We start from the raw sequence: 288358 nt of genomic DNA, 5'->3' as shown, positions 1-288358 counted from the left end.
CATGAACCCCCCTCCCACCTCCCTCCCTATAACATCTCTCTGGGTCATCCCCATGCACCAGCCCCAAGCATGCTGTATCCTGCGTCAGACATAGACTGGCTATTCAATTCTTACATGATAGTATACATGTTAGAATGCCATTCTCCCAAATCATCCCACCCTCTCCCTCTCCCTCTGAGTCCAAAAGTCCGTTATACACATCTGTGTCTTTTTTCCTGTCCAAGTAATTATTCTATCTACTTTACTTTCTAGCATAACTTAAACAATTGAGAAATACGCACCTAAACCCGACCTCATGGGCTTCCCTTGTGGCTCAGATGGTAAAGAATACACCTGCAATGCGGGAGACCTCTGAGCTCAATCCCTGGGTTAGGAAGATCCTCTGGAGGAGGGCATGGCAACCCGCTCCAGTATTCTTGCCTGGAGAATCCCCATGGACAGAGGAGCCTGGCAGGCTACAGTCCACAGGGTCGCAAAGAGTCAGATACCACTGAGTGATTAAGCACATGTGCACACACTAACCCAACCTCACCATAAAGGATTTACAAAAGTATTTCTGAAAGCTCACAGAGGTCTATTTACATTAAACTGTTTTAAAGATAGAGACTCACTGGATAGAAGAACAATGTCTAAACACAAACAACAAGATTAATCAAGATATTCATGAATTTTAGTTCAGTTATAAAGAACTGGATTCTGGGTCACTATCACAGGTGAGAAATTGCATCTTAAAAGCTTAAAAAAAGAAAGAAGGTAATAAATTGATGTTGCCTTTAGGTGATACTGCTCTAATGGACTTGAAGAGGTTAGTTATTTACTTGACTTGAAAAACAAATCAAAGATTTGATGAAATTTTAAAAAATATGAATCCAACCTTAGTTCTTAATGGAGGAAACAAATAATAAAAATGCTTACTTGGTCAAGAATGAACTAAATACATGGTTTATTTTACTCTTGGCATCCCAGGTGGTGCTAGTGGTAAAGAATCTGCTTGTAATACAGGAGTTGCAGGACACTTGGGTTCAATCCCTAATCACTCCAGTATTCTTGCCTGGAAAATTTCATAAGCAGAGACACCTGGTGGGTTACAGTCCATGGGATCACAAAGAGTCATACATAACTCCTTGGTATATATATGGAATTTTGGTCTCATGTTTACTCCATCATCAGTGTAAACAGTGATGTCTGGGTTCTTAACAGGGTTAACTTTAATTTTAAATCCTATTTTTCAGGTTAATATTAAACCATCACAGTTGTCCCAGTTTTGAGCCACTTGGAATCACAGAAAATCTTTTGTTTTCTGAGATATTTTTACTATTTTCCTATAATAAGATGAGCAGTTTCCAATGCATCACCACCTAATACAAAACCAGCAAACCCCTTGGCACAACTCTTGAAAATTTAAATTGTCAATTGCTTACAGTGGGTATTAACTATGATTTTAGGAAGAGGAAGTTTCTGTTTCATAATAAGTTCATTGTATCTGCCTGTGGCTCCTCTGCCCCCTCCCCCCCCAAAAGAGAAAGTGTTATCCATTCTGATTTCCTAATATCACCCATATGTCCTGTAAAGAAGGACACCAATGGTTCTCAACAGAGGTGCTGTTGGCATCCTGATGTGACAGTTCTTCATTAAGCCAGAATGTCTTGAATGCATTGAGAGTTATTTCCTACCTCTGACCTGTACTCACTAAGTGCCTGGGGCTGTCTCCAGTCATTATGACAATCAGAAACCTCCTCCACACATTTCCAAGTGTCCTCTAGTGAGCTAAGTACCCCCAGCCAGGAACGGAAATCTCATAGGAAGAAAAACTTACTTTTTAAAATGTGTCTGTTTATTATTTACTTATGAATAAGGATTTCTAGGTTATTCACAAATTGCAACCAAACTTTTCTATAGTTTAGTATTTCTGTTGAAAGTAATTCAGGCTAGCATTTTGTTTTTATTCTACTATGAGCTTAATATAAACCCTAAACTCAAGTTGAATATCTTTTAAATTCTGAGTCTGGACAACTGAAGTGGTTACCAAAGGTAAGCTGATCGGGCACACCTAAAAACCCAACTTTGTGACTCAGTTACATAATACCTTTCAAATTCTCTGTTTCTGACAGGCTTTTGGAATATGTAACATTTGAATTAAAAACATCCCATTGAATGAAATATGCTAAATGCTGTAAGAAGCAAAACACCTTCTTTTGGGGTGACAAGAACTGCTACAAAAAACATTCCATCAATATAAGTGAGCAAGCAAATTCTTTCTTTTAGCTCTCTTTCTCTTTCCCTCCCTTTCTTCCCTCTTCTCTTCCTTCCCTCCTTTCTTTTTTCTTTCGTCCTTCCTTCCTTTCAAAACCCACTTTTCCTAAAGTATGTTTCACATAACTGGAATTGAAGAACTAAGGTGGGCAGAGGAGGAGGCTGAAAATACAATGAGAAAATAAAGAGGGATAAAATTGTGGCAACAACTTCTAGACTACAGCTGTACTCAAGGTGGTAGAAGCTGCTTGAAGACATTTAAACTGGAGAGGAGCTCTGGTTTGTACTGTGGGGTGTTAAGACCAGGGAAGAATTTGCCCCCTGAAACTAAGGAAACTTAGTGTGGAAACTTCTAATTCCACATCTTGCTGCCTGCTTCATCCTCACCTCTGTTCTACTGCTTCACTCTTTTGAAGCACTTCCTGGTACTCAGAGAGAGCAGCAAGTTTGAGTTTTCTGAGATAATTTAAAAGATCATTTTTAAGATGGTGTGTGTCTCTGGACAGTGCTTATATAACTCATTTTTCAACTTTGGAACAAATTTCAATCATTTTTTAATATTTTCTTTTTTTAGTCATCACCAGAAACTTGGAAGACATTCTTTGATTTAGGAAAACTGGATATCTCACATATTGAGATTATCAGAAGTTTTACTCTTCTGAGTACTGTCACCTGTTTTGGAAATGAACTTCATATGTTACTGCTGTTTGAGTCACTCTGAAAACGGGCATTACAATATTATGAAAAGGCTTATGATGATAAATATGTTTGAACATCCAATAGAAGGTATAAATGTGGAATGACTTAGTTTTATCAACTATCTGGAAGATATTCCTCCAAACAAGGGGCTTTTCTAATAAACTTGATTCCTTAACTATGGACCAGGAGGTAAAATAACCAATTTTATTTTTCAAATAATTTTGGCCAATGGCATGTTTCTCGGTGGTCTGGGGTTTAAGACTTCCCCTTCCAATCCAGGGGGAGGGCTCCTTCCCTGATCAGGGAGCTGGGGTCCCATATGCCTCTTGGCCAAAGAACCAAGGTGCGAAGCAGAAACGATATTGTAACAAAAATTCAACAAAGACTTTTAAATGGTCCATATTTTTAAAAAAGCTTTAAAAAATGATTTTGGCTAAGGTGTTGTCATTTGGTCACAATCTGAGGAAGAAAGAAAATTGTTGCAATAAGAAATGCTGGAGTATAAAGGTCATTGTTGCTTTTGTTTTTGTAGTTGGGCTTGGGTTGAAGCATGAAGTCCTTCACAGGGATGTAATTTTGAAGCGACCAAGATTGAGAATTAGCAGAGGAGCAGATGATGATTTCATGAAGATGGCTCCCTAACAACTGACCAGGGAAGCACTTATAGTTCTTGCAGTGACCTATGGACCAGGTGACCATGTAATGATAATTTATGGGTCAATAGTCCCACTCACTGCTCCATTTGAAAAGGATAAATGAAAACTTCAGGTAAGTTGGCTGCAAGATGTTTGTCACTTTAAGTTTATTCAACTTTTTAAAAAGTCTACACCCAAATTTCAAATAATCTATCTGAACAAGATTTATTCTTTTTAAGGGCATCTGAATTTCTCAAAGTTTACATTCAAATCAAAGGAAAGCTTCACTTAAGATTGGTCTGTGGCACCATTTTACCTTTTCTATCATCGCTATCATACCTTCCCTCCCAACTTTCCCTATGGTTTCCCTTCTCCTGGACTTCTAGTCATTTCTCTAACATCATATAGGCACTTAGACCTTGAGTGATAAACCCTGAGTATGTATATAGCACCCTTATTTTACAACCAAAGAGGAACTAAAAAGCCTCTTGATGAAAGTGAAAGAGGAGAGTGAAAGAGTTGGCTTAAAGCTCAACATTCAGAAAATGAAGATCATGGCATCCGGTCCCATCACTTCATGGGAAATGGGTGGGGAAACAGTGGAAACAGTGTCAGACTTTATATTTTGGGGCTCCAAAATCACTGTAGATGGTGATTGCAGTCATGAAATTAAAAGACGCTTATTCCTTGGAAGAAAAGTTATGACCAACCTAGATAGCATATTCAAAAGCAGAGACATTACTTTGCCAACAAAAGTTTACCTAGTCAAGGCTATGGTTTTTCCTGTGGTCATATATGGATGTGAGAGTTGGACTGTGAAGAAGGCTGAGCGCCAAAGAATTGATGCTTTTGAACTGTGATGTTGGAGAAGACTCCGGAGAGTCCCTTGGACTGAAAGGAGATCCAGCCAGTCCATTCTGAAGGAGATCAGCCCTGGGATTTCTTTGGAAGGAATGATGCTAAAGCCTAAGCTCCAGTACTTGGCCACCTCATGCGAAGAGTTGACTGATTGGAAAAGACTCTGATGCTGGGAGGGATTGGGGGCAGAGGAAAAGGGGACGACAGAGGATAAGATGGCTGGATGGCATCACTGACTCAATGGACATGAGTTTGGGTAAACTCCGGGAGATGGTGATGGACAGGGAGGCCTGGCGTGCTGTGATTCATGGGGTCACAAAGAGTCAGACATGACTGAGTGACTGAACTGAACTAAACTGAAAATATATGAATTAAGAAATCTTTCTTAATTTCCTCCTCTATCAAAATATCTTGCTTTTCTTTATGGATTTGGATGCAAGCTACCTAATCTTAACTAACCCTGTTAAATTGCTCACTGGGGGTTAATGGGTCAGCATGTCTTTATTCCAGGTAACATTCCTATGTTTTCATGGAGTTCACTTGGAACCCATAATACATAAACTCAAATAGGGGTGGGATTTCCCTCTCTCAATATCATGGCCCAAATGTATAACATTGGTTTCAACAAGGACTAATGGCAGTAATATGCATGGTTCTATTATTCATGTACATCACTGGAAAACAGTATGGAACACATGCATTTTCTGTTGTAAGGTTGTGAAGTTATGGGGAGGGGCTCAGCAATTGCAATCGTATCCAAGAAAGACAGACCATTCATTTTCCTTTCATAACATGAACCAGAATCAAGTCTTCACAAGCCAATTTTAAATTTGAGGCAGATTATGTTTCCTGTATCTTGCCACTGTTTTTCTCCCCAGCATGTGCTCAATGAAGATAAGTCCTATGAATAATTATCTGACTGCATAAAACCATTAGGCCAGATTCCAGTGAGGCACCACAGCTGTGCAAGGGACCAGATAGTAGAAGCACTCAGAGCTTCTCATATCATCTGTCTCTGCCATGAATAGTATAGTGGACAGAAGATAGGACCCAAAGTGGAATGTTCTCAGCTTCCCAAGGGGCTTTGAGACACCAGGCACATGGGAACCAGGAGGTGAGGTGAGCCAAGGGACTGTTCTAGGCTATATATCTCCTAAAATCTAGAGCCTGGGACAGTTCGGTCTTTCAGTCTGTCCTTATGCAAATAGGATGCAACCAAGATATTACAGTTAACTTTCGCCTCCAAGATAAAGCCCAAGTATAGGATGAGCTCAATGATTCGGAAGCACATACTCTGAAGTTCTGTCTCTGGTAGTGATTGTGGTGGGTAAAACCAAACCAAATCTTTGGAACACGTGTAATTATTTCCTAAAAAAAGCTTAAAGTTGGCTAAGATGATGTTGACTGTATTGCCTCCTCTGATCAAACTGTGATGTTTTGTTTATTCAATTATAGGCTTTCTTTCTCTTTAGGCTTGTTGCCACAACCAAATGGAGATCTCTCAGTATGCCAAAAAGATGAATCTGGACTGTTTGCTTATATCCTTGAGGCTAACTTTTTGCTCTCTCTGTCTAATTTTTTAAAAGCTGTCTTAAAGACATGACTCCAGGCTACATTAGAACCATAGGAAAGTATCAGCAAATCCCATTAAGAGTAAGTGAATAGACTCCAGGGTTTGTACCCAAAATGTAAGATTTAATCCAATAGCATTTCTGTCTGAGAGTCAGAATTAGACTATTTTTGAAAGATCTAGGTGCTTTCTTCATAATTAGGTAAAAAATGTTGAACCTACTCACTGGGAGCCAATTTTTAAAATAAACTAAACACTTCCTATCCAACTCAAAGGTAGAGTCTGGCAAGGTCTATATAACATCAGTACATACAGAATAAAACTGAGCTATTGATTTTTTTCTCAGATGATTGTTTTATGAGATATGAACACGTGGGGTGCCTGAACAATGTCCTATCTTAGATTTATGCTGATACCTGCAAAAAGGAAAACACAAGAAAGATCACAGTAAGATGAGAAAGGTCACAGTAAGTTTAGAGGGAAGAGTGAACAAGAGATAAAGAAGACTTATGCAGAAAGATTTGGTGGTCTCTGGGGCTAAATGAAGAGGAATAACAAAGAGACTGGTTGGAGAAGGCAATGGCACCCTACTCCAGTACTCTTGCCTGGAAAATCCCATGGACGGAGGAACCTGGTAGGCTGCAGTCCATGGGGTCACTAAGAGTCGGACTCGACTAAGCGACTTCACTTTCACTTTTCACTTTCATCCATTGGAGAAGGAAATGGCAACCCACTCCAGTGTTCTTGCCTAGAGAATCCCAGGGGCAGGGGAAGCTTGGTGGGCTGCTATCCATGGGGTCACACAGAGTCGGACACAACTGAAGCAGCTTAGCAGCAGCAGCAGCAACAAAGAGACTGGTACACCACCACTGGGCACAAATGTGCTCACTGCAAGTCCTGGGTATTTACAGATAGTTTCTGGTCTGGTTTATCATTTGTCCACACTAATCTTGGCTAAAGTTAAAGAAAGACCTAATTTGTAAAAATATTTACCATTATATATAATGTCAGTTCAGTTCAGTTGCTCAGTCGTGTCCGACTCTTTGTGACCCCATGAATCGCAGCACACCAAGCCTCCCTGTCCCTCACCATCTCCCGGAGTTCACTCAGACTCACGTTCATCGAGTCCGTGATGCCATCCAGCCATCTCATCCTTGGTCGTTCCCTTCTCCTCCTGCCCCCAATCCCTCCCAGCATCAGAGTCTTTTCCAGTGAGTCAACTCTTCGCATGAGGTGGCCAAAGTACTGGAGTTTCAGCTTTAGCATCATTTCTTCCAAAGAAATCCCAGGGTTGATCTCCTTCAGAATGGACTGGCTGGATCTCCTTGCAGTCCAAGGGACTCTCAAGAGTCTTCTCCAACACCACAGTTCAAAAGCATCAGTTCTTTGGCTCTCAGCCTTCTTCACAGTCCAACTCTCACATCCATACATGACCACAGGAAAAACCATAGCCTTGACTAGACGGACCTTTGTTGGCAAAGTAGTCTCTGCTTTTGAATATGCTATCTAGGTTGGTCATAACTTTTCTTCCAAGGAGTAAGTGTCTTTTAATTTCATGGCTGCAGTCACCATCTGCAGTGATTTTGGAGCCCAAAAAAATAACGTCTGACACTGTTTCCACTGATTCCCCATCTATTTCCCACGAAGTGATGGGACCGGATGCCATGATCTTCGTTTTCTGAATGTTGAGCTTTAAGCCAACTTTTTCACTCTCCTCTTTCACTTTCATCAAGAGGCTTTTTAGTACCTCTTCACTTTCTGCCATAAGGGTGGTGTCATCTGCATATCTAAGGTTATTGATATTGATATTTCTACCAGCAATCTCGATTCCAGCTTGTGTTTCTTCCAGTCCAGTGTTTCTCATGATGTACTCTGCATATAAGTTAAATAAGCAGGGTGACAATATACAGCCTTGACGTACTCCTTTTCCTATTTGGAACCAGTCTGTTGTTCCATGTCCAGTTCTAACTGTTGCTTCCTGACCTGTATACAGATTTCTCAAGAGGCAGATTAGGTGGTCTGGTATTCCCATCTCTTTCAGAATTTTCCACAAAAAATTTCTTAATTTGGAAAAATTTGATGAAACCATCCACAGCAAAAAACAATGGGTCAAGAAATTTCCAAAGCAAGCCATTTTGATGTCCATAAAACAGTATTGAGGCAAACGTGAAACTCTCATCCCTTTTGTCTTCCTTGTATTAAGACAAATTGCTGTTTGCCTGTCATCGAGGGCTTATCTATATGGACCAATTGAACTGCTTGAGAAGAGAATGTTTTTGTGAATGAGAGGGAAGGGGAGATTTCCAAAGCTTTCCTCTGATGTATAGCAAATATTAGCATTTCTTTGGGGAGGAGAATAGCTTCAGTTGTATTTTTTACATTCATTGACAATTACAATATAATTTTCTGAGGATATTCCAGAAAAGTTCCTTTATTTAGACACAGGCACTGCTTGGGAATTAGAAAGCTGGACTCTAAGCTCTGATGTGTGTCTATGTGACCGTAGTAAAGGCTGCTAAGTTTTGGTCTCAGCTTTCATATCTGGAAAATGTAAAGGCTGACATAGAGCTATTCTAAGATTGATTCCAGTGCTGCAGTCTGGAAATCTATGCTTTTCCCTAAAAGCTCAGAGGAAGAAAACAGGCTCAGAAAAGCAGTGTCTCTAGTACCTGTCTTGTTGATTATGAGTAAGAAAAAGGTAATCTAATAGTATGGTTTGGTAATAAAGGAACATTTGTGAACAACTGTATTTTCTAAGGGCTTCCCAGGTGGGCTTCCCTGATAGTTGAGTTGGTAAAGAAACCGCCTGCAATGCAGCAGACCCTGGTTCAATTCCTGGGTCAGGAAGATCCTCTGGAGAAGGGATAGGCTACCTACTCCAGTATTCTGGGGGTTCCCCGGTGGCTCAGCTGGTAAAGAATCCACCTGCAATGTGGGAGACCTGGGTTGGAAAGATCCCTGGAGAAGGGAAAGGCTACCCACTCCAGTATTCTGGCCTGGGGAATTCCATGGACTGTGCAGTCCATGGGGTGACAAAGAATTGGGCATGACTGAGTGACTTTCACTTTCACTTTCCCAGGTGGTGCTAGTGGTAAAGAACCTGCTTGCCAATGCAGGAGACATAAGAAATGGAGGGTTCTATCCCTGGGTCGGGAAGATCCCCTGGAGGAGGGTATGACAATCCACTCCAGTATTCTTGCCTGGAGAAGCCCATAGACAGAGGGGCCTGGCGGGCTACAGTCCATGGGGTCACACAGAGTTGGATGCGACTCAAGTGACAGCACACATGCCTGCATACTTTCTAAGCTCACCCCAGCTAGGAAGTGCAGTGCAAGTAAAAGCAGACATGGTAACCATGTGTCTCAGGGTGCACATAGGGACTGTGCCCAGCGGCCGAAGAAGGGTTAACATATCACCATATGAATTCCAGGAGTTCTGAAGTAGAGAGATTACAGCTCTTTTCATCAAAACAATACAAGGATTCTGGAGCATGTGAACAAGATGCACTACAACTGGCAGAGCTCTAGGATTTAGCACCTCAGTAGGCAAAGAGATAATGGAACTAACATAAGTCTTTAAAGGCAAGTAGGTCTGTGAAGGGCAGAACACATTGGCCTGGCCTCTTTGCCTAAACAAGCTGTGCGATGTAAGGCAAGTCCCTTCACCACTCTGTGTCTCAGTTCTTTTGTCTATAGAAGATGGGATTAGAGTGCATGCATTCCTAACCACTTTCAGTTCTAGATTCTTATGACTCTGTAAGAAGAGATTTAAATGCACTCAACTACAAATTAATAATGTAAACACTACAGATACATATTTTAAATCCTTAAGGGAATAATTTCTTCAAAGACACTCATTTACATATAGATTACTTATAAGCTAATTTAAACTCATAGACTCATACAAGTTTAGATATGAAATAGTCCTTAACAACCAGTACTGTTGTAAAACTGTGCATTATAGTTACACATCACGTGCCCCTTTCCTTGTGAGTTCTTTGAGGCATGAATCATCCTGTGTTTGTTTATATCACTAAAACTTAGACCAGAACAGATATAGAGTAGATACTAAGACTAGTTAAATAAATTTTTCAGATAAAGAAACAGAAACTCTGAAAAGGCCTGATAAGTTGTCCCAAATCCCACAGGTAGTTAGAATGAGACGTTGAGTTTTCTAAGACTCAACTCAGGGAAGGTGTTTTTTACAAAGGCCAGATGATTTTGCCCAAAAGCGTCATCACGTGAAGAGGACTTCTACCCTTACAGCAGAAAGTGAAGAAAAACTAAAAAGCCTCTTGATGAAAGTGAAAGAGAAGAGTGAAAAAGTTGGCTTAAAGCTCAACATTAAAAAAACTAAGATCATGGCATCCAATTCCATCATTTCATGGGAAATAGATGGGGAAACAGTGGCTGACTTCATTTTTTTGGGCTCCAAAACCACTGCAGATGGTGATTGCAGCCATGAAATTAAAAGACGCTTACTCCTTGGAAGGAAAGTTATTGCTAACCTAGACAGCATATTAAAAAGCAGAGACATTACTCTGTCAACAAAGATCCATCTAGTCAAGGCTATGGTTTTTCCAGTATGGATGTGAGAGTTGAACTATAAAGAAAGCTGAGTGCCGAAGAATTAATGCTTTTGAAGTGTGATGTTGGAGAAGACTCTTGAGAGTTCCTTGGACTGCAAGGAGATCCAACCAGTCCATCCTAAAGGAGATCAGTCCTGGGTGTTCACTGGAAGGACTGATGTTGAAGCTGAAACTCCAATACTTTGGCCACCTGATGCAAAGAGCTGACTCATTTGAAAAGACCCTGATCCTGGGAGGGATTGGGGGGAGGAGGAGAAGGGGACAATGGAGGATGAGATGGTTGAATGGCAACACCGACTCAATGGACATGGGTTTGGGTGGACTCCAGGAGTTAGTGATGGACAGGGAGGCCTGGTGTGCTGCAGTTCATGGGGTTGCAAACAGTTAGACATGACTGAGCGACTGAACTGAACTGAATTGAAGGGATTTAAGGCAGGCCAAATAAAATTGAACAGAGGGTAAGCCCATTAATAAATATTCAATAAATAATCATTGACTTATTTAAGCCTGAATCAAGTTACCCATCTTCTTAAAAGAATTAAAATTTTATTTCTGTGCTTTGCTATCCCCAGAATGGCCACCTTTATTTCTTCTCTGCCTTTTGTTTATTTCTGCTACTCTTGATGGAGTAGTGTCACAAGCTGCTCCATCAGGAGATGGAGTCTACTCCACATCCTTGAATCTAGCCTAGCTTGTTGCTGCTCTGACCAATAGAGTTTAGTAAGAGTGTGCTAACTACAGCAGTTCTGGTCCTGATCTTTAGGAGGAGATCAGCTTTCAGCTTGGTTTCTTGGAGGTTGTAGCTGATATTTATAAAGTGCAGCTTCATTGCTGAAGAAGTCCTAGGACTACGTGGAGACCAGGAGGCGCCCAGCTGGGTTCAATGTCCAGGCCACCCCTACCCAGGCATGAGGCATTTCTGAGAAAGCCATGTTGAGTTATCCACCACCGCTCAGCTAGCTAGAAAGCTAAATATCACAAAGCAACATAGTCTATGACACATGGAGCAGAAGACATAGCTGAATCCTAGTTGACCTCATGGCAGACAAAGATGGTTGTTTCAGGTCACTTAGTTTGGAGATAGTTTATTTGCAGCCATAAATAAGTGAAAAAAATTCCTTATTTTAAAAGTATATAATTCTCCATTCTCCATAAATGAAAAGTTTTCTTATCTCCTACTCTTATCCCAGAATAACACAAGTTATAAAGACTTAATAGTGCTGACCATTTCAAGTTTGCTATTTTAAGAATTTGTGCAGGATGTCAATGTTAAGAAAAGCTATTATTTATATTATAGAAAGGGAGTTTTTAAATGGTATTCATGATATATAAGCTATAATTTCAGTTTCTTTCCCCATAAATCTAGGCTTACATTTTATAAAGAAGTCAACTGATGCAGCAAAAATTTGCCTTGCACAGGTGTATTTGTTTGGCAAAAAGTATTTTTAGAGAATGACTGTTGTTTGATGGTTCAGCGGGTAAAGGATCTGCCTGCAATGTCGGAGACACAGGTTCAATCTCTGGGTCAGGAAGATTTCCTGGAGGAGGAAATGGCAACCCACTCCAGTATTCTTTCCTGGAGAATTCCATGGACAGAGGAAACTGGCGAGCTGCAGTCCAGGGGGTCAAAAAGAGTCGAACACGACTGAGTGACTAAGCACGCACATCATTTCTAGTCTGAACACTATCATTTTCTTTCTTCCGCTTTTACTAATCTCTGATTTACTGTTTCTGTTTTCATTCCAAATGCTTCCTTCACTTACATATGGATTCTTTCAGAAAGCCTTTATTGCCTCCCGACTGCACTTCTGACATATTCCAGGCACTGGTGAAGAAGCCATGATGACTAAGAGATAGGCATGTCCCTCCAGGGGCTCGCATCCTATTAGGGAAGACAAGTTCATAAACAGGGCCCATGGGGTAAAGTAATTACTAAAATGAGAATGAGAACTTAGAGATGACTACAGTGCCTACAGAGGAGAAGGTGAATTTAGATTTTAGGAAATAAATTTTGCAGACAAAGTAATGATAGAGGACATTTCGGGTAGAGAGAAGGACATTTGCAAAAGCTTGAAAAAATAAGGCAAAAAATGCAAAGCTCCCATTGTTGATGTAGCCAAGGATTGATGAAGGAGGGCAGGGGTTGTGTTTAGTCACTCAGTCACGTCTGACTCTTTGCGACCCCATGTACTATAGCCCACCAGGCTTCTCTGTCTGTGGAATTCTCCAGGCAAGAATACTGGCATGTGCTGCCATGCCCTCCTCCAGGGGGTCTTCCCAATCCAAGGATCGAACCCAGGTCTCTCACATTGCAGGTGGATTCTTTACCATCCTAGCCACCAGGGAAGCCCATGAATATTGGAGTGGGTAGCCTATCTCTTCTCCAGGGAATCTTGCTTACCTAGGAATCAAACCAGGGTTTCCTGCACTGCAGGAGGATTCTTTACCAGTTGAGTTACCATGTAGCCAAGGATTGATGGGAGAAGGCAGGGGGAAGGAGAGATAAATAATGGATAATAGTAGAGATGGCTTGGAGGCACAGAGTGAAAAACTCCTATGCGAAAAACTTATAGTCAGTTGGCCTTTGCCCAGTGCTTCCTCTGGGGCTTACTGAGTAGGTAGCATACTTATTACCATCTACAGCTGGTTAGACCAGATTGTATACCTACTGAAAGTCAGCCCATCCTTTGGCTTGGTTGTGATCAAGCAGATTCTCTGTCTCAGACATCTGCCTTAAGAGATATGGCCCATGACTCTGCCTGACCATACAGTAGTATATGCGGGATCAAATGATCATGGAGACATGGGGTCAGCTTTGATCTCATGGCAAGGCCACAAGTAAGCTGATGCTTGCTACAGGGCAGCAGACATACTACAGGCCTTCCAAAGTCTGTGGGTAAGAAAATGGAGCTGTAGTGCTGAAAGAGGCAGAAATGAAGGAGCATGCAGTCGGAGCGAAAGTGAGAGTAAGAATGTCATTGATGGAGACCCACAGAAAGTATCATGGGGAGAAGATCACTTCTGAGAGGAGGGTATGGGGCTGGACAATTAGGTCAAATATAATACAAACATCAGCTAAATGAGGATGTGATTTAATCCTTTGGATTTTAGGCTTCCCTGGTGGCTCAGACGGTAAAGCGTCTGCCTGCAATGCCGGAGACCTGGGTTTGATTCCTGGCTTGGGAAGATCCCCTGGAGAAGGAAATGGCAATCCACTCCAGCACTGTCGCCTGGAAAATCCCATGGGCTGAGGAGCCTGATAGGCTACAGTCCATGGGGTCGCAAAGCGTCAGACACGACTGAGTGGCTTCACTTCACAGACCTCAGAAAGAATGTAGTTTCTGGGCACATGTGACCAGAATACTCGATTCTACTATTAGGAGTTCTGAGTCTACATGGAGGGTCTGTGAAATAAGATAGATGCAGTGTAATGGATGCTGATGATTCATTCAACCAGCTGGTGAGGCTGTGGGTAATGGCTACAAGGATGACGGGTTTCAAAATATGTTCAAAAAGGCCACACCTCTTTAAGTATATTCAAGGTGGATGATCTACCCTCTCTTCCACTCAGTATCTCCTAATTTGAGGAGGAACTGAGCTCTGCCTTCTCCTGAGATGTGTTGTCTTCTTTATAGTTCATAGTCACAACAAATGTGGGTAAGATTCCATCCACTTCATCCATGTAAAACCCAGCAAGTCCCCACTTTAGTCTGACTACTGTGGGTACGTGGGCTTCCCAGGTGGCGTCAGTGGTGAAGAACCAGCCTGCCAATGCCGCAGACTTATGACATGGGTTCGATTCCTGGGTCGGGAAGTTCCCCTGGAGGAGGGCGTGGCAACCCACTCCAGTATCCTTGCCTGGAGAATCCCATGGACAGAGGAGCCTGGTGGGCTGCAGTCCATAGGGTCACAAAGAGTTGGACATGACTGAAGCAACTTAATACACGCACACACACACGCATTGCGTACATTGAAAGATTAGGTGCAGGACCTGAGGAAACTTTACCTTTCAAAGAAACTTGTATAGCCTAGGGCTGCAGAGAGATGGAGTGAATGTGAGCTGGGCTCCGCATTGTAATTTTTTTTTTTTCGCATTGTAATTTTTATACTACCGGGACCCTTAGAGTGTGGCTATGTCCTCTGTAGGCTGTGGCCTCATATTTAGTAGAACAAAACATAAGAAAACTTATTTTCTCATTGCTGGTGCAGTAGTTGATGCCTTGTCCATAGCAGTTCTTGGTTCTTTCTTCTAGTGATATCATTCCCCAAAAAGAGCAGGATGAGTGGATGTGACAAGGAGTGTAGAGGGGCATCTGTTGTCTTGAGAGGATCCGCAAGCCATTTAAGGACTGCTGTTTGTTATAATATCACATTTCCCATTAGTTACCCTCAAAGGATCTAGGAGGTAAAATCTAGGAAAATAGCTCTTACATTTGGAATAACAGTAGCAATCTACTTATTTTCCATCTCAGTTTTGAAAGATAAATGAGAAAGGAAGAAAAATTGAAAAGCAAGGAATGATGATCAAAAGAATGGAGGAAAAAAACCCAACAACAAAAGAATGTCCTCTGAGAAAGCTTGGAGTTGAGTTTTGTTTGTTTGTTTATTACTGGCTGCAATATAAAGGAATTTAAAAGAATAGAACTGCCTTCTTTGGTTAATATATTGGCCAAATATAGCAAGTCTGACCATCCTTTGCTAATCACCAGAGTGCACCAGCGCTTACCTTGTGGCCCAGTTGGTGAAGAGTCTGCCCGAAATTTGGGAGACCCGGCTTCAATCCCTGGGTCAGGAAGATCCCCTGGAGAAGGAAATGGCAACCCACTCCAGTATTTTTGCCTGGAGAATTCCATGAACAGAGGAACCCATGGGATACAGTCCATGGGCTCCAAAGAGTCGGACAGGACTGAGCGATTAACACTAAATAGTGCCCTTGATGGAGTGCAACAGTGTTCTGAGAAGAATATGGGGGGGGGGGGGATGGCAGGGATTGGACCTCTGAGGATATTGTTTGCTGTTGTTTAGTCATGAAGTCATGTCAGACTCTTGTGTGACCCCACGGACTGTAGCTCACCAGGCTGCTCTGTCCTTGGGATTTCCCAGGCAAGAATACTGGAGTGGGCTGCCATTTTCTTCTCCAGGGGATCTTCCCAACCCAGGGATTGAACCTGCATCTCCTGCTTTAGCAGGTGGATTCTTTATCACTGAGCCACCAGGGAAGCCCCCACCTCTGAGGCTCTGTTTATCATAGCACTATGCTCGACTTCTTTGGATTTTTAAAATTACATCTACAGTCTGTTCTGCTGCTGCACATACTTTAAAATGCAAATCAACTCACATTCAACCAGTGATTAGGGGAATGATGTCAGTATAACATAGAAAACAAATTGGACCAAACATGATTTTTCCTAGTGTGTTCATCATTGGAAGTGATTAAATTTCAACTTTTTCACAGCGCAATAAAATACAAACTTTAATGATATTTGAAGAGATTTGAACAAGAAAAAAAGCTGAGAAGTCTCCAAATGTTTTCCTTTAGAAGAAGCAGTGGCTGGTTCAGTGGCATGAAGACCTGCTCTACTGTCCATTATGTTAAGTTACCTGAGAAAGCTGTAAATTTGGATTAAGAATCTGTGCAGATACTTCTGTGTGTTAACACAAGAAAATTACAACAAAAGGACAGACTTCTGAATTATGTTTTATTTTGGATATAACTTTTTTTTTTAAAAGTGGCTGTTGCTAAAGATCTATATCTCTAAATGGAAGCTTGAGTTCCAGGGTTTAAGACATCAAACAGGAGACTGACTCAGATCGTGAGGACAAAGGTCAGTGGAGATATAACTTTGCTAGTATCTTCAGAAATCTTATAGTTTTTGTTAGTGTCCTGGTTAAAAAGTGCCCTAGGTTTTGTGTAATCTGTTCCTGACCCTATTTTTCCCATGAGTGCTGTTATGTTTAGTGTGTGATTTTTGCAAAGAAGTGAAAAATGGATACATATGGTGGTATGGCAGAAACACCTGTGCCTAGTATTTTTCTTGAACAACATTTATGTAAGACTTACAAAATGCCAGACATTTTTCTGATCATTTTACATGCATTATCTCATTTAATTCTCCCAACTGATACTTCTATTACTAGCCTATCTTTGTGCTTCCCAGGTGGCGCTAATGGTAAAGAACCTGCCTGCCAATGCAGGAGACTTAAGAGACATGGGTTCAGTCCCTGGGTTGGGAAGATTCCCCTGGAAGAGGAAATGGCAACCCACTCCAGTATTCTTGCCTGGAGGATTCCATGGACAGAGGAGCCTGACAGGCTATAGACCATAGAGTTGCAAGAGTTGGGCAGGACTGAACCAGTCTATTCTGAAGGAGATCAGCCCTGGGATTTCTTTGGAAGGAATGATGCTAAAGCTGAAACTCCAGTACTCTGGCCACCTCATGAGAAGAGTTGACTCATTGAAAAAGACTCTGATGCTGGGAGGGATTGGGGGCAGGAGGAGAAGGGGACAACCCAGGATGAGATGCCTGGATGGCATCACGGACTCGATGGACATGAGTCTGAGTGAACTCCGGGAGTTGGTGATGGACAGGGAGGCCTGGCATGGTGCGATTCATGGGGTCGCAAAGAGTTGGACATGACTGAGCGACTGAACTGAACTGAACTGAAGGGACTTAGCACCCACGCACACATCCTGTCTTTACAAATGAGGAAACTGAGGTTTAGAGAGAATAATGCAAAGCAAGAGAATGAATTTTTAAAGTAGATCTGCATCTGGATGCAGAGAGGGGGAAGTCCTAGTCTTTAAGTTATAAATACGAGTCGAGGGCTATCTTAAAAGGTGAGTTGGCTGGGGAATAAGGTTCTGTTAGAATGAGGCTGTCATGTAAAACATAACATATAACCTTACTTGATGAAAATTTGCTTTCAAGTTTTGCCACATGTTTATATGCAAAGCCAATTTCCCTTTTAACTCAGTTTTTCAATCTTTCATTCAAATTGCCAAAAGATATTCATATGGAATAAAGCTGTGTGTGATGACTGTAGCCATTAAACAGGCTCATATCACTAAAACTGGTTATTCTGGTCCACTAGAGTTGACGAACTGCAATCTCTTATTCCTTCCTTCTCTCTTTTTTCCCTCTCTCCCTCCCTTCCTTCTTTTTTACAAGTTGATTGGATTAGCTACTGAGGTTAGCTCCTCACAAAATAATGCCAAGCATGGAATGTGGAGTCCCCGTAAACCTCTTGTATGCAAGCTTCTGAAAGGTTCAGTTGCTTATTTTTCCATATATGAAATTGCTGCCAATAGAGAAATTCCTTCAGAAACTGATTTAATAGGAGTAAATGAAATTTTAATGATAAACAGGCATTTGTGAGCTGCCTAAGGCCCAGGCTTCAGGCACTAGCAGAATGTAGTAGGTGATATTATCATCAGCTGCTTTTCTGTGCATCTGAGGATTGATTAAAACCATTCTTGTTTTCATAATGTGATCACAATGCAACAAAGTACTACAGGAGTTTGCTGTATCACCTGCTAGTTGCATTCCAGGCTCTGAAAGGAAAAAATATCATCACTGAATTAACATTCTATTTGAAATTTCACAATGACGAGAGAATGTATAAAAGTGCAGTAAATAATGCCTATAAATTTATAAGGAAATAAAAATGTGACTTTGACTTTTATAAATTCTCCCTTCCACTGCTTTACAACAGAAATGCTTCTCCTATTTTTTTCTCCAAATTTTGTTTCTGGTGCCAACGACTTAGGCTTAGTTGTAATTCCTCTTTTGAGAACAAATTTGGATTTTAAAACATTCCAGTGGATGTAGATCAATGTTTAGCAAAGTGTGGGCTGAGGGCCATGCCTATCAGAATTACCTGAAGTGCTTGTCCAAAAAATGTGATTTCTTGGATCCAAGACCTATTTTCTGAATTAGAATATTTGGATGTAGCGTTCTGGGCCTCTACTTCTTTAACCTGATCTTCATGGTTTTTATACACACTAAGATTTAGTGTGTGTAAAATTTAGGTTTAAATCACTGATTTAGAAAAGTCAAAGTATTCACAGTAGGTGTAATTATTTTAACCAGGCAAAACAGCCACTGATTGATTGATTCACTGATTGGTTGATTGATTAGTATAGACCTCAAGTTTTTCTCTGACAGCTTGAACAGGCTTTGTGTTGTCATCCAAATTGAATCAAAGTTAAATAATCTGATCCATTAGTTGAAAACTGAGGATCAAGTCAATAAATCAAAATCCAATCATGTAACCAATCTCTGTAGTCTTATTTGACTGAAAAAGGACATTGAAGGCATCTCATACAAAGTTTGTCAAAATAGTCAAACTGATTTATGAGTACAGAAACAACCTCAAAACAAGATGCTGGCTATATTTATTCTAAAATCTTCAGTTGCAAATATTGATACATGCTGGTCACTTAGGACCTATTTGTTCCTAAATCTGAAAGTCTCCTTCCAGTACTTAACTTGCTTGATTTCTCAGAAGTTAGTTGACATTATTGAATGCTCCCTCCTTTTCGAAATAGCCTCTTCCTTTGGATTCTATGATTCAACCTTTGGGAGTGAAGGGCATGCTTCTGCCTAAATCTAGTTGCAGAATCTAAATCTAAATCTAAATCAGAATCTAAATCTAAATCTTAACACAAAAGAAGTTTATTTCTCACCCTGTAAAATTCAATAGTGCTTTTCCTCAGAGAATGAGGAGGGTTTCTGACTTTTTCTGGATGTTGACATTGAGCCACTTCTTGGAGAAGAGAGAGATCATTATGGGAGATTTTTATGCAGCAGCTTTGAAAGTGGCCTTCAACCCTTTGCTCCCATTCCATTAATTATGGGTTAATCATATGGTAAGACCGAACTTCATGAGAGGCTGGGAAAAAAAGGCCAGAAAAAAGAGGGAGCAGACTGGTGCTCAGGTATCAATCTATGCCGAACAAGCTCTTTTTGTTTTCTTCCTAAGACTTTGCATGCTATTTTCTCAGATGCATTTGTGACTTTATTCTCTGCCCAATCCTTCAACATTGATTTTCCTCCTGACTAGAAGTCTGCTACTTTTTTTGTTCTTCAAACTTTCCCTGGTCAATATCATCCTGTCGTGTGGCTTTAATGTACATGTCTAGCCTAGGGAGCCCCCAAAGCAAAGTCAAATTGCTACTGAAACTCTATCCTTCAGAATCTCAAATGGGCCTCAACCTCAAATGTGCCAAATTGAATTTGTCAGCTCCATCCTGAATCTTCTCTCCTTCCAGCTTGCCTTGACATAGTAAATGGCATTTGTTGTTCAGTTGCTAAGTCGTGTCTGACTCTGTGCAATCCCATATCCTCCACCAAGTTGCCCAAATCAGAGACATGGGCATGCTCCCTTATTACCACGGCTCTTCCCCTCGTCAGCCAGTCTCTAAGTGCTCATAATTCTAGTTGCCAAATATCTCTTACATCTAATCATATCTCGCCATCCCCAATATCTGAGTGAAGGCCATCATCATCTTTTTCTCCTTCTTGGTTTCTGTCCCCAGTTGGGCTCTCCCTCTGCTACCAAAGCCATTTATATAAAATTATCTCATGTTCATATCTTTTTTCTGCTTTAAATCTTTCAATGGCTTCCCTATGTCATCACAATAAAGTCCAAGCCCTTTAACACGGTTTAATGTTCTTCATAATTTCCTCTCTCTCTCTCCCTTGACCTCTAACTTCTCCTCTCTCATTATTTCCTTTAAACATGCAATATTATTTTATTTTCCAAGGTATATCATTCTCTCTTTTTCCTCTGAACCTTTTCTTACACTGTTCTCTTTATTCAGAACACTTTCCTTAACCTCTTTGAGGGTCTAAATCCAACTCATTTTTCACGTCTCAGCTTAAATGTCAGTTCCTTTTGGAAATATACAGAAATTCTTTAGATTAGAAGCTCTGCTTATGTTCCTATGATGCCTGGAATTTCATTATATTTTCTAGGTTAGAATGTTTATTTCCCTCACTATGCTACCATCTCCATGAAACAAGTAGCTATAGTTTTTATACTTATTACTGTATCTCCAAGGTTCTTTGTGGGCTCACAGGAATTTGTTGATGAATGAATAAATAAAGTAATTAAGTGAGAAATTCAACCAGCCACTAATCACATTTCTGCAGTCTATGACACAAATGGTTGCTTATGTATCATAATTAGCCTTCTATGAAACAATTCTCCACAAGTTCAGCTTCTGAGGCATCTTGATGCCCAACTCCAGTCACTTTCTCTGATCGAAATTCAAAAAAGACAAGAACTGCTCTTTGTTCTCATGCGCTTGCTCATTTCTACTATGATCCACCTCCTCAAGGAACTCTGGCCAAGCCAAGGAATGATTTCCACAAGACCTCCCTGAGGAGCACAATAAAGGAAATCAGGCAGACATCTGTGCATTGTTTATGCCTCCATTAGCCTTTCCTGAATTGTAAATTACTTAACAACAGCTGGGCAAGAGAGAAGGGCAAGATATTCTATTTGAAAAAGGAGGTATGAACATAACAACCAGTTCAGTGCTTTCAAGTTTTATTATCCACGAAGTTATGGTATTTTTATTACTTAGAATGGTAATTATACTCCAATCAGGAAACATCAGTATATTGCACACATGCACAAAGCAAGTGAAGAAAACTCTAAAAATGTCAATCGACTTTGGAAAGTTAAATGGAGAAAATGTGTACCCTCTGTGGATGCTGGTTTCTGCCACTGTGATCCTCCTCTGGGATGAAAGCTCTTCCCCAGCTGGGGAGAGCTCTCTGCCTCTTTGCCTTGAGCGAAGAGAGTCAACCTTGCCCAAGGTCACAACACTTTCGCAAAGCAACTTGCTCCACTGACTAGGTGACTTGGAAAAGAGAGAGCCAGGCCTATTAACCCAACTTGAAACAACTCTTAAGGATTCCTGGGTTTCCCTGGTGGCTCGGACTGTAAAGAATCTGCCTGCGATGCAGGAGACCCAGGTTCCATCCCTGGGTTGGGAAGATCCCCTGGAGAAGGGAATGACTATTCCAGTATTCTTGCCTGAAGAATCCCATGAACAGGTGAGCCTGGTGGATTACAGTCCACAGTGTCCCAAAGAGTTGGACACAACTGAGAGATTAATACTTTCACCAGGGACTCCCAGTTAAATTTGGAGCTTCCAGTGGGGCTGGCTGAGGTCTTGATGTGAAAGCATTAAAGCCGCAATGCTCCCTCTATCCAGTACTAATTTATTTTTTCTCCTTACTCCTGATCTCAGGAATATTGCCTAATAAGCTTCCTACTTGTTAATCTTCATCTCAGATTCTGCACACATAAGCTTTCTATTCTTAGGCTGGAAATTTAGTCTCAGATATGAATTTGCTTATTTTATTATGCCATGAGTTCTAGAAGGTATGCTGCTGCTGCTGCTAAGTCACTTCAGTCATGTCCGACTCTGTGTGACCCCATGGATGGCAGCCCACCAGGCTCCTCTGTCCACAGGATTCTCTAAGCAAGAAGACTGGAGTGGGTTGCCATTTTCTTCTCCTAGAAGGTATACTGGGTAGATTAAATATGAATTGTTTAATGAGATTGGCAAGGAAGTAAGATTGGTTTGGGGATGGAGGTGGGAACAGGAGCACAAGGCAGAAGACACACTGACTCCCATAAACTTAAGCTTCCTAAGTGACCTGTGAGTTTCGCTATTAAAAGACACTTTCTCGTGTCACTGACTGATATGTAGCTTTGTGGTAATTCTTATAACTTTGCTTTTACATTTTATCTATACTTTGTTCACTGACATGTCTGAGCATAACAATTCCCATTTAATATAAAACTGTTTCCAGTTTTCAGAACTTTCTGTGTTCCAGGGACTGGGCAAAATGATCCATGTACAATCTTAATAGAATTTCTGGATTTTGAAAAAAAATAGCACAACATGTTTTTTCTGTTTACTATATTTTGTTGTGCTTAAATTCTTTAGAAACTGGCATTCCATTTTAGGACTAATTAGACTAATCTTTCTTAATTAGAGTTATTGATTAATAACAAAAACTTAGGCCTTACACTCACCATGTAGCAGGATGTCTAGTGCATCAAGAAGTCAGTGTTTAGGATCAAGTGAGACGAGGTCTCATGGGAGAGAGCTGTCTCTGCCAGCCTGCTGAATCTTTTTCGACATTCTAATCAGCATACCCTAGAGTCACTGCTGTTGCAACTACTTCTGATTTATTGATGAAGGAAAGAGTTCGTTCCCCACTCATAAAGGGAGGGGAGCAGTCAAAAGACCAAGAACCACATCATACTAGGAAAGAATTACATACTTAAACAAACATGGACGGCTTGGCATGGAGAATGTAGAAGGGATCAAAAATCTTCAAATAAGAGAATAGATTAAGTGTGGGTACGAGCTTCCCTGGTGACTCAGAGGTAAAGAATCTGCCTATAATGCGGAAGACCTAGGTTTGAGCCCAGGGTTGGGGAGATCCCCTGGAGGAGTGCTTGGCAACCCACTCCAGTCTTCTTGCCTGGAGAACCCCCATGGACAGAGGAGCCTGGCAGGCCGCAGTCCACAGGGTCGCAAAGAGTCAGACACACCTGAGCGACTAAGCACAGCGCAGTATGAACAGATCTCTCTGGGAAGAACAGGGAACAGGCAAGAGGAACTTAAATCAGCAACTCGCTTCATTTTGGCATTTGTTAAGTCACCACTATCCAGATTCCTGGCACCATGCTATAGTCTCTGCCCTAGGAGTCAACAGTGGGGAACCAATGGATACAAATGCAGCATCACTATCCTAAGGCATGTACTGACCAAGAAGTGAATAGAGGGGATCAATACAATCCTGGAAGCTATAACCTATGTCCAGAAGCAGTTAAGCCAATTCCCTCTGAGCTTTTTAAAAGGTTATTTCAGGATATTTCTTAAGGAAAAATATACCTTGCATCGATCTATTGAGTTATATTTTCCAAATAATTTGCCTAAGAAAATCTTTGTGTTTAAGTAGGAAATTGCTGGGAGAAAATAAAATTTTCTTCTCCTATTGACAGAAGGTTTACCAAATCATCTACTGTGAGCGCAGCTTTATCCACTCATGAAAGAGATTACAGTCAGAACTACTTTTTAATAAAAACTAGGCTTCTATTTTCTGCATTTATTTCTGTAATGTGGTGAAAACCACCCCACACTTCTCTCCAGTGTGTTTACACCTGTAGCAAGTCCGTGCAGATCTGAGAAGCATCTACCACATCTCAGAGGATGTAGAAGCACAGGCAGTGGAGGGGCAGGAGTTGTGTCAACATGAAGTTATTGATTTCAAGATGCTCGAAACTCAGAAGGGAGGCAAGGGTGCAGGTGTGGGATTTGTGAGCCTTATTTTCTGTTATCCATTCTTCTAATTAAAAAAAAAATCTTTGGAGAGGGGACGAAATGATGTCTCCTAGCAGATTAGGATTTTTTCTTTCTTTCTTTTTTTTTTTTTTGAGATTGTGCCTTATAAATAATATTTCCACACATAGGAGTCAGTGTGTACAAAGAGCAAAGGCTTGAGATATACACAATCCTGGATTTGGATTCTGGTTCTGTCACTTACCAGATGTTACTATAAAAGTTCAGGTGTGTCCGACTTCTTTTGACCCCATGGACACTAGCTTGCCAGGCTCCTCTGCCCATGGGATTCTTTACGCAAGAATACTGGAATAGGTTACCATGGTCTCCTCCAGGGGATCTTCCCAACCCAGGGATTGAACCGGTGTCTCCTGTGGTTACCACTTTGCAGGCGGATTCTTTACCACTGAAGCACTGGGGAAGTCCCATAAAAGTTCATATCCAGCACCAATTAATTTAGTACCTATAGCTGTCCATCAGATTCATTAGTTCTATGTGTGCAAAGGAAGCAATGGCATAAGAATTATATGTTTATTTATAATCTGAATTATTTTTGTAAATATATATACATATTTCCATATATATATATATATATATATATATATATATATATAGAGAGAGAGAGAGAGAGAGAGAGAGAGAGAAAGTAAGAGAGTTTTTAGCTTTTGTTTGGGTTTGAATTGTTTCAACTAAGAAAGACTAAGTGGTTTTAGGATTTAAGTGTCAATGATTTAAGTCACAGTGGCCCTTTCCTATATTATTCCTTTTAAAAATGCATTGTTGCCTAATCAGCAAACTATACTAAACCCTGTAATTATGTTTAAAAAAAAAACTTTTCTAGAAGTTTATAAAAAAATGTAACTGTAATGTGGGAATGGGTTGGTCTAGGGTGTAGAGAAAGGATGGCAGTCATTATGCCAGCAGCCTAGGGCAAAAGTCATGACTGCAAAAAACCACTAAATCCACCTCTGCTCTTCATGGTGGTGGTTTAATCACTAAGTCGTGTTTGACTCTTGCAACCCCATGGTAGACCAGGCCAAAAGAAGCATAGGTGGTGTGATACAAAGTAAACCTATTAGAGAAGTAGTCTTTCTTGACAGCAACACTACAAGAAACTTATATAAAAGACAGGCAGTTAGATTTGCTACATAAAACCAGCAAAACAGCCCAAATAAAAATGGCTTAAACAAATTAGCAGCTATTTCTCTCCTATGTAAAGCAAGATAAGACAGTGAATCCCAAGCTTCTTTGGAGAATCCTCATGGGGAGACTCAGGCTCCTATCTTCTGATCTATGATCCTCAAGATGTGCGGTTTCCATCTTTTGGTCCAAGATGGCTGCTGGGGCACCATCCATCACACCTGAGTTTCAGGCTGTCAGCAAGGAGTAAGGCCCAGGCTGTCAGCAAGGAGGAAGGCCCAAACTGTCCTTTTCTATTTATGAAAACGTTCTGAAAGTCTCACAGAACAATTCCTTATTTATTTCATTGGCTAGAATTCAGTCACCTCAAGCCTTTTCTGATTGTAATGAATCCAGAATGTGTCTTTTTCTGGATTGTAATGTATATTGCTGAAAATATTTGAGACAACTAACTGGTCATCTCTGCCACAGATAGAGAATAACAAAATGCATGATGTTTTCAATGACCATTTTACAGAAAATACAAATATAATTTTTATAGAAATATGCTATCAGAGACAAGGGAACAAAGTCCTTTGATCACAAAATATGGGTGCATATACATCCACTTAGCCCATGTCTCTGGAAGTTCAGGAGAAATGAATGCTGAAACTCCAGAGAAATAATTACATATTAAACCAGCTGCCTCTGGTTCAAGTGGTCAGTTCTCTAGGTACCAACCTACTTTAAGAAAAATGAAGTTCTTGTAGGAAAAACAGAAATCTCATTTTTATTAAGGAGATGCAATGAATACACAGCTTCCTATTCCTTTAGCTTTCTAACAGGCATAAGATACCCAAAACTTTTGCCTGCAGTCTATACAATAATGTAGTTGGAGAAGACTCCTGAGAGTCCTTGGACTGCAGGGAGATCCAACCAGTCCACTCCAAAGGAGATCAGCCCTGGGATTTCTTTGGAAGGAATAATGCTAAAGCTGAAACTCCAGTACTTTGGCCACCTCATGCGAAGAGTTGACTCATTGGAAAAGACTCTGATGCTGGGAGGGATTGGGGGCAGGAAGAAAAGGGGACGACAGACGATGAGATGGCTGGATGACATCACGGACTCGATGGATGCGAGTCTGAGTGAACTCCGGGAGTTGATGATGGACAGGGAGGCCTGGCGTGCTGCGATTCATGGGGTCGCAAACAGTCTGATACGACTGAGTGACTGAACTGAACTGAACTGAACTGAACTGAAGGAAAGTGCTTTGTTCAAAGCATACGTTTATGTAGTCTGTGTGTATCTAGAATTCTTTCTATCCCTTCACATCTAAAGAAGAATAATTTGGGCCTGGTTCCCTGGACTGTGATTGACCAGGCCCTTTCCAAGATGGCCATGAGCCCCAGGGGGACTTGTGTCCTCATGGCCATCTCTGGCTTGAAATATCTGCTTCCACCCCTTGGCGCTAATTTTATGAATCGGCTTGCTCTGTTGCTCATGTTGTTCTTTTCCCACTGTGTCAAACCTCTGAGATTATTTTTCTTATTTTTCACATACACAAAAAATACAACTCTTTTCCACCAAATAAACCACCAACAACAACAAAAAGCAAATTCCCACACAAGGTAATTTTGTGTGAGTAGGACTTTTCTGGGTTGTGGCAGGGTATGCATCATATACACATGAGCAAGTTCCAATTAGACTGTAGATATCTCTGGGATAAGAGACCTTTACACTTTGCCAACAAAGATCCATAAAGTCAAAGCTGTGGGGTTTTTTTCCAGTAGTCACGTATAGATATGAGAGTTGAACCATAAAGAAGGCTGAGCACTGAAGAACTGATGCTTTTGAACTGTGATGCTGGAGAAAACTCTTGAGAGTCCTTTGGACAGCAAGGAGATAAAACCAGTGAATCCTAAAGGAAATCAATCCTGAATGTTCATTGGAAGGACTGATGCTGAAGCTCTAATACTTTGGCCACCTGATGTAAAGAGCTGACTCATTAGAAAAGACCCTGATGCTGGGAAAGATTGAAGATGGGAGGAGAAGGGGACTACAGGGGATGAGATGGTTGGATGGCATCACCATCTCAATGGACATGAGTCTGAGCAAACTGTGGGAGATGGTGAAGGACAAGGAAGCCTGGCATGCTGCAGTCCATGGGGTAGCGTTGGACACAACTTAGTGACTGAACAACAACAAGCCGCCACACTGCTGGGGAAAGTTTCTTGGTGGCCTCATACTCATCTCTACTTCATCTAATCCCTTTTCAGCCACACACAACTTTGCTGGACTCTTGGCTCTTGAATACGGAGACATAAAGCTCTCTTTGGTCCTTATTCCTAAATTTACTCTTGCATATTCAAGGTGAACTTTTGTATTCAAGTTCCATGGAATGGCACAGTTGGACACAGTTGTGGTTACATGTAGTGGGTTTGCAGGCATCTTACCTGCATTGGGTTTCCTTTGGCCCATGGCCTGGTTTTAGGATCATAGCAGTGAAAATGAGAAGATGAATATAAAAGGCAAATCACAGCATCCATTAGTGAATACATTATAGTCATTTAATAAGTGTTAGGTATTACTATTACTAGAGTAGCAATCTTCAACTGATACTGCTTTTCTCACTGAGAAAAATGTGGAGTCTTTCTATTCTTTTAGTGCAAAATCATTTTAATTCAAACATAGGAGCCTCTAGAATCTGGATTTGGGGAAGGAGACTGTCAGGGGTCATATCCTGCTAGTTGTCAGGATAAGATGATTCTTGGAGTGATTTCATAGAAACACTGATTGTGTTTCTCTGTTACCATATAACAGTGGTGAAAAACAGCAGCTAAGCATACAATAGTCAAGCAGGTGAGCACTGGACAGCAGTCAAAAAACTAATTCATCACTAAGGAAATGTAATGACTAACATCTAAGGTATCAAATAGCTGACCAAACTGATTGATAGGGCTCCCCTTGTAGCTCTAGTAGTAATGAACCTGCCTACCAGTGCAGGAGACTTAAGAGGTGCAGGTTTGATCCCTGGATCAGGAAGATCCCCCAGAGGAGGAAATAGCAACCCACTCAAGTATTCTTGCCTAGAGAATCCCGTGGATGGAGGAGCCTGGTGGACTACAGTCCATCAGGTTGTAAGAGTTGGACACGACTGAAGTGACTTATCATGAAGCTGATTAATAATTTATTTTGAGCTTCATAACCCAAATACACAATAAATGGACAACCAACCAACATCTTGGAAATAACCCCTTTGAACCTTCACATCTGTCCTGCACTCTTTTGTACCTTACTCCTTTCATTCATTTTCTTCCTTAACCTGTCCTGCTTTTCTCCCCCTCTCTCTTTTGTTTTTTTTTTTTAAATTTTTTGTCTCTTTAGATCCCTTGCTTTAATTGATTAGGAGTTGAGAGCTCAGTTCAGTTCAGTCAGTCATGTTCAACACTTTGCCACCCATGGACTGCAGCATGCCAGGCTTCCCTGTCCATCACCAACTCCCAGAGCTTACTCAAACTCATTTCCACTGAGTCAGTGATGCGATCTAACCACCTCATCCTGTGTCGTCCCCTTCTCCTCCTGCCTCCAATCTTTTTCAGTATTAAGGTCTTTTCCAATGAGTCAGTTCACATCAGGTGGCCAAAGTATTGGAGTTTCAGCTTTAGCATCAGTACCAATGAATATTCAGGACTGGTTTCCTTTAGCATTGACTGGTTGGATCTCCTTGCAGTCCAAGGAACTTTCAAGAGTCTTCTCCAACACCACAGTTGGAGAAGTTCAAAAGCATCAATTCTTTTGTGCTCAGCTTTCTTTCTAGTCCAACTCTCACATCCATACATGACTAGTGGAAAAAACATAGCTTTGACTACTTGGACCTTTGTTGGCAAAGTACTGTCTCTGCTTTTTAATATGCTGTCTGGGTTGGTCATAGCTTTTCTTCCAAACAGCCAAGCATCTTCTAATTTCATGGCTGCAGTCACCATCCGTGGTGGTTTTGGAGCCCAGAATATAAAGTCAGCCACTGTTTCCACTATTCCCCACCTATTTGCCATGAAGTGATGGGACTGGATGCCATGATCTTCATTTTCTGAATGTTGAGCTTTAAGCCAACTTTTTCACTCTCCTCTTTACTTTCATCAAGAGGCTCTTTAGTTCCTCTTCACTTTCTGCCATAAGGGTGGTGTCATCTGCATATCTGAGGTTAGTGATATTTCTCCCAGCAATCTTGATTTCATTTGTGCTTCTTCCAGCCCAGCATTTCTGATGATGTCCTCTGCATATAAGTTAAATAAGCAGGGTGACAATATACAGCCTTGACATACTCCTTTTCCTATTTGGAACCAGTCTGTTGTTCCATGTCCAGTTCTAACTGTTGCTTCCTGACCTGCATACAGATTTCTCAAGAGGCAGGTCAAGTGGTCTGGTATTCCCATCTCTTTCAGAATTTTCCAGTTTATTGTGATGCACACAGTCAAAAGCTTTGGCATAGTCAATAAAGTTGAAATAGATGTTTTTCTGGAACTCTTGCTTTTTAAATGATCCAGTGGATGTTGGCAATTTGATCTCAGCTTCCTCTGCCTTTTCCAAAACCAGCTTGAACATGTGGAAGTTCACAGTTCATATTGCTGAAGACTGGCTTGGAGAATTTTGAGCATATTTTACTAGCATGTGAGATGAGTGCAATTGTGCGGTAGTTTGAGCATTCTTTGGCATTGCCTTTCTTTGAGATTGGAATGAAAACTGACCTTTTCCAGTCCTGTGGCCACTGCTGAGTTTCCCAAATTTGCTGGCATATTGAGTGTAGCACTTTCACAGCATCATCTTTCAGGATTTGAAATAGCTCAACTGGAATTCCATCAAACTTTGTTTGTAGTGATGCTTCCTAAGGCCCACTTGACTTCACATTCCAGGATTTTTGGCTCTAAGTGAGTGATCATACCATCGTGGTTATCTGGGTCATGAAGATCTTTTTTTTTTTTTTAAATAGTTCTTCCGTGTATTCTTGCCACCTCTTCTTAATATCTTCTGCTTCTGTTAGGTCCATGCCAATTTTGTTTGTTATTGTGTCCATCTTTGCATGAAATGGTCCCTTGGAATCTCTAATTTTCTTGAAGAGATCTCTAGTCTTTCCCATTCTATTGTTTTCCTCTATTTCTTTGCATTGATCACTGAGGAAGGCTTTCTTATCACTCCTTGCTGTTCTTTGGAACTCTGCATTCAGATGGGTATATTTTTCCTTTTTTCCTTTGCTTTCAGCTTCTCTTCTTTTCTCAGCTATTTGTAAGTCCTCCTCAGACAACCACTTTGCATTTCTTTTTATTGGGGATGGTCTTGATCACTGCCTCCTGTACAATGTCATGAACCTCCATCCATAATTCTTCAGGAGCTTTGTCTATCAGAACTAATTACTTGAATCTATTTGTCACTTCTACTGTATAATAGTAAGGGGTTTGATTTAGGTCATACCTGAATGGTTTGGTGGTTTTCCTTACTTTCTTCAATTTAAGTCTGAATTTTGCAATAAGGAGTTAATCATCTGAGCCACAGTCAGCTCCCAGTCTTGTTTTAGCTGACTGTATATAGCTTCTCCATCTTTGGCTGCAAAGAATATAATCAATCTGATTTCGGTATTGACCATCTGGTGATGTCCATGTATAGCGTCTTCTCTTATGTTGTTGGAAGGGGGTGTTTTCTATGACCAGTGCATTCTCTTGATTAGCCTTTGCCCTGCTTCATTTCATACTCCAAGTCCAAATTTGCCTGCTACTCCAGGTATTTCTTGACTTCCTACTTTTACATTTCAGTCCCCTATAATGAAAATGACATCTTTTTTTGGCTTTAGTTCTAGAAGATCTTGTAGGTCTTCATAGAATGGTTCAGCTTCTTCAGCATTACTGGTTGGGGCATAGACTTGGATTACTATAATATTGAATATTTTGCCTTGGAAATGAACAGAAATCATTCTGTCATTTTTGATATTGTATCCATGTACTGCATTTTGGACTCTTTTGTTGACTATGATGGCTACTCCATTTCTTCCAAGGGATTCTTGCCCACAGTAGTAGATATATTGGTCATTTGAGTTAAATTCTCCCATACCAGTCAATTTTAGCTCACTGATTTCTAAAATGTCTCTGTTCACTCTTGTGATCTCCTGTTTGACCACTTCTAATTTACCTTTATTCATGGACCTTACATTCCAGGTTCCTATGCAATATTGTTCTTTACAGAGTTGAGAGCTACAATACTTTATTTTCCTTCAAATTAGTTACACATCTTTAATAAATAACCATTTCCACTCTTTGAAGCAGACAATATTTTCCTCTCTAAATAAAGCAAAACTTCTTATTTTTTTGCAGTCAATTGATTTTCCTTTTGAGAATTCTAATCCTTAGGAAAATGGTTTATTCATCCTGGTCCAAATGTTTCTCCTCCAGGCTGTATCTTGTTCCCTCTCTGTGGTTTCTTGACTCTAGTTTCTCAAATTATTTATTATTCAACCACTTCTTGAAGACTTATTATCTGTCAGACACTGAGATGGATGCTGTGGATTCAATAAACTTTGGCTCCCTTTCTGAAGGGAGCATGTAGCATATTTGGAGACAAGCCATAAAAATACACAATGCATAGTTTAAGTAAGAGTTTCAAAACTTTCTATATACATATCCATGATATGTCCTGTTAAGAGGTTTGACAGTTAAATTACACCAAAACCAGTTTAGTGAGACAATTATATTGTCCTTAGCTCAGCTGGTAAAGAATCTACCTGCACTGCAGGAGATCTGTGTTCAATCTCTAGGTTAGGAAGATCCCCTGGAGAAGGGAATGGCTACCCAATCCAGTATTCTGACCTGGATGATTCCATGGGCTGTATAGTCCATGGGGTCACAAAGAGATGGACACATCTGAGCAACTTTCACTTCACTAATTTTCCAGCTGCAGACCAAATTCTAACAAAAGATATCAACCAGTGCTCTTTTAAAGGAAAGCAAACAAGTATATTCATTTTCTTTTAGAATGAGGTCTGAAAAGGTAACATGATCATGAATTGTATAAGCAGCACTATTTCCTCTTTTTTGAGGATTATTATATATCAGATTTACTGCATATTCAACATTTGCTCTTGCTGGCACTCACTCAAAATAGAGTATCACTTAAAAGAAAGGCACTTCATTCTTGAAATATATGACTAATATTTCATTTAAAATGTCATTTTAAATGTAATAGTTAAGTATCTGGATTCAATCAGGTAAAGATAGCAGTATTCTCTTTCAAAGGAACTTCAGGAAGAAAAACATAGGTACTTCTTTTTTAATGTAGAAAGGAAAAAATGCTTTCTTAGGTTACTCGCTGGTTATTGGAGATGGAGAATAAAGTATATGCCCTCAAAAATTCATTAACCAGGAAGAAGAGAGCATCTTTCCTTTCTGACATGTTGGGGGCAGGTAAACAAGGCTGACCTCTCTTTTCAAGACAATGTGCATTTTATGTGACCTTTGCACCCTGGTGGCTCAGAAGTTAAAGCGTCTGCCTCCAATGAGGGAGACCTGGGTTCGATCCCTGGGTCGGGAAGATCCCTTGGAGAAGGAAATGACAATCCACTCTAGTATTCTTGCCTAGAGAATCCCATGGATGGAGAAGCCTAGTAGGTTACAGTCCATGGGGTCGCAAAGAGTCGGACACGACTGAGCGACTTCACCTTCACCTTTGCACCTGAGAGGCTCACAGATATGTGACCTCATTGAGCTGATTGGTCATTCCAGTGAAAGTCAGATAAGAATTGACAAAATTTCACATATTTTTCACCTATTCACTTGTATTTTAACTTATATTTATTTAAATTAATTTTTATCAGAGTATAGTTGATTTATAATGCTGTGTTAGTTTCTGCTGTGCAGCAAAGGGAATCAGTTATACATATATCCACTCTTTTTATATTCTTTTCTATACAGGTCTAGAGTTCCCTAAGCTATATGGTAGGTTCTTGTTAGTTATCTTTTTTATAAGTAGTAGTGTGTTTATGTGAATCCCAAACTCCCAATTCATCCCTTCCCTCTTAAATTATCTTACAAGAAAAATATATTTCTATATGGAGAACAGGATCAGGAGTACAAGGTAGGAGGAATCAGTGTCCATATATCATCTGCTGGTACTCAAAAATATTTCCCCCCCAACTTAGTTAACGAAGGCAGCTCTCCAGAGACTTTAAACTATCCTGGGCATGAGGAGAGAAGGGGTATGAGCAGAGGGATATGGCAAACAGAAATCTGGAAATTGTAGGCATTTCAGATGCTGAGAAAGATGGTGCAGAAAAGAAAAATGGAATGAAAAAGAGAATGCTGGCTTGACTGGAAAGAGGAATCATAGAATTTCAGGATCTCTGGTTTAGAGGGGAGCTAGATCAATGAAGGATCTTGAAACTAAGCAAGAATATTCTGTTTAGTGGGTCTGCGAAGTTTCTGATCTCTAGCATTTCTGCATTGTGTCATGCATGTGTCTTTGTGAAAACGTCCCTATGGTCTCTATCTACGGTGAAAATGTTCCTACAGTTTCTACCTCTAACTCATCCAAGTCCCAATTCAGGAGGCAATTGATATTACCAGTTTCTTATGTATATTTCTAGAGATATTTGATCCATCTATAATATGACTATATTTATTCTTTTGTTGTCAATATGGAGGAAGGATTTTTGAGTCTATTGTGTTGAAGATTTTGCTTATCAATTATGCTATCTAAAAGTCTATATTCTCCCTCTATAAAATAACAGGCAAGCTCAGGACCATTAGAACTGACTAGAAGGCCAACTCATTTTCTTGAAAGATAATACAAAAATTAGAGAAGATTTTTTCCTTTATTGAAAAAAAGAGCAATACATGCAACTAGCTTTTCATAAGGGAGGGTCACTGTTAAGAATTTTTGTTTGTCTGTATTATGGAAAACATAAAGTCTCTGTGCCCTGAGTACTATTATGTGGGAGGTATCACTGAATACACAGGTAAAAGTGAAAAGGTAATGTGACCTAAGCAAAAAGGGGGCCTCTTTCAGAACTGTGCTGGATTATAGTTTAGGTAAGTTTTTCAATAATTACTGTGTTATACTCATTTTCAGAAATTTAGGAACATAATTTTGAAGTCATGTCCAGAAGAAGAAATGAGTGCCTTGGACCTATTGAACTCTTGCTGTCTATGGCTATGGTATAACCTGTTCCCACCTTAAATTCCACTCTTTGAAGCCAGAAATGGTGCTTTATTTATCCTTGTATTTCTTACCTAGCCTAATGTTTAGAACCTGGTAGGGTTAGTCGCTCAGTTGTGTCTGATTCTTTGTGATCCCATGGACTGTATACCACCAGACTCCTCTGTCCATGGAGTTTTCCAGGCAAAAATGCTAGAATGGGTAGCCGTCCCCTTCTCCACAGCATCTTCCCTACCCAGGGATCAAACCTGTGTCTCCTGCATTGCAGGCAGATTCTTTACCTGTCTACTCTATAAATATGTGTTGAATTAATAAATAGATGAGTACGTTTATAAATAAATCATCCACCCATCAAATAATCTATGATTTAATTTATGCACTTTTCAACAATGAATGTTTCCATTTGAGCTTTGATGAAAATAGAAAAAGAAAGCATAATAGTCCAGTTTTAGGAGCTCTTCATAACAACATTCCATGAATTATAAGGTGCAATTCTTATGTCAGTTTTGCTAAATTAAGATATTAATGAAGAAAACTTCATGAGCCTTGAAATTCTTTTCTTTTAGTTACCCTACCTTCACTTTCCAAAAGGGCAAATTAACACCTGTGTGTCTGGAACAAAAGACAAATTAAATAAGAGATTAATTAAGGATTGGATTGACATTTAAAAAATTTAATACTATAGAAGTGGGGGAAATCAATCATTTCAAAGTGTTAAATTGAGGGTGTTGAATTTTATTGATTAATTTACTTAAAACCTGACTCTGTCTGAACAATTAGAATATCAGGCAAAGAACACAGGCTTTTACATATAAAACAAGCTTTGGAAGGGTTGTCCATTAAATACTATGATTGTTGCAAAAAGTAATAATCACATGCTTCACCCAGCTTTGTTATCAGAATCCTTTGTATTTGACATTTTGGAAGCAAGGAAAGTGAATGGCTTGAAAAGTTGAAAAGCCAATTCATCATGATGCCTGACATTTGGGAGCTGATATTATCGTCTGCATTTTAAAATTCAGAATTTCTAAAGTGCTATCATATAATAGAGGCCAGCAAACAAAGGGTCTTGCTGAAATGTCTGCTCTTATCTGGGAAAGCAACATAATCACAAAAAGTTGATGGTTTTGAATTTGAATATTTATCCCTCCTCGCCTCACTTCCCACTTTTAGAAAATAATGAGCTGCTATCTTCTGCAACCATCAGAATTCCATGTACAAGAGACAGATTTTATATAGGGAAACCTAAACATCTACTACAGGACCTCTGTTATTATAGCTAAGAGATTTTTCTTGACAATGCATCATGTGATGTTGTTGATCATCATTTGTTTTATTTCTACTTAAACTATGAAAGCATATGAAAATGCCTTCACAGCTACTCTGGGAATTTTGCCTAGAATACCAATGGTAGTCTTGCTGCTGCCATTTATGCTGTGTTTATGCCTAAGGTTTCCTAGTTCAGAGATTACTATCTGGTAACAGCAGAGGTTATTTTCAGTAATGTCTGCATCAGAATACATCCAGTTGGGTATATTCAAATCAGCTTCAAGAACCATAGTCTCAAAGTCACAGAAGGTGCCCCTCAGTCTTGGGGACCAGATAATCTTCTTGGCCCTGAGCCTAATCCTCCATTTTCCTTTTCATCAAGGGACACAGCAGTAGGAAGAGGAGAGGGATGTGGACCGTGCTCACTCCTTCCCTTGTCTGGCATTGACAATCTTGGCACTTTCTGATTTGCTCAGTGTACTGTGCTAGGGTGTTTTGTAGTTACTCTCAGATCAACAGAGAAAAATATTCCTTTTCTTCTTTCCTTACAAATACATCAGGAAAAAGCACCCAGAGATTTGTACAATTGACAATGGCAATCATTGCTCCAGGGGAGATTGAGAAAAACTCATATTCTCTCTAACATAACCCGAAGTGCCTGTTCATCTACCTTATGGCAGAGGCATGTATTTCATTGCTGCTCTGTGATCTAATTCAGAGGAGAGATAGTTGCTGCATTTTCAATTGGTATATAAAAATAGCTGGTTGCGCTAGACACTGTCTGACGTCAATGGAATCATTAAAAAGCAGTGACCGGTCTGCAGAACATCTCTGCAGAAGCCGCTGAAGCTCAAGGTGCAGATACGTAAGCCATAAACTTTTTTTTTTTTTTTTTTGACAGACAGCCATCTTCTGCTGTTGTGAGGTAATTTTCATCAGTCATTTAGCTAATATGTGGTCAAAGCTCAAATTCTTTCTACTACACCACGGTGCATAATCCTGTATAAAATGTCAGCCACATTTGAGAATAGTTCATATCCTGTAGAGATGATGGGAATGGATAGAGAGAACCTCAGGAAATTTCTTTGTAGATGCTTAAATAAACTTGAGACCACAGCTTAACTCTTTTTGTGTTCGTGTCCAACCCAGGCTTTTGTGCTAAAACTTAAAGGTGACAGATGCAGGAGGCCATTGACAATAACCAATACTGCAGTGGCTCAGATGGTAAAGAATCCACTTGTCAATGCAGGAGACCTGAGTTCAATCCCTGGGTTGGGAAGATGCCCTGGAGGAGGGCATGGCAACCCACTTCAGTATTCTTGCCTGGAGAATCCCCACGGACAGAGGAGCCTGGCGGGCTACAGTCCATGGGTTCTCACAAAGTCAGACATTACTGAGCAACTAAGCACAGGACAGCACTGTGGACCACTTATAAATTCTTTCCAAGAGATGGAGCTCATACCAGGAATCTGATATGAGTATCAGAATGCCAGATGGGGTCAGGCTTGGGAGTCTGCCAAATCTGCTCTCCTGGAAAAAGTTCTGCTGTCTTTCCTCCCTTTTCTCCAAAGGGAGAATCCTTTTCCCATTTTCCAATTTCAAGCTAAATTCTACCCATCTTGCAAATGACCTTGAAGTCTAAGCAACCACCCTGGCATCATATTTTCTTTCCCCTTCCTGATCAAATTACTCCAGCTCATGGCCACTGCCCTACCTCAGACCTTCATCAAATTCTCTCTTGTTCGCTGTCATGAAAGAATACTCTCTCCACTCCTTCTTCCATCATCCCCAGGGCAATCCTTCTGAAATACTCTCTGCTTATGAAAGCCTCTTTCTCAACACCTGTCCGTGTCTCCCTATGTGATAGCTCCCCATCTAGATTCCCTTTAACCTATCAAACTCACCTATGTCCTAGCAAGAGGCCAATTAAACAAATCCTTGGTTATCTTGAGTCTCTTGGGACTTGATTTTTACCCTATTCTTGCTTTTTGTTATTCACCTGTTCCTGTAACCACTTGCCTTGTGATATTCTTGACTTGGCTTAGAGTACTTACTCCTCACACTTGATAGATTGTGTTTTTTATTGTTGAGCAGTTGTGTTCTCTTTTGAACATAATTTGTTATAGTCCTGTGACTACTCAGGTAGCATTCTGTTCACCCAGTATTCAGACCTAGGTCTCCTGATAGAATATCCCTCATGTCCCTCTTGGGAACAGGTCATATCCTCCCTCACTGTTGTTGTTGTTTAGTCCCTAAGTCATGCCTAACCCTTTGCAGCCTCATGGACTGTAGCCCACCAGGCTCCTCTGTCCATGGGATTCTCCAGGCAAGAATACTGGGGTGGAGTGCCACTTCCTTCTCCAGGGGATCTTCCTGACCCAGGGATTGAACCCACATCTCCTGCATTGGCAGGCAGATTCTTTACCACAGAACCACCAGGGAAGCCCATCCTTTCTCATAAGCTGCAGGATAGACCCCATGGCCCACTGCACAAAAGTCCAATCCATTATTCCGGACTCTTCTACCAATTCCCACCATACATCTGCATAACAGTCACTGAGCTCGCCACACTGTTTCATTCTATTATTCTTCCATTCTTTTGTCATGCTATGCCTTACATTTGTAAAACCCTTCCACCATTTTCCGTTTGGCACAGTCACCATTTAATATCCCTTGCCACCACCAATATAATTGATCCTATCTACATGTTCCCATAGAAACGCATATTTATTACTCTTGTAATTATTTGAGTTCATCTAGTTTTTCCTCCCAAACTTGACTTTCTGTAATGAAACTAATATAACTTTTTTCATGTCTGTATCCTCAGATACAGATGCAACAGTCTGTCAAATGACAGTTTCTTAGCAAGTGCTCATTGATTGAACAAATAATCTATACCGTATGTTTGAACATATCTTGATTTTTAAGTTTGCATCATTTAATACTTAAATATCTTCCATCTATGTATCATTAACTTTGATTACTCATAAACATGATGTATAGCAGACATTTTATTTATTGATTTAAAAATTTTTTATCCAGAGTATAGTTGATCTATGACGTTGTGTTAGTTTTAAGTGTTCAGCAAAGTGAACCAGTTGTACATACACTTATATCCCGTTTTTTAAGATTCTTTCCCCAGACAGGCAATTACAGAGTACTGAGTAGTTTCCTGTGCTATACAATACATCCTTATCAAGCATTTAAAAAGTACCCCATAGACTGATATGTCAGTATTGAGAATTTATACTTGATGAACTGTATTATCTTCCTTGATATTAGCCCCTGATTTCTGTTTAATCTGTGTTGTGAAATCTTCATCTATGAATGTATTCTTCAGTACTTAAAAATGTAGCCTTTACCAATTCTTAAGAGAATAAAGTTCTTGACAATGTTGCTTTTGCATCTTCATTCCTGTTTGCTAATTGCTCAAAGCCTATTCCAGTAGAACTGAAACACAAGGAAGCCACTTACATGATGGTGAATTAACATTGGTTAGGAAAGTTAACTGGAGGTCCCACGTGGGAGGAGAATACTTGTTGCAAAGGATATTCATTAATGGTATTCTCTCCTTTGCTCATGTCTATATTCTGCTGTCATCATTCAATACAGCCTTAATGAGTGACAGGGAGCCTTGTTTCAATCCAGGTTCCATTCCTAAATACATCCAGAGAAGTCCACCTTGTTCTTCAATTTATGTCTTCAGCCAGTTTACCAGCTGCCTTCTCAAGGCCTACCCACTCCACCACACAGTACCTAAAATTCATTGTGCCCCAAATTTGAAACAATTTTCAATAATCCAATTTTCCAAATGTGTGTGTCTTAGAATCACTTCCATTTTCATAATCAGCACAACAATTTCTTGATTTTCTCAAGCTAGAAACCTGAGAGTACTCTTACCCTTTTTTCTAACCCTCATACTGAGTCAAAAATCAGTATGCCTTTAAATCCACCTACTTTTCTCCACCTCTACTCCCTTTATTATCATCCAAATAATTATCATCTCTTTCCCGAATTCTTGCAAAATGTTTTTATTTAGTTCTTCCAATTTACTTTCCATATAGCCTCCAGGGAAGTCTTTTAATAAGCAAATATGATTATTGCTTAAAATCCTATAATGTCATGAGACTGCCTGCCTTTAAAATACAGTCTGGAATGACGTTTCTTTCAGTTCAGAAGACCTTGTATAACCTCTTAGCTCCATCTCAGCCTTCCTTCTCAGGCTTCATGAGCTTCACTAGAATTCTTTCTGACACCCAAGCATTCCATGCTTCTCCCCAAGCTTTCCCTGAAACTTTATTCCTCTCTACCTAGCCAGCACCTACTTACCCTTGAGAACTCAATGAAAGCATAACTTCTAGGAGTCTACTATGATGCCCAGATTAAGTCAGGTAATTCCTTTGTATGTATATTGTTTAAACTCATTACTTTCACTTCATACATCATATCCCACTTGTGATTATGTAACTATGTAATACTTAGTTTTAGTTTTCCTTGCTATTATGTAACCTTTTCCTGGGAGGACAAGCAGGCTTATATTTGGTCTACTTTTATAGGATATAGAAGAGTACTAGGAAAATAAGGGTGTTCTTTGATTGATTAATTCAATAGATGAATGACTATGTCTACACTTTGAGGGTTCAGCTACTTACTGAGATTCTAGATTTTTAATTTAGGCTTGGGTGTATGACTAATATCTCTAAACTGATGAAAACAGGTAAAATGTTGGACTACACATTACTCTTTGGCAAAATTGCCTTCTTTTTAACTGCTTTGGTAAGAAGCTCTTCACACTTGAAAACAGCTTGTAAAGGAAGACAGCAGGCTCTACTGGGAGTTTCTCAAGACAAGAAGAGGCCTTGTGATTCTGAACTTGTGTTAGTTAATTGTGTATCTTGGCACATCACTGGCGAGTCAGACCTTGTCCTTTTGTTTGAGTGCTTCAATAAGCATGTGTTTATAACTTGTTGGGCAGACACACATTGTGTATAATCACTGAGAGCCACCACTAAACAGCTGCCAGTGGAACATGCAAGACAATCAAATCAATTCAACAAGGATGGCTAAGAGCAGTTGCATGAAGAGTTAGAATTCACATTGTCTGGCCTGTTTTTCAGGGCATGTAAAATGTGTTTTTAGCATATATGCATTTACTGTAAACTTATTAGTAGTAAGTATTTCAGGACTCTTGGGAATAGAATAAACTTTGTGCTTTCTCTCCTATGACTTCTATTTTAGTGCAAAGAACATGAACTTTGGTGTCAGGCTGTCCTGGGTTAAAATTCTGTTCACAAATTTTGCAGTGCTTGGAACATTATCATCCTTTGAGAGGTCCTGCTTCTTCGACTTCACAGCTGTCAAGGTTGAAATATACAACATGTAAAAAGGGCTGGCAGATAGTAGAAGCTGGGTAAATGTTAATTTTCTCTTCCCACACATCAGCCCTTTGTTTTTCCCTTTCTTTTTCTATACTTCAGTTCTTTTGTCTTGGTCTTCCTGGTCTTTGAGGATCTGGGTGACTTTCTTTAATTCCCAGAATATTGGATGGCTAAAATATTGCCTTGAAGATTCTCCAGAATTCTATATTTTAGGAAAATTTAAGCCATCCTTAAACACATTAGCAACTAGTGAAAAATTTCTCCTTCTCTGTCTTTACTGATGAAGGGTCTGTTTCCATTGACTGAAGAGTGTTGGATCATTCATCTGTATGCTATATGTCTGCAGTTAATCAATTTAAAATTTCCTGTGGCATAGCCGTTACACTTTTCTGGTAGATGCCCTGGAGGGAGGGGAGAAAACTTAGGAGTAATCCATCATCATCAAAATACCCAGAATCCCCTGAATGTCTACCAAGAAAATTTGGTTCATCTTTTTTCTTAGACAGGCCATCTCAAACAAGAAAAAATGGTCAGCCCAACCCCTAACCCACAGAACTGATCTGATGGCTATTAGACCACTGGAATTGTATGTGAAGTTGGATGAGCTGTTGCTAAAAATATTTTAAGTGATAGAAACAGAACCCACTCTTGGCCCCACCCCAGTGGCTCATTAAAAATAAAGGAACTGATTGAGCAGTGGTTTATCTCACCAGATTCTGCTCTCTATGATACTCTTCCCTGAATTATTCTATTCTGATTTGTCCTGGTTACCATTAAGCCTTGGTAATTGGAGTAGGTGAGATAGGAAGCAATGTCTTAGACTAAAAGAAATCTAAACTTTTAAACAGAAAGAATGATTGATGACTATTTCATGCCCTCTCCTTTCTCTCTCTACCTTCAACACCTCCCCACTCATCCTTACTCTCAGCTGATTAATTTGGTTTCAGATTCTGTGAGTGGCAATCATAGAAGGTCCACAAGTTCCCACACTACATTTATCCACTGACCAGCACCTGCATCCTTATGCTCTGTCTTCCCTCTTGCTATTATAGATGAAACATCTGTGCTCCTCTTAAGAACAACCTCTTCTTTTTTAATTTAACATTAATAGTGACTGTGTTTTATTTATTTAAACTGCATCAGGTCTTAGTTGTGGCATGTGGGATCTTTCCTTCTGGCATGAGGGTTTCTTCTCTAGCGTGTGGGCTCTGTAGTTGTGGCACGCTGGTTTGGTTGTCCCGAGGCATGTGGGGTCTTAGTTTCCAGACCAGGGACTGAACCCATGTCCTCTGAATTGGAAGGCAGATTCCTAACCACTGGACCACTAGGGAAGTCCAAGGAACAGTCTCTTCAATTGTCCATCAGATTCTATTCGCCTCCACATTTTTAGGGCTATTGCTCCAGAAATACTCCTCTCTTATGCCATTAATTTAAATTACCTCCCACCAGATTAATTCCATTATCTCCTTATAAGTTATTATTTTGCGATGTTAAATAAACTTTCTTTACCTCACTTTTCTCTCCAGTAATCACTCCATTATTATTTTATTATTATTATTATTATTATTTTTGCTCTCCTCTACAGCAAAAACCCTTGAAAGTGTGGTCTTTACTCCCTCTAATTCTTCTTTTCCCATTCTCCCTTAAACCCACTCAAGTCATGTTTTTGGCTCTATTATTCCAATAAAAATCATTGTTTTCAGCAGTTAAGTTCCAGTTACTAAATCCAATGGTCAGTTTTCAGCACTCATCTATTTGCTTTTTCAGAGTCATTCAGCAAATAAATCACGTTTCTTTTCTTTCATTTTCTTCTTTCTTTTTGAAGTGCTTTCTTTACTGGGTTTCTGGGACACCATTCTCTCCCGGTTGTCTTCATCCTCACCAACCACAAAGCAACAGCCAGGCTTTGCTGCTGACTCCTCTCCATCTGCCTCACTTTAATGGTGGAGTATCCTGAGGCTCAGTACCGTGCCTCTTCTTTTCTCCTGTTACCCTGATTTCTTTGGTGATCTCATTCATTCTCATAGATTTAAATCCTAACAACACTTTGACGAGTATTGCCTTGGAACTTTCCCTAGAAATCCAGATGTAGAGATACCTCTTCTTCCATGACATCTTCACTGGGAGTTTATGGGTTTATTGGACTAGTATGTCCAAAGCTGAATCCCTGAGCTTCCCCTCATACCTACTCTTTTTTGTTTTCCTCCAATCAATTCATATCAAATCAACTTTTCTTTGGAGTCATCCTTGCTTCTTCTTTCTTTCTCATTCCATAAAGTCCTGATCATCAAGATATAATCAGAATCCCACACATCTCCTTCATCTTTGCTGCCAAAACCACCGTCATGTCTTACCAGAATTTCAACAGAGAACTCTTAACTGTATTTTCACTTTCACTCTCATTCTCTCCACTCTCTTGTTCACAGTGTACCCACAGGAGTCGTATTAAATCTTAAGCTAGCATGTCAACAACTTCCTACCTCAATCGGAACCAAAGCCTAGTTTCATCAGAGGCCATAAGACCTTTCATGAACTTGAACTTTCATTGCCTCGTTGACTTAATTTCCTTTTGTTCTTCCCATTGCCCCATCTGGCCTTACCGCAGTGGCCTTCTTGCTGTTCTTTAGCTTACCAATTGGATTTCTGTCTCAGGGTTTTGTACTTCTTCCATTTGTAATACTTTACTTCCATTGTATCTTAACTTTAGCTACCCAGAAACAGAGGTGTAGAGCTTGAGTGATAATCAGAGTGTCCAGGCATGCTCAGAAGTGGGGAGAACCAATGCAAGGACACAGTGAGCTGGTTTCCATTTAGTGCTATCAGTTGTCCAGCCATGTTCCTGGAGGACCCAAAGAGAGATGAATTTATCCACAGAATTCTCTTTTGCATTAGCTGAAATTTATCCCCTTGGATAGCAATTCCACAGCACTTCAAATGGCACATGTGTAGGTTTAGGTGCCCCAGGGTCTGCAGTAGTGAAAACAGGAAGCCCTGGGGCAGAAGGAAAGAAATTAAATCAGTCTGAGTCTCCTCAGAACTGTATCAAGACAAGAATGAGGCCAAGAGAATCTCAGGGATGCATAAGAGATGTCTGCAAAACCTTGCCTGGAGTGCACTTTTCTTCAGACATTGCCATGGCTTGCTTTACTCTTGAGCAAATATGGTCTTTGCTCAGATACCACCTTCTCAGTGAGACTTTTCTCTATTTCCCATTTAAAATTATAGTCACCAAATATTCCAAATCCTCCTTCCCTGGTTTATTTAAGTCTCCTCACTAGGAAGGGCTTTCCTGGTGACTCAAATCCACTTGCAATGCAGGAGATGTAGGAGATGAGGGTTTGATCCCTGGGTTGGGAAGGTCCCCTGGAGGAAGAAATGACAACTCATTCCAATATTCTTGTTGGGACAATCCCATGAACTTGGTAGGTTATAGTCCCTGAGGTCACAGAGTCAGATGAGACTGACCAAGCACAAACAGAAATCTGACCTAGAGCTTAAAGTTTGTGAGCTAAAATTGCAAGCTTTCCTGATGCAATGAATAAAATATATTCAACATTCTAATCAAAGCATAAGTCACGGGTTTATTTGTCAAATAATCAAGTATTCTAAGCATTAAAAATAGGAGGGAGGTGTTTCCTAAGTGGATCTTAAAGCAAATTGCTGAATTACTGAGAACAATCATTAATGTCCAGTCATCAACAAGATGTTTGCTTGCATAGCTTCTTTATTCTTCCAAGTTGCCTTTTAATAATTTCCTTTTTTGATCTGTTCCATTAAATCTCTATGGCAATAAGTGAAGCAAGTCAGACACAGAAAGACAAATTACATTTTCCTTATATGTAGAATCTAAAAAAAAGGGGCAGTATAAATGAACTTATTTACAAAACAGGAGTCACAGATATAGAAAACAAAATGATGGTTATCAGAGGATAAGGGACAGGGGAAGAATAAATTGGGAAACTGGGACTTATATATACACACTACTATATATAAAATAGATAACTAAAAAAAAAAAAAACCTACTGAATAGCACAGGGAACTTGACTCTGTAGTGGCCTATGTGGGAAAAAAATCTTGAAAACAGAGTGGCATGCTCAGTCACTTCAGTCATGTCTGACTCTTTGCAACCCTATGGACTGTAGCCCATCAGGCTCCTCTGTCCCTGGGATTGTCCAGGTAGGAATACTGGAGTGTGGGTTGCTATGCCCTCCTCCAGGGCACCTTCCTGACCTGGGGATCAAACTTGTGTCTGTCTGCATCTCCTGCAGGGCAGGTAAGGTTCTTTACCTACTGAGCCACCTGGGAAGCCAGAAAAAGAGTGGATTATATGTATAAATTAAATAAAATCTGGCCCCTGGGGGAAAAATGAATTGAATCCATATCCATCCATGTGGATCACTTAAAAAAATTGTTATAAATGAAGCACACAAGCCAGGTATCTTTCAAAAAATCTCTATGAAAATAATTGCAAGGATGAGAGATAAGCCTGTTACTTGTTTTTCCCTCTCCCACGTGTTAACAGGGATCCCTGTGAGTCAAGCAATGAACAAAACAAAATGTGGAAACAAGAAGCTGCAGTGGAAAAAAAAATTCCAGTTGGTCTCTATAAGTGTACATAATAAGCACTGTAAGTTATGATGTATGATGTATGCTCCTTAGACAATAAACATTCCTGATCTTCTTTCTCTAATCTAACTCTTCAAGAAGCACTAACATTCTCTGCCATTGTTAATGCAGAGGAGGGGCACTAAATAGTCAGTAGCAATGGCACAACTATTTTATATCTTTCTTATCATTACTATTGTTTTATTCGGAGGGCTTTACAGGGGCCTGACAAGTCCTTGATCCAGAAATGCCTGCATCTACATTCTGATTCAGTCCTCTATTAGCTTGTGTGAACTTGGGCAAGTTATTAAAGTCTTGGTTTCTTTAAATAAAGAAGGTAGAGATAATAAAACTTAAACTCCAAGGTAGGTATTTGACAACTGCAACTAAATATGGTACAAAGAAAGCATTAGTACATTAAAAATTTAATAAGGCTTAATTTTCCTAGTGTCGACATTTATCAAAACACAACAATGTAGTCATAAAGATCAAAAGAAGCATGAGGTAAGAAGAAATAATTTAAAGTAGCTATAGTACCAATTAGATTTCTAAATTAAAAATAATAATTTTATGCAATGATTTCAATGTTATTCATATTAAAGATAAAAATGTTATAATAGCCTAAGCATTGCAGCATTTCAGGACACTGTTGAAGTGTTACGTACATCAAATAGGAATGTTTTTGGTCTCTAGTGTTACCATGTTCCCTGAGCATTTATACAGTTTTAAGAACCTCTTTCTTCTCTCTAACAGTTCGTTAGAGGTCTAGAATATCTCATTAAGAAATAAGAGTCTGCTAAAAGTTGTTAGTCTAGAACATTTCACTAAGCAATAGATTCAGTTTGCAAGGTAGGAAATTGATGTCCAGATGAATACATTTTTCAGAAGAACTGCCTGTCACTTCCCTCACAGTAAGAATTTCTGCATATTATCCAAACTAAATAGCATATCTTACTCCCTCCCACAGATACATCTTAGGTATGTACCATTTATATGTTTTTATATTTTCTTTTCTCTTCTTTTTATATGAGCTATCGGTTGTATTTTTATATTCCCTGTGGTGCTTTAAAATATTGTGCATTTTGAATGAATTTTATTATATGAATGTCTTCAAGGATGTAGATTTTAAAGTTTTCAGTTATGACATATTAATTGCTTCTGGAATATGAATAATACTTTAAAATACTATTTTATAGAATATTGAAAAATATTAATTAACAAATGACTAAAAGGAAAATATATGTGCAAGTTTTCTCCAATACTTTTGAAAATTTTCTGGAAGTTTGAAATTATTTACCATAAAAGTGTTTTTAGAAAGACCCCATAACATTAAAGTTAAAAATCTACTTAGTATTAATTTCTTATCTCTGGAATTCAGAACTGAAGTCAAAGCAATCCAGAACAACTTTTGAATAAAGGAAAGCAGTGTCCCCTACAGGTCATGATTTCAGGGTGTTGCAAATGTCTGTAAAGGACATCTGTAATTGACTCTTCACATCTAGTCATGAACTTCACATTTCCTTGCAAGCCACCACTCTCTCATTCTCCATCCATTCTCACGAGTGTAGCACTTGATTGAGAAGGTGGCTTCAGACCCAACTCAGACCAATGAGACTCAAAAAAATTTTTTTTAAGTTGAGATTATTGGGAAAAAAGAAACACCCTTTGGTTATCTTGCCTAACTGTGTAAAAACTACTTAAATATAGTCAATGCAGAGGCAAGTTAAACAGAGACAGAGAAAAAAAAAAACAAGCCCTAATGATATTCTGTGAGAGCTTAGATCCAGTTATCCCTAAAGCTACTTATTTTTTTGGTTTCAATGAGCTTGAAAAGTACCCTTCTTTTTTTTTTTGGCTGAAATTAACTTGAGTTAGATTTCTATCACTTACAAACTGGAAAAGTGAAAAAAAAAATGGCTTCGGCTAAGAAAGTAAAAGCTGTCTGGCTATTCATCAGGCTGGAATAACAGGCATAGATAAAGTCAGTTCTGCAAAATTAACAGGAAATACTTCTCCCAAGGACACACTGCAGCTCTAAAGTGTCATAATAACCCCCTTTATGAGTGAATATGGCTATTTGAAATTCTTATGGTAAGAATGGAACATCCCACTCTTGTGTGTAGAATTTAAGTCACTTTGACACAGGAAAGCAGCCTCAATTCACAATCTGGGAGCAGAAATTCAGATCCAGGGTTTCTGCACATAGGTTTCCACAGCTATCTTAACTTTGAAGGGTCAAAGGAAACAAGCCCTTTGGCTTGTTTTGCAGTCCAGATCCTTGACACAGACTTCCCTTGCTTCCAGCCTATCAACATAGGCTTAAATTTGTGGTCAAATTTCACCTAAACTCTGCCCCTACACAGAACTCTATAATAACTCTCTATTTTCCTTAGTTTGGTGAGATAATCTATGTTTCATTTCTCATTGTGATGGATAAATAAACCTGACTTCATCAGACCACCAGAGAAGGAAATGGCAACCCACTCCAGTATTCTTGCCTAGAGAATCCTGTGGACAGAGGAGCCTGGTGGGCTGCTGTCCATAGGGTCTCACAGAGTCAGATACAACTGAAGTGACTTAGCATGCATGCATGCATTGGAGAAGGAAATGGCAACCCACTCCAGCATTCTTGCCTGGAGAATCCCAGGGACAGGGGAGCCTGGTGGGCTGCCGTCTATGGGGTCGAACAGAGTCAGACATGACTGAAGCAACTTAGCAGCAGCTGCAGCATACTACAAGTAGTTACTGGTGGCTTTAGGGAGTCCCTCGGGGCTCAGATTGTAAAGAATCCTCCTGCAATGCAGGAGATTTGATCCCTGGGTCAGGAAGACACCCTGGAGAAGGAAATGGCAACCCATTCCAGTATTGTTACCTGAAAATCCCATGGACAGAGGAGCCTGGTGGGCTACAGTCCATGGGGTCACAAAGAGTCAGATACGACTGAGCGACTAATACTTTCACTACTTTTCACTTTAGGTTGACTAGCTTGGTTTCTTCTTTCATAATAATAATTTCTCTATCCAAATTGTTTGTTTTAAAATGAAAGAATTGTTCATTTACTCTTCCCCGAAATAAATCTCATGGAAAAGCCAAGGCTTAGCAGGTGTTCTGAAGTTGGGCTCCATAGCCTGGCTACTCACGGGGGGCTGCCTGTCATAGCAGCAGAAGCAGAATTAGGGAGTTTGTCTGAAAGTTAGAATCTGGAACCCTATCCTTGTCTTCCTTTTTCAGAATCTGCACTTTACTGAGATTCTGGTAATTGTGTGTGTTGTAAAGGTTGAGAAGTGCAGGTCAAGAGAGTCCTAGAAATTTCTCTAGGGATCCCCAGGAGATCTCATAGAAGGGAGACACAAAACCACTGGCCTTTCCCTTATGAAAACCATCTGTAATACACTGATTTGTGAGTTTCACTTTTCTTTTTTTAAAGTAAATAAAAATGTTTAATTGGAGTTTCAATATCAAATTCTTAAAAATTAATACAATGAATAGACAGAAAAGTAGAATGATGTAATAGACCTGAAGAGCACTATGAACCAATTCAATGTAATTAAGGTTTATACAAGTTTCACACAACAGCAGGATACAAATTCTATTCAAATTCCCATAGACTATAAATCTGGAGACACTGGAACATATCCAGGGACATGAAGCAAGATGCAAAAATTTCATGGTCTAAAGATCTTGAAATCATCTAGAGTCTGTTCTTATTACCATGGAATTATGTTAGAAATCAATATCAAAAGCTATTTGAAAATAACCCACATATTTTCAAGTGCAATGTGACAATTACCAAGAGAGATCTTTAACTTAGCTATTGAAAGCCTCAATAAAGTTAAAAGACAGAAGAAAAACAGAAGGTGACTGCAGAGAAGAAAGCATTTAGACGAGAAATTAATATCAAAATGAGAAATTCATATCAAAGATAATTTAAAAATCACATATATTTAGAAATTAAATATATACCTTAAAATCATGGGCAGACATCTTGGAGTGTGAAGTCAAGTGGGCCTTAGGAAGCATCACTACAAACAAAGCTAGCAGAGGTGATGGAATTCCAGCTGAGCAATGTCAAACCCTAAAAGATGATGCTGTTGAAGTGCTGCACTCAATAAGCCAGAAAATTTGGAAAACTCAGCAATGGCCAGAGGAATGGGAAATGTCAGTTTTCATCCCAATCCCAAGAAAGGGAAATGCCAAAGAATGTTCTAACTATGATACAATTGCACTCATTTCACATCCTGGAAAGTTAATGCTCAAAATCCTTCAAGCCAAACTTCAACAATACAAGAACTGAGAACTTCCATATGTACAAGCTGGGTTTAGAAAAGGCAGAGGAGCCAGAGATCAAATTGCCAACATTCCTTGGATCATAGAAAAAGCAAGCAAATTCCAGAAAAACATCTAATTCTGCTTCATTGACTATGCTAAAGCTTTTGACTGTGTGGATCACAACAAATTGGAAAATTCTCCAAGAGATGGGAATACCAGACCACTTTACCTCTCTCTATAGCAACAGTCAGAACCAGACGTGGAACAAAGAACTGGTTCAAAATTGGGAAAGCAGTACATCAAGGCTATATATTGTCACCCTGATTATTTAATTTTTATGCAGAGTACATTATGTGAAATGCTGGGCTGAATGAATCACAAGCTGGAATCAAGATTGCCAGGAGAAATATCAACAACCTCAGATATGCAGGGAGAAGGCAATGGCACCCCACTCCAGTACTCTTGCCTGGAAAATTCCATGGGCAGAGTAGCCTGGTAGGCTGCAGTCCATGGGGTCGCGAAGAGTCAGACACAACTAAGTGACTTCACTTTCACTTTTCACTTTCACGCACTGGAGAAGGAAATGGCAACCCACTCCAGTGTTCTTGCCTGGAGAATCCCAGGGACAGTGGAGCCTGGTGGGCTGCCGTCTACGGGGTCGCACAGAGTCGGACACGACTGAAGCAACTTAGCAGCAGCAGCAGCAGATATGCAGATGATACCACCCTAATGGCAGAAAGTGAAGAGGAACTAAAGAGACACTTGATGAAGGTGAAAGAGGAGGGTGAAAAAGCTGGCTTAAACCTCAGCATTAAAAAGTGAAGATCATGGCATCTGGTTCCATCACTTCATGGCAAATAGATGGGGAAACAATGGAAACAGTGACAGATTTTATTATCTTGGGCTCCAAAATCACTGTTGAAAGTGACTGTAGCCACAAAATTAAAAGATGCTTACTCCTTGGAAGGAAAGCTATGACAAACTTAGACTGTATTAAAAAGCAGAGGCATCACTTTGCCAACAAAGGTCCATATAATCAGAGCTGTGGTTTTTCCAGTAGTCATGTACAGATGTGACAGTTGGACCATAAAGAAGGCTGAGCGCCAAGGAATTGATGCTTTCGAACTGTGGTGCTGGACAAGACTCTTGAGAGTCCTTTGGGCACCTGGAGTGCCAAACACTCTTATAAATCCTTCTACATATACTAAGTTAGTTCAAACCAGTCAATCAACACTTAATATTCATTGGAAGGACTGATGCTGAAGCTCCAATACTTTGGCCACAGTATGTGAAAAGCTGAAAAGACTGGAAAAGACTCTGATTCTGGGAAAGATTGAGGGCAGGAGGAGGAGAGGGCCACAAAGGACGAAATGATTGGATGGCATCATCAACTCAATGGACATGAATTTGAGAAACTCTGGGAGATAAGGACAGGGAAGCCTGGCGTGCTGCAGTTCATGGGATTGCAAAGAGTTGGACATGACTTAGTGACTGAGAAAGCAACAATCTAAGCAGCTATAACAAGGAAAATTAGAAAAATTGTGACAGAATAAAAATGTAAAGAAGGGCCTCCCTGGTGGTACCGTGGATAAGAATCTGCCTGCCAGTGCAGGAGACACAGGTTCAATCCCTGGTCTGGGAAGATTTCACAAGTTACAGAGCAATCAAGTCATGTTCCACAACTACTGGAGCCCATGGCCTAGGGCCTGAGAGCCACAACCTCTGAGCTGGCGTGCTGCAACTACCAAAACCCATGCTCACAGAACCTGTTCTCTGTTAACAAGAGAAGCCACAAAATGAAAAGCCCATGCACAGAAACAAAGAAATAGCCCCTGCTCACCACAACTAGAGAAATCTCCAGAGCAGCACTGAAGACTCAGTGCAGTCAAAAATTAATTAAGTAATTTTTAAAAAATGGAAAGAAAATTTATCAGAATTTTTGTTGTAGCTGAACCTGCTTCAGTGCAACTAAATACAATGTGTATTCTTGAATAAGGTATGAAAGCAAATGGCACCCCACTCCAGTACTCTTGCCTGGAAAATCCCATGGATGGAAAAGCCTGGTAGGCTACAGTCCATGGGGTCACGAAGAGTCAGACATGACTGAGCGACCTCACTTTCACTTTTCATTTTCATGCATTGGAGAAGGAAATGGCAACCCACTCCAGTGTTCTTGCCTGGAGAATCCCAGGGATGGTGGAGCCTGGTGGGCTATAGTCTATGGGGTCGCACAGAGTCAGACACGACTGAAGTGACTTAGCAGCAGCAGCATAAAATTTTGGAGTTTCAGTTATCTGTAAGTGCATCTTTAAGGTAAAAAAAAAGATTGACAACTGTTATTTTCATCCCCATGAAGATTTCATTTTAAATTAGTTCATTAGATTGTTTGTGAGGGAATAAGTTTTCTCTGGAGTGGACTGGGGAAGGAAGCATGCCAGTAAGGAGAAGCTAGGCATCTGTACACAAAGTCCCCTGCCCAGCTTGGTCATTTGCTCATCTAATAGAAATGACTACAAGCAGGAGCTGCTGGTCTTTTAGGCCACATGCACGTAGGGTCATAGAACGAGACTAAATAACAGAATTGGGAGTGGGTCTATCAAAAGATGACTTTTTGAGAGAAGGAAAAACCAGGAAGATAAGTTTGACCAGGACAAATGCCTTGGTCCTCAGAGGGGAGTAGAGATTTCGAGAACCGTATGGTGGCTGTCAATGGATTTAATTTCTGTCATAAGTCCATTGGGTGGGGCGGGAGTAGGGAGACAGAGAGAGAAAGAGACAGGGAGTTGAATAAGCTCTTTGCCTCTGATCTTGGGAAATTATTGGGACACAAGAATGTAACATAAAGAGAGAAGCATTTCCTCATCTCTCTTTGCTTGGCAGCAGACCACTCACTGCTTTAGTACCTGAGGACTTTGCCTCTGTTCTGTTCAGTTCAGTTCAGTCGCTTAGTTATGTCTGACTCTTTGCGACCTCATGAACTGCAGCATGCCAGGATTCCCTGTCCATCACCAACTCCTGGAACTTGCTCAAACTCATGTCCATTGAGTCGGTGGTGCCATCCAACCACTTCATCCTCTGTTGTCCCCTTCTCCTCCTGCCTTCAATCTTTCCCAGCATCAGGGTCTTTTCTAATGAGTCCGTTCTTCACATCAGGTGGCCAGACTATTGGCACTTCAGCTTCAACATCAGTCCTTCCAAAGAATATTCAGAATTGATTTCCTTTAGGATTGAATGGTTTGATCTTGCAGTCTAAGGGATTTTCAAGAGTCTTCTCCAACACCTGATGCTCAGCCTAGGGAAAGCAGTGCCCCCTGGGAGGATTGCTGGTTCTGATGGAGATATGGGGGCTTTCCTGGTAGCTTGGCTGGTAAAAGAATCTGCCTGCAATGCAGGAGACCCTGGTTCTATTCCTATGTCAGGAAAATCCCCTGGAGAAGGGATAGGCTACCCACTCCAGTATTCTTGGACTTCCCTGGTGGCTCAGATAGTAAAGAATCTGCCGGTAATGAGGGAGACCTGGGTTCGATCTTTGGGTTGGGAAGATGTCCTGGAGAAGGGCATGGCAACCCACTCCAGTGTTCTTTCCTGGAGAATCCCATGGACAGAGGGGCCTGGTGGGCTACAGTCTATGGAGTCACAAAGAGTCAGACACGACTGAGTGACTAAGCACAGCACAGCACATGGAGAAAGGGCCATAATTGGAGACCGTAGAGGGCATGCGATCAGAGCGTAGCAGCAGCCAGTAACCAGAGGCTCTGGATTTCTGCTTGGCACACAGAAAACACCTTCTGGGGATGCAGGAAAGTGTAAGGAAGAAGACAGTCTTCCCAAAGGGTGTGTGACCAGATCTCTTGTGTGGAAAGAAGAGCCTGTGGAATTTTAGTTAATGTATTCATGCAACCCCACTTATATCTGCAAGTGGATGAGGAATGGGAACACTTAACAAGAGGTTTGTTGAAGTTCAAAATGTAATCCCTCTCATATCCGTTCTCAGCTACTTTTAAACAGATGAATCATAACACAAGTTCCCCTGGGCACATATTCTGCACAAAGATTTGGAGTTGACTTTACAGCTAAGATAAGAGGTCTTAGTGTTTGAAGAGAACACCATGCAGTGTATATTCCTCTAAATTCTCCCAGTGTTTTCAGTATTTCTCCAAGGAATACAAGAGGTGGAGGATACTGCCTGCTACTTTTTTGATGCCTCATCACCATTCGACAGTGTTCCACATGTGCACAGCCTGATCAAGCACTTGTCTACCCTTCAGTTGGGTCATAACCCATCATAGTTTCATTTCATTGTTTTCAAACATGTTTTAATAACTGCTATCCCCTGAGAATACAAAAATAGCGAATATGTGCCTTTTACTTTCAAAGCTGAAATCAAGGATTTATAACCTTTAGTTCAATGAGAAAAGAGTTATTGGTTCAAAATTAATATTTTTTGCTTTTTCCCCATGCCAAAATAGAAACAGGTCTGCAGGCACATTTTTCTTTTTCCATAATGAAAGAGTACAGTTTAATAACAGCTTAGCGGTTGTGTTGAGGAAAAAGATTTTTTTTCCTTCATTATTTCTCAGTGAAACCCCAAGAGGTCAAGCTTACACATTCCTCTGAGGGAAAAAGTGTGAGTGGAGGATAACCGTTTTGCCAACGAATACTTACAACTGCTAGCACTGGTGTTCTCTGCTGCCCTCCTGGGCTTCTCACCAAGGGCACTAAATCCCACTTTGTAGAATTTAATGTGGTTTTTACTATGTTTCACCTTTGCCTAAAGTGCCAGATGTTTCCAGGAATATTAATATTTCTATCCACAGGACTGAGAGATGAACATGGTAGAAGAGGCCCAGTTACATTTAGGTTCACCTCCTGCCACTTAATTCCAGGGCGGCCATTATTGCAGCTCATTGCAATGACAAATATTGAACCATATGTTTACAGCCAATGTTGAAATGGCACCATCATGCCACAATATTGCTTTTCACTAAAATAGAAATATTTGCTCCAATGCCAAGTGATATGTGTACTCCTTGCATCTTGGAAGTGCCAACTTCTTTAACCTGTGGAAAGGAGATACTTCTTTAATTTCTGTGGCCTTTTCTGCTTCCCTAGTGACTTAGAAGGTAAAGAATATGCCTGCAACGCAGGAGACCAGGGCTCAATTCCTGAGTTGGGAAGATCCCCTGGAGGAGGGCATGGCAATCCACTCAAGTATTCTTGCCTGGAGAATCCCATGGACAGAGGACCCTGGCTGGCTACAGTCTATGGGGTTGCAAAGAGATGGACATGACTGAGTGACTAACACTTTCACTTTACTTTATGAGGTCAGCCTCTGCTGTTGAGAAAAAGTAGTTTCATCTGAAGTTCTGGAGGTGAGGGGAGCAAAAAGAAGGGATGGGGCCTCAGGTTTTTACTGTTTTTGCGATACACATATAATACAGCACCCATGCTTGTGTACAGCATGTTATACACGGTGTCAGGATGGTGTTTTATAATGCTAATATACTATATTCATCAGTACGGTTTTGCTATAGTGATATTGGCTTTTATGGCAATACCAGAAGCTAAAAGCATCAGACTTTGAAGATGCCTGACTTTGATGCAATAGAAGCAATCATGGCATTGCCTTTTTTGGTGGAGGATATATTCTTTCACAGAGGAAATCCTAATATGGTGATTTATATTTTTTAAAAAAGAATGACATTTTCTGTTGCTCTGAGTCATGTCTTATTTAAAAGATCCACTTTGGGGCTGTATAAAGTGCTGATGAATATGAAATAAAAAAATTAAGACAACTGGTATCAGGACTTTATTAGGCTTTTCACTGGATACAAAGAAACTTTTTTTTTTAACATTAAGAACACAATCTTATCAAAAAAATTTCATTTGCTAAACAGAACTGTAGGCATGTATTTTCTTTACATCACATTTATTAAAGTATCAATGACCAGATCCTAAAAAGAGAAGGCACAGGTCTGTCTCCCACTGGTGAATTTCTCGTGTCTAATGAAGGAAATGTCACCAGCTCTGCAAATTCCCATCCTTTAGACATGAAGTAAATCAACAGAAATGTGTAGAAGCAGGGGCCATGAGATGGAAATATTACATTAAGAGATTTGGATTTTCCTATCACTTATATAAACTTCAAGAGAGGAGGCAGCTACCCAAATGTCTTGAAACTCCATCCCCATTCAGACCCTGCCAAGGAGTCATTGTTGGATTCAGAAATATTTGAAAACTTTATTTTAGGAATTCCAACACATTTTATGCTTTACAAATTTGTCTAGAAAATGGCCTTAGGTCTCATGGTTCTTACTCTGGGATGGGTTGGGTTTCAAATTCCTTAGAAAAGGTGTTGGTCGTGATAATCTGCTTTGACGAGTCTCTCTGGCAGGTGCGGCTTCATTGTCAGGAACTACATTCCCGCCTGCTGTCTCTTCCACCCAGTCTCCTGAATAGGCACAGACAGAGCTGTGTCCAGACCTCAGACACTCCTCTCTTCCTCCAGCAGTCAAGAGTTCCTTTCTATGTCAAATTTTCTACAATTCCATAGGTGACCAGATCTAATCTGATAAAAATAATCTGTGCTAAGTCATTAATAAGAAGAGTAATGGATTCATTTGTTACCTCTCTGAAAGAAAAAGATAACAAATTTTTAAAGCAGTCCTGGTATGAATTAGAAGGTACTTCTCGCCAGGGGCAGTTTTAATATATGGTATGTTTCAGGTTGTCCCAAATTATTGGGGAATGTTACATTAGGGATTAATTGTGGGGAGAGAGACTTGGATCTCACAATAGACAAGTGACTGTGGCATTGATCTTACTAAAGTTCTTGCCTGATTATTCTTCCTGTATTTCAGTTGGCTCTTCATAACACATTTCTGGGACTTGGCATGGGCCAATATTTTCCTTCATGAGGGTAATTAAGACTACTGATTTTCATGAACTATCTTAACACAGGAGTGTGGAAAGAGGTAGGATGTTATCCCCTATAGGTAGCCCTGCTGAAAAAGATAGGATGCATAGGGATTTAAGATTTTAAAAAAAAATGCAGTAATACCCAATTAAATGTAAATTTAAGATACACAATGAATAATTTTTAGTATAAGTACATCTCATGAAATATTGGGAAATATTATACTAAAAATATTCATGTGTATCTGAAATTTGAGTTTCACTGGGTATCCAGTATTCTATCTAGCAATCTTAAATATGGGACAAAAATAATTGAAGATGGAGGAAAAGAAAAGAAGGTAGATTAATATCCTGTACCAAGATCCCAGACCTAAAGATTACAGAGTTTTGCTTTGAACATGACCACCAGAGCAGATCCTTAAATTAGTATTTGAATGCACTTAGGCAGATAGCAAAAAGTCAGGAGTGCTGCTTCCTGGTTTTTTGCAAAGGGAATCACATTGGTACCACCTAATGTTGATGGGTCTTTCGTGACACTCACAGAGCCAAGGCAGTTCATTATACTTGAGAAGACTTTTTTTTTTTAAAGTAATGGTTTGGAGAAATATTTTTTTAAGGAAAACTTGGGTTCCCTAAAAATGGGTTCCATGTTTGGAAGAACAACTTTAGAAGTGCACTGGCTCTCTTGTGGATGGAAATGAGTCTGAATTTAGTTTCTTTGCACATTAATGAAGTTAATAAATTAATTGATGTTTGAAACTTAAAGAGCATTGGGTATCCCACAAGCTGCATTATTTGCTTGTGGGAACTCAAAGAAGTACTCAAGCACATTCCTCATGTGGTTAAAAAAAGGCCATTTTTAACAAAAACATAATCTCCTTTTAAATTTTAATCCCAAATTGCAACAGTAACAAAAATGTCAAGGTATTAAGGCTGGTCATAATGTGCCCTTTTTCTTTAGGATAAGTTTCATTTTGTACAAGATATAGTAAGTACACTTACACACACACCACATACAAGCACATACTTCTGACTCATACAAATACACATTTAGAACTAATAACTATAAAAGAGTATCACAAATGAAATTAAAAGTGCACAATTTTCAATAGACTTAATCAACACGTTTTACAAATTCCACAGAACATTTGATCATTGTCATTGGGAAAACAAACAATTTAAAGCATTATTTAAAACTGTATGTAACACAGGAGCCACCAGTAAGTTATGGCAAATACAGCATTTACACCATTGTGTCACTGAGATCTAGTTGAAAAGACTAAAGTGCTATAACATAAAACACTTTCAAAAACCTTGTTTAGCATATCTTGAGGGACACTATGCATTCTTTTCTATTAGCGATTCAGAAAGCAGCACTCCACCTGTGAAGCTCTGATCTGGAGAGCAACCAGAGGTCAGAAGTTTGTGCCGCTGGATCATTAAAACTGCAGAACTGAAAAACTCATGAAAACATACATTTCCTGAGACTTCCACCTTTCCTGTCTGGAGTCCTAACAGGGGACATCCTGAATGGGTAACATTGGCTAAAACATCTCAGAGCCTCAAAGAACTTAAAACAATAGTAAGAGAAGATGTGTGTGTGTTTGTTTATGATTTTTAAGTTCATCTTTGATTCTCCGGCTTGAAGTGTTGCTGACAACATAGTTAAGACTATCACTGCTAGGCATTTCTTATTTATGATGGTCTTATTTTTCATTGGTTTTCTAGTGATTTTTCTCCTCTTAAATATTTAAATATTTAAATTATGTTTGTGCCTACTTACGTAGGAGATAATGATTTTAAGAGTTAAAACTGCAATAGAATCAGGTTGATTGATTAGAGTGGTTTCCACTTGAATAATGTGTGAGATGTTCATGCTCTGTGTGTGTGTTTGTGTGTGTTTATGTGTGTACACACATAGGTGCATACATACCCAACACTTTATGCTCTAATACATTCACTGTTAGGTGGTGCTCCATGAAAAGTAAGTTTTCCTAGTATGGCTGAAAGTGAACATTGAGGTCATCATATAGAGTATCCTAAGGCTTTTAAAAGATGCCTCCTCATTCTCTGCATTCATATGACTGTGTAGTAATAGGGAGACATAAAGGATGAAATAGCAGGAGTCATCACTATATTGGGCCTTCAAAATTACAGACAAGAAAGCAAACCAAAAAATGATACTCTTTGCATATTTTCCCTCATCAGCCACTCACCCCTTTGATTTCCTGCTATAATTGGGTAAAAGTTGGATTTTGTTTCTTTCTTTCTTTTTTTTTTTCTTCCTTGCAGGACTAATGATGGAAAAGTTAAGAACTAAGCAAAACAAAATGTGCACCAAGATGTATCTCCTACCATTTGGGGGTTTATTTGTAGCCCTTGTGCTCAAATGCTCTGGAAACACAAAGTCTAACTAAGACAAAGGAGCTTAGGCTGATGGCAAACTCTAATCACATACCACTAGTCCTCACCCCTACCTCTTTATTTAAGGCCCACAGCCTGCTCCCCAGGTGTGTTCCGGAGCAGGGCCAATGGACAGAAGACAGCCAAAGGCATCTTCTCTCTATTCTCCTTGCAAAAGAATCCCTTCTAGTGAACTCTTCCTCTAGCTGGATTCACGTCTATCTGTTCCCTCCTTTAGAAATTAAGGCAAGTCCATGTACTCCCAGTGCCTGCTACATATATACTGTATATCCACATGGAAACCAAACATTGGCTTGGAAATATCTCTTGTCAAACAAGGTCTCTATGTGCAGGTTTATTAATAGCAATTAAATGCTTTCTCCAGTTGAAAAACTGTGCGATTATTATCTAATGCTTCAGCATGTTTGTTTTTTTCCAGCACCCAAATGACAAATATGACAAAGCTAATTCTAAGCGAATATTATAAGAAAGCATCTAAGTTCAAGAAAATACAACATAGTTACCTCTATATTTTACTCATTTTTCAGTAATATGTTGAAAGATCTGTTTTCTCATACATTTAGAAGTTAAATCCTTGTGTCATTGTAAATTTGCTTGGCTAAAGGTCCTCCTGAGGGATGAATAATGAATAGTCAGAGAAAACCTGCCCAAAAAACAACTTCACAGGACATTAATTCCAATAAGCTATCGTCCTTATAAAAGGAATCATATTCCATTGCACATAAAGAGCAGGTGAAAGATATAGAAAGACAATAAAACTGCAAGGAGAAAGGAAGTGGAAAGAAAACTATGTTTGTAGATAATATTATCTATTTGTACAAAAATATTTTAATATAATCAGCTACTCTACTTTCAAAGTCCTCATCAACTCTTTTTCATACACTGTTAAGGGTTTTGGTCTTAAAACTAAAGTATTTAATATCATCAAAGTTTTCACTTGAAAAGAAGAATTGTCACTGTGTCTGTCCTTGACTGTGTGTGTTTGTGTGTATTTGTATCTGTCCGCTTGCAAGGAGTAGGTACAGATTGGTTTATTTTGTTTGCTGATACAAATACACACAACTGGAATGGAGACTATATCTGTTGCATATATATACGCACGCTACTTGGTCAACAAAACACAGCTGTGTACTCTTCATAAATGTTATCTTCAGTCTAAACAATTTCCCTCCATTCCCCACAGTGGTTAGTAAATACTATTTTCTGATAGTGAATATTTATAGTCTTCTAATAAACTCTTAATTATTTATAATTTTAATGTACGTAAACTTGGAATCAAATCCCTTACCTAAGACTCAGAGATTAAACCACATGTTGTATGTTTAAATTAATTAAAAACCTATGGTCTCTCTCTATGGTCTCATTTTACATGGATTATGTTGTTTCCCCCCAGGAAACTATTGAGCTGTGATTATTTCTAAACATGAAGATAAAATAATTCAGAATTGTACAAATTTCAGCAAATTTTATAGATTTTTATAAATGCCTCAAAATAGTCCTGTGAGGCATATAGGAAAGGGTTATTGTGCTCTTTTAAGGTTATTTGGAGCTGTCAAATATCACAACGACACCAAGGGGGAAGCAATGCTTAGAGTTGTATCGCATTTTTCTTCCTCATACACGTGGACTATTACATGGTAGAAGGCAGAAACTTTCTGTGAAACTTTGGCCTCTGCCTCAAAATTAACCCTGGGGTAAGATGGATGGAACCCCAAAGCGATTTTCAAAATCTGCTCAAATCACATAGACTTAAGAATCTCCTGAAGATGCTTGATGGATCCTGGAGAGGTCACAGTCATAGTTTCAAAGATATTGTTCTCATTCATTCTGTGACCCTTCCTTTTTCCTCAACTTTATTTAAAAAAACTCAAATTGAAGCTTCTCAGAATATGTTCCTCAAAATTTGGGATGTAGAATGACATGTTGGGAAATCTTAATTTGGTAGGAAAGCTTGCAGAACCTTTCACTTCTTTCTTTCTTTTCTTATTTTAATTTTTTTAGTCAAGTTAATTGTTAGAAGAACTTTTGTAAGTGTTCTTTTCAGAGTTTTCTGATTCTATTGTTTTAATTAAATTTTTTATTTTATAATTTTACTTTTATTTACTTTTTCATGGAAAGTCATTTTATTTTAAATATAGTGGTGTGTACATGTTGATCCCAAACTCCCAATCTATCTCTCCTGTCCCCACCCTTCCCCCTGTAACCATAAATACAATCCCTAAGTCTGTGCACCTTTTTCTGTTTAAGTTCATTTGTATCTTTTTTTTTATTCCACATATAAGAGATATCAAATGCTATTTGTCCTTCTCTTTCTTATTTTATTCAATATGATCATCTCTAGGTCCAACAGAATTTTTCTGATTTTAACACACATAATTTTTCATTTACTGGGCATTTTCAAGACAATATTTAGGAGATATCAGAATTAAAGTGATATCCATCTCCTCACCACCTCCATTTTTCAATACGGAGTTGGCACTAATTGTTCTTCCACGAAAGTTTTTTATTCTATATTTATAGCTGCCTTCAATAGAAATACTGTGAAACACTATTGTTTTTAGATGACACAAAATTTACTGATTATGGCCTCCAGTATTACTGATGCAGGGAAATCAATTTGATGCATATTATCTATGACCAAAAGTTAGCAAGACTGCAGGCTACAGAATATTATACCAAATCCTACAAAACAAGTAAATTTCAGTACAACAATGTAATACACATTATGCTGGGCATTCAATTACTTTTAAGTCCCATACAGCATCAGATTAAAAAGAGCGAGCGAGAGAGGGAGCAGAAAGTTTCATTTGGAGGAAAGTGTTGGAGCCCTAAGTTGAAATCAGAAACACAATCAAGTAAACACCCATAAGTTACAAAGACTAATTCTGAAAAACAAAATTTACTAGTCTTTTTTTAATCCCTAACACTAGAAGTAGGTTTTGCTTATCAAATGGGAAATGAAATATTTATAGTAATGAAGAGTATGATAATAATCACTGAAGAAATGGTTTCCCCCTTTCCCACCCACTTTCAGCCCTTATCCCTTCAGAAACTCAGTGGAATAGGAAGATCAGAGTGTTTATAGATAATACATCTAATACAATGAATCTTCTCCTTCTTATTCACTGATACTCCAAACAGTACCATCAAGTGTTGGCTTCCCCTTCATCAAAGACATAGTTGAGCTTTATGACAGTGCTGATGAAATCACCAAGCTCTACAAAGTCGGCAGTGACAATATTGATGCCACTCTCTCCTGGCTTCTGTGTGCGGACCCACTGCATCATGGCAGGAAGAGCTCTGAGGAAGGAAAGAAAAAGAGATGTTACAGAAGGAAAGATATAGTTTTTCAAGCTTGCAATCCCCAGGACTTTCTTTAGTTTTCTAACTTACTAAAATAAATGCCCCAATTACAGATACATAACGGAGAAAAAAAAACCCAAATGGATGATGGTAAATTCTTACCCTCTTAAGTGACTTGCGGGAGAAATACAGTCATCCTTGGAGGGTGGCTTAGATGGTAAAGAGTCTGCCTGCAATGCAGGAGACGTGGATTCAATCCTTGGGTTGGGAAGATCCCCTGGAGGAGGAAATGGCTACCCACTCCAGTGTTCTTGCTGGAGAATTCCATGGACAGAGGAGCCTGGTGGGCTGGAGTCCATGGGATCACAAAGAGTTGGACAAGACTGAGAGACTAACACTTTGGAATCCATGAGGAATTGGTTCTAGAAATTCCCATAGATAACAAAGTCTGTGAAAGCTCAAGTGTCTTACATAAAATGAAGTTGTAAAGTCAGTCCTTTTTATCCATGGTGTCTGCATTCATGAATTCAACCAACCCAGGATCGATTTTTGTGGATATGGAACCTAAGCATATGGAGGGCTGACTGTAGTCACTATATCAGCCAATGTTCGACTCCATCTTTGGAGATCTCAGATGCCATGAGAATTTATAGTGAAATTTCTCCACTAAGAAAGCAACATTCTTGCACTCATTTTCTAGTTTGGTATGGTGTGATTGCAAACCCTGGAGAACTATGGGTTAGTGAGGTCAAGGATGAGTACATGCACTTAGCAAACATTTATTACAAACCCACTATTTTCAGGAAATGTGCTAGATATTATAAATAGACATACTAGTGAAACTCCCTGCATTTAAAGAGTGCATAGTTTGGTGGTAGACAGATGGACAAGGAAGACAATTTTAATATAGTACAATCAGGGCTCATACTTTAAACTTATTTACTGATCACCTCTCCTATTCCAGACACCACTGAAGCCACTTGAAAAACTTGAGTGAGCATAGCAGATAAAAATATCCACCTATGAGGAGCTTAGAGTCTAATAAGGAAAGACAAACCATGAATAATAATCATAAATTAATTACATCATTTGATAGGAAGGAAGAAGCACTACTAAAATGCAGCAAAAAAGGGAAGATTTGAAGTGTGCAGATAGAGAGGAGTGGAGCAGATTGCAACTTAAAATAGGGTGCTTACACAGGTGCATTGACAAGGGGATATTTGTGCAAGGGTTTGAAGGAGACAAGGGAGTTAGTCATGTAGATAGCCAGGGAAAGCATTTCAGCTGCTGCCATAGCCTTAAATGGGTAGCAGGCATAAACTTGGTAAAAGAAAGAGGAGACCATTGAAAGATGAAGTTAGAGGAATAATAAGGAAAGAGGGGGGCAGATGCTATATGGCACTGTAGGCTGTTACAAGGGTTCTGAGTGTTACTGTGAGTGAAATGGGGAGTCTTTGGAAGATCTTGAGCAGAACAGTGCTGTGATCTGACTTAATTACAAAAGATGATTCATCACCTGGAGAGCACAGTGGAGAGAGTCACCTAGCCTCATTTGCAAAATCAGGGAAAAGTTTTCAGAAGAGCACTCCCTGAATGTTGAGAGATTAGGAAGACTTAGCTGGGTGAGGGTGGGAATGGGGGATGGAGGATGATGTGGTATGTTTTCAGACAGAGAAAATAGCATTTCTACATTCATTAACAGGGGTATGGTGTGCTCTGAAGTAGGGCATTTGGACAGACAGATCCAGCTATTAATAAGGATGCAATATCCTATGATAGCACATTGAAGAGAAACCACTATGACTTAAGCAGGCAGGAAGGGAGGTTGAGAAAGGCATAAACGAACCGAGGTCTTAGAGGTAGCAGTGCAATAACAATGGAAGAATGAGGAAGCCCATGTGAACGTTAAATTCCTCGATGGAGAGAGAAGGAAAGATACAGAGGTGTGTGTGGAGAGATCATGATGAAATTAAGAATCTCAAAGAAGCTATAAAATTTAAGAAAGCCTCAAAGTTCTGGAGAAATCAGAAGGGACCAGAAGACAGAAGGTTTTCAGAATGGAAATCGACTTAAAGCTGTCAACCAGGGAAATAATATGCTTAGATTTGTGATTCAGAGAGTGTCATTTGCCTTCAGTGTGAATAAATGAAGAGAAGAAAGCAAGACTAGGATCACAGCTAACAACCAGAGAGCTGTGGAAGGAATCTAGACCAGAGATAATGGGAACTTACGTTGCAGTGGCCACAATAAATATATTTGAAGGGAACTAAGGAGAAAAGGTGGCACTAGTGGTAAAAAATTCACCTGCCAATGCAGGAGACACAGGAGCTGAGGGTTTGACCCCCTGGGTGAGGAAGATCCCCTGGAGGGGGAAATGGAAACCCACACCAGTACACTTGCCTGGAGCATCCCATGGACAGAGGAGCCTGGTGGTCTATAGTCCATGGGGTTGCGAAGAGTTGAACATGACTGAAGTGACTAAACACACACACACACACACACACGGAGATAAAAGGACAACATTTGACTGGTGTGGGATTGGATATGATGGAGATAAAGAAAGAGGCCATGAATGATGCCTAGATTTCTAGCAGTATTCTGGCAGGTGAGCATCATCTACTAATTTTGGAAGGCTAGGATTGAAGGTTTCCCAGTGGATGTACTAAGTTCATTCCGAGACCTGTTAATTCTGAGGTGACTTTGGGACACATGAATTGAGATTCAATTGATTAAATACAGGTCTAACATTCAGGACATAGAGCTGGTCAAGGACCATCACATAAAAATAAAAGAGCTATGAGAGTGGATAAAATTACCTGGGAAGATTGTATAGAGAAGGACGAGAAGAGAAAATCTGAATATCAGCTACATGGGCAGAAAAGTTGATTCAGTTAAAACAGGGAGAATTAGGTATAGAAGCAGGATGAAAATCAGGAGCATACAGTATCATGAGATCAGAAGAAAAGAAAGTCATGCTCCTTTTGGTTTGTGAGGTTGAAGTACAGAATGTAATACAGTGCCTTTATCCAGATCTCATAAAGCACATCTAGCCGAACTTGACCCATCCAGGACAAACTGAAATAACTGCCTTGGACTACATTAATCCTGCGGGTAGTACCTTAAAAATTCTGATCCATGTTTTCCAGCATTCACCTTTGTCTATTAGATACAGATGGAGGAGAACCCAAAGAGTGCTGCTAAAAGAGGGTAGCATGGACCTACTGCCGTCAGAAAATAGACTGGCAGGTGGAGGAAGTTGGTCTTCAGAGCAACAGTTTCTGAAGGGAATTCTATCTTGAATTAAAAACTGTGGGTCCCTAAAGAACAGACACAGGGGTATCCAAGCTCCTCAGAGACAGATGCTATGTGTGTGCAGCCACTCAGGTTTGAATTCCATCACTTTCTCTTCTGGGCTTGCTTGGGCAGATGGCATATCTCTGTTGTGAACACAGTATCACCTTGGTATTTCAGAAAAAGCAGACACTCTGTGGGAAAAGTATCAAACCAGTCCATTTCCTGGGAAGATGGTTGCTTAGCAGATACACTCACCCTGAGAGGTGAGAGGTGGGTAGAAGAGTGATGCTGAGGCCAGCGCCCATTCTGTATCAGCTTTAACCGAGTAGCTGGTTTGCCAGATCCCTAGGGTACTAGGTTAGGGAAGGCTCTTGAGCAACAAAATTCCCATCTGAGAACCATGACCATCATGAAAACAGCAACTCAGATGCCTGCTACTGCGCAAAGATTGATATTCCTGGGCCTGAATTTAGAATAACTAATTGTTATCCCCATGGAGAGATGTTAGGAGTGCTCTTCTCTGTTTCACTATAAAATAGATTACTTTGAGGATTGATGAAATATCATTTTGGAATAGCTTGTAGTCCTCAGGTAAAATGAGTTTTACACTTAAAATGCCACTTCTCTGAGTCATGGGAATAGTTTTCTTTTTCTGTTCAGATATACTTTTCTCAAGTCAGTATGATACCAAAAACAAAATAAGCAATAATGCCAAACTGAATCTCAAATACTCAGACGGACTTAAGTAGATTTATGTTAAACAAAAAGACTCAGTGTTCTAGATTAAAACAAACAAATGCTGTTGAAGTTACAATAATTATTTAGAGTGGCATTTCTTAAACTTTTAAAATTCTTTTCCCACCATAGAACCTTTTAAAATATTTTCCTTCCTCACTTTCTTTCTCAATAAAGTTTTAATACCACAGATAGACTTTAAATATGTTTATATATTGTTTCTTTATTCCTGTACTTTTTACATAAAAAGAGCACATTTTTTATTTGCCCTCATGAGAATCAATTCTTATATTAGATAAATAAATTGAAAAGCCTACTCTGGTGGTAATAAAATATTGCCTCAATGCAATAATTTTCACTGTATAAGACAAATTGGTTAACAAAGACCTACTATATAGTACAGGGAACTTGGCTCAATACTTAATAATCTAAATGGGAAAAGAATTTGAAAAAGAATAGATGCTTGTATATGCATGGGCTTCCCAGGTGGCACTAGTGGTAAAGAGCCTATCTGCTAATGCAGGAGACATACAGAAGACAGCGGTTTGACCCCGAGGTCAGGAAGATCCCCTGGAGGAGGGCATGGCAGCCCACTGCAGTATTCTTGCCTGGAGAATCCCATGGACAGAGGAGCCCAGCAAGCCGCAGTCCATAGGGTAGCAAACAGTAGGACACAACTAAAGAGACTTAGCACACAAATGTATAACTGAATCAGTTTGCTGCTATATACCTGAAACTAACAAAACATTGTTAATCAACTATACTCCAATATAAAATTTAAAAAAATTAGAGAAAAAGCAAACTGGTTAAACTTTACTGTTTTAAAAGCACCCATTCATTTATTTGGAATTCCCTGATAGCTCATTTGGTAAAGAATCCGCCTGTAATGCAGGAGACCCAGGTTCAATTCCTGGTTCAGGAAGATCCACTGGAGAAGGGATAGGCTACCCACTCCAGTATTCTTGTTCTTCCCTTGTGGCTTACCTGGTAAAGAATCTGCCTACAATGAGGGAGACCTGGGTTCGATCCCTGGGTTGGCAAGATCCCCTGGAGGAAGGAAAGGCTACCCACTCCAGTATTCTGGCCTGAAGAAGTCCATGGACTGTATGGTCCATGGGGTCTCAAAGGATCGATCATGACTGAGGCACTCTCACTTTCATTCATTCATTCAACAAAGAAATATTGTACCTGCGGAAGACAGTGTTCTAGGTACAGCTCCTTAGAGCATTTTGGGTTTGAACCTTTCTCACCTCTCTCTAAGGAAATATTGCTGTAGCCCTGCCCCCACACTCTTCTTCTGGGACTTTGCTACACTACAGTCACAATAACCTTTCTCAGAACTGAGTGCATTATTCTTCTACATGAACAACTGCAGTCTCCTCTCATCTAGAAGATACACTCAGTTTTGAATCAGTCAGGGTGAGTCCCTGCAGCCTCCCTCACACACTCACCACACACACACCTCTCTTCAGCCTCTGGGCTAATTTGTTCTCTGGTAATACTGAAATTCTTGTGTGTTCTCCCAAACACATCCTGTGGTTTCATGCCTCAGTTTTTTATCAAGATTTCTATCTGTATGAAATACCGTTCCTTCTTCAGTACCCTTCCTGGTCTAACTTCCACTTGCCCTTCAAGACTTGGCTGAGGCAGTATTTCCATCCTTTCAGTTCAAATCTGGGTGAAGAGCTCTCTTCTTGAAGCTTTATACTCCTCAAGCACATTGCACATGGCGTTCAGATTTTCCACTTCATGCCTATTTCTATCAGTGCTTGCACCCTTTTCAAAAAAACAAAAATCATATCGTAGTCATCAATAGATCCTCTGTACCTACCACAATCCCTGGAACCCAAAAGGAAAACAGCACATTTATTGAACTCAGATATTGAACTAGAAATCCTGGTCCCAGCTGTCTCAAAGTCCAACAAGCAAAGTGGATGTGAACCAATCAGGATAATACAACATGGTGCAACAGACATGGGCATAGGAGCCTATGGAAGCATGTAGGTAAAATAATTTATCTCACTTGGAGGAATTTAAGGAATGCATCACAAAATAGGTGACACGTTGAGCTTGGTCAAGACTCTTTAGATAAAGAAACCAAGTATTTCAAGAAAAAGGAACAGCACATCCAGTCGAACATGGACTGAAGTAGATCACCGGAACTTAGTTGTGTAACTCAAACTTTGTACATTTTAATCATTACGTCTTCATTTCTCCACCTCTCCAGCTCATGGTAAACACCATTCTATTCTCTGCTTCTATGAAACTATTTTTTGATTCTACATAGAAATGAGATTATACAGTATTTATCTTTCTATGTCTGGCTTATTTCACTTAGCATAATGCCCTCCTAACAAAACAATACTGTATCCTAAAATTTGCTAAGAAGGTAGATTCTATGTTAAGTACTCTTACCACACATATACATAAAAAATAATAAAAATAATAAAGGGTGCAGGAGGAAATGTTGAGAGGGGATGGGTATGTTTATGGGCTTAATGGTGATGGTTTCATGGGTATACATACTTATCTCCAAACTCATCGAGTTATATACATTAAATATGCATACCAATTTTATCTGTCTATCAGACCTCAATAAAGTGTTTTTTTAAAAATATATGGGTATGAAAGAGATGGCATGATTAAGAAGGATGAGGTGACGAGAGAGTAGGTGCCATGATATGGGAGCACTAGAGGGGGTGACTGGAGAAGGGGAGGAACAAGAAGGTGTTTGGCCAGATTGTTTGGGGCCTCCTTTGACCTGTGGCATCAGAGCTTCCCCTTACATGCTCTCAGGTTTGGTCTTGATTTCGTCCAAAGTAGAGTTCTTTGATTTTCTCAAGCAAAGAAGAATTTAATATTAATTCCATAGTAAGTCTACTGCCTAATGACACTGAAACTAGTATTCAAGACCTCAGGAATTTTCCTTAGGAAGTTCTCAGATTGCTATGAGATTTTAAAAAGCCCTCATTCACTCATTCATTCATTTATTCACATTAGCTCCACCATTATAACCAAAAAGTTGCTAGCAGAAATTTGAATAGCATTCACTAATATTATGAATGAAAATGTTTCTTAGTGAAAGTATGCAGCCTGAAGAGATGACTAAATTCTTTTTGAATCTGCATGTTAATATTTCAGGATCTATTTATGGAATAGTCTCTTTTGGTTTCCTATAGTCACATAGAAAAATGTGACTATGCAGATATTGCAGTGCTGTCTTTTAAATGTCTTTTTCTCAATCTCCCATTTTCATAGATTCTGATTTATACTGTGGATTTACACTGTTTATTCATAAGACCTCACTGACTACCAGGAGGATCACATCACTTTAAGATAAATAAAAATATAAATAAAATCATAGTCCTAGTGTTAAACATAGAGCCAGACTGTTTCTGCTCAAGTCTCAGCATCAGCATTAATAATAAGCAAGTTGCCATCTATCAAGTGGGCATATTAATGAGGATTGAAGTAGTTAGTGCATTTAAAGTGCTTAGATGAATGCCTAGCTCTCTATAAGTGGCAATGTATTGAATATTCACTGAATTACAACCAAGGCAATGCTCTGCTCCACAGTCTCAAAGAAGAAAGTCAGCAGGGAATTCCGAGAGCAGCATTCAGCCACAGTACAAGGGGATATAAAAATGAGCCTATGGGGATTTTTTGCCCCCTAACATTCACCATTTTCTAATAATGACAGAAAGCAGGTGGGGGAGATGGCCTGGTGTAAAAGGGCAAGACTGGTGATGAGACTTGAGGGAAGTATCCTTGGAAGTGCTTTTTTGGGGGCACACAATTATTGGAAAAAAACAAAGTACACTTTCCCCATCATAGATTCTAATTTAGGTTAGCAAAAGAACAGATCCAGAACCAAAATTTGGTACAGGAAGCCTCACGGCTCTTCTCCGGAATATGGAGCTCTCCTGAGGAAAGGCATCTTCAAACAGATTGCAGGCTCCTTAGATATAGGCAAGTCTATAGGAATCAGAAAACCTTCCTCCAAGGAAGCAACAGGAAGGGGGCAATGTGGGAGCCAGAGGTCTTCTGATGTGCTGGCTTTGAGAACTGATTTTGAAAAGACTTAAAGGAAAAAATAAAGAAATTGGAGGTGCTAAGTTCAGTAACCCTCGATGTGTTGACCTTGACATTAATTCACGTGAGCTTCCTATTTAGGGTGCTTCAATCGCTGCTTTTAGCACAAAGATAAAAATTCTTAACTGTTCTATTGGCTCTGAATAATGGCCAGCTGTTCTTGTGGATTCATTTCTGTCACTCTTCCCCCACTGAATTCAGACACATCCTCAGTCCTGCTTATCTTGACCAGACTAATTTTCCCCAGGGAATTTTGTAAATGCTGTTTGATTGTTGTTAGTTTGCCATTTTTTTTTTTTCCACCAAGAATACCTTATCTTTCCTGCCTCTTCACTTGATCAATTAACTCACTTCTCTTTCAGGAGATAGTTCAAAGCACTAGACAAAATTGTAATTATATTTATGTGTTTGATCAATACCTCTCTCCAATTGGACAGCAATGTCTTTGAGGACAAAGATTCTCTGGTTTCCTTCTGTTGTAGCCCAGGTGCTTAGCAAAGCACCTGACATAAACTAAGTACTCAAGAAACACATATTGAATAAATAGGTTTTAATTTTAGAAATATCTTTCAAAGGATAAAGTTTATTAGAATTAAACTTAATCAGATTTCTTTATGTACTATCAATTTATTATTAAATTATTCGTTTCAATTTCTTATCATTTAATTAGATTTAAACGTGTTAGGAATCCATGTCAAATTCGTATTCAAGTGTGTGTGTGCGCATGTGTGTGTATGTATGTGTATACATAGTACTTTTACAACAAATGAATTTTTATATACTACTCTTCTAAATTCTCTATACTTCTGTATTTTGTGGTTATGAACGAACAATTATGGATAATAAAACACACGCATCTTTCAGTGAATTGTATTAGAATATATTTAAGTTTTGATGAAATGTTTCTTCTGTTGAAATGAATAGAATCTCTGAATTAAATTATTAATTTTTACAGAAAGTAAAGGAAATGGCAACCCATTCCAGTTTCTTGCCTGGATAATTTCATGGACAGAGTTTGGATGGCTACTGGCCGTGGGGTTGAAAAGAGTCAGACACAACTGAGTGACTAACACACACACACCTACACACACCCACACACCCACACACACCATTTTTACAGAACTCTCTGATGCTCTTGGAAATAAAGATTACAATGAAAATGTCAGAGCCTTGTTACTGCCTTTCCCAAACCCAGCTTCTGCTGAGAAATGGAGGCCTCCCTGATCTGCAAAGTTTAGAATAATGATAACAGGTCTTTCCCTGGGCAATTGAGTCACCCGGGACCAACTAATTAAAATCAAGTCGGACATATTTTAAAGTGTGATTTCTTGTCAATCTGGCCATTTCTAAAAGCTTAGAAATTTCACTTGAAAATGTAAACAGAAATATGAAACAAAAATAAACTCTTTCCCCAAAAGGTTGGCATTTCATGCACTGAATCATACAGCGATAAAAGGCAAGGCCTTTGCATCTGTAAGTTTAAATCCCAGAAAGGGCTTCAAAACAACCTCAGGTAGACATTTCATGCAAAGATGGGAACAATAAAGGACAGAACCAGTACGAACCTAACAGAAGCAGAAGATAATAAGAAGAGATGGCAAGAATAAACCAAAAAACTATACAGAAAAGATTTTAATGACCCAGATAACCACGATGGTGTGATCACTCACCTAGAATCAGAAACCCTGGAGTGCGAAGTAAAGTAGGCCTTAGGAAGCATCACTACAAACCAAGCTGGTGGAAGTGATAGAATTCCAGCTGAGCTATTTCAAATCCTAAAAGATGATGCTGTGAAAGTGCTGCAATCAATATGCCAGCAAATTTGGAAAACTCAGCAGTGGCCACAGGACTGCAAAAGGTCAGTTTTCATTCCAGTCCTAAAGAAAGGCAACACCAAAGAATGTTCGAACTACTGCACAATCGCACTCATCTCATTCGCTAGCAAAGTAATGCTCACAATTCTCCAAGTGAGGCTTCAACAGTATATGAACTGAAAACTTCCAGATGTTCAGGCTGGGTTTAGAAAAGGCAGAGGTCAAACTGCCAATATCTATTGGATCATTGAAAAAGCAAAAGAGTTCCAGAAAAACATCTACTTCTGCATTATTGATATGCCAAAGCCTTTGACTACGTGGATCACAACAAACTGGAAAATTCTTGAAGAGATGGGAATACCAGATCACCTTACCTCGCTCCTGAGAAATCTGTATGCAGGTTAAGAAGCAACAGTTAGAACTGGACGTGGAACAACAGACTGGTTCCAAATAGGAAAAGGAGTATGTCCAGGCTGAATATTGTCACCCTATTTATTACTTCTATGCAGATTCCCTGGGTCGGGAAGATCCCCTGGAAAAGGAAATGGCAACCCATTCCAGCACTCTTGCCTGGAAAATGTTATGGACAGAGGAGTCTGGTAGGCTACAGTCCATGGGGTCACAAAGAGTCAGACGCAACTGAGCAACTGAACTGAGCTGAGACAGACAGGTGTGTCTCAGAGATGGTTACCTGCATGAAGGACACATGAGCTGCTATCACACCAGGAATATTGGAGGACTGAGTGACCCTCGCTTTCACCCTAACCATCCAAGCTGCTTCCGGTTTTCAAAGGGACAGATTCCAAGTCCTCAAGAAGACAGGGGAACCATCTCCCCTCCCTCCCTTGCCTGGAAGCTTGTTAGTTTAATTTGATTTTGTGTTTGTTTAACAAAAAGTAATGCAGTTAAATCAAAGCAAAAGATGCCATCCGTTTCCTTTGATGATGGCAACTGGAGCCCTTTTTTATTATGGCAAGGAAGAAAACCGTTAAAAAGCCATTTTCAATTAAAATAAGATCATATAAACTGCAAGAAGATGGGCGTTTAGAGTTCCTAAAGTGTGCCGTGTCCTCAGGCGCATCGTTCACTCCAGTCCCTGTTTCAGAAGGAGTCATAAACCAGAAAAACGAATGTGAGCATGGTCAGCCCTGATGGAGCCCCAGCTGCCGGGGGAATATTCTGTCTGCTGATTTTCTAAAGGAGAGAAGGAAGAAAGAAAGCTTTGTACACTCTAAACAAAGAGTTACTTCAGTGTATTGACAAGATTTAGATTGCCAGGAGGCAGACAGTGGGTTTTCTTTCAAGGGTAGTATCTCATATAATGAAGACTTGTGTGTGGGATCAAGTGTTCTCACATCACAGACTTTTCCTGGGAACCACATAGCCCCTCACTCAGCACCAATGCTTGGGGAATTCAGGGACTCAAAGCTCAGAAAAGATTTACTTTATTCAAAGTTTACAGTTTCTATTTATTGGCACCCGCCTGTCCTTTCTCCCCTTTGGAAAGATTTCCATTTGCAAAGAAAAAGCTGCAGCTGAATTGGTGCAGAAAGGAAGTTTTACCATTTCTGATTTTGCCTGGAACAAATACATCAAGGACTATCCCGTCTTGGGATTCCAGGATCTCAGGATAGCAGAGATAGTAATGCCAAAAGCCACGAAAGAAATTGGTCACCCATGAACTGTGGTCACACACATTCACTGAAATGTTGCCCTTTACTATTGGCAGAATCATTTTTATCAATTCAGATTTACTATTGACTATTTGTGGTTTATTGGAAGTTCTAGTGGAATTCTGTATGCTTTTAATTTTAACAATGGAGACATGTTATTATTTATAAAATGTACATTTATTAAGAGAAGATGGTCTCTGTGAGGGGAAATGGTATACAAGACTACTTTCTAAAATTGAAGTGTAGCTGCGGTATAATATTATATAAGTTACAGGTGTACAATATAGTGATTCACAGTTTCTAAAGGTTATACTCCATTTACGGTGGTGGTTTAGTCACTAAGTCATTTCCAACTCTTGCCACCCCCTGGACTGTAGCCCTCCAGGCTTCTCTGCCCACAGGGTTTCCCAGGCAAGAATACTGGATTCAGTTTCCATTTCCTTCTCCAGGGAACCTCCCCAACCCAGGAGTCAAACACATATATCCTGCATTGCAGGTGGATTATTTATCAACTGAGCCACCAGGGAAGCCCAACATCCATTTATAGTTATTATTCAACAGTGGCTACATTTCCTGTGTTGTACAATATATCCTTGTAGCTTACATTATACATAGTAGCTTGTACTTCTTCCTTTCCTACCTCTATATTGCTCCTCTCCCCTTCCTTCTCCCCACTGGTAGCCACTAGTTTGTTCTCTATATCTGTGAGTCTGCTTCTTTTTTATTACATCCAGTAACTTGTTGTGTTTTTTAGATTTTATATATGAATGAAATCATACAGTATTTGTCTTCCTTTGTTTTATTTACCTCACTTAGCACAATACTCTTCAAATCCATCCAAGTTGTTGCAAATGGCAAAAATTGCATTCTTTTTCATGGCTGAGTAGTATTTAGTTTCATCAAAAAGGACAGAAATGGAAAGGACCTAACAGAAGCAGAAGAGATTAACAAGAGGTGGCAAGAATACACAGAAGAATTGTATAAAAAAGGGCCTTAATAACCTGGATAACCATGATGATGTGGTCATTCACTTAGATCCAAACATCCTGGAGTCAAGTCAAGCGGACCTTAGGCAGCATTACTATGAAGCAAGCTAGTGGAGGTGATGGAATTCCAGTTGAGCTGTTTCAAATCCTAAAAGATGATGCTGTGAAAGTGCTGCACTCAATATGCCCGCACATTTGGACAGTTCAGCAGTGGCCACAGAACTGGAAAACGTCAGTTTTCATTCCAACCTCAAAGAAGGGCAAAGCCAAAGAATGTCCAAACCATTATACAATTGCTCTCACTTCACATGCTAGCAAAGTAGTTCTCAAAATCCTTCAAGTTAGGCTTCAGCAGTACATGAACTGAGATCTTCCAGATGTTCAAGCTGGATTTAGAAAAGGCAGAGGAACCAGAGGTCAAATTGCCAACATTCATTGGATCATAGAAAAAGCAGTATTATTTGAGATAAACATCTACTCTGCTTCATTGACGATGCTAAAGCCTTTGACTGTGTGAATCACAACAAACTGTGGAAAATTTTTCAAGAGATGGGAATACCAGACCCCCTTACTTGCCTCCTGAGAAGTCTGTGTGAAAGTCAAGAAGCAATAGTTAGAACTGGATGTGGAACAATGAACTTGCTCAAAATTGGGAAAGGAGTATATCAAGGCTGAATATTATGACCCTGCTTTTGTAACTTCTATGCAGAGTGTATCATTGAAAATGCTGGGCTGGATGACTCACAAGCTGGAATCAAGATTGCCAGGAGAAATATCAGCAACCTCAGATTTGCAGATGATATGACTCTAATGGCAGAAAGTTAAGAGGGGCTAATGAGCCTCTTGATGAGGGTGAGAGAGGCAAGTGAAAAAGCTGGCTTGAAACTCAACATTCTACAAAGGAAGATCATGCCATCCAGTCCCATCACTTCATGGCAAATAGAAGTGGGAAAAGTGGAAGCAGTGAAAGATTTTCTTTTTGGGGGCTCCAAAATCACTGCAGAAGTTCACTGCAGCCATGAAATTAAAAGATGCGTGCTCCTTGGAAGGAAAGCTATGACCAGCTTAGACAGTATATTGAAAAGTAGAGACATCGCTTTGCCAACAAAGGTCTGTCTCATCAAAGATATGGTTTTTCCAGTAGTCATGTGTGGACATGAGAACTGGACATAAAGAAGACTGAGTGCCAAAGAACTGATGCTTTTGAACTGTGGTGCTATAAAAGACTCTTGAGAGTTCCTTGGACTGCATGGAGATCGAACTAGTCAATTCTAAAGGAAATTCAGTCCTGAATATTCACTGGAAGGGCCAATGCAGAAGCTGAATATCGAATACTTTGGCCACCTGAAAGAAAATGCTGCCTCACTAGAAGAGACCCTGATGCTGTGAAAGACTGAGGGCAGAAGGAGAAGGGGGTGACAGAGGATGAGATGGTTGGATTCTATCACTGACTCAGTGGACTTGAGTTTTAGCAAACTCTGGGAGACAGTGAAGGACAGGGAAGCCTGGCTTGCTGCAGTCGATGGGATCACAGTCGGACAAGATTTACGGAGTGAACAACAGTAATGACATATTCCATTGAATACACACCACATCTTCTTTATCTATCCATCTGTAGAGACTCTTGATGATGAAATCCTGAAAACTATCGGTCCTCATTATGTTCATATATTCCCTCTCAGTTTTAATAAATTTTACTGGGTACCAAGCATGTGGCATTTGCTGAGGTGGGTACAGGGATGAATCCAACATAGTCCCTGCCTTAATTATGGGACTAATTCTGGAAATACCTGAATTGGTATGAATAGAAATTGCTTAATTGCTCTGAATAGACTTGCTTGAAAACATTGGACAATAATGTCAATGTAGGCTCTTTCAGCCTCACAAACTGGCTGCTGGCCTGTTTCTTAGCACACTTTACAATTCCAAATGGAAATATTCCATGGAATCTTATAAATTCATAAGGCTAAGTAAAGACTACTCTTTAAGGATTCATAATTGAGTTAAGTGAGTATTTATCAAGTTTTGATGCTGCTGCTGCTGCTAAGTCGCTTCAGTTCTGTCCAACTCTGTGAGACCCCATACACAGCAGGCCACCAGGCTCCTCCATCCCTGGGACTCTCCAAGCAAGAATACTGGAGTGGGTTACCATTTCCTTCTCCAATGCATGAAAATGAAAAGTGAAAGTGAAGTCAGTCATGCTGACTCTTAGCGACCCCATGGACTGTAGCCTACCAGGCTCCTCGGTCCATGGGACCCTCCACGCAAGAGTACTGGAGTGAGTTGCCATTTCCCTCTCCTCAAGTTTTGATGAACTGCCTATAATCAATACAGTGGCAGTAGAAAGAACAAGAGCTTTAGAATTAGACAGAACCTTGTTTAAGTTACTAATCATATGTGACCTTGAGAAAGGCTGTGTAATCTCCTGATCCTCAATTTCTTCTCTGCAAAAGGGGATAGAAATGGTATGTAAATCCTAGGATTTTCACAAGAATAAAACAAAGCAACACAAGATGGACAGGTGGTAGAAAATAGAGGTTAAGAGAGAGGACTTTGAAGAAGACTGAGTTCATATCCTGACACTCTCATTTCCGTTTGTGTAACTTTAGTCAAGTCACTTAAACTTTTCTAGCTTCAGCTTCCTCATTTGTGAAAGAATAAAAAGAGTAAATTAAGTGAAATCAGTCACTTAGTCGTGTCTGACTCTTTGAGACCCTATTTTCTTTGTAGCCTGCCAGGCTCCTCTGTCCATGGGATTTTCCAGGCAAGAATACTGGAGTGGGTTGCCATTTCCTTCTCCAAGAAGCATAAATTAATGTGGAGGTTAAATAGAACAACATTAAAAAAAATTTAATATAATACGAGATATAAGAACTCAATAAATGACAGCTGTTACTCTATTCTTAGTGTTCATGCTTGAAGTAACTAGTACACTGTAGACTGTAAATAAAAGTTAGCAAACTTCATTTTTCCTACTTTTAGATTGTTGAAATGACTGGAAAAGTTACTCTGTGCATAGATATATAGTGCCTGTTGAGAAGAGTTGCCCAGATACTCCTTTTCAGACTGAGAGTACTCATCTCAACAAGTGCTAGGAATGTTGTTTACTATCAGCTCTCAGCTGAGTTTCTGCCTGAGAATTGCCCGCTGCTAAAGAGCTAATCATACCAGTGTGGCCTTGACTATGACTGGTATGACCAGTCAAGGTCCTACACCCTCTCTGGAGACAACCAGCATCTAACAACTTTGGGAAGGGTGCAATATAGAGCTTCCTGTAGGCTTGGCTAAGACCTTGTGGTGATGGTACCAAAGCCCAGCTCTTCATCTACTCAATCCTCTTCCCTTCACTTGCCCATAGGCATGGATTCCAAGGGAATGCCAGAATAAAAGTGCACATAAATCTCAGAGAATTAGGGTCTATTTCTTGGGAAATGCAATCTCTAAGTCTACTATTTAGGTGGCAAGAAATTCTGCAATCAGTAGACTTTCACCCAAATAAGAATCAGGGGTAGACTTTGGTAATCTTAAGGAGAGAGAGAAACTAAAATTACATTTCCACTTCTCTCAATCAAACAGGGTAGGTCTCAGGCTGGTTTGAGGGTATTTTTTTGGAGGCAGTGTGGGAGAGGATCATCTCAGGAAAGCTTCCTTTATGCTTAGGGCCATGTACTGTGCAGAGTCATCTGGAACCTTTACATCCTCTGGCACAGCAGAAAGGCCACCAAGTCTAGACTATTTATAAATAGTGACCACATAGTCTTACATCAGTCACCTGTTAGGATTTCCCTCTGGATACCATTATGCTAAGAATAATGTATCAAAAGCTCAGAAGATCTAAACTTACTTCTAAAGAAAACAATTGTTATGGTCAGTCTAATGGGAGAGTTTTTCAAGTCCAAACTGCCCAGCAGAAGCTGGGGTGGGGGGCAAGGTGGTATTTATTACATTATTGCAGCCTTTTGTGTATTGTACTTCATGCATCTCCATGTCCCTGACATGTTCTTTCAAAGATGAATGTAGCATCCAAATCAGATGTTCAATTTTTTTTTAAGTCAAATTCAGAGATTTTTCATTTCTTAGAGAAAATGCTAACAGGCAGAATGAACACAAACAGAATTTAATTTGATCATAATATCACAGGTGCCAATGTGTCAGTGTGCCTATGGACCCATGTAATCATGCATAATTATGAGGGGGTGATTTCTTTGGCCTTTCCCTTTTAATCAGTGACAACTGCAGGTGCAAAGGGTAGAGGAATATGTCATTTGTTCTGCAAGAGAATAAGATTCATTATGCTGTTAATTCTATAATTTCCTCCTGACAGCGGTCTTACAAAGTCAGAGTCTTTTAATAGTACCAAAAGAGTGCAAAATCTGGAGTCAATTATTCTGAGAAGAGTGTTTTCCATTGTGTTATCTATTGGTTATGCTTTTGGGAACTTGTGTTACCTGACAGTTTGAAAATACTCTGCTTTAGTATTCTTTCACAACATGGAAAATTCCTAGGAACTTAATAACACACAATGAATATTGCCAAACCATATTGGTGCCATATATGTATCTTATTTGTTAATGTACTGTCCTTTTCCTTGTATATTTCCTCTTTGCCACATTTAGAAAAGCACCAGAGGATATCCAGTTTGAAAATATCCTTAAGATGTTCATAATCAGTGACCACATTCTCTAAAAATATGTTACCCAAACAGAGTTCCATGGTACAATACTTCATAAGCTAAATGAAAGACATTCCTAAGACAAATAAATACTCTTTGGGTAGCATAAATTTAGGTAATATTAAAGCCTCTTTGATGTTCACAATAGACATAGTAGCATATTAAGCATATTACCATGCTAAGGACATGGCGATGTTATTGAAATAAGAATGTATTTCTCTATTATCAAACTGGCATTTTCCAAACCTATTTGACCCAAGAATAGTCTCAAAACTATTAACACAGGCATGCACCCACAAACACACCTTTTTTTGTTTCTTCCCAGAAACCATCAAGAGACATCTACCATTCCCAATGTTCTACAAAACACTGTTCTGGAATTACTGTAGGAGAGCATCCTTTTCAAAGGCTCAACTCTAATGTATATTTCAGGGACTTGAAATTCTCATAGCCTCCTAAGTCACACCCTCCCATCTTTTGGCCTGTTCCCACTATTAGAATTCTTTCTGACCACCCACTAGTCTTTCTTCAGTTCACCCAGAACAAGATTATCCCTCTGTGACATGGTATTCCTTTAAATATTTGGAAATAATTGGAATCCTCCTGCTCCACTATCTGTATCTGCCCTTCTCCATCTTTAACATCTCATTTTCTTTCCTTTAGATGATCAATTAAGAACTTTCTTATGGTCCTTTCACTCCCTTCTGAACATTTCACTTTGTCTATACTCCCTCCAAAAGAGGTACCTCTGGAAAATCATGCAATTTTCTAACTTGGGTAGAGAGTATCACAGAGTATCTCCACCCTTATTCTGGGTACTATGGCTCTCTTATTACCACCTAAGATTCTTTTGACGATTTCTCTATTCATGTTTCCCAGTCATTCCATCATCATCTTTTGGGAATTCTTTAACAGCTTCTTCTGAAGCAAGCAAGAATGTATTAGGCAGTACCCCCTCAAGCTCTACTTCAAGAAGGGCCAACACCAGGTTGTTTTCTTATGCATTCTTCTTCCTCTTGAGTTCAAGAAATCTCTCTGTCACCAAAAAAGATACAAGTATGCATGAGGTATGGTCCCACTAGAAATGTAAGAAAGGCCTTTAAGAGTTGTCTGAGACTGGATGGTGCTGGAGACTAAAGTATGGCAGCAGATGAGAAATATGGAAGTCTGGATCTTCTAGGAAGTAGCTCCAGCTGGCAGCAGCAATGGTGTGGTCAGGGGATGTTAGACATCCAGGTGAGTCTCCTCTGGGTTGTTTTAGAGCAAGGATGGCAATGAATACAGAGAAATATATTTTTCTCTGAAACTTGAAGTCATATATGCATGTAAATATTGGGCCATGTAAATGATCTTACTGCCCGCTTGAGTCTGCACTTAGTGAGTACTGCAGCACGGTCTGGTCAAGTGACATTATGACAATAATGCTGCCCTTCCTCATTGCAATTTTATTAAGTCATTAATTACCTAGCTATTGATTCTAAAAGTCATTGAGAGTAGCATGTACCACGTAAAGGGGGAACATTATTTGCAACTGTGTCTGATTATATTTTAGGGCAGCGTTTGACAATGTGGTCCTAAAAGCACATGCTATGCCTTTTTTTCTTAATTAAAATCTCCCTCACATTTATTTAGAATGCAATCAAAGTAATACCTAGAAAGGTAAAATAAAATGCTCCCTCATGGCAGACCATATCCAGTCCTGGATTATCTCATGGGAGGTTTTCAGGGTTTGGTCTTTACAAGTTGTTATAGGATTGCTTCTGACTGGAATAGAAGGAAAATTGCTGGCCATAAAGCAGGCCAAAGGAGCCTTAAGGTGGGCACACGTCAAGCTGTTGGAAATTCAGAAAAGAGGCTCTGGTGTGTGTGTGCATGTATTTTCGGGAACCTCAATTTCCAAAATTCTATAAAGTCACATCTACAGTTGCATTAACTACATACTTTTATATAGATGCTGCTCTCCTAAATCCTTCTGTCACCAGTACCTCTGTGAGATATCAATAATAAGATACAGAGACTTCCCTGGTGCTCCAGGGGCTAAGACTCCATGCTCCCAATGCAGGGAGCCAAGGTTCAATACCTGGTCAGGGAACTGGATCCAACATGCTGCAACCAAGAGTTTGCATGCCTTGACTAAAGATACTGCATGCCATAACTAAGACCCAGCAGCTGAATAAAGAAATAGCCAAATAAATAAATACTAAAAGTAGAAATTAAAAGACTCTTACTCCTTGGAAGAAAAGTTATGACCAACCTAGATAGCATATGGAAAAGCAGAGACATTACTTTGCCTACTAAGGTCCGTCTAGTCAAGGCTATGGTTTTTCCTGTGGTCATGTATGGATGTGAGAGTTGGACTGTGAAGAAGGCTGAGCGCCAAAGAATTGATGCTTTTGAACTGTGGTATTGGAGAAGACTCTTGAGAGTCCCATGGACTGCAAGGAGATCCAACCAGTCCATTCTAAAGGAGATCAGCCCTGGGATTTCTTTGGAAGGAATGATGCTAAAGCTGAAACTCCAGTACTTTGGCCACCTCATGCGAAGAGTTGACTCATTGGAAAAGACTCTGATGCTGGGAGGGATTGGGGGCAGGAGGAGAAGGGGACGACAGAGGATGAGATGGCTGGATGGCATCACAGACTCGATGGACGTGAGTCTGAGTGAACTCTGGGAGTTGATGATAGACAGGGAGGCCTGGCGTGCTGCGATTCATGGGGTCACAAAGAGTTGGACATGACTAAGTGACTGACCTGAAATGAATTGAACTGAAAAGTAGAAGTAGTCTCAATCAGAGAATGCAATGACCAGCAGGCACCACAGTCAGCCTTACATCAAGGTATTTGCCTGCAACTGAATTTTGAAAATGACTGCACACTGTCCTGAAAACAGATAACATGATCTTATGAAACAACTTAATTAAATAAATAATATACTGAAATATCAAAATTACCCTAGAGGCAACAAAATATATGATATATAATTGATAGTACATATCAATTATCTGAAAGTCATAAAATAACATGAATGCCAAGTGTTCTCAGTCTCTCAGTTCTAGGCTAGAAAGACTGAATGCATTGTTTTCTCCTCTAGACTGGGAACTTGTCTTTCAAACAAACAACTGGAGTCCCAATTTGAAAAGGAACCCACAAAGGAAAGTCACTGGGAAACTGGATGGAAGCCCCTGCAATGTCTCAGAGGGCTCTATGGGCCAGCTTCTCCTCAGTGTTGTGAGCCCTGCCCTCGGGGGACAGGCTAAGACAGAGTAGAATCTTCTCCAAGGTGTAAAAGTCTCTCTGATAAGGAACTGTTTCAGAGGGCCAGTGCTATTTTCAAGTTAAAGAATTAATAAATACTTTTCCATTAAAAGTTGGAATCCATTGGAAAGAACCTAAAGAATGTTGCTTCTAATTTCGTTAGGAATTCATGTCTCACTGGAAGTCATTAAATAGAAATTAATTGAAAATATCTTCAAATGTGTGGCTTTCATAGCTACTAATAATAGAATATAGTTTATAACAGATTTTATTCCTGGTTTTCAGTTCCATTTTAGGGGATGAAAAGGGTTTGCTATTTAAAAAACAAACAGAAACCTTCGATAATGTCCACCAAAGTAAGGCATTTTACATAAATGTAAAAGGTGCTGCTGCTAAAATACTCCCCATTTTTGAATGACACTCGTTACTATTTTCATAAAGGTCCATGATGATGATTTACTTTGGTAGCTCAGTGGTAAAGAATCTGCCTGGCAATGCAGAAGATACAGGAGAGTCGGGTTCAGTCCCTGGGTTGGGAAAATCCCCTGGAGAAGGAAATGGCAACCCACTCCAGTATTCTTTCCTGGGAAATCCCATGAACAGAGGAGCCTAGTGGGCTATGGGGTTTCAAATTACACGTTCATAGGGTTGCAAAGAGTTGAACACGACTATGCACACCTGCTGATCCATGTCTCAGCTACATTGTATGATTACATCTAGCAGAATTGAGTGGAAAACAAAATCAAGATTGACTTGAGAATTGTAAATCTTTGATCCTCAACCTGGCTCTATTACTAAAAGCTATCCATAAAAGACAACAGCACCAATTTCACATCTCTAGTCTGTGACAAGGAGGAGGCAATGGCAACCCATTCCAGTACCCTTGCCTGGAAAATCCCATGGATGGAGGAGCCTAGTGGGCTGCGGTCCATGGGGTCACGAAGAGTTGCACACAAGTGAGTGACTTCACTTTCACTTTTTACTTTCATGCATTGGAGAAGAAAATGGCAACCCACTCCAGTGTTCTTGCCTGGAGAATCCCAGTGATGGGGGAGCCTGGTGGGCTGTCGTCTATGGGGTTGAACAGAGTCGGACATGACTGAAGCGACTTAGCAGCAGCAGCAGTCTGTGACATCAATGTCCAGGTTTCCTGCCTGACTATGAAAAAGTCAGTCTTGAAACCAAGACTGCGAGCCTACTTCAACCATGTCTGCAAGTCACTGATTCTTTGTGCAAAGTGCAGAACAGAAATAGATCACTCCACCTCAGGGTTATGGAGCTCAGATATATTCATGACTGTGAACAAATCTCAAAAATGACAACGCACCCTACAAATTTAAGATTTTCTCATTAAACAAACTACTTGAAATTATGTAAAATGAAAATCCTGCCCTCAGCTGAACTTTTCACTTGTAAATGGGTTGGACTACCATTGAGTTTTCTGTGTTTACTCACCTAACCTGCCTTGGTTATGTATCAATCCTTTCACCTTATTAGAGGTCATAAAGGATGGCAGAAAATAGTCAAGGCCATGGAAGAAAAGAGTTTCTATCACTATTTTTACATTTCTTGGAGTCTCACCCATGTTGCTGATCTCAAATGATTAGAATCTAAAATGAAGTTGGAGTCATCTGCTACAATGTACCTAAAGATTATAAACTGAAATTCTAACCTGATGATTTGAGACCAAGCAACTCAACTGGGCAGCAATGAAGCGCACTCTTAGTTATATTATCTTGCTCAAGATAGTCCACAGTCCACTCAGTTTCTACCATCCACAAGAAGGCTTTCTTCCAATTGCAGTAAATGAGACTTGATTATGTGGCTGAGGTCTGGTGAACTCCTGTCTTCTCATCTATTTACTTAAGAATAGACTTAGGTAGCCAGGAAGAAATCTGTCCATTTTGGAAATGAGGCACCGCAGCAAGCAGATATGACTTGGAAGGCACCATCCCTTACAGAGTAATCCATATATCCTCCAGTTGATCAGGGCATGGTAATACCAGGTCGACCAGAGTATAGCACTTTGGGATCATTCTGGCTAATGATGCCATAGTTTTCATTTGCTCCTGTCAAGCCAAATGCTACTGCACACCAGGCACTGTGCTAGGTGATGGACACATCACTCCAGGTGCTGAAGAGTGAGCTCAGAAGAGTATGTGAAGATACGGCCTTAACGTTTGGTTTCTAGTGTAAACCAAACATTGGAACAAAGCCTCAAGAAATGGCCCTAGCTTTACCATCTGTGCAGTAGTTAGATGTTATTAACTCTGTTCACCAAATTCCCTAATGATGGTACAAAAAGTTTGATACCAAAGAGTTTGAGCCAAAAGGTAGCTTGATGATTTAAGATGAAGCTTCACAAACTATGTTTGTCTAAACATACAATAAAAGATATCCAAAATGGCTTGTACATTTAATGTCAGTATTCTATTACCAATTTTAGCATCTCATTCTTATTTCTCTTTAAAGATATCAATAATCAACTGATTTCAAAACAGAAGTGAAACACCCTAGTGCAGCATAAAAATAAATGTAAATCAATAGGAAAGAAGTAGCTGATTCATCCCCAAATTCACATATATAAGATTTTGGATTGTAGTTACTTATTTCAATGAGCTGATACCCTTGCTTCACATATAGAAAAACATGAGCAATGGTGTCCGGCTTTTCTCTTTGGCACCCCCTTCACCATTTTATCTAAGAAGGATACCATCTGGACAAAATTAAGAATAGTGGTGGATGACTGGGTGGGTCCTAGAAGTCTTCATGTTCTTAGAATTGGAGATGTGACGGCTTCAAAGATTTATACTTATCTGAATGTGAATATAGGATGAAGATGGCTATTCTTTTCATTTTTGTTGTTTTACTCAGTTGTGACTGACTTTCTGTGACCCTGTGGACAGTAGCCCACCATTTTCCTCTGTCCATGGGATTTTTCAGGCAAAAATATTGGAGTGAGTTGCCATTTCCTTCTCCAGGGGGTCTTCCTGACCTAGGGATCAAACCCACATCCCCCAAATCTCCTGAATTACGGGGGGATTCATTTACTGGTGAACCACCAGGTTAAATTGTTTCCATTAGAAGCATGTAAAAGTTTAATGATAATTAACTCATCAACACACTTGTGCTGTCAAGGCAGTTTCAACTTCACACAAGCTGTAGGATCCTTAGAGTTAAATCTAGGTAGCTCGATTTTTACTGCCCTGCACCCCCCACTCACTGAGCTTCCAAGGGTATGGAAATACTTAATATGCCACAATGATTTAGAGAAACTGGACCAAAGGTATTAAAAGCATGTTCTTTCCTTCAAACAGCCCTACCCTTTATTATGTGATCTGAAGATTCTGTGTTACTTGAAATCTGTTGTTTTGCTTCAAAAATATATAAGCAGAAAAAAAATCCAAAGCAAAAACAAATTATCTCCAAGTATCCAATGAGTATTTTGAAAATGAATTACTGTTAGGCAAAGGAAAATGAACTTTGTTTACATACAAAGTGCCTTCCTTTCAGCTAAAATAAATGGCTGATTTAGTTTCAAAGTAAAAATTTCTAACCCCAGTAGGTGGTCCTATGTTGGACTACCACAAAAATCACTAAGCTCAGCGTGTATCTACAGCCTGAACATTAGATTGAAATAATTTAAAACCACTACACATGTCTAGACTGAGAATATTTTCAGTCACAATGAAAATCCAATATGCTTAAACCTAGGGAAAATAAAGAATGACATCAGTTAATAGTGCATTCTGACATTTTTCTGATCTTAATGAAAATGTTTTCCGATGTCAAGCCACAGTCCTATTAAAACATTTTCCCCCAAAGCCAAGGTCTATATTTGCTATAAACTCAAGGAAAACATTTTCATGAATTATGTTATTTACTTGCTTAAGCTGAACTGGATGATTTGTTTGTTTGAAAAATACTTTACACCTCAGGCATCTATTTCAATTTCAGATAAGTCATAAAAAACTGTATTGTGTTTTTACCATCTTGCATTTGTTCTAAGTTTTAAATCTATGGTTCTCCATTTGCCATAGAACACTCTCTTGGACTAAACAAATAATCTTTGTAAATTGATGTTTTGAATTATTGGGCATGTTATTAAATGAATTAAAGGGATGATTTTAGATGGACTTCTAAACCATGCATAATAAATTGACCATAAAGGGCAAACATTAAACTGGTGTTTAGAATCATCTCCACGAACACAGGACAGAAGAAAGCAAAAGATAGTCTGCCCAATAGCTTATTGACGTATCTGACCAAAAGAAGTACCAAGTCAACCATGCAGAAATGTAACTTATTTTTAGAAAGGGCAGACTAAGTCATTAAGATTTTAGATTTCTTCAGCTATTATTCAAATAAAATAATAGGACTCTTTTTTACATTTTTTCAGTTTCTTTTTTCACAGCAAATGAAAATGTAAATTCTAAGTGACCAAAGCATCAATTAAGAAATATTTGAATTTAAAATGAAAAATCTATTTCCATTTTGTTACTTAAGAAAGTAGTTACTTTTGTTCTAACATTTATACTGAACATGGTAGTGGTGGTTTTGTCTCTTAAGTCACGTCCAACTTTTGTGACCCCATGAACCGTAGCCCGCCAGGCTCCTCTACGCTCGTTAATTTTCTCTTATGATAATTTTACTTCACCTGTTTGCCTAGAAACTACTTTAGATGAAAAATGTATAAATGTAACTGATGCCAGTGACTCACATGATTAATAGTAGATCAATAAAGTAAAAGAAATTACTACTGATTCCTAAATATTAAAATTACTCAGTTGCTGTCATTTCAGCTTAAGTTTGCAATCTATGCTAGATATCATTTAGGAACGGCTTCCTAATTCATGTAGAGTAAGGCATGCCTTAAAAACCATAATTTTATTTTTCTTCACATAAATTGAAAATTATAATTGTGTTACATTAAGCTAATATCTTCATTCTTTTACCTATTTACTTATATATGTATTGTCCACCTACTCTGGGCTCCAGGGACTAGAGAATTAAGGTGAATAAATTCTTTGCCTACTCTTATATAGCTCACAGTTTAGTGGTGGGTTCATTGCAGATGGTGACTGCAGCCATGAAATTAAAAGACGCTTACTCCTTGGAAGAAAAGTTATGGCCAACCTAGACAGCATATTCAAAAGTAGAGACATTACTTTGCCGACTAAGGTCTGTCTAGTCAAGGCTATGGTTTTTCCTGTGGTCATGTATGGATGTGAGAGTTGGACTGTGAAGAAAGCTGAGCACTGAAGAATTGATGCTTTTGAATTGTGGTGTTGGAGAAGACTCTTGAGAGTCCCTTGGACTGCAAGGAGATCCAACCAGTCCATTCTGAAGGAGATCAGCCTTGGGATTTCTTTGGAAGGAATGATGCTAAAGCTGAAGCTCCAGTACTTTGGCCAACTCATGCGAAGAGTTGACTCATTGGAAAAGACTCTGATGCTGGGAGGGATTGAGGGCAGGAGGAGAAGGGGACGACAGAGGATGAGATGGCTGGATGGCATCACTGACTTGATGGACGTGAGTCTGAGTGAACTCCGGGAGTTGGTGATGGACAGGGAGGCCTGGGGTGCTGCAATTCATGGGGTCGCAAAGAGTCCGACATGACTGAGCGACTGAACTGAACTGAACTGTGCATGTGTGCAGGCATTAAAGGTAATCATAAAAGTAAGGGTTTAATTAAAAACTGTGGTAAGGGATATAGAAGGGAGTTAAATGGTTCTATAAGAGCATGTAACAGGGCGACTCTGACCCAGTCAGAGTAGTCAGGATACTGATGTGGGTATTTTCTTTTTCAAAGTCCAAATAGTAATTGATGACGTAAGTCAACATTTGATTTGTCTCAAAATGAAATTATCTCTGCAGACATGGGCTTTGTTTGAGATTCTCCAAATTATGTCTTGGCTAAATTTAACCAGACAAGACAAAAGAACTTGAGAGCAAAAATGGAATTCAGAGAACTTGTCGTCCAACCCTCTTATTGGATAGATGTGGAAACTATGCTTGTGGAAGGGTGAATAGCTTGCCTGTTTCCACTCAGTGGTAGAGATGAAATTAGAACCCCATTATGCTAAACTCCTATCCAGCGTGCAAGCCTCTCATCCATACCACTCTGCATCTGGTTTACCTAATGCTATCTAATGCACTGAGGCAGTAACTGAAATAGCAATATGGTAAGAAAGCCTAGAAAATGAGAATATTCATGACGGAACAATTACTTTCTGAACAAAATCTGTCACTCAGCTCAAGCCACAGCTGAAAGAAAACTATAGCTATGCGTACAACCAGATATCTTGTAAGTTTCCTGTTGATTATCATGCTTCATTCTTTTCCTTAAATTGTGTGTGTGTGTGTGTGTGTGTGTGTGCATATGTATCCTTAGGTTTAAAGTCACTAGCCTTTATAGACTCATATTCTTTTGCTCAAATCAAAATTGAAATTAATTCATGGCTGATCTTATATATTATTTTTCTTGTATACTTATTTGACTTTATCCAAATGGATGTTTTCAATAAACTGTAGTCTTTAGGGAAGTTTAAATTTACAGAAAATACACAGAGAGTGCTGAGAGCTTCCATATATATCCTCTCCCCACATGCACATTTTCTCCTATTACTAAAATTTACATGAGTATAGTACATTGGTTACAATCAAAGAACCAATATTGATACATTATTATTAACTGAAGTCCATAGTTTACTTTATATTTTACTCTTTGTGAGGTCAGTTATTTGTGGGTGCATGCTAACTTGCTTCAGTCGTGTCCGACTCTTTGCAACCCCATGGACTGCAGCCTGCGAGGCTCTTCTGTCCATGGGGATTCTCCAGGCAAGAATACTGGAGTGGGTTGCCATGCCCTCCCCTAGGGGATCTTCCCAACCCAGGGATCAGACACACACCTCTTATTTCTCCGGCATTGGTAGGTGGGTCCTTTACTAATAGCCCCACCTGGGAAGCCAGTCAGTTCTATAGATTTTGACAAATGAAAAATGTCCTGAATCCACCATTACAGAGCCATACAGAATAGTTTCACTGCCCTAAATATCTTCTGTGCTCCACCTATTCAGCTTATCCTCCCTTTCTTTAAACCCTTGGCAACCGTTGGTCTTTTACTATACATATTGTTTTGTATGTGTGTAGTAAAATATGCAGAATATAAAATTTACAATTTTAACAGTTTTTAAGTGTACAGTTCAGCAGGCATTAAGTACATTCACACTGCAAGGATCACCACTATTCAACTGTCTCTTTTTCTTTCCCCAAATGCCATGTTGTTGGAAGGGACAATATGTAGCCTTTTTAGACTGACTTTTTAAACTTATCATTAAGCATTTAAGTTTCCTCCATGCCTTTTTGCGGTTCATTTCTTTTCGTACTGAATATTATTCCCTTGTATTGATGTATTGGGCTTCCGTGCTGGCTCAGATGGTAAAGAATTTGCTGCAATGAAGAAGATCCAGGTTCAATCCCTGGGTTAGGAAGATATTCTGGAGAAGGGAATGGCTACCCACTCCAATATTCTTGCCTGGAGAATTTCATGGGCAGAGTATCCTGGCAGACTACAGTCCATAGAGTTGCAGAGTTGGACACGACTGAGTGGCTAACACAAACACACACACATGGATGCATCAGAGTTTGTTTATCCATTCAGGTATTGTAGGACATCAGGGTTGCTGCCATCAATTATGAATAAATCTCCTGTAAACATCCATGTGCAGGTTTTTGTGTAGACATATCTTCAGTTCATTCTGATAAATACCTACAAATGAGGTTGCTGGATCATATGGTAAGACTAGGTTTAGCTTTAAGGAGCTGTCAAACTGTCTTCCAGAATTGCTGTTGCATTTTGTATTCCCACCTAGAAAGAATGAGAGTTCCTGTTGCTCCAAGTTTGGTGGAGCATTTGGTGTTGTCAGCATTTTGGATCTTAGCCATCCTAATAGATATGTAGTGGTATCTTACTGTTTTAATAAATGGACATTTTAGAACTTTCCAAATTACAATGTTGAAGAGAAGCCTCAGTACAGTATAAGAAAATGCTTCACTTATTTAAATGACCTCTGAGCCATTACTGGCAAGGTTTGCCACTCTAAAGTTGGTCTGCTTTAGATATTTACTAGATCAGTTTCTAGGTCTTTAGCAAACTTTCAGCTCAAGATGAAATGATTGATCCCTTTTCTGAGCTCTTACAGCACACGGTACATTCTTACATTACTTGCTTATCACACTGCACCATAAGCATCTATTGCTATGCCACACTTTCTCACTGGACTTTGAGGTTCTAAAGACAGAAAACTTCAGGTACATGAGTCTGCAGCCCTGTGATGAGCAGAGAGTCTCTATGTGGTGGTCATCAGCTTAGAGTTGTTCCTGGTTATGACAGATATTAGTGGAGAACATGTGTGCATGTTAAGTAGCTTCAGTGGCATCTGACCCTTTGCTACAGGATAGACTGTAGGCCACCAGGCTCCTCTGTCCATGGGATTCTCCAGGCGAGAATACTGCAGTGCGTTGCCATGCTCTCCTCCAGGGGGTCTTCTTGACTCAGGGGTCGAACCTTTACATCTCTTACACCTCTTGCCTTGGCAGGAGGGTTCTTTATTCACTAGTACCCCCTGGGAAGCCTAGAGGACATGTGAGGTCAACTCAAATCCATCCTGGCATCAGTCTCACTAACTTCTCTCTAACAAGTTTGCCCTGAGTTGCAGTTGTGGCCTCTCCTTGTTCTAAAACTAGATCAAGTAAAGGTACTATTAACTCAAAAAATCAAGTAAAGGCAAGAAAAAAAAAGACAGAGAGAAAAAACAAAATAGTCCCGAAAGGGGTAAGTAGTCCACTACAAATAAGAAGTTGCTGGCTTTCTCCCTTTTTCCCTTTGGCCCCCACCCGCTCCATCCTCTCCAGGCACAATGTCACTACCTACTACGCTAGCTTAACCAGTTAATTAACAAGGCAAGGTGGCTTTTGCAAATATAACAAAAGGTCTTCCAACTTTGCAACAGATTTTTTTCTGGAAATGTCATAACCATCATATAAAATAATGACTTGAAAACAGAACAAATTACTAGGAGCTTTGGTTTGGTTTTAGCTTCCATTAGACCAGAGGTGATGGGGAATACATTAGGTGGTTGGCAGTCTGCACAATGCAAGCTCACTAAGTAGAAAGGTATTGGGATCAAGACCTGCAGTTGACCCAAGAGTACTTGGCAAGGAAGAAAAGAGACTTTACACTGCCTGAGAATGAGAACAAGCCCTCACTTTCAGAGAAAGCACAGAAACACTAAGCTCTGCAAAGTCTACCCAGGATAGTGTAAAGTGCCAAGGTTTAATAAGGTCAAACAATAATCACACATTCAAGTACTTGCTCCAAGTATCCAGTAACTGGATCTAAACTGTATAATTCAAAATCCCTAGATGACTGTAATGTGATTTGCTAATCTTTCCTATGAATTATTGACAATATCCATCAACAGATAATGACTATAAATAAATAAATGCAAAGTATTAGAGATTCTAGATACTTACATTTTACCAGTCTGGCATCTGCAAGAAAACTCCTAACTCTGTCCAGGAGTTGTTTAAGCAGCCAGTATTTCCAAAGCAAACTTCATTTTTCAAAAGGATAACTGGGCTTATTAAAGGTCATTAGAACACTAAACATGATTTTAGGCACCAAGGAGCAATCAGAAGTTCAAAGTGTTGTGTCTGGATGAAAAAAATGTCATTTTGAGAATCAAACATCTCCTCAGGAGAGTTGTCATTCTCAGGGAAATTACTCTTCCCAAATTCAGAGATGTCAAGTCCTCTTGCTAGGAAAAGTGCATGGCATTCTTTAACCTTTTGTTGTACTAAATTCTGCCACACAGCGTGATGAAAGGACAGTCTCCTGGAGAAATCAATATTCTTTTAAGCAGCAGCCACCAGGGCACATCCCACTCCATGGCTATTGTGGAGATGGAAGTGAGGGATTGTCAAAAACATCCCGTACTTTTCCCACATGAAATGGACCAAGAAGTGAGTCTTGTCCTTCAGAGATTTAAATGACATTTTAAAATGCTAGAGATTTTTGGCTGCACGCTTGAGGAGATTAGCAGACTCAAAAAGGCACTAAGCAGATGAGTAATTATCACAAGACAAATGCATGTGGCAGAGTGCATGTAAATCGCCGGAGCTTATGGAGCACTCGCTAGCCCCTGGGTGGTCCTTCGGTACTGTGTTTATTGCTTTTACTGTCCTGCTGAACCTGTGAACTCCCAAAGCCAAGCTGGAGTGTCCTGGTGAGCACACAAGTTTTATTTTTTTCCTTACTGCTCTGCACCATATTGTCGCAGAGAACTGTATCCAGCTCTATCCAATGCTCCCAGTCTGTGCAGTGGGGCTAATACCTGTCCTCAGATGACCCCACAATGGCTGAAGTTGATGAAGACTCTGCTCACCTCCCATGCCAGAAGTTTCCAGTGGCCCCTGTGTCACAAGAGATACAGGACACATATCTCTCACTTGCTCAGGTTTTTAAGTAGTTCTACGTAGAACATTTTTATTTTTATTTTTTATTTTTATTTATTTTTATTTTTTTATTTTTTTAATTTTAGTTTTTTATTTTTAAAATTTTAAAATCTTTAATTCTTACATTTTTAAATTCAAGGTATCGAGGAGCTTGGGAAGCCAAGTCATTCTCCTCTGTGCCGAGTACCTGCTGCCTGTTTTCTTCTTCATGTACTAAACATCAGGGGCAATCCGCGGACTGCTTCATTTTCACAACAAAGCCTAGATAAATTCTACACATTGATCAAAATTTGACAGCTCAGCATGTGGTTTTGCAACATGCTGCTTGGGTAGCCTTGCTTTAAAATACTCAAGGTCATTTCCACAGTGAGAATCTAGGCTTGAAACACCTTATGCCCGGCTTTGCCTCTCCCCTACTCCCTTCTCTTTAAAAGCCTAATTCTCTTACTCTTTTAGCTTCTCCTGTCTGTTTATTCACTGAAGCATGAGGCATGGTTGATTTCAGGCAATTCTACAGCAAACTCCATAAGAAAGATCCTGGGAGAACTCTGTTTGCTATGGTTCTCACCACCTGCGAACCTTTTACGAAAAATCCCTTCATTTATTTGGCTGCGTAAGGCCTTAGGTGCATATGCGGGACCTTTTGTTGCAGGGCACAGGCTCTCTGGTTGTGGTATGCAGGCTCAGTAGTTGTGGCGCAGGCTTAGCTGCTCCATGGTAGGTGAGATCTCAGTTCCCCAGATGTGGGATTGACCACAATCCCCTGTATTGCAAGACGGATTCTTAACCACTGGACCACCGGGGAAATCATTTGCTGCACACCCCTGCTCTTTTTAAGACTCTCTTCACTTGCTCTTCTCCATTTTTTTCTTTTATCTCCACCTGAAGCTTAAGTAGGGGGATTAATTCTAGGCTATAAGTCCTAGCTCCATTATTCAGAGGATACTATAAATTTTCATGGGATTTTGTCTTCGTAGAGTTTAGATGCATTCCATTAGAAAGACTGTTGAGGCAGTGGAGAACTGGGTGACTAAACACAAATTTCATCTTTCTTAAATTATGCTTAAAGGGATACAATAACAATGCTCTGAGCATGTAACATCATATCAGGAAAATCAGGTGCAATCTTGTCTAAAGAGAAGGTCAGTACAATTTTTCTAGGTTATTTTAGAAGACTCAGTATGTAAAAAGGCCAGAGATCTGTGAAGTAGGACAATTATAGATAATATTATTTCCCCCAGAAAGTTGCTTATTAAAGTATGATAAAAATATTATACAAACAAATAAAAATCTCTTGTTCTTTGAATTCCTGTTTAGATCTTATCTTTCTTTTAATATCTATATCTAGTTTTGATGACTTTATTTATACCTTTAACACCATCTTGAAATGAAAAGCTCTGTAAAGAAGTGATTCCTGCTCTTACAGTGGGCAAAATTCATCAAACCATACTTTATAATATTGCTTGTGGCAAAGATTGGAAAAAATTTAAATTAGGTGATCATATGTTTCATAAACTAGCAAAGAAATCCCAAGAGTTCAGAGAAGATACTTTTTTTGAAGAAACTTACTTTAACCTTTGGTTTGCTTGATTTTCTAAGGAAAAACAGCAACAACAAAATCAGGGTAAATAATCTGACTCACTAAGTCCCTCTGACAAATGCTTTCACTAGGTCATACATTTTCCCACTTGACTCACTTGTTGCTTTCAATTTCACATCAATGTGACTTCGTTTGTAACAGACTAGTCACTATTCCTTAGTTATTATGTTCTGAAACATGTGAGAAATATGCCATTTATTTTCTTGAGGGAACATTTGGGAAAAAAGCAAAATAATTGCAGTGTTCTGGCATGATGAATATTACATTTCACGGTGATTATTAGATTTCAGAACTAGGGCATTTTTACCTAATTTATCTACTGCAACATTAAGTTATATGGGTTTAATGAGGCCAGAAATGGCCTGTTCCCCAAAATGGCCAGATCCTGAGAATTTTAATCAATGAGCTTGACTGATAGTAAAACTGGTCACAGTATGTCCTATAACCATAGATATTAACACATTCTCCCTATGCATATGTGTATTTTAAGTCATAAAATACAGAACCATGTCTTCTTGTCACTTGAAAAGCTTGACCAACAAGGGAATCACCCCATTGTCTGATCTCTTTTAAGCTTCTAGTTACTTCATCTGGCCCCTCCCACATGAACTTAGGCTCAAGACCCATTAAACACCTGTGGGTCTTGAAAATGAACATATGTAATACCTTATACAATTTGTACATAGTAGTCCTTCTTTTTCATCTGAAAAATTCTTAGATCAAAAATCATTTTCTCTATGAAGTTTTCCTGAAAACCTCTGGGATCATGAAGGCGGAGACAACGCCTTACTTAACTTCAAATGGACAATATGTAGCAAATCCTGGAAAAGCAGGTGCTTAAGATATGAATGAATGATAATTATTCCAGTCTTAAATATTTGCCTATTTTTCTTCATTTTCTTAATGTACTTGATTAGAATAAATACAGTAATACATTATACAAGCCACTTTTTCTATTTTGAAGTAAATCTGAAATGTTTAAGACTCAGCTGTCTTCAAGGTATTCAAGCAAACAACAAACATGGGTCTGAACAGTTCTTGACAACTGAAAAATGCTTTGTTTAGAGAGCTTAAAATAAAACAAAATTTTAATAAGTCATTTGTTTAGAGTTATGGAATTAAGTTTCAGGTAATTTTCTAGGAGAGTTCTACACAAGTAGAATTAACTTGACAAAAAAAGACCCAAAGCTTCTTCACTAGCTACAGAATACTTCCCAGAGTTAAACCTATCTAAAGGAGAATTCTCTTAGTGAGCACTTTAAAGAGCAAGGTACTATGAAGATTTCCTTATATGATTTAGACAGTGCACATCATGCTAAGCAGCTTTACTAGAGGAAATGAATAATTCTTATGACAGTGAACTGTTGGTTAACTAAAGCACCATATACCTGAAATTTCAATCAAAATCAAAATTTTGAACACAGCTTTCACAAGAAGCCAAACACAAAAAATGAACTCATATTAGGAATTTTATATAAGCAGACTTTCCTAGATGGCTTCCCAGGTGGGACAGTGGTAAAGAATTTGCCTACCAATGCAGGAGACGCAGGTTTGATCCCTGGATCAGGAAGATCCCGTGGAGTAAGACATGGCAACCCACTCGAGTATTCTTGCCTGAACAATCTCATGGTCATAGAAGCCTGGTGGGCTACAGTCCATGGGGTCGCAAAGTCAAACACAACTGAGCATGCCTGCACCGTTTCCTAGATATGGTCTGAGGTCAGTAAGCAATTGGTCCAGAGGTATGACTGACAGTTAATTCATTCAATAAAAAAAATTTTTAGCATCTTCTATATGCCAGGCACCATGGTTGGCACTGGGGACACAAATGTGATCAAAAGAGACAAAAGTCCTTTGTGGAGTTTCAATGTTATTAAATAGACAGATAATAAACTGTCATGTAAAATATAGAGTTATAGTGTGCTACAAAACCACTCGTTAAGTAAGTAATTATTCAAGATTCTTCAACTTCTGAGTTTATGCTGGAAACTCAGAGTCAAGGGATGGGTAGAGGCACTTTTCCTCTGGGCTCCAACAAGGCTTTACTTCTTCATTGTGAGTGTTGGTGGCTCTGTATTATCAGCTTGTTTCCCATCTTATCATAATTTGAACTGGTGCATGGGTGGACTATGTTTCTTTTGTCTTTATATATTTAGTGTCTAAAATATGTGCTCCTTCTTATCCTCCTTTTTGCTTCTAGGAAGACATATTTCTTGAGATGCTTTCTGCCAACCTTTGGCTCCTTCTCAGTTTTTCTGCAACTAATTTTCTTCTACCCCAAACTAAAATGTTGGTGATTGTGTTCTACTTCTTTTTTAGAAAATCAAAACCCATCTCTTAAAAAAAAAAACTTTTAATTTTATATTGTAGTATAGTCAATTGTTGTGAGTTTCACATGGACAGCAAAGGGACTCAGCCATACAGATGCATGTATCCATTCTCCCCCACACTCCCCTTCCATACAGGCTGCCACATAACACAGAGCAGAGTCCCCTGTGCTATACAGTAGGTCCTTGTTGGTTATCCATTTTAAATATAGAAGTGTGTACATGTCAATCCCAACCTCCCTAACTGCCCCTTCCTTTTTGGATTTTCATTCCCTCTCTCAACAATCTCATGAGTCCCATCTGTATGATGGTAACCACTCCAATACCTTTGTAGCCCAGACCTCTCTCTATCCAGGCTGCCTTATGTTCCTCAGGACGTGGGTGTCCTACAAACCACTCAAAGGCCACATAGTTGAAACAAACTATCATCTTTCTTCCCTCAACTTGCTCTACATCCAATGTTTCCAACCTCTGCGAATGGCATTATTAGTGATCCAAGCCAGAAGACTCTGTTTTTATTCTGACTCCCCTAGTTCCTCCCCTCTCCCTATAAAAAGCCAATTGTTCAACTCCTGTAGATTCTACCTCACTAACATCTTTAGAAGGAGAAGGCAATGGCACCCCACTCCAGTACTCTTGCCTGGAAAATCCCATGGGCGGAGGAGCCTGGTAGACTGCAGTCCATGGGGTTGCTAAGAGTTGGACACGACTGAGTGACTTCACTTTCACTTTTCACTTTCATGCATTAGAGAAGGAAATGGCAACCCACTCCAGTGTTCTTGCCTGGAGAATCCCAGGGACGGGGGAGCCTGGTGGGCTGCCATCTATGGGGTTGCAAGAGTCGGACACAACTGAAGTGACTTAGCAGTAGCAGCAGTGTATATATGTCAATTTCAGTCTGCCAATCTGTCCCAGCCTTCTTTTGCTACTTAGTATCCATACATTACTTCCCTGGTGGCTCAGAGGGTAAGAAGTCTGCCTGCAGTGCAGGAGACCTGGGTTCAATCCCTGGGTCGGGAAGATCCCTGGAGAAGGAGATGGCAACCCACTCCAGCATTCTTGCTTGGAGAATTCCATAGACAGAGGATCCTGGCAGGCTACAGTCCATGGGGTCACAAAGAGAGTTGGACACGACTGAGTGACTTCACTTCATCCATAGACTTGTTCTTTACCTCTGTGTCTATATTTCTGCTTTGTGAATAAGATCACCCATACCATTTTTCTAGATTCCACATATATGCATTAACATATGACATTTCTTTTTATCTTTCTGATTTACTTCACTCTGTATGGCAGACTCTGAGTCCATCCAGGTCTCTGCAAATGATCCAATTTCGTTCCTTTTTATGGCTGAGTAATATTTCACTGTATACAGGTACTACACCTTCTTTATCCATTGCCTCTGTTGATGGATATTTAGGATGCTTCCAAGACATCAGCAGTTATTGAGATACTATTACTATTAACTGAATTTTGGGTCACAACTTTTAACTGTTCCTTCATTAGCTTAAGTGTTAAGCTTCTTATCATTAAGCATATCAACAATTACCAAGTTATGTAGATCCCTATTTTTAAGAATGAAAATGGCATCTCACTGTAACTCCGTTTACATATAACCCAGTTTACAGAGTATCACATCTGAACAAACCTTTATGTTATTAATGTATTTTTGAAACACAGGCTATAAACCCTTATCAAAACTTCTTGGGGACTCAGCTCCAGAGATAGGAGAAATCTTTTTCCTCTCTCATCTTTCTGCTGATGGGGCCAAAATGGGAACGGCTCAGTAGGCCATGCCATCTGGAGGGTCACATGGTGTTACTGAAAGCTACATGGCAAACAGTGAGAGCTGCATGGGAATATGGAAAATTCATACATCCCAGGGGTTCACATTAGCTCCCTGAATTAGCTGCACAATTACCCCAGTCACACCAAGTTGTCACCAATGGTGACAGAGATCCTAGAATCAACTTAATGAACCATTTTCAGCTTTATTGTAACAACCCTGTGTATGCAGACACGCTTGATGTCTCTCTGGGACCAGCCACATGCTTACTTGCAACAAAATCTGCTAGGTTGGTTTATATATTTAAACAAAGGAAATATGATTAATGACAACAACATGTCTTCCTCAGAATACTGCTTTGTCAACATTATTCAATCAGTCCAACTTATCAGGAGATCCCTGAAGAACAGGTATTTATTCATGTGATTAGTCTTTGCTCCTTGGAATACATCAATATAGATGTCAGAAAAATATTAGAGATTGAATTTTAGAAAACAGTGCTGTCAATTAAAAAATTGTAATTGTCTTATTTTAAGGTGAGCAAAGGGAGTGAAAGTCACTCAGATGTGTCAGAATCTTTGTGACCCCATGGACTGTAGCCCACCAGGCTCCTCTGTCCGTGGGATAAGTTAGCACTGGCCAATTAAAACTTCGTCAGATATTAACTCATTTTTTAAAACACGAAGACTTTGTTTCTGTTTAGAAAATGTAATTCAATTTCTCTTTTATCATATTCTACAGCATCTGACTTCCAAAACTACTCACAAAATATGTAATAGTTATTTTAAGCCACTTTAGGAGTACAAAACTGAAAAGGTGTTGTTCCATTTCTGCAAGGACACAATAGATTGTAAAGTTCTACTGGTAATTCTGATGCACAAAATCACTGTTAACACACTGTTAACTGTTCTCAAAATGATTATATCAAGATAAAGATAATAATAAATATAGTAGAAATCTATATTCATGTTAGAAACAAAATCCCAAGATATCTCTCACAAATTGGCCACACAACATCTAACAGTTACTGTAAGGAATTGTTATATGTACAAAGTACCCACTTCTATTGAAAAATCCAAATCATCATAATAATCTCTATTACAATAAAGTTCTATCTAAAGTAAACTTACTTAGTCTCAATAATGAAGTCTCTTCCTAGGAAATTAGGCTCTCAAAAAGGCATATTTACTTTTTTAATTTAGAAGAGCACTGTTGGGTGTACTTTGAAAATTGTTGTTAATAATAATAATGAAAGTCAACACTTATTGATCACTCACTGTGTGCCAGGTACTGAGATAAACACCTTAAGTGATTGTCTTATACAATATATGCTTCACAATGGCCCTATGAAACAAGTGGTTTTTTTTTCCATTTTATGGAGAAGGAACTGAGGCTCAGAGAGGTTAAGGAATATTCTGAAGATGATACCATGGTCAAGTGGCAGTCAGGGCAAGCCCAGTACTGTCTCCAGAGTGAACGTTCTGCGCTACTTCATCTCTACTGGAAACATGAAAGAGATTCCCAATGGAATGAACGTGAGACTCTGCCTCACTCACTCCCAGGAGGGAGAACAAATTAGGGAAGGAAGAAATGAATGGACAGACTACTCTGATCTCTGTTGAAGCCGTATCTCAGGGCTATCAGTTAATTTCCTGCCCTACAATTCTCCACAATTTTACCTACTACAATATAACTCAAAGGTACTAAAGTTAAAATGGACTCTTTCACTTAACTGGCTATCATAACCTTGAACTGATTTTATGATTGTAATATATACAAGGGCTTCACTGGTGGCTCAGTGGTAAAGAATCTGCCTACCAATGCAGGAGATGCAGGTTTGACCCCTGGGTCAGGAAGATGCCCTGGAGAAGGGAATGGCTACCCACGTCAGTATTCTTGCCTGGGAAATCCCATGGACAGTGGAGCCTGGTGGGCTACAGTCCCTTGGGGTTGCAAAGAGTGGACATGACTGAGTGACTAAACACCACCAACAATATACACAAGGCTCTCACAAATGAAAGTTAAAAACTAGAGATGGAAGTGGGCAGCCATCAAACAGCATAGCACACTTATTTTCACGTTACCATATCTAGTAGTACACTGACCAAAGGGATAACCTTCAGCCCCCTTTCCCTGAAGCCCTGGAAATTTGAAATATTCTGACTAAGAATTAACAACATTCCTTGGAAGTTGTTTTCACTTGTTGGGGAAATGCAAGGACTTTTACATTCTTTGTCATTTAAAAATCCCTGAATTTGGAAGTAGATATAAACATTTCTTCTCTTTCTCTTGCAGTTAGTAAATATGGGATATTTTCACACTATTGCTTTAGATTACTTGTGAAAAGAATTATATAATTTTAGAACTGAATTGGAGACAACTCCACGGGCGGAGGGATGTATGGGAGTGAAAAAAAAAGAAAGATTCTGAAACCAGATAGACATTGACAGGATTGACTTCCTGCTCTGCTTCTCAGGTGGCTCAGATGGTAAAGAATATGCCTGCAATGCAGGAGACCTGGGTTCTATTCCTGGGTCAGGAAGATCCCCTGGAGAAGTACATGGCAATTCACCCCAGTATTCTTGCTTAGAGAATCTCATGGACAGAGGAGCCTGGCAGGCTACAGTCCATGGGGCTGCATAGAGTGGGACACAACTGAGCGACTAACATTCTGCCATAGACATTGTGTAAGGCAAGGTGAGTTGGTTTACTTTGCTGAGTCTCATTTTCTTTTCCACATACAAAATAGAAGTGAAAATATCTGCATCATTCAATTGTTAGGAGGTCTAAAATGAGAATGTGTTTATATGTCTATTATAGCTACTTAGAATATATTATTTTTTATCTCAATCCCTTTGTTGTACAGTTGAGAATGGAGAATTCTGTTGAGGTCAGAAACTGATATCTGGAAAGCTATAAAAACTTGAACCTAGGTTGATGGATGCAAATTATATTTTTTGCCAATATTATACATTAATTTGACAAAGAAGTTGTGGATTGTTTTAAATACAGACATTTTACTTCATTTTTCCTTTCTTGCCGTTTTCCTAGGATATAGCAACTTCTGGTCCACCAAGGATACACATAGCTCATTATAACACTACATAGTCCAGGAAGAAGAAAGTCAGCATAATTCATTTGGCTCATGATCATTCTCTAATAATGAACTATTAGTAACAGGCCATGTCTTTTGACAGTCAGTGTTCATCAGTGTTCAGGAAGAGGGGCATTTCTTCCTCTTTTGGTAATGATTCAAATGGAACTGATGGTTAATATTTAGATACCATCTAATAAGGTTTCCTTTACAAAACACTGTAATACATACACAGTTGGGAACTGTCACGGTTGCCACAGGCTCAGATTATTGATGCTAGAAGAGAGGACAAAGGTTAGCAATGGTTCTCTGCACAAGATCAGGAAACTGAAGGCAGGTACAATCGACTTCTTCAGTTTATTCAGTGTCAGTGCTGGGTTGAGAAACCAGGTAAACACCTGCTTCTGATTTAGCTTAGCGCTTACTACACTCTGTTGAAATTAACTGTTCCTATTAGAAGGTCTAATTGAAATGTCTATTACAATGTCTCCCTATTAGAAACTAACCACCCTGAGAATCAGTGAGGGTCTGCATTGTACTCAATTTGAAGTTCATGCACTTAGCACAGACTCAGTAATAAAAGTTCTATAAATATCTATTGTTTAAGTAACACAGATAATAATAAATATATTTAAGGAAAGACTTTTCTTTTTCAAAAATCAAGAACATTTTCTCTTAAGCTTTTTCTATGAAGTAGGACTCTAAAGTAGTGGGATTTTCTTTTTATAACAAACACCTCCAAACGTACAGGCTGAAAGTGAGCCATCATTCAGAATTGTTACCTGTGGAGATGATTGTTCACTGAACCCATCAGTGGCAGGATGACTCAAAAGCTCTTTATGACTCCTCTATTGAGATTGCCTTCAGGGTGTGTTTACAGGCACATTAGAAAAATCAATCTCATTACTGTTCCACTTGTATTTTGTCTCCAAATAGCATTCATCTGTTTTGCTCACCCACCTTATTTACTTGGCTCTGAATAAGTTTAGGCTGCTTCTAAAACCAATTCACCTGGAAAGGATCAAGATTTACCCCTCGCTAAAACTGTTCTTAAAATTGCTTCAGGATCACTTGGATGGATGAATATATTCCCAGGGTGACTAATCTGAAAGCAGCAGAGACTAAAGATGAATAAATTTTGGCATATTCATTTACACAAAAAATAAATCATACAACTAAATATTTTATGTTTCCTTAAACCCTTGGCAGTTGGTATCATCTATCTAACAAGGAAAGAAATTGAGTGCCAGGAAAAGTGATTGTCACAAGACCTTCTTTGTGCTGGCTTCTCTAGGCCAGTGGTTTCCAACCAGAGGGATTTTTTTTCTCACACATGGCCCTAGAGTGTGAATATTTGCAATATCTGAAGACAATTTTGACTGTAATGATGGGAGGAGGGAGGAAGTGCTACCGGAATTCAGCAGGTGATGCCAGGGATGCCCCTGAACATCCTATGGTGCATAGAAAAGCCCCCCAAAACAAAGAATTATCCTGCCCAAAATGTTAACCATGCTGAAGCTGAGGAACCCTGATCTAGGCTGAGAATTTTGACTCCTTGGCTCTTCGGGAGCCTTTGCTAGTATCGTTACTAATATGAAGGGGAGACACAGATGCAGACAACAAACTTATGGCTAGCAGTGGGTAAGCGGAGGGAAGGGATAAACTGAGAGCTGGGATCGACACACACACACTACTATATTTAAAATAGAGAACTAATAAGGACCTACTCTATAGCACAGGGAACTCTACTGAATATTTTGTAATAGTCTATATGAGAAAAGAATCTAAAAACAAGGAATGGATATACATATAACAGATTCACTTAGCTGTATCCCTGAAATTAATGCAACATTGTAAATCAACTACACTCCAATAAAAAACTTTAAAAAAAGTATCCCCATGTCCCCATGTTTCCCTAAATAAAAGCATGCACATGAATTTTTCTTTGGTGATGAAAGAATAATTTTTTTCCATGCTGTTTTGCCACTTGAAATTTTCTCTCTGCCTTCAGCTCCTTTACCAAAGAGTACTAAATTGTCAGAGAGGTTGCCTGGAGATGTATTTGGCATCTTAAAAGTCCAATTGGCAGGAAAATTAAAGCAACTTAAAATGTGTGCGCTCTTCAGAGAGATGTGCTATTCCCACCCTATATTATTAGATCTCAGAGACAGCTGGGGCAAGAGCAGCTGGGACTTCTTGCTTTGCCATTTCATCAAGTTACTATAAAATTGTCCCCTCTCACTGCAAAACTGAGAAGGAAGACAGGAAAAAAACAGGGCAAAGGCCATCCACACTTGGCAAAAGTTTGCTTCACAGCTGTCTTTCGGGAGTCCCAAAGGTGGTTTCCCTTTTGTCTATTCAATAAGTGAAGGAATGCACTTTGTTGGATATGTACTTTTGAAAATAAATAATCTGTCTTGGCATAGGCATTATACAGGACAGAATGTCAAGCCTAAAAGCATTTTTTTTCCACTTCAGGTTTTTAAATGAAAACATGTAACATGTAGTTATCAAATTTTCTCAGAGGACTTGATGAATTTTATGGTCAAAAGAGAAATCTTCCAAAACCAAAAATAAATGAATGGGACCAAATGAAGCTAATAGGCATTTACACAGCAAAGGAAACCAGAAATAAGATGAAAAGACAACCCTCAGAATGAGAGAGATTATTTGCAAATGAAGCAACTGACAAAGGATTGATCTCCAAAATATACAAACAGTTCACGTAGCTCAATATCTAAAAAACAAACCACTCAATTAAACAATGGGCAGAAGACCTAAACAGACATTTCTCCAAAGAAGACATATAGATAGCCAACATACACATGAAACGATGTTCAACATATCACTAATTATTCGAGAGATGCAAATCAAAACTACAATGAGGTATCACTTCATGCCAATCAGAATAACCATCATCAAAAAATCTATAAACAGCAAATGCTGGAAATGGAGTGGAGAAAAGGGAACCTGGATGCATTGTTGGTGGGAATGCAAATTGATACAGCCACTCTGGAGAACAGTAAGGAGGTTCCTTAAAAAACCCAAACTAGAACTACCATATGACCCAACAATCCCATTACTGGGCATATACTGAGAGAAAATTATAATTCAAAAATGCACAAGCACCCAGTGTTCATTGCACCACTATTTACAATAGTCAGGACATAGAAGTAACCTAAATGTCCATCAACAGAGGAACGGATAAAGAAGATGTAGTACATATATCGGAGAAGGCGATGGAACCCCACTCCAGTACTCTTGCCTGGAAAATCCCATGGATGGAGGAGCCTGGTGGGCTGCAGTCCATGGGGTAGCTAAGAGTTGGACACGACTGAATGACTTCACTTTCACTTTTCACTTTCCTGCATTGGAGAAGGAAATGGCAACCCACTCCAGTGTTCTTGCCTGGAGAATCCCAGGGACGGGGGAGCCTGGTGGGCTGCTGTCTATGGGGTCGCACAGAGTCGGACATGACTGAAGCAGCAGCAGCAGCAGCAGCAGTACATATATACAATGAACTATTACTCAGCCATGAAAAGGAACAAAATCCTGTCATTTACAGAGATGTGGATGGAGCTACAGATTGTCATACAGAGTGAAGTAAGTCAGAAAGAGAAAAACAGTGTATATTAACATACATGTATGGAATCTAGAAAAATGCTATAGATGATATTATTTGCAAAGCAGAAATAAGGACAGAGATATAAAGAACAAATGTATGAATACCAAAGGGTAAGTGGGCTTGGGATAGATTGGAAGATTGGGATTGACATGTATACACTACTATGTGTGAAACAGACAATTCCTGAGAACCTACCATATAGAACAAGGAGCTCTGCTTAGTGCTCTGTGGTGACCTAAATGGGCAGGAAGTCCAAAACAGGGGATAAATGTGTGCGTATATATGATTCTCTTTGATGTACAACAGAAACTAACACGACATTGTAAAGCAACTATATTCCCTTAAAAATTCGTAAAAAAGAGAACCATTTCACCTAATGTTTTGCTTTCCTCCCTCCCTCACTTAAGCAATTGTCATTTACACCAGTGAGAACACAAAGTGTTGACTGTCTGCTGCTGGATCTTTCAAACCTCCATGAAACTCTCACTCATTGGCCCAATCTGAACTTTATTGTCTACAAGCAGTCCCCAAACCAAGCACAATTTTCTACCTTAGAAGAGATGCTTTTTACTATTTTCAGCGGTCTGTGACTGGACCACTGAATCCACATGGACCCATGACTGGATCTACAGAAGTAGATCACATTTAAATAGAGAAAATAGATGTGCTCTTTATATTTGAGCAAAACATGACAATGGTTTGAGGAAAGGTAAAGGGTAGGAAAGGCCGGGGTACTATTGTCCTGAGATATTAGATAAGTCACTTTTGCCGTTTTTCCTTTCTTTGAGTGCCAACAGCGTGTGATGTCTACAAGTCAAAATGTTAATACTCTGTGGCAATCTGTCTTGTGCCATTCTCTAACTGTGCCTCATATAAATCTCACATCCCGAGAAGACTGCCCTGCAAATCAAGGACAAGAATCAAGAGGAAAGTGTTTTGACTCTACACTATGCCTCTCCTGCCCCCACTCCAAGCCCACAGCATGGTCTTGTTATATTCTTGTTGCTGAGGTACTGGCTGACTCAATAAATGGATGGATTCTTATGCTGGGGGGAAATGCTTTGGTTGATTTTTAAAAAAAAATTTTTTTTAAAGGAATTGCATAAATAACATCCTAGTCACCAACTGGTTATACTACTTTTTCCCCTCTCCACCTCACCATGTATAAATTTTATCTGAATTTTTAGCAAGGATTGCAAAAGGAAAACCCCCCTAAATGTCACAGAGATAAGTCATGCACTTTTGAGGAAGAAAAAAACTTTCCCAAGTACAACCACCAAAGAAATCCCTCAAGAAAAACACTAAAGAAGATACAAGATCTAGAGCAAGCTAAAAGAATGTAAATGCTCATTCTGAGGCAATCATGAAACCAGGTAAGAAAGTTCCACGTTGGGCATTTAAGCACTTTTTTTCTCTACCCTCAATTGGAAAACAAAGAAAAACTGGATGTAAAACTCTTCCTTTCTGAGATGTGGTACGTATATACAATGGAATACTACTCAGTCATAAAAAAGAATGAAATAATGCCATTTGCAGTAATATGGATAGGGCTAGAGATTATCACACTAAGTGAAGTAAGTCAGAAAGACAAATACCATACGATTATCACTTATATGTGGAATCTAAAATATGATACAGTCGGACTTATCTATGAAACAGAAACAGACTCGTAGGCATAGAGAACAGATTGTGGTTGCCAAGGGGGAGGGAGCTGGAGGAGGGGTGGATTCGGAGTTTGGGAGTAGCAGATATTGGGATTATTCATTCTAATAATAAACAACATTTATTGTTTGAATGAATAAACAATAAGGTTCTACTGTATAGCACAGGGAACTTTATTAATATCCTCTGATAAACCATGATGGAAAAGAATATTTAAAAAGAATGTATGTATATACATTGGAGAAGGCAATGGCACCCCACTCCAGTACTCTTGCCTGGAAAATCCCATGGATGGAGGAGCCTGGTAGGCTGCAGTCCATGGGGTCGCTAAGAGTCAGACACGACTGAGTGACTTCACTTTCATTTTCATGCATTGGAGAAGGAAATGGCAACCCACTCCAGTGTTCTTGCCTGGAGAATCCTAGGGACAGGGGAGCCTGGTGGGAGGCCGTCTATGGGATCGCACAGAGTCGGACATGACTGAAGTGACTTAGCAGCAGCAGCAGCATGTATATACATGTATAACTGATTCACTTTATTGTACAGCAGAAATTAACAAAACATTGTAAACAACTATACTTCGATTAAAAAAAAAAAAACTTCCTGCATGAGCAGGAGTAAAGCAATGTATTCTCATAGAGGCTGGGAGAAGACTACATTTCTACTTACTTTAAGTACTTCTCTCTTTTCAACATATGTACACTTTCTAGGTCTAAAGCTGTCCACCTAGTGTCAGTTGGAGCAGTATACAGTAACTCCTTGAAACAGCCTTTATATGCAGAGCTCATGGCATAGAAACATCAAGATGCCCCTGAAAATGGTTTATGGCTTTAAGGAGTCTCTCAGTCTTTATCAGATTCAAGAATTTGTGGCCATATCTATTTGGAAGCTGCTTGGACACATCGTTGAAGTACAACACAGTAGTCAATGAGTTGTGTGTGCTTGAAAGGTGTGAAATTTCAGCTCACCAATAAATTCATGTCATGTCAAAGCATGCAGCTATGCACGAGGTAGCCTGCTCTGCCTGTGAAGAGCAATAAGAGTCAAGTTCATTAAATAACCCCCTTAACTGCTCACCAATAAATTTAAAACTGAGGCGGGAATAGCACTAATTTTCCTGGCTATTTTCTAGCAACAGATCCACTATGTCTTTCCTGAAGCCACATATGGTCTTTGTTAACAGATTGAACTTAGATTGAACTATGCTCTTGACGAAGTTTCCCTACAGTCTATTCATGACAAAGTAATTATTACAAATATTTTATTTGGAGAAATGGGAAATGTAAATTAAACCCTTCCAAAATGAATCCCAAAGATCTGAAAGATGTATTTTCATTAATCACTTTTTGCGGCATTATGGTATTAGTTATTTTCATGACTGATTCATTTTTGAACCTGAGCTAAATCATAACAGCAATAGCTTTTCTGTTTAGTATTCTAGATAAGCAGCAGTTATTTGGCGAACTTGCTCAGTTTTACATTGACCAAATCTTCACATACATTTCCAAAGGGCAGCCTGTGATTTTAGCATCTACTAATGAAATCACACATTACAATCTCACCTCCACATACTGCTCCTTCAGGATAGGATGCCACAGTTCCAGAAACGACTTGTAAGCTTCTTTTCTTTTAACAGCTGAGGCCACAGGGAAATAAGTGATGAGTGGGTGGGAGGAAGGAATATTTTAAAGCCAAAATTCAAGCTATATTTATGATTTCTGGGGAAAAAAAGTCAATTATGATAGGAAAGTCTGTAGCTAGTCCTATCTAATTATTTTTAGTACTTTAAGTTAATTAGAAATAGGCTATAATGCCAGACATATAGGGCAAGAGCCAGAAGATTTGCACTTCATATAATAAAGCCAAAATTAGTGTCTTTAGTTGATTTGTGTAGTATTTTCTTCTGAAGTCCTTCCAGGCCAGATAAACTGAGAAAATTTCATATATCCAACTTTTTAAAAATTGCTGTTATATTGAAAAGATTATGAAAGAAAACATTTTGTCAATTGAATATAAGTTAAAAGCTGAAATGTCATTGCCTAGAGTGATGTTAGCAAGTTATTAGAGATTATTTAACAATTTTGTTAGGGGGAGCCCACTTCTAGCAGGGAAGATTTGGCTTATATCATCTCACTTAAATAAGCACTTATACTTGTTGGAATCACTCTTGGCAATTAATAGATCAGTCATCCAAAGCTACACTGAAGACAGTGACTGCAGCCATGAAATTAAAAGATGCTTGTTCCTTGGAAGAAAAGCTATGACGAACCTAGACAGTGTATTAAAAAGCAGAGACATTACTTTGCCGACAAAGGTCCATATAGTTAAAGTTATGGTTTTTCCAGTGGTCATGTACTGATGTAAGAGATGGACAACAAAAAAGGCTGAGTGCTGAAGAACTAATGCTTTCAAACTGTGGTGCTGGAGAAGAGTCTTGAGAGTCCCCTGACTGCAAGGAGATCAAACCAATCAATCCTAAAGAAAAATCAACCCTGAATACTCATTGGAAGGACTGATGCTGAAGCTAAAGCTCCAGTACTTTGGCCACCTGATGCAAAGGGCCAACTCAATGGAAAAGCGCCTGATGGTGGGAAAGATTGAGGGTAGGAGGAGAAGGGGTCAATAGAGAATGAGATGGTTGGATGCCATCATCAACTCAATGGACATGAATTTGAGCAGACTCCAGGAGATGGTAAAGGACAGGGAAGCATGGCATGCTACAGGTCACAGGGTTGCAGAGAGAAGGCAGGAATGAGCAACTGAACAACAACAACATCCAAAGCTCTGTCTTCCAAGTACACCCAACACAAACAAGCCTTCAGGGGCACTCATTCAACCAAGACTGATAAAAATATAGCTCCCCCTGCCAAAAAGAGCAAGACAAATATTCAGTTGAAAATATGACTGTTGGCCACCTCACCTTCTGCTTCTTTCTTCCCTGAATAAGTTGTAATACCTTGAGGAAGAAGTTGGAATGTTCACCAATATCAAAGAATCAGCAATTCCCTTTACAAAATGCTGTGTGCTCACATTTCTTTTCCAGTCTCAATCCCTCTGGCCTCTACCACCTGGGATTCCTTATACTCATCATCAGTCATTTCCAATCCCTGTCCAAACAGATAGGCAGAAACCTAAGCCAGGGAGAATGCTGATTTTCAGTATGACTCAATCTGATAAGCTTGCATTTCAACAGACAAACCTTGGGCTAGTTTTTCACCAGCTCTTTGATTTGTCTCATTGTCAAAATGGTCTAGGAATCTGCACAGAGACAGTCTCAGCTGTTTTAATGAGAAAAAGAACAACAACAAAAAGCACATATAAAGCCTAATTCACATCAGAGGTTTTTGAACCAAATGGAAATAAGTGCACTCAAAGGGGGCAAATGAAAAGAAATTTAAAAGCAAGTCCTGACATTGGGAAGCCGACCTGACTTTCACAACAAGGTCATGTTCTCTTTCTGTTAGACATACTCTCCCAGAATACCAATCCCAGGCAAGATTACTCAAGATCATGAGAAAGTCAGATAAAAAAGATATTTTGTAATTTTGTCTTAACACAGAAACATCACTCACAAAATATGAAACATTGACCTCTCTAGACTAAAACAAACTACTCTGACTTCTTTACCAGTTTATCCTCACTCTAGCCCTATAGATAAGACATATTGAGATAGCTAATTATAGACTTGTTCTGACAGCTTCCAACCTAGCGAGGACTTCTGCTTCCTTTAAACCTTCCCTCAAGTCACCAGCAAGTCCTTCCTACCCTCTCTTACTGAGATGCTCATGGTTTCCACGGTGTGTGTCTTGCCTAAGGCATCATCAGCTCAATGGACATGTCTCAGAATGTGGTACAGATATGGTCCATTTTAATTCTTGAATCAGAAACCTCTTACTTGCTCAGCTGCTTGATGGTTCACATCACAGCTCTTTTCAAGTCCCAAACAAGCCTCCCCTCCCCTTAGTTGCTGGCTGAATGGCCACCCTATCGTGCCTTGACCTGGCTGACTAAACATCCCTGCTGCCTGGACATTTCGTCTTTATTCCTTCTATCCCCATTCACCCCCCTGCTCTTACCTCTTTATGAGTGCCAGCTATACATTAGGTTAGTTTTTCTTTAGATATTAAACTCCAGCAACTCCATCTAAGAAAACAGAGCTCCAGAGAGATTTATTAGAGTGAAAAGTGAAGTCATTCAGTCATGTCCGACTCTTTGTGACCCCACAGACTGTAGCCTACCAGGTTCCTCAGTCTGTGGAATTTTCAAGACAAGAGTACTGGAGTGGGTTGCCATTTCCTTCTCCAGGGGAGAAGGGATCCCAACCCAGGGATTGAAACTGGGCCTCCCACATTGTAGGCAGACGCTTTACCTTCTGAGCCACCAGGGAAGCCTAGAGTGAGTAGACCTCTATCCTAAGCTGTGTTTTTTAGAAAAGTATGTTTCTTTTTTTCTCTCTCTCTCACACACACATACACACACACACACACTCAGCTGGCACTCTCTCCACACACACACAGACACACACAAACACACACACACATACTCAGCAGGCACTGAATGGGTATCTGACTTCTCAGTAGCTTGGCAATTCTCTCTAGCCTTTGGCTCTCCTGCTACAGATAATGAAAGGTACCTATCTACATTTGCTGTACTTTAATCTTCCAGCATCAGCAGAATGAAGGAGAGCAAAAGCTTTTACGTGCATTCCTGCTTCAAAAACTCTTGGGTCAAAGTTGTTAAGAAAGAGTTATAGACAGCCCTCCCTCTTTCCATACCCCAGCATGACCTGGGCAAAAATCACTCTTCTGTCACAGAGCCTCGTGGTTGGAAGCTGTTATAGAGACTTTTTTTTTTTTCACTTTTTGAAATCAGGGCTGGAGAGGCTATTGGGTTGCAAAGAGCCATGATGTTAAGATGTTAATTGGTGCTGAAATGTTAATTGGTTTTGGTGAAAAAGACACTGAGTCTGGAAGGCTTCTTCCATGAGGTGTGCTTTAGAGCCCAGGGGAACAAAGAATCCCTCCCAGGAGCCTTTGCCTGTTTTTGAAGCACAATCATCCATGACGTAGGAGAGAAGGGAGAGAATAGCAGAGGACCATTATTTGGATCACGATGGAAGTTGAGTGCCGAAGAACCAATGCTTTCAAATTGTGGGTCTGGAGAAGACTCTTGAGAGTTCACTGGACTGCAGGGATATTGAACCAGTCAACCCTAAAGTAAATCAACCCTTAATATTCACTGGAAGGGCTGATGCTGAAGCTGAAGTTCCAGTACTTTGGCCACCTGATGCAAAGTGCTAACTCTTTGGAAAAGACTCTGATGCTGGGAAAGATTGAAGGCAAAAGGAGAAGGGAGTGACAGAAGATGAGATGATTAGATAGCATCACTGACTAAATGTACATGAATCTGAGCAAACTCCAGGAGATGGTGGAAGACAGAGGAGCCTGATGTGCCACAGTCCATGGGGTGGCAAGGAGTCTGATATGACTTAGTGACTGAACAACAAATACAACAATTATTTGGAAACTGGTGATGGGCAGCTCTACCTTAGTGATAGGACAAGAAAATTTGAACTTAGAGGAGTCATAGCTTAGATTTAAGGAAGAAATACTTGAGCCTGGGGTGGGGAGGAACTGATAGCTAAATCTTGGAGTTGACTCTCTTTTAAGATTGCTTAAAACCAAGTGCCTCTGTGGGTGGGGACAGTTGAGGCACACCTCGTCTGCAAACAAGAGCAGTGTTACTCAAAGTGAGCCTCATGTGTTAGAAATGAAACTCTTTGAGCACCAGACTCATGAATCATAACCACAGAGGGTGGCATAGCACTGCTCAGTTTGCCAAGCCCTGGGCTAGAAGAAAATTTGCTTTCTGGAGCTTCCTTCTGATTTACAAGCCAGATTCCTTCTTCTAGTGATTCTAGTCCCACACACACACACACACCCCTTAGCTTTCTTAAACCAATTATCTTTTGATAGGCACTTGGACTGTTTCCTTGCCTTGCTTTTATAAATAGTGCTGCTATGAACACAAGTCTATCTTTGCGAATTAAAGTTTTTTCAAAAGACCAGATTCTGATTTGATCCCAGCACTAGCTCACACCACCGTCTGAACAAATTATTTAGCCTTTCTGACCTTTAGTTTTCTAAATTGAAAATTGGGGATATCATCTGTTGAATAAATGAAGCTTCTAATAAATATATGTTGAAAAATGAAACATGATACCAGCATCTTGTAAACAATGATTATTCTAATACTGATTTTACATAATGTCCTTGATATTCTTTCTCCTTAGGCATATGTAGCCTGAGAAGGCAGCTTTCCCTTTTACAGAATAGACTGATAATATATCTGTTCTACCAATGCTCTGAGCATCGAAGAATTGATGCTTTTGAGCTGTGGTGCTGAAGAAGACTCTTGAGAGTCCCTTGGACTGCAAGGAGATCCAACCAGTCAATTCTAAAGGAAATCAACCCTGAATATTCATTGCAAGGACTAATGCTGAAGCTGAAGCTCCAATACTTGGGCCACCTGATGCGAAGAGCCGACTTTTTAGGAAAGACTGATGCTGGGAAAGATTGAAGGCAGGAGGAGAAGGGAACAACAGAGGATGAGACGGTTGGATGGCATCACTGACTCCATGGACATGAGTTTGAGTTCACTCCAGGAGTTGGTGATGGACATGGAGTCCTGGAGTGCTGCAGTCCATGGGGTCACAAAGAATCAGACACAACCGAGTGACTGAACAACAACTAATGTTCTGACATACTGGGCCACGTGGTCTGGAGGTGGACCCAGAAAGCTGTTCTTCATAAAGACTGATGTCACCTGTAGCAGCTTTTGAACCATTCTGATTCCCATTCCCTCAGTGACGTGTTTCTTTGCTCCTCAGATCTGCTATGTTGAGTGGTGCTACAAGGGAACAACTTCTCAGAGACCAGCCCATACCTGCTGAGTCCAGGTACTGACAAGGTAAATCAAGCAGCGGGAGTGTTCTCTGGGGAGCTGTTGTGAGCTGGGGTATCTCCGCTGAATGGAAAAAAAAGTCCATTGTGCTTGCGTAGCAGAAAGAGAGAGGGCCCCTTGAAGGTCAGCATCCCAGGCCCAGCCTCTGGCCCCTCCATTCAAGGCCCCAGAGCACTGTGGTATGTTGGGAACGGTGCAGGCTGAGAGCTGGTTGGCTCTTCCATGCTGTTTCCTGCAGCTTGCTGGTCACTGACCCATCCTGGTCTTCCTGTCCATTTTCTGCCCGCATTCCTCCCTGAGGTGTAGAGGGCGGAACTCTGTCTACAAGCTAGGAGACCTGGATTATGATTCCATTTTTGCCAACAGCTCTGTGACCTTGGGCTACATTTTAGCATTCCTCCAGCCTCAGTTTCCTTACTAAATGGAAAACAGTCAAATGAGCAATAGGCATAAAGCAAGGAGGATAGAGCCAGGTCACCTCAAAGTTCCCTTCCTTTTTATTATTCAACAGCAGCGCATCCCTGGGGGACCCCTGGCAGCATGCTATCTTGAGGCAAAGCCTACACTTAATATCTGCTCTTTCATAGCCTTGCCCACTCCACTTCCAGTATACTTTACCTTTCCAACACCTCAGATCTGACTCTGCCCTCCAAGATGACAAATGATGTACTATGTGCACTTACTACTAAGAAATGTGAATCTCACTTAATTTATAGAAGCAAGCATGCGACTTGGAGTCAGACCCAAAAAATAATCCTGCCTTTGCTAAACTAATATGGGACTTTGAGCAAAGTTCTAGGCATTTCTCAGGCTGCGTTTTCCATCTCTAATGGATGTGATGCCTACTTCCTAAGGCTGCAGGGGAGATTAAATGGATACAATTTGTATAAAACACTTAGCACAGTGCCTGGCACAGAAAGAAGGCTCAACAAATGTAGTTGCCTTCCTCTCCTCCACTGGATGAAAGTGGAGCTTATTAAAACCTATCCACATCCTTCTGCCTTACCTTCAAGGCAATGACTGTGATCATGAGAAAAAATGTGCAGGGCAATTAGTATTAAACAGGTGTGTGTCTGTGTGTGTGTGTTTAGTCACTGAGTTGTGTCTGACTCTTGTGACCCCGCTAGGCTCCTCTGTCCATGGGATTTCCCAGGCAAGAATACTGGCTCAGGTTGCCATTTCCTTCCTTCTTTCCAGTGCATCTTCCTGATTTAGGGATCGAACCTGCATCTCCTGCATTGGCAGGCAGACTCATTACCACTGAGCCACCATCAGTTCAGTTCAGTTCAGTCACACAATTGTGTCCGACTCTTTGCAACCCCATGAATCGCAGCACGCCAGGCCTCCCTGTCCATCACCAACTCCTGGAGTTCACTCAAACTCACATCCATCAAGTCAGTGATGGCATCCAGCCATCTCATCCTCTGTTGTCCCCTTCTCCTCCTGCCCCCAATCCCTCACAGCATCAGAATCTTTTCCAATGAGTCAACTCTTCGCATCAGGTGGCCAAAGTACTGGAACTTCAGCTTTAGCATCATTCCTTCCAAAGAACATCCAGGGCTGATCTCCTTTAGAATGGACTGGTTGGATCTCCCTGCAGTCCAACGGACTCTCAGGAGTCTTCTCCAACACCACAGTTCAAAAGCATCAATTCTTCGGTGCTCAGCTTTCTTCACAGTCCAACTCTCACATCCGTACATGACCACTGGAAAAACCATAGCCTTGACTGAGCCAGCATAAAGAGTACTTAATAAATTGTCATTACTATTACTGTTACCTTCATCATCATCATCTAAATTGTTGACTTGTATAAACACTGTCTAAATTAATCCAGCATCAATTTACTTACAAAAATGCACTGCTCCTTAAATATTCTGACAGGTGGTCTAATGAATTTTTTTAACTAAAAAACCTATGATTTAATAAACTACCACAAATTAGAGAAGGACTTGACTCAAGTTATGCACCTTCTTTTTAAAAAGGTGTGAATTCCGTGGGGGTGAGGTGCAAAAGCTGGTGTTTGAAAAATAAATTAAAAATAGGTCTTTAAGAAATTAAAATCTGTGTCTTTTGGCATTACTAAAATGTAGAGAACGCATCTGCAGTATTTGGGACCGGTGGCCAGATTGAAAGTTACGGTACCTAAATCCAAGCTGGATTTAGTTTCCCTGAAAGCCACCCACATCTTAAAACACTGTTTTCTAAATTCATGTGCTCAGAGTTTTGTTAACCCAAATATTAGACATAATGAAAAATTATAGAGAAACCTGTCAGGTGCAGAAATGTAGGGTTTTAGAACTCAGAAAGATCTTGGAGATAATTGAATTCAAACTCCAAATTTTACAAATGAAAATACACCAAGGTCCAGAGAAGTCTTAACATTGCCTAGAGACTTCCTCTTTAGTGGCAAAGGACTTTCTGAATGAGCAGCTTTGGCACAATAGCAAAAGATAAGTACAGAAAAAGTCTTTTTTATGGGCTTCATCACTTAGTGAGAAGAGAAAGGAAACGTTTTGGGAGAGTCAAGTGTTCTTTCACTGTTTCAGGAGTAAGTCACCTTTGCAAGGCATCATCCGAGGACTGACAGTGATATTTCCCTATAGAAAATGAGAGTGTCAGTTGCTCAGTCATGTCAGACTGTGAACCCATAGACTGTAGCCCACCAGGCTCCTCTGTCCATGGAATTCTCCAGGCAAGAATACTGGAGTGAGCAGCCATTCCCTTCTCCAGGGGATCTTCCCAACCAGAGATCTAACCCAGGTCTCCTGCACTGCAGGCAGATTCTTTACTGTCTGAGTCACCAGGGAAGCTCCATCCTAGGCATACCCAGAAAGCTGAAATATGTCCAAACCAATCTAACCCTCTGGATATCACATTAACACCATAGGCAAACACAGGCTTTGCGATTGGTTTAAAAGAAAGTCTTTGAGTACTGAGACAAACTCCGCTGAGAATGCTTATAGCATGAGTATTAAGGTCAGGTTCAGACATGTTCACAAATCATTCGCAAGTCATATGCATAATTCTAGAGACAAAAGGTTGACTCTACCTATAGAGTCATTTCTACTTTTTAAATTCTTTTTCTACTCCCTCTTTTCACTGATTTGCTGTTGTTGCTGTTTAAACACTAAGTTGTGCTGACTCTTGTGACCCTGTGGACTGTAGCCCACCAGGCTACTGTCTGTGTGATTTCCCAGGCAAGAATACTGGAGTAGGTAGTCATTTTCTTCTCCAGGGGTCTTCCCAACCCAGGGACCACTGAGCCAACAGAGAAGCCCCCTTTTTACTGATGTGCCCGTTGCATGCTAAGTTGCTTCAGTCAGGTCTGACTCTTTGCAATACTATGGACTGTAGCCCTCCAAGGCTCCTCTGTTCATGGGATTCTCCAGGCAACAGTACTGGGGTGGGTTGCCATGCCCTTCTCCAGGGGATCTTTCTAACCCAGGGATGGAACCCAACTCTCTTACATCTACCTGCAGGTGGATTCTTTACCACTAGCACTACCCGGGGAAGCTCCCTTTTTACTGAAACAGCCCTACTATTCCAGATATATATGCCAGAGGCAAATGAGAAGTTCTGAATCAGAGCAGATGGCTGAGGACATTCTGTCTAAATTAATTCCATGGGGTGTTAATAAGTGTTATCTGGAAAAAAAATTAAGTGCTTGGAAAAAATTGTATTAGTTAAATTTAAATAGGATTATTCATTAAAATACTGGCTAGTGCCTTTTATATGCTAATATGCACTGTGATTCTTTGGGGAGAGTTGTGTAGATATACATTAATATTTTCAATACTCTCCTAACTTTTTTTTTTTTGTCACCTAAACCATTTTTTTTAATCTCCTAACTTTTCTAATCTTTATTCTATAAATCCTATTTTGTTAATGCTGTACTAGAGCATATGTAACCAGAAAGCAGTTCAATTTGTAACTTGTAAAATCCTACAATGCATGAAAGTCCATAAGAGAGAAAAACGAAAGTCATTTGTTCCTTGAGTAGATTTTCTTTCTCGGCTTCCCAAAGACTATTCCTTACACAAGTATGGAATCAGGGTGTGGTTCCTGGCCAAATGCAAAGTAGGCAAATTGTATGGAAAAGTGTTTTCCTAAGCATTGACTGAAACAGCAGAAGGTAAAGCAGGAAGAGAAGATTCCTTTCAGGCCCAATATGTAAATGTTGGAAGTAAAGGTTTTTTTTTCTTAAAGTTGCAGCAAGAATGAAGAAAATTAAAGTCAGTCACCCTCTCCTGCCCCTTACCCACCTCTAGTGGGGATTTCTTAAAATCTTGGGGCTCTATGGGGCTCTAAGTTTGAAAACAACACATTCGTCTATGTATATAATGCCCTCATTTTTAAATAGGTAAGATAAGTGGTAAGTTGTTATTTATGAGAACAATTACTTTTTATAGAAGGTGATTCTATTAAAGAAAGTCTTCTTGTTCTGATGAACACATTGATGACTAACTGAATGTACGCTTAGGGCCAGGGAGAGAGGTGGATAGTTTGGTAGTAATCTAGAGGCGAGTGTAGTGTCTCCACTGCAATTTAGGGGTAAGGGGAGAAAACAGGTGAGAAAAGGATAAGGAGAAGATTCTTCAGAGGACTTGAGTCTAGGGTGAAAAGTGGTACAGATGTCATCAAAAGATATTCCAGGTCAGGAGATTCGCAATTCCAGATGAATCTGAAGTTCAACTTTAAATCATCTACATTATGATTATAAAACCTCCCTTGTCTGCTCGGATCCTTAGTAAAGTCTGAATAAACCATTACATGGAATTTAATCAAAAGCAAGTTTCACATCTCAGGTTATAGAGGGTTGAACATGGACAGGCCACATTGGACAATCAATTCTTAAAATGACATAAATCCAGTAGAGCAAGGGCTCATTCTGTATGAATGGAAGAAATGTAGGCATCAGCAGAAATTTTAGGGAAGGCTTTACACTTGCATACAGTGTACAGTGAAGGGTTGGGAATCTTATTTGTATCGAAGGAATAAGGAGATCCTAGCAAATATCTGAATAACAGAAGGAAGTTATAATTATGTATGGAGGAATTTTTCCTCTCCAAGGTCCTGTGCCTGTCATTGCCAAAAAATATAATATTTCCCCAAAACATTAACCTATATTCCTAATGATCAACTGGCCATCTCTACTTGGATGTCTTCCTAGTACTTTAAATTTAGCATGGGGATTCCTAGGTGGCACAGTGGTAAAAAAATCCGCCTGCCAATGCAGGAGACACAAAAGACGTGGGTTCGTTCCCTAAGTTGGGAAGATTCCCTGGAAAAAGAGATGACAACCCATTCCAGTATTTTTACCTGAAAAATTCCATGAACAAGGAGCCCATGGGTGGGCTACAATCCATGGGATCCCTAAGAGTTGGACACAACTGAGGGACTGAGCAAACAAATTTAACATAATCCTGATTGGATCTTCCTCATGTTTCTACCAAGTCCCTGTATCTTTGGTTTTTGCCTCTGTGAATGCATCCATCACTCATTCCACTTCTCTTTTCTCTCATTCACACCACATAGGTAAATAGTCATTCTAACTTTTGCTGCGGCATACTGTCCCCTTCTCCATTTTCTTACTTCCTCACGTGAGCTTCCATATGATTGCTAAACAGTTCCACACACTTCTTAACTGCTTAGTCTCTCCATTCCATTCACCCTGCCATGCTTCACCTATTATCCACTGCAAACGCAGACCTAGTCAAGTTACCCCATTGTTAAATATCATTTTCTAGCTCCCCATGGCTCATAGGATGACATTCCCTGTAGCCTGCCTAAAAGTCTTCATACAAATCTGTTCCTGCCCCATTACTAATTTCACCTGCCATTTCCCACCATCTAGCGTTTTCACCTCTAAAGGCCATCCATAGCATTTCCACTTCTCAGCCTTTTCATTTTCTTGTCTTTCCCTGCAAGACCTTGAGCAAAACATTCATTCTCTGTCTCCTTACCATAATTCAAAATACCAATTAAAAGTTAAAAGCTGTGATAGGAACCGTGTTTGCTTTTGAATGTTTGCCTTGTTTAATACTTTAACTCAAAAGAATAAGCAATATGTACAATGATACATGTGTATTGGGGAATGAGTTACAGACGTCTTTAGTGATTGCTAATTGTGGCTCACAGATGACCACTGCCCTACAGGTGTGTCTGGGCTTGACCAGTGGAATGCCTACTCTCTGGAGATTGTTGCTTTGGATAAAGTGTAAAGACATAGAACACAACTTGGGAAAAATGGGGTTTGAGTCTTTGGTTCACTATTCATTGTCCAAGTGGCTTTAGGCAAAACATTTTATGTCTCTGAAGTTTAATTTTTATCTGTAATATAGTATCTACTTTCCAGGATTATTATGCAGGTCAAATGGAATCAGGTATGTGAAAATACTCTGAAAACAGTAGAGAAAGAGCTTTGTTATCTATATAATGCTAAGCACATATGAAAAGGAGTGCTATGAAAAGATAACTAGATATGGAGTCAAAATGCCTAATGTGGGAATTCCCTGGATGAGCCAGTGGTTAGGTTTCTACACTTCCACTGCAAGGGGTCCAGGTTCGATCTCTGGTTGGGTAACTAAAACCCAGCAAGCCACGTGGTGCAGCAAAAGCAAAAACAAAAATCCATGTTTCTGTGGGTTGATCTATGTCCTACAAATGACATGGTGTTATTGTTGTTGATTAGTTGCTAAACTGTGTCCGACTCTTTGCAACCCCATGGACTGTAGCCCACCAGCTTCTGCCTCCTCTGTCCCTGGGATTTCCTAGGCAAGAATACTGGAATGGGTTGCCATTTCCTTCTCCAGGGATCCAACCTGCATCTCCTGCACTGCAGGTGGATTCTTTACTGCTGAGCTACCAGGAAAGCCCACAAAGTGACATATTGAAGTCCTAATTCCTAGCATCTGTTAAGTGTAAACTTATTTGAAAATAGGACATTTACAGATGTAATTAAGTTAGGATGAAGTCACTAGGGCAGGCCCTAGTCCAATATGACTAGTGTCCTTATAAGAAGAGATGACAGAGAAACAGGGAAGAATATCATATAAAGATGGAGGCAGAGATGGGAGTGATGCATCTGTAAGCTAAGGACCACAAGGGATGCCAACTACCACTAGAAGTTAGGGGAGTGGCATGGGAAAGATTCTCCCACAGAGCACTCAGAAGGAGCCAGCCTGCTGACACCTTGATTTCAGACTTTCAGCCTCTGGAACTGAGGGGTGGCAAATTTCTTCCATTTTAAGCCACCCAGTTTGTAGCACTTTGTTGTGACAGCCTTGGGAAACTAACATACATAGGTGTGAATCAGCTCCATCACTTAACAGCTCTTTGATGTTGGATTAAACTGCTTAAACATTTCCCCTGAGAAGGTAAGGACACTTACCTTTCTGTGATAGTTTCTCTGAGACCACTGGCCACCCCTTTGACCACGGTGCTTGCTTTGGGAGTCAGCACCACCTGAGATATGAAAAACGATCCCTTCTTCCTTCTCTCGGTGATGGATGCCTGAAGAAACTGGATCAGTTTTTCTGGGTCTGTGGTGTTGGCCCAGGGTGCTGGCATCATCTGCCCAGGCCAGAGAAAGGGCACTTCCAGAGCCACTGGACTGTGGTAGAAGACCAGCACTTGGTAGTCCTTCTCCCACAGGTACTTCAGACTCACTTCCTGGGCAAAGATCGCTGGGCACATTTTATTTCCATAGATGTCTTTCAGCATTTGGACCAGTTTTTCATGGTGATATTTCTGCATCCCATAAAAGTGGTTGAAGTCCAAGAATACTACCTCCTTATGGTGATCTGTCAGGAATGCATTGATCTCCTCAAGACCTTCATTGACTTTGGCACTGAACAAACCATGAGCAAAGTAGAGTTCATTGTCGGGGTCTCTGGGCTTGGTGGAAATTCGAAGATCAAAGTAACGAATCCCAGCTCCCAGCTGACCGGTAAAGTTCATGGTTTGAGTGGCTAGCCACTTTCGCATCAGCTTTTTGGCCACAGTTCCAAACACAGAGACAAAATTCTGGACAGTTTCTGGCTGTTCAGGCCCCACTGGAGAGGCTTCATCAATGTAGAAGCTGAAGGAGTCATGAGATCCTAGAAGAATAAGAAGGCACAACATGGTTACATTTCAGTCCTTTGTCCTACCCAACTTCTTTCCCTCTTGCCGAGTCCATATTTCTGCCTCAAATGAGCCAAAGGAAATACTAAGGAACATTTACCTAGTACACCCAAGTGTCTTAGAAGGGTCTTTTTTTTTTTTTGTAACCTAGTATGAGATGGTTGGATGGCATCACTGACTCAATGGACATGAATTTGAGCAAACAAAACCAGCAGATATTAAGAAGAGGTGGCAATAATACACAGAAGAACTATACAGAAAAGATCTTCATGACCCAGATAACCACAATGGTGTGATCACTCACTTAGATATCCTGGAATGCGAAGACAAGTGGGCCTTAGGAAGCATCACTATAAACAAAGCTAGTTGAGGTGATGGAATTCCAGCCGAGCTATTTCAAATCCTAAAAGATGATGCTGTGAAAGTGCTTCACTTAATATGCCAGCAAATTTGGAAAACTCAGAAGTAGCCACAGGACTGCAAAAGTTCTGTTTTTATTCCAATCCCAAAGAAAAGCAATGCCAAAGAATGCTCAAACTACCGCACAATTGCACTCATCTCACACGCTAGCAAAGTAATGCTCAAAATTCTCCAAGCCAGGCTTCAACAGTATGTGAACTGGGAACTTCCAGATGTTCAAGCTGATTTCAGAAAAGGCAGAGGAACCAGAGATCAAATTGCCAACATCCGTTGGATCATCAAAAAAGCAAGAGAGTTCCAGAAAAACATCTACTTCTGCTTTATTGACTATGCCAAGCCTTTGACTATGTGGATCACAACAAACTGGAGAATTCTTCAAGAGATGGGAATACTAGACCACCTGACCTGCCTCCTGAGAAATCTGTATGCAGATGAAGAAGTAACAGTTAGAACTAGACATGGAACAATGGACTGGTTCCAGATTGTGAAAGGAGTACATCAAGGCTGCATATTGTCACCCTGCTTATTTAATTTGTATGCAGAGTACATCATCAGAAACACTGGGCTGGATGAAGCACGAGTTGGAATCAAGATTTCTGGGAGAAATACCAGTAACCTCAGATATGCAGATGACACCACCCTTATGGAAGAGAGTGAAGAGGAACTAAAAAGCCTCTTGATGAAAGTGAAAGAGAAGAGTGAAAAAGTTGGCTTAAAACTCCACATTCAGAAAACTAAGATCATGGTATCTGGTCCCATCACTTCATGGGAAATAGATGGGGAAACAGTGGAAACAGTAACAGACTTTTTGGGCTCCAAAATCACTGAAGGTGGTGACTGAAGCCATGAAATTAAAAGACACTTTCTCTTTGGAAGAAAAGCTATGACCAACCTAGATAGCATGTTAAAAAGCAGAGACATTACTTTGCCAACAAAAGTCCATCTAGTCAAAGCTATGGTTTTTCCAGTAGTCATGTATGGATGTGAGAGATGGACTATAAAGAGAGGTGAGCCCCGAAAAACTGATGCTTTTGAACTGTGGTGTTGGAGGAGACTCTTGAGAGTCCCTTGAACAGCAAGGAGATCCAACCAGTCCACCCTAAAGGAAATCAGTCCCAAATATTCATTGGAAGGACTGATGCTGAAGCTGAAACTCCAATACTTTGGCCACCTGCTGTGAAGAACTGACTCATTGGAAAAGACCCTGATGTTTGGAAATATTGAAGGCAGGAGGAGAAGGGGATGGCAGAAGATGAGATGGTTAGATGGCATCACTGACTCTATGGACTTGAGTTTGAGCAAGCTCCAGAAGTTGGTGATGGACAGGGAAGCCTGGTGTGTTGCTGTCCATGGGGTCGCAAAGAACTGGACAGGACTATGCAACTAAACTGAACTGAATGAAGGATGGGGCAGCCTGGCGTGCTGCAGTCCAGCAAAGAGGGATTGCAAGGAGTCAGACATGACTTAGTGACTCAACAATAATAGTACACAGAGGAGTCTAACAGACCAAATGGTTCGTACAATAATAATTTTAAAAATCCCATTTAATCAATATTTTAGAATTCAGAAGATCATCTTCTACTTCTATAAACCAAGAATTTCCTCTACTAATTAGCACAGGTTTTCTCTTTTTAAAAAAGATTTTTTGCTGCAGATCATTTTTAAAGTCTTTATTTATTTTGTTATAATACTGTTTCTGTTTTATACCTTTGGTTTTTGTAGCCATGAGGCACGTGGGATTCTTAGCTCCCCCAACTAGGGATCAAATCCACACCCCCTGCATTGGACAGCAAAGTCTTAAACCCTGGACTACCAGAGAAGTCCAAGAACTGGTTTTCCATGTAGGTGGCAAAAGTGGCCATACAGTAGATTTATAGGGACTCATCGCTTCCCAAATGCTTTACCTAAATCTTTTCCTTTTGGGTTAATTTTAAGCCTAGTGGGCTTATGTCAATGAATAAAGAAGTCTGTTTCATAAGTAGACAATCAGTATTACCACCTATACTTTGGAAAGCACAGGAGGTTATAGTAATAGAGGAAGAGAAAAATAAGGTAAGAGAAAAGTACAATATTGGTATTTTAACATTATTCTTGACCCTGCATTTGGGCAACTGTGAATGTATATGAAGTCAGGTACACTTTACATATTGAATGAACAATTACTTTTTCTTGTAGGTTAACACAATTAATGGTACTTAATAATTAGCTAATAGACTCTTTCTTGACAGATATTTCCTCTCAAAAAAAGTGAAAGCTCTCTTTAGAGTTACTTCCAAATTTAGTAGAATTTCTTCCTAGGGTGAACCGATTTAATTATTTATTTTTAGCAGTTGCAAATATTAAAGCTCCATAAATGCAGCAATGAACACGTGTATGATTTATCTGTAAGTACAGATTGCCATTTAAAATATTATTGGAACCAAAAAAGAAAAATTATTTCAATTTTATTTTTAAAGCCTCCTTTAATTCTTGGACATGACTTATTAAATAGGTAAAATTAATATATTCTGGACTTTACATGCATTAAAAAAGGCAGATATTATTATTCCCCATCTGTTACTCAGGCTTTCTCATACACTGTTGCTCACTCTTAATCTACACGCATTGAGGTACAGCTTTTTCTAGATTTTTCACTCTTCCAACCCAATATCTGCACATGCACACACATACACACACATGCACACAAACATTTCTAAATTTATTATCATCACCTCAGGGCCTTTAATTTAAAGGACATTTTATCAGTGATGCAATATTTGTCTTTGTTTATATTCCATATATATGTCAATCTGTATCTACAGGTATCTACATATATCTTTGTCTAGCATTAAACAACCCACAGAAATCACAAGAGTATGAATTTCAGATGCCATGATAGGTTGTTAGAGAAAATATTTTGAAAAATACTTTGATATCCTGAAAATCATTACCTTTAAGATTTGGAACAGAAAAAACTCCTCAGAATTAATGGAACTTTTCAAACAATTTTTGGTAACCAAAAAATATAGAAATGCCACATTTAATTTCATCTGAAACTATCGGATCTATTTATCTTTAGTAGATGGTATGGGAAGAAAATGTCAACACTTTCTGAATAAAGAAAACTGTCTGTTTGGAGCTGGCATTGACAAATTTTAATAGAGATCTAAATTACTGCATGCTGACTTATTAGTTGTTGTTCAGTCAATGGCTAATATAAATGAGGAAACTAAATTGTACTATGGTTTAATATACAGCAAGAATATGTTTAAATAAAGAAAAAATAAGCTTAAGAAGAGTTATAATGAAATGATCTAAGATTGGAATAGGTACAAATAAATTAATAAGCCCTCAAAATAAGGGTTAATTTATAAAATAAAAAAATTAATAATTTGTTTGCAAGCATGTGAAGAAAAGGTGGATTAAAGAAATTCATTACTTCTGTAATCTGGTAGAAGACATAATTGGAATCAAGCAAAAAGGGAATTAAATATGACTAGATTTGTTCTTTCAGAAATGAGCTGTTGTTTGTTTGCAATGTGTTAATAAAAATATTAATTTGTTGTGTGTATGTGTGCTCAGTTGCTCAGTCATGTCCAATTCTTTGTGACCCCATGGACTGCAGCCTGCCTGGCTTCTCTGTCCATGGGATTATCTTGGCAAGAATACTGCAGTGGGTTGCCATTTCCTCCTTCAGGGGTTGAAGGATCAAACCCACATCTCCTAAGTCCCCTTTGGCAGGTGACTTCTTTACACTGAGCTACCTGGGAATTATTATTAAGATCAAAATAAGGTAATATAAAAATAAAAATTAAAAACAGCAAACAGAAAAAGAAACCATCGGCACCCCCACCAGTGTTTCTTCTAAGTTAGATGACTCTGACATAGAGAAAAAATCACCAGATGCAAATACTGTTTGAAGAGGGAGGAGAATTAAATTATCAATCAATACAAAACATTACCTGTGCATTTTAGGAGAAAATACATAATCTAATGTTGGCTAGGAAATAATATTTTCAGGGCTTTTAATTTCATTTGGAGTAGTAGTTCCTTGCAAATTTCAACATTTCCTCTAGACTGTTTTCTATTTATTTGAACATAAAACAAAAATATAGCAATACTACTTTATGACTTTCAATAACAGAGAAAACCTCTGGCCCAGCCCTTTGTCTTTAAAACCAGGAACCTGCCTAAGAGCAAAACAGTGCTAAGCACTATTTCTTTGTTCATGCCTAAATCTGTCAAATCCACGTCTCCTGCATTGCAGTCAGATTCCTTACCTGTGGGGCCCATGGGGAAACCCTGAAATCTACAACCTGTCTGCCTTATCTGGTCTAATATTTTGCTTCTACACTGGCTCAGTATTCCTATCCTCCTGTCCTCTTATTCTTTTCTCATCTACAGTTCCAACTCATACCTTGGATATGATATTTAATGTTGAACCTATGATTCTGAACTTACCCTCTCAATTTTGTGTTCAATTTGTCCTCTTTAGTCAGACAAGAGCTGGCCACTCCCATTATGAACCCTGCTCAATCAAGAAACTTTGCTCTAGCTCTGAATAAGTGAATGGAATGAAAGAGGTTACTTTCTTTTTTTCTTGGAAACAGGCGATGAATAAGCTTGGAAGTACCTCCTATCCCAGTGGAATCGAGATCTTAGGATATGGCCTAGATTCCTGACTCACAAAGACTGTGTTTTAAGTGATTAAATTTTCATATAATTTGTTACATAGCAATAGCTAACTAATGCAGACTATAACAACTTTTTGGGGTTAATGAGAGGATTTGACATCTACAGACCCAACTGTCTAATATATTAACTTGAAATTTTAATGAACAGCACCTAAATATTTACATTCTGCCATGTTAAGAAAATTGATCTAACAAGTATTACCTCTTTTACAGTATCTTTCCAGTATTTTCTATTAAAATTCTTTGAGCTGAACTTCTGATTGGTTTCTCAGCTTAGCCATCATTCCATTTCAAATTCTACAAAATTACGGTTTAATAAACATCAAAGAAAATGTATCAGGTCAATCTCACCTGTGAACTTTCAGAACAAAAAGGCCTACATGGCTAAGGTTTGATGTGCCCATGAGTGTGCAGTTTTAATATCTATATCCTGACCTTAGAATTCAGGCTCTGACTCCATCAATACAAGAACTGCTCCCCTCCTGGCCTCTGCAGGGCACTGAACTTGCTGGCAAAAGCTTATGCACGACACTCTGTATTTCTCTTTCCTTGTTTGTTCTGTGCCTGTTTTATTTAGCACAGGGCTAAGGTTTTTAAGACTCCTGCTTTCTGCGAACAGGTTTCCTGAATATTTGATATCTTGGTACCATTTGTGGTGATAAGGCCAACACCACAAGAATACCGAAGCATATGTACCAGCAATCTGTGAGTTAAAAGGAGACTGCTGAGTGAGTAAGGAAGAGTAGATTTATTTTTTGAGGCCCCTTTTGGTGGACTTCCCTGGTGGCTCAGATGGTAAAGCATCGGCCTACAATGTGGGAGGCCCAGATTCTAATCCCTGGGTCGGGAAGATCTCCTAGAGAAGGAAATGGCAACCCACTCCAGTATTCTTGCCTGGAAAATCCCATGGACAGAGGAGCCTGGTAGACTACAGTCCATGGGATCACAAATAGTCGGACACGACTGAGTGAATGCATTTATCTAGAGTAGACGATAGGCAGATGGCAGCATCTCCACTTTCTATGGGAAGAGACAGTTTTGGAGTTAAACTTACCCTCTTGTCTTCCCTTCATGAAAGTTTTACTCCTAGTCTTCTTTTGGGAGAAGGAAATGGCAACCCACTCTAGTGGGAGGAGGAACCTGGTGGGCTGCTGTCCAGGGGGTCGCATAGAGTCGGACATGACTGAAGCGACTTAGAATGCATGCATGCATTGGAGAAGGGTATGGCAACCCACTCCAGTATTCTTGCCTGGAGAATCCCAGGAACAGAGGAGCATGGTGGACTGCTGTCTGTGGGGTTGCACAGAGTCAGACACAACTGAAGGGACTTAGCTGCAGCAGCAGTAGCAGTAGCAGTCTTCTTTTGCAACTTACATGTATTTCTCTCTCTGTGGCAAAACCTTTGGGCACTCGTGGTAATCTTCCCTCCCCCTGAATTCACAGTTTGTTAGTCTATAGCTCCTTTTCATTAACTAATAATCGTTATTTGATATTATAACTAATGTCCATTATGTTCATTGAATTTTTATTCAGTGTTTATATCTTGCTCTCCACCTGCAGTTCCCTCACAGACACACTCATTAATTTTCATCTAGATTGTTGTTCATTGCTGCCCAGTCTCTCAGGCATGTCCAACTCTGTGACTCCACGGACTGCAGCATGCCAGGCTTCCCTGTCCTTCACGATTTCCCAGAGCTTGCTCAAATTCAAGTCCATTGAGTCAGTGATGCCATCCAACCATCTCGTCCTCTGCCATCCCCTTCTCCTCTTGCCTTCAATCTTTCCCAGCATCAGGGTCTTTTCTAATGAGCTATCTTTTCACATCAGGTGGCCAAAATGTTGGAGCTTCAGCTTCAGCATTAGTCCTTCAGTGAATGTTCAGGGTCAATTTCCTTTAGGATTGAGTGGTTTGATCTTGCAGTCCAAGGGACTCTCAAGAGTCTTTTCCAACACCACACTTCAAAATCATCAATTCTTTGGTGCTCACCCTTCTATATGGTCCAACTCTCACATCCATAAAAGACTTCTGGAAAAACCATAAATTTGACCATACGGACCTTTGTCAGCAAAGTTATGTCTCAAAGCTTTTTAAGATGCCGTCTAGGCTTGTCATAGCTTTTCTTCCAAGGAGCAAGTGTCTTTTAATTTCATGGCTGCAGTCACCATTTGAGTAATTTTGAAGCTCAAGAAAATAAAGTACATCTAGATTGTAAGCTTCCTCAAAAGCAAAAAAAACTATCATCTCCTGTGCTCACTACTATATCCAGCTTTATTAATAAACATTTGATTCAAGTCAGTGCATCAAAATGAGTTCACATGGGATTAGGCCATTATTGACCCCCGTCTTCTTTACCATTTCCTCTTAGATTTCTCAGAAAGTTAGGCTACACAGCTTGACTCTCTCTCCTTAACTCTGGTTCCATCATTAACTGCTGTAATCAGACTATCATGATTGTAACTCATATAAAACCTCTGTGAAACAGCCTCAATGATAACTAAAAATACTCATCAGACTTCTGTGGCCTCATTCTTAAATCCTAGCATAGAACTTAGGGGCATTTCATTACTGTTGTCAAATAAATGAATGAGTGAATCCTGCTCAGCCTTTCTGGAATGTTTGATACTGCTGTTCTTCCTTCTTCCTTCTTAAAATATTTTCCCCCTTTGGCTTTTTAGACATGACTCTTTCCTAGTTTTTCTACTTTCTTGTTATTGTCCCATCCTAGGCTCCTTTGCTGCCTCTTGCTGCCCTTCCAGTTCCTAAATGAGAGCATTATCCAAAGTTCTAGTCAAGATTTCAGCTTGCTCCATGATTATTCCTTGGGTGATCTCATTCATCTCTTTGGCCTCATGCCTTATAATAGATATATAATAGACTGATACCATCTAATCTGACCTGCATTACAGATTTTCAGTCTGCCTATCAGGTAACTAAATTTTATTACTCCATGGGAAACTTAAACTTAAAATGTTTTAGATGAACTATCATATCCTCCCTTTCAAACCAGCTCCTTTATCAGTATACCTATCATACTCATTTCATATTACTTCCATCTCATCTTGGATTCATCTTGAGTTCTAACTCACCCCTCAAACCTCATGTTCATCAGTCTTCCAGTCCCATCATATTGACCTCCAAATTCTCTCTCAGATATAGCCTCTTCATCTCCATTCCATTCCATTGCTAATGGCCTGGTTTCCTGTCGGGACCACTGACACAGCTTTCAGGTAATGTTCCTGACATATCCCTAATATCCCTAATAAACATCCTAGCTACTACCATCCAAACCTCTTCTATAGGCTTACTCTGCCTCAGTCTCTAGAATGGATTTAACCTTAGAAAAAAAGGTAGAGAACTGATTCCAGCCAATAAAGTGGCATGTCTGAACAAATTCCTCTTGCTTTCTGCCTCAGTTTCATTAACAGGAATTTTACCTTGATAAATTATCTAGTATTTAAGTCTTCTAAGGGAATTATTTGCTCTTATGACCCCCTCCCATCATTAGAATACTAAAATTTCACCACTAAATATTACACTGGTAAGTAGAACCTGGTTACATGTTGAGTCTGCCTGCCTGTTATTATTCCTTCAGTATCACTGACTCCATAGTACTAATCAGCCAGCTCCATTCCCTGTTACCTTGTACTAAATCCCCAAACACAGCTCTTGGTGTGGAGTCTGGCCTTGTTGCTGTTATTTAGTTGCTAAGTCATGTCCAACTCTTCTGTGATTCCATGGACTGAAGCCCACAAGACTCCTTCTGTTCATGGGATTTCCCAGACAAGAATACTGGAATGGCTGCCATTTCGTTCTCCAGGGTATCTTCCTGACCCAGGGATCAAACCCGGGTCTCCTGTATTGCAGGCAGATTCTTTACCAACTGAGCTACAGAATCCATTATTATTTGACACTCTACAATTAATCTCATTAATTTTTGTTTACTCCATTGATTAAAGTGATTGGTTATTTGGATTTTTAAGCGGCAAAGACCAAAAATGAAGAACAAGGATCGCTCCTTATTCCTGGCATGTAATCTTACCTCAGACCTCCAACAAATGATCAGGGCTTTGAGGACAATACAAGAGATTTTGTATTAGAGAAAATGCACAATATGTATCACAAACCAAAACACTTCTAAAATTGAGCGGATAATTTAAAAACTACATACTGGTAGTTCAATATTTGTGCTTCACTTGACATTAACATATAGGAAATACAATTTTTAATATTAAGTTAAACCTGACATATCTTGTAGAACACTGAGATTAATCTTTTTGTAAAAGAAAAATCAAAATGATCATTCTGTGATATTCCTCTTTGGGTAAAGCTGTGCCTTTAATATTGTATAAAGCCTTCTTCCTCAGCACATCTCGGAGACAGTAAGCTGAAGTAAAGGAGGTTGGTTTCCTTTTGTAAGTCTTTTGATCCAGGATCCCAGTTGCTAAATTTGAGAAGCCCTATTACATTAATGCCTCCCAGTAGAGGAGTTCAATATTCATCACAATGTCTTTAAACTTGCTGGGTTGTTTCTTTAAACCAATAGATGAGCCGGCAGTGACTAGTTTAGAGCATCAGCGTTCCCGTCAAGGAGCAGGAAAAACAGCTGCTCCAACTGCCCTCTTAACTACTAAGCCTCTTTGTCATATGGATTTCCTTTTAAGGACTATCAGTAGGGCTGTCTGAAAAAATAAAGAGACCCTAAGAAATAAAGAAGTCCTAAATTACTGTCTGCTGCTGCTGCTGCGTCGCTTCAGTCGTGTCCGACTTGGTGCGACTCCACAGACGGCAGCCCACCAGGCTCCCCCATCACTGGGATTCTCCAGGCAAGAACACTGGAGTGGGTTGCCTTCTCCATTTCCTTCTCCAAAGCATGAAAGTGAATAGTGAAAGTGAAGTCGTTCAGTCGTGTCCGACTCTTAGGGACCCCATGGACTTCAGCCTACCAGGCTCCTCCATCCATGGAAGTTTCCAGGCAAGAGTACTGGAGTTGGGTGTCATTGCCTTCTCCAAAATTACTATCTTCACATAAATCAGCTCAGACATGGATTCTCCCTCTCCACTGCAGCATCTGTTTGGACACTTCTCAGCAGAGAGTCAAATGGAATCCTTCCCTGAGGTCCTGCTGTGTACAGGAGCTGCTAAACCAAGGATAACAGTATCCCAAAACTTCTACATCTGCCAACACAGCCCTAGGGAGGGCAGCTTCTTAAATGGGAAGGTCTTGGGACCAGCAAAAGTCTATGCGTGAAATGTAAAAATTTAAGAAGAAAATCAGTACAGCAGCAGTATTGTTAGGTAATCAGAAAGACCAATAGAACCATCTGTTACCATAGACAAGTGGTTCTCTACCAGGGTTTATTTTGACCCAGAAGATATTTGACAGCTCCTGCAAATGTTTTGTACTGTTACAAGTGAAGGGGCAGTGTTCCCGGCATCTAGTGGGTAGAGGGCCAGGGATGCAGCTGACCATCCTACGATGCACGGGAGAACTCCCACACAAAGGATCACCCAGCCCCAAATGTCTATATAGTAGCTCCCCTTATCTGCAGGGGATAGGTCCTAAGACACCCAGTGGATGCCTGAAACTGTAAATAGTGCATGCGTGCATGCTAAGTCACTTCAGTCATGTCCAACTCTTTGTGACCCTATGGACCTTAGCCCATCAGGCTTCTCTGTCCATGGGATTCTCTAGGCAAGATTACTGGAGTAGGTTGCCATGACCTCCTCCAGGAGACCTTCCCAATTCAGAAACCGACCCGTGTCTCATGTCTCCTGCATTGGCAGGCAGGTTCTTTACCACTAAGTGCCACCTGGGAAGCCCATATATACTATGTTTCCTCCTGTATGTGAGAAAATGTAACTTACAAATTAAATAGCAAGAGAATAGCTGAATTGCCAGCATCATTACCCTTGCGCTTTGAAGCCATTATTAAGTAAAGCCAGTTATTTGAAAACAAGCACTGCAATACCAAGATAGTCTAATAACCAAGATGGCTAAGTAACCAATGGGTGGGGTATCCTACTCAAAGGGATGGTTCACTACAAGGTGGCACAGAGTGGTTGGCATGAGATTTCATCACACTACTCAGAACAGCAAGTAACTTAAAACTTGTGAATTGCTCATTTCTAGAATTTTCCATTTTATAATTTTGGACCAGAGTCAATCCTGGATAACTGAAACCTCAAAAAGCAAAACCTCGAACAAGGAAGACTATTGTAGCAACAAGGTTGAGAAAGCCTGCTCTAGTGGAAACGGTACAGGCAGATTAATTTCCAGAAATAGAAAACAAACACTGAATTGCCTCTGTCCACCTGCACACATATTTTCCCACAGCAAAACTCATCACTCACAAGCTTCTCATTGTGCCATTCTACTTTGAAGTTGTTCTGAATACTTAGAGCAACTGAAACTATCACACATGAAGCATTGCTTTTGAGTTTGTTTGCAACCCTTATCAGACTATGTGGCTGAGACACTGATTTCTACCAATCTCTTGATTTTTCTTTAGAATTCCTTTCAATTGTTCTGACATTTCTCAAGATAATCAGTAAATCTTTCAGGCTAAAATTAAACCATGCATATAAGTTCTTTTCATTCATTGATCTCCATCTCCACTGCAGAAAGTTCTGTGTGGCATGAGTTTTGTAGGGACTAGATTTGTCTTGTTCTTATTCAACTTGTTTAATAAATCAAGTGCCTGTTGTGTGCAAGACACACTGAAAGGAGTTCTGTGTGTGGCTGAGAAGAGGTGGGCAGTTGGGAGATTAAAATAACATCACTGGAGAAAAGGGAACCCTCCTACACTGTTGGTGGGAATGCAAACTAGTACAGCCACTATGGAGAACAGTGTGGAGATTCCTTAAAAAATTGCAAATAGAACTACCTTATGACCCAGCAATCCCACTTCTGGGCATACACACCGAGGAAACCAGAATTGAAAGAGACACATGTACCCCAATGTTCATCACAGCACTGTTTATAATAGCCAGGACATGGAAACAACCTAGATGTCCATCAGCAGATGAATGGATAAGAAAGCTGTGGTACATATACACAATGGAGTATTACTCAGCCGTTAAAAAGAATTCATTTGAATCAGTTCTGATGAGATGGATGAAACTGGAGCCGATTGTACAGAGTGAAGTAAGCCAGAAAGAAAAACACCAATACAGTATACTAACACATATATATGGAATTTAGGAAGATGGCAATGACGACCCTGTATGCAAGACAGGGAAAGAGACACAGATGTGTATAACGGACTTTTGGACTCAGAGGGAGAGGGAGAGGGTGGGATGATTTGGGAGAATGACATTCTAACATGTATACTATCATGTGAATTGAATCGCCAGTCTATGTCTGACGCAGGATGCGGCATGCTTGGGGCTGGTGCATGGGGATGACCCAGAAAGTTGTTATGGGGAGGGAGGTGGGAGGGGGGTTCATGTTTGGGAATGCATGTAAGAATTAAAGATTAAAAAAAAAATAAAATAAAATAACATCACTTATCAAGTAAAAGAAGGGAAGGCGGGTTTCTTTTGCTAAGTATTCCTCATGTCCTGCTCTATAGTATCGAGCATTTGGTAGCTATTTATTGAGTATATATTACATGCCACATATTGAGTCAAAAATATGGAAATAAAAGAGTACACAGTTCAGTTCACTCGCTCAGTCGTGTCCGACTCTTTGTGACCCCATGAATCGCAGCACGCCAGGCCTCCCTGTTCATCACCAACTCCCAGAGTTCACTCAGACTCACGTCCATCAAGTCAGTGATGCCATCCAGCCATCTCATCCTCTGTTATCCCCTTCTCCTCCTGCCCCCAATCCCTCCCAGCATCAGAGTCTTTTCCAATGAGTCAACTCCGCATGAGGTGGCCAAAGTACTGGAGTTTCAGCTTTAGCATCATTCCTTCCAAAGAAATCCCAGGGCTGATCTCCTTCAGAATGCCGATCCTTAATAAGGCAAGGACCAGGGATGCTGACCCTCTGTGCAGTTGAAAATCTGCATATAATTTATAGTTGCTTCTCTATGTCAACAAAGGTCCATCTAGTCAAGGCTATGATTTTTCCAGTGGTCATGTATGGATGCGAGAGTTGGACTATAAAGAAAGCTGAGCACTGAAGAACTGATGCTTTTGAACTGTGGTGTTGGAGAAGACTCTTGAGAGTCCCTTGGACTGCAAGGAGATCCAACCAGTCCATCCTAAAGGAGATCGGTTCTGGGTGTTCACTGGAAGGACTGATGCTGAAGCTGAAACTCCAATCCTTTGGCCACCTTATGCGAAGAGCTGACTCATTTGAAAAGACCCTGATGCTGGGAAAGATTGAGGGCAGGAGGAGAAGGGGATGACAGAGGATGAGATGGCTGGATGGCATCACCGACTCAATGGACATGGGTTTGGGTGGACTCCAGGAGTTGGTGATGGACAGGGAGTCCTGGTGTGCTGTGGTTCGTGGGGTCACAACAAGTTGGACACGACTGAGCAACTGAACTGAACTAAACTGAACGCTGTATATTTGGTTCATCTGCACTCTCGGTTCTCCATCTGCAAACTCAATCACAAATCATGCTATGCCATGGTATTTACTCTTGAAAACAATTTACATGTAAGTGGACCCAAACAGTTCAAACCCATGTTGTTCATTCTTCTGGAATTCATATCATAGTAGGGTGAATTAGGCAAGAAAATCACAGTTATTATAAAGTGTGATAAATACTGTAAAACTATATGTGATATCTTTTGATGAAACAGTAGTTCAGTCCTGACCTGAACATCATCTTCTAGAGATCATTCATAATCAAAGGGTGAGAACAGTACCCCAATCATCAAGGCTATATTTTCCAATATTAATGTCCTTATGGATCACTTGAGGAACTTATTAATATCTGGGATGGGGCATGAAAGTCTGTATTTGCAATAACCTCAATGTTGTGGTTTAAAGGGCCATTTCTGAATAGTGAGTAATTAATGTAATATTAGCATCTCTTGCTCATCAATTACATATCCATTACACTGTCTTCTCTCCTCAGTCTCCTATGCTCTGAACTCCTAGTTCCCATCTCTTTACACACACACACACACATACACACACACACACATATGCATAAATACATACACATTGATGCACACACTTCTGCTTGTGTAATTTCCAAGTTTGGGGAGATGTCATAAGCACCTGTGTGGGGGTTATTGGTTGAATACTTTGCTGTGTCACTCAAGTGAAAGTCTGCATTGATCTTTTTACTTATTAAGTTGGTGCTTCCCTGGTGGCTTAGATGGTAAAGAATCTGCCTCAGTGCAGGAGACCTGGGTTTGATCCCTGGGTTGGGAAGATTCCTTGGAGACGGGCATGTCAACCCACTCCAGTAATCTTGCCTGGAGAATTCCATTGACAAAGGAGCCTGGTGGGCTACAGTCCATGGAGTTGCAGAGTCAGACACGACTGAGTGACTAACACTTTCAATACTTCACGACATTTATTAATAATCTTTATCATAAAATATTTATTTTGGTAAGTTTTCTGAGATCACTTACGTGTGAAGTCAATCTACTCATCCTAGTTAAGCCAAACACACGTCCCTGGCCACAAGAATGAGGCAATAGCAGATCAGAACACACGAAAGCCTCATTTCCTTTATCCTTGAGGACACCAAGCTGCTGTCCTTCAAATGTCTGTATTTCAGACTCATAGTGACCACTCTACCAGATGCAATGAGTCAGAGAGAAGAATGAATCTAGGATGACTAAGTCAGAAAGATGGGAGGTGGTGCTCCTGAAGGAACTGTGGTAAAGATTAGGGAGAAAATGGCATAGTTTGCTGGCCTTGGCTACTTTAGTGGAGCCTAGAGAAGAATTCCAAAGGGACCTTGGAACACACTCATCTGCTGGTGAATAATGTGGGAGAGAACCAGCAGGAAACCACACTCTTCCTGATGTTCTACTCTGCTTCAACTCTCAGGGCCCAGTCTGTACTTAAGAGAGATGTGCTTTACATAAAAGAAAATGTAAGAAAATCTGTTTTCAACCGTAGACAGTCTGGTTCTTTTCCCATTCACTTTCCTAAAGATGCTCCATGAAGTCAAAAGAAATTGAACTCCCAGAAGCCTTAAGTAACATGTACTTGGGGTTCTAAGGCCACTCAAGATGAGATCCCCTTTGCTTGTCGCACTCCAGCAACACTGGACTTTTCTCTACTAATCAAAAGTACTACGCTCATTCCACTTGAGCCCTTGTGAGCACACTTCCCTCTGCTCTGTCCCCAGTTTGTGTGACTGGCACCTTTTCATCCAAGTCTTCATTTAAATATCATCTTCTAAAGTGAACCTTCTAGTATCTAAAGATCTAACTCAACTCACCCTCCCTTGCTGCCTGCCAACCTCCATCATATGATCAAATTTTATTTTCTTCTTTGTATTTATTACTAGCTTCAAGTTTCATTTTATTTAATTTCTTATTTGCCTTTTGTCTATCTCCCCCCTCTACAACTAGAATTTAAATTCCATAAGAATTAGAATCTAATCTGTCTTGTTCACTGTTGTATCTCTAGCAAAGGGCACAGCACTGGCACATAAAAGATACTCAAATATTTGTTATATGAAATAATATCTTTCCATCTCTATAAACCTCAGTATCTACTAATATGTAAATAGATTGATGATGCCATCTACATATAAGGTTGCAAAATAAAATAAATGATAACCACTAGACATGGATCACAGAAAATATTTCACAAATACTAGCTTTTATTATCACTATTATTTCTGCATTATTAACTCTGAGCACTAAGTACCTGACACATAATATGTTCTCTGGATAAGCCAATGAATGAGAATTGCACTGAAAGCTCTAAACACTATGGCTGCCTTAAATTCTTAGAACCACTCAGTGGATGAATGGTTCATCATGAGACACTCATTGATGAGTGCTTTAGATATATATGTGTGTGTGTGTGTGTGTGTGTGTGTGTGTGTGTGTGTTTAAAGTCCTCCCCCTTATTGATTATGTGGTCTATGAGTTCCCTTTCCTGTACCGGATGCAGCAATGCCAAGAGCCACCATCTCTGTAAGGTTCTTCTCCTTAACCAACATGCCATTCCAAAGTCTTGCCACATAGACTGTAGCTCGTCAGACTCCTCTGTCTCTGAGATTGCCCAGGCACAAATACTGGAGTGGGTCACCATTTCCTTCTCCAGGGGATCTACTCCAGCCAGGGAAAGCAAAAATGTTGGGGAAAGACATGTGGTTGCCACACAGTCAGCCCTGTCTTCCCACTTCTCTTTGGGAACTGACTGTTTAAGATGTTGATTTTTTTTTAAATACCACTTCCTTCCCTTGTTTCTCCAATAAAACCTCCCTACAGAGGCAGACTCCAGAATTTGGGGCACATATTTGAATATATGTAAGCACTGGAGCAATCTGGTTACCTGGACAGAGAAAAGAAATGAACTGGGGAAAGGGAGGCAGATTAGATAAAGCCAAATCCTTATTACTAAAATCAACTATTCTGAATAAAGAATCTCTGTTGTGTTTTTTCCACTAAGAAGAAAACAAATACAAAACATGGTAAATAAATAGTCTATTTATTAGATTCTCTTAGATTTGAGAGCCAGAAGTCCTCTGAAACCTATTTAGCTTTGTTCTTACATGTCTAGCACTATTGTTTTTTCTTTTATGAATAATGAAAATCTGAAACAACACATTACCCTTCATCATGTTTGTACCACAGAAAGAACATCTATTTGAAATATAAGCCTTTGATTCTGTGATGCCCCCATAAAACACCACTTGCCAACAGCTGGATCTTTTTATTATCAAAGAAGTGTTTGAGGCATGGGGATTATTGATTCCTCCTGTCTTCCTTCCAGTCTCCCTTTGTCTTCCCCCAGCTTTTAGGTTTGCACATGTAAAGAAAAGTATACCTCCTCTTACTTTTCAAACTCATGACAAAGCTAAAATAATAGGCAAGGTTTGCGAATCTGGTGCACACATACACACTGCTTTATAAAGCTAAACATGTGCTGTGCCCTGTGCTTAGTCGCTCAGTGGTGTCCAACACTTTGTGATCCCATGGTCTCTAGTCCGCCAGGCTCCTCTGTCCATGGAATTCTCCAGGCAAGAATAATGGAGTGGGTTGCCATGCATTCCTCCAGAGGATCTTCCCAACCCAGGGATCGAATCCAAGTCTTCTGCATTGCCAGTGGATTCTTTACCGTCAGAGCCACCAGGGCCATTATTCGACCCAAGAAAATTCAGAATAGCACCAACTTAATGCTACACAGGCTTCCCTGGTGGCTCAGATGGCAATGAGTCATGCTGTAGTGTGGGAGACCCAGGTTTGATCCCTGGGTTGGGAAGATCCCCTGGAAAAGGAAATAGCAACCCACTCCAGTATTCTTGCCTGAAAACTCCCATGGATGGAGGAGCCTGGAAGGCTGCAGGCATGGCTACAGCATGGCAGCCTACCATGTGGTCGCAAAGAGTCAGACACAACTGAGTGACTTCACTTTTTTTCTTTCAGTGCTACATGATATTTCATTCCATAAATCCAAGAACACACGTATGTATTACATGGTATATAATCATTCCCAAACCACTTACCCCAGAGTACTTATATGTTATAAAGCATTGTTTTTGGTGGCTTCCTTGGTGGCTCAGACGGTCAAGAATCCAATTGCAGTTCAGCAGACCTAGGTTTGATCCCTGGATTGGGAAGATCCCCTGGAGGAGGACATGGCAACCCACTCCAGTATTCTTGCCTGAAGAATCCCCATGGATAGAGGAGCCTGGTGGGCTATAGTCCATGGGGTTGCAAAGAGCTGGACACAACTGAGCGACTAAGCATGGCACACACATTGTTTTTTGCAATAGTGTTGGTTATATAGAGTGTTAATCAGGGATATACAGAATTGTCTTGCTTTCAAAAGAAATATCCACATATCTAAAATGGGTAATGGATGTTGCTCCTTGTGAAATGAAAAAAATACTCAATGACACTCAAAATATATTAACTGAAAACTTAGTATTTCACAAGCGCCTAGTATATGTGCTATAGCAGGCTAGTATGTATATAGAAAGGAGATAATTGTTCTGTGCTATTCAAGATCTTTCTTAGTCTCTCACAGTAAAAATAAGACAACAAAGGAAACTTGGCAACAATGACAGCACCAGTCTTATCAGGGGCTGGTCCTGCTTTCTACCAGCTTCCTTCATCCCCTCTTCCTTATGCCAATATTATACATTGATTTTATTAACTGAAAAGCAAATGTGATAACATCAAGAGATAGGTTAAAAAATAAAGAAGATATGGAATTTTCCTACCCTAAGAGAGCTACTATAGAGGAAATTATCCACTGTTAGTCTGTGTTCACATACATTCATATTTTAATCATTTGATTGGTGTATACCAAGCACACTGGATTATAGCATCAATGTTGTCAGTGGTATTACAGTCTTCAAACACTGTTTAAATGATTGCATCAAATTGCACATGATGATACATACTTTAACAATTCTTCTCTTAGTATTTATTTTTGAGTTCCCTATCATATAAATTCTATTATAAAGGAAACGTCTTCCTTTTTTTACAATAAATTTTCAGAAACTCAGTAGTCTTATTTTTGGAGTTATTTAACAATCTTTCCTCCTCCCCTACTTTATCACTTCTTCCTGCATCCTTCCAGAGTTGTATAACCTTAAGAGAAGTAAAGGACTCTCAGAGCTGGCTGTGGAAGTCATGATAGTTCTGAGCCAGGGAAATTATGGTGGCAATGACCTCCTTTTCCACTTGCTTCTGAGAATGCCCTTCTTGTAATCTATGCCTTTCTCCATCAGTACCCCCTAGGACACAGGGACTTCTTGCTTCAGTTTTGATGCCTCACATCTCTGTTTCTTCATTTATCTTCCTTTTTGTCAGCCCTTACTTAAAGTATCTCGCCACTCAAGTTCTCACTTCAAAGATCTCCTCATGCCCAAAAGTCTTGATATTATCTGTATTGGAAAGCACACTATTTTAGAACACACACAGAAACAAACAGCTCCCAAACAGCTGTTTTGCTTTTTTATTTTAAACTGTTTTCCCTGAGCCATGTGGCATGCAGAATGTTAGTTCCTTGACCAGGGATTGAATCTGTACCCCCTGCATTGGGAGCATGAAATCTTAACCACTAGACCGTTAGAGAAATTCCTCTTTTACTTCTTAAGGAAATTATTTTATTTGAAAAACCTTTTTATTGTGCCAGACTATTTGTATTGTCTTCTGGTAGGAACTGTTCAAACTGGAATTAAATTGTGGCCAAATATCTACTTCATGCTATTACCCACTTTTGGCAAATGAAAGTTGAAAGAATTTCCCATGGTAACCAGTCATTTCCTAGTGATCTAAGATTGATATTTAAAAAAAAAATGAAGGAAAAGGAATCATAATTAATCCTGCTATTTACAGTATTACACTTGTCAGAGTTTAAGTTTACTTAGGGAGTTAATACTTGATCACAGAAGATTGCAAATAATTTAAAAACAACTCTCTAGTTAGAAGTTATTTATTTTACACAAGCCAAAGCAAATACTCTGTAACTGAATAAGCCCAAGATTAGATAATGAAAGTCCCAGATTCTGTGCAACATAAGGAAGGGATTGCTGTGAGCTGGTTCAAGTTATGCATCAGAACAAGAGGAAATATTAAGGTCATTTTGTTTTTGCATTGGACTTGGAAGAGTCAATTCAGATCAACTCAGCAAATACATTTTGAAAACCTGCAATATGAAAGGAAACGTACTAAATACCATGAGAGAGAGAAAAATAAATAAGACAAATTCTAGCTCCAATAAGCTGAAATGAATATTTTTAAAAGAATGGTCCTTACCTTTAAGAAACTTTGAAAAAACATTCTATAGAATACTACCAAGAAGACTATGATTTTACTTTCCACTATTCATTTCTCACTGTCAATGTACTTGAATTGCAGCAGATTTGAATTAACTGAATTAGCTACTTGGCTATAAAAGTTTCTCTTTATTTATGAATAAAAGTTATTTTTAAAATTTATTTATTTCTTAATTGAAGGATAATTGCTTTACAGAATTTTGTTGTTTTCTGTCAAACATCAACATGAATCAGCCATAGGTATATTTTTATAATTAGTTTAGGCAGTAATCATCTTGCTTATGGGGCTTCCCAAGTGGTTCAGTGGTAAAGAATCTGTCTGCCAATACAGGAGGTGCAAGAGACTTGGGTTTGATCCCTGGATGGGAAAGATTCCCTGGAGTAGGAAATGGCAGCCCAGTCCATTATTTTTGCTGGGATAATCCCATGGATAGAGGAGCCACACGGGCTACAGTCCATGGGAATGCAAAGAGTCGGACACGACTCAGCAACTGAACACTCATGCACACAACTTGCCTACGAGATGAAAGCGGGGTTTTCAAACTTCCATGATGAGTAGTCTTTGAATCAAAGTAGAGTGCCTTGTTTCTGAATTTTGAAATATGGTAAACTAGACTTTTTCAAAAGTTTACCACAAGAGAATTATGTGAAAATATATTTCAAAAATATTTTATTAAAAAATACACAACTAAGGTAATAAAGGAAATAAGGAAAATCTTTAATGGTTAAAACCAAACCAGAGAGTAGATAAAATCCATTAGGCCAAGTCAACCTGTGTTGTCAGGAAGCTGATGAGATGTAGACACATATTGATAGAAAAACCCAAGATTTGGGGTTTTTACTGGTATGCAGGAAAAAGGCCTGGGCCTGAGCAAGTAGTATCACATAAATCTAAAATCCTCTGAGGCTATAGCGTAATCTTATACTCTCAATGAAAATGAGGCTACTCAACACAAAAGTGAGAGTGAAAGTGAAGTCACCTCAGTCACGTCAGACTCTTGCGACCCCATGGACTATAGCCCACCAGGCTCCTCAGTCCATGGAATTTTCAGGCAAGAATACTGGAGTGGGTTTCCATTTCCTTCTCCAGGAGATCTTCCCAACCCAGGGACTGAACCCAGGTCTCCCACATTGCAGGCAGATGCTTTACCATCTGAGCCACCAGGGAAGCTCACAAAGGGAGTTGGCTAAGCAATTTGTCTGTCTTGGCCTTGGTTCTAGTTTGGGAGAGTTGGAGGAAGACAGGGACAAGAAATTATCTCTGGTGGAAAAAAGTTGTATTGAAATAGGAGAGGATGCTATGGATGTCAATTGTATGAATAATATTTTATTTCTTAACTTATACGGTAGATATGAAGGTGATTATTCTATTATTCTCATATAAGTGTGTAAGTATTCAATATCTCTGAATCAAAGAAAAGGAGCCTATACCAAATTAAACATAGCATTGTTTTCAGATTAAAACACATTTAAAGGTACATCTTCCCCAGTGGCTCAGTGGTAAACAGCCAGTCTGCAGTTGAGGAGATGCAGGTTCAGTCCTTGGGTTGGGAAGATCCCATGCAGGAGTGCATGGCAACCCACTCCAGTATTCTTGCCTGGAAAATCTCAGGGACAGAGAAGCCTGGAGGGCTACCCTCTACAGGGTTGCAAAGAGTCGGATATGACTGAAGCGACCAAGCACAAAGGTACAGCTGACTAATAACAATTAAAATTAGACCTGTAGCCTCTTCAAAACTCTTAATCCTCTCACCTCCCTATATGTTTTTTGAAAAGAATATTTCAATTCAGGAAATCCTAGAAGCTTCATATTTATTGAGAGATATGATTGAGTCCACTTTCAAGAATAAATCATCTCCAGCAGGCCTCATCTAAGATTTACGAACACAGTCAACCCTCTGTATTTTCAGGTTCTGCATCTACCTGCAGTTGATTGAATCCACCGGAATTCACTGGAGAGCTGACTGCATTGCCATTTTATGTAAGGGACTTGAGCATCCGAGCACTTTGGTATGGGAGAGGGTCCTGGAACCATTCTTCCATGAATATTGAAGGCTGACTGCACTGTGTGGGCTCTTCAGTACAGCCCCATAACAGGCTTTCTGCCTGGTACAGCCTTGAATACACAATCCGTCATGGATCTAAGTTAGAAAGCCTACATAGATGAGTTTTGCTGGGGTTCTTTGCTGGGGCAGACTTTATTGGCAGATCCACATGTTTCCTTTAACCATTCAGTTTATACTGACCTTGCCCATCTCTTAATTCTTAGTGCACTTCTACGTCATCATCACTTGTATACTTAGTTTTAGTCTGCATTTCATAGGTATATGCATTATCTTCTCAATGAGACTTGAAGAAGATATTTCTTTTGCAATCCCTGCATTGTCAAACAGATTTAAAGCTGGAGGGCATGGAATCTGCTTGACACCTCTCATACTACATTTGAGGTAACTAGTCCTATGAAGTGACTTGCCTGAAATCACACAGTGTATATCTCAGAAAGTCAACAGAAAACAGATGGAAAAATCCAATTATGATAATCCAAAGAGAGTTCACTTAAAAAGGGATTATGTGGATGCAATGTAGAGAAACCATGGATTGTAATGTAGTGTCTCAAGGCTAGTAATACATGAAAAACCATTACCATTTCTAGGCTGCAAAGAATAAGGACAGGAGTTTTACCAGGAACTGGTAGAAGAGGGCTGTAATGAACGCTGCTTTGAGAGGAACAAGGATCTTCAGTGAAGGGACTTACTTGTCCCAAAGCAAGCTCAGAGAGGGACGGAGAGCAATAAATGCCCCAACATCACTTTCCTATAGCCACTTGAGGTACCTCCACTAGTTAAGCCCAACTGTAAGCTTGAGAACATAGAAACCCATTAATGAATTCCATACTAGTGAGCCCTCTGGAGCAAAGGGCAAGATGAAGGATGGTGGAGAGATCTGGAGGGAAAAAGAAACATATTTGGGACATATAGCTTTGGTTGTAATAGAGTTCTCCTAACTTTAAGTCCACTATCAACTAGAACATAATTCTTCTCATATTACTCAAGATGCTTAAATGCATTGAGTTATACATTGAGTTATACTTAAATGCATTGGATTGAATGATAACTTCCCAACAAGAAGGAAGCACTGGGCATGTAATGTTGAGTCACAGCCCAGTGAGGGTGAGTCTTCTACCATCTCCTACTGTCAGAATTGGAGTCAGAACCAAGAACTGAACTCAGAAACAGATGGGAAGCCCAGGGCCAAGTGAGTAGAATGTTCGAAACAACCAGATCCATTCAGCATCCTCTTCTGCTAAACAGTGACACAGCCTAGCATATGGCAGGCTGGACACCGTGTGAAGTGTGGGACCATAGCCAAAGGCAGATCTGGTCTGGCTTAAAAGAGACATGTTAGTTTTCAGAATTTGAGAGTTAACGCTAGGAAGTGTTCCATGTGAGAAGAGACCGGGCAGGTTGGAAAAGTTCAAGAAACATTGGTCCTTTGCACTGATCCAAGACCCATGCTCCAGTCAGAGGTGGAACCAAACTCCAGAATGATCTCAGGTGGCCTCTGCCTGAAACATCTTGGAGCAGAGCTTGGGATCCCAGCCAGAGACTGGGATGGGTCGCAGCAATGAGAGCACCAGATCCTAGTCACTAGATCAGTGGTCAGTGACAAAGGCCCTGGGCCTTTGGCTTTGCAGAAAAGAATTCCCACAAAGATGGAAAGTGGTAAAACAAGTAAGGTGTTTATTAAGAGGAAAAAGAATACAGTGCATGTGGACAGAAACACTGGCAGACTTAGGGAGAGAGTGAGTCACTGAGTCGCACCCTTGTGACGGTTTGAATTTCTTTTATGCGGTCTTTCTTCTGGGTTTCCTTTGGCCAATCTTGATTTGCCTGGTTCACAGTCCATATTTGGTATATCTCAGGATCCTGCTATGTGAGTACACGCACCTCTTAGCCAAGATGGATTTTGCCAAAAAGGCATCTGGGTAGAATATCCCTTGACTTAAATCCCCCTTTAGTCTGTAAGGAGCCTTTTCTATGCATGTGTGGTTAGGAGGTCTCTTGATTTTTGGAAAAGAAATGTGTGGTTAGGGCAGGACCAGCCTTCTCCCTTAGTTGTCCTGCTATTCTCATCTTGGAGTTTAGATTCACAAGGAATGAATCTCCAGTCACTTTACCCTGGGTTGGAAGGCCCATCTGCCTCCTGCCTCAAGAAGACAGGAGTAGATGCACATATCCTTGTAGATTTAAAGGCAACTCTCCTAGAAAAGAGAGCTCTCCTACACTGTTGGTGGGAATGTAAGTTGGAATGTAAGTTGGTGCTGCCTCTGTGAAAAGCAATATGCAGTTTCCTCAAAAAAACTCAAAACTGAGCAGCCATATGAACCAGCAATCCCACTCTTAGGCCTAGATCCAGACAAAACTATAATTCAAAAAGATACACATACTTCTGTGTTTGATGGCTCAATTGTAAAGGATCTGCCTGCAATGCAGGAGACGCAAGAGTTGAGGGTTTGATCCCTGGGTCGGGAAGATCCCTTGGCAACCCACCCCAGTATTCTTGCCTGAAAAAAATCCCATGGACAGAGGAGCCTGGCGGGCTACAGGCTATAGGATCACAAAGAGTTGGATACGACTGAGCAACTGAGCACTATGTTCACAGCAGCCGTATTCACAATAGCTGACACATGGAAACAGCCTAAATGTCCACTGACAGATGAATGGATAAAGAAGATGTGGTGCATATATACCCTGGAATACTACTCATCCATAAAAAAGAATGCAACTATGTCATTTGCAGCAACATGGATGCAGCCAGAGATGATCATACTAAGTGGAGCATGTCAGAATGAGGGAAACAAATACCATATGATATCACTTCTCTGTGCAGTCTAAAATATGATGCAAATGAATCTATCTGTGAAACAGAGCTGGGGACCTACAGAAGAGACCGGTGGTTGCCAAGGAGGAGAGAGGTTGGGAGAGGTTTGGATTGGGAGTTTGGGATCAGCAGATACAAATTGGCATATATGAAATGGATAAATAACAAAGTCTTACTGTATGACACTGGAGGAGGAAATGGCAAACCACTCCAGCATCCTTGCCTGGAGAATTCCATGGACAGAGGAGCCTGGTGGGCTACAGTCCATGGGGTTGCAAAGAATCAGACACACCTAGCGACTAATACACACTATATAGCACAGATAACTGTATTTATATCCTGTGATAAGCCATAATGGTAAAGAATATGAAAAAGAATATATATATTATATATATGTATATGTATAACTGAGTCACTTTACTGTCGAGCAGTAATTAATGCAACATTGCAATTCAACTATACTTCAATAAAAAATAAATTAAAAAATAAAGGCAACAATATATGCATGGGCATGACAAGAACAATGGTGGGATCATTTCAGGAAGATATATTAATACTAGATATCTACTACTCCTCTTTCTCTAATCTGTATTTAATAATAATGATACCCATTTTTACTTTCTACACATATCTTATTGGGCTATTACGACAGTCCAAGTGAAAGAACAAAATAACACTTTCTGGGCTACAGAGCTTTCTACATATAACAGTTGTTATTATTACCCATTTTATGGGCTGTCTAATGGTCTCCATTTCTACCCCTTAGGACGGCTATTATCCCAGAAAAACAGTTCCATTGTTGATATCTACATTACAAAGTGAGTTTTCACATAGCAATTGGGTAGATAAGGTGATGGGGCATGCCTTTTCAGGGTCCCAGCTGAAATCCTGAGTCAGTTGGAAAAAGCAAGTCAGTTTCCTCCTTCCCACCCCAGGAACTAGTAGCTAGAAGCAGAATATAATAACTCTTAGCTCAATACCAAGAGAGGGGTTCAGGGTGCTGTTTGATTAGACCATGAAGAAGTACTCCTTTGTTCATGGTCTAGCTAGCAAGGCAAAAAGACAGCGAGTGACTGAAGACTCAACAAGAGAGCAGCAATCAGGCCTCTGAGAAATCCCTGGAGAAATCCCAGGAGAAGAAAACAATCCTGGAACAGAATAATACATTAATATTAACTACTCCCTGATTAGCAGTTAACTGTTGCAAATGAGTTAACCAACCTTTTTCCTGATGATTAGGAGAGTGCTGTCATCACAAAGCTATCGAGCTATGGCACAAATCTGTGCTATACAGACCTGTGATGACTGGACTTCTGTAAGGAAGCCACAGATATTTGGGTAAGGTGACTCTGCATACCAGGGGAGGTTGGCCAGGGAAATTTGCCCACAGTGGAGCCTGATCTGGTGCACATCAGACTAACTGAACAGACTGAGCAGGGTTTTAGAGATTAAGATATATGGGATAGAGAAAAGAAAAGAACCTCAAGTATTGTTTCATCTCACTACTTACTAACAGTTTGGAATTATCTATGGATTGGTTTTCAGAACTCAAATAGCACATTAAGGTTTCCAAACTTGAGCTCTGTCAAACAATCAGACAACAAATGTAATTGCCTCTTCATTATTAGGGGGGAAATGCCTGGACTGACTTGGGATAGTCTTTTCAAATGGTAATAAAGGTATATGGCAGCAAGTGTTCTAGAAGCCAATGCATAAACATGGCATCTATTTCAAGAACATCAGCTTTACCTGATATTCAAAGAAGGAAGAGATTATTTTCATCACACATACATACAGACATATCTTTTAAGGAGAAGAGGACAAAATTTGCTTCTGTTTTTAAGATAAAACATGAAGCTTCCAAAACTGTCTTCTCTGTGGCAAGCTACTCTAAACAACACACAGACCCATTTCCCTCTGTTTAGGGGATGTGGGCGATATACAGCCATTAGAAGTACCTGGATGGAAAGCTCTAAGGAATTCTAGTGATGTAAAGCTCTACATGGAAGCAGAGAGGAAGAACCCCCAAAGTCTTTTATAAACTTAGAAACTAAAGACAAAAAATATATGAGTTTTACTTTTCAGCAAACAATATTTACTGTGTGCCTGATGGTAGCCTAGGCAATATCCTAAAGTCCTCCAGTTTATGACTAAACTAGATCAAGGGCTCCTAAAGTGGACGTAATATCTTATTGTTCCCCTCTCCTTCCTGTCACATACCCTCCCCACATCTTCCACCCCAGCTTCCAGCTGAAAACACATTCACTCATACACTGTCTGAACCATTTGTTATTCCGACAGTGACACTAAGTCATTCATCACTCTCTGTTAGGATTTGACCCCCAAATATTTTGTCATTCCCTATGATACACAACAAAATGATGAACCATTACTTCCCTAAAGGTTACACTGTTCATTATAAAAGTCACCTTGTGTGTGGAAAGCAGAAGAGTCAGAGTGGGGCCAAGACTGAACTGCGGGCAGCAGAGAGTTCTGGGTTCTGCCACCTTGGGGCAGTGACTGAGGTCATGATTAATGGACAGCGGAAGTTACTTTATGTCATTATTAGTTCCCTCGTCTCCTGTGTTTGGAGAAGACTCTTGAGAGTCCCTTGGACAGCATGCAGATCAAAACAGTCAATCCAAAAAAGATAGGACACTGAAAGATGAACTCCCCAGGTCAGTAGGTACCAAATATGCTACTGGAGATGAGTAGAGAAATATCTCTAGAAAGAATGAAGAGACTGAGCAAAAGCAAAAACAAGACCCAGTTGTGGATGTGACTGGTGATAGAAGCAAGGTCCGATGCTGTAAAGAGCAATATTGCATAGGAACCTGGAATGTTAGGTCTATGAATCAAAGCAAATTGGAGGTGGTCAAAAAGGAGATGGCAAGAGTGAACATCGATATTTTAGGAATCAGCAAACTAAAATGGACTGGTATGGGTGATTTTAACTCAGATGACCATTATGTCTACTACTGTGGGCAAGAATCCCTTAGAAGAAATGGAGTATCCGTCATAGTCAAGAAAAGAGTCTGAAATGCAGTACTTCGGTGCAAAACAACAGAATGATCTCTGTTCATCTCTAAGGCAAACCATTCAATATCATGGTAATCCAAGACTATGTCCCAACCAGTATGCTGAAGAAGCTGAAGTTGAACAGTTCTATGAAGACTTACAAGACCTTTTAGAACTAAAACCCAAAAAAGATGTCCTTTTCATTATAGGGGACTGGAATGCAAAAGTGGGAAATCAAGAAACACCTGGAGTAACAGGCAAATTTGGCCTTGGAGTACAGAATGAAGCAGGGCAAAGGCTAACAGAGTTTTGCCAAGAGAATGCACTGGTCATAGCAAACACCCTCTTCCAACAACACAAGAGAAGACTTTACACATGACATCACTGGATGGTCAACACTGAAATCAGATTGATTATATTCTTTGCAGCCAAAGATAGAGAAGCTCTATATAGTCAGTAAGAACAAGACTGGGAGCTGACTATGGGTCAGATCATGAACTTCTTATTGCCAAATTCAAACTTAAATTGAAAAAAGTAGGAAAAACCATTAGACCATTCAGATATGACCTAAATCAAATCCTTTATGATTATACAGTAGAAATGAGAAACAGATTTAAGGGACTAGATCTGATAGAGTGCCTGATGAACTGTGGATGGAGGTTTGTGACGTTGTACAGGAGACAGGGATCAACACAGGGATCCCTTGATGGATGATCAAAACAGGGATCATCCATCCCCATGGAAAAGAAATGCAAAAAAGCAAAATGGTTGTCTGGGGAGGGCTTACAAATAGTTGAGAAAAGAAGAGAAGTGAAAAGCAAAGGAGAAAAGGAAAGATATGAACATCTGAATGCAGAGTTCCAAAGAATAGCAAGAAGAGATAAGAAAGCCTTCCTCAGTGATCAGTGAAAAGAAATAAGAGGAAAACAATAGAAAGAGAAGACAAATTAGAGATACCAAGGGAATATTTCATGCAAATATGGGCTCAATAAAGGACAGAAATGGTATGGACCTAACAGAAGCAGAAGATATTAAGAAGAGGTGGCAAGAATACACAGAACTGTACAGAAAATATCTTCATGACCCAGATAATCATGATGGTGTGATCAGTCATCTAGAGCTAGACATCCTGGAATGTGAAGTCAAGTGGGCCTTAGGAAACATCACTATGAACAAAGCTAGTGGAGGTGATGGCATTCCAGTTGAGCTATTTCAAATCCTAAAAGATGATGCTATGAAAGTGCTACACTCAATATGCCAGCAAATTTGGAAAACTCAGCAGTGGCCACAGGACTGGAAAAGGTCAGTTTTCATTCCAATCCCAAAGAAAGGAAATGCCAAAGAATCCTCAAACTACCGCACAATTGCATTCATCTCACACGCTAGTAAAATATGCTCAAAATTCTCCAAGCCAGGCTTCAACAATACATGAACTGTGAACTTCCAGATGTTCAAGCTGGTTTTAGAAAAGGCAGAGGAACGAGAGATCAAATTGCCAATATCTGCTGGATCATTGAAAAAGTGAGAGATGCAGAGAAACATTTATTTCTGCTTTATTGACTATGCCAAAGCCTTTGACTGTGTGGATCACAATAAACTGTCGAAAATTCTGAAATAGATGGGAATAACAGATCACCTGATCTGCCTCTTGAGAAATCTGTATGCAGGTCAGGAAGCAACAGTTAGAACTGGGCATGGAAAAACAGACTGGTTCCAAATAGGAAAAGGAGTATGTCAAGGTTGTATATTGTCACCCTGCTTATTTAACTTATATGCAGAGTACATCGTGAGAAACACTGGGCTGGATGAAGCACAAGCTGGAATCAAGACTGCCATGAAAAATGTCAATAACCTCAGATATGCAGATGACACCACTATAATGGCACAAAGTGAGGAAGAACTAAAGAGCCTCTTGATGAAAGTGAAAGAGGAGAGTGAAAAAGTTGGCTTAAAGCTCAACATTCAGAAAACTAAGATTATGGCATCTGGTCCCATGACTTCATGGCAAATGCATGGGGAAATCGTGGAAACCATGTCAGACTTTATTTTTCTGGGCTCCAAAATCACTGCAGATGGTGACTGCAGCCATGAAATTAAAAGATGCTTATTCCTTGGAAGGAAAGTTATGACCAACCTAGACAGCATATTAAAAAGCAGAGACATTACTTTGCCAACAAAGGTCTGTCTCGTCAAGGCTATTGTTTTTCCAGCAGTCATGTATGGATGTGAGAGTTGGACTATAAAGAAAGCTGAGCACAGAAGAATTGATGCTTTTGAACTGTGGTGTTGGAGAAGACTCTTGAGAGTCCCTTGGACTGCAAGGAGATCCAACCAGTCCATCCTAAAGAGATCAATTCTGAGTGTTCATTGGAAGGATTGATGTTGAAGCTGAAACTCCAATACTTTGGCCACCTGATGCGAAGAGCTGACTCATTTGAAAAGACTCTGATGCTGGGAAAGGTTGAAGGCAGGAGGAGACGGGGACAACAGAGGATGAGATGGTTGGATGGTATCACTGACTCAATGGACAGGGGTTTGAATAAACTCTGGGAGGTGGTGATGGACAGGGATGCCTAGAGTGCTATGGTCCACGGGGTCGCAAAGATTCAGACATGACTGAGTGACTGAACTGAACTGAAATGTTTCTCATCCTCAGAAGCATCCAATTTCAGATGCCACGTGAAACAAGATTATGATAATTATATATATATTTTTAAGCAAAAGCAAAGGGTAACAAGATGCAAAGGCATTAAGTGTGCCTACCTACCAAACTTCTTCTGCTCGTTGCAAGCGGGTTGTATTTCTCAGGCTGGATTTCTGCCAAAACTGCCAGGCTTAACAATCCAGTTCCTCCTGCTCTTCTGTGGCAAGTGACCCTACCAATGCTCAGTAAAGAATTTATCTTTGCACAGCAGGATAACCATAGACAATAGGTGAGGCTATGGAACATTATTTCTGCATTTTTAGTCTTTCCCCCACCCCTTAATTTTGTCACATCACCTCTGTATTATCTGCAAGCTATTACTTGTTTTCACTGTACTCTTTCAAGCAGCTTCTCTCTGCAATCATGTGGTCAGTTAACTCCATTATGTAAAACTACAGGTAATCAAATGCAACCATTCATTAAGCTCATAAATTAGGACACCTTTCCCTGCTGCATTCTATGTTTTTTCAGTTGAATCCTCCTCTCCAAATAGAAACCTGGTCCCCTTCTGCTCTCCCAAGGTGAATAGAAGACCCTGCCAGTAACAATATCTGATCTCTGGAGTCCTAAGGAAGCTATTTTTAGATAATATTAAAGATGGGGGAAAATATGCTTAATATCAACCCCAAACAGTATTTATAAATTCTTCCCTGCTTATATTTCTGTTGTGCATCTTTCATAAAATTTCATCAGATTCACATTACTCAACACTTGATACCTTTTTAATTGGGTTCTGGACCATATCTCTCTAATTAAAATACAAAAAATATGAGGGTAGGGAGGGTCCATGAATTATATTTCTTTTCATAGTGTTGGATGTTTAACAGATCTTAAAAAAAAATACTAGTTGGCAGAAACAAGATGAATGCAAAGCTTAAATATATGCCCATTCTAATTTCAGCTGACTTTAAGAAAAATTCAGACTCAAGCCTACTCAGGTGTCATGATCAGTGAGATCTCATATCTTACTTACCCATTAAAAAAGCAAGTTGGATGTAATCACGTTCTTTTCTCCACATATTTACCATAATTCTCAGTATCACTCATAAAATGATAAACAACCTCAGTTCAGTTCAGTTCAGTCACTCAGTCATGTCCCACTCTTTGCGACCCCATGAATCGCAGCACATCAGGCCTCCCTGTCTATCACCAACTCCCGGAGTTCACTCAGACTCACGTCCATCGAGTCCGTGATGCCATCCAGCCATCTCATCCTCTGTTGTCCCCTTCTCCTCCTGTCCATAATCCCTCCCAGCATCAAGTCTTTTCCAGTGAGTCAACTCTTTGCATGAGGTGGCCAAAGTACTGGAGTTTCAGCTTTAGCATCATTCCTTCCAAAGAAATCCCAGGGTTGATCTCCTTCAGAATGGACTGGTTGGATCGCCTTGTAGTCCAAGGGACTCTCAACAGTCTTCTCCAACACCACAGTTCAAAAGCATCAATTCTTCAGTGCTCAGCCTTCTTCACAGTCCAACTCTCACATCCATACATGACTACTGGAAAAACCATAGCCTTGACTAGACGGACCTTAGTTGGCAAAGCAATGTCTCTGCTTTTCAATATGCTATCTAGGTTGGTCATAACTTTTCTTCCAAGGAGTAAGCGTCTTTTAATTTCATGGCTGCAGTCACCATCTGCAGTGATTTTGGAAGTAGGTTCTTCCAAATATACATATTTTCTAATGCATATAAAAAGCTATCAACTTTGCTTTTAAGAGTTACTTATATATGTATTTTTAACATGCTTATTGTAATTGTATCCATATTCTGTGTCTTTATACACAATAGAAAGTATATATTACTATAAAGGCTTTGAGAATTCTACACTCTTGATAATTATTCATAATGTATATTCAGTGTGGTCCACAGCCAAATTAATCAGCCTGTTCTCTCTTATGAATAAATCCGTTATTCCTCACTATTCTTTCACATGCACACTTCCCATTTTATCAGTTCCAGAAGTGGCCTGAAGTTATAACTTAAATGTCCTTGGAGGACATTGTGTGTAAGAGTGTGGACTTGGCTGCAACATATACCATGGTTGAACCTTCACTCTGCCTTTTTACTAAATTCTGCAGTCTTGGGAAATTCATCACCCATTGTCTTTGGGTATCTGGGTAGAAAGAGTTTCACTCTTTCTCTTCCCTTTCACAGTCAAAATTGATTTGGCTAATATTGGCGTTTCATACTTCCATATGAATTCTAGAATATATTAGTTGGATCTATTGAAAAAACTTACTGAGATTTTGATTGGGATGGCATTAATTGATCAGACAATTAGGGGAGAATTGTAATTTTTATTATTTTGAACTCTTCCCACCTTCCAACATTATTCTTCTCTTTATTTACTCAATGAGCCATTATATGCCCCTTTTGTTAGACTCATTTTCAGGCATCTCATAGTATGGTTTGCCACCAAAGTAGCAGTTTTCTTTCTTTCATTCCAATTGTGTTTTTATCAATTATTTCTTAATTTAATCAATTCTTAACTTAATCAATTCGTTCTTCATACTAGCTAGTCTTCCAACATAGTCCTAGTTAGCAATAAGGATAGTAGGCATCTTTGCCTTGTTTCTAAATTTAAAGAGAAATAGTCACTTTTATTGTTCAATAGAATGCTAAATTTATATATTTGGTAGATGCACTTTATCAGAGTAAGGAATCTCTTTTCTATTCTTAGTTTGCTAAAAAGTTTGTTTTCAAAAAATTATGAATTGGTGTTGAATTTTATCAAATGCCTTCTCTATATTTCTGAGATGGTCATTTTTTTTTCTTTTTTAATCTCTTGATGTGGTAAATAACATTTCAGTTAGTCAGTTCAGTTACTCAGTCATGTCCGACTCTTTGCGACCCCATGAATCACAGCATGTCAGGCCTCCCTAACATTTAGATTTTCTAATTTCAAAATATCCTTGCATTCTTGGCATAAGTCCTGTTTGACTTTGACTTACGTTCTGCTCCAGAACAATTTATATGAAATAAGAGTTACATGTTCTTTGATGGTTTGGAAGATTATGCTTGGAATATATTCTGGTCCAAATTCATGGGGTCGCAAAGAGTCAGACACGACTGAATGACTGAACTGAACTGAACCGAAATGTTACATGTGCCAGTTAGGATAGATTTTTAAAGTTTTTTTATGCTTAATTATATAGGCTTTTTGGTTTTCTATTTCTGATTAAATTATATTTAGTAAGTTCTACTTTCTAAAACATTAACTTTTTCAAGTGTATAGGCATAAAGTGGATGTCTCTTAAAATTCTACTGCACCAATAGTTATGACTTCATTTCTAGCATTATTTATTTTTATATTCTATATTTCCTTTGATTAATTTTTCTAGAGGTTAGTCTATTTCATCAGAAGAAATAGATTTTTATTACTATATTGTTGTCTTTATATTTTCTGATTTTATTTAATCTATTTGTCTCATTACTTTTTCCTCCTTTATTTCAGCTTAATTTCTTTTTTACTTTGTTCACTTCTTAAATCAACTGATTAGTTTATTTACACTTTTTTCTTCTCTAATGTGTGCATAAAAGGCTCTGAATTTCACCAAAAGGATCAATTTAACTTCATTTTGCAAGTTTTAATACCTACTTAACTTCTACTGTCCATTACTTTTTATTCAACCTAGAAAATATTTTAATTTTTTAATTCCCTAATACTTCTTTAAATTATTTTTATTTTTCTTAATTTATTTTCCTATTTTTTGCATTGTAAATAACCTGGTGTATACACATTTGATATTTAATCTTAGTATTTGTTGCGATCTACCTATGTGCCTAATATGGAGCTAACATTCAAACATATCCCAAATGTGCTTAAAAAATGAGTACTCCTTAATTTGGAGAGAACACAATTTTCTGTACCTATTATATCAAGCTTGTTTATTTTCTTGTCAAATCACACATAATTTTACCATTTTTTTAACTGTGTGATCTAGCACACAATATGAAAATTATGCTAAAAATATTCCTCAGCTAAAACTGTAGATTTTTTAAATCAAAGTGCAATAAACTTTAATATATATATATATTATTATTCATTTATTTAGCTGTGCTTGGTCTTTGTCTTGGCATGAGAACTCAGTTGTGGCATGTGGGATCCAGTTCCCTGACAAGGAATCAAACCCGAGCCCCCTGCTTTGGGAGTCTTAGCCTCTGGACCACCAGGACAGTCCCAATTTTCTTGTCAAATTATGTATAATTTTACCATTTTATTAATTACCATTTTATTGTGGTCTAGCACATAATATGAGAATTATGCTAAAAGTGAAAGTGTTAGTCACTCAGTCATATCTGACTCTGCAACACCGTGGACTGTAGCCTGCCAGGCTCCTCTGTCCATGGAAGTCCCCAGGCGAGAATATTAGAGTGGTTAGCCATTCCCTTCTCCAGGGGATCTTTCTGACCCAGGGATCAAACCCAGGTATCCTTCATTGCAGGCGGATTCTTTATAGCCTGAGCCACTAGGGAAGCCCATGCTAAAAATTCTCAACAGATATTGTGAATTTTGTTATCAAAGTGCAATAAACTTTTACTTTGTATATTTTGAGGCTATTTTGTGAGGTATATGCAGTTTTAGAGCTAGTCAAGCTTCTTGGTGAACTGTTCTTTCAATCAATGTATAGTAACTGTCTTCCTTTCATTAACAATGCTTTCTGCCTTACAGTCTGACTTGTGTGATATTATCATAGCTAAATCAACTTCTTTTATTCATATGTACCTCATATACATTTTCCACCCTTTCGCTTTCAACTTTTCTGTGTCCTTTTGTCTCAGTGTCTGGCATTTCCTTATGTCTCAGCTATCCTCATTTCTCTCATGAAGATCATAAAAGTAGAGTTTTTTTGAAATTGTCTCTCATCTTTTTAAAAATTAGATCTTATTTTTTAGAGCAGTTTTAAGTTCACAGCACAATTGAGTGGAGGGTACAGTGATTTCCCACACATCCCCTACCATTACATACATGCAGAGCTTCCCTCATTGTCAACCTCCCCCTGCCAGAGTGGTGTGTACACTTTACAGCATATTCTTGTTTATGCATAATTATCAAAAGAAACAATTCCACTGCCCTAAACATTCTCTGTGTTCTACTTACTGACTCGACCTCTTTCTAACTCCTGGAAGCCACTGATCTCCACAGTTTTGCCTTTTCCAGAATGTCACAGAGTTGGAATCACACAGTATGTAGCATTTTCAGGTTGATTTCTATCAGTAATACACATCTAAGTTCCTTTATGCCTCTTTATAGCTTGATAGCTCATTTCTTCATGGTACTGAATAATATTTGACTGTCTGGATATATCAGGTTATTTATCTGTTCACCTGAAGGTAACATTTTAGTTGTCTCCAAGTTTGGGCAATTATAAGTAAAGCTGCTATAAACATCCAAGTACAGGTTTTTGTATGGACTTGAGTTTAAATTCCTTTGAGTAAATACTGAAGAGCACAGTTTCTGGGTGGTATGGTTTAATATTATATTTAGCTTTATAAGAAACTGGCAAACTGTTTTCCAAAGTGGATGTATCATCTTGCATTTCTACTGCCAATGAATGAGAGTTCCTGTTGCTCCACAATCTCTCCATAGTTCACGATTTTGGCCATCCTGATAGATATCTTGGTGTTTTAATTGCATTTCCCTAATGACACATCGCTAGACCATTCAGATATGACCCAAATCAAATCCCTTATGATTATACAGTGGAAGTGAGAAATAGATTGAAGGGCCTCGATCTGATAAATAGAGTGCCTGATGAACAATGGAATGAGGTTTGTGCCATTGTACAGGAGACCATTCTATGGATCAAGACCATTCCCATAGAAAAGAAATGCAAAAAAGCAAAATGGCTGTCTGGGGAGGCTTACAAATAGCTGTAAAAGAAGAGAAGCAAAAAGCAAAGGAGAAAAGGAAAGATATAAGCATCTGAATGCAGGGTTCCAAAGAATAGCAAGAAGAGATAAGAAAGCCTTCTTCAGGGATCAATGCAAAGAAATAGAGGAAAAAAAGCAGAATGGGAAAGACTAGAGATTACTTTAAGAAAATTAGAGATACCAAGGGAATATTTCATGCAAAAATGGACTCAATAAAGGACAGAAATGGTATGGACCTAACAGAAGCAGAAGATATTAAGAAGAGGTGGCAAGAATACACAGAAGAACTGTACAAAAAAGATCTTCACGACTGGGATAATCACAATGGTGTGATCACTCATCTAGAGCCAGACATCCTGGAATGTGAAGTCAAGTGGGCCTTAGAAAGCATCACTACGAACAAAGCTAGTGGAGGTGAGGGAATTCCAGTTGAGCTGTTTCAAATCCTGAAAGATGATGCTGTGAAAGTGCTGCACTCAATATGCCAGCAAATTTGGAAAATTCAGCAGTGGCCACAGGACTGGAAAAGGTCAGTTTTCATTCCAATCCCAAAGAAAGGTAATGCCAAAGAATGCTCAAACTACTGCACAATTGCACTCATCTCACATGCTAGTAAAGTAATGCTCAAACTTCTCCAAGCCAGGCTTCAGCAATACATGAACCATGAACTCCCTGATGTTCAAGCTGCTTTTAGAAAAGGCAGAGGAACCAGAGATCAAATTGCCAACATCCGCTGGACCATGGAAAAAGCAAGAGAGTTCCAGAAAAACATCTATTTCTGCTTAATTGATTATGCCAAAGCCTTTGACTGTGTGGATCACAATCAACTGCGGAAAATTCTGAAAGAGATGGGAATACTAGACCACCTGACCTGCCTATTGAGAAATCTGTATGCAGGTCAGGAAGCAACAGTTAGAACTGGACATGGAACAACAGACTGGTTCCAGTTAAGAAAAGGAGTATATCAAGGCTGTATATTGTCACCCTGCTTATTAAGCTTATATGCAGAGTACATCATGAGAAACGCTGGACTGGAAGAAGCACAAGCTGAAATCAAGATTGCCAGGAAAAATAACAATAACCTCAGATATGCAGATGACACCACCTTATGGCAGAAAGTGAAGAGGAACTAAAAAGCCTCTTCATGAAAGTGAAAGAGGAGAGTGAAAAGTTGGCTTAAAACTCAACATTCAGAAAACTAAGATCATGGCATCCAGCCCCATCACTTCATGGCAAATAGATGGGGAAACAGTGGAAACAGTGTCAGACTTCATTTTGGGGGGCTCCAAAATCACTGCAGATGGTGACTGCAGTCATGAAATTAAAAGACGCTTACTCCTTGGAAGAAAAGTTATGACCAACCTAGATAACATATGGAAAAGCAGAGACATTACTTTGCCAACTAAGGTCCGTCTAGTCAAGGCTATGGTTTTTCCAGTAGTCATGTATGGATGTGAGAGTTGGACTGTGAAGAAGGCTGAGTGCTGAAGAATTGATGCTTTTGAACTGTGGTGTTGGAGAAGACTCTTGATGGTCCCTTGGACTGCAAGAAGATCCAACCAGTCCATTCTGAAGGAGATCAGCCCTGGGATTTCTTTGGAAGGAATGATGCTAAAGCTGAAACTCCAGTACTTTGGCCACCTCATGTGAAGAGTTGACTCATTGGAAAAAACTCTGATGTTGGGAGGGATTGAGGGCAGGAGGAGAAGGGGACGACAGAGGATGAGATGGCTGGATGGCATCACTGACTCGATGGACGTGAGTCTGAGTGAACTCCGGGAGTTGGTGATGGACGGGGAGGCCTGGCGTGCTGCAATTCATGGGGTCGCAAAGAGTTGGACATGACTGAGCGACTGAACTGAACTGAGCTGAATGACATATTATGTGAAGCATCTTTTCAAATGCTTCCTTGTTTTGTGTACATCTTCTTTAGTGAGGTGTCTGTTAATGTCTTTGATGTGCTTTTAAAAAAAATTTATTTAGTTTTTAATTGAAGGAAAATCGCTTTACAGAATTTTGTTGTTTTCTTCAAACCTCAACATGAATCAGCCATCAGTTCAGCATCAGTCCCTCCAATGAACACCGAGGACTGATTTCCTTTAGGATGGACTGGTTGGATCTTCTTGCAGTCCAAGGGACCCTCAAGAGTCTCCACCAACACCACAGTTCAAAAGCATCAATTCTTCAGTGCTCAGCTTTCTTCACAGTCCAACTCTCACATCCATACATGACCACTGGAAAAACCATAGCCTTTACTAGATGGACCTTTGTTGGCAAAGTAATATCTCTGCTTTTGAATATGCTATCTAAGTTGGTCATAACTTTCCTTCCAAGGAGTAAGGATTTTTAAATTTCATGGCTGCAATCATCATGTGCAGTGATTTTGGAGCCCCTAAAAATGAAGTCTGACACTGTTTCCACTGTTTCCCCATCTATTTCCCATGAAGTGATGGGACCAGATGCCATGATCTTCATTTTCTGAATGTTGAGGTTTAAGCATACATATATTCCCTCCCTGTTGAGCCTCCCTCCCATTTCCCTCCCCATCCCACCCCTCTAGGTTGGTACAAAACCCCTGTTTGAGTTTCCTGAGACATACTGCAAATCCCTGTTGGCTATCTGTTTTACATATGGTAATAAAAGTTTCCATGTTACTGTCTCCATACATCTCAGCCTCTCCTGTCCTCTCTCCGTGTCCATAAGTCCACTGTCTATGTCTGTTTCTCCACTGCTGCCCTGCAAACAAATTCTTCAGTACCTTCCTTCTATATTCCTACTTTCTATATTCTATATATGTGTTAGTATATGATATTTGTCTTTCTCTTTCTAACTCACCTCACTTAGTATAATATGCTCTAGGTTCATCCACCTGATTGGAACTAACTCAAATGTGTTCCTTTTTATGGCTGAGTAATATTCCATTGTGTATATGTACCACAATTCCTTTATCCATTTATCCGTCAATGGACATCTAGGTTGCTTCTATTTTCTAGCTATTGTAAATAGTCCTGCAATGAACAATGGGATACATGTTTCTTTTTTGATTTTGATTTCCTCAGGGTATATGCCTAAGAGTGTGATTGCTGGGTCATATGGTAGTTTTATTCCTAATTTTTTAAGGAATCTCCATACTGTCTTCCATAGTGGCTGTATCAATTTACATTCCCACCAACAGTGCAAGAAGGTTCCCTTTTCTCCACACCCTCTCCAGCATTTACTGTTTGTAGACTTTTTGATGATGGCCATTCTGACTAGTGTGAGGTGATATTTCATTGTAGTTTTGATTTGCATTTCTCTAATAATGAGCAATGTTGAGCATCTTTTCATGTGTTTGTTGGCCATCTGTATATCTTCTTTGGAGAAATGTCTATTTAGGTTTTTTCCCACTTTTTGATTGGGTTGTTTGTTTTGCTGGTATTGAGTTGTATGAGCGGTTGTATATTTAGAAATTAATCCTTTGCCAGTTGTTTCATTTGCTATTATTTTCTCCCATTCTGAGGACTGTCTTTTCACCTTGCTTATAGTTTTCTTTGCTGTGCAAAAGCTTTTAAGTTTAGTCAGGTCCCACTTGTTTACTTTTGTTTCTATTTCCATTACTCTAGGAGGTGGGTCATAGAGGATCTTGCTTTGATTTATGTTATCAAGTGTTATGCTTGTTTTCCTCTAAGAGTTTTATAGTTTCTGGTCTTACATTTAGGTCTTTAATCCATTTTGAGTTTATCTTTGTATATGGTATTAGGAAGTGTTCTAATTTCATTCTTTTACATGTAGCTGTCCAGTTTTCCCAGCACCACTTATTGAAGAGGGTGTCTTTGCCCCATTGTATATTCTTGCCTCCCTTGTCAAAAATAAGGTACCCATAGGTGCATGGGTTTATTTCTGGGCTTTCTATCTTGTTGCATTGGTCTATATTTCTGTTTTTTGTGCCAGTTCCACACTGTCTTGATGACTGTAGCTTTGTAGTATAATCTAAAGTCAGAAAGGTTGATTCCTTCAGCTCCATTCTTCTTTCTCAAGACTGCTTCTGCTCTTTGGGGTCTTTTGTGTTTCTATATGAATTGTGAAATTTTTTGTTCTAGTTTGTGAAAAATGCCATTGGTAATTTGATCACATTATATCTGTAGATTGCATTTTGTAGTATAGTTATTTTCACAATATTGATTCTTCCTACCCAGGAACATGGTATATCTCTCCATCTGCTTATGTCATCTTTGATTTCTTTCATCAGTATTTTATAATTTTGTGTACAGTTCTTTTGTCCCCATAGGTAAGTTTATTCCTAGATATTTTAATCTTTTTGTTGCAATAGTGAATAGGATTGATTACTTAATTTTTCTTTCTGGTTTTTCATTGTTAGTGTATAGGAATGCAAGTGATTTCTGTGTATTGAATCTGTATCCTGCAACTTTGCTAAATTCACTAATTAGCTCTAGTAATTTTCTGATAGTATCTTTAGAGTTTTCTATGTATAGTATCATGTCATCTGCAAATAGTGAGAGCTTTACTTCTTCTTTTCTGATCTGAATTTCTTTTATTTCTTTTTCTTCTCTGATTGCTGTAGCTAGAACTTCCAATGATGCACTTTTTAATAGACTTGTTTATTAAAAAAAAAAGGAAAGTGAAAGTGTAGTTGCTCAGTAATGTCTGACTCTTTGGGACCCCATGGACTGTAGCCCACCAGGCTCCTCTGTGCATGGAATACTCTAGGCAAGAATACTGGAGTGGGCTACCATTTCCTTCTCCAGGGGATCTTCCTGACCCAGGGATTGAGCCTGGGTCTCCCACATTACAGGTAGATTCTTTTACTGCCTAAGCCATAGTGTTGTTTCTTAATTGTCTTTTATTTTCATTTGTTGTTATTAGTGAATTTGGATTTATTCTTGCCATCTTATTTGCACATTCAATTTGCTAAACTTTTTCTTTCTGTCTTATTTTATTTTTTGCCTTCTTTGTGTTATCAAGTTTGCTTTAATCTCTTTTTCTTCTAGTGGTTTGGAAGTTATGCATTCTATTAATATTTATATTTTATTCCTTATCCTTAAGATTTAAACAAACACTTTACAGTCTAGCATCAATGTTTCTATCCTTCTCTTGAAAAACATAATAATATTAGAAAATGGAATATTCTTCCCACTTTATAAATCATTATTGTCAAAATCTTATTTCTACCTTGATTTCAATCTTCTGTCCAAATTAATAATCACTGTTAATAGTTTTGCATTTAATGTTTATTTAAATTTACTTCTGGCATCTTTGTCCTTAAAATTTCATCCCTTTCCTTTTTAAAGTGGTTCACTTAAATGAGGGTCTTTGAGTAATCAGGCATGAGTGGGAAAGAGCAAGTGAGCCAGCGAACAGTGAGCTGCACAGCTCAGAACTGCAGCTACTTTCAGGTGGGGGCCTCCGCAGCTCTATGTGCAAATAGAGGGCAGGATGCCAGAGCCAGACGTCTCAGTGTCCTAGGCCCTCTCACAGTCAGAAGTCCCTGAACTGGTTCTTTCCTCAGCGCTGGGCTACCTGGGGCTTTTAGTGAGATGTGTTTTGTGAGAGTTTTTGCTTTTCTAAAAATGTCTTTAATTTTGCTCTCATTTACATAATTGATCTGAATAGATAATTCTAGTATGACTATTTTGCTATCAGTATTTTGAAGGTATTACTTCAGTCTTTTCTGATCACTGATGATTTTACTGAGAATTCTGGTAGTTGATTTTATTTTTTATAACATATTAATCTTTCCTCTATTGTTGCTATTAAGATTTTTGTTGTTTTGCAGTTATAGCACAAGATGCTTACATGTAGATTTATTTCTTGTTTTCCTATTCAGGATCTATGATTTTTTTTTTTTTTTACTATGAGGATTCATGTTGCTAGTCAAATTGAAAAATTCTTAGTCCTGATTTCTTTGAATATTGCCCAGTCTCTAGTCTCTTTACTTCTTTCAGAAATTCTGTTAGCTTTACTTTGTTTTTATTTTTCATATATTTCTTATTCTTATAAATAATACCATACTCTTTCCTTTTGGCTTCCAAATTTTATTTTAATCTTTAATAATTTTAGCTGTACTTATATGAATGTCCCTTTCAGATAATTTGTCTATTATATCAAGTGGTTGCTAATCCTCTAGCCAGCCTTACAAATTAATTATCTGCTGTCCTTTGTTTATGGTAATGTCCAGGTATGATAAGGAACTTTTCAGTGGGGGATCATTTTAAACAAGCACTGTTTTTCCGAATGGAACCTTGACTCCCTTTCTTCCAGGCGTCTGGCTTGTTGAACTGTTGCTCTCAAACAATTTGGTGTTTTCTTCCTCCTTTCACCCCATGAATATAATTCTCATGGAAACAACTTTTATGCCAATTTCCTCAGCCTAGGGTTTGAAGTAACACTTAGGTAGGATAAATTTGGGCTCCAATCTCACTAAGGGAATAGGGAAACTTTTGTTTTTTTAATCCACTCAAAACAGTAAAGAAAACAAACATCTTGTACTTTTCCCAAGCCAAATTGTGAATCCATTCAGTCTCCTTTTTTTGGGATAGTAGTCTTTGAACCTTTTCATCTCTCATCAGAAGTCTCAGTATCTGTTGATATTTTCACCTTCTATGGTATCTCTTTGGGTCAGATATTTTGTCTTCTATCTCCAGGAAGATGTTCAAGTCTAAGCCTCATCCTTTCCTCAACACCTGTATCCCAACTTGTCATGGCTTAAATGGAAGATAGTTCCCTTAGCTTTTAGCTCTGTTTCCATCTCTAGCTCACAGGGATTTCTGTATCTTTCTTTTAAGTTTAGACATATATTTTAAAAATTTAAAAAGAATACAATATATATTTTAAATATATATTTTTAAATGTGTCTTCTAAGTTTAGACATATACTTAAAAAATTATATTTCAACCAGCATTCCTCAATGTTTGTTATAGAATGAATTGTGTCCCCTACAAAATATATCTGTTGAAGCTCTAACCTCTAAGCTTTAAGCTCAGAATGACCATTTGGAGACAAAGCACTTAAAGAGGTTGTTAAGTTAAAATGAGGCTGTTAGAGCCATGAACTCAATCTGACCAGTGTCCTTATAAGAAGGGGAAATTTGGACACATAAAAGAGATACAAGGGGTGCGAACACACAGAGAAAAGATCATATGAGGACATCAAAAGAAGGTGACCATCTGTAAGCCAAGGAGCAAGGCCTCAGAAGAAACCATAATCTGATGGCCCCTTGATCATTGCACTTCTAGTCTTCAGAATTGTGAAATAATTAATTTCTGTTTTTTAAGCCACTCAGTCTGAGGCATTTTGTTATGACAGCTAGAAAATTAATGTAGTGCTTTAGCATAAGAATCTTCATTCATTCTAGTCTACTCTGATATTTTTCAGAAATTATTTATCTTTTAAAATCAATACCATCACCTTCTCTACTACCACTGCATAAGAGTTACTGCATTTTTCTACACAAAGAAAATGCTTTATAGAAGCTTCATGTGTTATTTAAAACCAAACAGTTGATTAGGAAAGGTAGTTTTAAAAAATTGATGTCACACTAAGATAAATGGGATGAGGTAAAACAAACGCTGGTTTTAGTCATATAGTATTTCAAAGACTTCCTAAGTTCAGGCCATTTCCAGAAACTGGAAGAGTCAGACTGTAGACAGACTTGGGAGATCTGGAAGAGAGTGTTTCTTCCTTTGAGAAGTACAGAATTATTCCAGCTTTCTAGAAAATTTCTCTATGTCTACATTACTCAGGCTATCCAAGCAATACAAACTTTGGGATTTCTTTCAAAAGGAAAATGACTCATTGAGTCTATTGTGTTAGGCATACTGCCAGTCACCAAAACAGTTACACAATATTACCTAGTGAAAACTTTCACCACTCAGAGAAGCCACTGGACTCATGATCTGCTTTCCACTAGGGCTTGGTTAGGAAAGACCAAGTGATTGTTTAATGGAGTTAAGAATGGATGAGACTGAAAACTAAAAGAAATAAGACAAAAAAGATACCACCACTGGGGGTGGGAAGATGGACACTGGGGGTGTGCTTCATATCTGGAGATAATCTACTGCAGGGGGTTGTGGTGAATGAAGCATGGGGGGATGGAGGGGAGAAAGGAGGAAGGGAGGACAAGAGAGAAAAATACTAAAGATGCTATCTCTTGTTACCTTAACAACTACCTGGTCAAACTGAATTGATTAAACAGGAGTATATGCCGAATGATTTAAGGAAAATTTTGTGGATTTGTGTCTTATAGGACTGGGATTTCTAATGTCACAGAACTTGAGTTCCCAATCATCTTGAACATGAATGTGTTAATATGATTTCAAATAATAAAAAAAGCCATAGTCAAGTTTATTGGATACTGTGACTATGTGGGTGCTCTGGGAAATAAATGTCTGTGAAAAAGAGGAACAAGAAAATATGATGAGGAAGGATGATAAGAAAAAAAAAAAAGAAAGAAACAAAAAAAGGAGACAAATAGGAATGAGGAAGGAAGTCACATAGACTTTTCCGTAAGAGTTAACATCTATTCACATCCAAAAGGATCCAAAAGTCATTTGAGGAGTCAGATAAGTTAAAGTTTTAACTTATGTTTGATGTTCTTATTTAGCACCAATTAATTACAAGTATCATAATGTTAGAAAAATAAGCAGTCTCTCATCAACTTTGATGTCTATATCAGAGGAAAGTAAATGTCAAACATGGGACCAGTGCAAAGTTGGTAAGGGATCTCCAGTGATCTAAATCAAGAGAGAATACTCTAGAGCAAAACTGTCAGAGTTTGAGCATTAGTTTCCCACTGTGCAGCCTTGAGCAAGTTACTTAACTTCTGTGCCTTAGTTGCTTCACTTCTATCATATGAATAATAATAGCTTTTATATTATTTTGGACATAATAATGGGGCTTCCCTGATAGCTCAGTTGGTAAAGAATCCTCCTGCAATGCAGGAGGCCCCAGTTCAATTCCTGGGTCGAGAAGATGCATTGAAGAAGGGGTAGCCTACCCACTCCAGTATTCTGGGTCTTCCCTTGTAGATCAGCTGGTAAAGAATCCGCTTGCAAAGCGGGAGACCTCATTTGATCCCTGGCTTTGGAAGATCCCCTGGAAAAGGGAGAGGATACCCACTCCAGTATTCTAGCCTGGAGAATCCATGGAGTATATAGTCAATTGGGTCACAAAGAGTTGGACACAATGGAGCAACTTTCACTCACTCATAAGGTTGTTATAGATTAAAAGAGTTAATCTTTATAAAACACTTTAACTTTTCCTAGACTACAGCAAATGCTATAGAAATGTTTGTCAATAAAGTAAATACACATATTTAATTAATTTGTTTTCCATGAGAAAGCAATGAACCAAAAACAGATTTGCTAAATTGAAATGAGTCCAAAATTAGATTATAGAAACAAAATAGTGAACTTATAAAGAAATTGGGCTGTCTGTAATTTTACAAGGTTAAATATGGGAACAGCAGAAATTCAATTTGTGGAAAATGTCTTATCTTGAAGCAGCAAAAATTTCTACATTTTCCTTCAATAATAGGATTTTATGAGGCAGGAAATATAAGAGAAACACAAAATGCTTCACAAACATGGTTGGGTTTTCACTTTCCTCTCTGCTCAGCCTTTACTTGCCCCAATTTTTTCCTTTTTCCTTCACTTTAATAAATTTAAAATCATTGCAAATGAAATGAATAAATTACAGTGGATTAGAATATACAAATGTCTTTATAATTTAATCATGTCATATAGAATATATATGAAGTATTTTAATGTAAATTTTGAATGTACAATTTCATTTATAAAATACAAAAATGAGCACCATTAATTTATAGATATCAGGATAGTCTTACCCATGAGGGTTGAGTGACTAGATAGGGGAAAATTTGAGGTGCTTGTTTCTTGATTTGGGTGGTGGTTACATGGTTGGTAAAGAATCTGCCTGCAATGTAGGAGACCCCAGTTCGATTCCTGGGTCAGGAAGATCCCCCGGAGAAGGGATAGACTATCCACTCCGGTATTCTTTGGCTTCCCTGGAGGCTCAGACAGTAAAGAATCCATTTGCAATGCGCAAGAGCTGGGTCCGATCCTGCGTTGGGAAGATCCCCTAGAGGAGGGTATGGCAACCCACTCCAGTATTCTTGCCTGGAGAAACCCATGAACAGAGGAGCCTGGCGGGCTCCACTCCATGGGGTCACAAAGGGTCAGACACGACTGATCAACTAAGCACACACACAATTACTTTAACTTTAATTCGGCAATCCTACAAGAGGATTCTCTGACCTGGCTGCTGTGTGTGCTATGTGCTGGGCGGTGAGGGGGAAGTACTCACTTATTCAATGACCTTCCCTAGTTTCTCTCCAGGACACCTTCAAGGGGGGCAGAGTAGTCCAAGAGGCTCTCATCATTTGAAGATATAGATCATCCAAAATCTTTGGGAAGGGGAATGAAATATTTAAATTATAAAATCATCCTTAAAAAATATACTAAGTGTAAAGAAAATAGAAATGTTCCAGTGAAAGACAGAGGAAAATTTGGGCACATCAGAGGTCTGTCCCCTCAGCCCATTACAGTGTTTCCATCTGCTGCTTATCCCAACTGGCTCTAGGAACAACTGTTTTCTCCCAGCTTTGGCTGACCAATTGGTTGTCCTCTAATGGGTATTTGACCAAATTGCCTTCACTTGGAAAAATGTGAGAGAGGAACTCTCTAGTGAGGAGCTCTGTGGGCAAGAGTCTGAGAACAGATGCACAAATCATCAGAATTAGAGGAGAGCCATGCCAATATCCTCAAAGGGAAGCCATCAGTCCATCTCCATGACGGGACTTAACCTCTCAGTGATGATGTCCTGAATTCCAAGCACTAGACTTGGGGTTATCACCCAAAACCTTATTTAATTAAAGAATGGTCCTTCATAGAACTCCTGGCCTATTCTCTGGTTTGAATAAGAATGAGGAAAAATAGCTATTTCAGTATATTCTTCTCAATATACAAGAGACTGTGCTAAGAGTTTGTAAAGGTAAAAAACATACCAAGCATAGGGACTTCTTGGTCATCTGGTGGTTAAGAATTTACCTTCTAATGCAGGGGACACAGGTTTGATTCCTGGTTAGGGAAGTAGGATCTCACATGCCGTGGAGCAACTAGAGCCCCACACACCGAAACAAATAGCCTGTATAGCGACAAAGGCCCGACACAGGCAAATAAATAGAGTGAGCAAACATTTAAAAAAGCGAAAAAAAAAAAAAAAGCACACCAAGTACATAAGATATACCTCTTTTATAGGATTTTTCTTTTTTATATCACTTTACTGAGATATGATTGATATACAAAAGCTGTCCATATTTAATATTTACATATTGATAAATTTAGAGATTGGTATATATCTGTGAAACCAACACCACAATCTGTGTCATAAAGATAACCATAAAATTCTTGACATTTAAACTTATAAATTCTTGCATATTACTTGGTGGTGACGTTTGTATTAGGTTATAGGTTTATTCTCGTAACATGTTTGTAAAAATTTATCCTAAATTTTCTTGTCAAGGTAGCTAATTTTATAGAGAGGTTCTAGAAATTATGCAACATGAATAGGGAGGGAAATGCTAGATTTTACATTAAAGGGCTGATTGCCTATCTGTGTATTTCACTCTTCTGTTCTTCACTTAAAAAGAAAACTAGCAGAACAAAGTCTAATCATCCTTTTTGTTTGATTGTTTTCAGACTAAATGGGAGTATTTTACATTAAACCTCACAGAGGGAGGTCTCATTGACCTGGCTGTCTTGTTGAGCCATTATTTGCAGATCTCTACTAGAAACAAGGTTTTTGAAGGCAAGAGCAGATAATTTCAGATTTCAGTTAACACTTTGTTTTTGGAAATTTAGGAGGGGAATAGTAATGTGATTATCTCCAATTTCAAGTCACTCTCTTACAAATGGTATATAATGGGTGCTAGGTCCATGAAACTTGTATGCGAAAAGCCCAGGGCAACCACATGGGATGAGCAAGAGAGAGAAGCCAGAAAGATGGAGCAAGAAAGATGAAGCAGAGGTAAGGGATCCCTCTGTCTGGAACATGAGAGAGACTTCCAACTTAAGGCTTCCCTGGTGGCTCAGACAGTAAAGCGTCTGCCCGCAGTGCAGGAGACCCAGGTTCAATCCCTGGGTTGGTAAGATCCCCTGAAGAAGGAAATGGCAACCCACTCCAGTACTCTTGCCTGGAAAATTCCATGAACTGGGAGGTTCCTCAGAGCCTGGTAGGCTACAGTCAATGGGGTCGCAAAGAGTCGGATACGACTGAGCGACTTCACTTCACTTCACTTCAGTGTCCACTTACAAATGACCCAACTCTCCCTGGTTTCTTGCTCTCGAATGCTGTGAAATTATTAAACTTTCTTTATAATCGCATGTAGATATGAATACCTGCTCAATATAATCCAGACTGAATATTTCAAGACCCTTTTACTTTGTAATTTAAAATACAATTTTGCATAAAGTGCAATTGTCCTACTGGTACTAAAAGTAGAGGAGTTCCTTTCTAAATGTCCCAATTGTGAAATTTGGGTAAATTTATCAAAGCTGAAAGACTCTCATTTCTTTGGCTACCACTGTGTTTCTGGTGGCCAGTGTGAGTTTATTCAAAAGGTAACAGAGAGTAAGAATGGAAGAGAAAGGGAGGAAAGGAATAAAGGAAAGAGGAGAGAGTAGATACATTGAAACAAGATCATTAATTCCTTATTAAAATAATTAATTCCTTATTTATTTAATAAAGTCTTAAAATTTTCAGGGGTAAGCTGCGTGTTGTGTTTTCAAATGCCTACTTATCCAGTAATTACTTTAAAACACTCCTTTCCAGAGCACAGTTTAATTCAATTCAGTCACCCAGTCATGTCTGACTCTGCGACCTCATGGAACAGCATGCCAGGCCTTCTGACCCACCACCAACTCCTGGAGCTTCCTCAAACTCTTGTCCATTGACTCGGTGATGTCATCCAACCATTTCATCCTCTGTCATCTCCTTCTCCTCCCACCTTCAATCCTTCCCAGCATCAGGATCTTTTCCAATGAGTTGGTTCTTAACATCAGGTGGCCAAAGTATTGGAGTTTCAGCTTCAGCATCAGTCCTTCCAATGAAAATTCAGGACTGATTTCCTTCAGAATGGACTGGTTGGACCTCCTTGCAGTTCAAGGGACACTCAAGAGTCTTCTCCAACACCACAGTTCACCAGAGCACAACTTGCCAGCAAAAAGCAAGTGAGAGAACCAAGTTCTAAGAGGAAAGAGATGCTGTCTGTGATACCTGAGCACCCAGCACAGTCTACCACAGTCAGTGCAGGAAGGCTATCTGTTGAGCAAATACATGGAAGCAAGAAGATGCTGCTTATTTTAATATAATAACACAACTCACAGATGGAAAAATGTAATCAACCAGTTGTTGTGTCTCAAATAAATAGCCATGCTCCAGTGGCTCTCTTAACATTTTTGTTGAAGTGATCCGCTCACAAGTTGAACTGCCGCATCTTTTCTTTCCTTGTGAAAGGACAGAAAGGGCTGCCTACTCTGTCCACATCTCAGTCTGTAGTTTTCTTTTGGTCCAGAACTATTTTCTTATTTCACAAGGAACTTGACCTTATTTTGAAGGTCTCAGAGCAGCAAGCTGGTGGTGATGGTGAGGTCAGAACATTGCACTCCTGAAGTTCTATTCAATCAGCCTGAGAGCAGGGCTTTCATCGTTGCATGAAAGAAGAACTCGGAGGTAATCTGTACAGCACCAGCCTGTTGTTTACCTATGTATCTGCTCCTCTGTTGGAGCCAGACCAGGATGAGAATTTGGACTCTGCTACTTAACAACCAGGTAACTTTGGGCAAATTCTTTGCTCCTCTGAGCCTCAGAATCCATACCGTAAGTAAAAATAATCAGACCAATCTCATTGCCCTGTTTGAAGATAATATGATAGTAAGTACCTAATGCTTATAATGCCCAGTGTTCTTTAAGTGATATTTATATCTTTACTTTTTGCCCCCTTCACACCTATTTTGTTGGAGAAGGCAATGGCACCCCACTCCAGTACTCTTGCCTGGAAAATCCTATGGACGGAGGAGCCTGGTGGGCTGCAGTCCATGGGGTCACGAAGAGTCAGACACGACTGAGCGACTTCACTTTCACTTTTTACTTTCATGCATTGGAGAAGGAAATGGCAACCCACTCCAGTGTTCTTGCCTGGAGAATCCCGGGGATGGAGGAGCCTGGTGGTCTGCCATCTCATTGGTTACACAGAGTCGGACACGACTGAAGTGACTTAGCAGCAGCACCTATTTTGTACCTGTGTTAGTCACTCAGTCATATCCAACTCTTTGTGATCCCATGGACTGTAGCCCACCAGGCTCCTCTATCCATGAGGATGCTCCAGGCAAGAATACTGGAGTGGGTTGCCCTGCCTTCCTCCAGGGGATCTTCCCAACCCAAGGACTGAACCCAGGTTTCCTGCATTGCAGGTAGATTCTTTATCTTCTGAGCCACCAGGGAAGCCCCATTATCTACTAAGTAATACTAAAGAGAAAGTCAGGAAAGTGGCCTGAGGTTGGCTCCCCCAATCCTCCCTATTTTAAAGAATCCCATTTAATCATTGCCAACACATCTTTCTTCAGTCTCAACATGGAGGCAGCTAGGTTAATTTCTCAGTAACTTCTGAGAGCAGTTTTATAGATTTTTCCATGTTTGCTCACGCCCAGGAGAAATGAGACCTGAACTCTTGGTGCCAAGGTGTTTCTCCTAATACTGACTTGAAAAGATGAGTGTAAAAAACAGCAAATAAATGCTCCTCTAAGAATGATTAAAGTGGTGTAAACACAGCCTTGCTCAGCTCTGTTGATCTAATCAGTACCCTCACAGTAGAAAATTGCTGCAATATTAAGTAATCCATTAAAACCTGGTGAATCGATTCTTAATGCACAGGGGAAAAAAAATACGACTCCTCTCCCTTGAGGTGATATGATTCCCCATCCCCCCCTCTAATCTCCTTCCCCCAAAAGCCTGGAGGTGGGAAGAGAAAATGAATGGACCGCTGGAGTAACTGTCACATGATATGATCTGACTGCACCCAATGGATGCAAGGTTTCAGGAGAGATGATGCATGCATGCAGGACAAACACATTCACCAGCAGTGCCTGAGCCATTCACTTCTCTCCTTCTGCAATGGGAAACAGCAGGAGATGCTCTCACCACCACTGCAGAGAGATCCCGAGGCTTGTGAACCCTGTGGTTCTTCCACATATCTTTGCTGCTCCTGCTGCTAAGTCACTTCAGTCATGTCTGACTCTGTGTGACTCCATAGACGGCAGCCCACCAGGCTCCCCCGTCCGTGGGATTCTCTAGGCAAGAATACTGGAGTGAGTTGTCATTTCCTTCTTCAATGCATGAAAGTGAAAAGTCAAAGTGAGGTCACTCAGTCGTGTCTGACTCTTAGCGACCTCATGGACTGCAGCCTACCAGGCTCCTCCACACGTGGGATTTTCCAGGCAAGAGTACTGGAATGGGGTGACATTGCCTTCTCCATCCACATGTCTTTACTTGCCTCCATTTGCCCTAGTGGCTGCAACCCATGCTGCTATATTACAAAGCACCCCTCCAATGTGATTTCTGGGTGTGATGTTGGCCAAGTCACTCAACCTTTCATTCATTTATTAATTCATCTGATGAACATTTATTGAGTACCTTCTATGTGGGTTTCCCTGGTGGCTCAGATGGTAAAGTATCTGCCTGCAATGTGGGTGACCCAGGTTCGATCCCTGGGTCAGGACGATCCCCTGGAGAAGGAAATGGCTACTGGTAGGCTGCAGTCCTTGCTGTCAGAGTCAGACACGACTGAGCAACTTTACTTTCTATGCACCAGACACTCTGTGAGGGCTGGGGGTACAGTGGTGGCCAAAAGCAGACCTGAGCCCTCTCCTCACTGGGTAGTGAAGAGATGGGTATGGATAATGTAGGATTGTGAAGTGGGACAATGACTAATAACAGTTAATAACAATGACTTAACCCAGTTAAGGAGGTCAGGGAGACCAGCTTGGTGGCCAGATCGCAACCTGCATTTTATTCTCCTTTCAGTCCTGCAGTCACATCCCTTTATGCAAGGTACAATGAGCCCAGAGATCCTTATCTTGCCCTGTGATAGGAAGTCATGTAAGAGCAGAAAAAAGAACACAACTGATAGGATGATTTCAAAGGCATCAAAATCCAAATTATCCAAAGTGAATCTTGGAATGGACCTTGAAAGATGGATAGAATTTTGGCAGATGGAGGTAATAAGGTAAAAAGAGAAGAGGCGGGCATTGCACTGAAAAGCAGAAAAGTTATTATCAAGGACCTGGGTGAAAATTAGCCTGGTGAAAGAGCAGGCAGAAGGAACTGTCCAGAGAGAGCCTCTGGTGTCATGCCTATAGCTGGTGTTAGAGGTATTTCACTAGGAGAAAGTGGGTGGGATTAGAATTGGTAAATGGGAAAAAGAGGGGAGAGGCCTAATGTTTTGTTTTCCTAAATGGAAGTAGCTTCATAGCTTTTCCCTCTTTATTTTAATGGTATAAAATGTTTCCAGCAGTATAAAAAGTATATGAATAAAACAGCAATTACATATAATGCCACTGTTCAAAGAATTGTCTGTTGGTATTCTGATATATAGGGTCTTAGATATTTTTCTTTACACACAGACATATGTCTACATGATGCTGAAACTCCAATACTTTGGCCACCTGATGTGAAGAGCTGACTCATTGGAAAAGACCCTGATGCTGGGTAAGACTAAAGGCCAAAGGAGAAGAGAACAGCAGAGGATGAGATAGCTAGATAGCATTACCAGCTCAATAGACATGAATTTGAGCAAACTCCAGGAGACAGTGGAGGACAGGGAAGCATGGTGTGCTGCAGTCCATGAGATCACAAAGAATCGGACATGACTTAGCAACTGAGAAACATCTACACGCACAAAGGTACATATGGTGCCAAACTGAGAACGTTACTTTGTAAGCTGCCTTTACCACTTTCTGATATTTCCTGGGCATCTTCAATTCAACAAGTGTACAACTTTGTCATTCTATTTATAAAAATGGTAGATGTCACTAAATGGTTACACCACAACTTACATGACTAGTCCCACATTGATGGAGATTATTTTTCAAGTTTGACTATTGTATTGTAAGTCACCCTCTGATAAACATCCTTTGAGAAACCAGAGTGTGCTGGCATCCTTTCAGACTAGTTAGTTATCCACTCTGACCAGTTGCTTGATATTTTGAATATTATGACTGGTTAGGCTCATAAATGTCAACATTGACAATTACCTTAGCAGTTATCTGGAATAGCGTTTCCTAAGTATCACTGAACAGTGTCCCTGTAAATGCCCATTAATATGAGCATTTCAATTTTGTTTAGGAGAATGGGATCTGTTTTATGACTAAATTGGATTCAGTATCTGGCTTTGTTTCTTACCAGCTGTAAATCATTTGCAAGTTACTTAATGTCTCCAAGCCTTGATTGACTCATCTCCAACCAAAACCTTGGTTAAAAAAATTAGCCACACAAGTACAGTTTTCTACTTAACATGTTCAATAAATGTTAGCTCTCACTATTGCAGAATTATCTGAAAAGTTACTAGATATTTTTTGATAACAGCATCAGCAGGCATTCTACTAATAAACCCCAAAGTAGAAGGTTGTGATCCTTCAATACCACCTAGCATGACAAGAAACCATGAAATCTTTAAATTTAAACTACCCAACCCCTCTCACTAAGCACTTACTTAGAAGGTGCCCAGCAAGAGGGTTCAGTTCAGTTCAGTTCAGTCACTCAGTCGTGTCCGACTCTTTGCGACCCCATGAATCGCAGCACGCTAGGCCTCCCTGTCCATCACCAACTCCTGGAGTTCACTCAGACTCACGTCCATCAAGTCCGTGATGCTATCCAGCCATCTCATCCTCTGTTGTCCCCTTCTCCTCCTGCCCCCAATCCCTCCCAGCATCAGAGTCTTTTCCTATGAGTCAACTCTTCGCATGAGGTGGCCAAAGTACTGGAGTTTCAGCTTTAGCATCATTTCTTCCAAAGAAATCCCAGGGCTGATCTCCTTTAGAATGGACTGGTTGGATCTCCTTGCAGTCCAAGGGTCTCTCAAGAGTCTTCTCCAACACCACAGTTCAAAAGCATCAATTCTTCGGCACTCAGCCTTCTTCACAGTCCAACTCTCACATCCATACATGACTAGTGGAAAAACCATAGCCTTGACTAGACGGACCTTAGTCGGCAAAGTAATGTCTCTGCTTTTGAATATGCTATCTAGGTTGCTCATAGCTTTTCTTCCAAGGAGTAAGCATCTTTTAATTTCATGGCTGCAGTCACTATCTGCAGTGATTTTGGAGCCCCCAAAAATAAAGTCTGACACTGTTTCCACTGTTTCCCCATCTATTTCCCATGAAGTGATGGGACCGGATGCCATGATCTCTGTTGAGGGTAGTTTAGTTTGTCACTCAGTTGTGTCCAACTCTTTGTGACCCCATGGACTGTAGCCCACCAGGCTCCTCCCTCCATGGGATTCTCCAGGCAAGAGTACTGGAGTGGGTTGCCATTTCGTTCTCCAGGGGATCTTCCCGACCCAGGGATCAAACCCAGGTCTCCCGCATTCCAGGCAGACGCTTTAACCTCTGAGCCACCAGGGAAGCCCTCCGTTGAGGGTAGAGAGAGCCAAATCAGAGCTTACAGAAGCTACTTCACAACTTCTCTGGGATGTAATGGACAAAAGAGATAAACCTACTTCGGAATAGATTTCTTAAAACCAAATTTGGTGCATTAAAATTCAAAATAACTTATCTATAGAATTCAACTAAAGTTCTGTTATTTTATTTCATAGATTCTGTACTTTGGGGTATTTAGCATAGTGAAGGAGAAAGTGTGAACTTAGAGTGTCACCTTAATTCTTCTGGGAAGCTCTTTTACTTGAGCAGCATATGAACAAGTCTCATCACAGGATCTCATGATGTTAGAAAGGGGAGTGATGTACAATCTGAACTTCTGATTAAAATGTTAGACCTCTGGTCCAGTCTCTCTTTAAAAAGCCTCTGTACTTTTCCATTTTATCTTTCATTTAGTATATTTACCCTAGTGGGAATGTGCTTTTGAATTGTGATGCTGGAAAAGACTCTTGAGAGTCCCTTGGACTGCAAGGAGATCAAATCAGTCAATCTTAAAGGAAATCAACCCTGAATATTCATTTGAAGGACTGATGCTGAAGCTAAAGCCCCAATACTTTTGCCATCTGATGTGAAGAGCTGGCTCACTGGAATGGATCCTGATGCTGGGGAAGATTGAAGGCAAAAGGAGAAAGGGGTGGCAGAGGATGAGATGGCTAGATAGCAGAGATGACCTGTATGGATGCAGAGAACCAAGGATGACAGAATACAAAGATAGGAACCTTTATCTTTATGATCAATATGTCATAAAACTACCGTTTCAGCACTGGATTAACTTCTTCCAAACTTCCTTCAGGTGAGAGGAAACAAATCATCTTGTTTACGCTATTTTTATTTGGATTCTGCAAATATACAATGAAACTCACTTCTAAATTAACAGTCTTATATATAGTCTTATATATTTTAAACCTAATTTCTAAAACCTTCAATATTTCATTTCCATTGACTTATACATTGGCCCTTTATCAAATATTAGGTTCTCCAGAGACACAAAAGAAGCATATAACATTGGCTCCTTTATACATTTTCTCAGACTAGTTAAGCAGGCAACACTTAGAGAATAATGAGTGAAAACAATAACTTTTCTAAATTAGATAGAAGTGACTGTGACTTTTAAATGGAAAGGAGAAGTCAATCAGGGCAGGTGTAGAAGAGGAAGGATTCATAGACAGGTGGGATGTGGGCTTGGTTTGTATGATAGCCATTTATGGGATAGAAGAAGATAGTGACTAAGTCTATGGATTCAGGAGCCAGACCATCTGAGTTCAGATCCTATTTCCACTCTGAACTATGTAGCCTTGAGCATATTATATAATCTCTCATGCCTTAGTTTTCTAATTCATAAAGTAGAGGGAATAACACCTAATTTATAGAGTTATTGCGATGATTCTTTTGTTGTTGCAATCCCTTTGTTGTTCTCCCAGGTCCACCAGTCCTGCACATAGGTTGACCAGATGCTCTGAGAAACTCCAGGAATTGTGACTGTATGATCGCCCCAAGGCCCTATGCCCAAACCCTGTTTTATGCTCTTTCTGCCCACTGTGGTACTCTAACAGGATAGCAGAAGACTGGACTGTCAGAACAGGATGCCTAGGGGTGACCCTGGAAGCCAACATACAGAGAGATGCAGAAGCAGAAACAGACAATTCTGATGATATTCCAGGTCCACAGACTCAGAGCTATCTGGTTATGGCAGCACTTCCCTTAACTTTGTGATCTACCCAAACATCTTGCCACTAAATTCTATCCGTTTGTCTCCTTATTCATTCATTTAGTTAGTTAGTTTTTGCTTAAAACAGTTAGAGCTGGGTTTTTGGTAACTGAAAAGAGGACAGACCCCAAAACTACAGTCCTAAAGATAAGGGCAATGAAAGGAGAGTAAAAAGGAATAGCAGTAGCAAAGACACAGAGGAGAATTGGATTTGAAAACTCACTTATACCCTGTCAGTGTCATTACTCACTAAAGGAAATGTAACTCTAGCAGAAACAAGGCGTCCCTTCTGCTACTGTTTGCAAGATCATTACTTCTCACAGGAAAGAGTACAAAAACATCCAAACTCATTAGTATTGCCCTGATTTTCACCCTTCTCCTCATTCTCATGAGAAGCCAATTTCTCTTCCAATGGCTAATAGAATTTTCTCACCTGCAATAGTGCCCCTAAGCACCCTCATAGGGAAACCTCTGTCCAGGGAGGAATGCAAAGTAGATCACAAGAGATTTCTCCAGAGCATCCCATTTGCCCTCATGCAACACCACTTCTCTAGGTGGATTTACATGTTCTGGACCTCATCATGCACTCTAAAGTAGTTTCTTGATTCTTTTGTCTCACTGGGTTTCTTTCATACCACCTGTGGTGATGGTAAGTCCTGGGCAAGTCTTAGGGCTAATCCAGTCCCATCACTTCATGGCAAATAAATGGGGAAACAATGGAAACAGTGACAGACTTTATTTTCTTGGGTTCCAAAATCACTGCAGATGGTGACTACAGCCATGAAATTAAAAGACATTTACTTCTTGGAAGAAAAACTATGACCAACCTAGACAGCATATTAAAAAGCAGAGATTTTACTTTGCCAACAAAGGCCCATATAGTCAAAGCTATAGTTTTTCCAGTAGTCATGTATGGATGTGAGAGTTGGACTATAAAGTAAGCTGAGCACTGAAGAACTGATGCTTTTGAACTGCAGTGTTGGAGAAGACTCTTGAGGTCCCTTGGACTGCGAGAAGGTCCAACCAGTCCATCCTAAAGGAGATCAGTCCTGGGTATTCATTGGAAGGACTGATGTTGAAGCTGAAACTCCAATACTTGGGCCACATGATGCGAGGAACTGACTCATTTCCCTGATGCTGGGAATGATTGAAGGCAGGAGGAGAAGGGGATAACAGAGGATGAGATGGCTGGATGGCATCACCAACTCAATGAGCATGAGTTTGAGCAAGCTCCAGAAGATGGTGAAGGACAGGAAAGCCTGGCGTGATACAGTCCATGGGGCTGCAAAGAGGTGGACACAATTGAGCAACTGAACAACAACAAATTGTCAAACGAACATTAAGGGATCATCTAGCCTCCCTATATTTCAAGTTCCTACCCGTAGATGAAAATAAAACATGGTTCACACTATAAATGCAAATACCTAGAGTGTCTCCACACATAGGTCACAGAACCTTGCTTTGCCCTTCTCTAAACAATCAGAAAACAGTTTAAATCTATATGAGGGCTAATTTTGGGGGGAGTCTCAGTGTCTGAATTAAAATTACTCTTTTTTAAAAGTATTACCAAATTTGAAAAGCAAAATTTAGATTTGAGTAACAGATCACTTTAGATTCTCCCCTAAGTTGACTCAATGTTTGCTGTCCATTAAGAAACATTATGTAGATCAGCAAAGGATTCGGCATGTTATAATATGATCAGATTGAAATTTTGATCATTCCATGGAAAAAAATCATTCCATCCTATGGAGAGAAATACTATTAATATTAAAAAGAACAAACTTTCCATATTCCAGGATAATAATAAATTCTTTTCTGAATCCGTATGTAATAATGAACAAACAAGTCAAGTGTTAACTAACAGGTAAGTGAGTTCACAAAGTAAGAATGCTATATCATTTAGCTGAAAATATTCTATACTCTTCCAAGATCACTGGACAGTTTCCAGCGCCAAAGAGATTCTTTAATATGTTCTGGTATGTTGGTGCATCCCAACCCTTTACATATTAAATACACATTAAAATAATGCTAAATATATATATGAGGACTAGGCCACTGCCATCTTACCCAAATCACTATGTTTATAAGCCACTGTTTTCTCATCCATAAAGTAGAAGGAAAACAAAAGTCACTATTGTGAAGATTAAATATGATCATGAATGTGTTAAACCATACATAATAAATCATGGAGGTATTTTATGGTTTCCCTGGAGCACAAGGCATGTTGAGAAGTGACACTTTTTCAATATCCCCAAATAATTAAACTAAGCAAGCTTTAAAAAATGGTGCTGCAGTGGCAAAAGAATTAAAGGAGAGTTCCACTCACCACACAGGAGAAACTTCACAGTCTGCCTTCCCCATCACTTGAGATGCCCCAAATCCCCACTGCCTTGACAAACACCTCAAATGAAGCCTGACTGGATGACTCTCGTCTTCCTTGTCTCTTCTCTCTTCTTCTCTGTCTGTATCCACCAAAGTGACTCAGTCAACCTGTTGTGGTTTGTTTTAGTCTTTTCCTCCACTCTTTACTCCAACCCACACAAGTTATGAAAATGAGGGCAGTAAAGTCAAGATTCTCCTAATTGTGAGGAGCAGAAGGAGTAAGAGCCAGGGATATAATGTTTGTCCAGCAGAGAGAGGATATAAAGATAGATAAGTAGATAGACCTTTTAGAACTAACACCCAAAAAAGATGTCCTTTTCATTATAGAGGACTGGAATGCAAAAGTAGGAAGTCAAGAAACACCTGGAGTAACAGGCAAATTTGGCCTTGGAATACGGAATGAAGCAGGGCCAAGGCTAATAGAGTTTTGCCAAGAGAACGCACTGGTCATAGCAAACACCCTCTTCCAACAACACAAGAGAGGACTCTACACATGGACATCACCAGATGATCAACACCAAAATCAGATTGATTATATTCTTTGCAGCCAAAGATGGAGAAACTTTATAGAGTCAGCAAAAACAAGACCAGGAACTGACTGTGGCTCAGATCATGAACTCCTTATTGCCAAATTCAGACTTAAATTGAAGAAAGTAGGGAAAACCACTAGACCATTCAGGTAAGACCTAAATCAAATCCCCTATGATTATACAGTGGAAGTGAGAAATATATTTAAGGGACTAGATCTGATAGATAGAGTGCCTGATGAACTATAAACAGAGGTTCATGACATTGTAGAGGAGACAGGGATCAAGACCATCCCCACAGAAAAGAAATGCAAAACAGCAAAATGGCTGTCTGAGGAGGCCTTACAAATAACTGTGAAAAGAAGAGAAGCGAAAAGCAAAGGAGAAAAGGGAAGATATACCCCTTTGAATGCAGTGTTCCACAGAATAGCAAGGAGCCTTCCTCAATGATCAATGCAAAGAAATAGAGGAAAACAATAGAATGGGAAAGGCTAGAGATCTCTTCAAGAAAATTAGAGATACCAAGGGAATATTCCATGCAAAGATGGGCTCAATAAAGGAAAGAAATGGTATGGATCTAACAGAAAAAGAAGATACTAAGAAGAGGTGGCAAGAATACACAGAAGAACTATACAAAAAAGATCTTCATGACCCAGATAATCACGATGGTGTGATCACTCACCTAGAGCCAGACATCCTGGAATGTGAAGTCAAGTGGGCCTTAGGAAGCATCACTATGAACAAAGCTAGTGGAGGTGACGGAATTCCAGTTGAGCTATTTCAAATCCTGGAAGATGATGCTGTGAAAGTGCTGCACTCAATATGTCAGCAAATTTGGAAAACTCAGCAGTGGCCACAGGACTGGAAAAGATCAGTGTTCATTCCAATCCCAAAGAAAGGTAATGCCAAAAATTGCTCAAACGACTGCACAATTGCACTCATCTCACATGCTAGTAAAGTAATTCTCAAAATTCTCCAAGCCAGGCTTCAGCAATACATGAACTGTGAACTTCCAGATGTTCAAGCTGGTTTTTGAAAAGGCAGAGGAACCAGAGATCAAATTGCCAACATCCGCTGGATCATGGAAAAAGCAAGAGAGTTCCAGAAAAACATCTATTTCTGCTTTATTGACTATGCCAAAGCCTTTGACTGTGTGGATCACAATAAATTGTGGAAAGTTCTTCAAGAGATGGAAATACTAGACCACCTGACCTGCCTCTTGAGAAATCTGTATGCAGGTCAGGAAGCAACAGTTAGAACTGGACATGGAACAACAGACTGGTTCCAAATAGGAAAAGGAGTACGTCAAGGCTGTATATTGTCACCCTGCTTATTTAACTTCTATGCAGAGTACATCATGAGAAACGCTGGGCTGGAAGAAGCACAAGCTGGAATCAAGATTGCCGGGAGAAATATCAATAACTTCAGATATGCAGATGACACCACCCTTTTGGCAGAAAGTGAAGAGGAACAAAAGAGCCTCTTGATGAAAGTGAAAGAGGAGAGTGGAAAAGTTGGCTTAAAGCTCAACATTCAGAAAACAAAGATCACAGCATCTGGTCCCATCACTTCATGGCAAATAGATGGGGAAACAGTGGAAACAATGTCAGACATTGTTTTTTGGGGCTCCAAAATTACTGCAGATGGTGACTGCAGCTATGAAATTAGAATACGCTTGCTCCTTTGAAGAAAAACCATGACCAACCTAGACAGCATATTAAAAAGCAGAGACACTACTTTGCCAACAAAGGTCCATCTAGTCAAGGCTATGGTTTTTCCAGTGGTCATGTGTGGATATAAGAGTTGGACTGTGAAGAAAGCTGAGTGCTGAAGAATTGATGCTTTTGAACTGTGGTGTTGGAGAAGATTCTTGAGAGTCCCTTGGACTGCAAGGAGATCCAACCAGTCCATTCTAAAGGAGATCAGTCCTGGGTGTTCTTTGGAAGGAATGATGCTAAAGCTGAAACTCCAGTACTTTGGCCACCTCATGCGAAGAGTTGACTCATTGGAAAAGACTCTGATGCTGGGAGGGATTGGGGGCAGGAGGAGAAGAGGACAACAGAGGATGAGATGGCTGGATGGCATCACTGACTTGATAGATATGAGTTTGAGTGAACTCCGGGAGTTGGTGATGGACAGGGAGGCCCAGTGTGCTGTGATTCACGGGGTCGCAAAGAGTTGGACATGACTGAGAGACTGAACAGAACTGAACTGAACTGAAGTAGATAGATACAGTCAGTCATTACAGGACCTAGGGTTTTGTAAACAGGCACTATATTGTCATTATGATGATGAGGTTGAAATGAGGATAATGATGACAATGATGGGAGAGACTCAGCCTAGAGTATAGATGAATGGGGCTGATAACATTTGCAAGAATCTTGAGAAGGCTAGATGTCTAAGGGAAGAAATCTAAACTGAGTCTCCCCTTTAGGAAACTTGGGATGTGTTGTTAAAATGATTACCTTTCTTGACAAGCATTTCAGGGAAGACTGGATGAAATACAGATAGACCAGACTTAAGTATAAGTACTAGGAGAACTGTGAGTGTATTAAAAGAGTAACAATTTGTCTGAGAATCCATGTATACTATTCCTCATCTTTGTTTTTTTTTTATAACTCTGTTCTGTCTTGATACTTTTTCTGAGTTAGTTTGTTGGTAAGAAGCTGGAATCCGCCTCTTTTTTTCCCTAGTTAAATTATTGTAGTCATTCTTTTAAATGAGAAATCAGTGAAGTGCAAATCAGTCTGTAGGTATTTTTTTGTCTTGGGTTTTATGAGTCATCTCTAGGGGCTTCACGGGTGGTGCAGTGGTAAAGAATCTGCCTGCCAATGGAGGAGATGCAAGAGACTGAGGAAATGGCAACCCACTCCAGTATTCCTGGCTGGAGAGTCCCATGGACAGAGGAGCCTGGTGAGCTACAGTCCATGGAGTCTCAAAGAGTCTGACACAGCTTAGCAACTACAAGCAAATAATCAGCGGCCTTAATTTGAACAGTGATGACAACCAAATTTCTCACATAACAGTCATGTGGTTATTCATCTCCTATTTTAAACATTATATCCCAAGTCTACACATAGATATCACCCTCAGCTTAGGGTTTCTTCATACACATCTCCAGGATTCCTCAACCTTAGGAGTATCAATATGGTAACCGTTCTGTCTGAGGATAGCAAAGTTAGAGTCAAAGGGGAGAAATCCTAGAGACAGCACTTCAGGTGCCAAGAGAAACAGATGGAGTTGCAGTTTTGGTTGGGGGCAGAGGAGCTCATTCAGAGTGTCTCAGAAAACATCAGGCAACATCTTCCACCTGAGCAGTAGCATCAACTTTGTCTGCCAAGATTAGCCTTCTTATCTATAATTGAACTCAATTCCTCCTGCTGAAATATAAGCCCAATTCTTGTTTTGTCCTAATTACTTAAACAAATGACTCAAGTCCTATAATAGCAGTTAAGCTACAATACATGCTGGAAGGTTAATAATACATGAATTAATAAAAGATGACACGTTTTAAGCAGCAATTTCAGAGTTGCAGATAATGATATTAATAAAAGTGAATAATCAAATGGCCAGTTCCATTTTAAATAGGTATCGTAGGCTGAAGCCCATTAACTGTGCATCAAAGCAAACAGACATGAGCAAATTTATCATAGCAAAGCTGTGCTAAATTTATTTTATTAGCACCTGGTAGGCTTTCTGATTACGAGAGCACATAGTAAGCTCTATGTAGGGTTTGCTGTTAGGATGGCTATTAATTTTGGCATGAATTAAGTAATAGAATGAATCAAGTACTTTGGCATATTGTATTTTAAAAAAGAAAAGGAGACAAGGAAGTAAAACACTGGTTCATCTTCTTGAACTGAAAGGATGAGAAAGAGCTTGTCCGGTAAGCCTGTGTCACATAGACAGCTTGTAATAATGTGTAAATATGCAGTATGCTCTCCCTGAATGCAGCTCCAAAAATAGTTCTCCACTGCTGAGACTCTAAGTATGTGGCCCTGAAGAGAAACCTGTTTCTTCAATGTGCTGAGCACAGTCAACAGGAGGAAGGTCAATTTTGATTTGTGACTTTGAGGATCCTGCCAACGGCATTCACAACAAGGCTGGTTTATTGCATTGTGGGGAGCAATTCCTGGTGACAGACTATTTTCAAGCAGCAATTTATTCATATCCAGTGTTCAGGGTCTCTCATTAAGGAAAGGCACACGGTGGCTCTCAACCTAGGAATTATGCTGATTGGGACATCCTTACTATGCCACCTTTTACCCAGTGAGTCAAGGAAAACTGATATCATACCTCAAACGCATGACAGGGTTTCAAAAAGCAAGTCATTCAGAAGGGAAGAATTGGGAAAATCCTCAGGTCTCTTATTGTGGGAACATGGCAATGATGCCGCCAATTCTCACAAGGAAGGGAGGGTTGAATTCAATGAGGAAAGACTTCCTTGAATCCCTCTCTGAAACTGATTAGCAGGGTCTTCTCTGTGGATCGCAACAGACTGTGGAAAATTCTGAAAGAGATGAGAATATCGGACTACCTTACCTGTCTCCTGAGAAACCTGTATGCAGCTCAAGAAGCAACATTTAGAACTAGATATGGAACAACAGACTGGTTCAAAATTGCGAAAGGAGTTCGTTAAGGCTGTATATTGTCACTCTGCTTATTCAACTTATATGCAGAGTACATCATGGGAGATGCCAGGCTGGATGAATCCCAAGAATCAAGATTGCTGGGAGAAATATCAACCTCATCAGTTCAGTTCAGTCACTAAGCTGTGTCCGACTCTTTGCGACCCCATGAATCGCAGCAGGCCAGGCCTCCCTGTCCATCACAAACTCCCGGAGTTCACTCAGACTCAGGTCCATCAAGTCAGTGATGCCATCCAGCCATCTCATCCTCTGTGTCCCCTTCTCCTCCTGCCCCCAATCCCCCCAGTATCAGAGACTTTTCCAATGAGTCAACTCTTCTGATGAGGTGGCCAAAGTACTGGAGTTTCAGCTTTAGCATCATCCCTTCCAAAGAAATCCCAGGGCTGATCTCCTTCAGAATGGACTGGTTGGATTGATATCAATATCAACCTCAATATCAACCAAATATCAACCTCAATATCATAATAACTTCATTTATGCAGATAACACCACTCTAAAAGCAGAAAGCATAGGAACTAAAGAGCCTCTTGAGGAGGGTGAAAGAGGAGAGTGAAAAAACTGATTTAAAACTCAACATTCAAAAAACTAAGATCATGGCATCCAGTCCCATCACTTCATGGCAAACAGATGAGGAAAAAGTGGAAACAGTGACAGATTTTCTTTTATTGAAAAATCAGGGCTTCAAAATCACTGCAGATAGTGACTGCAACCATGAAATTAAAAGTCGCTTGCTCCTTGGTAGAAAAGCTTTGACAAACTTGGACAGTAAGTTAAAAAGCAAAGACATCACTTTGCCAGAACAAAGGTCCATATAATCAAAGCTATGGGTTTGCAAGTAGTCATGTGTAGATGTGAACTGGACCATAAAGAAATTTGACTGCCAAAGAATTGATGATTTTGAATGGTGGTGCTGGAGAAGATTTGTGGGAGTTCCTTGGACTTCAAGGAGATCAAACCAGTCAATCCTAAAGGAAAACAACCCTGAATATTCATTGGAAGGACTGATGCTGAAGCTGAACTGCAATACTTTGGCCACCTGATTCAAAGAGCCAACTCATTGGAAAAGATATTGATGCAGGAAAAGACTGAAGGCAGGAGGAGAAGGAGGAAACAGAGGATGAGATGGTTGGATGGCATCACTGACTCAATGAACATGAGTTTGAACAAACTCTGGGAGATATTGAAGGACAGGGAAGCCTGGCATGCTGCAGTCTATGGCTTTGCAAAGAGTTGGACATAGCAACTGAACAACAGCAACAACTCTGAGGAAAAGATCAATTAAATAATTTACTCCAAAATTTAGATGGAAGATAAATTATATTTGAGGGGGAGAGGGAGAAAGGTGAGACTATTTTTCAGGACAGTAAGAGAACAGTGCATGGCAGGGAGGGCAGTGCTATTGTCTAGCTCCTTCCTACCAGTGAGTTAGCTGCCATGAGCTATTTTAAGGTCTCCTTGGCTTTCGAGGCTGGATTAGCCAATCATATTCATCCCAAAGCAATTAACCAGTAATGGAAAGTATGGCTTCTATCCAGCTGGCTGTTCAGTCTCAAATTGATCAGACTGTGATCTGACTCAACTAGTCAATTCTGAAAACAAGCTTCACATGGGTGTTTCATACCGGCAAATAGAGCCTGTGTAAAAATCCCCATGGAATAAATAAATGCTAGTTTCAACTGAACAAGCTTTTTAATTTGAAAGTCAGTCTTCCAGATAAATGCTAAATTAACTATATGATTACTTTATTCTGAACTTAGCTGGGGCTACATGTAGGGGTGCTCTAATAATTGCTCAATAGTTGAAAAAGCTATTAATGTTCATAAATAACTTCCACCTAAATGCCACCCATGCCAAAAGCTCTTATGCAATGGCTGTATGTCTGGAGGTGGAGGTCAGAATACTTCATGAAGGTTGGTTTGGAAAATGGGCTGGAGAATGGTTCTGTTAACCTTTAGTGCTTGTTAAAAAAAAAAAAAAAAAAAAAAACCCTTACCCAGTTCCTGATTCATGACCGATTATGAATCAATTTGGTTGTGTTAATAGAACTGTTGCCCTTTTCTTCTCATTGCTAAACACTAATAAGCTACCAGAAAGGCAGACTGGAAAAGAGGTGGTGGTTAGCTAGGGTTAAAGATTCAGTGGTAATTGAAGTGAATGGAGAAAAAGAACTTGAAAGGAAAAGGACTAGGCCAAAATATTTGGAAAAGCTAAAGTGTCATGCTAATTTCTCTTTCTTTGGGAAGCTTAGGTTCTCATGTTATATTATTTCCAAGATCATAAAACCTGCTGGATTAAAAGAGAGAGGGAAATCAGGAGCAAAGAAGAAAGGAAGCAAAGAGACAGAGACAGCGCCAGTACACTGGCAGACCCTGTGTGATAGCAGCATATTAGAATGAAGATGCAACTCCATGGATTATGCCGCTCAAACAGCCTCCTCATCTAAGCCACATGGGTGAACAACAAGGGATGTTGCATTTAATCGCCAAGAATAGAGGACAAAACTTGAAATGGCTCAAAGAACATAGCAGCAGAAGGAGGTCTCTCTCTGCAAATGGACCTGACAATATATCAGCATAAAGCTACAATTTTTTTCTTCTCTGCACTTAGGTAAGACTGACAAATAAAACTAGCATAAACCTCTAAACCTGGGCAGCAAACAGTTATCTCATTAAGGCAAAGCCCATTAACTTGCCATCATCATCTGGCTGCACACTGTGCTGTGAATAAATTAAATTCGTTTTCAGAAGCATTCTGGCTGTGGTTGGCTGATATGCAGTTTAACAGTACAAATACCACCGATCATTCATACACCAAAACAATGGGGCAGAAAGGAGGAGGAAAGAGAAAAGGCTACTCTAAAACACTCAGACACTGGTGCAGCTGTAACTGAAAGCCTCATAAACGGTTCTTAAAATGCCATAAAGAGTTGGAACATCAACTCTAAGATCATATTTCTCTAGATCTTCAGGACCAAAACAGACATCAAAGACTTCATGAAATCAATGCAGCTGGCAAGGTGTCCTTACCTGGCACCTGGAACCCATTTCTCCTCTCACTCCTGGAGCCTGCAGAACTGGTCCAAACCAGGAATCCTTTTGACCTCTAGGAGCCAAGAAGGATGAAAAGACCACCTACCCTTGAACAGAGGAGGTCTAGGGTCAATCTTGGAGTGCATTTACCAACTGGGCTGGAGTCTTCTTACTTCCCACCTCACAAACTGGCCACTAGTCAATACAGGAATCCTTTTGAAATACTGCCTTGAGAATTGGTACCAATTAAAGTTTTCCAAAAGTAACTGAGAAAATGGTTAGAACCAGATAAAATTTTGTCAGATGTCTCACTGGGTAAAACCATTCAGGGCTGATATATGGGTTCTGCGTGGCCTGCCTTAAATATTTTCGGAAGTTAATTGAATAAATAAATACGTAATTTCTCTAAAACTAAAATCAATCCTCCCTTAATTTTCCTAACTTTTCAGTCATCCCCATTCTGAGTCATCTTCTTTTCCTTTTCTTAGTCTTTTTTTCACCAGGTAACAACACCCAGTATATTGCCTTTAAATAGAGCAGGATCTCAGTATATGTTTAATGAAATAGATGATTGAGAGAATGAACGAATGTTAGTACTTTGTTAAAAAAAAAAAAAAAAAACAAGAAAAATAAAAAGAGGGGACATATGTATACCTGTGTCTGATTCATGTTGATGAGTGACAGAAGCCAACACAATGTTGCAGAGCAGCTGTCCTCCCAACAACAACAAAGGTTAAAAAAGAAAAAGAAAAATTATATTTACCTTCCAAACTCCTTAGCTTGACATTCAGATTGATTTTAGCCTAAGGACAGTATCACCTCATGTCTTGAACTTTAATGCTTCCCTAAAAGAATCTTTCATTTCAGGCAGACCCAGAATGCCACACATAGACACCTTGTCCTCTCTATTCCTGTAAAACTCCTCTAGCAATCAGAGATCCTTTTCTATCTCATTCTCCAGGACACTTTCCTAAAAATGCCTTCTTTTCTGAACTCCTCCAGCATATATTGTCTCCATTTTCATGTTAAATTTTGACATTTACTGCTTGGCAACCTGCATAGTATTTTATGTGTTATCTTTATCTTTGTATGTTTATCTTTGTATGTTTTCCCTTATTCTCTTCAAATGAACTAATATTCTTATAAATAGAAAAATATTTCTATTTTAAAAGATTTCCTGTTATCCTCATAGCAATTTGCATTAATGCCTTTCCTATCAGAACTCAGAAATTGGTTTTAAAATGAGTGACTAATCAAGATTGTGCTGAGATTATAACACAGAAATCTTAGAGCATAGGCCCTGGTCTAATTCTGAAATAACTTTCTAATTTTCTAAAGTGTATGCAGATATTTCTATTTATCAGTGACACCATACATTTTCATGTTCAAGGAATAAAATAAACTGTTTCTGTCTGTGAGTTTGGCTTGCCCATAAGTAGATGCTGAGCCTAAGATTTTAATGCAAGTAATTTCTTTGAGAGGTGATCCCTGAAGCACCAGTAGGATATTGGGCAAGTGACCCAGGAAAGGGAAAGAAGCCTATGTAAGGCTTAATGAACAGGATATCACTGTGAGACTTGGGGCTTTCTCCCACTGAGAATGCCTAGGATATAATACTAAATACACCTCAGAGCTGTTTCACCAGGGGTTTAGGAGGCTGGGATATTTATCTATCAACTTCCTTTTGTTCCTCTGCCTTGTGTTTAGCAGCCATTGGCAGGCACGGGAAATGGGGAGTGCCAAGGACACCAACAGTGCCTGCTCTACTGTATATCTTAAAGCATAATTATAAGCCTCACCACAGAAATGGTGTTGACACCAAGTACTTTTATAATTTTAATCCTAAAGGATATGTCAATGGCATTCTTTGGAGAAGTATGCAAGACAGCAACAATATAGTATGTCTACTTATAGAAATGGTACCCTGAAAACAAGCTGAAAGAAAAGAAAGTGATTCCGTCCTACGGCACCTCATTCTTTCTTCCAAATTCAAATCTGCCTTTGGTCTCAGCTTGATTTCCCTAGGATCAAAATGTTGAGGAGTCTGATGGAAGCAGGGACAAAGGACACCCTGGAAAGATGCAGTATAGAAAATAATTGATGCCAGGAGAGCAGAAAACCTGCTGATTTTCTTTGCAAGTTGCAATTGATAGGAAATTAACATTTACAGCATCTTAGGCACAAAAGCTTCAAGCCAGGTGGTAGTTATGTTATCTCTAGACAAGCTTCTATACTCCATTTTTCAAAGGTCTCTGAGATAAAAGAACATGGAATTTTAATTAGCAAGTTGCGAATGACAGAGAATTAAAATTTAACCTTCTATTCATCAATAGTTTAAAGATGAAGCTCCCCCCGGGTGGTGCTTAGGAAAGGTGTCAAGAGAGGGACTGGTAGTTTACACATAGCTCACAAAACTGACAACACTGATTGAAGCAGGATGCAAGTTTCTGGAAAAGATATAGCTGACTTCAGGTCTCTCCAGCAGCATAGAGAGAGAGGCTAATTTACTGTTTTCCCATTTAACCCTTGTCTTCCTAAGAATGCTTTACTTGTTAAGACTTTCTACAGAATTTCCTTGTCAGTGACACGTTTTCTAAACGCAGGTTACCTCTGATACCAACACAGAGATCCCGCTTCATGAGTAATGTAGAGGGTCTGACAGCAACTGAATCTCTCTTTGTTGTTCAAGGGACGCCCCCAGATGGAGATGAACAGAGAGAATGGGGGCAGTAAGAAGAGGGTTAAGCAGATAAGCTGCAGCAAACAGTGGGGAGGACAGAGACCAAGGGGGGGAAAAAAAAAAAAAATATATATATATATATATATATATATATATATATATATATGAAGAGGAATAGGAGGTCAGTTAGGAAAGCTGGAGCTGGAGTCTCCTGCTGCCTCTATGTCAAATTATTGGGACCCTGGAGTCAGCTCTGTGTCCTCATCTCTGGTCTAGAGGAGATCTCCATATTAGGAGCAGTTATCCTTGGCATATATTTCAGATGAAATTAATGGAATCTGGAAAAGCAACATCCTTTCAGTACATATTGAACAGAATTTTACTCTAAGGGAGACTTTAGAAGATACTGAGGAAAGGGGACTTCTCTGGTTGTCCAGAGGCTTAAACTCTTGTGATCCCAGTGCAGGGGGCTGGGGTTTCATCCCTGGTCAGGTAACTAGATCGTACCTGCTGCAACTAAGAGCTCAAATGACTCAACTAAAGATTACACATGCTGCAAGCACAGCTAAACAGATAAATAGGAGATACTGAAGGTTCAAGGGTTCAAACCCCTTCAGGTGTCCTGAGAAATCTCAATTAAAGGCAGAAATCTAAATCCAAATTTATTTTTTATTTTTTTATTGTCTCCTGAGCTATACACATAGAACATTTTGAAAGTTAGTGAAATTTCTAGATAGAAAAAACATATGCACAGAATATTTGCCATCTGATGGTCTTTGGGGAATGTTATAAAGATCTCTGCTTGACGGGGGACATGGTGGGATTGTATTTACAATTCAGTTTGACAGACATCCATGTGCCTATTTTTGCAAAGTGAGCACAAAACCATTACTGACGCCATGCAGGACAGAGTCAGGCAGAAAAGGTGAGTACAGACCACTTAGATAACAGAGGTGACATGCTCCAAACGCTTATACAGGGGGGAAAAAAGTACTGCTTGGCCAAAGACATTTGAGGGAAACACCCCAGAATAGGAAAAGTGATTATTTGTCAGGTAGACCTGGGTTCTGCTTATTTTGCCCCAGGCATTGACTCCAAATCCTTGTTATCAGCAAAGGACCAGGTGAACTCGCCTAATGAAAGACATTGGAGGGAGTCCGTGCCCTAGAAGCTGACTCCGGGAGGTCTTCCTTTTTTCACATTTGTCACTTTATTCGAGAGCCTTCAGATGGCAATTTTATTTAAACAATATAATCAACTGATTCACTGAACAGTAAGATTAAATATCATTTTCTTGTTGGTATGGAGGCTTCCCAATGCCTGCCTGACTTTGGACACTTGGAATATCTACCCAACTTTCTGATGAAGACACTTTTGTGGCTGTGTTGGACAAAGGTGCTATCCCGATTGTCACATTGTCAGCCACATCTTCCTTTCTTCTCATGGGGATTATGCTCCTTATTGAAATACAACCAATATCTCAGGTGTCCGTTCCTGAAGGAGGGATCTGATGGGAAAATCAAACTGACCCACCCTGGTTTTGTCTCCCAAATTTGTCCTTCCCTTGGTGTTCTATTCTTTCTAATTTTGAGGATGTTGGCTCCTATTAAATTGTTTGTCCAAGTTTGGACAAGACAACCTTCCTTCGGTTTTCTTTAGCACTGTACCATCAGGATTTCAAAGTGCAGAATTTTCATAAGTATTAAGGAAGAGCAAAGGAGAAATGATCTAAGAAAAATAATCTGCATACATAAAATGAAGCTGGTTAGATTTTTGCCAAATTTAGACAACATACTTGAAAGTCTCTAAACTTTATAAATAGAGTCTCTAAGGCTGTCATCCAAGACAGCACCTAAAATAAGTAGGCAGTGATCTCCCAGAGCAGGTGAAAACAAGTTCAAGAGCCCTGGGTAACTGCCTATAAGGAGACATGTCATAGACTGCAGAGCAAATAAACAAATATAGTGTCAAATATGACCTCCAAATGAAAATTCTCCAAAGCAAGCAGACATACACATACACAAGCAGTGATACACATTCAAACTGCTGCCCACACAGAGCATCGCTGTATAGTCTACTTCAAGGTCATTGTGGGCACAAACACATTGATTTAAACAACAGTTAGTGATTTTCTTCAACAATGCTGGCCAGCCCAGCTAGTACCAGAAATGTAAAAGTATTTGCACATAGAGGAACATACACACTTTTCATGCTCCCATAGCTAACTCGGATCTCAAAAACCGTGTGCTATTTCATTTTTTGAAACAGCCTATCAATATTCTTAGGCTTCCCTTGTGGCTCAGTGGTAAAGTATCTGCTGGCCAATGCAGGAGACACAAGTTCAGTCCCTGGGGGAAGGAAGTTCCCCTGGAGAAGGAGAGATGGCAACCCTTTCCATTACTGTTGCCTGGGAAATCCCATGGACAGAAGGAGCTTAATGGGCTACAGTTCATGGGGTCACAAAAAGTTTGACATGACTTAGCAACTAAACAACAAAGCTAATAAATACTCTTATGCCAAAGAACTGATACACGTGTCACCAACTCTTGACTGGATGTTTTGCAACTCTGCTGACTATTTCCTACTTTCTTTTCTCTACCATGAGGGAACTAGTCTCCTAGATAATTTTATTCTTTATAAGCATCCCCCCTCATCCAGCCACTCACCCAAAGTTGATCCATTTGGTTTTGCTTCTGTTGTATGGCATACGCATAGACAGACGTGTGCTCAAATTCTGGCTCAATGGCTCATTAGGACTATTTATCTTGGGTAGATTTTTAAACTTTCTCAATATCTTTGCCTCCTCTATCAAATGGGAGTAATAAGTATCATACACCTCTGTTTTGAGAAATAAATGAGTTACTTACATTTAATAGAGAATCCATCATATCACCCAGCATGTAGTGGGTGCTAAACATATATCTTCAATGAAATACCAATGTTGTTTCTGCACAGAGTTGTATAATCTCAAACTCTAAGGATAGGAGGAGAAGTTCATATGCAGGGAATTTGTCTCAGTCACTTTTCCTCAGAGAGGCACATCCACTGAATGGCCCAGAGTCATCCAGCTGGTCTCTAGTTTCTAGATTTCTGATTCATCATGTTTCCTGATTCACTCCATGTGCTGATGTTGGCAATGAGAAAATTCAGTTATAATACACAAGGCTTGGTTTGATTATGCATCCTTCATAGGTTTTATCCAAACAGTGACCATGACTTTTAGGCTTCTATGTTTCCATATTCCAAATACCTAAACCTGCACATGTTATTTCCATTTGACAAGAGAAAGATATCTTTATTGGCATGGGTATAGACTTCCAAGGCATCTGCTCAATCACAGATAAGAACACCTCATAATACCAGCACTCGTTTGAAAGCTAGAAACAGGTCACAATGTATACTGGGTTAGATAATTACTCTCCCAGATTCATGTCTACTCCGAACCTCAGAATGTGACCTTATTTAAAAATAGGGTATTTGAATATGTAAATCATTAAATAAAGATGACATCACATTGGATTGTTGTTCAGTCACCTAGTTGTGTCCAACTCTTTGCAACCCCATGGACTGCAGCATGCCAGGCCTCCCTGTCCCTCACCATCTCCCAGAGTTTGCCCAAGTTCATGTCCATTGCATTGGTGATGCCATCCAGCCATCTCATCCTTTGACATCCACTTCTCCTTCTGCCCTTGACCTTTCCCAGAATCAGGGAAAACACTGGATTAGGGTGAGCCTAAAACCATGACTGGTGTCCTTATAAGAAGACCATGTGAAGACATCCCTGGTGGCTCAGAGGGTAAAGAATCTGCCTTCAATGCGGGAGACCTGAGTTGGGAAAATCCCCTGCAGGAGGGCATGGCAACTCACTCCAATATTCTTGCCCGGAGAATCCCCATGGACAGAGGAGCCTGGCAGGCTACAGTCCATGGGGTCACAGAGTCAGACACAACTGAGCAACTAAGCACAGCACATGTAAAGACATAGAGATACACACAAAGGGAAGACATTTATGTGGTGATGGACTCAGAGATTAGAGTGATGAGACTATAAGCCAAGGAATATCAGAATATAGGAGAAGGATGTGGAACAGATCCTCCCTCAGAACCTTCAGAAGGAACCAATCCTGCACACAACTTGATTTCAGATTTCTAGCCTCCAGAACAGAAAAGAATAAATTTCTATTGTTTTAAGCCACTCATGTGTGCATGCTCAGTCATCTCAGTTGTATTCAACTCCTTGCAACCCCCATGGACTGTAACCCACCAGGCTGCTCCGTCCATGGGATTCTCCAGGCAATAATACTAGAGTGGGTTGCCATGCCCTCCTCCAGGGAGTCTTCCCAGCCCAGGGACTGACCTGCATCTCCTGCATTTCAGGTGGATTCTTTACCTCTGAGTCACCGGGGAAAGCCCCCTTTAAGCCGTCCAGTTTGTGGTAATTTGTTACAGCAACCCGAGGAATCTAACACACGAAGTCTTTCTTTTCTCCTTATTGTTCTATGCCTTGACTTTCTTTTCCCAATATCAACAGCCTAAACCACCATTTTCTCAGTTTGAACATAACTGAAAACTGCAAGTGACATGAAATAAGGAAGCCTGGTCCAGCTCTCCCAGAAGGACAATGAACTCAGATGTCAGGCAGAAGTTAAGGGGCAAGCCTTAACCATAAAGGCAATGGCTGAACAGCACTGAAGAGTCCAAAATCAGAAGAGAAAAGAAACATAACTCTGATGGGAAGAGGAAATGAGAAGAGAAAAGTTAGGTGGAGACCTGCATGGATTAAAGTGCAGGAATACAGACTCCAGAAAATAAATCTAAGTACAAAAAGTCCTGCCACACAAGAGTTCATGCATTCTGAAAAGAAACAATGCCTGTCTTAAAATATCTGTTCATATTTTTAGAATATTTGTTTCTAGCAGATTCTCAAAAACCATTTTGAATCATTATCAATCTTACAATAAGCTCACAAAGGGAATCTCAGGAACTATATTGCCTCTACTACAGTTTCAAATATGACAGTGCAGGTCCTGAGAGAAAGAGAAACATATAAAGTCACTTTTCCATTTCATCATTTTAAAAATAATACATGTGAAAATTTGTTGCAAACTGTAAAAAGATTTAAAATATGAGCTATTACTACTGCTACTGCCCAGTCTTTTACTCCTAGGTAACTAGGCAGCTAGGTACATGGGGTCTAGAGTCAGGGAAATAGAGACTCAAATCCTACTGTTCACTTATTAAGCTATGTAGAGTGACATAAATAAAATTGATAAGTGCTGAGGGAGAGTGGCTCAATTTTGTATGGGATGGTAGTGTAGGCTTCATAATGAAAGTGATATTTGAGCAGAGATCTGAAGGAAGTACTGGATTTATCCCTGTAGTTAGACAATAAGCAGTTTATTGTCCTCAATAACCCTAGAATTCTCCTGGCATCCCAGGTTCTGTTTAGTTTTGTGGAAGCTGTCTGATTCTTTTTATGATCTCTGTACATAATTACCTAGCAAACAAAAGTTTAGATAGCCATTAAAACCTATTGTTCCAAAAGAATCTATGTGTTTCTCAGTATTAAATACAGTGATATGCAATAGTGGGCTTCCCTGATAGCTCAGTTGGTAAAGAATGTGTCTGCAAAGCAGGAGACTCCAGTTCATTTCCTGGGTTCAGAAGATCCACTGGAGAAGGGATAGGCTACCCACTCCAATATTCTTGGGCTTCCCTTGTGGCTCAGCTGGTAAAGAATCTGTCTGAAATGTGGGAAACCTGGGTTCTATGCTTGGTTGGGAAGATCCCCTGGAGAAGGGAAAGCCTACTTCAGCATTCGGGCCTGGAGAATTCCACGGACTACATAATTCATGGAGTCTCAAAGAGTTAGACACAACTGAGCAAATTTCACTTTCATGCAATAGCTGATTTTTTTGTAAAGGAGAGAAATTCCGGATGAAAAAGTTCTTCTAAGGATAAATGAAACATAAAATGGCCATTCATGTTGAAAAAAAAAAAAAAAAAAGAGTTCTCAGGAATGGCAGTTATCCATCTTATTAAGTAAGATCATTTTTCTATTGTCTTAGAAAAGTGGATGGTAAATTGTATGCTCAGTTACTCAGTCAGTCTGAATCTTTGTGACCTCATGAACTGTACCCCGTAAGGTTCCTCTGTCCATGGGATTTCCTGGGCAAGAATACTGGAGTGGGTTGCCATTTCTTCCTCCAGGTAATCTTCCCAAACTAGAGATCCAACCCATGTCTCTTGCATCTCCTGTATTGGCAGACAGATTCTTTACCACTGTACCACCTGGGAAGCCCAGGTGGCTTACATTTTATTAAGGAAGATTACTTTTCTATTGTCTGAGAAAAGTGGATGGTGTACTATGAGAACACATTAGCACTAAAGATAAAATGCACATACCCAGCACACACAAATCAATAAGACACAAGAACTTTCTGCAAAAATGCATTTGGGGAATGCTTTTCCCATTTCAGATGCATAAAAGTAAGTAAAACCCATATAAATACTTGAAATATATAATTCAATTTCATTGGATAACCAACTTAAGGGCCTACTGACACCTGTATAGCCTGGTATCTATCCTTGTCTACTCATCAGACAGTCATTAGAAAGTGAATGGTATGACACTCTGAGAACATTAGGCTTTTTTAAACGATAGGAAAATTAAATGCAATCATCACAATAGCCTACTAATAATAGAGGGAGATACTTGTACATATAAGTGACAGTGGTGGACGTAATCAGCTATCTACATGAAGCCCATGCACTTGGGAGATGGCAAGTCACTCAGAGAAGCCGACACTAGGGCTTAGTCTTGGTCAAGGGAGTGCCCCGTCTCCTCTCAGATAACAGGAACCCAGGAGCCCAGGAGCGTGCCTCCTCTGGTATAGCTTATTCCTGGGGAATTTGTATTTGTCCCTGGGTATAATATAGGCAGGACATTGATAACCCAAGCTGACTGCGTTCAAGTTAATTCTGGTCCCAGAAAAGCATGAAAATTTTCAAAATGGTGCCCTTTAAAAAGTAAGTCACATAAATTCCTTTTACTTATCTTTGTTTCACAACTCTCTCATGGGACTAGGTCTCTTAGGAGGCACGTGAAAACTCACGATATAACAGATTACCCCCTGAGACATGGCAAAGTTGGGAAAGGAGATGCAAGAAGACTGTGTCTTCCCCATCCTCTGTGGACCATTGTGTTTCAGCTCATTCTCCCACCCGCCCATAATGTTCTGTAGTTCTAAGAAAGAAAGCAGTTCATAAACCACAGAAATATAGGGCTCCTTGTATATGGATGTGAAGAAAGGCTATGTAGCTAGATGAGTGGAAAGAACCAACAGAAGCAGCAAATTTAACTTGGGGAAAAAAATCAGTCATCATTACACATGTGATATGTTTGAGAAACAACAACAATTTTAAAAAGGAGAGAACAAATATGAATTGTCACTGTAATGATGTTTAATCACATAAATTGCTTCTCCTCCCTCACCCTGTTCTACACAACATCCATGGTGGTAAAGATGAGTTTGGTCAGAGGTGAGTGAGTAGAGGGGTGAGTGTCATATTTTAAAAACAGATTCAGATATGATCCAAGTAGATGAAACTTTAAGGATTTAATCTTTAAAGAACTGAATATAAAAGGATAAAAGATTTGATGAGCAGATCAAATGAAAATTATAGGTTAGAGACTAAAACTATAGAGTTGAAAATAAAACCAAAAGTAATAAAAACACAATTCAGGTAGTAAGGAGAAATGTGACCAAGATGAATAATACATTTAAATGGTCATTTTACCTTGAAGAGCAAATTTTTTCAGTGACAAAGAAAGTTGGACCAAATATAAGGAGGTCTAAAATTTTTCATTCAGTAAATATTAACTAACTGGGCTTCCCCAGTGGCTAAGATGGTAAAGAATCTGTCTGCAGTGCAGGAGGTCTGGGTTCGATCCCTGGATCAGGAAGATCCCCTGGAGAAGGAAATGTTAATTGAATGCCAGTCTTGTGCCGGGCACTGAGCTAATTGCTGGAAATGCAGGTCAAGAAGCAACAGTTAGAACTGGATATGAAACAATGCACTGGTTCCAAATTGGGAAAGGAGTACATCAAGGCTGTATATTGTCACCCTGCTTATTTGACTTATATGCAGAGTACATCATGCGAAATGCCAGCTGGATGAAGCACAAGCTGGAATCAAGATTGCTGGAAGAAATACCAATAACCTCAGACATACAGAGGACACCACCCTTATGGCAGAAAGTGAAGAGGAACTAAAGAGCCTCTTGATGAAAGTGAAAGAGGAAACTGAAAAAGTTGGCTTAAAGTTTAACATTCAAAAAACTAAGATCATGGCATCCTGTCCCATCACTTCATGCTAAATAGATGGGGAAACAGTGAGAGACTTTGTTTTGGAGGGCTCCAAAATCACTGCAGATGGTGACTGCAGCCATGAAATTAAAAGATGCTTGCTCCCTGGAAGAAAAGCTATGACCAATCTAGACAACATATTAAAAAGCAGAGACATTACTTTGTCAACAAAGGTCCATCTAGTCAAGGCTATGGTTTTTCCAGTAGTCATGTATGGATGTGGGAGTTGGACTATAAAGAAATCTGAGCACCAAAGAATTGATGCTTTTGAAGTGTGGTGTTGGAGAAGACTCTTGAGTGTCCCTTGGACTGCAAGGAGATCCAATCAGTCCATCCTAAAGGAAATTAGTCCTGAATATTCATTGGAAGGACTGATGCTGAGGCTGAAACTCTAATATTTTGGCCACCTGATGCAAAGAACTGACTCATTGGAAAAGACCCTGATGCTGGGAAAGATTGAAGGTGGGAGGAGAAAGGGACAACAGAGGATGAGACGGTTGGATGGCATCATCAACTTCATGGACATTAGTTTGAGCAAGCTCTGGGAGTTGGTGATGGACAGAGAAGCCTGGTGTACTGGAGTCCATGGGATCGCAGAGTGGGACACAACTGAGACTGAACTGAAATGGTAGTCAAAACAGTGGACTTAAAGCAAATGGACATTCCCTTCTCCAGGGGATCTTCCCCATCCAGGGTTCGAACCTAAATCTCCTGCATTGCAGGCAGATCCTTTACTGTCTGAGCTACCATTACGATATGCAAAATAGACAGACAGTGGAAATAATGTTTGATGTGGATCTTCCAGACTCAGGAATCAAACCAAGGTCTCCTGCATTGCAGGCAGATTCTTTACCAACTGAGCTATCAGGGAAGCCCCCAGTGTATGATGCAGGGAACCCAAAGCCAGTGCTCTGTGACAACCTAGAAGGGTGGGATGGGGAGGGAGTTGGGAGGGGGATTCAAGAGGGAGAGGACATATGTATACTTAAAGCCAATTCATATTGATGTGTGGCAAAAACCATCACAATATTGTAAAGTAATTACCCCCTAGTTATATATCTATCTATCTACCTACCTACCTATACAGCAATAAAGCAAATGGCCAGAGCCAAGGGCTGGGTCATTCAGAGTAACACTGAACTCTCCTGGAAATCAGTATGCTTTTCTTTGCACTGTGAGGCCAGAGAAAGCTAAAGCTGGAAGAATGGGCTAGTGAAAACCCAGGGATCCAAGGAAGAATGTTCAAAGGCATCTACATAAATTGCATTTATTTCAGGAACTATATACACATTTAGGGAAAGTACCCTATCTGACCCTGTAAGGTAATTTACATAGAAACATTGAATGGTATTATGCAGACAGATGGAAGGTATGACCACATTTTCATATTCACATAAGGTATATTTATATTTGCTCAGAGTTTCTGTCCTACAACTTATTTCCTTATTTAAAAAAAAAAAATCTTTTCTGTAGGCATTTCCAAAGAGTATTGCTTGATTTTTCTTCTTGCTTCCTTAACTAATTTTTCCTAAGAAAAATATTTCCCTTAGAGGCCAAGTACTTTTTCAAATGATTAAACAGAAAAATAGTAAAGTTATTGATTAAATGTTCTCTTCTCTTTTTGAGTCTATTCACTTAGGTTCAAGGCTATAGAGAAAGTATGCCTTAAGAAGACAAATGACAAAAATACATTTGCAGCCACTTTCATGTTTGAACAGGTTAGGAGGATTTTGTGTCTTGATTCTTCCAAATGTAAATGACATTCAGACTAGACAAAAGGGAAAAAATAGTCTCCAGGATTTCAGAAATGCTATAAAAAAATTACCCACATCAATGTGGCAGAGTAGCTTGCTTAAAAACCCTTCAATTAGATTCCATTGCTATAAATGGAGGGGGGGAAATCAATCAACACAACCTGGGACCAGATACTAATGCCATGATGAATAAATACTGTTAAGCTCATCTTAATCATGATAATTTTCAAAGAATGGTAAATTCTTGAATGAATGGAGCATGTCCAATTAGCATCACATGACTCAAGTCCTTTTAGCACACAAATGTCAAGTTAATATTCCTAAAATGCCACATCTGTAAGGTTAATAACAAATTTCATAGCTCCTGGCTTCAAGACTGCCAGTCGGTTAGGTGGCTTTTTCTCTTATGCTTCCTAACACATTCCACTGCATCCCATCAGAGATTCCCCAATACAAGCTCTCAGTCTACCATTAAGTTCTTTCTCTGCCAGCATCTTCAGTCATCACTCTCAGTCTACCTGTCAGATCCTGATCTCTTCCTAGCAATTTATTTTTTAAAATTAACTTATATTAGAGTATAGTTTGGAGAAGGCAATGGCACCCCACCCAGTACTCTTGCCTGGAAAATCTCATGTGGAGGAGCCTGGAAGCCTGTAGTCCATGGGGTTGCTGAGGGTCAGACACGACTAAGTAACTTCATTTTTCACTTTTCACTTTCATGCATTAGAGAAGGAAATGGCAACCCACTCCAGTGTTCTTGCTTGGAAAATCCCAGGGACAGGGGAGCCTGGTGGGCTGCCATCTGTGGGGTTGCACAGAGTTGGACACGACTGAAGTGACTTAGCAGCAGCAGCAGCAGGGTATAGTTGCAGTACAATGTTGTGTTAGTTTCTTCCGTACAGAAAAATGAATCAGCCAAACATGTACATATATCCTCTCCTTTTTGGATTTCTGTAACCATTCAGGTCACCATAGTGCATTAAGTTGAGTTCTCTATATACTATGCTCTCATTACTTATCTCATATACACTATTTTTTAAAGTTTATTTTATTGAAGTATGGTTGATTTACAATGCTATGCAAGTTTCTTATGTACAGCAAAGTGACTCAGCTATATATATATTCTTTCTGTTTGTTTTTCAAATTTCTACCATGTTGTGTTGTTTTTCACCATACAGCAATGCACACCAGCCACAATTATACATATATCTCCTCCCTCCCTAGCCTCCCTTCCCTCCTCTCCTCTCCCCTCATCCCTTCCCTCCAGGTGATCACAGCTCCATACTGGACTTCCTGTGCTACTCAGCAACTTTTCACCAGCTATCCATCTTACACCTGATTGTGTGTATATATTGATGGTACTTTCTCCATTTATCCCATTTTTCCCCCTCTAGAACAAAAAATTTCAGTGTGTATGGAAACACAAAAGACCCTAAAAAGCCAAAGCAATCTTGAGAAAGAAAAATAGAGCTGGAGGAATCAACCTTCCTGACTTCAGACTATACTACAAAGCTACAGTCATCAATACAGTATGGAACTGGCACAAAAACAGAAATATGAACCAACGGAACAAGATAGAATGCCAAGAGATAATGCCCATGCACCTGTGGGCACCTTATCTTTGACAAAGGAGGCAGGAATATACCATGGAGAAAAGAAAGCCTGTTCAATAAGTGGTGCTGGGAAAACTGGACAGCTACACGCAAAAGAATAAAACTAAGACACTTCCTAATACCATACACATACACACACACACACACACACACACACACACACAGAACCACTCAAAATGGATTAAAGATTTAAATGTATGGCCAGAAAACTATAAAGCTCTTAGAGGAAAACATAGGCAGTATACTCTTTGACATACATCACAGCAGGATCTTCTTTGATCCACCTTCTGGAGTACTGGAAATAAAAACAAATATAAACAAATGTGACTAATTAAGCTTAAAAGCTTTTGCACAGCAAGGGAAACAATAAACAAAACTAAAAGACAGCCCTCAGAATGGGAGAAAATAATTGCAAGAGAAACAATTGACAAAGGATTAATCTTCAGAATATATAAGCAGCTCATTCAGCTCAATTTTAGGAAAACAAACAGACCAATCAAAAAATGGGCAGAAGACCTAAAAATACATTTCTCCAAAGAAGACATACAGATGTCCAATAAACATGTGAAAAGATAAACTATTGGTACTATGTATAAAATAGATAACCAAGCAACTTCTTTTGTGCCCAATTTAAGGCTTACCTCCCAGTATACAGTCAAGTAACAGACAAGTATTGACTGAGCATCTGTTCTGTACACATCATCAGGATACAGTGTTATGGAAGAGAAAGGAAGGAAGAATGATCAGATACATCAACACAAATCTTTGCAAAGTGCTAATGTTAAAGGTCAAGATGTAGCTTTAAGAAACAATCCCAGTTCAAAGTCATATAACAAAGAGCTTAACTACGCAGTGCAGAGAGAAAAGCAACTACAGTTTAGAAGACTTAATTAGCCTCTGTTTTCCAACAAAGATATGTATAGATAACCTCTTCATGGATCACAGCCTTGTAATGGTGAAGGGGCTTGCAGGGACACCCAAGATGGATGGATCATGGAGAAAGCAAAGGAGTTCCAGAAAAACATCTATTTCTGCCTCACTGACTATGCTAATGCCTTTGATTGTGTAGATCACACTAAACTGTGGAAAATTCTTAAAGAGATGAGAATAGCAGACAACCTTACCTGTTTCCTGAGAAACTTGTATGCAGGTCAAGAAGCAACAGTTAGAACCAGACATGGAACAACAGATTGGCTCCAAGTTGGGAAAGGAGTATGATAAGGCTTTATATTGTCACCCTGCTTATTTAATTTATGTGAAGAGTCACCAACTTGATGGAAATGAGTTTGAGCAAGCTCCAGGAGCTGGTGATAGACAGGAAAGCCTGGCATGCTGCAGTCCATGGAATCGCAGAGTCACGAACCATTGAGTGACTGAACTGAACTGGACATCATGTGAAATGCCGGGCTGGATGAATCACAAGCTGGAATCAAGATTGCTGGGAGAAATATCAAAAACCTCAGATATGTATATGATACCACTCTAATGGCAGAAAATGAAGAGGAACTAAAGTGTCTCTTGGTGAAGTTAAAAGAGGAGAGTGAAAAAGCTGGCTTAAAACTCAACATTCAGAAAACTAAGATCATGGCACCTGGTCCTATCACTTCATGGCAAACAGAAGCAGAAAAAGTGGAAACAGTGGTAGATTTTATTTTCTTGGACTCCAAAATCACGGCAGACTGTGACTACAGCCATGAAATTAAAAGATGCTTGCTCCTTGGAAGAAAAGCTCTGACAAACCTAGACGATATATTAAAACACAGACACATCACTTGGCTGACAAAGGTCTGTCAAATCAAAACCTTGATCATGGACTTCTCAGCCTCTAGAACTATGTTGCTCTGAGCCACCCAGTCTACAATATTTTATTATGGCATCCCTAATGGACTAAGACAGGTTCTCATTACATATTTTTTTTTAACTTGAAGAAACTTTGGAGTGTGGGCTATGAAATTCCAGCATGGAAATTCCAGAGTTTATTTAGACTCATCAACACCTGGACCAAACTACCTTCTGGCACATGGAAAAAAAACAAGCAATTGATGCATGCTTCTACCTTAGTGCCACTGTACTCTGGGTAGCCAAGAAAATAAATGTGTTTCCACACAAATAATTCCACCTAGTGAGTTCTCATGACTCTGCAAGAATTGAAAGCTTCATTGCTGTATTTATGAAAAATTTATAAAATAAAATTTTTATAATATATTTATAAAATTGTATGTTTATATATTTATAAAGTATATATTTTATGTGCTTATAAAGTAATATTTCATTTAAAATCTCTGATAATTAGATTTTATGTATTATTAACACATGGCTTACAGTCTGCATCTGGAAGTAATTTGCAGCTCGTTTATGAGTGTGTCCTTTGATTGTTTAGGTATTGTCAAGTTTTCCCTTGTTGCTGTTGTCATTGCCTAAATATTTTGTCTTTGATCAAAATAATTATAATAAGTTCTGGGTTTCATTTTTGGTATATGATTAATTTTTTAAATATTTTAATCAGCAAATACATTCAAAATATTCTCAGTAGTGTGAAATCTTTTTCTTCTAACAGCTGACTTGTTATTTTCTGAAAGGACCAAAAGTTATCTGGACTACATCTAGAGACTGAACTGGATAATCTAATTAAGTTTGATGTATACTATATTAGTTTATTAGTAAGTACACTAAAGCAAAATATTTCTTCCAGATATTGAAACAGACTTTGCCATATAATCCATAAACTGACTCAACAGACAAAACCAGAAAGAGTATATAAGTGTGTTATGCATTGAGAATGAAAAGATTAGGATTCTGTTAGAGAAGCCTGGAGGAACAGTGTAACACATGACTGAAATAATTTCCTTTTATTTCTATATCATACAAAAGATCAGGAAGTTCCTGCCTCAAAAATCTGTAAACGAGAAGGAGGAATAATGTGATTTTTTTAAAGTAATAACTCTCCACTAAATCATTGAAATCTGATTCACATATATTTGAGGATTTTAGTTTTTTCTCCTCCATTAAATGTGCAACAAAAAAAACCATGGTGGTTTCTTTCTTTCTAAGACAGTATGTTGGGGCTTCCCAGGTGACTCAACAATAAAGAATCTGCCTGCAGGTTCGATTCCTGGGTCAGGAAGATTCCCTGGAGAAGAAAATGGCAACCCACTCCAGTATTCTTGCTTGGGAAATTCCATGGACAGAGGAGCCTACTGAGCTACAGTCCATGGGATCGCAAGAGTCAAATATGATTTAGTGACTAAACAACAAAAAAGGCACCAGGCTACAGAAGCATTTTTCATGACTGCCTTACTGGTAACCTACACAGATATTTATATTTTTATCCTTTTTTTTTTTTACAGTATTTCAGAGGTGTCTTATCATCTTTCAAATGATTAATTGATAAGACAATCAAGAGAAGAAAAGGTTTGGTGACACCAGTCACAGCAGCTGCTTACATGTGAGAGAATGGAGCAGCATCTTCTGTGCCCAAATGATGGCAGCTGACCAGAACCCAGCGGGGTTCACATCAACACCCAGTTAGGCTGACACCGACATGTCTGCATCCTATTCCCATCACAGGGACAGCTCTTAAGACAATGAATTTTGATAATTTAATCTCCCATATTTCTGTTTTCTGTTAACAGAACCAATTTTAAGTTAGGTATTAAATCCACTGAAGAAGTAGGTGCTTCATATTTGATAATTTTGTTGTGTTTGCAGTCCTTAGAAACTTCCAGGGGCCTGAGAGCTTCAGGGTCACATGTGGTAACTCTAGGCAGTAGATGCCACAGTCGTGCAGGGGACGTGTCCAGTTACAGGAATCATCACATTAGGAACGCCCAAAGCTTTGATGTCCACATCAGGTATGTATGCAGAGTTGCCCCTAGCAAGAGCCAGTTCATGAGGCCAGGGTCACTTTATCATAAGCAATTCTGCCTAAAAATCTGGTTGACATTTTACCCTGATCAGGTTACCAGTGGAACAAGGCTAGCAAGTTAACCACAGGGTCAGATCCTGACACAGCAAGGGAAGTGAGGTAACTGCAGTAATGCAGTTTTGAACATATTTGCAACACCTGTGAGACAATTCAATGCTGATGGCATGTTGGTAGCTGGCCAGTCCTGGAACTCAGATGAAAGCTCTTGACTGGAAATATAAATTGGGGAGCTATTAGTATATAGGTAATGTTCAACAGTCTCATCTAGAGTGAGAATACAGAGTGAGGAGAGAAGAGGGATCCAGGACAAAGCCTAAATCTAATACTTAGGAAAGGTTGTGACGTTGAATATGCTATTGTTGTTTAGTTGTTAAGTTGTGTCCAACTCTTTGCAACCCCATGGACTGTATGTAGCCCATCAGGCTTCTCTGTCCTTGGGATTTCTCAGCAAGAATACTGGAGTGGGTAGTCATCTCCTCCTCCAGGGAATCTTCCCAACCCAGGGATTGAACCTGTGTCTCCTGCATTGACAGGCGGATCCTTTACCACTAAGCCACCAGGGAAGCCCTTTGAATATGTTAGCAAAACCTTATATGATGTGAGTTTTCAGCTTGGATTTAATCTTTATTGATCAAAGTAAGAATATTTAAAAGTAACATTTCCTGAATAAAAATTTAAGGGTTTTCCCCTGTATTTTCTAAAATTCATAGACTGTATATTCCTATCATTTTTCCTTTTGTAGAGTTTTCAGCTGTCATCCTAATATTTCAAGAAAGAACTTATATGCCAAGCACATTCATTAGACAGTATACATTTCCTGAATTTGACATTGCATTTGTGTGTCATATCTATGAGTTTTATATACATAATTATATACCTATCTATAGTTTAGTAATATATACATATACTTCCCAAATAAAATCAGATGGTAGAGGAGGGCTGAGGAATAATGGCTCAATAAACAGGAGGAAAATCGATGAAAGTTCCATGTAGCAGAAGCCTATGGAATAAAGGGTCCTCTTAAATAAACACTTCCTGGTGGTGCAGAGGTTAAAGCATCTGCCTGCAATGTGGGAGACCTGGGTTCCGTCCCTGGATCGGGAAGATCCCCTGGAGAAGGAAATGGCAACCCACTCCAGTATTCTTGCCTGAAGAATCCCATGGATGGAGGAGCTTAGTGGCTACAGACCACAGGTCACAAAGAGTCGGACACGGCTGAGCGACTTCACTTCACTTAAATAAACACAATGTGCTCAACTTTGTGAAGTGATGTTGAGAAGCTGATTTTAAAAGTTATTGGTGAATTAGAATGGATGTTTTTAATAAAATGTTGAGGGCATCAGCCAGACTGACTTGAGTAGGAGAAGGAACAGAGAGTCAAAGGCAGGAAACAGCATGAGCTAAGCTGTCTTTGAGGAAAGTTTATATATTGTGCGTCTTAAAACCAATTGTTCAAAACAACTGTGGTTTCACTTAAACACCAATCCCACCTCAAAAAAAACTTGTCATATTGTACTTGATTCTGCTGCTACTAGGAGATTCACATTTCTGGTCTTTGTTCTAGTTAGCTTTCTATCTCAAATATATATTTGCAGCATTTTATGCTTCTTTCCAGAGCTTGGTATCTGGATGCAGACTCCACATTTTCCCCAGAATTAAAGAACCATAACTCAAGGCTTATATTCCTGACCACGACAGGCGTCTCTACTGCTGTTGCACTATTGGCCCTGCTGCTGCTGCTGCTAAGGCGCTTCAGTCGTGTCTGACTCTGTGCGACCCCATAGACGGCAGCCCATGAGGCTCCCCCATCCCTGGGATTCTCCAGGCAAGAACACTGGAGTGGGTTGCCATTGCCTTCTCCAATGCATGAAAGTGAAAAGTGAAAGTGAAGTCTTTCAGTCATGTCTGACTCTTAGTGACCCCATGGACTGCAGGCTACCAGGCTCTTCCATCCATGGGATTTTCCAGGCAAGAGCACTGGAGTGGGGTGCCATTGCCTTCTCCGCACTATTGGCACTTAAGCTTCTCTGAATTGTGTATTGGCATTAACTCCTATCAGGTTTGGTTTTCCCCAGCCTTCCTTCTTTCCCACCCATTATAGCATTCACTTTCAGAGTTACCTTCCTCTTTGGATACCTGTCCTGTCAAAGAGAATTAGGTTTCCTAAATCCTTGGGAACTCAACAAAATCAGTGACAACACTTTAATGTAAATGTTTTATTAGCAACTATGCTACAGGCATTGCTCTAAACATGCTAAAAATAGAGGTAAAACCATGAAATTTTTTAAAAAGCATGGGTAAAATCATGTTTATTTCCAGTCTCTACTTTCAAAAATTTTTCCTTTAGCCTTGCTGGCCATTTTTCTATCTCAGTACCCAAAAGTTGCTTCCAGTTCTAGATTTATGTCTTATATTTTGGGGAATTTTCAATCATAATCTTTTAAAGCTCTATTTCTCTTTCATTCTCTATATTTCCTCCTTTCTGAATTTGCAGCACATGTATGATGGACTTTCTAAATCTGTGTCTCCTAAGTGTCCATTCACATTTTCTTTTCTATATCTTTGGGCTATGTTCTTCTAGGTCATTAGCCTCTTCTCACAACTGTTTCCAGTCTACTATTCAATGCATATAGCTGCATTCCTTTTTATCTCAATAACTGTTTTACTAAGCTCTAAGAATTTTAATGGCAATTTTCAATACACCTGCTTTTTGTTTCACCATTTCTTATTTTATTATCCCCTGTACTTTTCTGGTGTTCCCATTCAATTCTTTATATTTTAAAAGATATTAAAAGTATTTGCTTTAATTTTGTTCAGATTGGTCAATGATTCCTGTGTTGGGAAGTGTAGATTCCTAAGTCTTCTCAGGAACCCAAGAGATCATCATCTGTGTAAATCCGAAGTAGTTTCATGGAGGCCCCAGCATCGGTGGTGTGGTGCCCAGTATTCAGGCTCTGTTAGGGAAACTCAGGCTATTTAATGTTTCTGAAGTTCAGTTCCTACTTATTCCCATAGATTTCTCTCTTTTTAAAACAACATTTCTACCTGTGGTCTCTGGAGATTTCCCTTTCCCAGAGTTTGAAATATGTGTTTTCTAAATTTTTATAAGTATTTATCCAGTATTTTTTAATGAGTTTGGACCAGATGGGAGAGGATTTGACATGTACTGAATTCTCTATTCACCTTCTTGAATCAGAAACCTTGTCCTTGGTCTTTGCCTCAGCTTTGCTTTCAATCTAATAATCAACCAAGGGAATTAAAAAAAAAAATTTGTGGTTGAGTATGGAAGTGACTCACAGTCTCTTTAGAGATATTCAACCACTGCACATTCTAAAATGATGCTCTAAGCAGACTTGGGGACCAGAGGGCATGTGCCTGTGGTCGGAAAACTGGACTGGCCATTACGAACCTCTATTCTTAGCTCTGCTCTTGATTTTTGAAATAGCCTGGGGTAAAAGCTGCTGTCTCAGCTCACTTATGGATGCTTCTTACTAACCTCAAAAGACCTTTCCCCTCAATTCAATTTGAAAATATATCTCTGCTATGAAACTGGCTAAGAGTTTTTAAGCCCCAAATTTTCCTATCCCACAAAATCAAGACCTTGAATTAAAAAAAACTAACCAATTAAGATTTTCCTTCCTTTTCTCCCCTCATCCTTCTATACACACAAAAGGGGACTCATTTCTTTCATCTTTCTCCTTCAATCTCATTAGCCAACACTTAAAGCAAATACTGCTCTCTTTCATGTTTACTTTTTCTAATCTTCTAAAGTGTTGTAGTCTCCACATTGAATGAAAACTTAAATAAGAATTTGATATTAAAATACCTTGCATATATTTTAAGGGTCACAAAATTGTTTTTGAAGATTTCATAGAAAAGTATTTTCAAATATATAAGAAATTTGATACTGGACAGAAAAAGCACAACTAAAAATGCTTACAAATTTCATAATTGAATCTAGTAACATGGGAAGAAAAAACATAGGTACCATAAAATTTTTATTATAGTTTCATTTTTAATAAAACTGTGATAATTAAAAAAAATGTACCATCGATGAAGTAGCAAGTGAGGAGAAATTAGGGTGTATTTCTATCTGTGCCATACTAATATATCATTTTGGTAGGAAGATATTCTTTTTGTATTAGAACATATGTTGTTTTCATTACTTCTCTCAGTGATGTGAGTCATAAATTCACCCACCATATTCTTTTACTTAACTGAAAGGTCTTAGACACCAGCAGAGTTTATCCACAGTTTCTATCTTCTTAAACACCTTGCTTCTCTTGAGTGAGATGAAGAATGAGAATAATGGGCTGATAAGAGCTAGTTTGGAAAGAGTTCAACAATGACCTCTTTCGTGTGATCCAGACCAGTAGCTCTAATGACTCTGCTAGCCAAGACATCATTTAAAAATACACGATGTGAAATGATTTATATTAAATATATGTGCTGATCTCTATCCCCATCCCAACCTAAAGAATGAGAGATTTAAAAACTATAATAACGATGAGAATATGAAAGGAAACTGAGATATCAATACATATCTGGAAGATTAAAAGTAAATGAATTGATTAATTATAAATACCTTAAAAGAGCAGGGAGCTGAAACCCAAGGTCCTGAAGAGAGGATACTGATGATAAAAAAGAGAATCATTCCACAAAACTCTGAAAAAGTATAGGATTTAGAAGTGCAAGAATCATGGAAGGAGCAATGAGGAGACAAGTTGGATATGAGGAGAGCATTAATGAAAAGTCTATGAATCAGAGTAGTTAGGTCTCTTCCTCTCTCATACAACTGGGCAAGGATTCCTTCCCTCAGTGGAAGAATAAGAAAGAGTTACGCTCTGGAGAAATTTATTCAGGAAAGGGCATGTATATTGTGGAGACTGAAGGTGGGTAAATGTCACTCAACAGTGGAAATCCCAGCTCCCTTACTGAGCCAATCCCCTTAGTGTCAGAAGTCTAAACAGATAAAAGACTAGAATATTCTCCAGATAACCTGCAGAGATTCTGAAAAAAAAAAAAAATTCTTGCACAAAACTACCATGGGAGGCATCTACCTTAATGAATAGACTCAGCACATTGGAGTAAATGCTGAGTTGATAAACTTCATCCCTAAGCCCCCCTCAAGACATATCAGCATCATGATCATCATTGAACTTCCAATGAATCTCTATCTGTTCCTTCACTCTTAAATATGAAGGGACATCCAAGATCATCAGACATTTGAATAAAGCCTCCAGCATGAAAGAGAAGGACTCAGACAAAAAAGAAAAGGAATCTGTAAGGACACAGACTAATAAAACTTTTTATGAAGAAAGAGTTAAATTAAAAGAACAGGGAAGAAAATAGTAAAAAGAATAAATAAATAAATAAAGGAAAAATTTAGAGGCCCCAAAACATAAAGTTTTTAGATTGAAAGGGCCACTAATTACCCAAAAAAATGAATGAATGAAGGGAAATCATCATCAGAGCTCAAAACTCAAGAGCTAAACAGGAGTTTCTAAGGGGTTACAGAGATTATTTACAAACAGGTTATACACATGGAGTCAGTGGCATTATATTTCTTAAAAGAAACATTGATGCTAAATGATAATACTTTCAAAATTCTGAGTCAAAAAAAATTCTATACTTAGTTAATATATCAATCAATCATGTGCATAATATAATGACATTTTCTGACATGCAGGGATTCAAAAAGTATTTAGAGGTGACATGCACCCTCTAAATACTCTTTAATATATAGTTAACACATATCTTGAGAATGAGAGGCAGCGTATTAAAATGATACAAGGCATAGATCCTGGAATCAGAATCCTGGATTTGAATAGCTCTGTGTCATTACGAAAATTGTTAACTATTATATATCTTAATTTCCTCATCTGCAAAATGGAGATAATAATAGTACCTACTTCACAAGCATTCAGTGAGTCCATGCATGTAAACAGCGCTGAATATCATTATCATCATGGAAAATGAAATAGATGAGGAAACAGTGGACAGTGTCTGACTTTATTTCTTTGAGCTCCAAAATCACTGCAGATGGTGACTGCAGCCATGAAATTAAAAGATGCTTACTCCTTGGAAGAAAAGTTATGACCAACCTAGATAGTATATTCAAAAGCAGAGGCATTACTTTGCCGACTAAGGTCCGTCTAGTCAAGGCTATGGTTTTTCCTGTGGTCATGTATGGATGCGAGAGTTGGACTGTGAAGAAGGCTGAGCGCTGAAGAATTGATGCTTTTGAACTGTGGTGTCAGTGAAGACTCTTGAGCAACCCTTGGACTGCAAGGAGATCCAACCAGTCCATTCTGAAGGAGATCAGCCCTGGGATTTCTTTGGAAGGAATGATGCTAAAGCTGAAACTCCAGTACTTTGGCCACCTCATGTGAAGAGTTGACTCATTGGAAAAGATTCTGATGCTGGGAGGGATTGGGGGCAGGAGGAGAAGGAGATGACAGAGGATGAGGTGGCTGGATGGCATCACGGACTCGGTGGACATGAGTCTGAGTGAACTCCGGGAGATGGTGATGGACAGGGAGGCCTGGCGTGCTGTGGTTCATGGGGTCGCAAAGTGTCGGACACGACTGAGTGACTGAACTGAACTGAACTGACGGGCTTATTATCCAGGATATAGGAAATTCTACACAGGGTCAGAAAGCATAAGTTCAGATGACAGCTGCACATCAAATCTAAAGAGTAATCCATTCTAGGGCAGGAGGTTGGAAGGCTCAGGATTGAGGTGTCCAGGGGGAAATGGATCTGATGCACTATTTGAAACTGTGAACATTTAGAAAAATTATTATAAGAAAATGACAAAATCTTTGCATTTGGAATATAATATCCATAAGCATAAGGGAAAAAAAAACCAAACTGCAAACTAAAAAAATTTAACTTTAGTAAAAAATAAAAACTGTGTAAAATATAATCATATCATTACTTAACTCCATTGTAAAAAATAGCTACCTAGTCATAGGAATCCCATGGACGGAGGAGCCTGGTAGGCTGTAGTCCATGGGGTCACAAAGAGTTGGACATGACTGAGCGACTTCACTTTCACTTTTCACTTTCATGCTTTGGAGAAGGAAGTGGCAACCCACTCCAGTGTTCTTGCCTGGAGAATCCCAGGGACAGGGGAGCCTGGTGGGCTGCTGTCTATGGGGTCACACGGAGTTGAACATGACTGAGGCGACTTAGCAGCAGCAGCAGCAGCAGTCATAGGAATGTAAATAGCAACTAACTGATTTAACTGAAGACAGTAATATAATTATAATGAGAAAAAGGGGTGGAGATGGGAATCAGTAGGAGTCAGTGAGTAAGTAGTCCTCAAGTACTATACCAAGAAATCATCAGATGGTGACTGAAACTCACAAATCAGTAAGGATCAGAATAAGGTTATTATTTGGAGATATGGAGGCAAATATCAGAAGATATAGTTAAAAGGAAGAGTGGCTTTCTCTACAAAAAGGGACAGAATGGGCACAGAAGACTTCTGCTTTTCAGTATATGCTTTCATACTATATAAGTTAAAGCTATTACTTTATGTTGTTGTTTAGTTGCTCATGTCCGACTCTTTTGCCACCCCATGGACTATATCCTGCCAGTTTCCTCTGTCCATGGGATTTCCTAGGCAAGAATACTGGAGTGGATTGCCATTTCCTCCTCCAACTTTGTTTATAAATTATCATAAAACAATAAAATAATTAAAAACAGTAACTGAAGAGAACCAAGGCATATAAAAATTCATACCTTCATTCAGACATTATTGAACCCCTACCACATGCCAGATTGTGTAGATCCTGAGTGTGCTAAAATGCATAAAACAACTCTAGCCTTAAGAGGCTCACACACTAGCAAGGGGATTCAACAGAAAATCCTTAGCAGCAGACAGTTTGGTAAATGAGGTGATAAAAATATGAAGAAAGTATTCTGGAGAACAGGTGACAAGTCCATTTGCTCTTCCTAGGCAGGTAAATTTTCTTAAAACAATGTTTTGAGTAGATAATACATACACATTACAAAAGTCAAAAGAGCTAAAATAACATATATGGTGAAATTTCAATCTCCCTGTCTTCCTTGGTCTTCAACAACTTTTCACCTCCCAAGGGCTAATAATTGTTACCAATAACCGTGTATTCTTCTAAAGATATTCTATGCATTCTGAGCACATATATATTCGTACATAAGTGTTAAAATAGACTTGAACACAAATGGCTGAATGTAATGCAGATTTCTGCATAATCAGTTCATTCAGTCGCTCAGTTGTGTCCTACTCTGTGACCCCATGAATCGCAGCACGCCAGGCCTCCCTGTCCATCACCATCTCCCAGAGTTCACTCAGACTCAAGTCCATCGAGTCGGTGATGCCATCTAGCCATCTCATCCTCTGTTGTCCCCTTTTCCTCCTGCCCCCAATCCCTCCCAGATGTTCAAGCTGGTTTTAGAAAAGGCAGAGGAACCAGAGATCAAATTGCCAACATCCACTGGATCATCGAAAAAGCAAGAGAGTTCCAGAGAAACATCTGTTTCTGCTTTATTGACTATGCCAAAGCCTTTGACTGTGTGGATCACAATAAACTGTGGAAAATTCTGCATAATAGTTTTCACTTAAAATATTATGAAAATCATTCCACATTGGACATATAGAGCTGTCTAAGTATTTTTTAATTCTGCCAGAGTATTTCATTGTGCCATGAACTATTAAACAGACCTCTCCTGCTACACATTTAGGTCATTTACTACTGCAAATACTGAAAAATCTTACTACATATACCGCTTTGCAAATGTGCAAGCATATCAAGATATGTTCCTAAAAGTGGACTTCCTAGGTAAAAGCAAGTCTTGAGTGTTCATGCTGAGAGTGACAGATAGCCTAATGTCAGATTTTAATTGGATAACTAAGTGAACATTTGCAACAAACCTACATGGACTTTAATAAAATGAGTTTGATCTTGAATCTAGTTAAATCAATAAGGTAGGAACACTTCATTAAGTACATCTTTGAAGATAAATGAAACCACTCTCTACTTCACTAACCAAGGTTTTGGTATTGAAATTGACCTTCAATTTGCCTATGGGATTTAATCTGTCAGTTATAACCCAGGTTAAATACCGATATGATCATTTGTCAAACCCAAAAATGATCTTTCCTCTTATACATATAGAAATATTTGTCAGTAAAGCTAAAATATAATTTATTTTCTTACACCCAAGGGCACATCCATTTCACATTGCTTTACTTCCTGTTACCCTCTCTGTATAGCTGGGTTTGAATGATTATCACATCTCCTTCCCTACTCCCTTGACAAGCAAGACTCCAAGTCCCTAGGCCAATCTCAGAAAAATGTCACAAGGTTAAAATCTGGATCTACTTCCCACTTAAAATGGAAGTTGCTAAATATAGTGAGTTCATAACTGAAATTTTCAAATTAAATGATATGTGTATACAGGCCTCTGCATAAAGGATACCCTAACTGGTTACAAAAGATTTATTGTTTATTGCTTCTTAATTTTTCAAATTGCATTGCTTCTGTCATTCTGTACACGTCAGGAACAAGTAGTTATTTCTATAAGCATTATTGGCTGCATCCAAGCTATCCTGACTGGTTCTGGAACCATTTGGTAAGTATAGTCTAAGAATTGGACAAATAATTTATTCTCTTCATTGTCTAATCAAATATTATTTTTCTGATGATTAGATTTCCTTGCCTACAATTCAGTAAGAGATTTAAGATGATGAAGAAGCATGTAATCTACGTTAAATTGTACATCATAGAATTAGATGTGGCTATGTTATTGAGTCTTCACTCAAGTGGATTTTTTAAAGTCCTTGAATAATTAAAGCAGGCTCTTAAAAAGAAAATAATTAGCAATCTAGAACATAATTGTTATTTAGTAAAACAACACAAAATCTCATCCAGGAGAGGACAATATTGCTATCTTTCTGAGAGGTAACAGTGCAGTGGCTTAAAGCTCTGCCTTCTAAGAAGCAGTGAAGGTTTGGAAATTAATATTTTTCAGAAATGCACTGGATTATTAGAGAGCTGATGATCTTTAGTCTGGTACCAATTTCTCAACATTTAGGAGATTCGTTAGCTGACCAAAGAAGGAAAAACTGTTCATTGCAAATACTAATGTAATCTGAAGTTACATCTCTGTTATTAAAGGATAATTGGTTTATTAAGTGTAAAGAACAGAATTTTTTGTTTTCCTTTAAGAATACATGTTTTTAGAAAAAACTCATGGTCAACTCAAAAATCAGCATCAGGACTGTGGATAATCAATGATTTGTATGGTATTTTATGCCAAAGATTTATTTTTAAATATTTTACTTTCTAAAGCATTTCCTATTGTCTAAAAAAATTTTAACATGATGGAAAATATTGTGATGGCAGGAGAAAATCTGCCTGATATCAAAAATTAGCATCTAATGTAGCCATAAATTGAAAAATGTCTTAGTGGGTAATTAAGGGTTAGCAATATCACAACAGACTAAAGGAGGAACTTTGATATTTTGGGCCTTTAATGAATCAATTTAGAATCAAAGGACTTTCTATAGCACAAAACAATGTCCTGGCTTACTCCCTCATACAAAGCACAATAAGTGTGTAATAGTACATTTGTATCCTTTCTTGGTGCCAGTTACGAGCAGTACAATGACTGAGCCAGTAGTAGATCCATTCCATATTCAGCTTTCCTTGGTAGAGAGAAAGGCACATAGTCAGACTGAAAGAGCCCACAGATGTATACTTGCCAATTATTACTGTACAATGATTTGAATGTTCCCTTCAGTGGAAATTTAGAGCAAGAGGCCCTTTCTTCTTCATTACTTTCAAACAAATCTTCAAATTTATAGAAGTCCATGGGGCATGAGTATCCTCTACTATCAACAGGAATTCTGTACATCAGGATGACATTGTCTCTTGTGTGTGAACCTAAGTATCTGGGCAATAAGGCATAATGCTCAAAAGATTCCTAAGAAGGTCATATCTTAATTGCTACAGCTTGACAGGTGGAATTAATGACATTTTCCCATGTGGTTATATGGGTGTGCAATAATGCATAACACACAAATATATCCAGAAATATATCCTGCCATATCTGCAACTCTGTGAAACTTTCTCTTTATCCCTCTTTGCCACCTTGTCGATCTGCTGGGAGTAAAATATACTGTTTCGTGGGTTCATTCTCTGCCAAGCATAATTTAAGCATAATACATTATTTCACATAATCCTCCCCACTTTGGGAGAGTATGCGGAAAAGAGTTTACTAGGCATCTTCTTGACTGTTATTCTCTGAAAGGTCTACCTATAAGTATCACCCTTGACTGGCATCTAGGAACTTGGATTTTAGGAAGGTTCCCACTATTTCCAGAATTGGTAAGAGTAGCTCACTGTGCCTAAATTGCTTACGCAATACTGTTTATGTTGAATATCTGCTTTCCTTCTGGGTGTCCGGAGCTTGATGAATGCCAGGCTGAGGACATCTATGTGTTACATTAACCTCAAATTAAAAGCCTAGGTATTGAGGCTCTTATTCACTTCCCCAGTGGGCAACTTCTCACATGTGTTGTCGTAACTCACTGTTGAGAGAATTAAGCACGTCCTGTGTGACTCCACCAGGAGAGAGAAATGGAAGCCCGTGCCTGGTTTTCCTAGACTTTGTGCCATGTGCCTTTTCCCTTTAGGATTTTAGTTTGTGTCTTTTTACTGGGGTAAATTACAGCTGTGAGGACGAGCATATCCTGAGTCCTGTCATTCCCTGGTGGCTCAGACAGTAAAGAATCTGCCTGCAGTGCAGGAGACCCAGGTTTGATTCCTGGATCAAGAAGATCCCCTGAAAAAGGCAATGGCTACCCACTCCAGTATTCTTGCCTGGAGAATTCCATGGAAGAGGAAGTCTATGGGGTCACAAAGAGTCAGACACGACTGAGCAACTAACACACTAGTCTCAGAGAACCTGACGTAGAGAGTAAGTATTCTTATCCACATTACATTAGGAGAAAACCAAAGTACACAAAGATTTAGGAAATCTCAGGGACTTCCCTGGTGGTCTAGCAATTAAGACTTTATCTTCCAAGGCAGGGGGGCTGCAAGTCCCTGGTTGGGGAGCTAAGATCCCACATGGCTTGCAGAGAAAAAAACCAGAACATAAACAACAGAAGCAATATTGGAACAAATTCAGAAAAGACTTTATAAATGGTCCACATCAAACAATATTTATAAAAATAAAATATATTAAAAAAAAAGATTATGGAGATCTCAAAGTTTTCATCAAGGCTTTTAATAAAGATCAAAAATTATTCTGTATGATATAACAGTGCATCATACCTATATCTTCTACTGATTCTGACATGGATACAAAATATAGTTTCCATTGATTTCCCTGCTTAACTAGTATTCAGTGACAATGTACTTTCCACTTCCTACTACAGAAATTTAATTAATTCACTCATTAAATATATACATATGTACACAAATGTACTGCTAGACACTAGACCAGGAGTCAGAAAACTGCAAATCACAAGACAAATTGAGCCTGCCACCTGTTTCTGTGCATCCTGCATCCTAAAAATAGCTTTATATTTTTAGTTTTAAAAAGAGAAAATAATAATACTCTGTGATATTAAAATTCTGATGAATTCAAATTTAGGTGTCCACATATGATGCTTTGGGCTTCCCCAGTAGCTCAGTCAGTGGTAAATAATCTGGCTGCAATTCAGGAGTCACAGAAGGTACAGGTTCAATCCCTGGGTTGGGAAGATCCCCTGGAGGAGGGCATGGCAATACACTCCAGTATTCTTACTTGGAGAATCCCATGGACAGAGGAGTCTGGTGGTTTACAGTTCATAGGGTCACAAAGAGTTAGACATGACTGAGCATCTGAACATATGATGTTTCATTGCAACAATCCATGTCCATTGGATTACACATTTTTGTGATTGCTTTCATACTGCATGGCAGAGTTGAGTAGTTGCATCAGAGATCATATAGTTCTTGAAACCCTCTACAGAAAAAGTTTGAGACTCCCCCTTTAGACCCTTCATGGTCAACTCTTCCCTCTCCTAGCTGACCTTACACCACTTGTTTTGTTCTCATCTCCCAGATATCATTTTTCCAATCAGCTATCCTGAGAAAACTCCTTTTTCTAAAAGCTAGCACCCATGTTTGATGTTTCTGTTCCTGTGAATGTGAAAGAAAATAACTTTTTTCCCCCTGGACTTCAGTTTCTTCATCTGAAAAATGGAAAAAATACTATAATCATTGTAAAATTATGAAAATTAAATGAAATAATAAAGACTGAAAATCATAAGAACTCATGAAATTGTACTTGCTACTAGTAGTAGTTTCTATAATAGTCAATCATCCTTTGATCTTTTAGTATAGTACAGATCTTGTTATAGCTAATCAATTAAAAAAAATACTTTATTCACACTGTAATGTAGAAAGTAGCCAGCATGTTACTGATTGGTGTAGGGAGAATTTCTGCCAATTTCTTCTCTTTTCTGAGTTTCAGTATCCTTGTTGCTAAACACACCTGTGATATTACCCTTTTCTCCTCGAAGGGCACTTCAAGGAATCAGGTATATCCTTTTTCAGATCCTTGGTCTGAAATGGAACTCACAATAAAGATGTCTCTTCCGTGATCCCTAATACCCAGCCTCCTTGTACCACAACAGCTCCTAAACTCTGGGTTACTCAGCACTGTCACTTGCTCAAAAAAAAAAAAAAAAAAAAAACCAACTCATGTAGGTATTAGAAGTCATTTTGAAGAGGCTGTCCTCTATATCAGTGCAATTTCCTAATTATCCACTACAGACTAACTCTTGCTTTTATCAGATTGTAACTGACCTAATTTGTGAAGACTCCAGTGAAAGAGTCTCATTAAAAGCCTTCATCTCTTTAGTAGTCTCTCTTTTCTCCCACAAATGAGCTAGGTCAGAATGGCCCAATACAACCAGCTGGGAAAAATTACAAAGTCATTTGAGAAATTTCTGAAGGGCCTTGCATGAAGTGGCGTCTCTAAGAATTGGTGACAGACATGTACTGGCTAGACATGGGGTTGGGTGTGGTTGCAGGAGTAACAGTACTTTAGGAAATGTCTTGCAAAATGTATTTTTACTACTCTACTTTCCCTTACAGAAAAGCTTTAAGATAGCTTTTAGATAATATTTGTAATCCAGAAGACATTTTACTTTGATCCTTGTGTTTCATGTGAAACAGATATGAAACAATTCTCAGTAACAATATCATTCAATCAGTATTTATTAAGTCTACTACATGTAAAACTTTCCTACCCTGGAGGCTGAGGTTGTTAGGTATCCCCATAATAATACTTCATAACAACTTCAAAATCTCAGTGACACACAACAATAAGCATTGACTTCTTGTTCACAAATGTCAAGTGGCTGAGAAGGGTCAACTTCAGACAGCAGTGGCTTGTGTAAGGTTATATGCCACATATCTCTCTGCTTCCTCTTGGGACTGGCAGGTTACCCAGGGAAAACTATTATCACAACAATGGCAGGAATATTGGGTTGGCCAAAAAGTTTCTTTGGGTTTTTCCATAAGCTGTAGAAGGAAAAACTTGAACAAAATTTTGGTCAACTCGAAGAAGGAGGCTTCTTCAAGACGCAGAACTGGAATACTGTACCTTCTGTTCCTTTTCTCAGGAAGTCACATGGCCAATTCTGAAATCAAGGGGTAACGAAGTATTCTCTATTCATAATGAAACTATGCCTAGTGGATATAGGAGGGGGTGAGATCCAGAACCAACATTTCAAGCTACTACAGAGTCATAGGATAAAACAGTCTCCCAGATCCTAGGGATCATCTAGTCCAACTCTGAAATTTCAAAGACATGAATTCGAATATCAGACAAGTCAAATAGCAGCTAGCCCAAGGAAACCATGTTTTGGTATCCTGATGAATCATACATACCATGATCTTCCCTCTAAAGGAATAAGAGCTTAGACTGAATGAAATCGCCCATCATAAACAATATTTGGCTGTTAGGCTTTGTTGACAGGTTATGAAGCTGAGACAAACCAGAAGGTAATAGGGGGAAGTTTAAATAGAAAACAGGAAAAGAAAGCTGAGATAGGGGTAGTATTCTGGTGTGTAACTGGATAGCAGGATGAATCATGAGAACTATGATTCAAGGCATAACAAGTCCTTTGGAGGATCAGGGGGAAAGATAAAGCTGATAGTCTTATAGTAAGTTGAGCAGAGAGTGTTGGAAGGAGAAAACCCTCCCTCACTTCTGAGGCTCTGGGCCTCTTTCCATGTACTTCTGCAGTCCTTCCCATGATAGGTGCAGTATTGACAATCACATTTAGAATTCCCAGTGGACACCCCAGCCTACCAGAGAATGTGTTAACGCATCCCTTTCTACCAGGGGATGGCATTTGGAGTTCCTGAGGGTAAGCCAGTTTACCTCTGGGATTCTGTATTAAGAAGGCTTTTTATACCTCATATAAAAAGTTGGAGTGAGGTCACCAATTGGACTGAGAAACTAATCCAAAGCCACTCTTACACTGAAAAAATCTAAAGAAAGTGAAGCTAAATTAATGATAAGTAACTAAGCAATGCTCGGAGGGATTGAGGGCAGGAGGAGAAGGGGACAACAGAGGATGAGATGGCTGGAAGGCATCACTGACTCGATGGACATGAGTCTGAGTGAACTCCGGGAGTTGGTGATGGACAGGGAGGCTTGGCATGCTGTGATTCATGGGGTCACAAAGAGTCAGACACGACTGAGCGACTGAATTGAACTGAACTAAGAAATAGCTTATTGCTCAGGGTGAGCATTGGATGAAGTACCTGGACCTGGGCATACTGTAAAGGGGAACATGAGAGGTCCCAGTTCCGAAGATCAAAGAATGCAAGGGACTTCCCGTGTGGTCCTGTGTTTAAGACCTGGAGCTTCCAACGCAGAGGGCCCTGGGTCGATTCCTGGTCAGGGAACTAGATCCGGCATGCCACAGCAAAGATCAAAGGATGCAGTGATATAGAACTCCCAAGACTTACAGCTATTCTATTTGTTTGTTGTTGGAGTATAATTGCTTTACAATGATGTGTTAGTTTCTGTTGTACAGTGAAGTGAATCAGTTATATGTATACATACATCCCCTTCCTCTTGGATCTCCCTCCCATGTCCCCCCATCCCACTCTCTAGGTCGTCAGAAAGCACTGAGCTCAGCTTCCTGTGCTTATAAGGGGTTCCCATTAGCTCTATTTTCTAATATGAAGTCTTATATGGCAGCTCTTTGCACCCTGTGATATTTTCATATTATCTTTTAACTGTTAACTGGGCACAGGTGCAGAGATGCTTCTTTCTCACCTCCAGCTGAAGCTCTCGTTCTCCTCGAGCTTTTGTTAACCGCTTTCTTTCATCTCCAAATTACCTTGTGTCAAACAACTAATGATTCCTTGACTGTGCCATATTTCATGACAACTTGATGCTTTTTGCACATATTGACCCTTCCTACCTGGAATTGCCCTGAACTTCCTTTTGTACCAAGAAAACAAATTCTTTGAGACTCAATTTCAGCATTGCTTCTTATGGTTCAATCTTCTCTGTCTACTCCCCTCACTACTTACATTAATACATTTCAGAGAAGCTAGGTGTATCTCTACTTTGGTGTTGTTCATACTGTATTACCATTATTTTAAATATGTGTGCTTTCTCCAAGAAAGTATGAACTACTTAGGAATAGATGTGATCATATTTTTTGTGGGCACAGAACCTAGCAGTGTCTAATAAGCTCTTTAAGGTAAATAAGTGGTCATTGAATGAGTAAGGGGAGAAGGGACATACTGATTTTCTATGATTACTCCTCAAAAAAGTAGCTTCTCCATTTCAGGAGAAGGAAGACTTTTTTTTATTTTGGTTTTGCTTTCTATGAAGTTTCTAATGAAGATAATGATCATTCTTCCTGTATTATTTTGCAGAGGTCTGTTTTTCTCTGTCATCAAGTATGAGAGGCAAGTGGAAATAAGAAATAAAGCCAAATAGGTCAGAATCCAAGAGACTTTGGATGGAAACACGGACCCAGAACATGAGTGGGAGTGTGGGAGTGAAGGAAAATAACTAGGAGCCAAGATAAGTGTCCTGATCTGAGCTGGAGTATGAAGTAACTGGCTGGGTAGGTCTGGCTTCCGTAGAAAAGGCAAGGACTCAGGGAAGATCATTTGCTGAAATGCTGCAATGGTTAGTAATGGTAATTTCTCAAAAGTCTGAGGATGAAGATCACACCATTAAGAAATTCTCTAAATTCTTATATATCATGGCTTGCACCAGTCAGTTAAGCTCAGTCGCTCAGTCGTGTCTGACTCTTTGACCCCATGAATTGTAGCACACCAGGCCTCCCTGTCCATCACCAACTCCCAGAGTTCACTCAAACTCATGTCCATCATGTCGGTGATGCCATCCAGCCATCTCATCCTCTGTCGTCCCCTTCTCTTCCTGCCCCCAGTCCCTCCCAGCATCAGGGTCTTTTCCAATGAGTCAACTCTTTGCATGAGATGGCCAAAGTACTGGAGTTTCAGCTTTAGCAACAGTCCTTCCAAAGAACACCCAGGACTGATCTCCTTTAGAATGGACTGGTTGGATCTCCTTGCAGTCCAAGGGACTCTCAGGAGTCTTCTCCAACACCATAGTTCAAAAGCATCCATTCTTCGGTGCTCAGCTTTCTTCACAGTCCAACTCTCACATCCATACATGACCACAGGAAAAACCATAGCCTTGACGTTTGTTGGCAAAGAAATGTCACTGCTTTTTAATATGCTATCTAGGTTGGTCATAACTTTCCTTCCAAGGAGTAAGCATATTTTAATTTCATTAAGACATCTTAATTCAAGTAACTGTAACATCTTACTTATCTAGAAGTCACCACTTCTACTGTCTTAGTTATCTAAAATGCCATTGGTAACACTCTTGATTATATACTTTGAATGTACATAAAAGAACTTTTCAGTGATAAAATATATATGATAAAATTTATATACTAAAGCTGATGAGCTTTAAATTAAATGTCTCTCAGAGTCTATTTACTTCTGTTCTAGCACAATTGTAAAGAAGTTAGCTAAATCCCTCTTCAGCTAAGAGAAAATAAATAACAAACTAGAAAGAGATGTAACTATTTAGGTAAAGTTTCTTGAAAATAGAAATAATAAAAAGGCAGTGAGAGATGAAAACTGTAAGAATAAGATACCTCAAAAAAATTAAACATAGAACTAGCCATAGAAACTAGCAATTCACTTCTGTGAATATATTCAAAAGGAGCAAAAGCAGGGACATGAACAGATATTTTTGCAACAATATTCATAGCAACAGTATTCACAATAGCTGAAAGGTGTAAGCAACACAGATATCCATGAACAAATGAATGAGTAAACAAAATGTGGTATATAAATCTAATGCATTACAATTCGGTCTTCTAAAGGAAAGAAATTCTGACACATATTGTAACATTGATGAACCTTCAAAACATTGTGTTAGGTGAAATAAGCCATTTAAAAGAGGATAATATTATACGAGTCCCCCTGTATGAAGTCCCTAGAGTAGTCAAATCATAGAGACAGTAGGATGAATGGTGATTGCCAGGGAATGGGAAGAGGGAGGAAGGGGGAGGTCGGTGTTTAATGGGCTTCAGTTTAGGAAGAGGAGAAAGCTCTGTAGATGAATGGTGGTGATACTTTGCAGAGTAATGTGAACTTTCTTAATGCTACAGACTATACACTTAAAAATGGTTAAAATGGTAACTTTAATGTCATATTAAAAGATTACAAATCAAAGAAACCCTAAAAATCAAACACAAAAACTTAAAAATATAGATGTCTTGTCCAGCAGGGATATGCACCAACAGCTGTGAACATACCAATGGCTTCTTCTAAATATCTCTGTATGGTATGTAGTTTAATAAACGATGCTAATGATAATCATAATCCTGTGTCATAAACTGGATAAATTATACAGGTCCTTAGTACTCTACTAAAAAAGAGAGAGAAAATATGGTCCTTAAAAAACTGTTCAAAATATGTGAAATTAATCATGGTATTATCTTTAAAGGGGCAAATTCTATAACTTAAAAAAGTGATCCCATGAGTGCATTAATATAAATGTTAGCCAATATTTGCCAAAACATCTAACACACTCCCTAGAATTATAGAAACCAATTGCTAAATGTTGTTTCCACAAGTTATCCTTTTTAATGAAGAAAAAAGCTAGTAAAATGGATTTCTTTCATTTAATTTCCTACTAAAATGTCATAAAGTTTGGGAAAGTGTATTTGTTATGACTGTCAGCAATGTCACAAACAGACAGGAGCCAAAACTTTGTCATATTCTATTCTGAATTCTGGTAGAAAAGAGGCCTTTCAGCAGGAACAAAAATAATTTTTACCCAAACATTAGCCAAGAAAAATCCCTTGAAAACAATATTCTGAGAATGGCTTTAAACTCTCAATAGAAAAGCAATCAAAATCAAAATGCCATCCCCCAGGATCAAGGCCCAATGTGTCACCCATTGGGAGGCCTTCAGCAGTGTCCTTTTGAATATAACATTGGGATTTGAAGCTCCACTTAGGCCTTTAAGAGTCTGTTGTGGCTACACTGAACTTTTTTTCTTTTTATCCACTTATAGGATTTGTTTTTTTCTCGTTATAGGAAAATGTATGATGACATTTTACAGGGGTAGGGTGTGAAGGGAAAAACATAACTTGGGGTTTAAGCATAAAGCAAATATTTAATTTCACTCTTGCTGAATTTAATTCCATTAGTCTTGGTGTTTTACTTAAGTGTTTAAGAAAATATCTGAGTACATTTTTAAAAGTTTATTGCTTAATGGAAAGGTAAATTAAAACATTTAAATCCACAAATACCAATTGTTTTTGAAAGGGCTCAAATAAATTTGTGCTTAAATAAAAAGAACAGAGAAAAAGATCATTTATAATTGTCAGTGAAGAGAATCTTGGAAAAATGAAGACTGCTATTCAAGACCTAGGAGTTTTATTCTGGATATAAGACCTAATTAAAAAAAAAATTCTTAACCTTTAAAACCTGACAGCTCTCTGTATTCATCACCTAATACATCTTTGAGCACAAGTACTTTAGCTCTCTGTTCACATGTCTGTAAAATGGGAACAGTATTGACTGCACAGGGTTATTATAAGAGTTAGAGTTAATATGTGTAAGCTATTGTCAGAAGACAGGCCTTTGATAAATGGTATTCCTGTGATCTTTTCCTACGATATTACTGAATAGTACTTTCAGCTGCATCTCCTGAAACTGTAGTTCTGCCTGTGAGAGAGCTTTTCAGTATACTGAAAATTAATCGGATTATACTTCTGGATTCACAGGTAAAAAGCAAAACCAACAACTGTCTTTTACCTCTTAAACAACTTCCTCAGACTCCCACGATGCAGAGTGACCTTAAAATTCAGCAAATGCTCCCCAACTAGATCAACAGCTTTCCAAAGGGCCAGGAAAAAGGATAAATACTATTTTATTACCTCAGTCAGTACCTGACACTGAGCCTGAAAGTAAGTCAAGAGTGTAATATGATTGCAAGCAAATTCAGGAGGCCTGGAAGGAGGCTGTATAAGAAACAAGGCAAGTGGAACAAGGTAAAAGGAAGAGAGAAATACTTCAACGATGAGCTCCTCAGCTATAGCCCACCTCCCTTCTCCTATGTTCTGGCATGGAGAGAAGGGAATAAGTCTATAGAAACATCCCTTTGGAAGATGGTAAGGTCAAGCCTTCGTCTGCTACAGAGACTATCTAGAATAAACCCTGAAATCTACGCTATTTAATTGGCTCTTCAGGGCCACTCCATGTGAACAATAGCCTAAGAGTACTTTGGGAGTATAGGATGGGTCCCAACCATTGTGCTCATTTTCCACATTTTAATGTGAAAACAAAAAATGAAGTCCTCCAAGGGAACTTATTAGAACCTAGATCTCAGATATTTCAACAAAAATCAATATGATTCCTCTAGTTTAGGTAAATCCTACAAAAAGGTCGTTTTCTCTGGGGTTGCTTACAGTCTCCTATCTACTACTAGAATGGAATTGCCCAAACAAGCTTGTTCTACCTCTATTTCCAGCCCGTAGAGCAGCCTGGACAGGCTTCTCTGGTGGCTTAGTGGTAAGGAATTTGCCTGCCAGTGCAGGAGATGCAGGTTTGATCCCTAGCTCAGGGAAGATTCCCTGGAGAAGAAAATGGCAGCCCACTCCAGTATTCTTGCCTGGGAAATCCCACAGACAGCGGAGCCTGGAGGGCTAGAATCCATGGGGTCGCAAGAAGTTGGACATGACCAAGTGACTAAACAATAACAAACCACCGGTGTCTTCCTTCCTGGCTCAGATGGTAAAGAATCTACGTGCAGTGCAGGAGACCTGGACTCGATTCCTGGTTGAGAAGGTCCCTGGAGGAGCGAATGGCTACTCGCTCCAGTATTCTCGTCTAGAGAATTCCATGAACAAAGGGGGAAACAGAGGATGAGATGGTTGGATGGTATCACCAACCTAACGGACATGACTTTGTGCAAACTCTGGGAAATAGGGAAGCCTGGCGTGCAGCAGTCCATGGGGTCACAAAGAATCAGACACGACTTAGCAACCGGACAATGAAAAACAACAGAATAGCCTGGAACATAGTCCATGTTTAGTATGAATTTCTGCATGAATGAATCCTAATCTTGTCCAAGTTATAATATGGTGCCGCCTATTCCATCCAAGAAGAGAAACTGACCTTGGCAGGTAACTGCGCCATGTGAATCCTAAATTTTCACAAACTCAGGAAGATGTTTCCAATATAAGGAATTTGAAAGCATCCATATGTTATTTCATTAACCCTCACCAGCAGGGTACCTGAGAGGACAAAGTGCATTAGTCTGATATCACACTAAAGAAACAGAGACCTAAGAAGTTAAAGTGATTTGGCCATCTTCAATCAGTGAAATCATGAATGAAATACAAAGAGGGAAAAAACAAGATTATTAGCCTCATAGCCAGGAGCAATGCTTTTTCTTGATGTTAGAGCCTTAAAGAATTACAAACACTGCAGAAAACTGTATAGCAAGCCTCCAGGCACTTATGTCAACAACTATAAAACTTGATCTGACAATGCAAATGTTTTTCTCAATTGTAGTAAAAAAAAAAAGGCAAACATAAGCTTACAGTCTTAACCACTTTTAACCGTACATTTCAATACTGTCAAGCATATTCACACTATTGTGCAAAAGGTCTCCAGAACTTTTTCATCTTGAAAAACTAAAAGTCTATTCACACTAAACAACTCTTCAGTGTTCCCTCCTCTTAGCTAGCTCCTGGCAACCATTATTCTACTCTTTGATATTTCCTGTTGCCATATTCTATAGTGCATCCCACTGCATTGTTGAAACGGTCCTTAGATGAACAGTCTGTTAACAGAACGAAATGCCAGGAGAGTGAGCTGGCTTTAAGGAAAAAAAATATTCTTTAAAACCTTTGTGTATCTCAAGCTTGTTGTTTTCACCTTCAAGAGCTTTGATGGAAGTCAGGTCCTTAGGGTCATTCTGGCATTTTGACTTCAGGAAAGGCCCGGGGGATCCCAATCTGTGTAAGGGTAATGGAATGGTTGCAGCTGGGAGTCTGCACCTCTCCTGTCATAGGAGGTCAGTTTCAGTCATTACACTGACACAAGAGAAAAATCAGTTCTACCTACTGATATGCCAAAATATTATTCTTAATCTAATAGCCCTGGAAATAACAATCAGGTGTTAAAATGGGCTTTCTTCCTGCTGTATTCAATTTTCAGTTTATGTCTTGTCTGCTAGGAGAGATTGCTAAATTCTACTAGGCAATGAAAACAATAAGTAAATTTTTATTAAAAATGAAGGGAAAAGACCAGAAACATGCTACATATGGAGAATGGGTTAAGGGAAAAATAGTGATCAGTGATTTGATTCATACAATCATAAAAATGAATACAATTTTTACTCCTGTTTTCATATAAGAAACTGATGTTATGAGACACTAAGTAACCTATCCATGGGGCATCCCTGGTGCCTTAGAAAAGAATCTGCCTGCAATGCAGGAGATGTGGGTTCAATCCTGAGTTAGTAAGATCCCCTGGAGGAGGGCATGGCAACCCACTCCAGTATTCTTACCTGGGAAATCCCATGGACAGAGGAGCCTAGAGGGCTATAGTCCACGGGGTCTCAAAAGAGTCAGACATGACTTAGCAACTAAACAACAACAACCTATCCATTATCACAGTGTCATAGAAGCAGAAAAAGCCTTAGAGGTTATCTGGATCAAATGCTTTGTATTAATAAATGCAGATGTTTGGAAGATAACCATTCAGCCCCTTTTTACACACTTCTCCTAGAGAGGGTAAGTTCACTGCTTAAAAATCACATTGATAAAAGGTTTCTCCTTGTCTTTTAGCTTTCCAAAAGCGTCATCCCTTTAAATTCTATTTTGTGGTTGCTTTAATTTAGAACTTCATAGACCTCTCCTTGTGTTTGAAGAGAGCTCGCCGTATTTTCCATGTAAGGTGGCTTCCAGAAACTTCAAAGTCAATGGCTTGGTAAAGCCCTCCCCACAATCCCAACCCCTTGCTCCCCCAAAACTCTGCAACTTTCCACAGTATCCATAAAAGTTTGAGGCCCAGAAGAGAGCTCCATGTTGAAGATGGCTCTGCGCAGTATAGGGTCAGCCAGGCTCTTACACCCCTTGCTCTGTGAACTTCATCTGGCGCAGCAGCCCAATTGTACACACACATCGTTGTGTGTACTGCCACTGACTGACAGTCAGCTCCCTGGTGACTACATGCCCCAGGTCTTTTTCCCACAGACCACAGTTAAGTTTCTACGGACCTGCTCTTACATATTTTATATTTCAAAACTTTTTTAGTTTCACTCTTGTTAAAGCTTGTCAAAATAACTCCAATTAATCTTCACTTTAAAAAATCAATTTAAAATTTAGGCTCTGGTGCCTAATGTATCAACTTGTAACAACCAGGAGTTCTCTCATCAATCATAGTGAAAGAGAGCTCAGTCAGGCACAAGGTGTTCAGGGACCAGGTGGGACTGGGAAGAACCATACAGAATTTTTCTCCTAGGATCTGGGTATAGCCTGGGACTAAGAACTTAATCTTAGAGCGAAAAGTCTAATCATCTAAGATGGTGTCCAAAGCTCTGATTTGGACAAGTAAACTTCATATGAGGAAGTTCAGTGGGTCTGAGGTTTCCCTGTGTTTCTGAGAAATCTGCTTGTAAGTTTCTTAAGGGTCTCTGTCCATGTAGTAGACCTTTTTCCCTGTGCTGGATCAAAAGTATTGCTGATCACTGTCCTCTCTGGATATGGATATTCTCCCAATAACTTGCCACTGAGTCTACCTGGCCAACATCTCCACCTGTGGGAAGTTCCATTCCTCGCTCTGGGCTGCTCATGTGTGCCTTTCCCATGACAGTTGATTTTTCAGTATCCAGCTGTATCAGAAGCTGAGTTCTAGATGCAAGAAGAAAACTGGTGAAATAAAATGGTCCTCTTCACAGTCTCTTATCCAAGGGTTGGACTGGGTCTGGAGCCTAAGGCAGGGCTGAGCCTGCAAGGGAAAAAGTCAACAAGCTGTGACTAAAGGGAAGTGAGGGAAAAGGATCTTAACAAAGACAAGAACCACCTTGTTAGCAAGTAAATGAAGTGAATTGTACATGATGGAATGATAACAACAAAAAAAGAGTTACATTTATTGACCATTTATTCTGTGACAAGTATGCTGCTGCTGCTGCTAAGTCTCCTCAGTCGTGTCCGACTCTGTGCGACCCCATAGACGGCAGTCCACCAGGCTCCCCCGTCCCTGGGATTCTCCAGGCAAGAACACTGGAGTGGGTTGCCATTTCCTTCTCCAATGCATGAAAGTGAAAAGTGAAAGTGAAGTCGCTCAGTCATGTCCAACTCTTCGTGACCCCATGGACTACAGCCTACCAGGCTCCTCCGTCCATGAGATTTTCCAGGCAAGAGTACTGGAGTGGGGTGCCATCACCGTCTCTGATGACAAGTATACTACATATTTTATTGATTCCTCACAACAGAGGATGTGAGGTTGGTACTATCGTCTCCGTTTTGGAACTGAGGAAATTGTAACTCAGCGGGTTTTCAGTGGCTCCCCTGAGTCAGCTGGTAAACAGCAGAGCCATGGTTCGAGGCAAGTTTGTCCACAATAACTGCTGAGCAGTTTTACAGATGTAATGCCACAGGACCAGCAGAGTTAACTGACTTGTCCAACACTTGGTCGCAGATCCAGGACTGCAGTCAGGGTCTCATGCCTCCCAACTGATTTACTTTTCACAGGAAGGGTGAGCCCTTATCATCACTTCCTTTTTTATTCACTTACATATCATTCGGATATTACCATATGAATTTCTTGGGGTCTATTTTTCCTCTTTTGGACACCGTGACATTTGTATTATCTTTATACCTCCATTTTCACAATCTCTAGAAATGATTGCTCAGTTCTGTAATATTTTATCATCTCCCTTCTTTAGTACCTAGAGATATACATTGCCTTGGCACAAAAGCTTGAACACACATTTGAAAACTCTTTTTATTACAATCTTCTCTATTTTCTTCTGCTTCCCTTGTGTCTCAGCTGGTAAAGGATCCGCCTGCAATGTGGGAGACCTGGGTTCGATCCCTGGGTTGGGAAGATCCCCTGGAGAAGGGAAACTTTACCCACTTCAGTATTCTGGCCTGAAGAATTCCATGGACTAAGTCCATGGGGTCACAAAGAGTTGGACATGACTGAGCAACTTTCACGTTCACTTTCTATTTTGTTCTAAAGATTATTCATCAGGATTGAAAATCACAAGTGAAACACGAGTAGGTAACATCATATATGGCAGGCTTATTAGATACTTTATACATATCCTCATTTAATTCTTTCAACAATTTAAGAAGTATTATATTCATGAAGTACTCATAAGAGATTATGAAGTACTGTTATTATCCTCATGTTTTAGCTGAGAATACTGAAGCACAGAGCTAGTAAATGTCAAAGCTAGACTACAAACCTCAGGTATTTGAAACCAGAGCCTGCATTTTTAAAGGATCTCCTCTGCCTAAATTAACAGTTCTTATTTCATTTTATCATTTGTTCATATCACACTGTACACTAACACACAACAATAATGAAAACCTGCTATAATAAATGCATTTAGTAAAGTTACAGGATCAAAATCAACATATCACCTTTATTCTATACACTAAAAATCAGCACTCCAAAATGAAATTAAGAAAACAATCTTAGATATAGTAGCATCAAAAAGAATAAAATATTTAAAAATAAACTTAACCAAGGATGTGAAAGACTTGTTCTCAGAAAACATGTATGAAAGAACTTAAACAAGACTCAAATAATAAGGAAACTGCTTGTTGGTGGATGGAAGACTTAGTATTATTAAAGTGCCTGAATTATCTAAGGTAATCTAATAGATTTAAAGCAATTCCTATCAAAGTCCCAATGGCATTTTATTTTTACAGAAATAGAAAAAAAAAAAACAATGCTAAAATTAATGTGGAACCACAAAGGACTCCAAATAAACAAAACAGTCTTGAGACAGAACAAAGCTGGAGGCATCACATTTTGCTTTTCAAAGCATATTACAAAGATAAAGCAATCAAAGAAGTATGATGCTAGCACAAAGTCAAACATATAGACCAACAGAGCAAAATGTACACAGAAGTAGACTCACACATACACAATCAACTGATCTTTGAGAAAAGTGTCAAGAATACACAATGATGAATGGTTCGTCTCTTCAACAAATGTGTTGGGAAAAATGGGTAACTGCATGCAGAAAAATGAAACTGGACCATACGCTAATAATTTCAAAATGAACTAAAGATCTAAATGTAAGACCTAAAACTGTAAAATTTCTAGAAGAAAACATGAGGGAAAAGCTTCTAGACATTGATCTTGGCAATGTGTTCTTGAATATGATATAAAAAGCATAGAAAACAAAATAGAAGATAGACAAGTGGGACTATATGAAACTAAAGAACTTCTGCAGAGCGAAGGAAGCAGCAATCAATAGAGTAAAAAAGCAACCTATAAAATGGGAGAAAATATTTACAAATCATATATCTGTAAGGGATTAATTCTCAAAATACATCATTAAGTCTTACCACCAAGTAGCAATATAACAAATAACCCAATTGAAAAATGCCAAAAGACTTGAAAGACATTTCTCCTAAAAAGACATACAAATGGCCAACAGGTACATCAACAGCTGTTCAAAGTCACAAATCATCAAGGAAATAAAAATCAAAACCACACTGAGATATAAACCCACACTTATTAGGATGGTAATTATTTAAAAAAAAACAACACAGAAATAAGTATTGGTGAAGATATGGAGAAATTGGAAACTTGTTCACTATTGGTAGGAATGTAAAATGATGTAGCTGCTATAGAAAACAATAATGCAATTTCCTCAAAAAGTTAAAAATAGAACTACTATGTGACCCAGCAATCCTAGTTCTGGGTATTTAACCAAAAGAATTTTAAAAGGCTGTTAAAGAGATGTTAGCACCCCCATGTTCATTGCACCGTTATTCACAATAGTCAAGATACAGAAACAACCTCAATGTCCACTGAAAGATGAATAAACAAAATCGGTATATACATGCAATGGGACATTACCCAGCTGAGAAGAAGGAAAGAAATTTCTGCTATATATTACAACATGAATGAACCTTGACTACACCATGCTAAGTGAAATATCCAGTCACAAAAGGATAAACACTACATTATTCTGCTTATATGAGATAGGTATTTATTTCATCAAAGTAAAAAGTAGAATGGTGGTTGCAGGGGCTGCTGGGAAGAGGAATGGTGAGTTGCTGTTTAATGGGTATAACATTTCAGTCATGCAAGGTGAAAATGTTATAGAGATTTTCTATATATCTTTGTGCTTAGAATTAAGAATACTAAACATTTAAAAAATCATTGAGGGTAAATCTTATGTCATTTGTTTTTTTAACCACACACACACACACACACACTCATACACACAAGTGTCTTAAGAAACCAAAAGAGGAAAACGTTTCAAGAAGAGTGTGGTCAGTCACATCAAATGATGTTGAAAAGTCAAATAAAATGATAAAGGATTATTCATTCATTTCAGTTCAGTTCAGTCACTCAGTCGTGTCCGACTCTTTGCCACCCCATGAATCGCAGCACGCCAGGGCTCCCCGTCCATCACCAACTCCTGGAGTTCACTCAAGACTCACGTCCATTGAGTCAGTGATGGCATCCAGCCATCTCATCCTCTGTCATCCCCTTCTCCTCCTGTCCCCAATCCCTCCCAGCATCAGAGTCTTTTCCAGTGAGTCAACTCTTCACGTGAGGTGGCCAAAGTACTGGAGTTTCAGATTTAGCATCATTCCTTTCAAAGAAATCCCAGGACTGATCTCCTTTAGAACGGACTGGCTGGATCTCCTTGCAGTCAAAGGGACTCTCAAGAGTCTTCTCCAATACCGCAGTTCAAAAGCATCAATTCTTCAGCATTCAGCTTTCTTCACAGTCCAACTCTCACATCCATACATGACCACTGGAAAAACCATAGCCTTGACTAGACGGACCTTTATTGGCAAAGTAATGTCTCTGCTTTTCAATATGCTATCTAAGTTGGTCATAACTTTCCTTTCAAGGAGCATGCATCTTTTAATTTCATGGCTGCAATCACCATCTGCAGTGATTTTGAAACCCCCCAAAATAGTCTGACACTGTTTCCACTGTTTCCCCATCTAGCTTTATCCAAAAAAAAAAAAAAAATCACTGGCAACCTTGATAAAAACAATTTTAGTGCAGTGGTAATGAAATAACCTTAATATGGGGTAGGCAAGGAAAGGAAATAACAACCTGAAGACAGAGGTAATGCTTTCACAAATACCAGAGAAATAGCACAGTGGATAGAGGCACAGATGTGGTGTCAAGGGAGATTTTTATTTCATTAAGAAGCGTAATAAAGTATGATTGTGTGGAATGATCCAGTGGTGGTAGAGAAAAATAATTATGGAGGGGAGGGAAGAAACTGGGGGTAAAACTTTGGAGATCTGAGTGAAAGGGATCCAGACCACAAGTAGAGAAGCTGGATTCAGGCAGAAAAAGATCCATGACCTCTTACCTAAAGAAAATGCAGAATATGCAGAAACAGATGCAAGTAGGTTGATGGGTTAATGGTGGGAAACTGAGAAAGTTCATGTCTGTCGGCATCTATTTCTTTTCCTGTAAAATAAGAGGTGAAGTCATCAGCTTAGAGTGGGGTGGGAAGGAGATACTGATTTGAGAAGTAAGAAGAGGTATGAAGTTATTATCTCAGAGAGTAAAAAACTGAATTTATTATTGATGTGTAAGATTCGTGGTGAGAAATTTCTAGTTAGAGGAACCATCCAGGTTGTGTACTTCAGTAATATTTAACCTCTGAAGTTTTCTGGGATTGGAATAGATTAAAAAAAAAAAATGTTTGACTAAGTTGGACTTTTTTCCCAAGGAAGCAGAACAGAAAAGAGTAAGACAAGAGAATTAAGGACATTTTCAAGAGTGAAACTCTAATGCTGGACCCAAGGAACTTGAACTGACGCAAATAGAAATGAGAACACGAGGGGTGACAGTTATGTAGCCTTCCCTTCTAGCAACTCTCAAAGCAGAATCTTTACAACCCCTTGACCAGTTTTTTTCTCTCAGAAAAGCCCAGGGCAGGTTATAGCAGGAGGGTGCTTAGGATTAATTCTGTACTAAGGCAGCCTAGTTCCTCCTTCTCCTCATCTTCCTCCTCCTCCTCCACGTGGTAACAGAGAAGTATAGTCAGAGATGTGCATTGAGATAGGTTCCCATTTGCCCATGAGGACTCCTTCAAGCACATCTTCCTCTGCACCAGCCAACAAGCCAAAGGAGACCTACGGGAAAGCCTCCCAGGCAACTAAGACTGTCATTCATTCATTGGGGTCCACTTTCCCTCATGAAATAAAAATTCTGCAAGTGAATCAAGGAACACAACCATCATTTACAATGCTGACCAAGGATAAACATGACTGCTTCATAAAAATTAATTCAAAAGAAGAATTCTTCTATGTGAAACATAAAAGTAGCTGACATTAAAGATGGAGTGGCCAAAGAGTTGTCCACTCCCAGGATCCATAATGAAAAATAGACACAAAACAAGAGCACATCTAACAAAGCAGCGGGCCATCTGTTTCAGTACCTGCTCTCCGGAGGTGACTAATCCTGGCAGTTTCTCAAGGATGTTTAACCATCTCTGCCTGCCTCTCTTCCTGACCCATCTTCCTCTCTTAACAGAGCATAATAAAAGCATATGGTGCTGTAGAAAGTGTCTGGTTGCTGATTTTCATCTGAACCATGGTAAATTTCTCTCTCACATTTTCTTGCCTTTTAGAGTATATGATTTACATATTTTCCTGGTCCTCAATCTTCTGAGACTGATCCTAACCCTTGAGAGACAGGTAATAGAATCTATAAGCTTCTTGAGGATAACAAATTACATGATTGTATGTAGAAGTTCCTTGCGTGTCCATGGGCAATAGTTATGGATAAGTCTCATTGGTGGTAACATTAATAGGTAAAATATCCATATTAACAGAGCTGATCCCTTTAAGCAACGATAATTAAAATGCATGCCTATGTGTGTATGAGACTTAACCTTCTCTTGAAGGTTCAGAGTGCATCGATTACTTTATTTATGTGCCTTAAAGCAATAGAGGTGTTAGGAATTGGTTTAGGTCTATCAGATGATTTGGCTCTATTTACACTGTCCCAGACTGCTCACTGGGGACAGTATGGATCCAGCTGTATTGTTACCCTGGGTCTGCCTGGAGGAATGATTAATTAGGTAGCCCCAAAGGCCTACTTACAGGATCTATTCAGAAGTTTCTCAGAAAAGACGTTATCTTAACAGAAAGTTGATACACCTATGTGCGTGCACACACACATGCACGCACATGTACATCTGCAAGCAGAGAGTGAATTAACACTGAGAGTGATGCAGAGTACAGAATAAAATCTGTCCTACATATTGTCCTCTACCTGGCCCTCATAAACTCATTCCTAAGTCCTAGGGCAAGGTTGCAGCACCAAAAGAATCAACATAAATCGAAGAGCTCTTTTGCTGGCATCCAGACAAAGCAAAAGGACTGATGGGATCTGGCAGTGCAGGCACTCACGGTTTCAGTGGTGATGGCAGACAGAGTCAGCCGTAAGACTGGCATCCACACTTTCCACAGCAGGGGAGCCAGCCCTGGGAGCCTTTGGCCACAGTGAAATCCTATCCAAGGCCCTTTTTACATATTAACATCCTCAACGCTGGGCCTCTGCACACACAGCCCAGGCTCTGGTGGGACTGCCAATAGCAGTGGTGTTCTGAGTATAAAGCTACAGAAGTATAGTTCCTCTACATGTCAGAGCAGCAAAAATGACAACTCCCCATAACCTCCCCAAAACAGGAAAGAAGGAAAATTGCAGTGATACCCACAAAACTGGTTTATAAAAACATATTTAAGAATTTGTTCAGAGAAATCTAGAACTATTTGGAAGTCCATGAAGGAGGTACTTGAAAGGGATCAAACGGACAATTAACATGACTCTGATTTTACTTTGGGACTTTTAAAGTATAGGGAACATTACCTTTTGTGTAAGGATACCTATATCCTTATTTATTAGTCTTCCCTCAAAAATATTGCCTATTTTTATAGCCAAATATGTCACTCAACGGCTTCACTCTCTTTGTAACTTACTCTTTCTATTTTGATTAGGCAGGGTTAGAATTACATAGGAGAAAATAAATTCTACATAAGGATATGAGAAATCTTCATATGAGTAAAGTGTGTGAGCTATAACATATAAATGTATCTATTTTAGCAAGCTGAAGTTTCTTTTTTAAAATTTAACTCTTTCAGAGCCTGGATTATGCTAAATAATTAAAATCAAGTGAGTTACAACCACAGTTATGCATGTTTCAAATCCACGTAAGTCATGATTTAAATAAATGAGGTATGGTTTACAAATACAAAGACTGATCATTTTCTTCCTATTAAAAAACAATTCACCATTTACCTTTGTGTTTGATGGCTGTCTGGTGCTGATTATCACTACAGTTTGCATTTATGATGCCACTATTACTTCAAAGGGGTTTGAAATTTGTGCTGTGCTGTGCTTAGTCGTTCAATCATGTCCAACTCTTTGCGACCCCATGGACTGTAGCCCACCAGGCTCCTCTGTCCAAGGGATTCTCCAGGCAAGGATACTGGAATGGGTTGCTATGCCCTCCTCCAGGAGATCTTCCCAATCCAGGGATCAAACTCAGGTCTCCCTCTTTGCAGGCAGATTCTTTACTGTCTGAACCACCACGGAAGCTTATAGATAAGGTGAACAAACCTGTGGCCTATAAATACAACAAAAGTAGCTGGTCCTATGACACAACAAAAATGATACCAAATGGACGAAGAACCAATACAGAGTGTCTTCTAAATTGTCATTAGTGACCACTAGCATTGCCAGATGGGCTGAATTTAAGTGCTGTTGATGGCTGGTATCAAAGAGCATCAGGACTTTAAGGAAATGAGGAGGAAGGTTTTACATTTATCACAGTGACCCAGTTTGAACACTTAAATAGCAATTAAATCATGTTTATTGTTCAAGGTGCATGATGAACTGTAATGTCAGTTATCAGAAATGTTCCCAACCTGGGCCATTAGCCTTGAGTCAGATATGGGGCTCTGGCTCTAAGCCTAAATGTAAATTTGAACATTCACAGATAGACTTCCTGGACCATTAGAAAAAGCTCAATCAAAGAAGCATATTTAAATTTGGCTCTGCCACTTACATAGTTTCCCTTAGAGATACCCTAAGCAGTGTTTCTCAAACTTTAAATGTGTATGCAGTCACCTGGGGATCTTGTTAACATACAGCTTGGGATTAAATCAGTCTGAGGGCTAGGGTCTGAGATGCTGTATTTCCACCAACCACCCATGTTTGCTGATGCTGCTGGTCCCTGGATCAGCTTTGAGTAGCAAGGCCTGAGGAGATTATTGATAGAACATGTGAAAAGCATGTGTGTTCATGAGAAAACACTTTGTAAACTGTAAAATGTCACAAGTATCACTTTATATTAATTAGTAATAGTTGGTGATTCAATTCAATTTGACAAGGAAAAGCCCCAATAGGATAAATTAAGCAATGCATTTGAGTTAGTTCTAATCAGGTGGATGAACCTAGAGCCTATTATACAGAGTGAAGCAAGTCAGAAAAACAAACATATATTAACACATATATACGGAATCTAGAAAGATGGTACAGATGAACCTTTTTGCAGGGCATCAGTGGAGATGCAAACATAGAGAACAGACTGTTGACTCAATGGAAGAAGGAGAGGGAAGGATAAACTGAAAGAGCAACAGTGAAACATATACATTACCATGTGTAAAATTTATAGCCAATGGGAATTTGCTGTATGATACAAGGAGCTCAAACCTGATACTCTGTGACAACCTAGGAGAGGTGAGATGGGATGGAAGGTGGGAGGAAGGTTCAAGAAGAGGAGGACATATGTAAACCTATGCCTGATTCATGTTGATGTGTGGCAGAAACTAACACAGTATTGTAAAGCAATTATGCTCCAATTAAAAATTTTCAAAAGTGTAAAAAATTATGTTCCAGACATTTAAGTTTTTTCTTTTTAGCAAAATCAAAAAACTTGGAATTGAACAGGCAGCAGAAGAAAGCTAGTCATTTTAAACAATTTTGTTGCTTTTTGATTGCTTTGAATAAGATTAACTTCCATATCACTATAAGGACTAAAATGATGGGGGGCAAATGCCCTGCTTCCTAAAAGAAACTTGTACAATTAGACCCAGTTCCAGATTTGCCCTGACAGTCTTATCCCATCCTAATCGAAACAGAAATAGTAAATGACAAGGAAAAGGAAAACAGTTGGCTCCAGGAACAAAAAGAAGAAATCACGGTGAGGAAAGAAATTAAAAACTAATAAAAGCCAACACAGGATCACAGAAGTCAGAGCTATTTTAAACACATCTCATTTTCCTAAGTAACACTGTCCTTTTTCATTGGTGTTAGCATTTCCTGGAAGAGTGTACAAGATCTGCAAGAACATTGATTTCTAAAGTATTTCTGTGTTCCTTATCTAAAGTACAGTCAACAATTGCTGTTCAAGTTTTGGTTTGAAAACTAGCAAGGAGAGACCAAAGAAAGGCAGGTGACTTCCAGATTGGTAGGTAAGTTTCATAATCAGGGAACTTACATAGGAAGTTTGTCTGGAAGCAGCTGCAAGATAAGTGGATCTCTGTGTCTATTTAAAAGTTTATACAGAGGCCTTAACAAGGTTCAGCTACATACACTGTCCAGATGGTCTCAATAACACATTACTCTCTCAAGGCTGCTTCCTTAAAAATGGCTCCCACTGTGGAAATGATGGGCCAAAAGTGCATTTCAAGGACAGGAGAGAGGGTAAGCAAACTGACTGCCCAGGTCCTGCTCACAGGCCAACTGGTGGTCAACTCAGTAAACAACTCTGACACCAAGGAAACATACACTACTTCTGAGTCCCTCTTTCAGTATTACATGGTCAATTTACTGTATTATGTGAAGAAGACTTCCATCACATATCAGCAAATGCATAACAGACCCTTCCTTTTAAAATAAAAATCCTTCCTGATTTTTTAGATTTCAGACAGAATGGCTCCTTGTCATAGATCCAGATCAGCAACAACTTACCCAGATTAAGCAACAGCTTGCTTGCTCCCATGATGGATCTTTTTACAATGGTTCTGGCAGCACCGTGATTATAAAAGTTAAAACTTGGCTTTGAAGATGCCAGAAATTCATCAGACTCACCTTCACCTGAACTTGACACTTTTTCTCCCAGCTTCCATCCCTGTTTACCCTCTCTCACCTGTTTATGGTAAGAGGATGCATCATTCATAGTCCAAAATGCCAGAATACTGCTAAGCACACATGTATGAATGAAAACTCAGCTTGGTGTCATCAGAGATGGGAAGAAAAGACAAATGAGACCGAAATCTGAGTAACTGTCAGGGCGTTCCGACAGTACCATTCCTCTGAAAAATAAAATCAAAGTAAAACTACTAATACCGATTACTAACTGAATTCTTTAGGCCAGTCAATACCAAATCATGATGCCATTTAAACGCAAAACAGACACAGAAATTCGGTTATGAAAGTATTCAATATGCAGACATCTTGAGAAACAGTTTAAAGATGCCAGAACTGCACACCTGGGGGAATATCACACACCTGCAGATGGTTCTTTGCACTAGCTCTGGGTAATGCAGGTCAGCTGACCCAAGAGGATGGCTTCATAATTAGACAGCTCTTCACTCTCCAGTTGCTTCACCTAAGAAAACCTAAAGCTTAGAGGATGACTGAGCAGCCCTTCCCTTCTACAGAAACCCTTGTGTGGTACATCAGGAGTGGTTTTAAATGGTGGAGATAATTACTTAATTCAAGCTGTAGCAACTGGCCAAGTAAACATGTAGCAGCCAGGAAGCTATTAGCATGATTTTAAAGCAATTATTCCATTAGCGTTTAATAGTCTCCGATTAGTCTTCCCTGACTATTGGAGTTTGAACATCTTTTTTTCCTCCAAAAATTCTCACAGTTTGAGTAATACAGAAAGGTACCAAACCCATTTTTAAACCTGGATTTACATGTGTAGATCTGCCAAACCTACATTATAAAATCATGGAGGAACTGAGGGATGCAGATGGGAGAAATAGGGTTTTTATCTCAGAATTATTGAGGATGAGAATGGAAAGCTTTGCAGGGGATCCACTTTGAGTATAAAACTAAGAGGAGTTAGGCAATCAGTGGAAATTCCCACTGTGTCGAGTGCTATTATTATTGTGTCTCTACTGTAGAACTATCAGAATATCGAAGCCTCTGAACACAGGTTTCCACCTTGTCCTGTGGGAAGAAAAGAAAATTTCTCCCTGTCCTGCCAATGCCTTATTTTCTTGTCCTTTCAGCCTGATTCGTACTTGTTGCTGCTGAATCATCCAGTTCCAAACCACAAAGCATTTCCTTCCAAAATTCCGAGATATTTTTTCTAAGGACCATATTTAAAGATCATATCACTGAACTGATCATTTCCCTTCACTGAGATGCAACTTTTGTATCTGTGAACTACAGTCAATACTTATCAGCATCACTTGCTTCACAAGGTTTGGGGAAGGATTATGTTATCTGGGTTATATGTTAAGGCTTTGAAAAGTGAAGTATTATAAAAATGTATGTTAGATTCAGACACGATATCATGCCATCCCTCAGAACTTGCAATGTGAGCTTGAGCTTTTAACCTGCCTGGGTCTCTGGAGACCCACCTGTCAGGAAGCTGGCATGAGACTCCTTGCCCTTCTTACCTTTTAGGCCTCCATAAATGCTCAGGTGAGACCATGTGAAAGTACCTGTCTAAAGACCAAATAAAAAGGAAGAAAAGGGGATAGCAATGCCTGTGGAAGTGAGAGTGGAATTTTGCCAGCAAAGTTCTGTAGTTTCTACTGTCTCTTCAAAAGAGCAATCCCTAGGCTCACCCGGGAGGAGGGTAAATGCAGAGCAGAGAAGGTGGCTTGTTCTCTTCCTTAGAGACACCTGAGCTCTTGGGAAATTCCCTCCTGAAGAAGGGCTGCTGCTGCTAAGTTGCTTCAGTCCTGTCCGACTCTATGCGACCCCAATAGACGGCAGCCCACCAGGCTCCCCTGTCACTGGGATTCTCTAGGCAAGAACACTGGAGTGGGTTGCCATTTCCTTCTCCAATGGATGAAAGTGAAAAGTGAAAGTGAAGTCGCTCAGTCGTGTCCAACTCTTAGTGATCCCATGGACTGCAGCCCACCAGGCTTCTCCATCCGTGGGATTTTCCAGGCAAGAGTACTGGAGTGGGGTGCCATTACCTTCTCCTGAAGAAGGGCAAGAGGAGACCAACCCTTCCCTTCCAGGGCTGGCGCTCAGAGCCTGTGTCTGTCATAGCCGCCAAACATCCGTTTGACTAAAGACCACTGATTTCAGTTACTGATTAATTCCAGTGCTACTGGTTAGAGATTTTCAAGAAAACCCATTTTCCCCTTAAAAAAAAAAAAGAAAGAATTTTTTTTTTAAAGCATGATTTCCCCCAGTGGCTGAGAGAGGGCGCCGGATGGGTAAGAGCTAGAGAAGGTAGACCAGAAGGTTGAACTTGATAACCAAGCATAACTCAAGGCGAGGGATGAACTACCTGTCGGTATTTTGCCCTCTAGCTGAATCCTGGAAGGGTCAGGCGAGTCAGGGAGATAATCTGCCCTCTCAGCCCAAGCGAAAAGTCAACGAAATATGGCTGTGAAGCCAGCTGTCACCATAGTATACCGTCCTGAAACCACCCTGCCCCTGCACATCCGAACTAGGGTCTGCTGCGCTCCCGCCCCCAGAAACCTGCCCAGTCCTCCGGTCCAAGTCGCGCGCTTCACGTTGAAGCGTCTGACCCCTCCAGTCTCTTCCTCGCTTTGCCGAGGCTTCCTTCTTTCTAGCCTCTCTGGACACCAGCGCAATCATCTTTTTCCTAAGATTTGCCGGTGAAGCCCACCCCTCCGCCGCAGTTGACGCAGGTTTCCCTGCCCGGCTTCTGTCCCGAGCAACAAATGCACGGTCCACGAGGGTTTGCCTTCCTGACCCGCGCGCTGGACGCTCCTCGCCGCCCTTGGACCAGAGTCCAGATGGTGACCACCCGGCCAGGCCCTCTAGGTCCACGCAGATCAGGAAACGGCTCCCTACATTCCTCTCCCCCCTCCAGCTCCAGGTCAAGGGCATCGATCAAGCCGCCGGCGGTCCCTGAACTTTCGTCACTCTTCGGGAAGCGCTTTGTCTCTTTAAAGGAGACTAGGGACGAATATTAATGACTCGGGTAGCTTCTAACCGAGAAATCCACCGAATTCTCTTGATTCCGTGACAGAGATGGAGACGGAGGTCCACGGGCCAGAGCCGAGCCCTTAGGACAGCGGCTCGCGCTCGCCGACCACCATCATCCCACAGCCCCAGAAATCGTCCCCAGACTCAAGTCTCCGGGGGGGAAAACTGCAGGGAGGGGGCAGTGGGGTACGAGGGACCATCCTAGAGCCAAGCCTTTCCCCTGCCCCAGCCCTCTCAACACAACCTGCTTCAAAAACCCATGGAAAAGCAGTCACCTTGACTCCCCGCGCCACGGTCCCCAGAGGTTTGGGAAAGTGCTGGGAGGCCGGAGGCGCCCAGGCACGCGCTCTCCCGGCCCGAGACCCACCCGTGGAAACGAGTTTGCCTCCCGTGGGCATCTTGGCAAGTTACCACTTAGTGGCAGATAAAGCAGGGCGGGGCAGGTGGAGCGGACGCCGAGCGCCCCGGCGGCAGCCTCTGAGCGCCTACCTGGGATGGCTAAATTGGTGAGGGGTATGCTGTGGATGCTCTCCGGCAGAGTTGCCATCCAGTCGGCGAATTTCAGCTCGTTCTTCCCTTGAGACGAGGCCATCGTGCGGTCGGTGTGCCGCGCGCTGGTCCTCACACTCCTCGGGCAGGCTGGCCGGCTGCTGCCGCTAATCCAGTGTTTGCTCCCAGCCCCGCTAGAGTTTACACTCCGCTGTGCGCCACACCCACAGGATGGCGCAGACACATGCTAATTTTAATAATTATTCAAAACACCCCATGCTCCCTTAGTGCCTCCACCAGACTCCGCTGGAGCTTTTGTTCCTGACGTCCGCTTTCAGCTTTCTCCTCTCTCCGCTCCCTCCCAGACTCCCTCCTCCCGTTTTATCCCTCCTATGCGTCTCTGTCTTTTCTCGCCATTTCTACAACATTCCTTGGCTTCTTATTATTTATTATGTTTTGTTTTGTTTTTTAACTTGGTTCACACAGCTGTTTTGCCCACGATCTTGTTCGGCCCTTTAATGTGACTTCCTGGTCTTGCTTATGTTTGAAAGACAATCTTCTGGTTGAAGCTAAAATCCTAGAAGACTTTGGGATGCTATCACCTCCCCCGAGCAGACTCTCATACTTGCTTTCAGGACTTTCCATTCTTACTGAAGAGCTTTCCCTTTCGTAGGCTACAACAGGTTATTTCTTTCCTCGGCGAGCCCTGCTGACAACAAAATGGTGGTCTTTCTTCACCACTTTGCTTAATTTTTGGAGTAGTTGACAAGTGTGCTGTCAGAAAAGATTAGTTAAGTTCTAGGTGATACCTATTCAATCCCTGCATCCTGTTCCAGTCATTTCAAGGCAAAAAAAAGCACTTCACCCCCATTTCCCTGAATATGAGAAATGCATGCTCTATCTATGGAGAAAACTGTTTATGTCCTCTCTGTCATTTTTGTGACACTCAGGATAAGACTAAAGCCTGATGGTAGAAGAAAATCGCCACATTTCCCAGTGACATGTTGTAATTATTGCCTACTGGCAATACTACTGCGTTTGGTGGAATTTATTTGGCACCATTCAAAATGATCTATGTGATTGTCTGAATTTTCATTCCTTGGCAGACTAGAGAGAGGCACCTCTCTCAAGAGAAATCACTTGTCGAGCCTCCAAAGAACTGTCTTGGTCCACCTGCTCTCAGATGAGAAACAGGAGAGAAATCAAGTCTTACAAATGTGATGAGTCCAGGGGTGGCCTGTGTAGGTATGATAAGCAATAGACTGAAAATGTGCAGGGTCTTAGCAGCCCAGTAAATGTAGACGTAATACAGATGCCTCTGTTCTTTGATCCAGTGATGCAAAGTCCTTTGCTTAAAGTACATGCTGTTAAGTTGGGAAAATGAAAACCCAGGTAGGAGAGAGAGCTGTAGAACATGGGAATAAACAGTTCCACTAAACTATATAGCATTAAAAAGAAAAAAAATCAGATTTTCTATTCCGCGTTAGAATCAATTCACAGTTGAAAAAGGATATGATAGGGATATCTTTAAGAATGAGAAAGAGATGTATTGGGATTTGTTTCTTCCAAAGTAAATCTTAATATTCCTGTTAGCACAGTAGAACTCACATATCCTTTTGATTAGGGTAAGAATTCAGCTCACTGTGGAATTTCTGGTCAAGAGACCTGTAAACATCACCCTTCTGGTTAATGCTGGTGCTCTGTAGCCATCATTGCAGGACAAGGAGGTGAGCTCAGATCTGGGAATCAGCTGCTCTGAGTCATTTAGGCAACCCCCCTAGTTTCTGTCAGCCTTGCTTGTCTCCGTCATAAACTGATGACAGTAACTCAGAGGTTTGCAGTGAAGCTTCCAGAAAAGAGTACATATGAAAGAGCTTTGTTATCAGCAAAGCATCATGTAAAATGTGTGATCTATGTTTATTAAAGTTTCCCTGGTGGCACAGATGGTAAAGAATCTGTCTGCAATGCAGAAGACCCAGGTTTGATCTCTGGGTTGTGAAGATTCCCTGGAGAAGGGAATGGCAACCCACTCCAGTATTCTTGAGAAATCCATGGACAGAGGAACCTGGCATTAAAAAAAAAAAAAAAAAAAGAAACCACCTTAAATGTTGAGAAAAGTTGCGCCTCTCAAGAATGGTAAAATAGGTAGCTGATGAGAAGTTGCTATATAACACAGGAAGTCCAGCCTGGGGCTATGAGATGATGCAGAGGGATGGGGTGGGGGAAGGGAGGGAGGTGATATATGTAAAATTACGGCTGATTTGCATTGTTGTATGGCAGAAACTAACACAACACTGTAAAGCAATTTTCCTCCAATTAAAAAATAAATATATAAAAGGTACACTTTATCTTTTGTAAAGCAAATAAGCAATTCGTCCTCTATTTTATCTGCTTCAAACTTCGGATTTTTTCTAATGTATTGGTTTTCCATGAAACTTCACATTTCACTGCATGTAATCCACTAGAATGAACAGTGATGAAAGTGGATAGCTTATGAATTTCTTTCCCAGACTTACAATCAGTATTATAGGCAATTTTATGACCCAGTTTCCCCATCTCTTTGTTATACCTGTCATCATTTGCTAAATGATATTAAGAATATCATATAATTTCTCTGTGCTCTAGTTTGCCCACTGTATTAGTCAGGGTTTCCAAGAGACACAGAAATATGGATATAAATGTAGATACAGATATATAGCTCAGATGGTAAAGAATCTGCCTGCAATGCAGGAGACCAAGGTTTAATCCCTGGGTTAGGAAGATCCCCTGGAGAAGGGAGTGGAAACCCACTCCAGTATTCTTGCCTGGAGAATTCCATGGAGAGGGGAGCCTGGAGGTCTACAGTCCATGGGGTCACAAAGAGTTGGACTTGACTGGCCAACTAACATATAGATGTATAGAGAGATTTATTTTAAGCATTTGACTCATAATCGTGAGAGCTAGCAAATCTGAAAGGCAGGTCAGCAGGCTGGGAGCCCAGGTAGAATTTCTATGTTGCAGCCTTGAAACAAAATCCTTTGGGAAATCAGTTACTACCTTCAACTGATTAGATGAGGCCCACCCACATTATAAAAAGTAAGTTGCTTTTTTCAAAGTCAAATAATTGCACATGCAAATAATTGCATCCACAAATACCTTTGCAGCAACATCTAGACTAGTGTTTGACAAAACTAGTGAGGGCCATAGCCTAGCCAAGTTGACATATGAAATTAACCATCACACCCAGTGACAAACTAAACTAGAAACTGTACAGATCTTCTCTTTTGACTCTATTACTCCACCATTCTACTTCTTTTATGATTATTTCTCATGCATATAGTTGCTGGTAATAGCAAAAGGAGGAACAAAAATATTTAGTTGTTTTTTTTTTAACTCTATCCAGAGTATTCAAGGTATGGATCAACATTTTTACCATTACAACAGAGATGAAAAAATGCTAATCATTTTTAATTATGGTGTTGAGAATATCCAACCTTAAAATTTTTTAAGCATACATGGAAAGAGGAGAATGATATTGCTGTGGTTTCTTGACCCTATTAAAACTTATTTATGGAATCCTCAGCTGCCCATCAAAACCAAACTATGCAGTTTATAAACATGCTACTCATTTGGAACATTTTTTTTATTTCATATCCTCCTCTACCCTTAAAAATACATAGCTCTTACTATGTATTTATTTCATTAGTTCATATTTCTCAGTTGTTGGAGATATATAGTTTTATGTTGAATTATGTTCCTTAAAACAAGAATTCTTATAGATTAGAAAATTTTTAGAACACTTTTCAGATGAATAATGTTTAAAAAGAGGGGCTCTGTTCAAAACCAGCTCAGTCAAATCATTAAAAAATATGGTGTTCAGAAATATGTACTTATAGTTACAGGTAAAGGACACACATACAAAAGGGGAATAAAGAATCTTTGTAAAAACTACTAATAATCAATGCTTCTTGATCATTCTCTACATCATGAAATACCCAGATATTTCAGCAGAACTTAGTTGTATATAAAGTATATTAAAATGCTTTTTACACTTAAATTCAAAATAGAAAAAAGAGTGATAACTTTCACTTCATTTTAACCCTTTAGAGTTTTCAGTTGTACTCCATTCTCTTCCGCTATATCTACGTCTTGTATGCTAGTCCAAAATAAGCTGATTAATGCTCACTAAATACTATCTAATATTGGGGATCTGAAAGCCTAGATTCAAATTCAGGTTTCCCTATTTAATTACTATGTGTTTCTCAGTTTCTTTAATTGAGCATGGATAATGATTATTCCCTCCTGGAAGTGGGAAATGGAAGGTTCTATGAAACTTAAATTAAGTGAAGAATCTAAAGTGTATTGAACAGAATGGACGCTCAGTAAAATATAGTTTATGCTTCTTGCAACCACCATGCCTTAGCTCATGCTATTAACTCCACATGGAATACACTTCCATGTTTTCACCTGAAAAAATCCTTTCCATTCTAATTCATCTTTGGAAATTCTGTCATTATTTGTAAGTAGAAGTAACTTTTCCTTTTCCTGCACACCCGTTACAGGTTGTTTATAACTATTTTGGAGTGTGTTTCTAATTCCCTAGCTCACCTTCAAGCATTATGTGGAAAGAATAGTGATATTTGATACCCTAGGATGCCTCTCACAGTGCCTAAGACACAATAAAGACTCATTATAATCATTCATTTACTTATTTCATAAATATTTATTGAGTGTCTATTAAGTGCTCTGTCTTAGAGAGAGAAGACAGAACTCACTGAGTTTATGTTCCAGGCAGAAAGGGGCAAATGATAGCTTAATGATTGAATAAATAAATTACTTGGCTGGATCTCTGGCCTCAATGTCAAAAGCCCTCCTCTAGCATCCCTGTTTTTCTGTACTTCACAATGTAGCAAACAACTTATAACTTAGTTGTTTTTTCTTTTGAACAAGTGGAATTTATTAAAGTTACCTAGAGGAAGAACACAAGAGAGCAGGAAAAGGGAATGGCAGAGTGTCTCAATAATGAGATGCTAGAAAGTACTTAATAAAAGATTCAGGATCTAATTGAGAGATTTCAGGGTAAGGTCTAAGGAAGCGGGAGTTTCTTATAAATTGGATGCTGTCAAAATGCCGGGACAATTTTATGATGGAGGATCTCATTAAATCTTTTCTGTTTCATTTTTATTTTTAATGAGAGGATAATTACATATTGTGTTGGTTTCTGCCATACATCAACATGAATCGGCCATGGATATACATAAGTCCCCCCCCATCTTGAACCCCTCTTCAACCTCCTTCCCCATCCCACTCCTCTAACTTGTCACAGAGCACCAACTTTGGGTTCTCTGCATCATACAGCAAACTTCCAAAGGCTATCTATTTTACATACAGTAATGTATATGTTTCAGTGCTATTCTCCCAAAACATCCCACCCTCTCCTTCCCCCACTGTGTCCAAAAGTCTGTTCTTTATGTTTGCATGCCCTTGCCTTTCAAATAGGCTCATCAGTACTATCTTTTTAGATTCCATGTATATATGCTGCTAAGTCACTTCAGTTGTGTCCAACTCTGTGCGACCCCATAGATGGCAGCCCACCAGGCTCCCCCGTCCCTGGGATTCTCCAGGCAAGAACACTGGAATGTGTTGCCATTTCCTTCTCCAATGCATGAAAGTGCAAAGTGAAAGTGAAGTTACTCTGTTGTGTCCAACTCTTAGCGACCCCATGGCCTGCAGCCTACCAGGCTCCTCTGCCCATGGGATTTTCCAGGCAAGAGTACTGGAGCGGGGTGCCATTGCCTTCTCCACCATATATATATATATGTGTGTGTGTCAATATACAATTTTTTTCTCTTTCTGATTTACTTCACTCTGTATAATAGCCCCTACATTCATCCCCCCACTAGAAATGACTCAAATGCATTCCTTTTTATAGCTGAATAACATGCAACCCACTCCAGTACTCTTGCCTGGAAAATCCCATGAATGGAGGAGCCTGGTAGGCTGCAGTCTATGGGATTGCTAGGAGTCGGACACGACTACGTGACTTCACTTTCACTTTGCACTTTCATGCATTGGAGAAGGAAATGGCAACCCACTCCAGTGTTCTTGCCTGGAGAATCCCATTGATGAGGGAGCCTGGTGGGCTGCCGTCTACGGGGTCGCACAGAGTCGGACACGACTGAAGTGACTTAGCAGCAGCAGCAACATTCCACTATATTCCTGTACTACAACTTACTTATCCATTCATCTGTCAGTGGACATCTAGGTTGCTTCCATGTTCTAACTATTATAAATAGTGCTGCAATGAACATTGGGGTACGTGTGTCTTTTTCAGTTATGGTTTCCTCAGGGTATATGCCCAGTAGTGGGATTGCTGAGTTATATGATAGTTTTAGTCCTAGGTTGTTTTTGTTTTTTGTTTTTTGTGTGGTTTTTTTTTTAAGAATCTGCATACTGTTCTCCGTAGTGGTTGTATCAATTTTCATTCCCATAAATAGTGCAAGAAGGTTTCTTTTTCTCCACACCCTCTCCAGCATTTACTACATGTAGGCATTTTGATGATGGCCATTCTGACAGCTATGAGATGATAACTAGTTTTGATTTGCGTTTCTCTAATAATGCACAACGCTGAGCATCTTTCCATGTGCTTATTAGCCATCTATATGTCTTCTTTGGAGAAATGTATGTTTAGGTCTTCTGCCCACTTTGTGATTGAGTTTGATTGTTTTTCTTTTTCTTTTTTTTTTTTTTCCATTGTTTTTCTTGTATTGAGCTGCATGAGCTGCTGGTATGTTTTGGAGATTAATCCCTTGTCAGTTGTTTCTTTTGCTATTATTTTCTCCTATTCTGAGGGTTGTCTTTTCGCCTTGTTTATACTTTACTGTGCAAAAGCTTTGAAGTTTAATTAAGCCTCATTTGTTTATTTTTGTTTTTATTTCCACTACTCTAGCAGGTGGGTCATAAAGGATCTTGCTGTGATTTGTGTTAGAGAGTGTTCTGCCTATGTTTACCTCTAAAAATTTTGTAGTTTCTGGCCTTATGTTTATGTCTTTAATATATTATGTGTTTATTACTGTGTATGGTGTTAGGAAATGTTCTAATATCCTTCTTTAACATGTAACTGACCAGTTTTCCCATCACTACTTAATGAAGAGACTGTCTTTTCTCCATTGTATATTTCTGCATCCTTTTTCAAAAATAAGGTGCCAGTAGGTGCATTGATGGACTTATCGCCAGGTTTTCTATGTTGTTCCATTGGTCTATATTTCTGTTTTTGTGCCAGTACCTTTCCATCTTGATGACTGTAGCTTTGTAGTACAGTTTGAAGTTAGGAAGGTTGATTTCTCCAGCTCCATTCTTCTTCCTCAAGACTGCTTTGGTTATTTGGGGTCTTTTGTGTTTTCATACAAATTGTGAAATTATTTGTTCTAGTCCTGTGAAAAATATTATTGGTAGTTTGACAGGGATTGCGCTGAATCTATAGACTGCTTTGTGTAGTATAGTCATTTTCACTATATTGATTCTTCCAGTCCAAGAACATGATCTGTCTCTCCATCTGTTTGTGTCATTTTGTTATCTTTCATCAGTGTCTCCTGGTTTTCTGCATATAGGTCTTTTGTCTCTTTAGGTAAATTTATTCCTAAGTGTTTTATTCTTTTTGTTGCAATGGTGAATGGGATTGTTTCCTTAATTTCTCTTTCTGATTTTTCATTGTTAGTGCATAGGAATGCAAGGGATTTCTGTTTATTAATTTTATATCCTGCAACTTTACTATATTCATTGATTAGCTTTAGTAATATTATGGTGACATCTTTAGGGTTTTCTGTATAGAGAATCATTTAATCTGCAAACAGTGAGAGTTTTACTTCTTTTCCAATCTGGATTCCTTTTATTTCCTTTGCTTCTCTGATTTCTGTGGCTAGGACTTCCAAAACTATGTTGACTAATAATGGCAAGAGGGTGCACCCTTGTTTTATTCCTGATTTTAAAGGAAATGCTTCCAGTTTTTCACCACTGAGGATAATGTTTACTGTAGGTTTGTCATATATGGTCTTTATTATGCTGAGATATGTTCCTTCTATGCCTACTTTCTGGAGAGGTTTTATCATAAAAGGATATTGAATTTTGTCAAAGGCTTTCTCTGCATCTATTGAGATGATCATATGTTTTTTATCTTTCAATTTGTTAATATGGTGTACCACACTGATTGACTTGCATATATTGAAGAATCCTTTTGTTGAGGATTTTTGCATCTATGTTCATCACTGATTAGCCTGTAATTTTATTTTTTGTGGCATCTTTGGTTTTGGTATCAGGGTGATGGTGGCCTCACAGAATGAGTTTGGGCGTTATCTTCCTCTGAAATTATTTGGAAGGGTTGAGCAGTATAGATGTTATTTCTCTAAACTTCTGGCAGAATTCGCCTGTGAAGCCATCTGGCCCTGGGCTTTTGTTTGTTGGAAGATTTTTTTATTACAGTTTTGATTCCATGCTTGTGATTGGTCTGTTCATAATCTCTATTTCTTCCTAGTTCAGTATTGAAAGGTTACACTTTTCTAAGAATTTGTTCATTTCTTCCATGTTGTCCATTTTTATTGACATATAGTTGCTCATAGCAGTCTTTTATAATCCTTTGTATTTCTGTGTTATCTGTTGTAACTTCTCTTTTTTCATTTCTAATTTTATTCATTTGAGTTTCTTTTTTTTTAATGAGTCTGGTTTACAGTTTGTCAATTTTGTTTATCTTCTCAAAGAACCAGCTTTTAGTTTTATTGATCTTTGCTATTGTCTCCTTCATTCCTTTCCATTTATTTCTGCTATGATCTTTATGATTTCTTCCTTTCTACTTTGGGGGTATTTTTGTTCTTTTTCTACTTGCTTTAGGTGTAAGATTAGGTTATTTGATGGCTCTCTTGTTCCTTGAATCAGGCTTATATTGCTAGAAAGCTCCCTCTTAACACTATTTTTACTGTATCCCATAGGCTTTGAATTGTCAAGTTTTCATTGTTATTTGTTTCTAGACATATTTTTATTTCCTTTTTTGATTTCTTCAGCGATCTGTTGGTTATTCAGAAGTGTATTGTTTAACCTCCAAGTGTCTGTGTTTTTTATAGTATTTTTCCCTATAGTTGATATCTAACCTTACAGCATTGTGGTCAGAAAAGATGCTTGAATTATTCACTTTTTAAAAATTTACCAAGGCTTGATTTGTGGACCAGGATGTAATCTATCTTGGAGAATATTCCATGTGTAATTAAAAAAGAAAGTGAAAGCTGTTGTTTTTGAATGAAATGCCTGTAGATCTCAATTAGGTCTAACTTGTCCAGTGTATCATTTAAAGCTTGTGTTTCCTTACTAATTTTCTGTTTGGATGATCTGTCCATTGATGTGAGTAGGGTATTAATGTCCCTCACTGTTATTGTATTACTGTTGATCTACTCTTTAATAATTGTTAGTATTTGGCTTATGTACTGAGGTGCTTCTAAGTTGGTTGCATATAGATTTACAATTGTTATATCTTCTTCTTGGATTAATTCCTTGTTTATTATGTAGTGTCCTTCTTTGTCTCTTGTGATCATCTTTAGTTTGAAATCTATTTTATCTGATATGAGTGCTGCAACTCCTGCTTTCTTTTGATTTCCATTAACATGGAATATCTTTTTCCAGCCCCTCACTTTCAGTATGTATATGTCCCTAGTTTTGATGTGGATCTCTTATAGACAGCATATATAAAGTGCTTATTGTTGTATCCATTCAGCCAATCTCTGTCTTTTGGTTGGAGCACCTAACTCATTTACATTTAAGGTAGTTATCAATATGTATGATCTTGTTATGATTTATTTTATTCTTTGGAATTTGTTTTGTATGCCTTTCCTTTTTGTGTTCCTTGTCTAGAGAAGCTCCTTTAGTATTTGTTGTAGAGCTGGTTTGGTGGTGCTGAATTCTCTCTTCTTATCTGTATATTTTTGATTTCCTATTCAAATCTGAAAGAGATTCTTGCTGGGTAGAGTAGTCTTGGTTGCAAATCTTCCTCTTTCACCACTTTATGTGTATCCTTTCATTCCCTTCTGTCATGCAGAGTTTCTGTTGAAGATCAGCTATTAGCCTTGTGGGGATCCCCTAGTATGTTATTTGTTGCTTTTTCCTTGCTGCTTTTTAATATTTATTCTTTGTGTTTAATTTTTGTTAGTTTGATTAATATCAAATTTGTCTTGGTGTGCTTCTCCTTGGGTTTATCTTGTATGAAACTCTCTGGGCTTCCTGGATCTGGGTCACTATTTCCTTTCCCATTTTCGGTACTTTTTCGCTATAGTCTCGTCAAATATTTTCTCATGCCCTTTCCTTTTGTCTTCTTCTGGGACCTCTATGAGTCAATATGGTTACACTTAATGTTGTCCCAGAGGTCTCTGAGACTCTTTATTATTTTCTGCTTCAGTTATTTCTACCATTTTATCTTCCAACTCCTTTATCTGTCCTTCTGTCTCAGTTACTCTACTGTTGGTTCTCTCCCGTATATTTCTAATCTCAGACATTATGTTGAGATTATGTTGTTCATTATTGAATTATGTTGTTCATTATTGATTGTTTATCCTTTAACCCTAGATTCTTGTTAAACATTTCTTGCATCTCCTCGACCCATGCTTCCAGTCTATTTATCCATGTCTCCATTTTATTTTCAAGATTTTGGATCATCTTTAAAATCATTACTCTGAATTTTTTTCAGGAGAATGCCTATTTCCTCTTCATTTGTTTGGTCTTGTGGGTTTTTACCATGTCGCTTCATCTACTGCATGTTTCTGCCTTTTCATTTTGTTCAGTTTACTGTATTTGAGGTCTCCTTTCTGTAGGCTGGAAGGTCGTAGTTCCTCTTAATTGTAGAATCTGCCCTCCATGGATGGGGTTGGACCAGCACTTTGTGAAGGTTTCCTGGTTGGGGATACTTATGCCTATGTTCTGGTGACTGGAGCCGGATCTTATCTCTCTAAAGGATAGTGCCATGTCCAGTAGTGTGTTTTGTAGGTCTATGGGTTTGGTATGGCTTTGGGCATCCTGTCTGCTAATGTGCAGGGTTGTGTCCCTGTTTTGCTGAAGAATTAGCATGGGGCATCCAGCACTGGAACTTGCTGGCCTTTGGGTGGGGCTAGGTTTTAGTGTTGAGATGAAAACCTGTGGGAGGGATCTCATCTATTAATGTTCCCTGGAGTCAGGGGTTCTCTGGTGGATCAAAGTCTTGAGCTCGGGTCTCCCATCTCAGGTGTTAATGCCTGAGCTCTACTATAGCGCCAAGACCTCACAAACTACATAGCACAGAAGACAAAACCCCAAGACTCGGTGAAGGCAATACTCAACAGTCCAGAACACCAGCACGATTCACACCAACATCCTCCAATATTTCTGGGAAGGTCTCTGGACCTGTTGTAGGCAGGCTGGGGTCAGCTCAGTCTCAGATCTGGCCTTATTCCAGCTTGTACTTGCTCCTAAAATTCACAGTTGCCCCTGAAGTCCACGGTCTGTTCCCCACCCAGACACAATGGGGCTAAGGCCAAGACTTACTAAGGCTCACTCCTTCACTTGAGCTGGGGGAAAGGGCGAATATGGCAGCCACAATTGGGATGTACCTGTGGCACAACTGGGAGTACCTGCGGCAATAGACAACTGCTGGATGCTGTTACAATCTGAGGCAGGTCCTGTGCTCTCCCAGAGGAACTGGCCTCAGGCTGTGGGACCCTAGTAAGAATCTAGCTGTTTAAGCTCCCAGGAAGGTGTGGGCAGTAACCTGTGCCTGCTCATAGCTTGGTGGTATCTGCCACCTCTGGGGTCAGGATTGCATCAGCGGCTTTTTGCTTTCTGTCTCAGGCACTTTCCTGGATTTAGAAGTGGCAGTTACATCTAATTTCACAACTGGTGCTCTGACCAGTTTTGATTTGGGATTTTGGTGGCTGTCAGTGGGCACTCAGCCACTGACAGTGTGCAAGTGTGGCATTAGTGTCCCGGTGACGACTTCTTGCCATTCTGAGACACTCAGTATTTTCTTTGGACTCCCTCCACTGCATTGAAGTAGCCCCCTCAGAGTATCCTCATGGCAGCTAATCCCAAACCTCTCCCTGGGATCTGACACCTGTGCCTGAGCCTCGGCATCCCATCCCCAGCTTCTGCAGCAGGCTGAGACTCGCAAGGCACTTCTCTGTTAAGAAGTGCTGTTCGGCAGCGATTTCTGTGATGCATTTTCTGTTTTGTCCTCTGAGCCCCCGCTGTTTCACTTAACTCTGGTGTGATTAGCCTCGAGACGCCTCAGCGGAAATGGGCCTCATCTCGCCTGGAGGGGAGAACCTCCTGGATTTTCTCGAGTTGCGGCAGGTGCTCTCGAGTTACGACGGGGACATCAGGGACCCGCTCTGGTGGCCTCAGGAAAGGCCAGTCCCCATGTGAGTTGCTAGGAGGCCTCTCAAGATTCCTCTCCAGTCGATGCCGGGGCCTAAGACCTTGTGTGGAGCCGGGGCCGGAACCTGAGGATTCTTCTCCAGTGCTGACATGGATCTTGGGGTACTTCTGGAGTCTCCAAAGGGGAGTCAGTCTTCGTCTCGAGTGGGGGCATGCACGTCCGCTTTCCTCCCGAGCTGTAGCAGCAGTGTCACGCTTCCCGTTGCGTGGATCAAGGGATCTGTGGCTTTCCCTCGAGGCTTTCCCACGAGTCTTTCCCACAGGGCTGTCCCACGTGCCACCGTGGTGTGAGTCGATCGTCGACGTGAAAGTCGAGGCAGTGCAGGGAAAACAGGTTCCTCTGGAATAGACTGAGACATCTGGGGGACTCTTGGAATGGTGGCACGATGCTGGAGTTCCTCTCGCCTTTCCTGTTGAGAGCGCCTCCTCTTGAGATGCCACGGGAACGCCGGGAATTCTTTCCCAACGAAGCAGGGAAAGGATCCCTCATCTCGAGCTACGAGGCGGAAACGGGGCTCCTCTGGATGTGGGCGGGACCCTCGTGCTTCCTCTCGAGTGGAGACGGGTATGTCGGGGAACTTCTTGAGTTGCAGCAAGGGTGTGAAGGACCCTTTCGAAGTTCCAGAGGGAAGGTGTGATTAGCCTCGAGTCGCCTCAGCAGAAATGGGCCTCATCTCGCCTGGAGGGGAGAACCTCCTGGATTTTCTCGAGTTGCGGCAGGTGCTCTCGAGTTACCACGGGGACCTCCGGGACCCGCTCTGGTGGCCTCAGGAAAGGCCAGTCCCCATGCGAGTTGCTAGGGGGCATCCCTACCCATAAGGGGGTTTATGAATAAGCAGAAAATTTTCCTCTTTCACAACTCTCTCCCTTGGGGTACAAGTCTCCATCCTGAAATCCTTTGTCTCTTTCTACATCTTTATCTTTTGCCCTGCCTCATTCTAAGAAGACTGTCTTGCCTTTTTGGAAGTTCGGGGTCTTCTGCTGTTGTTCAGAAGTTGTTCTGTAGGAGTTGTCCCATATTCAAATGAATTTTTGATGTATTTGTGGGGAGGAAGGCAATCTCCCCATCTTACTCACCTGCCATTTTCCATCATAACTTAATTTTGAAATATATTTTGAAATAAAAAGTGTTTTGCCTCTCTAAACTCTTTTCCTCTAATTCTTTCCATCCTTATTTCTATCTTGGTAAAGTCACTGGTCACACTTGAAAATAACATGATGTACACTTCTAGATTTCCAGGGGTCATCACTCAAAACGTTTGATTTCCCAGAGCATGTAAATTGCTGAGGGTGGAGGTTAGCCTGGGAAGGAAGAGGGAGAATGCTTTAGGTCTGCATGTAGAGTCAGAAAAAATCCTGAAACTATTCTACTTATTACTAAAATGTATATAGATATATATATTTTTACATATATATATCTACATATATAATATACATATATATAGATATAAGGAATGATGCTAAAGCTGAAACTCCAGTACTTTGGCCACCTCATGCAAAGAGTTGACTCATTGGAAAAGACTCTGATGCTGGTAGGGATTGCGGGCAGAAGGAGAAGGAGACGACAGAGGATGAGATGGCTGGATGGCATTACCGACTCGATGGACGTGAGTTTGAGTGAACTCCGGAAGTTGGAGATGGACAGGGAGGCCTGGCGTGCTGCAATTCGTGGGGTTACAAACAGTCGGACACAACTGAGCGACTGAACTGGAACTGGAGATATATATATATATATATATATATATATATATATATGAGTCCATAATTATGCCAGTGTTCATAGGAGCATTATACACAATTGTAAAAAGTTGAAACAACTCAAATATCCATTGACAGATGAATGGATAAATATAATGTAGTATAAACATATAATGAAATATTATTCAGCCTTTATTTTTAATTTATATATTTTTGGCTGCCTTGCATCTTCACTGCTGTGTGCAGGCTTTCTCCAGTTGCAGCAAGCAAGGACTTCCTTCATTATGGTGCCCAGGTTCCTCATTACAGTGGCTTCTCTTGTTTCAGCTCATAGGCTCTAGGCTTCAATAGCTTTAGAGCACGGACTTAGTGGCTCCAGGGCACGTGGGATCTTATGGAGCAGGGATCAAACCCATGTCCCCTGTATTGGCAGGCAGATTCTGGGCCACTGTACTATCAGGGAAGTCCCCAGCCTGTAAAAGGAAGGAACTTCTGATACCTGCTACAACACAGATGAACTCTGAAGACACTATACTAAATGAAACAAGCCAGACATAAAAGGGAAAATATTCTATGATTTCACTTATGTAGAGTACCTGAAACAATCAAATTCATACAGACAGAAAGCAGAACAGTGTTATGAAGGGCTGGAAGAGTGGAGAATGAGGACTGTTTAACTGATACAGAGTTTCCGTTTAGGATCATTAAAAAATTGGATGGATGGATAATGGTAGTAGTCGCACAATGATGTGAAAGTACTTAATGCCCCTGAATTTTACACTTAAAAATAATTAAGATGGTAAATTTTATGTTATGTATATTTTGTCACAATTTTAAAAGCTAATGACAAATGATGGTTGGACAGAAGAACCATGCTTGCTTCACCAATTATAAGGTTCCCATTGTAACTCTTTCATAATAGTTTATCCTCTAGCCAATGATTGCCAAGAACATACCTGAAATTATACAAGTTGGATTTATAGCTTTTTGTAGTAAGGAAGAATCCACATCACGGGAACCCTGGGCCATATAAGTAAGAGAGTGTTAGAAAGTACATATTATAGGACTTTCTCTTCTATTTGGAGATTTAAGAAGGATTTAAGAAAATTGGGCTTTGCTTTGATTAGGATTCTGTCAGGAAGTGGTGTAGGGAGTAATTCAATGAGTATCTTCATAAATCTTATCTACAAGGAGGAGATACTAGACTAAGGCTAGAGTCGAACATGACTGAGCAACTGAATTGAACTGATAAGAAATAAAGAAGCAAGAGTCACTCATTAGAGTAGGGTATATCAGATCATTTTTGTGACATATACACTACTAATGTTTTATCTGTTTTAGATATGATTACAGAGGGTTCATGTTCTTATTTGTTGCAGTTGCTCAAGGTCTTGGAGTGGCCTTGTCCAGTGTCAATGTTCCATGAATGTGTTTATGTTTAACAGGTGAACACCAAGGCCTGGCTAATAATCCCAGAAATCCTAGATGTCAGGGACTATTTTTCTCTCTGACCAATAAGTAGAAGGACACAGCCCAACTTAATTTATTTGGAGCTTTAAGAGTACTAGTCTAGTAGACCTTTGCAAATGATTAATGACATTGACAACTTTGATATGTACTCTTCATCAGTAAAATTTTCACTTACATTTTATGGCATGAGCAGATTGATGCAATAAAGCAATTTTTATGCCTGCATGCACAAGCTCATGAGTGTTCATGCACATGTATGCCCTGCAAAACCTCTTCTACCCTGCCATTCTCGAATAGTTCCAAAGGTACACAGAAGCAATGATAATCCCTGCTGCAGAATAACTCACTCAATTTGCATTTCTTTTCAGTCTCTTCTTGCAAACCCCAAAGGCAATCATCTATATCTAGGGCTGTCTGACAGGCAAAGGTAATGCTGTAGGACACCAGTAACACCTTAGAGGAAGAGATTCTGAGAAGAAAAGTCAGATAATGAGCTCTCAGTCTAGCCTTAGCCCTAGAACTACAGATCAGCAATGGGAGATAGTGTCAGAAATTTGGACATAGTGTGAGATACAGGAAGGACAAGTATCTGGGAGCTCTGAAAAATGCTCAGTACAGAAAAACAAAGAATTAGACTCAATGACTATTTGTGCTTTTATTCACTTTCCCGACTACCATTCTAGCATCATTTAAGACTACACCTTTGGCTAAATCCTGTATTTGTCTTAGTAAATGCATAAACTTACGGGATTCTGTATCTAAGCTATAAACTACATTCAGAGTAGCTGTCCACAACTCTAGTGCTGAACGTGAACAGATTCATAATTTGCTCTGAGTGTATGTTTATGATGGCCAGCTTTTGCAAACCTATACTGCTCTGGTGGTAAATAACAAACATTTTGGTAATTTGCAGTCACAGCTATCTTATTACTTGGTGTCTTTTAATATATTTCATCATGAAAAATTTCACACACTTGCAAAAGTGTAGAGAACAGTAAATAAACCTTCACATACTCATCATTCAGACTCAATAAGTATCAGCTCATGGGAAACTTTTATTTTCTAGACACTGCTATTTCAAGTTGAATGATTTTAGAGCAAATTCCATGTATGATAATATTTAATCCAAAATATTTTGATGTATTAAGTTAATGATCTAATATAGTCAATCAATCAATTCAGATTTTAAAAATCACCAATTAATGAATGAACTGAGATTTTCTCAACTCACTGATTAGCATCCTAGATACAATATAAATGGAATACTTTAAATTCTGTTTCTTAACTCAAGTTGTATATAGGGAAATATATATGCACTTATTTATACAACTTGTAAGGAAATTGTAAGAAATGAAATTAAAACTTTACATAGACTATCCTAAGTTAAAGGTAACCATACCCTCTGGTTCTGCAATTACTATGTGAATGCAATGTTGAAGAGAATATTTATTTCCTTGATTATATATTATATATTATATGATTATATAATATTATATGATATTATATAATATTATATGATTATATATTATATAATATTATATATATTATAATCACTGCATTTATTCTTTATAGCCTAAAGATCTTTTAGAAGGATTGAAGTTTGTGTACTTTTTCTTTTTTATCAAAACAGTCATTTTGGAAAAAGCAAATGAAAATGCATACATCTTTGATTTAAAAAGTCAAGCCTAAGACCTAGGCCTCATTTTGTCTACTATACACTAAGTATTTCTCAAGATAGCTGTAAAGAGCCAACACAGCTTGACAAAGATTATACTCCAAAACAGACAGGAGATAGATCTTCTGATCCCTGAACAAGGAGGGACTTGAGCCATCCTGGCGATGTGAATTTAAAATTGACTAACACCCCTACTAGTCCTTGTTATGCTATATTGATGATGCTTATGATTATTCCCGGAGAAGGCAATGGCACCCCACTCCAGTACTCTTGCCTGGAAAATCCCATGGATGGAGGAGCCTGGTAGCCTGCAGTCCATGGGGTCGCCAAGAGTCGGACACGACTAAGTGACTTCACTTTCACTTTTCACTTTCATGCATTGGAGAAGGAAATGGCAACCCACTCCAGTATTCTTGCCTGGAGAATCCCAGGGACAGGGGAGCCTGGTGGGCTGCCGTCTATGAGGTCACACAGAGTCAGACACCACTGAAGTGACTTAGCAGTAGCAGTAGCATACACTAAGTAAAACCAAATGATGACTAAATTATTTATTATGTATCACACTTATACAAGACATATTTTTTACCTTCCCATATAGACAATAATATAATTTCGTTTCATTATTACGTATGGTTTGGAAATGTCATTTGACCAAAATACTAAGAACATTTTCAGATACCTCTGAAAATACATATAAGGACTTTTTTACAGTTACTATAAAAAAAAGATAAATTGAAAAGCTAAAGATGTTAACCTGTAGGTCTTAGAAAGAATGGTTAAAACTGAAATTTATACAGGACGTTGGAGTTAAATATTTAATGAGTGGAGAGAAAACCAAGATGGATTATACATTAACTATGTAAATTTTTCTGCATCCCCCACCCCGCAAAGAAAAAATAAAAGACCTGAAGTATATTTATTTCACTATAAAAAAATAGCATAGTTCTAAGATATAAGAATGCATGCTATTTAATAATTATATAATACTTGTACTAAGAGTTGGACACGACTGAGCGACTGAACTGAACTGAACTGAACTGAGCACTAAATGGCTATATATGGAGTCAGAGTATCTTTGACAGCTTGTATGAAAAACAGGCATATAAACTTTCCTTTACATGCCCTACAGAAAGTGTTACAAAATATATACTATATCAAATACAGACAAACTATCATTAACACAAAATGGCTAAGGAGCCAAACACAAAATGTCTTTCCTGGCCCAACAAAGATAGTTGTGGACCAAGAAGAGATGAACGCCTAAATCTATAATAAATCACATAGCAACTGACAAAAAATTCTGAAAGGACACTACAAATGCCTAGATCCTTATTTCCCAGATTGAGTGATTAATTTTTAAAGTACAAAGAAGAGAATAGGAGCTAAGAAATATAATCCAAAAGGACACCCCACACAAATATCGCTGGGGGATGAGGAAATTATGGAGCTACCTTCCTAAAATAGAAAAATTAGTAAACATGCAACCTCCAAATTAATGGGTTTGGCAGAAAATCCATGGAATCAGAACACTGAAAAATGGCACAGTTCTCAAAGTAAATAATGCTGGGTTGCAGACACAAAGAGTCATAAGACTAATCTCGATTTTGCATAAAAATTCAAAAATGCAGTATTTAAAGTTGTGGCTCCATTGTACATTTTTGTCTCCTTTGTCAAAGATTAATTGACTAGAGGCATGTGGGTTTATTTCTGGGCTATGTATTCTGTTCCATTGATAAATATAAAACCTTTCTCCTTCGAGCCGGAATCGAACCAGCGACCTAAGGATGGCCACAGACAGGCATCTACAGTCCTCCGCTCTACCAGCTGAGCTACCGAAGGGAACACACATATGACTGAAAATATAATGAATATACAATGGAGAAAAGACAGTCTCAGCAAGTTGTGTTGGGAAAACTTGACAGCTGTATTTAAATCAATGAAATTACAACATTCCCTCACACCATATCCAAAAATACATTCAAAATGACTTAAAGACTTAAATGTAAGACATGGCATCATAAAACTCCTAGAAGAGAACATAGGCAAAACATTTTCTGAATAGTAACAGTGTTTTCTTAGGACAGCCTCCCAAAGCAATAAGAATAAAACTGAAAATAAACAATGGAACATAATCAGACCTTTAAGCTTTTACATAGCAAAGGAAATCATAAGTGAAACAAAAGACAACATACAGACTAGGAGAAAATATTTGCAAACAATGTGACTGACAATTAATTTCCAAAATATACAAACAGTTTATATAACTCAACAAAATAAACAAATAACCCAATTTTAAAAATGGGCAAAAGACCTAAATAGACATTTCTCCAAAGAAGATATACATATTATCAAAAGACACATGAAAAGATACCCAACATAGCTAATTGTTAGAGAAATGCAAATCAAAACTACAGTGAGGTATCACATCACACTAGTCAGAATGACCATCATCAAAATGTCTACAAATAATAAATGCTGGAGAAGGAGTGGAGAAAAGGAAACCCTCCTATACTATTGGCAGGAATATAAATTGGTGCAGCTACCATGGAAAGCCATATGAAAATTTCTTTAAAAGCTAAAAATAGAGTTCCCATATGATCTAGCAACCCCACCCTTGGGCATATATCTGGAAAAATCTCTAATTCAAAAAGATTTATCCACTTCTATATTCATAGCAGCACTATTTACAATAGCCAAGGTATGGAAGCAACCCAAATGTCCATCAACAGATGAATGTATAAACAAGATGTGATTCTTTTGTATATATATATATATTTTACTTTACAATACTGTATTGGTTTTGCCATACATTGACATGAATTTGCCACGGGTGTATATGAGTTCTTAATCCTGAACCCCCCTCCCACCTCTCTCCCCATATCATCTCTCTGTGATTCTTATATACAAAGAAATATCACTTCTTCACTTAAAAAAAGAGAAATAATGCCACTTGTAGCAACATGAATGGACCTAGAGATGATCATATTAAGTAAAGCAAATCATACAGAGAAAGACATTATAATGTGATATCACTTATATATACAAATGAACTTTACAAAATGGAAACAGACTCATAGACATATAAAGCAATATTATGATTACCAAAGAGGGAAGATGGGGTAAGGATAAATTAGTAGTTTGGGATTAGCAGATATAAACTGTTGTTCAGTCACTAAGTTGTGTCTGACTCTTCGCAACCCCATGGACTGCCACATGCCAGGCTTCTCTGTTGGTCACTATCTCCCTGAGTTTGATCAAATTCATTGAGTCAGTGTCGCTATCTAACCATCTCTTCTGCTACTGCTTCCCTTGTGGCTCAGCTGGTTAAGAATCTGCCTGCAGTACAGGAGACCTGGGTTTGATTCCTGGGTTGGGAAGATCCCCCTGGAGAAGGGAATAGCTACCCACTCCAGTAGTCTTGCCCAGAGAATCCCATGAACAGAGGAGACTGGTGGGCTACAGTTCCTAGGGTCGCAGAAGAGTCGAACATGACTGAAGCGACTGAGCAGTAGCATGTATAACTGAATCACTTTGCTATATACCAGAAGCTAACACAATGTTATAAATCAAGTATACTTCAATAAAATGAATAAAGTTATGACTAAGTAATGTGGACACCTGCAGGCTGTTAAAGAAGAATGTCCCAGTGTGCATGGGCTAGTAACAGGGAAGTAAGTTACTTTCTACTTACAAGAATTTATAGCAAGGAAATTATAACCCAGCATTATCATATACTCTGTGTAGTTACAAAACTTAAATTCTTCACACATGGCAATTGGTATAATTTCCCACAAGATATTACTCATTATTCCTTACTATTAAATTTTATTACTAAGATTCAAAAGAATACATCTATTATGATTATTCATGCCATTCTTATTCTATTTGACCAATATTAAAAAAATATCCTGAGATGTGGCTCCTAGTTTATACCTAAGAGACACAGAGTTTGGAAAATTCAGCATTTTAAAAGTCTGCATTTGAATGGACTGCAGTTTATTACAATTGCTCTAAAGGAGATTGGGAATCCTTCACCTAGTTAAAAACAATTTTAAAATAAACTATACAAAATACCCATTGGAAATGATAGTAAGGCAATATGAAATAAGCACATTTCCACTTCCACTTATTTAGTGGTTGGATTTGATGGTAGGACATTTGCTGGAGTTAATAGTTATAGGAGTAATTGTAATATAAATGATTTAGAAATTATACAGATAACTTTAATGTGAAGTAGATATTGTCAGGACAGCTAATTAGTAATATGGCACAATGGTTTCAGACTAATACAGGATAATTTTAAGTATCTAGCACTGATAAATATTAACCATTTGAAGTCTAGGCTATAGAAGAGTCTGTATAATCTATACTGCAAGCAATGAGCAGAGAAGAAGAAAAGTAAAAACTATTATGTGCTAAAAGTAGGGAAAGCAAAGAAGAGAGACAAACAAAAGTTAGATGAAATTTGGAAATTATCCAGTTAATACAATGACTGTAAAAACCTTGACTGATTATTTGGATGAAGATACCAAATTTGACACCTCTAGATTCTTGTTTATTTGACAACACTAATTAGCTTGTTCCTCTTCACTTCACTTTCTGTTGTGTAGCTGTGCCTAAAACTACCATATAATACAACACCCAGATGGAAATGGGGTGATTCCTTCAATTATTCAGATGTTTTGCCTCTATTAGTAAGGTTTGATTTTTTTCTTTTTTCATTAAGGTATTCTGGCAGTATATATCATTTCAACAGAAATCACACACAAGAGGTAAACTTTTGTTTAATCTCCAAAGACACATACCAGGGCAAAAGAGAATGAAAGATAATATTTAAAAATGATTAAAATTTTTAAAAAATAGCGCTGGAAAATATACCTTCATCTGACAATAATTAAAAGAGAACTTCATCAACTACATTTCACTCAGTGTTTCAGGCTCCCTATCATTTACTCTCTGAAAATCACTCCCAGAGAAGACTACAGACACAATAACAATGTTAGGTACAGTTAATCTCATGGACAGAGGAGCCTGGTAGGCTACAGTCCATAGAGTTGCAAAAACTCGGACATGACTGAAGCAACTTAGCATGCACCCATGCTGAGTCCTTAGTACATCCTGTAGACACTAGGGTAAGTGGCACATGTATGTGATTCTGTTAGATCCTTATATGAGGATTAAAATGCATTAACCCATCAGTGCCCAAGGACCCCTCTGCAGGCTTGAACTTTCAATTGAGTCATCAGAGAAATGCAAAACTTTCAATGAATAAATTAATAATAACCATTCAAAATGACTTGTCATTTGGCTATAATTATCCTCAAATCTTCTTTCCACAACCATAACTTTTTATGTCCCTTAATAAATATTATTTCAATAATTTCATTTTTCCCATGCTCACTGTCTTATAACATTAAGGTGAAGAAGTTATTGGAGTCTAGGCCCAGCACCAAGCTTGGCAGTTAGAGCTTTACCTATAGTTTTGAATTGTGAATCTGGTTTATAAACTTAAAATTAATTTGTAATGGGTTTTGCTCTTCTGTCTTTTGATTCCTCCTTTGAATCCAGATATTTTCAAGTTTGAAACTATTCCTCCAGAATTTAAACTCCAAGGACAGTCTTTGTTCTTACTTCTATATTTTCAAACTAAAATTAGTATTTATCCATAGAACTTTTCCTTTCTTTTCTAACTAGTATACATTTTGAATCCCTTATATTGCATAGTATCAGACTGTCCAGTCATTTCTATGGTGGGTCAATATTTTAGGCAATGGAATAATTTCTCTTACCATGTTGTTCTTAGTCTCTCAGTCCTGTCCCACTCTTTGTGAACCCATGGACTGTAGCCCACCAGGTTCCTCTGTCCATGCGGACTCTCCAGGCAATAATACTGGGGTCGGTTGCCATCCCCTCCTCTAGGGGATCTTCCCAACCCAGGGATCAAACCCAGGTCTCCCACATTGCAGGCAGATTCTTTGTCTTCTGAGCCACCAGGGAAGCCCAATTATATTCTCAGTAAACAAGCCTCTCTTATTGGTAAGGAAAACTCTGTTAACCATGGGGCTCTGAGCTTTAAGGAAGAGAGTGCAGTTCAAGGTTGGGCAGTGTCTCAAGCAGCAGCCAGTGGGAAATAATCTATACAGCTGAACCTCTATTACAGTCCCTGGGTCTCTTACTACTAGCACTAGACCTCAGATTGGAATGCAAGAATATTGGTGGTGGTTTGGTTTAATCACTAAATCATGTCCGACTCTTGCAACCCCATGGACTGTAGCCTGCTAGGCTTCTCTGTCCATGGGATTCTCCAGGCAAGAATACTGGAGTGGGTTGTCATTTCCTTCTCCAAAGAATCTTTCCAACCCAGGAATCGAACCCAGGTCTCCTGCATTGCAGGCAGTTTCTTTACCGACTGAGCTCTAAGGAAGATATATCCACCTTCTAATCTATATGCACACATAAACATGCATACATACACACGCCACTTCAGTTTTTCTTTCTGGGAAATACTTTTCCCTTTAAACTCCAGTGTTCATGTAACCCATCTTTATATATGGTAACCCTCCATGGGACTGGCTCTAGGTTTCAGCCCCCAGCCCCCAAAGTATTTTCTTTTTATTGCATATGCACTGGATTGTTTTGACTTCTTTTAGATTGATATCACCTCATCTCCTCCCAGTGTCTCAATGACTTCAAAGAGCTATACAGGCCATTGAGGTGAGCAGAGGGTGGGGGAGAGAGGGGGAATGGCCAGGATCTGGATATTTTAAAAATAATGATATTAGGTCCATTAAGAGAAGTGCACTCTTAGACAAACATCATTCCTATCTGATAAATAACCTCTTCAAAGACTGGGTGTGGAGGCTTAGAAGGGGCTCTGGATTGCTAATTAATGTCAGAGTATAAAAAGCAGATTTAAACAGGATTAAGATCACATTTCCATGATTGAAACATTACTATTTTATGTCAAGTGCATTTATCTCTGGCAAGAGTGTAATCTAAAGGATGTTAAAACATATGATATTGTGAATGAGGTCATAAATTGTGGTTTCACTATAACACAATCTAGAAATTCAAATGGATTGTTTCTTTTGGCAGCTTGTTTCAAGACTGTAAGACATTATAATTTATGAATCTCTCTCTTTTTCATGCATGTGTGCACAAATATATATGTGCCTGTGAAATTTTATTAGTAACTTCACTGAGATGAACCATTAAACTACTGGTATTAAAAATATACAAGTATTGAATTTCATCTTGCCAAACTAAACCATTTTTTTGCCTATTTTAAGCTTTAAGATGGATCAAGACTTTCTAATAATCCTGTGTTATCTTTAAATGATTTTTCATTTTCAAATAAATCTAAACCAGCGTGAATGTCTTTTAAATTTTGGTTGCTTCATATTAACAAGAAAATGTTAACCTTATAATGTTGTGAAACGATTTTGTTGGGAAGATAGATTTTTCTTTCTTTACTATAATGTATCCTGCAAAACAATCAGCATCAGTCAAACTTGAGATCATTTGTCTTCCCTCACATCTATTCTTATTCATTTCTTTTAAGGCTATTATCACTCTTTAATTTTATACCCATTTGTTAGGAGGTTTGAAAATCTGAGTATACTGCAAATATATCAGGGAATCAAAAGTATATTGGGTATTCCAACCAAGAGATTTTAATGTAGGGAAATGATTAAACAGATGTTGGAGAACTGAAAAGTCTAAAAATGAATACTATGGTAATTATTGCAAGAAACTGCTGTCATCTCTAGGGTTGGAGAAACAAATAAAGTAATTTGAGGTTATCAGAGAATGCAGATGTTTGGAGCAGTGGCTCTAATGAGTGGAGATTTCAATCACTCAAGAGGTCATTGCCCAGCTTCTGTGGGTAGTCTGAGGGTAATGAGACTAACTGTGGAAGTGTGTCCATTCTGGGAATCTGGAGAAAGGCTGGGCTCTGCATCATCTGCTATTGCCAGTGAGGACCATTGCTGGCGCAATGCCAGTAACAGCATCAAGATACACAGAAAGAATTCAGTCCCTTCTTTTTGTCTTCCAATATCCTTTAATGCCCCCTATTGGCATAACCTAACATAGAACCAGTTACTAAAGCAAAAACACAGTTTGCAAAGTTCCATTATCTTTAATCAAAGAAATGGAAACGTAGGTTTGTCACCGAAGAAAAACAGCTTAGCAACTAGCATATGCAGTTGACAGAATCATGGCTCCTCCAAAATTATCCACCATCCTAATCCCTGACACCTGTATATATATTATTTTAGATGGCAAAAGGGACCTTTCAAATGTATGTGTTGTTAAGGGGATGAGATGAAGGGATTATCCTGAGTTATCTGGCTGGGTCCAAGAGGAGTACAGGAGCATCAGAGTCAGGAGAGGAGACAGGAAGACAGAAGTAGAAGACTGAGAGAACTCTTTAAAGATGTTGAACAGTAGTAAATAAGGTGCTGGATTTTAGTATACACTGCTGAGTAGTGAATGAAGTTTTCATTCTTTTCAAAATGTATTTACTCTACCAAACATTTCTCTTCTATTTTGTAATCAGAGTTTTAACTCATGACAATTAAGAAAATGATACTTTCTTTTTTTGTTTTAATTTTATTTTTTATTTTTTTAATTTCATACAAAAATTTCAATGTATGAGTATCCAGAACAGACTTCAAATACATGTGTTTTTTTTTTCTGAGAAATTTTAAAACAATCATTAATAGCTGTATTTCCCTCTTCAAAGACAGGCAGAATAGAGCTTAGAGAAAACTGTGCAGACACTGTCAATTAGGAGCTCAGTAAATATTGTCAGCTAACAAATATCTCTTTTTACATGGTCATTACTTCCTCTAAGAAGTTTGAGTTTAATAGATTTTTTTTTTTCAGGAGAAAACTGCTCACTGAACTCAACAAAGTTGTTCCCTGCTGTTGGGAGATCAGAAACATGTCCACAGTCCTTCAGTTCTGTCACACGTGTGAGCTGATCCTTGAGCAAACTCTATAGTCAGCTCTTAAGGAGAGGAAAAACAGTTATGTGATGGCCTTTAACTTTGAAAGAAAAATATGTGTCTGTGCTGGGGGTGGGAGAAATGCATGAGAACTAAAAATAAATTTTGTTGTTGTTCATTCCCCAAGTTTTGTCTGACTCCTTGCGACCCCATGAGCTGCAACACGCCAGCCTTCTCTGTCCTCCACTATCCCCTGGAGTTTGCTCAGATTCATGTCCATTTAGTCAGTGATAGTATCTAATCATTTCATCCTCTGCCATTCCCTTCTCCTTTTGCCTTCAATCTTTCCCAGCATCAGGGTATTTTCCAATGAGTCAACTCTTCTCATCAGATGGTCAAGATATTGGAGCTTCAACTTCAGCATCAGTGCTTCCAATGAATACTCAGGGTTGATTTCCTTTTGGATTAACTGTTTTGATTTCCTGCAGTCCAAGAAACTCTCAAGAATCTTTTCTAGCACCATAGTTCAAAAGCATTAATTCTTCAGTGCTCAGACTTCGTTATCGTCCAACTCTCACATCTGTACATGACTACTGGAAAAATCATAGCATTTTTATGCAAAGCAAAGACTATACGGGTCTTTGTCAGCAATGTGATGTCTCTGCTTTTTAATACACTGTCTAGGTTTGTCACAACTTTTCTTCCAAGGAGCAAGCATCTTTTAATTTCAGGCTGCGGTCACCATCCACAGTGACTTGGGAGACCCAGAAAATAAAATCTGTCACTACTTCCACGTTTCCCCCTTCTATTTGCCATAAACTGATGGGACCGGATGCCATCATCTAAGTTTTTTCGTGTTGAGTTTCAAGGCTGCTTTTTTCAGTCTCATCTTTCACCCTCATTGATTAATATGAATTGAGGAATTCACTGGTTGGTCAGCAGTCTATGTCTTTTAAACAAGATGCTGTTTTGAGTTGTTGGCTCTATGTTGCTTTCAGCCAGGCAATAGGACACTCTAGATTTCTTCACCCAAAGAAAACAAAAAGAATACATTTTGCTACATTTTTCTTTCCTCTCTTTTTGTCCTGTTCCCCTACCACCTGAAGTCCCAGGTAAGGTTGTTGATGAATACTAGGGTCAGTTTTCACAATCTGATATGGACCATTTGGAGTCTGGGAGAGAACTGGCTTTACTGTATTCATGTAGGTCTCTTTTAATATTTTAAATTAGTCTTATAATTATCAATGAAAATTATATTACATTACATATCAATGTAAATTACATTCACAAAACAACAACAGGGGACTCTACCTCGTGGAATTGATTAAATACCTATAAACTAGCTTAACTCATCTGCCAAGGCTTCATAACCTCATGCTTAAATGTGTGCTTTAATTGTAAATGGAATGAGTTTGAATTCCTTTGTTTTATTTTTATTGTAAATCTCTTATCTTCTTTCTCTTCTGATATCCAGTGGATAACTATAATTCACTTCATCACTTCCATCATGTCAGTCTACCTTGGATCTAACGGAAATATTCAAGGAGGAAAAAATAACATGATATTAAATCTAACTTTCAGAAAATTTTACTGCATTTTTAGAAGACAAAGGACAGTGCCTCTTGAGTACTTTATTAGTACTTTATTAAATATTATGCAGTATGCTTTACTTTGAATTCTCAGTATGTCTCTGCAGCTCCAGGAAACAAGAGCAGACCCCACAGCAGCAATCCTTTTAAAGGGAATTTTTATTGATTAACATTCAATCAAGTCGAGTGTTCCCAGCATGTTAAAATATAATGATGCTTGCTATACACACAACTGGAGGATGCCATGAGCAAGAAATTTTTACTTGCCCAATTAATCATCCCTTCTTCCTCTGTGAGGTTTCAGTCCAGAATAGCCGGGCTCATTGATAAAACTCACATCCCTCACTTTATGATCAAGTCACAGCTAGAATCACAGAATTGTAGAATTAAGCATTTCTACAAGTATAGCACAGTTCTGTAAATCACCTTCTTTAATAGATTTCTCCTATAAAATAAGACCGGTGTTTATACAAGGGAGAAAAATCTCACACTGGGCTAAAATTATTGACAATGAAGGAGAGTTTGTGTTGAATAAAAAGAAGAACAATCTATATTTTTACAACCAGATAGCTGAGGTCCACCTCTAACAGGTCCCACTTTCCTGACAAAGGATCTATCTTAGACTTCTTTACGTAAGTTAGTGTATTCCTTAGCTTTATAGCTCCAGATCTTAAGTGTGTGTGCCCCAGAATAGTGATAAGAGTTGCAGAGTCTGACAGACATATAGCTCTACCAGTTAGGAAAATTATCTATGTATTTTGTATATATATGCATAGCTTAACTTCTATGCTTCTGGATTTCATGATTTGTCAACACATTTTCAGTAATTGTAGAAAATCAGAAAACATATATGATATAGGATTTGAGGGGAATAATAGAATTATTCTTTATCTTGATTGGGTGGTGGTTATACACAACTGCATGTGTTAGCCAAAATTTGCAGAACTGAGCACTTAAAAAAAAGAGGAATTTTGTTAAATATAAATTATACCTTACTAAAACAATGGAGAAAAATAATGCGAATACTATAGGAAATAGTGACAGTTCATGAGTTGTATTTTTAGTCATTTCAGACGCTGAGTGAACTTACAGAGAACTGAATTTTTCTAATAAGCCTCCTTCTTAGAGTTAACTCCTATATGTTACACTTTTTTAGGGACACTTCTCAGGTATTCGAGATGGCAGTTATGCATTTGTCTCCCTTCTCTGATGATTTAATAAGTTTTTCTGACATTGTCTAAAACTAAAGCAAATTGTGTTTATCTTTTTTTCACAAGCTCCCTACTTTCATCACAGGGATCTATTATTTGGGGGAAATATAACCCCAATAAAATATGTGATCCTTGCCCCTCGCATGACCAGCAAAATGGTGTGTTGAATATCTCCTGTATAAATGTCAAGAATTGCAAAGTTTTGGGAAAATATGAGGGGGGGGGGGAAGGGAGGGGAAAGGACACCTCTAGCTCAAACTCTCAAATTTGAGAGTTCAAAAGCAAAAGACTGTGAAAGTCCAACCTTACCTTATGGAGACGGCAATGGCAACCCACTCCAGTACTCTTGCCTGGAAAATCCCATGGACGGAGGAGCCTGGTAGGCTGCAGTCCATGGGATCACTAAGAGTTGGACATGACTGAAGGCTGTATATTGTCACCCTGCTTATTTAACTTCTACGCAGAGTACATCATGAGAAATGCTGGACTGGAAGAAACACAAGCTGGAATCAAGATTGCCGGGAGAAATATCAATAACCTCAGATATACAGATGACACCACCCTTATGGCAGAAAGTGAAGAGGAACTAAAAAGCCTCTTGATGAAAGTGAAAGAGGAGAGTGAAAAAGTTGGCTTAAAGCTCAACATTCAGAAAACGAAGATCATGGCATCCAGTCCCATCACTTCATGGCAAATAGATGGAAAAACAATGGAAACAGTGTCAGACTTTATTTTTTTGGGCTCCAAAATCACTGCAGATGGTGATTGCAGCCATGAAATTAAAAGACACTTACTCCTTGGAAGAAAAGTTATGACCAACCTAGATAGCATATTCAAAAGCAGAGACATTACTTTCCCGACTAAGGTCCATCTAGTCAAGGCTATGGTTTTTCCTGTGGTCATGTATGGATGTGAGAGTTGGACTGTGAAGAAGGCTGAGTGCCAAAGAATTGATGCTTTTGAAGTGTGGTGTTGGAGAAGACTCTTGAGAGTCCCTTGGACTGCAAGGAGATCCAACCAGTCCATTCTGAAGGAGATCAGCCCTGGGATTTCTTTGGAAGGAATGATGCTAAAGCTGAAACTCCAGTACTTTGGCCACCTCATGTGAAGAGTTGACTCATTGGAAAAGATTCTGATGCTGGGAGGGGTTGGGGGCAGGAGGAGAAGGGGATGACAGAAGATGAGATAGCTGGATGGCATCACGGACTCAATGGACATGAGTCTGAGTGAACTCCAGGAGTTGGTGATGGACAGGCAGGCCTGTCGTGCTGCGATTTATGGGGTCGCAAAGAGTCAGACATGACTGAGCGGCTGAACTGAACTGAACTGAGCAACTTCACTTTCACTTTTCACTTTCATGCATTGGAGAAGGAAACCCATTAGCAACCCACTCCAATGTTCTTGCCTGGAGAATCCCAGGAACAGGGAGCCTGGTGGGCTGCTGTCTCTGGGGTCGCACAGAGTCGGACACAACTAAAGCGACTTAGCAGCAGTCTTACCAACCATAGAAATTGCAGTAGAGAGACTAAAGCATATGTGTTCTAATCCCAATTCCTCCACTTACTTGGTGACCTTGCGTGGATCCCCAGTGGATATGGTGCCTACTTTACAGACATATATGGACTTCCCTAGTGGTGTAATGGGTAGAAATCCACCTGCCAATGCAGGGGTCGCAAGTTTGATCCCTGGGTTGGGAAGATTCCATGTGCCAAAGAGCAACTAAGCCCATGTGCCACAACTACTGAGCCTGCATGCTGCAACTACTGAAGCCCATGCACCTACAGCCTGTGCTCCACAACAAGAGAGGCCACCACAGTAAGAAGCCCGCACACCTCAATGAAGAGTAGCCCCTACTCTCCCCAGCTAGAGAAAGCCCGTGTGCAATAATGAAGACCCTCTGCAACCACAAAATAAACAAATAAATGGAAATTCATGAGGATCAAATGAGACAATGTGTATAGAAACATGCTGAATTTTAACATCTTATATAAATATGAAGATAATATGAAGTATGAATGTGCAGTGGACAAAGAGTTACTTATTACAATGCTATATTGCTCTTTGCAATAACTCATCCCTAAAAATCACTTTTTTTACTTGCTTTTGAAAGCAATCTGTGAGATTTCAATTGGTCAAAATATGATCACAAATATTAATATGCCTCCCTTTACAACTTGAGATGAATAAGAGGCTGAGACAGGCACGATCAAACAGAGCTCTTATTTTAATCATTATAGGTTATGACACCAAAGACCAGAAGTTTATAATGATTTCTTTGTTCAGCTCAGCATCTGAGCCAGCATCTACATGGAGCAAACTTAAGGCAACAGAAAGCAAAGGCAGAGCTCTTTGGCCATTAATCTCATCCATTTTACATAACAAAGTTTGAGAATGCGATAAAAATTTCAAACAGCAGGGTTGAAATAGTCTTTCAGTTATTGAACAAATTTTTATATCTTAATGGATTACAAGTAATTTTCTAATGCCCTAAAATAGATTACTTGGACTTCCCAGGTGGCTCAGACTCTGCCTGCCAAAGCAAGGTCCACAGGAGACACAGGTTCTATCCCTGGATTGGGAAGATCCCCTGCAGAAGGTAATGGCAACCCACTCCAATATTCTTGCCTGGAGAATCCCACAGACAGAGGGACCTGGTGGGCTACAGTCCATGTCAGTCAGCCCATGACTACAGTCCATGAACCATAGTCCAGTCATAGCTACAGTCACAAAGACCCAGACAGGACTGAGCGACTGACACACACACACACACACACACAGTAGTAGTCTATTGACAATGCCTAAAAACCTATCATAAGAAGGATGGAACTGCTTTTTTTGTGAATAATGGACAAAGGGCAAAGGATGGTGGTTTTGTCAGTCCATGCCAGAGACATCCTTCAGGGATCTGCTGGTGAGAAAAGGAAAGGCTAACTGCCAAAAGTTTTATTCTGGTTTCTACAGGCAACTGGACTGCAGAGAGTTCAGGTGGGTGCCTGAGGCTGCTTAGAGTTCTGCTGTCTTTAAGATGTTAATGCCTGTTTGGTACCAGTTGAGCCATCCACAGGAGCCAAAGGGCTGCTAGCTCTGAAGCCTGATGGTCAGCCTGTTAGCTGACCTCCAGTGAGCCTAGCCCTGTACACACCTCAGTATACACTGCCTGCTGTTTCACTGCAGGGAGCTATAACCTGGTGGTCTGCTCCAGAGATGGGAGAATTTGGGACTCATGTTCTAGCTTTTGCCTTATATTGTTTTACCCTATTTGATTATGTTTTTTCACTGATGCTTTTACTTTCACTAAAAGCTAATTTTTAATTTGCTTACTTTTGAATTGCAATACTGTAACACATGTAGAGTGTACTCATCTTGATGGTACAGCTAGAAGTGTTTTTACGTATGCATCTATGTGGATAACCACCACTGAATTAAACACAGAATGTACTGTGTTTAACTGGAGGAATTTCTGTCAAGGTCTCCCAGTAATTACACTCCCCCCTAAAAAATGCTATTCTGACATCTGTTACAAATATGTTGGTGTTACCTGTTTTGAACCAAATGTAAATAAAATTAGAACTATGCAATTTTTTGGTCTGGTTTCTTAAAGCATAACTATTTTGCTTTTCATCCATGTTGTTCACCATCAGTATTTTTGTTTTTGTTTTTGTTTTGCCTGTATCTATTCCATTGTATGAACACACCACGGTTTTTCATTCATTCTTCTGATAGATGTGTTCTTGTTTCTTGTTTTTAGCAATTATGAATAGTAATTCTATTAATATTCAAGTACAGATTTTGGCAAACATATGTTTCTATTTCTTGTATATCTAAGAGCAAAATTCCTGAATTATAGGAATGCAGATTTAGTAGGAACTGTAAGTTTTCCAAATATTTGCTTATACTCACACCAATAATATTTGACAGTAAGACTTCATACTATAAGTCCTTTGGCTTTTTACCATTTTAGTGGCTATAAAGTGTTATTCTGTTGTGGTTTTAAAATTTATATTTTTTGATGCATAATAATGAAGAAGGCATGGCAATCCACTCCAATATTCTTGACTGGAGAACCCCCATGGACAGAGGAGCCTGGCGGGCTACAGTCTATGAGGTCACAAAGAGTCGGACATGACTGAATGCCTAAGCACAGCACAATAGTGTTAATTAGATTTTAATATACTTGCTGGTTATTTGGATATATTATTTCATGATATGCTTGAAATTAAAAAAAATATAAGGCTTGTTTATGTCATATTAATTTGCATGAACTCTCAATATATTCAGGATACCAGTCCTTTGTCAGATATCCTCTTCAGTATATGGCTTGTCTTTTTATTCTCATACCAATTGATATCTTTCAATGAATCTAAAATTGTGATTTTATTGAAGTTCAGAGTATCAGTGTTTGAGGGGGTTTTATTGCAGTATAGTTTCTGTACAATATTAGATAAGTTATAGGTATACAATAGAGAGATTTACAACTTTTAAAGGTTATATTCCATTTATAGCTGTTATGAATATCAGCTATATTCTCCACATTGTACAATATATACTTGTAACTCATTTTATACCTAATAGTTTGTACCTTTTACTCCTGTACCCTTAAAAATTGTCCCTTCCCCCTTCCCTCTCCCCACTGGTAACCACTAACTTTTTCTCTATATCTGTGAGTCCGCTTCTTTTTTGTTCTATTCATTAGTTTGCTGAATTTTTAAGGTTTCACATATAAGTGATGTTATACAGTATTTGTCTTCCTCTGTCTGACTTATTTCACTTAGCATAATGCCTTCCAAGTCCATTCACATCCCTGCAAATGGCAAAATTTCATCCTTTCTTATGGCTGAATAGTATTTCATTGTATGTGTTATGTGTGTATGGTATATATATATATATATATATATATATATACACACACACACACACATAAATACCATACCACATATATATGTATATGTACACGCACACACATATATATACCATACACACATACATACACACACACACATATATATATCCTATATCTTATAGTACATTCGGAGAAGGCAATGGCACCCCACTCCAGTACTCTTGCCTGGAACATCCCAGGGACGGGGGAGCCTGGTGGGCTGCTGCCTATGGGATCACACAGAGTCGGACACGACTGAAGTGACTTAGCAGTAGCAGTATAATACATTTTATTTAACCTACATATAAAACATGGTATTTCAACATGTATCAGCATAAATAACTATTAATAGTGTATTTTATATTCCTTTTTTTCATTTGATGTCTTCAAAATCTGGTGTGTATTTTACACTTTCAGCATCTCAGTTAATCCTGGCCACATTTAAAGTGATCAATAGCTGCGTGTGGCTAGGAGTTCATCTTCTTTAACCATTCATCTGTTGATGGACTCAAGTTGCTTCTATATCTTGGCAATTATAAATAGTGATGCTATGAACATTGAGGTACATCTGTCTTTTCAAATTAGTGTTTTGGGGTTTTTTGGCTATATACTCAGGAGTAGAATTGCTGGGTCATGTGGTAGTTCTATTTTTTGTTTTTTTGAGAAACCTACGTATATGTTTTCCACAGTGGCTGTACCAATTTACATTCCCACCAACAGTGTACAAGGGTTCCCTTTTCTCCACATTGTCACCAACATTTGTTATTTGTGTTCTTTTTGAAATAGCCACTCTGACAGGTGTGAGGTGATATCTCATTGTGGTTTTGATTTGCATTTCCCCAATGATTAATGAGGCTAAGCATCTTTTCATGTATCTGTTGGCCATTTACATTTTCCCTTAGGGTAAATGTCTATTCAATTCCTCTGTCCATTTTTAAATTGGATTGTTTATTTTGGGGTGTTTTTTCTTGGTTTGGGATTTTTGATGAGTGCTTTATTTACCTTGTAAGAAATCTATGTCTACTCTAAGGTTAAAAACATATCTTCTATTTTCTTCAGGAAGCTTCATCTTTCCTTCACATATAGAACTATAATCCATCTCAAATTAATTTTACACTGCAATATAGGAGGCAAGGTTCATTTTCCATGTGAATATTTAAAACCATAGCATTATTTAATGCAATGACTATCTTCCTACTGAACTTCAGTGGCACTTTTATAATAAATCAAGAGACTATATACATGTAAGTCTATTTCTGGACTTCTAATTCTATCTAATTGGTCTATTTGTCTCTCATTGCATAATACCTTACAGTCTTAATTACTAGAGATTTATAGTAAGTCTTGAAATCTGATAGCACGGAGCCCTCCAGCTCTGAGCTTCTTCAATATTGCCTAAGTTTTTAAAAGTCCTTTCATTTCCATATTAATTTTAGAATCAGCTTGTCAATTTCTACACAAAAATTTGCTAGAACTCTGAGTGGGGTTACATGGAATTAAGAGATCAATTTACAGAAAATGACATCTTAAAAATATTAAATCTTCTAAAAAAATATTAAATCTTTTAATCCACAAATGATATATCTATTTTCTTGGGTCTTCCTTAATTTCTTTTAGCAACATTTTATAATTTTAATTATAGACTTAATTATAACTTTTCCTGACTCTGTGTTTGATTAATTCACTTTCTTCATGTTCATTACACCATGAGAAACTTTTTCCATCCTTAACACTCCCTGGAGGAAAGTTAAACTGAAAAAAAAAAAAAAGAACAATTTATAACCAGCCCTTCAACTAGAGTCTGGGCATCTCAACCAGTAACTAGAAGAACAAACAATATTTTAAAGTCCCAGTCCCTTAACTCCAAATCTTATACCTAACTTCTACCAGAGGGAGTCATCTGCTATCCCAGTCAGGAAGGCAGAGGGAAAGGAAGATACTAGTACAGAAGGAAAGCAAAAGAGGAAGGAGATTTAGGAATGAGAAAGGAAGGGAAGAGTGATGGAGATCAGGGAAGCAATTCAGTTGCTAATGCATAAAGCTCTTGTCACCAGCCACTTGAGAGAAAGCCTAGACACTTAACCCCTCTCAGCCCCAGCATATCCTCCTTCACTCTTGGATGCTCACCTAGCTCAACTTTTTTCTCTCCTGCCTAGGGTCAGGAAAGATGATGCAGAGATAGGAAGGAGGTCATTCGGATAGAGGGCTTAAAATATTGACCAAAATTTTTGTTTTCTTAGAATTATTTTTGGTTGTAATTATTTCTGCTTCTCATGACCACAGTGTGTGTTAGCCACTCAGTCACATCCGACTCTTTGTGACCCCATGGACTATAGCTCACCATGTTCCTTTGTCCATGGGATTCTCTAGGCAAGAATACTAGAATGGGTTGCCATTCCCTTCTGCACATGTAACATGACCACATGACCACAGTAACATGAGCTACACTCTTATAAGTAGAGTTTATTTTTCACAAAAATTCTTTGAAATTAGGACCAGTAGCTCCCAGACCAGCTAGTTGTGTCCATCTCATTATTTTACCACGTGTCTTTAACTCTATTTTTTCCACCATTTCTCTTCAAGTCATTCAACCTTCATTCAGCCATTATTAACTGGAGGTGAAGCAGTGATAAATCATCTCAAGTTTCTGCTCTCAGAGAATTCATGTTTCACTAGAGGAGGCAGACTATAAGTAACCCTAAAAAAATATAAAATGCAACAAGGTTGGAATATATGCTACACAAAAGATAAAGGAGCGAGTATTTGAAGAGAGGCCTAAGCAAAGTAAGGATAAGGCCACACATTGTGCTGTGAATTCTCTGCAGAGGGCACAGCGATGATCCCCCACTCCTTTTCAGAAATATTTCTAAAGAGGGGCAATTTTTCTGTAATTTCAAAGATTCTAGTTATTTTCTTAACCATTGTACAAACCAAGGAAGATAGCACATTTTCTTTCTCATCATCTTCCATAATCCTAAAGGTCAGATTCTGATGAGAGTCTCATAGCAGGAGAGCCTCCTTAACCATCTAACATATGATCTCTGGAATCATAGTGCCTTTACTCTCTGTGATGATGCAACAAAAGTTTTTAATTAAAATGCCTCATTTGTTGACAGCCAAGTACCCTGCTCAGATTGCCAGCCAAAGTTCAGCTCCAATCAAGTTCCTGGTTCACTTTCAAACTGATGCTTTCCTTTAGCCTGGTAGTTTAAAATTCAGTTATCTAACAGCCAGTTCTACCTGGTTAAGAGGAAAACGGAATACTCAGCTAGGTAACTCTTTCTACGAAATAAGAAAGGTGAAAAGGAGAAAAGGAAAGATATATCCATCTGAATGCAGAGTTCCAAAGAATACCATGGAGAGATAAGAAAGCCTTCCTCAGTGACCAGTGCAAAGAAATAGTGAAAAAAAAAAAAAAAAAGAATGGGAAAGACTATAGATCTCTTCAAGAAAATTAGAGGTACCAAGGAAATATTTCATGCAAAAATGGGCACAATAAAGGACAGAACACTATGGACTTAATAGAAGCAGAATATATTAAGAAGAGGTTGCAAGAATACACAGAAGAACTATACAAAAAAGATTTTAATGACCCAGATAACCATGATGATGTGATCACTCACCTAGAGCCAGACATCCTGGAATGCAAAGTCAAGGGGGCCTTAGTAAGCATCACTATGAACAAAACTAGTGGAAGTGATGGAATTCCAGTTGAGCTATTTCAAACCCTAAAAGATGATACTGTTAAAGTGTTGCACTCAATATGCCAGCAAATTTGTAAAACTCAGCAGTGGCCACAGAACTGGAAAATATCAGTTTTCATTTCAATCCCAAAGAAAGGCAATGTCAAAGAATGTTCAAACAACCTCACAATTGCACTCATCTCACTCACAAGCAAAGTAATGCTCAAAATTCTCCAAGCTAGGCTTCAACGACACATTTACTGAGAACTTACAGATGTTCAAGCTAGATTTAGAAAAGGCAGAGAAATAAGAGATCAAATTGCCAACATCTGTTGGATCATCAAAAAAGCACGAGAGTTCCAGAAAAACATCTACTTCTGCTTTATTGACTATGCCAAAGCCTTTGACTGTGTGGATCACAACAAACTGGAAAATTTTTCAAGAGATGAGAATACCAGACCCCCTTACTTGGCTCCTGGAAAAACTACATGCAGGTCAAGAAGCAACAGTTAAAACTGGGCATGGAACAACAGACTGGTTCCAAATTGGGAAAGGAGTACATCAAGGCTGTATATTGTTACCCTGCTTATTTAAATTACACCAGAGTACACCATGCCAAATGCCGGGCTGAATGAAGCACAAGCTGGAATCAAGATTGCCAGGAGAAATATCAATAACCTCAGATACGCAGATGACACCAACCTTATGGCAGAAAGTGAAGAACTAAAGAGCCTCTGAATGAAAGTGAAAGAGGAGAGTGAAAAAGCTGGCTTGAAACTCAACATTCAAAAAATGAAAATCACAGCAACCAGTTCCATCATTTCATGGCAAATAGATGGGGAAACAAAGGAAACAGTGACAGACTTTATTTCTCGGGCTCCAAAATCACTGCAGATAGTGACTGCAGCCATGGAATTAACAGATGCTTGCTCCTTGGAAGAAAAGCTTGACCAACCTAGACAGTATATTAAAAAGTAGAAATATTACTTTGCTGACAAAGTCTGTCTAGTCAAAGCTATAGTTTTTCCAATAGTTATGTATGGATGTGAGAGTTGAACCATAAAGAAAGCTGAGTGCTGAAGATTTGATGCTTTTGAACTGTGGTGTTGGAGAAGACTTTTCAGAGTCCCTTTGACTGCAAAGACATCAAACCCGTCAATCCTAAAGGAAATCAATCCTGAATATTCACTGGAAGGACTGATGCTAAAGCTGAAGCTCCAATACTTTGGCCACCTGATGCGAAGAACTGTCTCATTGGAAAAGACCCTGATGCTGGGAAAGACTGAAGTCAGAAGAAGGGGATGACAGGCAATGAGATGGTTGGATGGCATCAGCGACTTGATGGACACGAGTTTGAGCAAGCTCTGGCAGTTGGTGATAGACAGGGAAGTCTGGCGTGCTGCAGTCCATGGGGTTACAAAGAGTCAGACACAACTGAGTGACTAAACTGAACTGAACTGAAGAAAGGTGAAGGTAGTGCTATGGAATCCGAATTCATGATACCAGGCCTTAAGAGGAAGATAATTAAAATAGAGAGGCAAAGTTTCCAAGAGGGTCGAATTGTCTTGTCATAGACTGTGGTCAATTTATGCATTTGATAAAAGCTTTTAAGAACTTTCAAAGAAACACTAGTAAGGCAATAGTAATAAAGTTAACTCATGGAAGGACATTTCTCCTCCTCTATATGATGCTTTAAAATTTGTGAGTCTGTCTCTCTGTCTTCTCTGGAAGAATCAGGGGGAATTTTCTATTTCCCAAACTCCTTCGAGTATCTCAGTGAGAGGCTGTACAAAAATGGATGGATTTGCCTAATTAATGAGTGGCTAAAAAGCACTTTGAAATCCCATCATCAAAGGACTGATTTAAGTGAAAGGATCATTAGATTATTTATTTATAGTCAAGTAAGATGAAAAGGATAATGATGGGTAGAGATACAGTAATCAGGAAGGCTGTGAATGATTCCTTTTCCAAAGTAATAGTTACTGTCAACAAACACATTCAGATCATTTCCTCAAGGGATTTTCTGAGCAGCTCTACAGCAAGGTGAGTCTCTCTCTCAATAGATGTTCTTTCATAATATGTTAAAATAAATCTCACCTACAGGTAGTAATTGCATTGGGAAACATAGCAATAATTGGTACCATTTGCTGAGACCTGAACTAAGAAGTTTCTGCATGCATTTCATTTACAACCCACCACAAAACTCTAAGGCAAGTTTTACTTGCCTTAGAAGGAAATTGTAGTGTCCATCCACAGCTATTGAGTCTTAGGAACAGGATTTAAATCCATCTCTATCTATCCCTCCAAACACTGCACTATATTGCCATAAGAGCCCTCATTTTCTTTTTTCAGTTCCTTGCTTTTTGTCCCCATAACATTTTCTATTTATGTTTATAGACCGGGGACAAGATATAGGCCATCTCCAGGGTGATGGACACCACTTCTCTTCGGTGTTATTCTAAATGCTCTAAGACATTCTAGAGAATACTTTTTACATTGTGCGTTGCTTTTCTAACATATTAGTTTCAGAATTCAATAATGCATATAATATTGTGTTACAAAGAGAACACATTTTCCTTTGGGGCATAGTGTTATTGAGACACTTTGCTGTGAAAAAAATTAAAAGCTATTACAGCTAACAACATGAGGAGAAAACAAAAGCAAGTAAATTGGGGGCAAGATATTTTTATAACTATCAGGAATTCTCTGTGATATGTGTCCTGCTATGTTCAACCAGTTCATCAGGATTTTCTTCACCAAGTATGCAGGCACTTTAGTTCAGTTCAGTCGCTCAGTCGTATCTGACTCTTTGCGACCCCATGAATCTCAGCACGCCAGGCCTCCCTGTCCACTTACATAACTCCTTTTACCACTCAGTCTGGGAACATGGTCAGTACTAGATGTGAGTCCCAGTGGATGAGTCCCTATATGGTAGCATCACAGTTCCTACAGTCTCAACGCTCATATAGTCTCCAAATTCCCCTTTTGCTATCTTTATTTTCAATTACCTCAGACATTCAGATGTCACCACCCTTATGCAGAAAGGAAAGAGGAACTAAAGATCCTCTTGATGAAAGTGAAAGAGGAGAGTGAAAAAGCTGGCTTGAAACTCAACATTCAAAAAACTAACATCATGGCACCTGGTCCCTTCACTTCGTGGCAAGTAGATGGGTAAACAAAGAAAATAGTGACAGACTTTATTTTCTTGGGCTCCAAAATCACTGCAGATGGTGACTACAGCTATGAAATTAAAAGACACTTGCTCCTTAGAAGAAAAGCTATGATAAACCTAGACAGCATATTAAAAAGCAGAGACAGTACTTTGCCTACAAAGGTCCAGCTAAGTCAAAGCTATGGTTTTTACAGTAGTCATGTATGGATGTGAGAGTTGGACTATAAAGAAAGCTGAGTGCTGAAGAATTGATGCTTTTGAACTGTGGTGTTGGAGAAGACTCTTGAGAGTCCTTTGGACTGCAAAGAGATCAAACCAGTCAATCCTAAAGGAAATCAGTCTTGAATATTCATTGGAAGGACTGATGCTGAAGCCAAGACTTCAAGACTTTGGCCATCTAATGTGAAGAACTGACTCACTGGAGAAGACCCTGATGCTGGGAGATATTGAAGGCAGGGGGAGAAGGGGACGACAGAGGATGAGATGGTTGGATGATATCACTGACTCAATGGACATGAGTTTGAGCAAGCTCTGGCAGTTGGTGATGGACAGGGAAGTCTGGCATGCTGCAGTCCATGGGGTTGAAAAGAGTTGGACATGACTGAGCAACTGAACTGAACTGATTTATTTTAAACTTGAATATATTTGCTTTACAATGTTGT

The 288358-nt window shown here is 39.4% G+C and overlaps 1 protein-coding gene and 1 non-coding gene across 2 annotated transcripts; both read right to left on the bottom strand.

The window, feature by feature from the left end:
* Nucleotides 1-61222: 61222 nt before the first annotated feature.
* On the bottom strand, nucleotides 61223-247371 carry PLCXD3 (phosphatidylinositol specific phospholipase C X domain containing 3). Its single transcript, XM_069556450.1, has 3 exons — nucleotides 246949-247371; nucleotides 121938-122646; nucleotides 61223-62449 (listed from the first exon to the last, which is right to left on the bottom strand). Exons 1-3 carry the CDS (start codon nucleotides 247049-247051, stop codon nucleotides 62296-62298), a joined length of 966 nt encoding a protein of 321 aa, XP_069412551.1. The 5' UTR covers nucleotides 247052-247371; the 3' UTR covers nucleotides 61223-62295.
* An 18590-nt stretch (nucleotides 247372-265961) lies between these two features.
* TRNAY-GUA (transfer RNA tyrosine (anticodon GUA)) lies at nucleotides 265962-266050 on the bottom strand. Its single transcript is given in 2 exon segments — nucleotides 265962-265997; nucleotides 266014-266050. It is a non-coding gene; the product is annotated as a tRNA-Tyr (tRNA).
* Between the last annotated feature and the right edge of the window lie 22308 nt (nucleotides 266051-288358).

Source organism: Ovis canadensis, chromosome 16 (assembly GCF_042477335.2).
Source record: "Ovis canadensis isolate MfBH-ARS-UI-01 breed Bighorn chromosome 16, ARS-UI_OviCan_v2, whole genome shotgun sequence".
Classification (NCBI taxonomy): Eukaryota; Metazoa; Chordata; class Mammalia; order Artiodactyla; family Bovidae; genus Ovis; species Ovis canadensis.
This window is presented reverse-complemented; position numbering and strand designations above follow the sequence as displayed.

Coding starts and splice junctions, on each gene's coding strand:
- PLCXD3 (XM_069556450.1), bottom strand. CDS start 247,051: ATGGCCTCGTCTCAAGGGAAGAACGAGCTGAAATTCGCCGACTGGATG. Junction 122,647..246,948: donor CACCAATTTAGCCATCCCAG/GTAGGCGCTCAG, acceptor TTATTCTTCTAG/GATCTCATGACTCCTTCAGC. Junction 62,450..121,937: donor AGAGAAACTATCACAGAAAG/GTAAGTGTCCTT, acceptor TTCCTTCCTCAG/AGCTCTTCCTGCCATGATGC.